General features: G+C 36.6%; 2 protein-coding genes across 2 annotated transcripts; one reads left to right on the top strand and one right to left on the bottom strand.

Annotated features, from left to right (window-relative positions):
- Window positions 1–85011: 85011 nt before the first annotated feature.
- On the bottom strand, window positions 85012–253394 carry VPS13C (vacuolar protein sorting 13 homolog C). The gene is made up of 84 exons (XM_074327646.1): window positions 253210–253394; window positions 239227–239270; window positions 237810–237852; window positions 234378–234473; window positions 232883–232984; window positions 228287–228349; window positions 220240–220305; window positions 219826–219935; window positions 218625–218684; window positions 215936–215995; window positions 215024–215104; window positions 214127–214184; window positions 212481–212608; window positions 210986–211092; window positions 210202–210373; window positions 208937–208999; window positions 199621–199797; window positions 194149–194291; window positions 193099–193291; window positions 191753–191867; window positions 190952–191088; window positions 189881–190004; window positions 187357–187474; window positions 184138–184267; window positions 182955–183033; window positions 182131–182270; window positions 177949–178102; window positions 176289–176368; window positions 175035–175094; window positions 173686–173848; window positions 172815–172931; window positions 171816–171919; window positions 171463–171630; window positions 170652–170956; window positions 168929–169076; window positions 168121–168229; window positions 164516–164649; window positions 162657–162813; window positions 161538–161617; window positions 161036–161095; window positions 160194–160350; window positions 157752–157868; window positions 156362–156465; window positions 155785–155952; window positions 154294–154598; window positions 153175–153322; window positions 150061–150211; window positions 148035–148144; window positions 145365–145534; window positions 143864–144111; window positions 142326–142555; window positions 140855–140947; window positions 138242–138607; window positions 137780–137866; window positions 136296–136451; window positions 135862–136126; window positions 135081–135241; window positions 133953–134074; window positions 133160–133454; window positions 131440–131829; window positions 129765–129869; window positions 128891–129055; window positions 127134–127262; window positions 126729–126862; window positions 125151–125277; window positions 122733–122968; window positions 114615–114756; window positions 113405–113545; window positions 112365–112446; window positions 112173–112242; window positions 111442–111553; window positions 111209–111322; window positions 109150–109289; window positions 107035–107116; window positions 105922–106035; window positions 105085–105160; window positions 104548–104711; window positions 102985–103030; window positions 100882–101005; window positions 100220–100334; window positions 95284–95372; window positions 89093–89216; window positions 87256–87339; window positions 85012–86991 (listed from the first exon to the last, which is right to left on the bottom strand). Exons 1-84 carry the CDS (start codon window positions 253307–253309, stop codon window positions 86890–86892), a joined length of 11208 nt encoding a protein of 3735 aa, XP_074183747.1. The 5' UTR covers window positions 253310–253394; the 3' UTR covers window positions 85012–86889.
- A 7191-nt stretch (window positions 253395–260585) lies between these two features.
- C2CD4A (C2 calcium dependent domain containing 4A) lies at window positions 260586–262398 on the top strand. The gene is given in 3 exon segments (XM_019717328.2): window positions 260586–260694; window positions 261162–261916; window positions 261919–262398. Coding segments are annotated over 2 exon segments (1143 nt in total). The 5' UTR covers window positions 260586–260694; window positions 261162–261210; the 3' UTR covers window positions 262356–262398.
- The last annotated feature ends 25960 nt before the right edge of the window (window positions 262399–288358 follow it).

The following is a 288358-nucleotide window of genomic DNA, read 5'->3' as shown; positions in this document are numbered from 1 at the left end:
AGTGATCCATGACACTTCCAGGCCTGGCATATAAGACAGCACTGGGAACCCTCCTTCTAGTTCAATGCAGATAACCATGGAGACCTGGGAAGCTACATGTTGAAGACAGTGAAGCCATATGATAAAAGGGTCCTGATCCCTGATTTCTGCTTAGAGGAAGGTCTCTCACTAATCAGAAACTCCCACCTGAGCCTTTATGTAAATGGGAAATAGACTTCCATCTATAATGTCTGAGTCATTTTAGCTGGGAGCTTGTTTGCCTCCATATCCATCAACACCCTGACTAATACGAACTTTTACAGATCCAACTTTACACTAGGCTCTTGTATTTATAAGTTGGTTCCTGACCTTAAAGAGTTTACAGAAAAGAGGGAAAAAGAGAGTGAGACATAAATAACAAATAGAATATGAAAATTTCGCAATAAAAGAATGTCTAATATTTTATAGACACACAGCTGAAGGCATATAGTCAGGAAAAGCCATTAGAAATTTAATAACAGTTGAGTGAGAAGAGAAGCTGGCATTTCTCTCTGATAAGATCTTCCCAATTACTCTATCCCAGCCTTGGATTTCTCCCCACCCCCACCCCCACTTTGAGGTGTGTGCTTCATTTTATGTTACGTGGTGAAAACCGTACTAGGAACATGAATCATGGTGCTTGCCACACTCACTATCCCTATCCAAGGGAAATGCCCTCTTTGTGCCCCATGCTAAGAGAAGACGTCCCAAGCTCTGCCTTGAGTATGTCTTTGCCCATAATTAGACCAAGGGTGGCCCAATCTCCAGGTTGACTAGATAGAGTCCATTGGGGTGGTGTGATGTCACACTCTGCCCGATGGTAATTAACTAGGCCATTCAGAGTCTCACACTCTGGAAATGATGGGGGAACCCTGGAAGAACTAGCTTTGGAGCAGGATGAAAAGAAGACAAGCAGAGATGACCAGAGACACAGGCTGTGCCACAGCCTCAGAATGCACATCCTGCCACTGAGGGGTACACTCGTCAGCTTTTAGTGGCAAGCAGCAAATGGACTGTGGCTGACTGAAGCAGAAGAGGAATTTGTTAAAAGAGTAACAGGAAGCTCACTGAAGCATCCTGTCTTAGTCAGCTCGGGTTGCTATAACCAAATACCACAGACTAGGTGGCTTAAACAGTAGACATTTATGTCTAACAGTTCTAGAGACTAAGAAGCCCAAGATCAAGGTGACAGCAGATTTGCTTCCTTGTGAGTCCCTATCCTGGCTTGCAGGCAGCCAAATTCTTCCTGTGTCCCTACTTGGCAGGGAGATGGAGATGGAGACGGAGACGGAGATGGAAGGGAAACGGGAGGTGGGGGGGGGGGGAGAGAGAGAGAGAGAGAGAGAGAGAGAGAGAGAGAGAGCGCTCGTGTTCTGTTGTTTCTTCTTATAAGGGCATTAATCCCATCAGAGGGGCGTCACCCTCATGAACTCGTCTAAAACTAACGGCCTCCCAAAATGCCCACCTCCAAATATCACCACCCTGGGGTTTAGGGCTTCAACACATGAATTGGGGGTGGGGGGAAGAACACATTCAGTCTATAACACCCATGAAAAGAATGTGAGACTTTGGGGCTCTGCTACCAGGATCCACAGCCAAATTGCCCTGTAATTTGCCCACAATCCTTTGCCATCAACCACACGATGAAGGAGCTTGTTCTAGTAGCACTGTTGCACCAGAAACTGCCCTGTTCATCTTCTATGGCACTTGTCACTTCCCACCTTGTGTCACGATCATTTCTGATCATGCTGGATCCCCCTACAAGAACAGTGGATTCATTTATCAATGCTTCATCAGGAGTCTTGAGCACAGTGGTTAAGGGAACCCATCAATATCTGATGAGTTAAAAAGAATTTCCATTTAACATGACAGCTCCCTAAAGTAATAAAGCTGCAATAATAGTAGCTACGATATATTGGGTATTTGCTAAGTGTCAATAACTTCTTAAGGGCTTTATGTGCACCCTCTCATTTAAACTTTACAGTAACCTTGCAAGAAATGCATTATTATTAGGGTGGTGCACAAGTAATTGCAGTTTAGAAGGTTAAAAATAATTGCAAAAATTGCAATTACTTGTGCACCAACCTAATATTACTATCTCCGTTTCACAGAGGCAGTAGTGTGGACTGAGAGGTAACTTGCCTGATTTCACTCACCAAGTAAATTGTAGGAAAAGGATTCAAGCTGTTGATTATGTCTCCACAGCTCATGCTCATTACACTTTCAGATCATCTAAAACAGACCCCACCCCCACCCCACCCCCGCCACACACTCATGTTAAATGCCACCAAGATAAGAAAAAGTTCCCATAGTCCATTTCTTCTCCTACTCACTCTTCCCTCCTCCCCAAAAAGTTAATAATGGAAAGACACATGACACATCCACCACAGATTACTGTGTCAGTCCATTCAGCTAATTTCACAAAAGATAATGCTAATTATTAGAGATAATGAAAACTTGCTCTTCAACCACAACCCAAGGGGAATAGTCCAATTGATTAACAGGGATTTCAACCCACGCATTCAATTTCTCCTGCTCGTTTTGTAATGGGTGGGAAAAATTGGTTTGTAGACAGAGATTTTTGAGAGCTAAGTGTCTAAGACACTGAAGGGAGCCACCTCATTAAGTGCTAGGCCTGGTTAGGCAGGCTCTCGAAACCAGAGGCAAAGCCAACGGCAGGTAAACTCACTACAGGCATTATTTAATGAAAGCCTGCACTTCATCAGAGCATTCTTCCTGAGTCCTGGATTTTTGGTGTGATTTTTTTTTTTTTTTTCTTTTTTAACCATTCACTAGTCTTTTACAGAGGCAGCTGTGAAGCAGTTAAAAATAAATCCAGGATTTGCAGAACAGTAAGAACTTAATCATGGCAGCAAACTAAACCCCAGAGACAATTTTAGTCTCAAAGTTAAAATATGGTGTATCTGACTGAGTAAATTGACTTTTCACAGAATACTCGAACATAATGCATAATAGTCATGCACTCCAAGAGAAGCTCCTGGGTATTGGTCCAGAGCCCACAACCAGCAGGAAGATCATAGTGTCTGTTGAATAAAATTACCCATTCTAAAGGTCCTCAGCTATCTTGAATATTTTATTAAAAACCTTTTTGTGGTAGGGACCAACTGGGACCTCTTTCTCCTAGGAGCAAGCTGTCAAAGGTAGTAGAATTGAAAGCCAGACAGAGTCAAGCTTAATTAGATCTCCCACCACCTCCAACCTTACATTTCTGGTATAGTCTTTCCTGGCCACGAAACTTGTAAATAATAATACAGTTGGATTCATTCCCCCAGAGATTTCAAAAAAACAAAAGCACAATTGTGGGCAGGTGGAGAAAGAACATAAAAATGTAGCAACAAATTTCAAGACTCCAGACAAAATATTAGCTGAATGTTACTAATAATGTAATCACGATAATGTAATCAGAAAATTCACAGAGCTGCCTCAAGGGTGGCACTTGGCAGAAGCAGGTTGCAGAGCAGAGCCATGAGTAAATAATTTCGGAGTCTCTGCTTTAAGGCCAACATTTTGCTGGGCGACATGGAAAAAGTGACCCTACATTCTCGATTTTATGAGAAAACCTCAATTCAAATATCCTCTTCCCCTCATTTCTGCACATCTGCATGTTCTCATTAAAGCACATGTCCCAACTTGGGGTTCAGAAAATAGGATTGCTGAAAGGACGGCAGACGTAGCTCACTGGTCGCAGGACTATGTAGTTTAGTTACTGTGGTGAAGGAATAAAATAGAGGACACAGCATGGATGGCCAAGTTGGGAAATCATTATATGGTACACCCAGCCCACTTTTACAGATTGCTATTTTCTGTTTTACAACTCTAAATTTTCCTAAGTCCTTAAGAATGATAATTTCCCTTCTTTCTAATTTGGCAAAGTGCAAGAGTTCACATAACATTCCATTTGACTTATATTTTAAGGTGACTTTCCATTAACAGTATTATTGTGGGTAGCTTCATTTTGTGGACACCCCTTCGGTTAGTCTACCCTTTGCAATAATTTTTATAGTGTTGCATTTCACAAATAATTTAACATGAGCCGGGTCTCTTTTGAAAAATGTGTGCATATCCAGTTTTCCCTTCGTTTCACAACGCACAACACATCTGTTATTTCAATGATAACAGATGTTATACTGAAACTGTAATAACTTGTGAGTTAACTATATTCAAAACTTTATAGTTATACACGTTCCAATAACTTAATCCTCTACCATTATCTCTTCAAATTGATTTAGCCCTGCAGAAGTTAGAGAAAATCAAATATTCATTGTGTTTGCTTTGTGCATATATACAAAATCACATCGTGATTTATCTCTCTTGGTATTAATGCTGTCTCCTTTGGAAAGATGGGGTAAAAATCATAACAGGATCAACAATTCCTCCTCTCTTTACTCATGAAGATAAATTTCATAGCCAATTTGGGATTAATATGCATGCATCTGTGTGCCGGCCTTCTTTATGGATTTGTAGGCGCCCTATAAATCCGATCTGCATTTCTAGCCATTTGCCATTTAAATAAATGACCTTTCCTCTTATCTCGGGGGCACAAGCCTACCCCCATTTGGCCATTTTATCTTTTATTAGGGAAGCATCTCTCTTCTACCAAAGCAAACTACCTTTTATCTCTCAAGCTTCACTTTTGTCTCCCTCCTCCCGCCACCACCACCCCCAGCCCAACTCTAGAGATTACAAATTCTGTGCTGAAATGGGTAGGTGACAATGAAACATCCACCAGTACCTAGTAGACAGTGGGCCATTATGGTCGGGGCGGGGGGGTGAGGGAGGGGAGGTCTGAGGGAGCATGTTAAAGTCAGGGTACTCTCCACCTTCTAGTACTTTCCACATTGGTACAGAGCAGAAAAGCTGTGCCACAACAGTGATTAAAGCTGTTCCTGGGAGCCTTGTGTTTCTGACCATTTGCTAAGGGGAAGGGCAAGCTGGGGAAGGCTAGGGGACCAGGAGGCCATCACAGGGGAGCACAGCCTTGAGGTGAGCCTTTGAAAATTCATGGGTTTGGGCAGAGAGAAGTGCAGGGAGAGTGCACCCCCAATAATGCCAAGGCTCAGAGAGGGCTTGGGAAGACCGTGTGTGAGAGGTGTGAGCAGAGAAAACGCTGGCCTCTCTTTTGGTTGATCTGCCGCAACGAGACCACACTCTTGTCAATTTCCAATCTTTTCCTTTCACTTCCTCTGAAGAAAACATAAGGACACACTGGTCTTTTCACATATATACTTCACCAAACAGAGAGCCCCGAAAGCCACCAGCTGGACAGGCCTGGGTGGGAAACTCCTGAGGTGAGAGACCTAAGCGCCAATGACTCCCTGGGTCCAATTATCATTTTGGCCCAGGGCCTCTGCTGACTTCAGAAAATTAGTCCCATTATGTTTGGCTCATTGCCAGGCCAACGTACCATGTCTACCATGTATCCTCTAGGGATTTCCTCCAGACTCCAGACCAGTGAGTGCTCAAACAACACAAACGGGTATGTAGCCTCCAATGAGTTTCACTATACATAAGTGGAAAGAAAGATCAACAAGTGTCACTGTACATATTTAAAAGAGGAAAAGAAGAGCTGCTGGAGGTGGGAACATAAAATGAACTAACAAGTCAAATACTAGAGGCTTCGATCACAGCCTCTGTGCGGAAAGGCAATGAAGTGCAGCAGGCTTTGCTGCCAGATGGCCTGGGTTCATGTCCCAGCTCAGCCACTCTCTCACTGGGTAAGTCATCTGACCTCTGTGTGCCTCAGTTCCCTTCATCTATAAAATGGGTATGATAATAATGCTTACCTCACTGGGTTATGATAGGGATTACAGGACATAAAATATGCCAAGTTCTTAGAACAATACAGAGCACACAGTATTTATGCTTATTAGTGATTGTTATTGAGCCATGTTTCTTCATGAGTGCTGATATTAAAGGGCCAGACTCCTTGCAGCCCACTGATGGATGAAACTTTATCTAGCTCAGCGATCCCTTCCACCCTCCACCTGGCCTTTATTCTGATATTCCTGCTTGGATCTCCTTTGATCTGAGTGATGTGTTAGGGAACCTCTTCTGTTTTACAGATTTAGCTCTTTTTACAATCTTTTAAATATTGCTCCTTTCTCCAGAAACTATAATCCTTTTCTACGACTGCAGTGCTGGGCCAAAAGGCACACAACGAAGGCCTGGCGAACTAAGGTTGACCTTCCGTTTTCACAAGCCGGCTGCTCTCAGCCAAATCATGTCACTGTTAATGATCGGTCAGTAAACATTTCCTCACCAGTTATAAAATGACTTTCACTTGTGATAAAGTTTTCATGGAGTATGGTGGATTTTATGCTAATCCTAAGAACAATAGAAAATAATCTGAGCTACATATGTTACATGAGAAACAAAATTTTAGGTCTTTTTTAAAAATCAGAAACAAGTTAAAACAATTAAGAGATACATATTTGTAAGGAAATTCTCCTAGGAACAGAGAGACGCCAGGAGTAGTAAGTTTAATTCTAAATTCAGTGGTGTTTGAAAGTTGGACTACCTCGACTGTCCATGGAAAAAACATTTGTATAGTATGTACCCCATGTGTGCACACCCATCGTAAGTGCTTTGCTTAATCTTCATGCCCCACGAGGGATGGCTCACTGTGATTGAACAGAAGTAACAGGACTGAATACGAATGCCCAGAGAGCACCAACAGGCAGCTGGGAAGTAGGTGGGGTCACGCGAGGGAAGTTCCATTCTGTAAAATGAAAATAAAGTAGTGGAACCATATGGGAGCCGGGTGTGATTGGCATTTGGAGGGGAAGAGGGCAAAGGCCTCGCCATAGAGGAGACTGGCAACTCGATTGTGGAGGCTGCCATGGCCCCATTGATGCAATGGGAGCCAAGAGACGGGTTTCTCTATTGTTCTTATAATTCTTAGAAAACACATCATTCAGGTGCTAGTTGCTTGAATTCAGCAGAAAGATGTGGATTCTTAATGCTTGAGCCACCTTAACCCTTAGAAAAGACCAGTAAACCAGCCTGCACTATCTCATGGAGGTTCTGAGTCAGTTTTGAGATGTTCACTTGTGAAGTTCCAAGGTGAGATTTTAGCAAACCTTGGCCTGGGCAAAGTGTCCCTTCCGGTTTTTTGATTCACACTCACTACTTGATAAATTTCTCCTCCAACAAAGTCCATTTTTGATTCTCCTACTTTATCAACTCTTCACTCAGATCGGTGGGTCTTTATGGACCCGTCACCAATCCCAACTGTTTCTGTTAATCTGTAGCAGAAACCAGAGACACCCGCACACCAAAGGAGGATTCTAAGTGCGTCTCTTCCCAAGCGCATCTGATCCTGAGACCACAGCCCCACTTCTGCATCCTGAGCCTGGCTCTGCCTCCCCCATCTATGTAGGCTTAGAACCCAAGGTCTCATCTACTGCAGTGTGAAGGGTCTTGGGGTACACAGTCTACACAGGCAAGATATTCACATCTACATGCACGGTTACATGGCCAGCTTTCTCAATTTAACACACGTTGCTTTTTTTGCTCCACCTGGCATCTCCCTCAGGTCATCTAAGTTACCATGTTTCCCCGAAAATAAGACCTAGCCGGACCATCAGCTCTAATGCGTCTTTTGGAGGAAAAATTAATATAAGACCCAGTTTTATTTTACTATAAGACCAATATAATTTAATATAAGACCAGGTCTTATATAAAACCAGATCTTTTTTTTTTTTTTAATTTACTGGGGTGACAATTGTTAGTAAAATTACGTAGATTTCAGGTATACAATTCTGTATTACATCATCTATAAATCCCATTGTGTGTTCACCACCCAGAGTCAGTTCTCCTTCCATCACCATATATTTGATCCCCCTTACCCTCATCTCCCACCCCCCACCCCCTTACCCTCTGGTAACCACTAAACTATTGTCTGTGTCTATGAGTTTCTGTTTCTCATTTGTTTGCCTTGTTCTTTTGTTGTTTTTGGTTTATATACCACATATCAGTGAAATCACAATGTTCTCTGCTTTTTCTGACTTATTTCGCTCAGCGTTACACTCTCAAGATCCATCCATGTTGTCACAAATGTTCCTATATCATCTTTTCTTACCGCCGAATAGTATTCCATGGTGTATATATACCACAACTTCTTTATCCATTCATCTATCGAAGGACATTTTGGTTGTTTCCATGTCTTGGCCACCGTGAACAAAGCTGCAATGAACATTGGAGCACACGTAAGACCAGCTCTTATAATAATTTTTGCTCCAAAAGATGCATTAGAGCTGATGGTCCAGCTAGCTCTCATGTTCAGGAAAACAGGGTATCTCTGTACTAAAGAAAGCAAGTTTCCCCCTGATTCTGTGCTCAGAGACAGCCTGTTCTAGGCATTTGCTCCCTCAAGCTGGGTGTTCTCTCCTCCTAGGGCTTGTCCAGAATCTGTCCAGCTAGATGGTTTCCCAGGCCCAGATCATGCCTTTTGAGCTTCTAACCCTGCTCTTGTTCTGACTTCTGGCTTTGTCACATACATACTGTTTGCAAGGTTCCCAACCCAGAGCCTTGTCTGATCCAAGTGGTCTCTCTCATTATCATCTCTATCTCCTGCCACCAATCTCTGGCTCATCACGACAGTTTTCTCAAAACCCACATGCATGGACTATTTCTCCTGTCTAGCAAAGAGGCATATACTGATAGCACATGCAGGCCTTCTTGGAGGGCCTAATAGATGTCAGGCACTTTTCCAAAGATGGAAAAGACAATAATCGCCCTTAAGGGGCTACAATCTAGTGGGAGAGAGAGGATTAACAGGAAATTATAATTCAGTGGTAAAAAAAAATGCTAAGGTCGTGGTAAAAATAGAGTGTGATGTTTGCACAGACATGGGCAGGTAAGCCAACACTGAGGAAGTGTGGGAGACATCTATGAGAAGGAGGGAACTTTGATAAGAAGGAAATAAGGAAGACCTTAAGGAAGATGAGGAGTTAGCTGAGCAACAGAAGGAGAAGAAAAGGGGAAAGGATTGTTCTAAGAAAATGGGTTAGCATGTGTAAAGGGCAGGAAAGGAAGAGAGCATGGCAGCATTCTGTGACCCGTACGCAATGCAGTTAAAACTGGAGCAAAGACAAGGACTGGTCTAAATGGAAACTGTAGATATAGTCAGAGCTAAACCATGAGAAGGCTTGTAAACTTGGCCAAAGATTTGGGGCTTTATCTGGGGAACATGAGGGAGTCATTGAAGTTGTTTTAAGCAGGGAGCTTATATGATCAATTCATTTTTAAAAGGCCCCTCTGGCTGCAGTAAGGACCTAAGCTGGAGGGGAACTAAGTTTGAGGCAAGTTAGTTCAGTAAATAGCCATTTGCAGAGGTGCTCATGGCCTGAACTACCACAGAAGCAATCGTGATGGAAAGGAATGGATGCATTCAGGAAATATTAGGGACTCAGTGAGGCTGAGGCAGGAGTGAAGGGTCATTCCCAGGCTTCTGCTGTAGGCAACATGGCAGACTATGGTTCCTTTAGCTGAGACAGGGACCCAGAAAGGAGGAACAGGTTTTGAACAGGAGTTTGAGGAGCCTCTGAGACCTATAATACAAATGGAAGTATCGATTGGCTAGACGTGGACTTAGGAAGTGGGAAATCCACGGCATGCGATGCAACCTCCCAGGATAATGACTTCCCCAAGTTTGCCACTCTGTGTAAAATAAACTATGTCTTTCTCTCCCCCGTCAAGCATCATGATCTCACATGAAACAATCAAAGGCAGGAAGAAAATAATTCCTTTTTTTATTATTTTCTCTCTTGTTATCAGGAAGGAAAATCTTTTTCAAAGGCTTTCCCACCCAAGACCACCTTTAAACCTCATCAGCCACAAGTTGGTCACATGGCCAACTGGGTATGTTTTTTTCTTTGGACAGGCTGGCTATGACCAATCACAATCCAACCCTGAAGCTGAGGGCGGGATCTACTGTCCTGAGTTTATTGCTGCCAAGGATAACAGAACAAAATTCGCATTTAGGATGAGTTAGGTTATGCCATGGTGGCCTAAACCAACAACATTTATTTTTCCTTCTTGTTCTATGTCTGGTGCAAGATGACAAAGGGTCTCTGTTTATGGTTATCCCCCTCGGCGTTAGGGTGATGGAAGCCCCATCTAAGGCCTGGGCTTTCTAGATTACATTGGCAGGGAAGGAGAACTCTTGAAGTCTCATACTGGCAATTAAATTTTATAGGCTAGATCTAACAGCTGGAAGTAGTCACACTGCCCCACTCAACTACCAGAGGGCCAGGAATTTTCATCTTCCACGTGACTGGAATGAGAGGAAAATCAGATAAATGACAACCAAATCTGCAATCCCTTGCAAATCCAAGCATTACCCTGGCATGAGGAACCTACTATCTCTTGAGATAATCCATTTCATGTTTCCTCAGCCTTGATTGATAAACAATATATCTCTACGATGAATTAAAAACGCCCTCTGCAGCATCTGTCCCCTCTTCTATGCCCTTACAGAACAATGTTCTTCATCTTTCCCATGACAGAACTTCAACTATTGCAAGATAATTATCATGCACTCCCAAGTTCTCATTTTTACAAATTGAATCAAAATTTCAACTAGTAATTCAAAAGTTCAAGCATCTGAAAGTACAGTGACATTGAATTGCAGGTTTGGAAAAATATAGGAATTTGGATTAGCTTCAGAGAAAAAGAACCTAGCTGACATGTTGGATCAGAAAAAAAGATAATGGATGGAAAATCAAGTTCCTATCTGAAACTAAGGACAGGGAACCAAATAATATGTCTTTTCTCCTTTGACTCAAATTAACTGTGAAATTCTCATTCCTCGGTTGCCACTTCACTTCCGGCCTGATAAAGTAAAGCTATTTCTGCAGTTACCTTCCTTGACTACTGGGGGTAGCACCAATGAAAACACACAAAGAAAGCTTGATATCTCTCCAGTTCTGCTAATTGACTCATCTTGCGTTTAGACAAGTGCTATGTGAAGCTGAATTATGAGTCTTAATTCAGATAGAGACGCTTAGAATCTACAACTAATGAATCTTTCTTTTTCAGAAGTGTTTCTTAATACAGCCACTTAACTAAAAAGCCTGAAAAGATGGCAAATACAGCTTCCTTCTTTCCTGTGTGCTTGTGAATTGTGGGTTAATTGCATAACAAGACAGCCAGTTAACACCTGCCTGTGGATTTACATACTTCCAGCCATATATCATCTCCCACCTGATACAGACTTTGTTGGAACCAGAATGTTAAATTTACCAGGACTGGAAGGTCAGTCCCATTTGTCAAAGCAGGGACAGTCCCTTTGTCTCAGCCTTATCTGGGTTGTGGAGTCGCTCAAGGACATCATCTGCCTTCCAATCAGCAGAGCCTTGAGAAAGTTGTGCGGTGGGAACAGCAGGTCATCTTACTCATCTACTTCTAGCATCTACTTTTGTCCTTATTAGTCAGCCAGAGTCTACAGGCTGTTAAGCCAAAGACACCCATCATTTGTAAGGACCTAAGAGTACAGTTCTGGGAGATGTTTGCTAACTGTACCAAAACTAATTTCAATGGGTTTTCATTGTGCTTATTTCGTGGAAAAGCCTTGTGAGGTCACTGAACGGGGTGCACTGTTATGGATAAAGAGGAATACTGGCTAATGTCTGATAGGTGATAACAAATAGCAAATTCACTTATTTGGCAAAGGCTGAGCACAGGCGCTATGGCAGGCTCTGAGAGCCACTACTATGAGGGGGCAAACAAGCCTGTTCCCAAGTTTCCTAGAGCTCACCTCCTAGAGCAGGAGCCAGGCTGTAACCACATCAATTGGAACATTCAGAGAGTGCTTACTAAGTGCCTGGCTCTGTTCTGCAGGCTTTACATACATTCATTCATTTAATCCTTACAACAATCCTATGGAGCAGTTAACTATCTTTATCCCCCATTTTACAGATGACCAAAGAGATGAAGAAACTTGCCTTGGATCATGCAGCCAGTAAGTTCCGGAGCTGGGAATGGAACTCAGGTAATCTGGGTTCTAAGGCACAGCCTCTCAGCTGACCCAGAAGCCTCTTTAAAGACCTTCAACCACTCGTTCCCAGGCAGAGTGCTGCCCGTCTCTGTGGTGCTTCCCCCAGCGCCCCTTCTACCAATTACTGCACCACATGTAAAGGCTACCGTGCATCACCCTCAGGTACACATTATCATCTTTTTTTTACCATTTCTGAAATCAAGATGCATCCCACAATTGATAGCCAGATTTAATAGGTAGAGTTGTCATGCTTTTCTTTTTCTTTTTTTCTTTTTTTTTTTTTTTAGTGGTATGTAACATAATGGTGCAGCCTACAGTCAAAGGTGAGTTAGATTCAATGGAAGATGGTGCTTGCGGCTGATCTGTCTACGCAACTGGGAGAGCACAGGGCCCGACCACAGTGGGGTCAGTTGTCGGATGAAAGAGCAGTTTCTCTCATGCTGTCTAGTGAAAAAGGAAGAAACATGGAACACTGTAGGTACAGAGTCACGCCCGTAGAGTTAGAGGGACCCTCTGAAAGCACTACACAATGTCATAGAAGAAGAAACTGAGTCCTGAGAACAAAAGATTTGTTCCAGGTCATAGAGACAAATCGGTTACTGACGAAATAAACCCGACCTGGGTATCCTGACCTCTACCCAGCTCAGGGATCCGGCTGCCCTTGGCTCTCTTCACCCAGAATTCTCTTTACAGGAAACCAAACCACAAGAAACCCAAAGCCAGGAGTAGCCAGTGAGGAATGTCCTGTTTATATTTCTTTTGTTTAAGTAGAATACTTTGTTCCAACAAAATATCTCTTCTCTTCAACAAAGGCAATCCTAAGAAATGCATTATTTCCTCCAAGGAAAGTTTGAATTTCACTTATTTACAGGGACTGAAGTTTTCGCTCCTAATTAAGATTTGATGTCTCTCAAGACAAGCCTCTTTCAGCCAAGAACGGATCCTTCCTGACCATCCAACAACCAGCATTCATTCACAGATTTGCAAATGGTGTTGGTTGTTTCCCCTGCATGGAACTTAGCAGTGTTTGAGCCACACGCAATCTGCACAGACACATGAAATCTTTGAACTGGTGAGAATGCGATTGTAAAACCGGCCTTCTCTCTAGTCTACGTTGGACAAACAGGGAAGGCATTTCGGGTACTTCTGTTGTGCCTTTCATTAGAATGCTGCCTGCCAGCATTCTTCCTAAAAATAGTTGTCACGCCAGTGGAGTCCTCACTCTGGCAAACAGACTGTTCTGCACCAAGACCCTTTGTAGCTGATTCTTAAGTTACAGGAATTTTAACTAAATTAGAAAGTTTGCCACTTTGTTCCTTGTAGAATAAAAGCTTTTCAAGCCAGAGTTCCTGAAACACAGGTTCCGCTCAGTTCTGAAAAACAGGAAAACGTCGCCTTCGCTTCTGGGCATAAAAAATGTTGAAGCTTGAAGGGCTTGAGAACAAATGGAACCTCCTCCCTATTAATGCTTGGGTAGTCAATTGCTCCACACAGCTATTCCCTTCACTGTGTGCCTTTCTGCTAATGTTTTATCAGCGCTGGACCACAAAATGCTAAATGCTATCCTGTATAAAAAGGTAAAGATGTCTTAAAAACTCATTTGGGTGTTGCAAAGCACAGCTCCACTTTCTGAAGGGTTTTTATTTTTCCACATGTTAGACTCTAATGATTCTAGAACAGACAGTTGGAATGCCAAGTAAATAAACAATTCAAAATCTGCTCTGTCAGGTCTGAAAAGGGTTCCCTCAGCATCAGTTCCAAATTCCTCATCTTATTGTTTAAGCTTCTCTTAGCCTTTAACAGAGTCTTTGATTTCCAAGAATCTAGCATCAGCTGCTGAGCAGTTTTAAAGACAAATTCTCTTTGCATCTCTTGATATTCTTATTTATTTTATATTTTTAGGATACTTTCATTCATATCCTCTCATGCTGGCTTCCCCGACACACCAGACCAGCTGGTGTGCTCCAAAGCCTTTGTGGATGGGGCTCTCTCTGTGTCCCCAACTATGGTACCCACAATTAATTTTCCCAAACAGCTGCTTTCATTATGACACTGCTTGCTCAGAAAGCACCATTTCACTCTAATCCAATATAAATAATTCTGAGAAATAGATATGCATGTGTGTGTTCATGCCTTACTCTGAAAATATATCACCCTATTATAAAACATTAAAAATATTAATTAGAAAGAGGGAGTTTACAAATCTGAAGGGAAGTTTTAATAGTTTGCTGTGCCTGAGTGGACTGCCTAGCATACTCCTAGGAGTAGGTCCTATTCTGGAAATCTAGTTTTAGTATATGTGCTACCCAGGTGAGCACATGGAAACAACAATTTTAGAAGATCTAGTCCCAACTGTTCAGCAGCATTCAAGGCCCTCCACAAGTGCGTCCCAGTCTTCCTCTCCAGTATAAACTATCACTGTCCCTCACTCCGAGTAAACCACCAATTATCTGGAGGCTCCCAGCTGCCCAGTAGGTGTTGGGACCAGGCTGTCAGTCCAAGCTCCTCCTTGAACTAGCAATTAGATCACAGGAAATCACTCATTCTCCTTTAGCTGCTTCGTCTGTGGACTGAGAACAATAAAGACATATGTGTCAACATTCTTGCTGTAAAATCAAATGAAAATGCACAGTGAGACCACACTTGGTAAAAGGGTAACGTATGACAAATCTTATGAATCTGTTACTCTCTATAAAATACAGGTATGTTTAAAGACCTGGGTACAGAGATAAGAAGGACTCTGAGTGGATTGTCTTACACGTGTAAAATCATTCTCCATCAGATCTTTTATTTAAATACTACTGAGTCCTTATTATCTATTTATGTGTCTCATTACCACATCAAAACTCTAAGTCTCATACAGCAATAACCCACTGAATGCATAAATGTGGCTTTGAAAAAAAATGAAAGGGATAGACAGAGAAAAGTCCTGACCATTTGTAATAATGGTGTTCACTTAACTGAGATGAGTAAGACTGGGGGACAAGCCAGTCAGGGTGGTAAAACCAAAGTCTAATTATAGACACGTCAGGTATGAGATGTCTGTTTGATATCTGCACGCGGATGTTGACCAGGGAGTTGAACATATGAGTCTAGGCTCTGGGAAAACATGTGGCCTGAAGATATGAATTTGGGAGTGACATTCCTCTCAACCTTCAAGAGCAAGTTCAAATGCGCCTTCTCTATAAACCCTCTTTAATCTCCCCAGCTGCACAAAAGTTCTCCATTCCTCCTTTTATACTTTTTTGTCTATTTCCTTGAGTATCTATCTCTGCCTGCCTTTTATCTAATTATGCTTACCTGTGTAGTAGACTGTAGACTCCCCGAGGGCAAGGACTATGTTCTCTCAGTGTCTACCATTATACCTTTCTGTATTGAAACACGCTATGTGACATTGGCTTGATTAATCTCCTCTAACGATAACAGGCTCAGCAAAATTCCTTGAAAAAGGTAAATCCAGAATGTTTGATAGGGGAACGAATGAACGAAGAATCAGTCAGTTCCTAGAGTCACACTGAAAGATCCAACTAGAATTGGCCCTGTGCAGAAATGAGTGGAGCCTGCTTTCTTCCCAACCTGCCAAACCCAGTTGCCCAATGCCCACTGAACTCCCCACGACTGTCCATCATGGTGCCCCACTTAGGTTCAGCTTCCCCCAAACGGTGCACTATTGCCTTTCATTCCTTTTGTTGCCCAATAAAAATGTGCCAGCCCAGCCAGCTGTCACATTGGAAGTCAGACTGCAAAGTGACAGCAAGCCAATTAGACCAACGAAGTCATGCTGGTGTGATCAGAGCCTCGTGTCAGATGTCTTTCCCCTCCCACACCATCAAGTTGCATTTTAATGAGGGTCTTGAGAGACCCAGTGCCTGAGAGCAAAAGTGACTTTAGGGCAGGATATACTTGCCCTTACTGTGCCCTCAAGAAGCCAGGTCTTCCTCCTATGTTCAGTCTGGACAGGGTGCTGAGAAATGATTAAGAGGAAGCAGCTTGTTGGGAACAACGACAGTCAACCCTGCCCCGGAGACTGCGCCTCCCGCCAGGGCACCCTGTTCAGTTCTGAGACCAGGCAGCCCTTCGACCCTTGGAAGGTCCCTAGTTCCCGGGGTCTAAGTCTTTATGTATGAAAAATAAGACTATTGAGCTGGAGTTCACGTATTTCTTCCCGTTTCATAGTTTAATCAAAAACAAAATTTAATGTTCAAAATTTCAAAATCTCTCTACTCATTTATCAATCTGTTCTCATTTTTACTTTCCATAACACATTACAATACGGTTACAAATCTCCATTTCTTCCTCTGTACAGTGGTGATAATAATAATGTTGCCTGCCTCCCAGGGTTGTTATGAGGATTTTATAGGAACATTCTTTGTAAATTCTGACTTGTATTAAATTTAGTTATTATTTTATTATTAAAGAGTCTCCTTTCTTTCTTTGCAGATAGGAAGTTAAAGATTACTACCAACTTCTAGTTGGAAATTTTTTTAAAAGACTGGATAACCTTTTGTCTGAGGCAAGAGTCCTAACAAACCTTCACAGTAGAAAAGCGGTGAACTACATAAATATAAAAGGATTTAGGAAAATCTCAACTTCTCTTGCGATGCCAGGTCATTATAAGGTCTCCCAAGGGCAAAATTTGTCTGATAGACTGTGTATTCCTAAGTGTGGAAAATTAGAGGAATTGTTTAGTCCACCCATTCCACTGTTTTCCATACAAAACTGTTCCCGAGTATATGCCAGGACAGTGAGTGAAGGGCACTGTAAGACAGATGGAGGTGTGAGCTTCTCACATTTGTGGATTACTCCTGCATGGGATTGGAAAACATTAAATTCTAAAAGCAAATAAAATAAGCATATTACATGAATAGATACTGAACATTATATAAGAGCGTTTTTAATGTTAAATAAATAATATAATTTCTTTGTACAACTATTTAGCAAATCTAAATTGCATTAAAACTAAGAATGAAAAAAAAAAAGCCCATTTTGACTCCCAAAATTAAAATACACCAAAATGTCATTATTCAAGCAGCTTAACTAGGGGAAAGGTCTGAATTGGCAACTACTATTTAAAGAAATGTAGTCTTAGTATTCTCAAGAAGTGTAGAAAAAATAGCAAACCTGGGTAAATATGGCCAAGTCAATTATTTTAGAAAATATTGTAATAGTATATTAAACTATAACCAGATTCCTATATGCTGTTGATGTATCCACATTTGTCCCCTGCTCCTTCTAACAGGGAGAAAAATCTCAGATTGTATGAGGCACTCTATACGTTAGGCCTAAGAAATACCTAGCCTTAGATGAATGGTTAGTAAGAGGCTAGGACTTCCTCAGCTTTGGACAAAGGAAACTAACCTTAACGTATGGCAGAGACAAAGTAGAGAGTATGTGTGAGGACAGCTACACGTTTTCTGTTTCTATCATCTTTGAGCTCGGGCTACCTTTAGCTCAGCTCTTGTTCCACTCAGTTGGTGCACAAATGGGAAGCCAAACAATGTTGGTTAACTCTTCAGAGCCATGTTCTGTGACGTATTGAAGACTGAATGAAACCTTATGCATGTCAGAGTGACCTGGGGAAAACGAGGAGGGGAGTTCTCTGTTTCCTAAGAACTCTTTGCCTCTACTAAGAAGAAAGAGACATCTAAGAAAGACTAACTTCTGTGAGGCCTTGCCTAAAGAACCACAAATCACAATTTACAGGAATCTGAATGAATGATCACAAAAGTAGCCACTTGAAACAGGGTCAACAAAATGATAGACCCCTCTCCTTCGCTTTACCCACAGAGGTTAAATTTTTAAACAAAACCACCCACCACAATATTCAGGACAGCACTGGAATCAATCAATGACTCTGAGGCCTGAATCAAGATGTTTGGAGATGATAAAAAATGAAATGCAATGGACTTGCCATCCTAAGACAGCCACGTCAATCAGTGCATCACATAAAAACCCATGCAGGGAAGAAATCAATGCTTCCAAATGGAAAAAACACACAACATCCAATATTCAATCTATAGAGAGCTGTTGACTTGCCTTTTAAAAATTCTTCCTTGAAAGAGTTTTAAAAATGACTATGCCAAACTCAAAATTCAAGCTTAAATGCCAATTTATGCTTTCATAGAATTTATTAGTTCAATAGTATTAATTACATATATTTCATGATCTCAGCCCTTAAAATTTTAGTTGCTCTAATATGCTTTTGACCTGTTTTAAGGAGGGTGAGAAGGAACAGCAACTGGATTTAGTTAACCCCCTAGCTACTTTAAATAATCAGTTGATCTTAGTCATAAACAAGTAACTGAGATTTCTGCTTGTAATCATGGGGAAGTACTTGGTACCAGACTAGCACTGCTAGTAAACAACTCCCAAACTACACAAAATATATGAATATGTTATTTTCAGTTATTGAAAAACAGTCAGCACAGGGCTGTCATCCCAAAGAAACGAACAATGTATGTGGTGATCGCAACTATCACCCCACATTTCTGCTCAAAGTTAGTTTCTGAACAACAAAGCAGGGAGGTGGTTTCCAAACAGAATTCTGTGGTGTTGATGAGCTGACGAGTTATAGACCAGAATTCAGGGCTGATGAAGTAGGTTGATAGGTAGGACAGGGTACCATAGAAGAGGAAGCTGCACAGAGAAAAAGTTCCAGAAATCCATGTAGGGATTCCCTTAACTCTTTCACAGAGTACTAAGTTGGATATGCTCAGAATATGTACTAAGCTGTACATGCACAGGGAATATAAGCTAAATGGAGATTCTCGAAGTCACATAGTGCTGCAAAACATAGACTTCTGAACAGCCACAGCTTAGACACTTTGCTGAATACTCTCACTCATTCAAGTGAGACTCTAGCCAGTTGTAACAAGGGCTCAACTAGACTCACTCTAACAAAATTTATTAATAAAGCTCAAAGTTTTAAACAAATCCTATAAATTCACTGCTTATATTTTATTATATATTATATATTTTATCCCAAAACTCTTTTTAAAAAGATAATGAAATCCAATCTCTCAACAATATCCAGCACGTAATCAAAAAATATTAGATGTACAAAAAAGGAGAATTTAAACTATAACTGGGTGGGTGGGGGGAAGCTATAGAAATAGACCTAGAGGTGACAGAGATTTTAAAATTAGCTGACAAAGAATTCAAAATAACTATCATGTTTAATGACTTTTTAAAAAGATGGACAAAAGGAGTGAACATATCAAAAACCTCAGTAAATAAATGGAAACTATTTAAAAATAACAACTGGAAATTCAAGAGCTGGAAAATCTAATAACTGAAAGAGAAGATTCACTGGATGAGCTTGCAAATAAATTTGATACTGAAGAAGAAAGTGAACTTGAAGACAAGATAATAGAAACCATCATACTGAAACAGAGAAAAAGAAGGCTGGGGGGAAAAAACGAATAGTCGCAGTAAAATGTGGGAAAGTACAAAGTCAATATACATACAATGTAAGTGCCAAATGTAGAGAAGAAAAAAATATTAGGACAAAAAATGGAGAAATGGGGGTGGCCGGATGGCTCAGTCGGGTAGAGCGCAAGCTCTGAACAACTGGGTTCTCAGTTCGATTCCCACATGGGCCAGTGAGCTGCGCCCTCCACAACTAGATTGAAGGACAATGACTTGGACCAGATGGGCCCTGGAAAAACACACTGTTCCCCCAATATTCCCCAATAAAATTTTTAAAAAGAAAATGGAGAAATAATGACTAAAATATATCTATATTTGATCAAACAAAATATCAACCAACCTACACCAGAAGTTCAACAAACTCAAGCAGAAAAAAAAGACAAAGAAAACCCCACCTATGTACATCAGAATAGTTAAAAACCAACACTGAAGAGATGATCTTAAAAGCAGCCAAAGAAAAGCATGCATTGTATACAGGGAATATTATAAAAAATAACTACTTACTTATCAATAGAAATAGTACAAACCAGAACACAGTGGAATAATATCTCTAAAATGCTAAAATAAAACAACCCATTAACCTAGAATACTATATCCAGTAAAAGTATCCTTCAAAAACAAAAGTGAGAGAATTCATCAGCAACAGACCTATACTATAATAAATGTTAAAGAAGTCCTTTAGCCTAATAGAAAACTATACCAGATGGAAACATGGATCTACATGAAGAAATGAAAAGCAATAAAAGGGTAAGTATGTGGGTAAAATTCAAGACTTAAAAATTCTTTTTTCAAAAAACTTTAAGAAAGATAAAAATGTATTATGGGGTTATAATACAGAAGTAAAATGTGGCAACAATAGCACAAAGAATGGAATGGGCTACATGGGAGCATACAGTTGTAAGTACTGCATTACAGTTGAAGTGGTAACATTAATTCATGGTAGATTGTAAAAGGTCAAGAGCACATATTGTAATCCCTAGAAAAACCATGAAAAAAGTAAAACGAAGAGTGATCTAAATAAAAGGCCAACAGAGGAAGTAAAACGGAATATTGAAACCTAGTCAAATAATAGCAAACAAATAGCAAAATGGCAGAATTAAAGTCAATTAGTCAACAATTCATTAACTGCAAGTGGATTAAGACTCCAATTCAAAGTTAGAGAATGTCTGGGGCAGCCAGACAGCTCAGTCCATTAGAGTGCGAGCTCTGAGCAACAGGGTTGCTGGTTCGATTCCCACGTGGGCCAGTGAGCTGCGCCCTCCACAATGAGAGTGGACAAAATGACCTGCAGCTGAGCTCCTGGGTGGCCAGATGGCTCAGGTGGTTTGAGCACCAGCTTTCAACAACAAGATTGTCGGTTCAACTCCTGCAGGGGATGGTGGGCTGCACCACCCCCACCCCACCTCCTGCAACTAGGCTGAAAATGGCAACTGGACTTGGAGTTGTGCTGCGCCCTCTGTAATGAAGACTGAAAGGACAACAACTTGACTTGGAGCTGTTGGGTCCTGGGGAAAAAACACACTGTTCCCCAATAAAGTCCTGTTCCCCTTCCCCAATAAAATCTTTTTTAAAAAAGACAAAGTTAGAGAATGTCAGAAAAAAAACAAAGTTAGAGAATGTAAGGCTAGATAAAAAATAAAGATCCAACTATATGTTGCTTACAGGAGGTATGCTTTAAATATAAAAACACATAAAAGTTTAAAGTAAAAGATGGAAATATTACACATGCAGAAACTATTCATAAGTGACTTTATAGATAACAAAGTAGTCCTCAAAACAAGAACCAAAGATGAAAAGGGCCATTTTAATAATGATAAAGCGATCAGTTCAGGGAGGAGACATAATAGTCCTAAACACATATAAATCCAGTAACAAAGTTTCAAGATATATGAAGCAAAAACTGACAGCATTTATAGGGAAAACATACCAATTCAAATTCATAGTAACAGATTTTAACACTCCCTTCAGTAATCAATAGAAGTAGAGAAAAATCAATAAAAACAGAAATGTGAGCAACATCACAAATAATTGAACCTAATTGATCTTTATAGAACATTGCAACCACACAAAAGCAGAACATACACTCTTGACAAATCCATGTGTAAAGAATTCACTGAAACCAACCACATGCTGAGCCATAAAACATGGCTCAATAAATTTAAGAAAAACTGCAATCATACAGAGTATGGCCTCTGACCACAATGAACTTAAACTAGAAAATAGTAATAACATATATGGAAAATCCTCAAATATTTGGAAATTAAGCCAAACACTCCTAAATAACCCATAGGTCAAAGAAGAAATCATGAACAAAATTTAAAAATATTCAAAACTGAGTGATAATGAAAATATATCAGTTGCAAATTAGTGGGATATAAATAAAGCAGGGTTTACAGGGAAATTTATCACTCTAAATGCTTCTATCAGGAGTGGGGGGAAAGTATAAAACCAATTATGTGAACTTCCTCTTTAAGAAGCTAGGCAAAGAAGATCAATTTTAAAGCAACATAAGTAAAATGATGGGGAAAAAAGAGTAGCACAGAGTTCAATGAAATAGAAAACAGACAAACAATATAACAAATACATGTAAACAAATATTAGTTCTTTGAAAATATAAAAATATCATAACACTTTTAACAAGATTGATCAAAAGTAAAATAAAGCATAACTTAACAATATCTAGAATGAAAGCGATGACATCAAGAGAGATGCCACATTAAAAAAAGAAAACAATAATGGCATATTGTGAACGATTTTATGCCAATAAAGTTGACAAATCAGATGAACTCGGCAAACTTCTTGAAAGATACAAATTAGCATAACTGACACAAGAAGATGCAGGTAATCTGAACAGCCCTTGATTTAAAAAATTAATCTTCCCACAATGAAAAGTCCAGTTCCAGGTAGACTGTCAGGATACTTTTTTTTCAAATATTTAAAGAATAAGTATACCAATCACACACAATCTTTCTGGCAAACAGAGGATTGAAAATTTCCCAAACAATTTTATGAAATTAGAATATCCCTGATATAAAAACATGAGTTTTATAAGAAAAGCACAAACCAATATCCTCATGAACATAAAGACAAAAATTCTTGTAAAATTTTAATTACATAAAAAGTTAATACTTCATGACTATGAGTGTTTCATATAAGGAATGCAAGGCTGGTTTAACATTTCAAAATCAAATTGAACATGGTATAACTCTCCTTTTTTAAAAAAAAAAAGACTTTTGCTTGAATCATTCTCAGCAATGTTCTACAGAACTACAGTGCTTACTATGGAGGTTTTTTACATACCTCTTTCTTTAAAGTTATTCCTAGGTATTTGTTGGTTTTGATGCTCTTGTACATTATACAAGATTCTTTTAAATGTTCATTCTCCCATTACTCATTATTAATATTTGGAAATACAATTGATTTTTGTATACTGACTTTGTAGTTATTAATCATGCTAAATTCACTTATTAGTTCTATGATATTTTTTAAGATTCCATAAGTTTTCTATGAAGACAATTGTATCATCTGCAAATAACAACAGTTTTCCATGTTCTTTTACAACTTTATCTCTTTCATTTTTTTCTTGCCTTTTACACTGGAAATAAATAATGAAAACTTTGTATAACTTTTAAGTTATAGTTCGGCCTGAAATTTAACTCCGTTTCCTAGAAAGCAAAATGACGGGAAATATGCAGTGATATGTTACATTTTTTTCACTAGCTTTAAGCAGTAACATACCAATTCTCCTGCATGTAACCAGTGGTTTGACTTAATGTTTACAAATATCTTTGATCAACAAATACGTTGTCCAAATTTCATTTTTTGTATTGTCCTACAGGTTCCAGAGACTCTGTTTGTATTTGTTTCAACCTTTGTTCTCTCTGTTTTTCCGATTTGATAATTTCTATTGATTTATTATCAAGTTCACTGGCTTTTTTCTTTGTCGTGTCCATTCTGCTATTGAGCCTATCTAGTAAATTATTTTTAAATTTTGGATATTACATTTTTCAGTTAATTTCCTCTTCATTCTTCTTTGTATCTTTTATTTCTTCACGGAGACTTTCTATTAATTTCAAAAATGTTTGACATTATTTCTCAAAGCATGATTATAATAACAGCTTTAAATTCTCTGACTGATAATTCCAACATCTGTGCCTTCTTAAGATTTGGAATCTTTGCTCTTAAATGTTGAATTTTTCTGGTTCTTCAATTACTGAGTAAATTTGGATTATAGCCTGGACATTTTGAATTTTACATTTAAGACTCCAGGTCTTGTATAAATCCTAAGAAGAACATTGATTTTTGTTTGTTTTAGTAGGCAATCCCCTAGGTTAGGTTCAGGCTGCAAGTTCTAACCTGCCTTCTATGGACTATGGTTACATACAATCAGTTCAGGTTTCAGAGTGTTTGCTGTCCTGTTTATCCTGTGTGTGCGCTCGAGTAGCCAGTCTGGGACCTCCAACATGACCCACCTCTGGTTCTCAAAGCCTGTGGTATGCTGTTTAGGTTCAGATTCAAGCATGTGTGCTTGAGAAGTGAACCCAGAAATTCAAATCCAAGTTTATAAAGTTATTCTCTTGACCTCCCTGCTCTCCATGATCTCCCCCAACACTTTCCAGCTCTCTGGGGCCTTTCTTCCCATTCTAGTTTCCCCACTGTGTCATGTACCTCCCACAATTGTGTCTGCAAGCAGGGCCAAGCAGTGGGAATGCAGAGAGAGATGAAAAATCAATGGAACTTCTCTCCACACTCTTAGGACCACAGGTATTCGGGTCAGAAAGGAGGATTCCCTCCCTTAGAATTTTAGGCACCTATCTGGTCACCACTGTTTTCCCTGAGCTACTAATGAAACAGGGCCCAGTTGGGACCACCACAAAAGAGGCCTCACCTCTCACTACCCTAGAGCTTAACAATTGATCAAACCCCTCCCTGCGGTTTGAGACTGGAATGTCCCCTTTCCCAGTTCCTGAACTCAGGATGTCCCCTGTCCCAGTTCCCTGTTTGAGATAATTACCCTGAAACTTATGCACCCATACTAGTCACAATGCCCTCCACGCTTGCCGGTTACAATCTCTATGGCCTAGCATTCTTTCCAGGTTCCTGTCATCACTGCTCCTGGGTTGACGACCACATTGGAGAGACACATCGCCAGAGGGAAGACTCCATGCAGACCCCCAGAACCATCACTTAGCCTCTGGAGGAATGCCCAGATGTTCCCTTAAAATATCTCAGGCTGGTCTGAGAATGTTAAGTCAGTTTTTGGAGGTGTTAACCTGCTGCCTTCTCAGACCACCAGTGCTCTGATAATAACCGCTTATTCTATGACCCAACTCCTGTGTCAGTCTATCGGTTGAGTGGCTCAGGCAGCACAAGCCCCAGACTCGTTTGGCCTCCAGTTTCACTAAGAAAAAGAATACAGAAGTAGGGAAGAAATCCCAAAGATTATTTTTCCCACCTTCTCTGACCTGAAGGAGGCCTATTCCAAGCACCAGAAAAAGAAAAGCTCTCTTCAGTTTTTGTTTCCACACCCAACGTGCATTTCTGGGTTTGGGGTCTGCTTTTGAGTCCAAACCAGAGAAATCAGAGAAAAACAAGAAGAGAAACTCCCTCATCACCAGTTTGGTAGAATTTCACATTCTGGTCTCCTTTCCCAATCTGCCTGCTATCATTTACTTTTCAAAACGTCTTCAAATAGCTGCTGCATGTGTTCTGTCCAGGATTTCTCATTGCTTTTAATTGCAGAGACACAGTAGAATATGTTTACTCCATATGCTATAGCACAGGAACTCTCAAATCTCATTTTTTAAAAATATTTTTATTTATAAAACTGTTGTAAAGCATGTTAATATGCAAGTGTGTTATATCCCAAATTTTAACATAAAGGAAAATATCAATGTGTTCAGTGGAGCTTCCGGGTAACTTTATTTTTACTGAACCCTCAAAATAAACTTCTCTGGTCTTTTCTCTTAACTGAAGAGTATTCTGAGATTGTAAGGTAAGCTGTTAGAAAACATACAACTTGCAATTACTGACTTATGTAAATCTGGCTTTTCTTGATACAGTACAACTTAAATATATATTTTTTAAAAATAAAAATAAAGTGGATGCTGAAACTGATCAAGGATAGCAATTGTCATCAATCACTAACAGTTGCAAATTTCTGTGTACCTCAAACACTTCCCTGCCTTCATTGATTAACTATATATCAAGTATTGAACTTATAAATTACATTTTGATACTAAAATACCTACCAACGTCTCTGTTAAGTGTGTTGGTTTCCTTATGAGATTTGGATGATAGGTTTCTGCTACCCAAAAAGAAAGTTGTTTTTGAACAGCTTGGAAAACAATGACAGTGTCTGTCTCCCACTTCACAAGGGCACAGGGTCCCTCACATAAATGCAGGCAGACACACAGAGGATCCACATTTCTGCAAACAAAATACACTTTACCAGTTACTAACTCTATCTCTAAAAATCAGCCCCCTCTGAATTGAAACCAAACAGCTCTAAGTGTTTTCTCAAGCTGAACTGAACCCATCACTCCTTTCAGCCAGGACCTTGGCTCAACAAACATGCACCCCAGGGGATTCAGGGTTCAAGGGAAAGACAGTGTCGTAAACAAACTACCTTCAAACCTAGGTGAATAGGTCTATAAAAGATTAATTGTGTGCTTCCTGCAGGAACTCCTAAGGTACGAACTTGATAGAAACTACCAGGCAGTATGGTGGGGGAAAAATATATTTTTTTAAAATGACAGTCAAGTCGCATTACCAAAAAAATGACATGAGATGTGGGTGTTGTACTTGACACAGATGAAGGTCATGGAATTGGATTTCCTTAATGCATCTAAGTTCAGGTTGTTTCCCCAACTCTGTCTAAACGCTGGAGCGTGCGCTCTAGAAATGCTGTCCTGTGGGTTTAGATTTGAAATATGCCCGGTAGCTCTCAGAAGGACAGGGTCAAATATCTGGGAGGTAAATGCAGGCTCTTTCTTCATGTGTCACATGGCCACGTCCCCTTTGCTGGAAAATAAACAGGTTGACTATCACTCTATTCACCGGCGTGAAGTATGGACACAGAGGGAGCATTTATCTTCCCAATCGACCTTTATCCAGGACGAAGCCCTGTTCTTGCCTTGCATCAAAGTCACCTACTTACACACACATTTCCTCAGGAGTCAGAGCCTTTCGCCTAATAGGGGAGGAGTGAGTTGACTCTGGAAGAAAGAGCTTTGAAGTTACCTGGCAGGCAACTCCGTGAGCATTTCCGGAAGACATAGCCACACACATCCTTTGCTTTCCTGCTCTCCTTCATGAGGGCACACTATCCTTAGCAGCATTCATGGAGGTTGCTCCTAGCCAGTAAGTGTTGAAAATAGACCCCTTTATATGCTGTCCTTCAAGGTAATGTTTGGTGTTGGTCAGGCTGGCAGATAATGAAAACTACTCTGTATTTGGAGTGGAATCAAATTTTCCACCACCTTTCTAGCCTTCCCTATTAAACTGTCCTGTTTATTAGGTTATTTCTCTAATAATCCTCTTCCAGATACGTTGCAAAAATGTAATAGTTGCACCCCATAATTTATGGATCATTGGCCATGAAATAACTTGGGTCAGAGAAAATCCATGTGGATCTGGATGTAGGAAAAGGTTTGGGGGTTGCTTGGTAGAACAGCAGTGCTGGGTGGCAGAGGCAGGGAGTGGGCGCCTGGGAGGCTGGGGGCAGAGCTGGGTTGGGGTAGGGGCAATGCAAACGTCAGGGAATCTGTAAGTAAGTCCCACTCCATCATCCTAATAATCCCATTTCAAGAGGGTTCCTTCATGCTTCCCCGAAGCTGATCCTTTTGGGTCTCAACAACCAGGCTCCCATGCCCTCTGGTCTTGACTGGGTGTAACTAATGGGGAACTGCAGCAGGAAAGCAGAGGGAGGGAAGAGAAGGCATCCAAAGTATTGTGGGGGCCTGATTTCTCTCAAGATGGCCTTTTATGCATAACTCTGTCCTTCTGAGTTTGGATTCTGATAACTCCTCCCTTTTCTAATCCCTTTGGACCTAGGGGTGCTGAAGGGTCTATGCCCTACTTGTTCTTCTGTATAGTACCTCTACGTTTTATTGGTAACCTTATCAAACTCTCCTGGAATTATCTCAATATGAGTACATTGTCTATGTCATTTTGGAGTCTTGTCTGATACAGAGATGCCTTGAAGGGTTGAATATCAAGTTGGCTCCTTCAGGGTACATGGCATGTCACGAAGGCAAAGTACATGTGAGAGAGAAAAGCGCCTCTACATTTGGCTCAGAAACAACTCTCATCCTATCACGTCCCCGTGGTAGAAGGAATCACCTCAGCTCACTCCATTCTGCACCAAAAAAAATAATTTCCCCGCTTTCATTTTTCCTTCTCTATTCAGCAGCTGAGCAGGCCCCTGAAAGAATCCCGACTCTCTCGACTTGGCAGGGTCTGTGGACATGTGTAGAATAGCATTTTTGCTTTGTTTCGAAACATCTGTGGGAAACCGTGGGCATCAAGATGGCATATGTGGCAAGAGCTGTTGCCTCTGATACAAAGTCCTCTTTTGAGCTGAGTGGCAGCTCCTATAATCCTTGGGATTCCTCTGGTAGATTGTTGACTATCTCCAATACCAGCTTGCTTCAAAGAACTTAGCAGGCTTTTACAGAGTCCAGGCTGATGCGTCTGAAGTTCCCATTGTTCTTTCCAAGCCAAGCATTTCTGGATGTGCTGTTTTACTTAACCGTAAACATAGAGGTGCTTTTCTGTAATACACTTTTGAATGTTACCACTATCCTTCAAAGTATGTAGATTGTTTAGGAGGTAAACTGTCCACAAAATAGTATTAAATGTATAATCTTTTCCCTTGGTAAAATACTGTTTGTTTTTCCAAATAAATAAATGACCGTCTGCATTCCATTACTTTCAGCAAATCTGCAGAATCAGGAAGCTTCGTATCACTCACATTACTAATTAGCACAATTATTCTCCTTGCGATGCAGGACCACGGGATCGGGGTGGCATCCACAGACATTGGAAGCCAAGACTCGAATCTCCAAGGTGTCTTCAGCCCCCTCAGCTGCAGAGTGGGCTTCGGCACATTAACGGCCTGTTTCTCAGCTGTCCAAGGACTTGATTTAATTAAGCGGCAAGTCTCTGTCTTCATTGGAAGTCTCCACACATGCTGTTTGCTCCATTATTATGGATTGCATTCCCTCTCTACTGCAATGTCTCATCCTCGTTCTTCTTTGGGCTTTAGTGGCTAATAGACATTTGCATTAATTTTCATTTCTCCTGGTGCTTAATAAACATCCTCTTAGGCACTCCTCCTGGAAGTAGAAAATCATTTAGCTCAACCAAGAAGCTGAAGTCCAGACCCTTCCTAGAACCAAAATGGTCTTTCTATTGGTACTGTCCCCCTACTTCTCACATCCTCCAATAGACAACGCCAGGGGCCTAGCAGAGACCTCGCCTAAGTGTCTTATACCTATCTGAGGTTTTCTGTGTGTCATTCTTTAGTGCATCTCATAAAAGTCTTTCATACATACACACACATGTGCATGCACACAGATGCACATGATCTGTGAATAAAGTCCATTGCTACATCCAGTGATCCATGAATGGTTAAGTATGATACTCTAAACAGAAGAGTGTGTAGTCATTAATATGATGTATATAAAGACTGCATAAAACACTAAGAAAATATTTATGTTGTGCTGTTAGGAAACAAAATAATATATGTGTGTGTGTTTGTGTGTGTGTGTGTGTATGTGTGTGTGTGTGTATATATATATATATATATATATATATATATATATATATATCTCACAATTATGTTTTAAAATATACATATTCACATCCCAATGCATAAGAAAAAAACAGGAAGAAGATTTACCAAAATTTTACAATAGTTAGGGTTAGGCCTGAATGTCTTGGAAAAAAAATTTTTTTCATTCATTTCAAAGAGAGTTTATTTCTTAAAACAAAAAATAATAACCTCAAAAATAAAAGAGAAAAAGCAAATATGTTTTCTCATCATTAGAGACCCCAAATAATAATAATAAGCTCAACTGAGGTAGAGAATAAAACATTGGAAGAGATGTAAATTGGAACCACGAGACAGATATCCGTAAAATTTAGTGGCAGAACCTTGTAGCCAGCAGGTTTCCGAGACCTTTAACCAAGAGGTCTGTCTCTTTTGCAGATACACCATGACTATTAAAACTATCAGTTGAGGAAGCTGGGAGGTTGCTGATCTCACCATTATGTAGAAGAGAATGGCGGTGAACCTATGGAGAAAACAATCTATTTCATAGCCATCAGGCCAGGAAAGATGGAAAGAATGGGACAGGAAACCAACATGTACAACAGACACCCACTCTGTGCCTGACTCTGATTACAAGATTAAGAATACAACTTAAATGCAGCTACTATGGAAAACAGTGTGAGGGTTCCTCCAAAACTTAAAAATAGAACTACTTTATGACCTAGCAATTCCACTTCTGGGTATTTACCTGAAAAAATCCAAAATACTAATTTGAAGATACATGCACCCTTTTGTTCATTGCAGTGTCATTTACAATAGCCAAGACATGGAAGTAACATAAGTGCCCATCAATAGATGAATGGATAAAAGAAGATGTGATATATACATACAATGGAGTAATACTCTGCCATAAAAAAAATGAAATCTGGGGCCAACCCGGTGGCTCAGGCGGTTAGAGCTCCATGCTCCTAACTCTGAAGGCTGCCGGTTTGATTCCCACATGGGCCAGTGGGCTCTCAACCACAAGGTTGCCAGTTCAATCCCTCGAGTCCCGCAAGGGATGGTGGGCAGCACCCCCTGCAACTGAGATTGAACACGGCACCTTGAGCTGAGCTGCTGCTGAGCTCCCAGATGGCTCAGTTGGTTGGAGTGTGTCCTCTCAACCACAAAGTTGCTGGTTCGACTCCCGCAAGGGATGGTGGGCTGCGCCCCCTGCAACTAGCAACAGCAACTGGACCTGGAGCTGAGCTGCGCCCTCCACAACTAAGACTGAAAGGACAACAACTTGAAGCTGAACAGCACCCTCCACAACTAAGATTGAAAGGACAACAACTTGACTTGGAAAAAAGTCCTGGAAGTAAACATTGTTCCCCAATAAAGTCCTGCACCCCTTCCCCAATAAAAAAAAAATCTTTAAAAAAAAATGAAATCTTACCATGTGCAACAACATGGATGGACCTAGAGAGTATTATGCTAAGTGAAGTAAGTCAGATACAGAAAGGCAAATACCATTGCACTTATATGTGGAATCTGAAGAACAAAACAAATAAAAAACAAAACAAAAACAGACTCATAGATACAGAGAAAAAAACTGATAGTTGTCAGATAGGGAGGATGGGTGGAAAAGGTGAAGGAATTAAGAAATACAAATTAGTAGTTACAAAATAATCATGGGTATGTAAAGCACAGCTTAGGGAATATAGTCAATGTTTGTAATAAGTATGTATGGTACCAGGTGGGTACCAGACTTATCAGGGGGTACCAGACTTATTCATAAATTATATAAATGTCAAACCACAATGTTGTACACCTGAAATTAATATAAAGTAATATTGAATGTCAACTGTAATTTTAAAAAAAAATTTAAATACAAATTTAAGTAAAAAATGAGTATTTATATAAATCACCACAAATTACAAATATAGGTTGACAAATACAAAACACCATAAAATCTATAAAAATAACGTTTTTCTTATTTTAACTACTCTACACACCTCTATATGTTTTTCCTAAAGTTTTGACTGTATACTCTGTCATTACCGCTTCATATGACAATTATTTTATATTATTTCCTACCTAAAAATTAGAAAGATGATTCATTCTTTCCTCTTGTATGGTTAATTGAAAATTTTTTTAAATTTTATTTTGAGATAATTTTAGATTTACAGAGGAGTTGTAAAAATAGTACAAAGATTTCACCCAGCTTGCCCTAATGCTTACGTTTTACGTAGCTATAGTACAGTCATCAAATGTAAGAAATAAACATTGGTATAATACTGTGAACAAAACTATGTACTTTATTTGAATTTCACTAGTTTTCCACTTATGTCTTTTCTCTGCTTCAGGATTCAATCCACATTGCATTTAACTGTTGTATTCCTCTGGTGTCCTCCAGTCTGTGACAGTTCCTCAGCCTTTCTTTATCTTTCACGATCTTGACCTTTTTGAAGAGCACTGGTCAGGTACGTTGCAGGAGGTCCCTCAATTTGAATTTTCTGGTGTTTTCTTATGATTAAATTGAGCTTATGCATTACTGGAAAGAATTCCAGAGGTAAAGTGCCCCAGTGCATCATGTCAGGGAGACATGATATGGCTCTCTTCTTACTGGTGGTGTTAACCTTGGTCACTTGGTTAAGGTGGCATCTGCCAGCTTTCTCCTCTAGAGAGTTACTATTTCTCCATTTGTATGTAATAAATATTTGGGAGGAAATATTTTGAGACTATGCAAAAAGTCTGGTTCTACTTAAACTTTCATCTTCTATTATTCATAAGTGGAACTCGCTTATAGCAATTGTTATTGTGGTAATATGGTGTATTTAATGGTGATTTTCTATTTCTATCATTTCATATGAAAGAGTTGTCCCTTCCCCTACATTTATTTATTTATCAGTTACTTTTCATATATGTTTGGACTACTCACTATTTATTCTATTCTTTGGGTTCTAACCCAATACTATCCTAATCTACTTTGTTGCTGAAATTCTTCTAGTTTTCATTATTGGGGTTCTTTAAGATAGGTTTGTGTCCTTCAACATGCTCCCATCTTTTATGTTTGTTTGTTTGTTTTTTAAGTACTTCCTTACTTTACGCACCAAAAGATGTTTCAGGCTTATCTTCCATTTTCTCTACCCTAGCCCTGAAAGAAGCCACTTCTCCACGGAACTACCATTCCTTTCAATGGAGAGTGGTATTTAGAAACCAAGATGTGGGTGTTAGGTGTGCTTGTGCCTACTGGGCTGTTATGGCTTCTAGGTCTTCTCAGTGGACAGAGGTAGAAAGTATATCCATGTATATTAACCCCTGGCATGCACATCTTTATTTATTTCTGTATCTATCTGCGTGTGCATACTTTTTTAATTAAGAATTCCTACTGAGTCTCTGTGTCCAATCCAGCACAAGATTCATTCTGTACTTTCTTCTTTTCTTATTTGTAACTTCTTTTTCTCACAGAAGCCTGCCTCTCATTATCACAATACATTTACTTATTTGTTGAACTTAGTATACATAGGAAGTAGTTTCAGAATTACTAACCCATATTGCCAAAGGAGAAGTATGTGCGTGTAGTTCTTTCTGTCTTTAGCCTTACAGTATACAGTCAAAACACAGATTTCCCCAAGTACTTAAGTCAGCTCCTCTCTTCTCTACCCCCTTCAGTGTAGTTATTTCAGTGGTTCTCAAAGGGAGCGATTTTGCCCCCAGGGCACATGTGGCAATGCCTGGAGACATTTTAGGTTGTCACAGCTGGGGAGATAGTACTAATATCTAACGAGTAGAGGCCAAAGATGCTGCTAAACATTCTACAATGCCCAGGATAGTTACAGATAAACATTATCTGGCCCTAAATATCAGTAAATTTTAAAAATGTATCTTTTGCTTATAGATTTTCTCCTTTTAGTAGATTCTGAATTGTTTGTTACAATTTTGAAGCAGGACGTGAATTATTTTTATTAATCATTTATCTCATTGCTGTCATTTCACAGTATATTAATCTTCACCTGAATTTTCTCATAGTTTAATAAATAAGGTGACAAAAGTGGGTACTCTTCATATAGGTTCAAATCAAGAGATCTGTGAATTTTTACTTGTTTTATTGATATGCTCCAAATGATCTTTGCAAACTGCAGTCAAACTAGCATGTGTTCAATCAAGTTTCCTTTAGCAGAATCCCAAAAATGTTCGTAGTCGCTCCGTGCCACCTACACACAAAGGGAAGTATGATGGAGAAGAAGCTAGACCGGAAAGAGACTGTGGTCTTAACTGACATTAATACATCTGACTTTTTTGAATTTTACAAAACCATGTGAACACATAGCTAGGGCTCTCCTAGGGCTTTGGAGGAGATCTTAGATGAAGGACCATAAAAGCTGAAACTCTATTAGCTTCAAAGAATTATTTTCTACCCAGGGAACAGAAACATTTACACAACATCTAGGCTCTCAAGAAACTTGTGGCTTAGGAAAGAAGGCAAATCTGTGTTCAGAGGTGTCTCAGGAGACAGCAACAGCCAGACATTTGGACTAGAACCACATACACTCCTTCTAACACCCACCAGGAAACTAAACACCCATGAAGTCTCTGAGTGACCACCCCTCCTCCTCATCAGTCGGGTGACAGCCTCTTCACACTGGCCCCGATGGGGCTCTGGAGGCCAAGGCAAGGCTGGCATCTCAGTCTTTCTCTGCCCTTTCATTTTAACACAGGAGTGGGGAGAAAAGTAAGAGCTTAAAAGAGGATCGAGTACATCAAAAATATCATCATCCTAAATACTGTGATTTGAAGTCATTTTTCACTGCCAAGAAAGAAAAAAAAAAAAATAGTAGTCAAACCTCTGAAGGCAATGTTTACTCTTCCAAAGAGAGGACATACGGAAGAGCTTCTGACAAGACTGTCAAAAGTGTGTTCGGAAAGTAATAATAGTGAAAAACAACAAATAAAGCTTTGAATTAATCCAGCATCTTTCATCTCCATATATCAAAGAGTGTTGCCAATGTTCCTGATAACAACATGTCTGCGAAACATGGACGTGGCAGGCATTGTTATTCCTCAGTGACAGATGAAAGAACAGAGAAGCTAAGTAACTACCCCCCAAGTGAGTCAGCAGAGGACATGCAAGAGCAGATAGGGTCTCTCTCCGAGGTATTATCACCTCCTTGGGGCTGTTGGAGCACTTGCTCTAAGGGCTTTGGGTTTAAGGAGTCCTTGAGCAGAAGCAGCACAGGGCATTTGTGGAGAGCAGTCAGCCTCGCTTCTCCAGAAATAAAAATACATCCACCAAGATAGCTCTGTATCTATGCAGGTGAATCAGCAAGACACTTTTTAACGTCAGCTATTCACAAACCCTGCTAGATATGCTCTGGGAAAGTATTGGCCCCATAGAGCCTACCTTTGGGGAGTTCATAATACAGAGAGTAAAGAAAGGAAAGACACAATGTCCCTCCAACCCTGCACTCCAACCACCGGGAGCTGCGTGCAGTTTCCCCAAGTGCAAAGGCATGAGACTTTGCACCTTTGTCTATGCTATTCCCTGCCCTTTGCTTGTCCCCTTTCATGACACTACTGCAGCATCACCTACTCTATCAAGACTATCATACACACACATATACTTTTTTTTTTTGTATCTTCCAGATTCTATGTAGATTTCTATCACAGGCTCTGTAACTTTGCTGCATATAATGGCTTACGCGTCTGTCTTCCCTACCAAATCCTCAGCTCTGTGTCAGGGGGAATGTATTATAGTTATCTTTGTATGTCCAATGCCCAGCACAGTGTCAGGCTCATATCAGATGTTCAGTAATTGTTTTGAGAAAGATGAAGGAAGGAAGAAATAAGGAAAGGAGGGAGGAAGAGAGAAAGGGAGGAAGGAAGGCAGTGTATGGAGCCTATTTCTATTCAGCATTTAGTGTGTGCTTCTCATCCAAGGACTCACGTCTTTTTCAATTTCAGAATTGAAATGTTTTTTAATTAAAAAAAAAAGAAATGTTTTTTAAAAGACTTTTCCATTTCAGTTTCTTATTTGCCAACTTATTGTGCAAAAACCTCAACAAATTAATACCTCACCCATTGTATAAATTCGCCCATTTTGCAGAATCCTAGCCAAGTGGAGTATATTTTAAATTTTTGCACATTTGCTGAAGAGTTTTGTTTTCTTGAACATGTATACTTTTTAAATTACTAGTAACATTCTTGCACCTTTAGTAGTCTTTCATTTTTAAGAAATAAAGATTCAAGTGTAAAAACAAAAATAAAATATTAGACGCGTTTTAAAGAGCTCTTTAGATAAATATAGCCCATTTTAATTACCACTGAGAACATTTTAATTCTACTTCAAAATGCTTTTCTTTTCTTTTTCAGAATGCTTTTCTAATTAAAAATTATTTTTTCAATTTCAGACTTGAATTTATTTTTTTCTTTTCAGCTTTTATCTTTTTGAAAACTGCATTTCTTCCATTCCTTCAATTACCTATTTCTAAAAGCACATGTGTTGGACACTCAATCTGTTCTCCATGTCTCTTGACTTTTCTTTCGTATTTTCCATCTCTTTGTGCAATATTTGGGGTGAACTCCACAGTCTTATCTCCTAAATCACTGATGCTTTCTTGGGCATATCCAATCCAGAGTTGATCTTGTCGCCTGTTTTATTCCAGTTACTTGATGTTTCATGTCCAGTGCTTAATTAGTTCATTTTCATATACACCTGTTTGTGATTTCTACCTGCCTATTTTTGTTTCATAAAGTCTTGCTCTTTTTAGGTGTTATTCCTTCCTTTATATCTTTGAGAAACTTAAACATACTCATTTTCAAGTCATTTTCAGACTGCTCTATTACTGACATTCAGTGGAAGTGAATTCTACTGATTTTAAGCATGTCGGCTGTCTTTCTTTGCATTAGTTCAATTTATGTGCTTTGGAAATTTAGTTAGCAAATTCACCTGGAGTGTATTTTAGGTTTCCCTCTCACCCCTCTCTCTCTCCTCTTACCCCTCCCTGTCTGGGAGTTGTCCAGTTTCCTCCCTTAGAAGTCCAAGCGCAGAACCAGGTCTCATACTGGTGAATCAGGTTTCTTGTCACAAGGTGATCTTGGTGCTATCGCAGATCTATATAGTCACTGAGCCAGCAGGTCTTGTAGTGTGGCTTCCTCTGACCCTTCCCTCCACCTGGGTTCTCAGCTCTACAACAAGTTGCAGCTCCAAGCAGTGACTGAGGTTTATTCCAGCCCGCACCCCACCCTTTGAAGAGCTGGCAATGAGCCCTTCAGTTTCACCCAGTGAGCTTGGGACCAGTCCACAATTGTAAGGGCAGTACTTCTGGTCTCTGTCATCTCCTGGCAGCCATATTTCAAGCTTCCTCCACATGTTCCCAAGTCCAAGAGCCCAGCAAGTCTATAGCCTGAATCTCCATTTACTACTGTGTTGTTTCTGGCCCACAGAGGTATTTATCTTGTTGAATGTGGCAATGTTTAAGTTCTTTTTGAAATATTTCTTGTATCATTGTAGTGTATTTGAAATCAAAGGATCTTTCAAAGCACGAACTCCCAATCTGTCCTGACCTAAAGTCCCAGTTATGCATTTTCGCAGCATCAGTCAGTAAACCTCGATCCCAGCTGCCCAGAATGTGCCCTGTAGCCTGCAGGCTCAGCTCTCCAGCTCCAGGTCCAATGAGAAGCAGACCTGGGAACACGGCCTAAGAGCTAGCAGGGTCTGCAAACAGCCTCTTGCTCCCATCCTGTGCACCTCGGTGGAGGCAGCCTTAGGAGATCTATACCAGAAAAGGGCACAAAAACAAATATGTATTTCTTACTATAAATCACCATGTCACACTCACCCATCTGGGACTGGACAAGAGACATGTCATTCATGTATGTTCTCATGTAACTCTTACCACAGTTTTGTAAGTGGATACTGCTACCATTTCTATCTATCACAACTATAATAAGAACATTTATTGCCTGCTCACAATGTGCCAGGATCTGTGCCAAGCACCTCACCTGAAATAATTCTCCTAATCCTTGTAACAACCCTATGAAGTGGCTACTATTACCATCCCCCCATTTTATAGATGCAGAAGCTGAGGCTCAGGTTAAGTGACATCTCTAAGACCCTAGAGATACTAAGTGCTAGAACCAGGATTTGAACTCAGGTTCATCTCAACCCAAAGCTCATGGTCTTAGCCAAATGCTACATTGCAAAATCCGTCTTAGCATTGATCTTACCAGACCTCTTTGTGGCATTTGACACTATCACCAGTGCCTTCCTCCCAGGAAGTACCTCTAATCTTTGGGCTTCCAGGAAATTTCCCTGGAATGAATTTCCTCTCACCTCTGTCTGTCTTCCAGGTTCCCATTGCTCTGCCCATGAATCTAGTATTCCCCAAGCTCCCACCTTCTTAGATGTACTACAGACTCCTCAATTTCAACACTTCAGCGTGCTGAATCCTGAACTCCTTACTTCCATCCCCTCTCAGTTCCTGGCAACACCACCACCCAGGCTTCCAAACCAGAAGCCAGAGTCGGCCCTACATCACCCAGTCACTTAATCCCATAGCCCACAACAGGCAGCAGATTCTCTCTGCTGAGCACTCCCACTGAAGCTGTCCCACCTTATATTTCCATTACCTAGAGACTATAGCCCAAAGGCCTCCGACAGGTGCCCACATCCCACTTTTCCATACTGATCATTCACCCCCACCATCTACCCATGCCCAGAGCTCCAGAGCCTACGCATCTCAGCCACCTGCCCTTTCCCACACACAGGCTCTCTGTGGCACCGGGCCTCTGTCCCAGCTGTCCCCTCCACCTACAGCACTGTAATGCCTTGTCCACGTACTTTCAGCCCAAACAGCTCCTGCTTTCTGAAGCTGTCCCTTAAGCCTTTCTTTTGGGTTCTGAGCAAGGAGAAGGTGATGTCATCTTTGCCCTCAGCAGACCCTGGGCCCCAATACCATGGCCTTGCTTGACTTTTTTTGGACCATCCTGCCCCATCAGTGCACTCCACGCATCAGCAACTCTCCACGTGGCGATTGAGCACAGATTCCCCTGTCCCTTTCTGCCTCCAACTCCAGCCCCACTTCTAGCCTTCATCAAACATTTAGGCAATTCACTGGCAACCGACACAAAAAAGCAATTTCTCACCCCCATAGGGGTGCATAACGTTCAATTCTATTTTTCTAAGGGGAGTGATCAGAAGCCTGCACACACACAAGAGACACTGTGACAGAGTCGCAACATCTGAAGTCAGCAAGGAGCTTAAATGAAAGCATTAAGAGAAACAGATCTCAGCAACAGCTACACGGAAGGCTATGGTGCTAAAATGTGCACTCACTGGGGACCCCATGGCATAAATGTCCCATCATGACTTACAGCGCCACAGAAAATAGTTAGTGGTGACTTTCCAGGACTCTCAGACTGTGTCTCCACCTACAAATACGCACACCCACACACACCCCACGTTGCACCAGTTCCAAACTTTTGACTGATCGGCCCCTAACAAGTTGTTGAACGGCACCTCCTGCGAATCACCAGTCTAGTCCTTAGCAGTTCAAATTCAAATGTTGAAATACTTCAGGTGGAAAAGGTCATCAAAAAAGAAGTACAAAGCTCTAATAAACATATGAAAAAATTCAACCTCAGCTATAATGAAAGAAATACAAATCGAAACATGATACCATGATACCATTAATATTTTGCATCTGTCAGATTGGCAAAATTAAAAACAACCATAAAAGACCCTGCTGAAGGGGGTGCTGGCCTCCTCACAGCGATGCGAGGTCTGAGTGGCGAAGGGAGCACCCTCATCGCATGATATAAGAGGCAGAAAAAGCCCCTATAGACCGTCAATGGTATTCAAGCGTCAACTCACCTGTGTCCTTAAACATTTCACTATTAACAGAGCCTGGTGGAACATGAGGCAAGGTACATGCGTGCTTGGAGAAGGGGAGAGCTGTGTGGGTAAATCTGACCACACATATCTACATTATCTGAACACAAACGGGGCATGCTCAACCCAGCCCTCCCACGCTGATATGTTAAGGAGAACACAGCCAAATGCTGCCTTTATAGGCCTCAGTGTAGAAGTAGAATTAAGACTCGTACCCACATCTGTAGAAAACAGGCAAACAGAATTAGATGCTGTCAGAGAAGAAAAACTGCTGGGTGCATTCAGAAAAGATTACTTCCAACTGGGCCAATCTGGTGGGTAGAATTTTGTCAAAGGTGTAGGGAGAAGAGTATTCTAGGGGCAAAGTAAAAATTAAGGTCATAGACAAAACCATTTCAATACACATTAATTTAATCACTGAGGTTCTTCCCAGCCTTTACATTAATATTTCTAATCTGATTCTTTCCCCCATTAGCTGAGTGAGTTCCAATGCCCCCAGGAAATGGTTGGATGCTGGAGTTATCTTCCAAGCACTGTCCTTACACCTGGCACAGGTAAACTCATTTAATCCTTAAAACCCTTCAGAGTGAGCATCCTTAGACCTGTTTTACAGATGAGGAATCTGAGGCTCAAAGACTTGATTTGCTTAAGATCACAAAGCAAGTCAGTGCTGGGAGCTCAGACATGAACTGATGTCTGCCTGACTTTGAAGCCTCCATCCATTCTTTCCTCTACACCATACGGCTTCACTTTGAGACCATTTTATTTTTTAAAAGTAAAGTCTTCAAATTGATCTATAGATTTGATGCAATCCCTATCACATCCCAGCAGGCATTTTTGGAAAAACTGACAAATTGATCCTAAAATTCATACAATAATTCAATAGACCCAGAAGAGATTAAATAATCCTTAAAAAGAACAAAGTTGAAGGACTCACACTTCACAACTTCAAAACTTACTACAAAGCTACAGTAATCAAAACTGTGTGGCATAAAGTGCTGGCAGAAGGAAAGACATATAGATCAATGCAATAGAATTGAGAAAGAGAAATAAATCCATACCTTTAAGGGAAACTGATTTTTGACAAGAGTGCCAAGACAATTCAATGGCGGAAAGAATAGTCTTTTCAATAAATGGTTCTGGGACAACTGGATATCCACATGTAAAAGAATAAAGTAGGAACCTTATCTTACACTGTGTGTAAAATTAACTCAAAACAGATCAAAGATTTAAATGTAAAAGCTGAAACTATAAAACTCTTTAAAAAAAAACATAGGGGTAAATTTTTGTGATCCTGCATTAAGACAAAGTTTCTTAGTCCTGGAACAAGCAACCAAAGGAAAACAGATGAATTGGACTAGATAAAAATCAAAAACTTTTGTGCTTCAAATCACATTGTTAAGACTACCCACAGAATGAGACAATATTTGCAAATCACATATTTAATAGGGTGTAGTATCCAGAGTACATAAAAAACTCTTACAACTCAACAATAGAAAGACAAATAACCTAATTTTTAAATGGGCAAAGGATTTGAATAGACATTTCTCCAAAGAAGATATACAGATGGCCAATGAGCACATGAAAAGGTCCTTAGCATCATTAGTCATTAGGGAAATGAAAATTGAAACCATAATGAGATACTACTTCTCTAGGATGGCTAGAATAAAAAAGATACATGATAACAAGAGTTGAAAAAGATGAGGAGAAATTGGAAACTTTATACATTGCTGGGGGAATACAAAGTGGTGGAGCTGCTTTGAAAAAGTCTGGCAGTTCTTCAAAAAATTAAATGTATGAGTTACCATATGACCCAGTAATTTCACTTGTGGATATATATACCCAAGACAATTAAAAACACATATTCACACAAAAACTTGTACATGAATGTTCATAGAAGCATTATTCATGACAGCCAGAATGCAGAAACAACCCAAATGTTTGTTGACTAATGTTGGATAAACAAAGTGGTATGTAAATCCATACAATGGAATATCATTTGGCCATGAAAAGGAATGAAGTACCAATACATGCTATAACATAATTGAACCCTGAAAACATGATTTCAAGAAAGAAAAGCCAGTCAAAAAACACCACGTATGGTAATATTCTATTTTTAAGAAATGCCTATAATAGACAAATTTCGAGACACAGAAAGTAGAAGTGGGGGTAGATGGGGAAGATGGGGAATGACTGCTAATTAGGTACAGGGCATCTTTTTGGGGTAACGAAAATGTTCTAAGATTCATTGCGGTGATGATTGCAATATACTAAGCAACACTGAGTTGTACACTTTAAATGGGTGAACTGAATGGTTGTGAGTTATATCTTAATAAAGCTGTTTAAAAATAAATGGACCAAAAAATAAAAAAGGAAAGTAGCACATAGTCACTGACAGTTGGAATATTCAGAAAAATATAACAAAGGACAAAGAAGTCACTCATGACCCTCAGAGGTAAGAATTGCTCACATTTTGGTTTCTTTCATTCCCAAATTAATTTTCAATTGTTATTTTTATGGGTAAAATGATACATAGACGTTATTTTATCTGAATTCACTGCTTGCCTCAGAAGAACCCCTGATGCTACAACCCCTCGACACCCTGCCCACCCGTCATCTCCACCTCCCACCATCCTCCCCTCACGCCCTCTGTCCAGCCAGCTCCGGAGGATCTGTGTCCCCACTCAGACAGTGTCCTCTGACTGGAGTGCCCCTCCCTCCCCCAGCTGCCTGGCTGACAAGACCCTACTTTATCCCTCCTCGTCTGCCCAGATGGCTCCTCCTCAGTGAAGTTTCCCAAGAGTCCTCAGCAGTTGCCTCTCTTGTTGCTTCCAATCACCTTTTGTTCCTGTGACAAGCTCATGCTGCAAAACTAAGTTCCTCAGATGCAAATTTGGTGTTTAGTCCCCTTTACAGGGCAGGGGTTGTAGGGAAGGAGAACATTTGGGGTATAGAGTGGGGAGACTGAACCTCCTCTCCTCAAGTGCCCATCCTTCCTCCCAGCTAATGTCCCTTCGGGTTCCCCTCAGTCTAAGGCCTCCCTTCCTAACCACTAGCTCCTCCTGAATTTCCTGCCTCCACCTTCACCCCAATCCACCTGGGTGTTGTAGCGGTTGCTGACAGTCCCTCCTCCCAGCCTGGCCTCCCCCTGCCTTTCCCCTCTCCCTAGGGCGGATGCCTTCCACTGATCTCAGTGAGGACTGCTTTGGGGGCCTAGGAAGGACCAGGGCTCCAGTCTTCGTAACCCTACCAATCCCTAAGTTTCTAGGAAAGGGGCCAGGTCAGCAGCCTGAGGGCCCTTGTGTGTCTGCTTGACCACAAAAAACAGGACAGTGTATTATGACTAACACATAAAGATCCATCTTTCTTTCTCTCTCTCTCCACAGAGATGGACTTATACTCAGATTGCAGAACTCAGGAAATGGGAACCCATCTCCTTGTTATCAATGTAAAAACTGAGCTGAGCTATTTGTGATCTAAATCAAAATAGAACTGTGTCTGGCAAACTCATTTTTCTCAGGCCCCGGCAGCTCCCCAAGATACATTGTCTACTGATGGGGGTGGGGGAGAGACAATGGCAACTGCCAGGAGCCATTGATCACTTGTTTTATGTGCAGAATGAATCCTTAATCACTGTCGCTTCAGAAAGAAAGGGGAAATTGAGATGGATTCCCGAGTGCCAAAGGCAGAGAGCTTGGTAATTGTAGCTCTTTCATTAAAACTTTGGAGCATAGTAACTTAGTCAGTGGTTGTTCATCTCTGTGCTGGCGACCACATCTTGGCTCACTGCTAAGCGGGGGAGCAGTAAAGGGTCCTGAGAGCCAAGGGTAATCTCTCCTCCATGTAAGCTGGGGGGTTAAAAATCTCATTGCCTAGAATTTGACATCTCAGCCTGGCATGAAAGGACCTGCCAACTGGACCCAACTTACCCTTCCAACCTGATCACTTACTGCTCTGAGCCTCAGTTTCCTTATTCGCAAATGGGAGCAAAACCCTGCATTGTCTCAGGCATCTATGCTATTTTATTCTTCTGCCCCACTGCTAGCATTAGTTCTTTCTACTAGCAGTGACATTTATTTATGTATTCATTCATTTTACAAATAATTATTAACTGCTTATTATGTGCTCGATGGCTAGCAAGAAGAGTCATGGTTTCTAACCCTTCAGGCTTTTGGCCTAGAGCCTCTATTCCTAACAAGGGACATTATTGCCCCTTTGGTTCTGGGGGAGCTGATAAAATCTCATTTATATGTATAAAGCACAAGTATACATAGAGTACATAAAAAATATGCAGCATATTTTAAAATTTCTTGAGGAAAGGGAAGAATGATTAAGATGTCTAAAAATGATCCTTGGGGAGCAATAATGAAAAGAAAGTCACTTGTCCACACGGTTGAGAGTGACATTCTCCCCTTTTCATTTACCTCATGCTTCACAACTCAATACATGTCCCCTCCTCCAAGAAACCTTCTCTGAACATCCATTCCTTTTTGCCCCTTCTCTTTGCTCCCATGATGACCTCTGCACAGCTAGCACCCAGCACTAATCTCAGAGTTCTCACCCACAACTCTCATCCATAGCGCTGTCTCGCACACTGGACTATAGGATACTCTCAGGAAAGGCTCTTGTCTTTGTCTATTTTAAATTCAAAGGGCCTAGCAGGGTAGCTAACACATAGTAGGTATTCAATAAATGTTGAATAAATGAATGAGGGGCAACACGTGTCTCACTTTGCCGTTCTCAGGGTAGAGAAAGGAGGAGATAAGGTAACCAACATTTGTTCAGATCCTCCTATGTGCCAGGCACTCTGGCAGTTCATGGATTGGCCTACCTCATTTCCTTATTTATAGAGCCCTGGAGGTACCAGGGCAGAAATTGTTTCCTCTGGGGAAACAAAAGTTAAACGGGGCTCCATGCAGGGGTGTGCTAAAGCCAGTTCCTGTGGTGAGCCACAACCTACTAAATTTTCAGGATTTTGCAAGCCAGTTGTTAAACTATTGATAGCATGAAGTCAGCCATGATGGGAGTCTTTACACCATGGAAATTGACAGTTGTTACAAATCAGGCCTTTTACTTACCCCCTCTGAGAACCAGTTTACCAGCATATCACTGGTTCCATAGCTGGCAAATGGCAGCCAGGAGAGGTGACAGAGTTTCCCCTTGTGCCATGCTGCCTCCCTACCAGTTGGCGGGTGGTGGGGAGAGGAGGGCAGTGGAAGATATCCATCTTGGCACGTTAAGATTTCATCCAGGATCTCACCTAATGCTGATTTTCTTTCATTGAAATGCTTTGCCTTGCCCTTTAGTTAATTATTGTAAGAGAGTAAACAAAGAGGACCCTTAAAATTCACCCTCTTGGGAACCTGGGAACCTTGGGAACCTCTTGGGTGACCCTCTTGGGTCACCACTGCTTTCTAGGAGGCAGAAATCAGAGGGAGAGTTCAGGAACCCTGCTCAGAATGGACATCCCTAAGCCAGAGTCCAACAGGCCTTCCAGGTGCCCTCATAGGGAGGCTTACAGAAGCCTGACCCAGATATACTCTCAAGAGGGATGTTTGTCCATCCTTCTTGAGAGTATAGGTCCTTTAGGGCAGGGACAAAGGGAATTTGACCTCTATATCCATCTTTAGAATGCAGCTCAGTGTCTGGCACATAGCTGGCACACAGGAGATGTGCATGTTGAATGAAATAATACCCACCTGACCCAGGTGCAGCTCATCAGGTGACCAATCCCATACCAATACAGGTATTCTGAGCAACATACCCAGTGGAGTCAACCTCAAAGCTCAAACAACTCTAATTCCTTGACCCTTTTGCATTTCCCATAAGACTCAAATAAAATTTCAAATGCCTTGAGAATGCTCTGGCTGTAAGTTCTAAATGCTAAATGTCTTATTAGACCAAGGAGTTTGGATGTGACTCCTCTAGAATACAGATCTGCTCAGAGGAGCATCAGCAGTAGTTGGTGTTTCACCGCATCACAGTATCATTAGCAACCAGACAGAGTTATCCAGCACATAGCTTTTAATGTCAAGCCTCCATTTTCTGATTGCTTGACAAGCCAGGGAGGATAAATAAAGGGAGGCTCCTGGTACATTTGGTTTTCTTTCATATTAGGTTCTGTGATGGGATCCCTGATTTAAGACCAGGATCCAATTGAGAAGCTGTAAATAATAGGGAAGCATTAAGCCTGAATTGGTGTGTTGCGTTAGTCCAGGACCGTGGACTGAGTCATTATTTATAATCAAGCAAATTCTTACTTTGATTTCTAGAAAAGGACATCATAGAGGAAATTAATATTGAAAATGGAAAGAAAAAAAAAAAATTCAGGAAGAGTGTTTGTCCTTGTTAGGGAATAAGAGTCAACAGGTAAAAACATTTTCAGTAGACGTGTTCAAAATAGTTATAAGGGACAGGGAAGGTTTTGTTTTCCTGGCTGCTTTTGTCATGATCTTTACCAACATCCTCTTGTGATTGACATTGGGAAAAAAAAGAACAAAAAAAGGATTCCTTGTCAACAGTGATCAAATAGCCTAGACTTTTAAAGCAGAATTCCAAAGTGCTATGAATCTTTGAAACAAAGATTACTCATTAAATTATACCAAAATACAGTTTAACTCTGTCTGCTTGTAAGACTTTTCATATCAATGAATTCACAAATCAGAAGAACTATTCCATGTTAAACCAGCAATCCAAATGTTTAGAAACTCAATAGCCTCAATATTTTATTCCCCCTTCAGCCTCCCCTCGTTTTTAAATCCATATAACAACTTCTGGGGTACACTGAGAGTTACAGATACAGGAACTGGGGAGCAGAGAGGATGAGTAAACTGCACAGTGTCTCACAGCCAGGAACTACCGGGGCTGGGCTTCAATCCCACGGCTGCTCTCTAAGCTCGTGTCTTCCACCATCCTCACCTCCACCCCCACCCTGAGCCCCTGAGGCTTTTCAACCCCACTTCCTGGTAACACAAGAGCTGCCCTGAGGAGATACAAGATGGCAGAGTAGATAAACGCCTTGCTGGCATCCTTCCATGAACACATTAAAATTACAACTAAATTATGGAACTATCAACCTGGAGAACCATTTGAAGTCTAACCAAACAGAAGTCCCATTACGAAAAATATAAAGAAGAAGCCATGTCAAGACTAGTAGGAGGGGTGGAGATGCAGAACTGGCCCAAACCTCCCGACGCAGTTGAGAATCAGGAGGGATACCTCAGCCGTGGATGTTCCCCCTGGAGGAGCGAGGAATCCCTAGCCCCCTACCCCAGGCTCCCCAGCCCAGAGTACTTGTGCCAGGAAGAGAAACCTCTACAAATCTGGCTGTAAAAAACAGTGTGGATACCAACCATCCGGGGGGGACAGAGGGTTGCGGGAAACCCAGACATCCTCTTAAATGGCCCACACATACCTACTACATTCACAGGCGCTCACCTTGGGCTCTGGTGGAGGGACGGTGACTCAGGGGGACTCAGGGACATGCGGGGGACACACTGAGGAGTGTGGCTTGGGGGGTGACTGGAGGACAGTGGGTCTTTTCCCGGTGTAGGGGGATCCTCTTCCCTGGCAGCCTGCAGGCAGGCGCCATCTTTCCTATGTTGAACCCGCCCCCACAGGCCAAACCTGAACCTGATTGGCCTGGTGAGCTCTGTAGCTCCACCCTGTTGACTCAGCTGGGACCCTGCTCCATTCAACTTGCACACCTCAGGAGGCACTTTTCTCTGTGAGCAGCCAGCCCCTCCCAAATTGTACTCTTTCTAGGAAAACTATCAGAATCCACAGGCCCCAGGCAGGTGGCAACTGGCATCAGTGTGCTCTGAGACATTTGCTGAGTCACTCCAGGTACAGCACTGGCACAAAACCAGAGAGTCTACATTAACCTGGTGACCACAACGCTTCCCACTCTAGTAACTCCCTGAGATTCTGCCTCTCTTAACTCACATATTGCATGAGGCTTTATCAGTAGCTGAAACTTAAGGGAGCCAGCAGGTGGCAGCAGGCCTCCAGGTGTCCTGACTTTTTGCAGAGTTATCCTAGGCCTGGTACTGGTGGCAGCTGTCCTCGGTTCACAGCATGGTCTCTCCCACGTGCCTCCAGGTTCAACATAGGCAGTGAACAACGGCAGATTACTTTGTAGCTCCTACCAGGTAGCCCTGGCCAGTCACAGGCAGTGGGTGACCTGGACCTGCCCTGGAGCCCCTCCCAAGAGGCCCCAGAACAAATGTACCTGGAATTTGGCTTCAGACTACAGCACAGCACCACCCAATTAGCCCCAAAAGCAGCACACACAAAGGGCAGTCTCAACAGGCACCAGAGCCTGCTGGGGCAAATCCCACTCAGTGGGGTAAGGCCCCTGCACAGCAGCCCATAAGCTGTGGACAAGGCCAAACCCCACAGCCAGTCAGCCTGAGGATCAATCCCACCACTGAGTGCCAAGAGAAATCAAGGCTCAACTATAACAGGAGGAAGGGCACACACAGCCCACACAAGGGAGTCTCCGGGAGCACCTGGCTCAGATGACAAGGGAGACTGTGCCACTGGGCTCCACAGGATACCTACTACATAAGGCCATCTAGTCAAGACCAGAAGACATAGCAGATCTACCTAATACATAGAAACAAACACAAAAGGCAGCCAACATGGGGAAACAAAGGAATGCATACCAAATGAAAAAACAGGAGAAAAATCCAGGAAAAGAACTAAACAAAATGGAGGCAAGCAACCTACCAGAGACAGAGTTCAAAACAATGATTATAAGGATGCTCAAGGAACTCAGTGAGAACTTCAACAAAGAGATAGCAAGCATTAAAAAATAAAAAAAGAAATCATAGAAACCATAAAAAGAATGAATCAGAATTGAAGAATACAATAACTGAAATGAAGAATGCACTAGAAGGAATTACCAGCAGACTAGATGAAGCAGAGTAGCGAATCAGTGATTTGGAAGACAAGGTAGCATAAACCACCCAATCAAAACAGCAATAAGAAAAAATAATCCAAAAAAATAAGGATAGTTTAAGCGACCTCTGGGACAACATCAAGAGTAACAACATTCGCATCATAGGGGTACCAGAAGGAGAAGAGAGAATGCAAAAGATTGAGAACATAATTGATGAAATAATGACTGAAAACTTTCCTAACCTGGCAAAGGAAATAGACATACAAGTCCAGGAAGTGCAGAAAGTCCCAAACAGGATGAACCCAAAAAGGCCCACACCTAGATACATTATAATTAAAATATAAAAGGTCAAAGACAAAGAGAGAATCCTAAAAGCAGCAAGAGAAAGGCAGCCATTAACAGTAACTTATAAGGGAGCTCCCAGAAGACTGTCAGTTGATTTCTCAACATAAACTTTTCAGGCCAGAAGAGATTGGCAGGAAATGTTTGACAGGATGAAGAGCAAGAAACTACAAGCAAGGGTACTGTACCCAACATGGCTATCATTTAAAATCGAAGGAGAGATAGACTTTCCCAAACCAAACCAACAAAAAAAGCTAGAGTTCATCACTGTAAAACCAGTATTACAAGGAATGTTAGAGAGACTTCTTTATGATGAAAAGAAAAAAAAAATCAAAAACATGAATTAAATGCAAATAGCTACATATCTATCAACAATTACTTTCAGTGTAAATGGATTAAATTCTCCAATCAAAAGACTTAGGAGGGCTGAAATGATAAGGAAAATAAAAAACCTTACATATGCTGCCTACAAGAGATTCACTTCATAGTGAAAGACACACACAGACAGAAAGTAAAGGGATGGAAAAAGATATTTCATGAAAATGGAAATGAAAAAAAAAAAAGCTGAGATAGCAATACTCATACCAGACAAAACAGACTTTAAAATGAGGACTATTAAGAAGAGACAATAAGGGACCCAGTAATCCCACTTCTCGGTATTTATCTGAAGAAATGCAACCTACTTCGAAGGGATGTGTGCATCCACATGGTCATTGTAGCATTGGTTACAGTGTATCAGATGTGGAGGCAGCCTGGGTGTCCGTGGATGGAAGAATGGATAAAGAGGGGGTGGTACATATGTACAATTGGAATATTGCTCAGCCATAGAAGGGAATGGGTTCTTGCCATCTGCCGTGGCATGGATGGACCTGGAGGGCATTTTGCTGAGTGGAGTATATCAGACAGAGAAAGACAGATGCAATGTGACTTTGCTTATATGTGGAATCTAAGAACAAAATTAACAAACAAAACAGAAACAAACTCACAGATACAGAAAACATTTTGATGGTTGCCACATGGGAGGGGGTTTAGGGATGTGGGTGAACGAAGGGGAAGGGATTAGGAAGTATAAATTGATTGTTACACAGTAGTTATGGGGATGTAGGGTATAAGAGATAGAGTCAATAATATTGCAATAACTATGTATGGGATCAGATGGGTACTAGATTTGTTAGGGTGATATATGGGAGGGGGTTGGGGGCAGGGTGGAAAAGGTGAAGGGATTAGGAAGTACAAATTGGTAGTTACAGAATAGTCATGGGGATGTAAAGTAAAGCATAGGGAATATAGTCAATGATATGGTAATAACTATGTATAGAGCCAGGTGAGTACTAGACTAGTCAGGGGATCACTTCCTAAATTATATAAATGTCTAAGCATTAGGCTGTACACCCTGAAATTAATATAAAATAATATTGAATGTCAACTATAATTGATAAATTTAAAACATGGGGGGAAAGGTAGGGGAATAAGAAGCCCAAATTTCCAGGTATAAAACAAATAAGTCATGGGGATGTAATGTACAGCATAGGGAATATAGTCAACAATATTGTGATAGCGTGGTACAGTGTCAGATGGTTGCTGGACTTACCATGGTGAGCACTTCGTTAGGTATATAAGTGCTGAATAACTATGGTGTACCCCTGAAACTAATATGATATTGTATATTAGCTATATTAAAAAAAAAAGAAGGCAAGCCAAAGGTTGCCCTAGAGCTGTCCCTTTCCTTCCTTCACTTACAGGGAAGCCTGGAGCCCAGGTTCCCTTGAGTCTCTGCCACCCCTGGCAATGAAGGCCTGCTCTGAGGGGTTAGCCATGGGCCAGGTTGGGCAGGACCACCCGTAGGTGGGAAGCACAGTTTCAGCTGGCAAGGGGAGATCTGCTCATTTAGTCCACTTCCTCCAAAAATAAAAAATAAAATAGCACCACCACAGATGAAAGTAACAAGGATTAGAATTTGTATCATCCCAGTTCTGCCTCACAATACCCTCATTTTATACACAAGGCAAATGAAGCTCACTTGCCAAGGTCACACAGTAACTGGCCTTCCAAGTTTCCTTGAATTTTCTGCAATAACAAAAAGTCCCATTGTGAGCAACTTCTGGTGTGGAAAGGCTAATTCTCTCTACACCTGTGTAGTTAGAAAAATCACAGACGCTGGAGTTAAAGGGCCCTGGTGTGAATTCTGGCTCAGAGACTTGAGCAAGTTCCCAGCTTCTCTGGGCCTTGATTCCCTCAATTCTCAAGGGAAGCATAAACAAAGCAACTGCCAGGGTAGCTGTGAGGCCCTCAGGCAACATCCATGCCACCTTGCTCTGTAAGACACCGTTCCCCTCCTGCTCCCTCCTCCTTCCGGGATGCTGGGTCTATTTACAGCAGCGTCCGATGAGACTCAGCCTGTTAGTGGCGGATTAGACACACACGGACCCCACTTACTTCCTTCTGAGGGGAGCCTGGTCCAGCTCTGATAAGGGGCCAATACCGACAGGAAGAAGCTGGTTCTACAAGCAAGGAGAAAAAAGCAAGGGAGCTAGGGCCAAGTGGGCCCAGGACAAAGGACCTGGAAATGTAGCCAGCCATCGCTTGGGCCTAATTACCCAGCAGTCAAAGCCCTGGTGACACGTGAGATCCCTATCAACCCCGAAATACCCTTGGATGCCTTCCAAGTTTGAGTTATCTATCCAAGTATCCAAATTCAGCAAGGCACGAGGTGGCTACAGTGGCCTCTGGGGGCCATTTCTAGCAAGGGCCCACTAACTCTCTGGCTCCTAAAGCTGTAAGTTTGGGCCCACACTAGAGAGGCTCTATCGAGGAGAGACCTAGAAACATAAAACAGGATCCCAGAGCACATCCAATTAAACTTCCTAAATTAACAGGTGAAGAAACGAGGGCCAGGATAAGGAAGTGTCTGATAAATATCACGCAGCTAAAACTGGCAGAGCTGGCGCCTAAATGCTAAGCACAGCCTTTCCACTAGTGCTTCTCCCTCACCCACATTGCCTCTTCCCCTTGCTGCTTGCAGCTTACCCTTGGCAGAGGCTTATCCCCTTCCACCCACCCTGTAAACCATTGCCAGATTTGCTGTCATAGAGACTCACTTTTACCTTAATATCCTTTAATACTTCCAACAGTTCTTCCATAAGCTACCCAAAAAAAGAAGAAAATGTCTAGGCATTCAGGGCCCCCCTGTGATGCAGCTTGAGACAGCCTTTCCAGCCTTATTTATCCTTCCTCTTGATTCATTCATTCATTCATTCATTCAACAAATATTTATGGTGTATTGAACAGAAGCAGGCACCCAGGACAAAGTCATTAAGAACAAAACTGTGTGTCCTTTAAAAGTACCTAATTTAATGCAAGAAATAGCCACATAAACAGAAAATGACCATATAATGTATTAATGGCAGGAAAACAGATATTTGCAAGGAAATGTGGGAACCCAGAGAAGGACTCCAAAACAAGCCAACATGAAGAGGGAGGTAATATTTAGCAGCGTGTTTCAGGAAGAAAGATGCCAGGGTTATTTAAAGTAGGCAACGGTCAGTTAATGGGGAAAGACCAGAGGGGCACAAGGAGAGGTTACAGCCTAAGCAAGAGAAAGACATGAAGTTAGAATAGAAAGCCATGTCATATTCTTTTTCACCTCTGTACTTTTGGTGACTCGGAATCTAAAGAAATAGGTTCTTAATAAACAGTCACTGATGAATGGATGACGCATGTGAGGAACTTCAGAAAGTTCCACGTTGCTGTGACACCAAAGAGCGAGTTAGGTGGACAAGATTAGAAGCAAGGCCAGAAGAGCGGTCACAGATAAGGCCATGGAGAGCCATGTGTATTGTTTAAAAAGACTGAAACTTGATAATTCAGGTCAGGAATTCTTGAATTCCAGCTTCAGGGTCCAGTGCCCTCTCCCCTGAAGTTATAAGCCAAGTTTTGTGCATGAATCTAACTTTTATCAGATTCTAAAAGGGACTCGTGACCCCAAACATGCAAAGGATAACTGGGACAAGAGTTGAAACATTTTTGAAGATTGTAAGGCAGAGAGAGTCAGTGTAAGATTTATTATTTATGGGGATCCCACTGATTTACAAGAATAGGACCCTTGTCTATCTTTCTCAATGCTGTGTCCCCAGTACATACCCTGTTTCCCCGAAAATAAGACCTAGCTGGACAATCAGCTAACACATCTTCTGGAGCAAAAATTAATATAAGACCCAGTATTATATTATATTATATTATACCCGGTTTTATATTATAGTAAAATAAGACTGGGTATTATATTAATTTTTGCTCCAAAAGACGCATTAGAGCTGCTTGTCCAGCTAGGTCTTATTTTTGGGGAAACAGGTGTATCGCCATGCTTGGTACAGGACAGGCATTCAATGGGGGAAGAATGCTGACTGTGTGGAGGCTGGGCTTGAGGGAACAAGACCAGAGGTGAGGAATCTGTTAGGAAGCTCTGGGAGTAAACCTGAACTGGGGGAGAGGGCGGGGTTGGTTGTTGGTATAGATTGCAAGTGACATGTTTGAGAATGTTTTAGAAGTAAAATTAATAGGATTTGATGGTTTCTGAATGAGGGAGGTGAGGGGAAAAGAGAAGTTGAAGATGACTCCCAACACTTTGGCAGCTTGACAGAATAGCTAACAGTGGTGCCATCAACAGAAATAAACAGGAAGCTGAATACGTTAGGAATGGTTGGTGGTTACTTCTGTTGGGATATGGCCAGTGGGAGGGGCCTGGATGACATTCAAGGGGAGATGCTAAGTAGGCAGTGTCATGAGGCTGGAACTTGGAGGTGAGATTTGAGTTGGAGACAGAGATGTGGGGATCAGGAATATAAAACTGCTGAAACCCTACGAGTGAGTAAAGTCACATAGGGAGAGTATAGAGAGCGCACAGAACAGGCCAAGGGTGGAAGTCTCAGGAAACCAGCATTTAGCAAGCACGCAGAGGAATACGAACCTGCAAAAGAAACAGTTTCCACAAGGAGATAAACAAAATCAAGGGAAGAGAGCACTTGATGGAGGAGGAAACATGCCGTGCGGGCAGATGGGGCTGGGGGCTCACAGGCTAAGGACCGATAGCTATTCACTGATTTGGCAACAGAGGGGCTATCAATGACTTTCAGGAGAAGGATTTCAGTGGCGCACAAGAAGTAAAAGTCAGATGGTATAAATTAGATGGGGAGTGAAGAAACAGGTGCATTAAAAGGAGCCTATCATTTCACAAAGTTTATATGACCAGAGGTGGAAGAAATTATAACAAAAGTGAGCCTCAGGGTAAAGGAAGCATCTTCTTCAGATGAGAAAGTCTCAACTACCTCTTCGTGTTATCTTTCTCCTACTAGATTATAAATCCTTTAAAAGCAGGGATTACAGTTTATGCTTTTTAAATCTCCCCATAGTATCTAGTACAATTAGCACAGAAAATGTGAGTATTCGTTCATTCAGTATTTATGGAGCATCTTTTTGCCAGGTGCTGTTCTAGGCATTTGGGCTAAACCAGAAAACAAAATAGACTGCCCTCATGGTGCTGAATTCTAGTGACAAAGATGACTAATAAATAAATAGAATAAGTATGTATAGCACATAGTATACAAGAAGGTGATAAGTGCTATAAAAAAAAAAAAAAAAGTAAAGCAAGGTAAGGGGAGTTGGGGTGGGAAGTGGTGGCCCTCATTGAGAAGCAAGGTTTGGGCTAAGGCCTGATTGGAGGGAAGGGGTTTTCCTGGTTGGTATCTTGGAGTACAATGTTCCAGAGAAATGTAGGGTGGTCAGCTGCCTCAGTCTGTCCAGCACTGCCAGGTTTCCCAGGATATAAGACTTTCAGGATTAAATCTACCACTAAAACCCAAGACTAAGAGAGAGACCAGCGAAAGGCCTCAAGGCAGGAGAACGGCTGATGTGTTCAAGGAGGCCAGTGGACAGAGGAGAAAGGACATAAGCCACAAAGTCACTCACGCCCGTTGCAGATGAAGCCCCTGTGTGTGTGTCAGATACATATACTGAGCACAGAGAATAGAACCGTTAATAAAATAGGGAAAAACCCAAGTGTCACAGAGCGATGAAGGGCAGTAACGGCAGCAACCCCACCCCACCCCTGTGGGCTCCACACCAGCTGCTGCCCTCTTAATGAGACTGCTGTCCATCCTCTCATCAGCTCCTAGGGGAAACGTCCTGAGCAGCAGGGCCAGCCCGAGCCAGCGACAGAGCGGGACACTGCACATCACAAGCTTGTACCTCCCCACCCCCACCCTGACAGATTCCACTCTGCCGCGTGACTTGGCCCTTGAGAAGAGACAATTGTTGCCAGAAACTTGGTGAGCCATTAAGATGGCAATGAGGAAGATTTCTTCTGAAGTTTCCAAATTCCAAATAAGCCACCAAAATAACGCCCATGAATTCTCTTCTGTTTTATAAAATATAAAGATGTCTATGTGGAACTGACTCCTAATTGATTAATGAAAGTGGCTTCTTTCAGAAACACCTCCTAGAACATGGAGCTGGTGAGGAGAAAGATGGTGAGGGGATCCCTAGGGTCAGCAGATTCGAAAATTCTGAATTAAAACTTCAGCTAAAATGAAAGCATGTTATCTGAGAAAAGCAAACATATTAGGATATCATCACTTATTAACACTTGAGTATGAATTAGCTGGTGAGATTAGCTGCTCACAAATCAAAGATTAGAGTGGCACCTGGAGGGGGAGGGCGGATGATGGGAGGCCAGGATGGGCCTAGACAGTCCAAAATAGCAAACTGAAAAGAGGCATGGACCCAGCGTTCAGAGTATCTGAGGTCAAAATTCCATAAAAACAATTACACAGGCCACAGAAAAGTTTTACATTTTCTTCATTTGTGAGAATTATAAATATCCTCCAAGAGGCAGCACAACATGGCAGAGCCAGACTCCCTGTGTTCAAAGCCTAGCTCTGCCGCTCGACTAGCTGTGTGATTTAGGAAACTTACTTAACCTCTCTGTGTCTCCTACTCATTCTATAAATGGAGGTAACTGTAGTGCCAACCTCACTGGGCTGCTGTGAGGTGTAGGTGAGCTGATTCATGGCACTCTCTTGGAACATGTTTGACACGTGGTAAACACTCAGTAAAATGCTAGCTATTGTTTTATGCATGATGATACAAGGCATAATGAGGTGAAGATATTTGGCCAAAGTCACACAACAACATAGCAAAGCCTAGATTAGGAAGCCTCACCTTTCCTGAGAAAAGGAATCATCTGGGGAAATTAGTTACAAAACACAGGTGAGACCCCATTTGATTGGGTGGGGCAGGTCGACTGTGCCAGAGGAGGGCAAGACTCTGTTTGGAACAGGCACTGCCTAGGTAATTCTGATACAGGGATTGGCAGAGGCCAACCTGAGAAACACTGGCTTGACCTCAGAGACTCTTCCTGCTGCACTTGACACCACCCAGGAGACCATGAGAGCCCAGGGGGCCTCCTCTTCCCAATCCCTTGACCAACAGCGTTGCCTCCCATTCCTGACTACACACTTTTCTTTCCAGTTTCCAAGGGGGAAAGTGCTACACCACCATTGTCAGAGTTTTATCTAAGGCCAATAGCTTTAAAACCAAGCTTCACTTCAGAGTGGATTTTACCACCAGTTTCTGTAACAGAAATGCTGACATAATCTTAATTATGAGAGAGAATTTCTCTCGGATGGAAATGTGGTGACCTAGAAGACTCCAGTTGCAAATCCTCCTGACCTGTAAGAGAAGATGCCTGCTGGAATATTTTGGGCAATATATTATGCATCTGCTTTTCCTATGATCCCCATCTGGGGGCTTAGCCAGGCAGGATTTTGAAGAAAGAGAGGGGGAAAAAATAGGAACACCAGGCTTGAGAACACTCGCCTGGATCAGAGACCAGGGTGAGCTTTCTACTCCGCAGTCTTTTGCATTTCATATGAAGTGAAATCTATTTCAGGTGCTTGCTGCTGAAAATGCAGGAAAAGTACCAGTGACTTGAGTCCTAGGAATTAAACTGGCCTCAGTTCAGAGACACAAAGTGGTCTCATACCATCTTCTCTGCATATTCATAATTCGTCAATGTGAAGAGGTCTTTATTACAAAAAAAAAGAAAGAAAGAAAGAAAGACAGAAAGAAAAGAAAAAGTGCCTTGGGAAGTATCCTGTCACATGAGTGGGGTAGTTCCCTTCACCCCACTCCCCAGGAGGTATATGCATGTGCTCAGCATCTGTCCTCTAGCATTTGACTTTATGCTAATCCTGCCAGTCACTTTTTTGCCAAGATAGGGCTGGTGTGGGCTCTAGGCTGAATATATTGCTCAGAAAGCCTGGCTGCTTCCCCACAGAGTGAAGCAGTATTTAGGTATTTGGCTCGTGGGTAGGATAATAGGGCAGATCCCTAATGGGAAGCCACTGTGACTATTTCTTAACAGACTGTAGGAAGTGGTGTTCACCAGAAAGACCTGAGTGACCAGAGGACATCTGGGGTGGTTTACAATGGGCTGGAAGCCTGTATCTTCATTCATCTAAGGGGTATGATTTTTTTTAAGTGGATAGTTCCATGAATGCTGACACACCTATCCCCTCATTTGACAACATCCTAACCAAGACAAAAAACATTTCCATCCTCTCAGAATTGCCCCTTCCCGGTGAATCTCTCCAGAGGCACTGCCGCTCTGCATCTATCACCAGAGATGAGTCTTGCCCTACTCTATAACAGTGATATCAATGGAATCATACAGCATGTGCCTTTTTGTGTTTGTCTTCTTTTGCTCAACATAACATTCGTGAGATCCACGTTGCCTTCGTGTGTGCCAGTGATTTGCTCCGGATCACTTCTTAAATGTTGGAAGGTCACTCAACAGTCCCACTTCCCATAAAGGCATTTGTGTTCCTGAAACAAAGCCTCAGCCTCCCAGAAGGTCCAGGACCTATAGCAGCTCTTCTTCTGGTTGTGGAGCTCATGGAGGGTCTGAGGTACCCTGGCTATCAGGGAGCTTTTGGGTTAACTTCTTGCCCCTTCTCCATCCTTCTTCTCAGTGGTGCCACAGTTCTGATGTGGAGCAGAGGTTTGCTGGCAGCCCCTTTCCAATCCCCAAATAGTTACACTGTGCGATAAGTCAGGTAGGCAGAAGAGCCTGGAAGCCCTGGCAGTGAGAGGTTTTATTATCTGTGGTAAGGAAGCAGTGGGGACGAGAGGGTGCATGCTTCCCAAGGCCTCCAGAGTCTGTGCTAATTTATCCTTCCTCTCAAATTGCCTCCAAACCTCAGTAATAAGCACGCTCATAGTTCGCTGATGAAATACATTCTTCCAAAGCAATTTTAAAATAATCGTAGCGTATGCTAAACCTTAAAAAAAGAAAAAGAAAACCCTGCAGCCAAGTCATCCTAGACTGAGCGGCAATGACAGAATTTCATAATTAGGAAATGCAGTGTCATTTCTGAACGTTATTGCACCTTTGAAAATCGGTATCAAACTGAGGACTGCATATTTGATACCCAATTGATTTCAGATTTCAAGTCAACTGCAGCAAAATAATGAGCTGCCTCTGTCATAAGCGGCTGAGCTACAGCTCAGAGGGCCTGGGAGGGAAGGTATGAGGGGTACAAAGCCCTGGGGCCCCTGTGCTTCTGAAACAAAGCTGAGGGGCCACAGGGCTGGTGGGATCTCCACTGCCTCTTGCATTAATGTTTTTGCTCAAGGGGCTGATTTTGAACTCAAGCTTTACTTTAAGTGCCCTTCAACTTTCTCGCCAGCGCTGATGCTGGGAATCAAAGCCCTGGATTGGAATTAGCTTGCAATTCCACCACTACTTATCCAGGACTGGCCCCAGTCCAGGAGCATGGGGAAGAAATTTGCTTCCTGTAATTCTCACCCACCTCACAGCTCTTCAAATATCTGAGGAGAGAGAGTTCTGATGCCCATCGAGCCTTCCCACGACCAGTGTCGCATCTCTGAGTCTGGAAGCTCTCTCTGAAGCCTTGGATAGACCCCTGCGCACAGGCCCAGATCAATGATAGATGGGAGTTGGCATACAAAGGCCCCCGACCCCTTACTGCTGGGTGGGATCACTGAACTGTCTGCTCTGCACCATTTCCCACAGTCTCTCTGCAGATTAAGCCCAGTTACCTGCAATGGGAGCTGCTGGATAGCACTTCCTTTACTGACTGCCTTGCCTTCCTCGTCTCCCTTCCCCACTCTCTTTCCAGTGTTTTCTGTACTTCCCAGAAAAAACACACGCACCCAGTGCTTGTCTCAGGGCCTTTCCCCAGGGAACCCAACTCAGACAATGCCCTATTTAAGTTCTATTTCCCAAGCCAAATATTCCTGGTGCCTTCTCCCATTCCTCATGTGACACTGTGCCCAGACTTATAATCACCCCAGCCACGCCTCTCTCTGGTCATCTCACTCACAAAGGACCCCCTACGATGCAGAGCCTGGAACGGGACAGGATGCTCTGTACACATCTATCCAACCCAGTGTAAGTCCTGTGGTTCCTCTTGATCTGGGCACACACTTCTCTTGTTAGTCTTAAGACTGCATTTGCTGCTTCACGATGTCACACTCTTGGTTTCTCATCTCCTCCTTGTTCATGTGAAATTCCGTCTTCTGACTTGTGCTGCTAATGCGCTCAGCCTTGTTTCACATTGGACAAGCACACCTGTCTTTATTCAAACACTTGATGTACACCTTAGATAGGACAGGCTCAAAGACGCGGCCCCGCCGTGCATTATTAACAACCTTACATTGGCAGCAATTCATCAAACAAATCCTGGGGGTACAGTTGGTCAGCCCACAACAGATATGTCTAACTGTTGTCATCAAATCCACATTTTCTCTATTAGACTCATAAGATACCATGAGAGACTTTGCAAAGGCCCTGCTGAAAGCCAGGCCCACGGTCTAAAAGACTGAATGGAATTAAAGTAAATTCCAGAATCTTTCATCGTCTCACTTGCTCTGTCTCTACTTCTCTTCCTGGCCTCTATGGTGTCACCTCACTCAAGCGAGGCCAATATGAAAAGCAGTTTTTATGTTTTTGGTCCCCAGGTTCTGACACGTTTCCATACGCTTCCTCTGGTACGACAGTGACTGTTAACATAGGAGCCCTAGAAAAACTGACCAAGAGGCTGGAGAGCAGGGGCCAGCAAACTTTTTCTGTAAAGGGCCAGAGAGTAAATATTTTAGGCTTTGCGGGTCAGTTTCTGTCACATCTACTCTGTTCTCACACAAAAGGAGCCATAGACAGTATATAAGCAAAGGGCATGGCTTCGTCCCAATAAAACTTTATTTATTGGCACCGAAACTTGAATTTCATTATCAGTTTCACATGTTGCAAAATGTAATTCTTGAGTTTTTATTTTCCAACCATTTAAAAAACTCCCTTCTTAGCTCAGAGAATGTACAGAAACAGCTGTGGGGCCAATTCAGCCCACAGCCACAGTTTGCCTGCCCTGCTGTTGAGTGAGAGAAAGAGCACCAGGCCCACTGATGCCCTGATCCCATATTTGCAGGGGTAGAGCCTTGGGCCAGCCCCTTGCCCTGGGACTATGCTCAGCTCCCAGAAAGGATCCTTGTGGGGAATGAATGAAAGCAGCCCTGTGCCCGAGGAATACGCATGCACACACGAACAGTCCATCTCAAGCCTGGGACCCCATACTGGCTCGCGCTCTACAACCCCGTTTCTAGATGCTTAGACCACTGGCTTGTGATTGATTTTAGAAGTTGGCCAGCGGTTTACAGCCACTCTGTTCCATGCATGAGAAGCTGAATGCTAGCCTGCAGCCCTCTGGTCCCCCCGGGCCCCCTGTGGCCCTCTGTGATCTCTCTGCAACTCTCACCACGCACATGTCCAGGACATTCCAGCACCCTCAGCTGCACCTGGTCTCTGCCTCAGGCCTCCCTTATGCACTTGTTTTACCTGCTTTAGGTTAGAAAGAGCTCTCCTTGGCAAAAAGAAAAAAGAACTGTACCCTGCTATACTCGGTGCCCCTGCTGCACACTAATTTTCAGTGTCCCCACCATAGTCTGTGGGTGACTATTCAGCCACTTCATACCCTCACCTTCCTGGGTTTCATCCGATAGCACGGTAGTGGCCTTGCATTTGCCTTTGGCCCTGTGTGCCTTGTGATGGCTACTTATATGCCAACTTGGCTAAGCTAAGGTGCCCAGTTGGGTCTCAGTGTTGTTGGCAAGGTATTTTTAGATGAGATTAGCATTTAAATCAGTAATCTTTGCGTAAAGCAAAGTCCCCTCCATAATATATGTGGGCCTCATCTAATCAGCTGAAGTTGTCAAGGGCAAAGCCTGAGTTTCCCCAAAGCAGAAGGAATTCTCCTCAAGACTGCAATGTAGAACTCTGCCCGAGTTTCTGTGCTGTTATCCTGCAGAATTTGGGCTCAAGATGACCAAATCAACTATTACCTGGACTTCCAACCTGCTGGCTTGCCCTATGGATTTTGGACTTTCCAGCCCCCAAAATCATGGAAGCCAACCCTTAAAAGAATTAAGTGTGTGTGTGTGTCCATTCTTGCTTCTGTTTCTTTGGAACCCAAATACGCTCTCCTGTCCTCTTTTGTGTCTGTCCTGGTTTCTTTATGAGCCTTCTCCACCTCTTCCTTTTTGGGTCACTTATAATTGCATAGGCAGAATGGTACCACAGAACCTCCTGTCCTTAGAACCAGTACCACCTTCTACGGCTTGGGGAGTAAGAACCACCCCTCTTCTGTCCAACCCTTTGCACTTGGTCCTGCTTGCTCATCATTGATGGGCCCACATCGCCCCTCTTTCCTCCTGGATAGGGACCACAGTCTTCTGGGGTTGTTGTCTTCTCCTCCCCCAAATAGATTTCCTTCTGGTTCCAATTACCAGTTTTTCTCTTTGCTTTCTCTCCCTTTGGAGATGAAATTGTCAGCAAGACAAGACATTATCTGTTTTTAGCTGCCTGAGACTCCGGCTGATGCGCAGATGGCTGAGTCTTCCTTCACTCCTGGATCTTGCCTCCATGCCAGCTTTGTACAAGGCCTTTAAAAAGTATTATCCATACACTCCTAAAATAGGACTCCCGTTGCCCTCTCCACCAGCACGCCCACCCCAGGTTGGGATTTGCATGCCAGTGAAAACTTGCTGTACTCTCATTCCCCTTCTGTGACTTCTGGTTCTATGTGTTACTGTTACATGCGTTATATGATATTCCTTCCATTCACAGAGTCCATTGCTGAGTCCCTGAATCAGAGATTCTCAGGGTTCGGCGTCTTAGAGGTCATCAGGCCTTGGGACCCCATCTTCTCTATAAAATCCACATTAAGAGGTTTGAACACCTTCAGTGACTAGAAATATATTTTCTCCCACCCTAGGTGACCCATTCGTTTTTTGTTTGTTTTTGTTTCTATCGATTTATTTCTCCAGAGTGAGGCAGCAGTGGCCCAGCCAGAGATGCCTGAGGGAGGGTAGGCAGGGTGTTCACAGCTTGAACAGTCAAGCCACATTTCCCATAATTAGTCTTTTCAATCTCAAAAATGAACAGAGAAGGCAAAAAAAAATGGAGGGCTTTTTGCGTTAATTTCCCCCACAACAAAATCTGGCCAGGCTTCCGCTTGACACCAGCTATGAAATTTATGTTCCTCCTGTGTTACATTTTTTTTCACTTTGTCACTCAGCCTCTATTTACAGGTATCTCTGAAGTCCTACAGTTTTTTCATGGCCTTCTGCAGTATTAATTTAAATATAAGAATGTTGGCAAAGAATTTAGCAAGGATGGTACCATCATATAAAGTTTAAGAAAGAGAGAGAAAACTAAAATGAATTAACAGACTTTACCAAATTAAAATTAAAAGCTTATTTAAGAAATAAAAATATGATCAAATAGATATGTATAATGCTCAGTGTCAATATGTCTTATACAAAAAGATCTATAATAAGTTTATAAGAAAAATACAAGCACATTAAAAAAACAACTAGAGGATATGAACAGAAAAGGAAATTTAAATGGTCAATAAACAAGTGAGAATATGCTCAAATTCATATCAAAAAGATGGTCAGTAAAATACAAATTCAACAAAACATCACTTCACCCATGGGTCCACCAAAAAAAAAAAAAAAAAAAATTAATGACAATACCCAGTAATAGCATGGTTGTGGGGAAATGGAGTTGGAAATATAAATTGGCACTGTCCTTTTGGATGTTAAGTTTGCATTATTTACCAAGATCAAAATGGGGATGAATTCTGGTCCAGACACCCTTACTTCTCAGAATGTATTCAACAGAAAAAATTGCATACCTATGTAAAGATATGTAAAACATATTTAATGAGGCATTATAATAGCAAAATAATAAGAATTCATAATAACTGAAACAAGTAAATTACTAATAAGGGAAAGATAAAAAGTGATGTTGCAGGTAGATGCTAGAATGCTCTACAGACGTTAAAAGAATAAAGATTAATATCCAACATTCTGGAAAGAAGATGTCTATATATGCTAAAAACAAAACAAAACAGCTACAGACTAAACATACAGATGGATTCCATTTGTAAAGCCATGTCTGCATAGACTGAGAAAAACCACACTGTGTGGGAGAAAGTCAAGAAGCACACGCCCCAAACTGCTACCTGGGATCCCTTTGGAAGGTGAGACTGGATGGCCCAGGTACTGGCAGGGAACTTTCTTTTCTAACTTCTTGTCATCTTACCCACCACCCTGGAATAGCAGGGAGCTTGTCAGATATTTCAATGTTTTGTGTCTGTCTTTATTTTCAAATAAATGTTTAAAAACTTCATACCACAGCACCTGGCACAAAACAAGTGTTCAAAATAGAGCAGCCACTGTTTTGAGCATCATGAGGAGCAATGCCCGGTACGATGTCACTCTTCTGCACCATTCACACGGCCAGCTGTGTTTTCCAAACACTGTTCTCTTCACAGTGAGAAGCAGAGGTGAATTCCCTACCTCTGCTGAGGATGCTCTTTCTCTGACTTAAGACTTCCCCTCTCCCTCTTCCTGCCTCCCCACCCCCGCACAGAATTGCTGTCATCTATTTCCCATGTATTGGAAGAACCGGGAAACAACCGGTGCAGTCAAGGTCTTTGATAGCATCTTCATGCCAAGTCAGAGACACCCTTTAGGAAGACAGCAGCCCTCCACACAGGCTCTGCCAACACTATCTGGGCAGCCCTAGAGTCTCCGAGCTGCCAAGCACCCACCACTTCGGATTCTTTCTTCTGAGGCTTCATTGGGCACCAAAGTGACACACACATTCTAGTTTGCCCAAGACTTTCCTCATTTTAGCACTCAAAGCTCCACAATCCGGCACCCCTTCGGTTCAGTGCAAACTGGGATGACAGGTGGTCATCCTTTAGGGACACCCACTGTGTGTCTGGCTGTGTGGTAAATAAGCACGGGTGTAGGTACAAAGATGAACAAGACACAGTGAAACCACCAGGCCCCCTACAATACCAGTGAGGACAGACTGGTGAACAACCAACCCTCTCCTAATGGGACGGATCCAGTGGGGCTCAGGCAACCTGCCCTGGGAGGGGAACCACAGAGAGACTAACTCTGCCCCCCGACATCTAGACCTAATGTTCCCCACGCTATGCAGAGATTCTCATGCTGGTGGCACAATTCCAAAGGTTCAAATTCTCTTTCCCTGGTCTCTCCTGTGCCATGTTCTTGCTCCCCTCCCTCCGCTACCTCTTCCTCTTCCCAGCTTAGCTCCCAGGGCCTTCCTCCTCTGCATGGCACCTCCGGGCACTTCCAGAGCGGCTCCTCCAGTCAATTCAGCCACTGCCTGGGGTTGAGGATGGCAGGGGATACAGAGGGCAAATAAAAGTCAGGTCCAGGGGGCCACAGCAATACTCCCAGATTTCTGGGTCTCTCCCTGAAATAGATCCTTTTGAGGGCCACTCTAAGGATGCTGCCTTCATAAATTGGTGCCTGGGCTCCAGAATTTCAGGTGGCCCAGCCCCACCCTGCCCTCTCCTTAGAAGAATAATTAATTCATTTGTACCACTTCCCAGCGCTCAAGACCACCTTTCTTGAGTAAGCATAGGCATAGCTGCCACCACGCGAGCCTTGAAGGCACTCTTCCCAAATGCATCCCTTACCTCTTCCTCCATGTTCACTGCCCTTCTCTCTGGCTTCTGTCACTAGCAGAGGTTCTCGGCCTGGGTACTTATTGAAGTCACGTGGAGAGGGTTTTAAATACTCATCCCCGCTCCCGCTCCCCCATCAAACCAATTAAATCCAAATCTCAGGAGAATAGCCCAAGCCTTGGTATGGTTTCAAAGTTCCCCAGATGATTTTAATGTGCATCCAGTGCTGAGCTCACTGGTCCAAAGCTGTTCTGCTTTGGTAGAGAAAAACTATCCAGGTGGTACATATACGCTGTAGGGTCGTTAGGCCCCTTGGCGCCTCCTACCTCTTAACTACATAACTTTGTTGTGTCCCTCATCTGTGAAATGTGGCTAACGACAGCATTTGCCCCCAAGGGTTGTTGAGAGTATTACATGAAATACATAATGGGGGTAAAGATACCTAGCACAGGGCCTGACACATGCTAAGCTCTGTGTGAGCTATCAGTCACTTACTCTTTAGTATAACTGAGTATGTCATCTTTTCCTGGCAGGTGGTCTTGAAAGGGGTGGAGGAATGAGGTGCTGTGCATTTTAGGGAGTGTCCCAACCACGGAAACGGGGAGGGAAGGAATGAACTCCAGCTTTTCTGATGTCATCGATTTGGCTCAAGGATGTTGTTTACACTGATTTGCTTTGTCACCTTTCAATTCACCTTTTCAGGTCACATTCTTGAGGGAAGCAGTATTACTGTCCTCTCTTTAAGTCGAGGTGTGTGATACGAATCTATGCCTTTTCTAAGGAGAATTACCAGCAGGCCTATGTTGGTGGGGGCTTCTTGTTCCTGATCTGTGAGCTCATTCTTGTGGACAAATAGGAGAAACCAGAACTTGGTCTGCCAGAGACCTGGAGGCACCAGGCCAGTTCTGAGCTCAGTTTAATTTTACCACACATTTAATTTTAGCCACGAATCTTTTTCAATGTCGTCCAACACATCACAGGCACTTGATGAATATTAAACAATAACAATAACAAATCATTGTCTTCAACCTGTGGAGCCCACTTTCCACACCAAAGACAGAGCTTGACTGAGCATTTTTGGAAGGAAATCCTGTGTATCTCCTGTCCTTCCTTGTCCCCCACCCCGGGGCAGACAGCTCCTCACTCTAATTCTTATGGACCATAGCCCCAGCCCACACTCGACAGGGTCCGTGCCCCTGCAGACGTGGGTGGCCACCCAGGGAGGCAGGAGAAAGAGGCATAGCAATGGCCCCAGGGCTGCTCCCCGTGACCAGAGCCTCTCCTGCAACCAGTCCATGAACTCACCACCGTCAGCCAGAAGGCCTCTTTCTGCCCAGCAGCCATGTTGCCCCCATTTCCACACCATCCAACACGGCCAATTTGTTTTACCTCACCTGCCAATTCTGATCCATCAGTTGTGGTTGCCTGGAGAACTGAATCAAGAAAGACTAGAAGAAGTCAGTGGTGGTGGTTTTCTTGGGGAGGGTAGTGAGGCGGTTTGGGAAGCCAGGAGGGAGGGCTATCCTCTTCCCAGCATGCCCTTTTATTCTTGTTGAGGTTTGGCTCATGTGCACCATATTATCTACCCAAAAAGCTAAATTGAAAACACCTTAAAGTCAGAATGGGAGAAGCTGCCTTTAGGGGAGAGAGCACAGAGAACTATGTTCTATTAGCAAAGTCAGCCCTGTGCAGGGAGCAACGTTGAGTGCAGAGATTTGCAGGATTTTATTTTCTTCTTAATGGTTAACCTGAAGAAAAAAAAATACTGTTTGGGCTATAGATGGCAACATTTTATCTTAGATCACATCCCTTCCACATTCTGATTTTCAAATCAAGCAGAATCATCACCCGCCACTAATGAAAGTACCCCACCCCCACCCTGTGTTTCTGTTTCTCCCTCTGTGGCTCAGGAGGACAAAGGACAGAAAAAATAATCCAAGAAGGGAAATTTAAAAGTAAAGGGTTCAGAAGAGGCAGAAAGTGAGCGAAACCAATATTCAGAAGATGGAACATGGAAGAGCACGTCACAAAGAAGCAGGGGGTGGAGGGAAGCCCAGTGCCCTGAGCCTTCCACTGTGTATAGTAACTCACTTTGCTCCTCTGCATCTGGAATGGTCCTAGTTATGAATGATCCTTGGCACAGCTGAGGAAATTGTCAGATCATTCTGTGTTCTGAGGTTCCCAGGCAGAACCCCGGTGGAGAAGGGCAGCATGAGAACATCCAAATAAGCAAATGGGGCTCATCCACAGAAGACAAACCAGACCTTCCCGAGAAGCAGCAGGTCCCTCTCACGCCACAGGAGAGACAATGACGTACTTATCACCACTGTAACATATATAATCATTTATGTCATTTTAGCTTTCCTCTGCTTCTCTTCCAGACTAGAAGCTGCATGGGGAAAATGGCGTGGGTCACTGCTGATTCCCCCAGAACCCAGCCAGCACTGGGAACATAGGAAGTGCTCAATACACACTTGTCAACGGGGATGACCGCTGGCCCGATGACCCGACATCAGCAGATCTGAAGAACACCCAGGATGGTTGGTGTTGCTCAGCTCAGGGGCCCAGAGAAAGCTGTTTTATAATGCGAGAATGAGACTAGATCTAAAGCCCGTCTGTCTCCCCCAAATGTCACTGTAAAGCCAGTGACATATCTCACCACTACATCCCTTCAAGCCAGCCTGGACCTGGGAGCAGGAGGGGTCTGTCAGCAGGACCTGCATGGAGGTGAGCAGCATTCCAGCTAAAGGCCTGAGGGCTAAGGGGGGTGGGGTGGGAATTCCAGGGAGAGGGGAGACTGAGAGGGAACCACAGGCAGCAAAACCAACAGCAGAGCAAAGGCTCCCAAATAGTCTGAGGGGTAAGAGGAATTTCTAGCTCTCTTGGCCCTGCCAGGAGATTCAAATATATCCCTTCATGCAAACCTAGAGTTTAAGACACTATAGAAAATGTGCTTTGGGTTGGGAGCAGTGGGGACACGTACCACTTTAACGTGTTTCTACCCAAGATGCCTTGTTATCCAATCAGCTAGCCGACCAACTCATGGAAACTGAGGTGGGTTTGGGTGAAGGGAAGGTGTCAGGAAAAGTGAGGCACTACCCCCCAGGGGCCCCAGTGTGAAGGAGTCCCTGGGCCCCTATGGGAGGAAGAGACACAGGAGGGAGACTGAGGAAGGGAGAAGTTTGCTGAGCTGGATGATTCCAAAACTGCCCTGGAGTTGCCTCCTGAAAGGGCACGTCTTGGCCAAGTGATGAGGGCGGACAAGCTGTGGTCACTGCCGCGTGCTCCTCATCAGGGGGCCTCGGAACGGGAGACAGGTAAGGAACACCTCGGGATCACCTGGACGGGCACTGCAGACAGGCCAGCCCCGGTGGAGATTCCTCTCTTCAATGATTGGAGTGGTCGGGACTCACCAGCAGGACTCACCAACATTGACCAAGCCCAATGAAGGACACAGCAACTTAGAGTGTTTCTCCTTGATTTACAGATTTGAAACTGAGTCTCCACGGGTGAAATAATCTCCTGGTTAACAAAGAGGAACGAAGAACTCAAGTCTGGATGCCTAGACCCGCCCCTGGTATCATACAGCTCCCTGGAGGTGCAGTGGTGGGTGCCCTCTCTGCACCTCTCCCCCAGCAGACACTTACAGAATGCCCCCTAGTGCTCACACCGAGCTGCCTGAAAGGTCACCCACCTGCCCCTTCGCCTCCGTGGACCTGGGCTTAGGGTAGCGTGAAGTCTCAGATGGATCTCAATTCACAGTCTTTAGGTGTCTTCCTTAATAGGAACTATTTTACCCTCCACCGGGGGTCACTCATTCTCACCCCAGGGAATGAAAGGCTGGGGCTGTTCCCATACATCACAGCCATAAAGCTGCTAGGATCCGGGTGAGGCACAGCTCCAGCCAAAACGGGCAGGAGCACCGTGTCAGGGGCGCCTTTGCCCGCAGGCACCAGCATGGCCCTGTGTCCTGCTTACTGGGCCCTGAAAGGGGCTCCATGACTTGGGCTCTCCTAGAAACCAGAGGTTACACGGTTCTAAAGGCAATCTCCCCACGCCCTAGAATCCTCTTGACAGAAGAAGCATCCTTCAGTGTTTCTGAAGGTCATACTCTCCTTGAAGTTTTGCTGCTTCTGAAAAGACACAAAGCAATACCTCCAGAGGACTGTGGCTCCCAGCCTGGTGGCCCAGTCAGTCAGGAGCCACAGCAGGCGTCCCTCATCTTCACCCCACACCCAAGTGGCCAGAACAATGGGTTCATCTCTGAGCTCATGCTGTCACCACCTGCTCCCTTTCTGGTGGTCATGATGACATAGCTCCTCAGCAACCTGCAAAGAAACACCTACGTCCAGCTCATCTTTAGTCCCCATGTTAGCTAGTCCATACGCACATAAGAGATATTTGTAAAAAGAGGATCTTGGGAAGCTTCAGTTGACAAGAAAAAGGAACAACAGTAACGGCTATGCATTTACTGAGTTCTATGTGCACAGTGAGAAATCCTTTATATTTGTTCACTTGGTCCCGACAAACAATGTATTGATGTGGGTACTGCTATTATCCACGTGTTAGAATGAGGAAACTGAGCCAGTGACACACAGATACAAGAACCTGGGCCAGGACACCCCGGCAGCCTCACCACAAGCCCACACTGCTCAGCACTGCTTGTTTCCTACCAAGTAGAGGATGGATTCTCTGGGCTCTGCCTTTCCTAAAAACAAACATGACTGTTTCATTTTAATTTGTCTGGCACACAGTAGGTGTTCTATGAATATTTATAAAGGGTCAATAAATGAATGACACAAATGTTGATGCAAAAGCAAATGTTGAAGGAGGGAAGAAGCTCAATACATACAGCCTCTGTTCTCAAACTCCAGCAGCAATACCTTCTCGTTTCATGGTGTGTGTATTATATGTGCATGTGTGTGTTTCGTACACAAACACATGCAAGCATACACACACACACACACACACACACACTCACACATCTATGGTCTCAAAGTTGAGAAAATGAATATTAATCACGTTTACAAAAAAACATGTTAGCAGCTTCTGGATCCCTCAAGATGTGCTTGAAAACTGTTCTCATGTTGAAATTCAACATTGCTTCTGCTAATTTTGCTAAGATGACTAGGGCTAATGGCACTAAACATTTCTGTCCTTACACGGTGGCATCCGGGCTGGACAGAACTGCAAGAGGTGAAAGCCTATACCTTCCATGTAAGCCTCAGGGGGGTCTGTTGGGCTCCTGGCCTCTGCCCCTGCCGGTGGCAGCTCGGGAAGGCCCTCAGCTTCTGGACCGTGGCTCACACCTGCGTTGTGAGGCACATCACAGGCGTGCAATAAACTCTCCTGCAAGTCTCCGTGCATCTGTGGTCCTGTCATGTGTGTACAGCGCCTGCACATCTCAGAGGTCCAAATTAGTTCCAAATTTAAACATCCTCCCACCATTCCCCTAAATACAGCCACACATGTCAGAGACATATGTCCAAATTTAAGGTTCAGAAATAGATCGTTGCCCCACTGGACTGCACATTATTCTTCCCCCAAATTTATACAACACTTAAACCTTCCCCTAAGAAAGTAGGGACAAACGATGTATAAAAGTGGAGCTCCAGGAAAGAAAGGAGAGAGAGAGAGAGAGAGAGCTAGAGAGCTAGAGAGAGAGAGAGAGAGAGAGAGAGAGAGAGAGAGATTCGGAATTCCCAGAGGTGAGCTTCCGCAGGACAGACTACACTCAGCATCTGCCAGTTAACAGGGCCAGGGGCCACTACGGTGGATTTGACTTGGCCACTCAAGGCTCTTTCCAAGAGTCCTCTTTACTTTAGAATCAAGCATCCCCCTCCTCACTGGCTCCAGACACTGGTATTCTGGAAACAGATCTTTCTGCTCCCTTTTTAAGAGGTTCATAACTGTGAAGGCCACGTCACCCCGAGCCAATCCTCAGTTGCTCCATTTTGCTCACTGGAGTTGAGCGTCTCTTCTAAGATAAAGTAAGAACCTTAAGTCACTCCGCCACCCTGTGGCCAGGGGGAGAACTGCATTCTTCACGCGGGACAGAAGCTGTGCTCTGGAACACAATTTTTTTAATCTATAGTAAAGATGAGCACTTCTTAAAAAGCTCCACGGTAGTTATTAATTGGACTTGAAAATACCTGTTTTCATACAATTTCCCACAAATGTTCTTGTGTTAAATGGAACCGGTTTATCTATTTCAGGGTGCTTTGTTCTACAGAACAGTATGGTTAGAAGCCACCTCCAGGGTTTGTCCAGTTCATTCCACTTCCTCAAGAAAAGATGCCCTTCAACCTGCCTCAAGTCCTAGTGTCAGCATTTATTTGTTCTGAGCCTTATTTTTCTCATCTGTGAAGTGGAAGGGATGAGTCATGCCTTATGGTTGTAAAAGTAGCAAATGACATACATAATGGGTGCAAAAGTACATTGTAAGGTACAAGTGCAGTGGAAATGTGGCTCCTGGTTATGCTCATCAAATGTTTCAAAGTGGCAGAAGTAATTCACATGAGGGCAAGACGCTGAAAATTAGGTCCTCAAACACAGAGCAAGGAGAAAGAATGGGGCAGGCAGGACATGATTGGCAGACATCCATCACATCCCCTGCTTACAGAACATGCTGAGAGGGAGCCCACCTACAGCACAGGAACCGCTGACCTGCCCATTAAAACTAAATTAAGAGTAATCCCCCACACCCATAAAATGCCAGTGCAGGAGCAATGCTGGCAGGGGGCAGAGGAGCCTGCAGCAGCTGTGTGACAGAGACCTTGCCCTGATCACGGAAAATATCTGTTCTGGGTTTTCTGGGGTTCTGGTTTCCAATATTCCAGTATATAGCTCCCATAAGGACATATGTGCTTGAAGGGATCTGACAATCTGGGTTCTGGAGATATAGTCCCCAAAGTCCTGAGATTCGTCCTAATTCATTCCTTCAGTGTGCCCTTTTAAAACAAAGAGAAGATTGAAAAACCTTCCCCGGGGTTTCTGAAATTCCAGTTCTGAGGTGTAGGGCTTTCACTGTCTTCACTCTCTTGAGGGAGTCGGAGGGTCACCTCTTGAGGGATCCCTGAACCCCAAGATGGACCCAGAACCCTCCAGAATCTGTAGCTGGCCCCAACTGTCTCCTGAGAGGAGAAAAAACCCTTACGTGGAGCACGGACACAGCTGGTAGCTGGGCGCCCTCTAGTGGAATATCAGGAAAAGACAGTCTGGAGAAATGCAAAATGAAGCCTAAAAGCCAACTGAATTTTTTCTCCCAGGTTCTCTCCTCTGCTACAGAAATGCCAGCATACATCTGCTTCCACGTGGATTGCCGGGCGGGCTCCGGTGCTTCTTACGATCCAGTCCGGGGGATGACCTTCAATTCATAAGAAATCACAGAAACCTTGGAAATTTTTCTGAACAGCAGCTCTCTCCACCTCCAAGAAAAACAATGAAGTTGAGTTTTTGGGAAGTCTGACTCCCTTGATGTGTTACACTCGCACATGGTTCTCCTGGTTCAGGGAATTTTCAAGTCTGAGCATCAAATCCAGGCACAGCCCTTTCAAATAGGAGGTCTGAAAACCGAGACAAATAGTGGCTGTTCTTTTTTAAATGCATCACTTCATTTGCAGAGCGTTTTGGTCGTTTTATTAGTCCCCTTAAAATATAAAATGCATCCCACAGCGGACACCCATTCGTATGAACTAGATTCCTGTAATGCTTCAGGCAGATGCACTCTGACCCATTTTGTATGCACGGAGGTGGGATTACATGTTCATGTAAATGAAAAATTGTTATTAAAATGGAATTATTTAAGCATTCCATCAGCGTTATTAATATTTGTTTATGATATACTTTTGCAGTTAATTTTTATATGGTTTTAGATATTGATACAACTTATGTATGACATGTAATAACAGTATTTTAATATGGCTATTTAACAGAAATACTGAGTCAAAATTATAAAATCAAAGACCTCTAGGATTTAATTACTAGCTATCATTTTGCTTGGTTCCTCCAAGAATTGAGCACCATTCATACTCTTTACCCATATAACCTTGTTTAATCTTCCCAGCACCTCTAGAAAGCAGGTATTATCTCCATTTTATTGTTAAGGAAACTAAACAGCCACTGAATGTGCAGGGACTCACACCTGTCTTGGATCTCTTCACTCTGTTTTACTGCCTCCTGTGCACATGCTATAAATGCTGGCAAGAACAACCCACTTCTTAAGTACTCTAAACCAAAGGATGCTGATTGAATGAAAAAAAAAAAAAGACAGAATTTCAAATAAAAAAAAGTCAAATTAAAGTAAATGCTTAAAATGAAACGGATGTGTGTTCATTGCAGCATTGTTTACAATAGCCAAGATATGCAAGCAACCTAAGTGTCCATCAATAGATGAATGGATAAAGAAGTAGTGCACGTGTACAATGGAATAGTACTCAGCCACAAAAAAGAATGATATCTTGCCATTTGTAACAATATGGATGGACCTAGAGGGTATTATGCTAAGTGAAATAAGTCAGACAAAGAAGGACAAATACTGTATGATTTCACTTATATGTGGAATCTAAAAAACAAAACAAGTGAGCAAACAAAACAGAAACAGACTCATAGACATAGAGAACAAACTGATGGTTGCCAGAGGAGAAGGGAGTGGGGGAAGGATAAAAAAAAGGTGAAAGGGGATAAGCACAAATTTCCAGTTCTAAAATAAATAAGTCAAGGGGATGTAATGTACCTCATAGAGAATATACTTAATAATATCATAAAAACCTTGTAGTGTCAGATGGTTACTAGACTTACCGTGGTGATCACTTTGTTAGGTATATAAATGTTGAATAACCATGTTGTAAACCTGAAATGAATATAATATTGTATATTAACTATTTTAGTTTTTAAAAAGAAAAAATGATTTAGTATAAATATTCAACAGAAGGTTTTCATACAAAGATGCCTTTATGAAAGAATCGTGGTCCTACACAGTGTCTCCAATCCAAGTTGCACAAATAACAAATACACTTGGAACCTTGAAGACCAAAATCAAACTGTACACAAAACAGTGGTAAGTATTCCCAGGAAGAAACAACATCCAAATTTACCCAAAGTACACTTTTGAATAAAAGATTTGAAAACACAAATAGATGCTCCCTGCAAAAAACTCTGGCTGTTCTTTGGAGCACTTACTAAAACATTATAAGTAATGTAAAAAAATCACTTAAAATGATTAATTAATCTTAAACTTCACCTTTCCTAAAATTAAATGCCTCCCGTCTAAGGGCCTGGCTGCTTGGTCTGAAAGGAATTTAGTTAGCATTTATAAACTGTCAGTGTAAATATCTTTTCAAAAGACACATATGATTATTTTAATTCAAGAAGCCAATTCAGCATTTATAAAAGGTAACTGAATTCGTCAGCATGCCCATCCATTTTCTTTTTGCATTAATAAGACTGTACTTCATAATTTAATTCTGAGGTATACAATTCAAGTGTGTTTAGACTAGTAATAATCATGCACATATTAATATATAAGTTTACTTTATTGGGAGAGAATTAAAATAAGGAAACTTTATTCTCAAAATGTCAAGAGCAATGAAAATTCTGACGTTTCATTAGGCCTGATTGTTTCTTCCTTACCTTGGTGGCTCCCTAGGCCAAACGCCCAGATAAGCGGACTGGTTACTTCTGTGTCCCCAGCTAGCTCAGTGTTTGGCACATGGCAGATGCTCACTGATGTTTCTTTACTTGACCTGTGCTAACAACTTCAGGGTTGCAGATTTGATCCCTAGAAATGTTTCTAAATTTCACCAAGGACTAATGCAACTGCCATTGTTTAAAAATCTCTAAGCTCATGGCAACCAGGGCTTTTACTCATGGTTCAAACTACTCAACCCACTAATGGGCTAGAAGGGCTTTCAGAACCAGCCTGCTCAGTGGCCAGCCAGCAGACCGGCTCAGAGAGGTGTGGGCAGCCCTGAGATCCCCCGCCCCCAAGCCTTCCCACTGCAAACTGGTGCTCCTCTTACGCCCCTGCACTGGGCCCTCAGGGGTTCTCATATCACAGAAGAACAGCATCTTCAAGACAAACAACAATCGCTCTTCTCTGTCCCCAATGGCTCACCAGCTGTCCCAGTCTCAGAGCAGTGCCGTCTAGACACACATAACCAGCAGCACGATGGGCCTTGCTTGATGCCAAGGTGGGTGAGTTGAGAGTCTTTCCTCCCCAGCAGCTGGGAACTAGGAAAGGAGGCAGATAAAAAAGGGGGGGATTGGGGAGAACAGAGGAGAATCAAACGTGGAATCAAATGCAGGTAGTGGGAGATTTGCCGGAGCCACTCCTAATCACACACTCCAATACGGCCTTGTGTTACATTGGCTCCCACTAGCTTTCCAGCCCCATGAAGATAAGAGCCACTCAGAGGGTACATGTACCGTGTTTCCTTATGCAAAGGCACTTCCTATATTTCTGTCTCAAGAAGGATAAAAGACATGGCAAGCTTCCTCAGAGAGCAAATGAGTGGAAGGTTATCTTTCTCTAGGAGGCCAGATTGTCCATGTTTATCTTTATTTTGACATAGATATTGAATGAAAAGCAAATGTTTCTAGAAGCAACAAGCTAACTGTCCCAAACCTAAACCCTGGTTTCTTAATTAATCAGATCAGCCCTAAGGGATGGTTGTTTCAAATATGTGGGTTCTGCTTTAGAAGAGGGGGATTTCCAAATGAAATGTTTAATTTATGGTTAGACCAACTATGCCACAAGGGCTGGGCTGCCATATGTAAACGCTAAATGAGTGCCCACAGAAGGTCAAAAGCTTTCTGAATCCGAACCAGATCCCACCAGACCATACTAGATCCAGAAACATTTTTGTACCCAGAAAACCCCACTAGCTTGGACTGCCAAAGTAATTCAAGCCAGACCTCTCCTCTATCAATGAAATAAAAGTTAGGTAGAGCTAATTAATGGTGTTAAGTACCACTTAAATTACCTTTCAAGCATTCTCAATTACCTTAGAAGCAGCAATTGACAATCATTTGGTATCTGAGATATGAATCAACTTTATCTAATTCATTAAAATGGCCCCCCAGAGCCCTGGCCAGACCATACATTGATAGCCTAGTTTAAGTTACTGAACCGTTTGTACCTGAAAGTAATAGAATTGACTTTCTTTAGAAATTCCCTTCTCCATAGTCTTTGTGTCTTTTTACTATATTTTACAGCATGTCTATCTTCAAGGAAAAAAACGCCTGCTTTATATGTAGTAGTGTAAAAGCTGACTTCTTTTCAGTGTTCTCCTGGGCAGGCCCCTTCCTTCCTTGGGACTGAGTTTATAGCGCTGTAAAATGAGGGGCTTTATCTCCCAAGTTCATGGTTCCCTATTGTTGCAGCAGCCATCTGTCAGAATCAAACCCAGCCACTTTGCTGGGAGACCCTAAACTGTCAAAAGTTTCTAATGTCAAAATCACAATATGTCAAAAATCTCTTGGGCAAATCATTTCTCCAGAGGGGGAAAAATATCCATCTTCCTGTCTGAGATTCTGAGCCTAACTGCCAGTGTTTGGGGAGTGTGACTGACAGAGGCTAGGGGTGTCTTGCTTAATCAAAATGTTAATTTTTCCTTACCTTCTCCCCATTTTCATTGTAGCACCTCAAACTGCTTACCACTGGGCTTGGTATCCCAGAGTGCAGAAACTCTCAGGGTCAATCTCTCCAGGCTACCACTGCCCCTACCCATCTCACCCCTGCACACCCTCCCCCCTGCCACCTGTCTCCTTCAAAGTCCAGAGAAGGGATATTACCTGGCTTGGGAGACTGGGGAGGAAAAGTGGGGATCTAATTTCTCATTTTAAGTCTGTCAATCAATGTTCCTTTTTAGTTCCACCCAAACATGGCCTTCTTTACTTTATTAGGCTTCTCAGTGTTCAACTACTCACTGCTTTTCGGCACACACACACTCACAGTCCCCCCACCACCACCACCACCACCACCACCACCAAACCCTCTAAGTGTCAGCTCTGTTCAGTTTGCTCAAGTGAATTACAATCAAATTCCTAGACATCGCTCATCTGCTGTCCTCCTCTTGGAGGGCTGTACCTTTTTTATTCCTTTGCTGTCATCTGGATGGGGTGTAGGGGAGACAGCACATACACACGTGGGTTCCATCTTGCTATGTCTAAGCAGACATCCCCAGGATGGCTCCACTTGGTATTTGATCCATCCCATCTCCCGTTGATCCTCCCGGCCTTTTGTCAAGACCCAAAACTACTTCAACATCCACTCTCTTCCTCTCACAGCCTCCACTCACACCAGGAGCCCCACTTACAGGTCATTCCTTTCTATAGAAAGTGTTGTGGGGCTCTGGTCTGAGAGACAGACCTTGCTACTTCTGGGCTCAGTTCAAGGCAATGGTGCCAGGGGTGGGGAGGTGGTGGGGTGGTGGGGTGGGGGAGTGTCCAACTCCTCCAGCTGTGCTAACACAGTTCTTCAGTCCAAATATTATCATGACCATGAGGCTATGCTTTCCTTGTCCTCCCTTCCTTCCTTCCTTTTTTCCTTCCTTCCTTTTTCCCTTCCTTCCTTCCTTCCTTTCCTTTCCTTCCTTCCTTCTTTCCTCTTTCTCTCCCTCCCTCCTAAAATCAGCCAGTGTGGAGAAATATCACAAAGCAATATTTAAAGAACAGAGTTTTTTGTGTGGAAAGAGTAAAACAATCTTTATGTGTGAAAAGGGCAAGACACATAAGTTTAGCTCCTGAGAAAGCCATCACAAAGAAAAGATTTGAGACATTGTTTCCAGTTTTCAAATTACTACATAGTAGAAAGGATGTGAAGCTGGATATTTATCCAATTTTGAAATTGAATTCTTGTCCTTGCTAATTGATAAAGTCCAGATTATTTTATTGAATGAACTAAAGATGTATTTGGTAGGAACTCTCCTTTCTCCCTGATCTTGTCCCTCCTCCAGGTTGTAGGCAAGGGCATTCAGTCCTGCTCAGCGAGGGCCAGCCTTGCTGGAGGACATGGCATCAGGTTTAGAGTGTGTGGCTTTCCCAATTTTATGTTCAGGTCAAGTTGGGCAGGTTGTGTGAGTTATGGGAAAACAGTTCTCATAAATCTTTCTGGAGGTCTCATGTACAACACAGGCTAAAATCAAGGTGTCCTGCCTTCTTTTCTGGAAACTCCGGGGGAGAATCAGTTGTTGGCATAATTCAGCTCCTGAAATTTTTCTTGATTGAGGTGACATTTATATTAACAGACCATTAACCAATTTAAAGTACACAATTCGGTGGCATTTAGTGCATTCACAATGTTGTGCAACCACAATCTCTCTCTAGTTTCATAACTTTTGTGTCCACCCAGAACAGTCCCATACCCGGCAAGTAATCACTCCCCATCTCCCCCTTCCCCAACCCCTAGCAACCACTAATCTGCTTGTTTCTATGGATCTGCTTATTCCAGATATTTAATATAAAAGGAATCATACAAAAGGTGACCTTTTTTGTCTGGCTTCTTTCACTTACTGTAATAATGCTTTTGAGTTTCATCCATCTTGTAGCATGTATCAGTACTTCATTCCTTTTCACGGCTGAACAATATTCCATTGTTTGTGTATATCACAGTTGTATCCATCCATCCCTTGATAGACATGTGGGTTGTTTCCACTTTGGGCTATTATGAGTAAAGCTGCTGTGCTTGACTGAAATTTAATGTCACCGTTGAGGATAAATGAACTAGAATATGTAAATCAGTTACAACAGTGCCTGGAACTTACATAGTGAAAGTCATATGTTTTATTATACTTATTATTCTTATCATTATATTACATATTCCCATATATAAATGGGTCTGTTGTTAGTCTAATTTGTTCCATTTATCTACCTGTCTATTTCTCTGAAAATAGCACATTGTTTTAATTACTACAATTTTTTTGCAGTAAGCTTTAAAATCTGAAAAAACAAAACATGCCCTCCACTTGATCTTATTCCTCAAACTGATTTGATAATTCTTGGCCTTTCACTCTTCCATGTTAATTTTTGAAACAGCTTTCAAGTTCCACAAAAAAAGAAATAATAATAGTAACAGAATTAGAATTACATTGAATTTATAGATGAGTTTGAATGTGGTTACTCTTTAATGCGTCTCACCATTCATGAACACTGTGTAACTTTCCATGCAAAAAAAAATTTAATTTTGTTTCAATAAGATTTTGTAATTTTCTCCATAAATGTCTTGCAAAGTTTTGATAAACTTCTTATGTACATTTTGCTATTTAAAGTGATATTTTCAAGTTTACTGATTTCTTTGTTCCCATTGCTTCTTGTATTTTGTTCCTTCTTTCTGAGTTAAACATCCTGTTTCCTAAAGGTCATCCTTTAGTAATTTTTAAAGAAAGGATCTGATTAAAGACAACTAGTCAAACAATGGTCTTCTCTCAACAATTTGTAGATACCCCATTGTCTCCCAAGTGCTATTCTTGTTAAGAATTCTGCTGTCAGTCTAATAGTTGATCTCTTGTCAGTAATCTGTTTTTTCAGTTTTTTGCTCTTTGTGTTTGCACTGCTATAGTTTCAATCACTGTATGTTAGGTTTGGATTTATTTTTATTTATCCTGCTCTGGGCTCACTTTCATAAATCCTGGAACATATCAACCATTTCTCTAATCTCTTCTTCTAGGCTTTAGATTAGAAGTATGTCGGATAGTCTCATTCTATCTCCTATGTTGCTTCTCTTTTATATTTTCCATCTCTTCTATCTCTTCTGCATTCCAGGAAATGTATTGAGGCAGTTCTATTTTCCAGTTCACCAATTCTTACTTCAGCTATGTTTAATTTACTATTGTGGCTGTCCATTTACTTTTCAATATTTTTCACTTCCAAAAGATCTATTTGGTTCTTATTCAAAATTGCTTTTTTTAATACTATCTTGTTTTTAACCCTTCTTTTCAAGTATATCTATTTAATATTTTTATTGGGGATTTCTTTTCCTAATTTGTTGGCAATCTAACCTGGCAGTGACCTACCTTTTTCTGATTTGGTGAATTAATCCGCATAGTTAACACTTGCAATCCTTTATCCAATGCAAGGACTCCACAACAAAACTTCAGATGACAGGGCTGGCCAGTAGCAGGGTCATCTGAGAGAGGCTGATTGTCTTAGTCCATTTCGGCAGCTATAACAAAAACACCATAAACTGGGTGGCCTTTAAGCAACAAACATTCACCTCTCATAGTTCTGGAGTCTGGGCAGTTCAAGATCAAGGTGCTGGCAAATTTGGTGTCTGGTGAGAGCCTGCTTCTTTATAGGCAAAATGGCACCTTCTCGCTGTGTCCTCAAATGGTGGAAAGAGGCGAGGGATATTTACTATAAAAGGAATCATACAAAATGGGACTTTCGGAGTCTGTTTTATAAAGGCACTAATCTCATTCACAAGGGCCCCATCCTCATAACCTGTCTCCCCAAGGCTCTGTCTCCTAATACCATCACTTTGGGGGTTACAACTTCAACATATAAGTTTGAGGGGGAGACATAAGCATTCAGTTCATTGTAATATCTTATGGAGAGCCTTGGATGGCCTAGTGTGAGCTATGACTGCCTGGATCACACAGCGTGGGTCCTCAGACAACTAAAAGGCACTGCCGAGGGTGTGCCTCTCAGAAAGAAGAGCAGGATTCCATTTTCACAGCAAGAACCTGGATCCAAACTTGGCCATTCCTCTTCACAAGTTGTGTGGGGGCTCTCTTGGTACTCAGTTACCTGCACCCTCCACATCCAGCCCATTCTCACGTGCAAGGACTAGCAGCAATATCTCACATTTCCTCCTCTTTTTTTTTTCAAGCTTTGTGGGGTTTCTCTTTAAACTCATTATTTAAAATATGTATTTAATGTTTATGGGGATGTTGTGAGAAAGGGAATAAAAATTTCAAGTAACACATCTCACACTTCAAAATAACAATTATAAGACTCATCATTTTATCAATATCTGTACTATCCATAGGAATCACAAAAAGGTAGATCTGGTCCAAAGGTCTTATTTTCAAATGAAGAAACTTAGGCTGAGAGATAAAGGAATTTTTTTTCCGGGTCTTTTGATTTTTTTAATTTATAGTACCACACAAATTCACTCTTTTATAAAAGTGATAAAAGGGAAAACTCAATATTCTTGTATGAGTAAAAGTTACAAGATTAGTAAGATTAATTACAAGATTAATAGTGGGGGAAAGTAATACAAAATGGGATATTTTTATATAAATAATTACTTTGCTAAGTTGGGATACTTATTACTATTAGAAGATTAGTGGAATGTATGGAATTGTCCAAGTACCACTCTGCCTTCGTTGGTTTCTCTAACATTCAGATCAGTGTTTTATATCTGAGAGGGACAAGGATAAATCATTGTATTTAGGGGAAAGCCAATGAGATTGTGGGGTGATCTGAAGCTATGCCTAATCAGGGATAATTTAGGTAGAAAAAAGGTGAGAATTTGAAGACGTACATGCTTTACTGAATGAATGGTAGGACGTGAGGCCAGCCTTCAATTCTGTTACGCAGGGCTCCTACATGTAGGCTTCCACACAGAGTCATTCTTATTCTGATGGCCCCAAGGAGTTTAGACGGAGCTCAACTGATAGCCACAGGAAAACAGATTTGTGCTGAATGTAAGGACCTTCCAACCATGGGCTATTATAATTCTATGAACTTAAGTACAATTCAAAGAAAGGCCCCCAAGTGAATTATTTTCTCTCCAAAATAAGTTATATTAAAATTAATCCACTTGATATAAAATAAGCATTATTAGTGCTTCTAAAGGAGTTGCATTATAATTCAACATTAATTGATTGAGTCATTAATTTTTAGTAGAATGGACAATGTGTTCCTATTCAACAGTATGAGTCATGGGTAATAAGTCTTTATGGCCCTTATAAAGGAGTGTTTTCAATAGTATCCATTCACCATCTGGATTGTAGTAATAGTCATGCAAGATTTCCACTCTGTTCATTTGGAGTCAACTCAAAAGAAGCATCTTCTAGGTCTCTAAACTTTAGCCCTAGGAATCTTTTATATGGGCAATTGTTTCCTGCAATATATTTGTGGTCAGTAATTTGAGATATGTTAAAAAGTCACATAGACATTTCAGCTATTCCAAAATCTCTCAGAAGTGTGACTCCCTTTATCTTGATTTTAAGAAAAAAACAAATCTACCAGTTCAATAACCCAGTTACTGATAGTCAAGTGACTGCAGAGTCCAGGAAATCTTTTTTGAAAAAGTTAGGAACTCTGTTAATCCTCTAATTCATGCTACCACCACCATCACCACCACCACCCTTTTTCTTTTTTAAATATATTTGTAAATGTGACTCACCGTGAATTGAATGAAGTAGGGAAGATTTGATCGGAAGTGTCAAAGTAGGTTAAGAATGTCTAACAGCACTCCAGAGGGAAGACAAACGTGCCCTGTTCAAGTGTGGCTTCTTAATTTAAACCATTAAAAAGTGTTTGCTGAACTAATTTGCCGCAGCATTCTCTGGTGAAGCTAATATATTACAGCTTCCATTCAAATCACAATCTTTGAACACCTGCTCATTTGTTACATTATTACTCTATAATACCATGTACTGTGCTTAAAAATACCATTTCTTCCAGGTGAGTCCCTCCCTATCTAGTGGTGAACTCTCTAATAGTTTGATTAGGGTAGAACACCATGCATTTGATTCTTCTGTTGTGGCTGCGCATTAGAAACAGAGGCAAGTTTAATGTCCTATCTCCAAAGTTTTTATTTCCTAATTTTTACACCTCAAAAGCTATGTTTGCTAGCAAACTGCCACAGTAATATTAGACCGTATGTAAAGACTCTCTAGGGAAAAAAATTTTTTTACACAAAGGGCCAGTTATCAAGTGTTCCTATGGGAAATGCTTGAGTCACTGTTAGGTCTAGAACATAGATAAGGAGGAAAAACGTAAGTAATTTTGGGGTAAAGGCATAAGGTTCTAAAAAAAAAAAAAAATCCAAGAAGCCAACATTGGCCATATTCATTCAAATTTGACAGAAGTATCCTTGCTTCCAGGAAGGAAGAAGAGGTGGAGATGAGAGGGAGGCTGGTAGATGTTGGATTATTTCAGCTCCTATCTCACCATAGGATCTTGGGTAAATCATTTAGTGTCTTGTTTCTGTCCCATCTGTAAGATTAATTATAACATAGAGGTTGATGAACTTTTTCTGTAAAGGGTCTGAAAGTAAATATTTTAAGTTTTGCCGGCCATATTGTCTCTGAAACAACTACCCAACTCTGCCATTGTATTGTGGGAATAGCCATGGCCAATGCAAATCAATGTGTTTTGTGTTCCAATAAAACTTTATTTACAAGAACAGATTATTTGGCCCATGGGCTGTAATTTGCCATTCACTTGTATAGTATCTACTTAATAAAGATAATATTTAAAGTACCATAAAGATATAAAAAATGATGTATAAAAGCAGCTTAAATGAAAATGACAAAAGGGAAAGTTGCTTGTCTGAGAGAAAAACTGGTATTTAAGTTTTCTACAAGACCAATAAAACTCAAAGACCAATATCTGAAATCTATTTTTGATGAAAATTACTTATCATAGAATTTAAATCACAACTGGGAGAATTTAAGCTTTATGGTCAATCTCTGGGGAAGTCCCTTGGTTGTTCTTCAAGTTAAAAAGAGTATTAGAGAACTAAATCTTCTTTGTAAAGTGTCCACTATTATTTTAATGGATACTATCAATCTGGAGGACCACGTTCACTTATTTCATTACAATTCTAATTATTTCCACACTAGAGGTCAATTGTAAAAACGTTTCACCTATGAGGTATTTACTTAATTAATATATGGGGGGGGGTAAAAATCATGACCATGTACTTCTGTTTATTTTTTCCTCTAGTTTTCATAAATCTTTATGATGCTCTATCCTATGACAACATTTCAGTCTCCTATACGTCGACATCAATTACTTTGAACTCTGTCAAAATAATTGGCCAGCATACTGTAAAATGGAACATCAGCATGGTCTGAAGAGGGAAGAAAATTCTGTCCCTCATTGTTTCTCCTATAGTTTATTTTTCTAAAATTTGGGAAGCAACTTTAACTGATAATTTTGAAGGTACACAGATCTACAATCTCTTACCTGAAACCCTTGAGGCCAGATGTGTTTCAGAATACAGAACCTTTCAAATTTTAGAAGAGCAGTAGGTTTCATATGTCACATAGTGTGTACACCTCCAATGAAGCCGCAGCAGCACCCCAGAATCAAATGTATTAATTTTCCTATAGTCAAACTCATTTACACCAAGTAAAGACCACGAAAAGCCTCACGTCAGTTCAGTTCAGAATTTACTATCATATGTCTTTTGCTTCAAACTTATAAAAAGCCTTTTGGTTTTCAGAGCTATTTGAATTTTGGTAAGGGACTGTGAGTCTGTACTGTGTAAAAACAGTACAAACAGCCTTTCTGAAGGTTTTTTCAGTTCAAAGAGACCCACAATGTTGAGTACTTGAATGATATAGCCTTGTAACTGAAGAATATTTTCAAGCATGTACTCAAGAATAAACCTAAATTCTTACACTATAGGCACAATTATCAAGAGAAATGTGCTCCCTCTGCCCCAAGAAGTTTCCATTTCTTTTCAGAGGCAACACACATTGCATAGAACCCACTTTCATCAGTATGGTTGGGCACTCTGGCTCAACCAAAAGGGTTTGTCCCCCAAGGATTGATGATTCTGATATGAATAATCTCCTATCCTTTAAGAATCTTTGGTTTCCTCCCCAATAAAAAAATGGTTCTTCTAGCTCTGGCTGTAATTGCAACTCTGTATTTTAACTGCCATTGATATTTGTAGCTCTTCAAGAGCATTAATTTTCAGTCCTTGCTGTACTTTAGAAACACAAATAGAGCACTGTGAAAAATACAGATACAGGCAGCATCAGATCAATACACTTAGAGGTCCAAAGCAGCAAATAGATGATAGTGTCCTTCCTCATACATAATTCAAAACAAAAACAATACTAAATCATGAAGTACATGTAAGGGAATCTATTCACTGACCTCCTAGTAGGAGGTGGGGGTTGAGACAAAAAAAAAGCAAGTGACAGATAAATTGGGTAGAAGCCTTCCAGACTGCTATGCAGTCTAAGACTTCTGCAAGGCTACTGAAGAGTCTTCAAGCCAAAGTCAGCTGTCAGAGAGAGCTCTGTGTCTCCCAGGAATGGAGCTGCCCTAGTATCCTTGCCATTCTCAGACAGTGGCTGATAGAAACCATAAAAGGCATGTCCTCAATGCAAATCCAGCTATGATTTCAAAAGTGTGGCAGCTGGGCCCTTGGTCAAATACATTCTCTGTATTGTTCCTGTACTGAAGATCTGTGCCACAGATCTCCAATGTGACAAAGGGGCTCAGTACCCCCAGAAATCCTTTCCCTGACTATCATCTTATAAAGCCCCCCATAACTACCAATCTAACTTCTCACTATTATAGGATTGGAAGAGGAGAAGGGAAAGACATAAAAAGTAAAAGCAAATGTTATTTGAATATTTAACACAAACCCACAAAGTTTTCACACCTGTAAACAATGTACCAAATGTTTTATTTCTCTCAGTAGTTCATATGCAAGGAATTAACTCTCAAAGCATTTTGAAAACACGAAAGACATTATGATACTTTACCAATGAATTATTTCTGTCCCCGAGGATTAAATCCAATTAAAGTTATAAATATTTGAAAATTTACTTCTCAAACAACTTAAGATGATGAATTTACAGGTCTCTATAAATTTTTCTTAGTTCAATGTTTTATACATGCCATAAGTACAATATAATTTCTTAAATATTTAGGACACTGTCAATAGCTATGATTCATATGAAAAATATAATTAGATACCTCAAATTCCTGATTGACTCAGTTTTAAAGACACAAAATACTAGCATACTTGCTATGAAAGTCTGTTTGTAATGTTCCTTTTAATAAGCTGCAATTAACCTGATTAAAAATATTCTGTTTAAACCTAGAAGTTTTACATATGATAGTTTTCTTCACAGAAAAAATAATGATGTTGAAAAGGCAGAGACCACTATGCTCGATCAGAGATCAAATATTTAGGAGATTAGTTATTATATCCTCTTTTTTTGGCGTCTGCAAGCAAATAATAACTAGGAAAAACTTTTAAAGCAGTAAAGCAAATCTTAAAAAACATGAGTAAAGACAGTAGAAGTATTACCACACGTCAACAAAAAACAGAGCAAACCAAGTGAGCCCACATCTTCATTTCATCATTAATTCAGGGATTTGAAATAAATGCCATGTTAAAAACCATGAGCAAATTTAAAGGTTCATCTAAGGAAATTTAGTACTTTTGAAAATTAAAAAAAAAGTTTTAGTAGGTAGTATATCTCTAATTCAGCATAAGCGAAATCAAGAAAGTACAAAAATAATATTGTACTGAACTGATTATCACAGGCCTGCTCCTTCAAACAATACCACACCAATTATATTCCACAATGTTGGTATATACGCCTTATTTTACTTATATATATGAAGCAACTAGAGATTTTTTTATTCTTCTTAATTAAATGTTTAAAATACATTTTCAGCTAAGCATTACAATTAAGTGTTAATTTATCATGCCCTTTAAAATCTTTCAACTTAATAAAAAACAATTACTGAAAATATAAAAATATTAAATTTTTCATATTTCTAAGTCTTTAAAACTTAAAGTGCAATATTTTATACCATATATAATTGTGCTATATAAATTCATCCTGAAAGAGCATGTAAATAATTTCCAAAACTTTGTGCATGTTACATTATAGAGAACAGAGCATTGATATTTTAAGGTTTCATTTTCCGTATTTTTACATTATAGTGCAAGCAAGAAAAATAAGCACCAAAGTAAAACATGTTTTTATTAGGAGAAATATGTTTTCAGGAAAAGAAAATAGGAAATGTCATCTCTCCCTTTAGTGGCTTTTCTTCAGTAAATTACCTAGTTTACCAAAAATGTTACTCTCTGTTCAGTTATTGAACAAATTACCCTTAAACAAACTATCCAATATTTGTTCAAAGGTTTGTCCAAAACCTCTCAAACAATATTACTCTTTCTAAGCTCCTTTCTTATTCTTCAGTAAGGACTTTAATTAAAAACAAGCCTATACCCCTTCGCTTCACAATTTTAACATTAATGAAAATTTCACTCTGAGTTTAAAATGATATTTCTTTGAGGGTTTGATCCATACAGGTGGCAGTGTAGAGTGGATCACTTACACATGGTTACAAAATTAGAGTCAAAACTAAAGGGGGAAAAAATGGAAAACCCAATATAAGCTATTCTAGACAAAAGTTCTAAAACTAAAGATTGCTTGAAAAAGTCTCTTTAGTAAGATAAAGACTGATTTACAGACAAGACTGCTGACTGGGTTTTCTCCCAGTAGCAGCCCCCTAGATCTGTGATTAAAATGGTATTTGGGGCCTGAGAAGTTTCAGTGATGATTGCTTCATCAGTTTTTGCTGGTGTCTCATCGACTGTGCGTCCTCAATGGCATGACATGCTCTCTGTAAAATAAAATGTTTATTATAAATGGTAAAGAGAAGTACAGGCTAATTTGGTGGAGGAAAAAGGTACAATATCAAGAGTTGGAGCTTTCAACACAGTTCCAATAGCTAAGAACAAGAATACACAGTCCATACATGCAATGCAAAATGACACTCCTCTGATCTACTAAGCACACAGTATATTACTTTGTTAATTATAACAGATTTTTTAAAAATCTTTCAGCTAAAAAACTGAGGGGACATTCTTTAAAATAAGTTGTTTACCTCTGCTGTGGTGGGATCCTGCAGGTAAATTTTCCGGACATAGGTTTGATTGGCACTGTTTTTTGTGTGGAACAGACCCTGATCCTATTTCAAAAGAAACAATGACAAAAAAATTATTCTGGGGAAGAAAAAAAAAAACACCATCTTTAATTGGATGTTTAAATGTCAACTCTCTTTTATAACCAACCCGTAGACTAACCAAATACACATAGTCAGGTATGATAAGAAATAAATCATTTTAGTACAAGAACAGTGGCTCTGTATGTGAGTTGTTAGAATTTATGAAACTTGATGAATATACATCTATTTGTATAAAATAATGGCTTTTTGCAGGCTACGATAAATAGCCTACAGAAACACCACTTGATAACTCATCACATCTGACAAATCAAAACACCCTTCATTCAGTTCCCTGGCTGATAAAATTCTTACATAATGTAAACTACATTGAGTCAATTTTCACCACTAATGTGAAAGAAAAGTGATAACTGAGGAAACTATAATATATATGCATAGTGACACAGTCTTTCCTAGCTTGAAAACTATGTTTTATATACTAAGGCATTCTTAAAAATTTTGACACTCTCAAAGAGGTAAGGCTGAAATACAAAATGAAAATACAAAGAGGTAAGGTTGAAATACAAAATGGAATAGTTTTATTTATAAACTTCTATGAAAAGAAAACAAACTAAAAAATAACAGTACTTGCATTTCTAATTATTAAAATTTATAATAAATGTTTTTCAGATAGTTTTAGTAATAGAGATAACTATTTAGTAATAGAGATTATTATTTAGGAAAAAATATACTATAGAAATTATCAGTTTTAGAATGACAATTTTTAGTTTTTTTAAAGAGGTAAAAATAAATTTATAATATACATATATATAATAAAAATTATATATTTCAAATTAAAGTGAGTCTGAGAACTAAGCAAAAGATGGGGTATCATTTTTTTTGCTAATTAACTGCTATGTAATTAAAAGTTGTGCCTTCCACTGAGCTCCCGGATGGCTCAGTTGGTTGGAGTGCATCCTCTCAACCACAAAGTTGCCAGTTCGACACTCTGCAAGGAATGGTGGGCTGTGCCCCCTACAACTAGCAACGGGCAACTGGACCTGGAGCTGAGCTGCACCCTCCATAACTAAGACTGAAAGGACAACAACTTGCAGCTGAATGGCACCCTCCACAACTAAGATTGAAAGGACAACAACTTGACTTGGAAAATAGTCCTGGAAGTACACACTGTTCCCCAATAAAGTCCTGTTCCCCTCCCCCAATAAAATCTTAAAAAAAAAAAAAAAAAGTTTTGTCTTAGAAAATAGCAGGGAGGAAAGACATGAAAGTATTATTATATACTTATATTGTATTAGCATTCTGTAAATGCCAAATATTATAAAACATGAGTGTTTTAGACAATATCTATAATAATCTCCTAAAAGCCTTAAAAGGGGAATCTTTCCAGAAGTATTTTTTAACTTCACATGGATACTTATTTTGCTATCATTAATTTAACACAGATAACACTTATCTGTGTTATAGCACAGATAAGTTAAAAAACCCTTCTATTTACTAATGCTTTATTCTGCTAAAAACGAAGTATCAGCATCCTAATTCTTTCAATGATAGAACCGACATTTCACTCAATGCAATCAAGGATGGTCAGAAAATACAGTACAATACCCAAATAAATTGATTACATCTTTCCTTACATTTCAGTAAATAGTAACAATCCTTCAAATGTTTTGTGTCGTTAACTGTAAAACAGAGTCAAAAAGCACTGGTTTCTACTCATTTAACAAATTCTTGGCTCAAAGACTGAGTCGTGTTTTCTTACCTTAACTGAAATGTTTAGCAGATTTCCACTGACACTAGGAGGAAATACAAAATCTTCAAAAGGACACTGCCAGTCTATGGACGTAAGGTTGAGGATTTCAACTTCCTTTATACACAACACTCGCCTAGTTTGCAAAAGGAAACAAACATATACAGGTAGTGATAAAGACAGTTACTGATTACCTCCAATATTTTGCTCTGCTGGATGGCAGAGGTAGTATTCGCTCACTAAACAATATAAACTGGCATTAAGAATAGTATGTTTCACATAAAAAAAAAAAATGTCTAGATAACTATCAAATCAAAAGCAAATATGGCATCTATCAATTAACAAAGCAGACTTTCAAAAATTCACTTCTGCCAATCTTGCAAAATTCACAAGTGTCATTCTTTTTTGAAAATGAACAAAACGCTGAAATCATCTTTGAAACACATAGAAACAGGATGTACTCTCATCTGGGAAGCAGGAAAGGCAGAAGCTCCTGAAAAATGTCTTACTTGGAATATTAATTGCTCTTTACTGTCAATCATTTATGCCTTCCAGTCATAAAAGAATATGCAGGAAATGTCACAGACCTCAAATGTCAGCCAAGATTCACACTAGGCCTACTAAATATCAGGTTTGAACACTTTAACACTAATGTACTATATCACAGAGTAAGTATCTATTTTACTCACTAGCAATAAAAAAATAACAGAATCCTTAAAAGGTATCCACATTGATTTCCCAGTGTGTGATTCAGATTAATTACTGATGTATCTATACTTGACTCTAAAGTTTCTCTAACAGAAAGCAAAACTAGGAAAGTAGAAGAACTGTTAATTCTACAGATCTCTAGGGTGTTGGAGAAAACAAAGAAGATAGGGTTTCTGCTTGAGAAGTACTCAGAGACTAGGAGGGGAAAGAAACATGTAAATAAATAAATGTTATAGCACAGATAAGTTCAACAGCAGAGTGTGTAGAAAAAATTTTAGAGCACAGGAGGGACTGATTGTGTTGGTTAAGTAGGTGGCATAAGAGCTGATTCTTGAAAGGAAGTTCTCTAGATGGGAAAGGGAAATGATAGTCCAGACAAAGGGAACCGTGCATTGGCATATATAGGGGTACAAAGGGAAGATTTATTTGAGGAAAGTCGAAGTCTACAGATGGAGTACCAGATATATACAGAGGTGAGAAAATAGTTGAGTGCCAGATCTTGAATTTCTTTTTTTTTCTTTTTTTGCCATTTTAAGAAATTTTGACTGTAACCTACAGGCAATGGGAAATGACATAATAAAGTTTCTTATTTTAGAGTCATGGCTGTAGCCGTCATGGAAAAGAGGTGGAGAAAATAATCAAGGTAGGAAGTTATTTGAATAGTCTAATCAGGAAACAGTGAGAGCCTCAGTTAAAGGCAGTGGCTGTGGAAAGGAAAAAAGAGCTAGATTCCAGATGTTTAGAAGGTAGAGTTAAATGAACTTGGTGACCACTGGAGTGGGGGGACCAAAATAGACCCGTGGCACTGTGTTTCTCAGCAGAGGTGCTACTGAAATTTGGGGCTTGTTTGGGACAGTGTTGTGCACTGTAGGAAGCTCAGCATCCCTGACCCCAGCCTAATAAGTGCCCTCCAATCATTCTGACAACCTTCAAAACGCCTACACATTGCAAACAGTCTGTAGGAACTGGGTTCCACTCCCTCCACCTCCTGCGTCAGTACAGAATCAGATGCTAGAGCTAAGAGTTAAAGATATCTATTACAAATCACTGTGTTAAATGCAAGTTGCCATTCCAATTGTCGTAAAACTCTCCCCTCTCTTGACCACACCAAATACTATTGTTCTTCTACCACCTTAAATCTCCTTCATTTTCTTCCTCCGTATTTACCAGAGCTCAAATCTTAGTCGTCTTCTATTGGACACACTCTACAAGATGTCAACTCCAAATCTTTATCCAAACACCAATGGTCTATCTATATCTGTCTCTCTGACTACCGAGGTATCTCTACTTTGATAACTCAAAGCTACATCGGTCAGTCAATTCAAAACCAAAACCAAAAAATTTGTCACCTTTTCCGTCAAATTAGTGTAATTGGTAATACCACCCCACCTTGGTATACAAGCCAAAAACCAGAAAGTTATCTTATTCCTGTCTCTTCCACATTCAATCAGTCACCAAGCCTGGTCTCTTAAGTTGCCCCCTTCTCTCTATCCTCATTCTTTTAGTTTTGGCCCTCACCACTTCCTATCAGCATAATAGCCACAGTCTCTGTGGTAGCAGAATTCTAAGGTGGCTCCCAAGATTCTTCATCCCCTGGCATATGGCTCTGCGTAATCCCCAGGAGTATGAATATGACAGATTTCACCCCGCGATTAGGCTTTGTTATAAGGCGCAGGTGACTTTAAGAAAAAAATTTATCTGGTGGGCCAGACCCTTTAAATCTTGGTTAGAGACAGAGAAGTCAGAGATTCAGAGTGCTGTTGCTGATTAGAAGATGGAGAGAGCCACATGACAAGGAATGCAGATAGGCTCTAGGAGCTGAGGGCAACTCCCAGGCTGACAGAGATCGAGGAAACAGGGATCTTGGTCCTTCAGCTGTAAAGAACTGAATTACGCCAACAGTATTACATGAGCTTGGAAGAGGTTTCTTCCCAAGAGTTTCCAGAAAAAAAGCTAACAGCTTGATTTCAGCTTTGTGAAACTCTGAGCAGAGAATCCAGCCATGTTGTACCCAACTCCAGATGTGCAAAAACTCTGAGACAATAAATCTGTGTTGCTTAAAAAAGCTGCTAATTTTATGGTAATTTGTTGTGCAGCATTAGAACACCAAGATAATCTCCTACTGGCCTCCTTGCCTCCATTCTGATCCTCCTCCAACCATCATCCAAACTACTGCCAGAGATCTTTCTAAACTACAAACTTCATCACATTACTCCTTGTTTACAAGCCTATGTTGAGCCCTAACCCACAATGTGATGGTGTCTGGAGCTGGGGCCTGGGAGGTGATTAGGTCATGAGGATAGAGCCCTCATGAATGGATTTAGTGTTCTTATAAAAAGGCCTGAGAAAGCTCCATTGCACCTTTTTCCATGTGTGGACACAGGAAGAAGAACCATCAATGAATCAGGAAGTGGGCCCTCACCAGACACAACCTGCAGAACTTTGACCTTGGATTTCCCAGCTTCCAGAACTGTGAGAAATAAGTTTGTTGTTTACGCCACCTGTCTATGGTATTTTTGGAATAGCAGCCCAAACAGACTAAGGCAGATGGTTAAAAAAAAAAAAAAAAAAAAAAGTCTGCTCCGAGAACAATTTCCTAATGAAGATTACTAAAATAAAATATTAGGTAGGCGTTAGGACTAACTAGTAGAGCTGCAGTCTAATAAATTTAGGTCATGAGAACTCGTATTTTGTTTCTAATAACTGATAAGAAAAAAACACTGAGACTAAATTTTGGATGAATTTCAATACGGAAAAATTAAAAGCCCTATATATTAAAAAAACTCAGTAAATAATCATTAAAATGTTAATAATACATTTAGTAAAAAGAGCTAACATCATTAATTTATATAATGCTCTTTCAATTCAGTAGGAAAAAGGCTAACAATTAAAAATGAACATATGATGAACAAGCAAGTCACAGAATAGAAAACATAAGTGAATGATGAATATATTAAAATGTTCATACTCATTAGCAATCAAGTAAATGCTAATTAAAACGAAACAACTATTTTCTATCCATTAAGTTTACAAAAACAAAAACGTTTAAATGAGTACACCCAGTCTTAGCAAAACAGGAGAAAGGACACTCCCCATATTTTGTTAATTGTATGTATAACACTGATACAATCTTTCTGATAAAACAACTTGGCAATTTAGAAAGGACCTCAAAAAGCTTCACAACTTTAAATCAGCAATCCCACTGTTAAGTATTTATACTAAGGAAATAACTATAGAAAAAAATACTTAGCTGCAAAGATGTGTTTATAATACTACTGCATTGACATGGAGAAAATTAAATGTCAAAAAGTTAGGCATCATTTGAATAAATTAATTATAGTATATCCATAAATATAATATTATGTAGTCATTAAGAATCATGTCAAAGAATATTTAATGGCTTGGGAAGATGATTACAATATACTGTTAGGTGAAAAACCTAGGTTAATTAAATGTACATACTGCATTTTCTGTATATAGTTTTTACAAAATACATATACTGCAAAAATCTGATGTACCAGCTCTATATCTGGATGACAGGATTGCTATTAAAGGCTACTTTTAGCAGTTATCATATAATTTATCATTCAAACCAGAACATTTTTAAGAAAGGGATAGCTACTAATAATTGCATTCAGACAAAAAGTACTAACCAGCTCTGTACTGGGTGAACCACAGCTTTAGTTCTTTTCAGCTTCTTAATTCTCATCTGTATCAGGGGTGGGCAAACTATGGCCTGTTTTAGTAAATAAAATTTTACTGGAACACAGCCACCCCGTTCATTTACATATTGTTCAAGGCTGTTATCCTACTACAAGGGCAGAGTTGAGTACAGATAGGAAACATGAGCTGGCCCTTGAAGCCTAAATATTTATTATCTGGCCCTTTAAAGAAATTTTGTTGACTCCCAATCTATGATCTATATTCTCTATAATGAATAAACATAACTTTAGCAATAAAAGAGTTAATTTTTTTAAATGCTAATTTTGGAAGAAATGCTATTTTTATGTAACATTAAAGGTCAAACAGATCAGCATAATGATAACTATTTCAAAGAAATTCTTGTTAGAAAGAATCTAGTAAAGCGACAAGGAGACTAAGTCATTATACTGGTCAGGAATATTATTTTCCTAATTGCCTCCTGAAAAGCTCTATAAGTGAATAGATTTAAAATTATCATGATTTTTCCATTTACTTGAAGAAAACCCAAATGTATAATGTATTAATATGTACAGTAATATTCCCACAAAATGCCTAATCAAACAAGTACCAAGATATTAAGTATTACCAAAAACAAACAAAAAACACCTGATTTCCACTGCCCAGTGTTGAATTACATAAAAGGTACACAATTTTAAAATGAATTAACACACTTATTGCAGCTAAGTACAATATATAATACAAATAAACACTGATTTGGTCTAATCTTATGGACATAAAATTATAAAAATAAATAATTACTTGTCAAATCCGCAAAAACTGCTTTTTAGATTGTTTTGTGAGTATTTTCATTTCTTAATTAATTGGCAGATCAGCTGACTGGTTAACTCTCTCTTTAAAAAGGCTTGCAGGTTTAAGTCTGAGTCCTGTCATTTTAGCTTTCCTTTCTCTCCTTCCCATCCAAATATATTTAAATGCAGTAGCAAGAAATGTAATACAGACTTTGCCTACTGTAATTACTCTGCCTTAGTCCTAGAAAAATACGTAACTTAAAAAGTTTTGAAAATTATTAATCTATAATTGTCATTTTGGAATAAGTGATGTAGGGTAAATATCAGGTAAAAAAACATAGTAGTTTAGTTAAAGTTCTTGTATTTAGAAAAATTGCCTACCATTGCCAAAATACTTAGGAAAAACTGAAAAGAAAAAAAACATACAGAAATAATATGATCCTTTTAAAAAGGTAGCTAAATCGTCCAAAATAAAACATAGTGAGAAAAAGTGATTCATGAATTCACCCTCCATAACTGGATTCATAATTCATATGTAACAGTATCACTATTGCACTTACGAAGTCTATTCTAGATCCCATCTCTTAGTAGTTGTGTAAGTTGGATAAGCCCCTAAACCACGCTGAATCTCAGTTTCAGCATCACAAAAATGAGAGGATCAGAACAAATGATCTCAAAGGTCCTATCCAGGACCTATCCGGTTGGCTCAGTTGGTTAGAGCATGAGCTCATAACACCAAGGTCGCCAGTTCGATTCCCACATGGGCCAGTGAGCTACGCCCTCCACAACTAGATTGAAAACAATGACTTGTCTTGGAGCTGATGGGTCCTGGAAACACACACTGTTCCCAAATAAAAAAATAAAATAAAATAAAAACAAAAAACAATCAAAGGACAAATCCAGATCTGTGTTTCTATGATTCTATGAAACAAACATTTTGCAGTTAGAATGTAGTTCTTCACATCCTCTGCCATTTTAGTCTTCAAAATTCTTAAGATCTATATAATTTGCAACTGAGAAAATTTCATTTGAAGTTATTAATACCTATTTGTAACCATAAGGATTGTCCTCTTGTTTCCAGAAATAGTGCAGTGGTATTGGTAAGTCTCTCCTTCTAACTTTTTGATATGATTCTGGGGGAAAAAAAAAAAAAAAACAAGAGTAAAGATTTGGGTAGGATGTGCATCCAAATAGTATTTGTAATACTCTGTTAGCTAATTATAATAACAATGCTAGTTAGGAAAAATATCGTTAGAAACAAAAGCACAGTTCTGCATATTCACACATGAAGCTAGAAAAACATTCATAGCATGTTTGTAAATTAACTTCCAGTGTGCCTTAAAAGACAAATTAGTATTAAATGCTTACTAAGTGATCTTCTAGTAAAATATATTTCAATCTTTAATAACTTAGAAATTTTAGAATATCTACTAGAAATAGTCACACATTTTCATTCATGAGAATATGATATATGCTAATATAAAACTGGGACATTAACATTATAGGGGTTCTTAACCTGTGGTTCATGGAAGCACCTTGGGAGGGCTATGAACCACCAAAATAAAATACAAAATTTTGAAAATGTGGTTCTGTAACTTCTTTCACAGGATGGTTCATATTTTACATCAGATTTTTTTAAAGGGTCTGTGATCCCTCTCAACAGTTAAGAACCACTGATTTTACACAGAAGTAGATACACATAATAAAATCCAAGATAACTGATATTTAATGTTTTTGAGTATTTAATCTTATAGATTAAACATGCATGAGAAGTATATGTATGTATTAAATTATGCTCCTGACAGAAAATAAAATTTAATGATAATATTACTACAAACATGAATTTCTAAGTTTTCAAATAGCTGGTACAATTTATTGCTAAAGACAATTACAAGCATAAAATAATTCAAGTATAAATAGTAATACATCAAAATACATCTATTTCCTTTCCTAACTATCTCAAAACAATTGTGACTTGAATTAGTCAACACATTAAAAACCACAAAAGTTATTTTTATAATGAATGCTAATGAAATATTATTGACATTATCTATAATGCATGATTAAAGATCAGATATATGAAAACACAGAACATAAACTAATAAATAATGAGTAAGACCTTAACATTTTATAGCCAAGAATACAACACCAATAGTACGAAAAAGATAATATAACCAATAATAATCACAAGCAAAGAAAGCACACTTATTATTTCAATGTTTAAATACATGTTTTTTTAAAGGTCCTTGATTCCCAGTCATTCTTTCACAATTATGAAAGGCCATGAACAAAGATAAATCCCCAAAGAACTGGGGTCTCATCTTCAGAATGAGTCTCAGAGAGAAGTGGAGTTTAACAGTCACTTGCTTTACATCTTGCCTGCATGAATTAGCTAAACAAAATCTTTTAACATTTATAAGTTAATTCCTTTAATAAAGAGAAAATGAGAAATGAATATAATTGTTCAGTAGTACACTTATTTTCAGCTTTGAAATGTGAATATGTTAAAATATTTAGATTTAAGATGCACTGTACAAGAAATACTACCCACTTCCCATTTTTTATGCATTTTCATTTGTTATTAGGCTGTTGCTATCTTTAAACCATTGAAAGCTCTTAAATTATGATTTATCATCATAATATATTATAGAAACCTTGTTTTCAGCATTACTAAACTCCACTACACTCTAAGATTCAGATTAAGATATTCAGTCACTGATGGCTGCAGGAGACCAGATTAGTTAATAAAATATTCATTCTCCCTTCCCAAAATGCAACTTGAAGAATTTACAATATTTAGCAAAAGCATTTAACTTTTTCAAGTAAATTCTAAGGAAATAATACAAGATATGAAAAAGCAATGTGTAGAACAATGTTTATCACAGCATTATTACTGTTATTGAAGTAACAGAAACAAATTAATGTCCAGGACTGGGAATGGTTAAATGCACAATATAAGGTTACCTCAATAGATGTTAGTGAAAGAATTAAGAATTAAGCATTTCTATGAACATGAAAAAATATACTTAAAATGAAAAAGCAAGAAAGAACATTTTAAACATTCTATGTTCATAAGTATGTGAACCCAGATGGACTATATCATATATCATATATATGTGTATAAATATATATGTATATATTATATGTATATATGTACATGTATAAACAGTAATTGTCCTAGGAGAGGACAACCAGAAGAATATATCCTATAAAACCACAATATATGATTTAGTAACTTTCAAAGCTGAGCATTAAATTAAAGAATACAGAGCAATACTCAGGAGAAAAAGAAAATGGAGTAAGTCAAAAGATTCCCAAATAAATTATTTAGAATGTACTCATATTACAATAAGGGCAAACAGGATATAATTTTACACTCTAGCGCTCTTTAATATTTACACATTTTGTTATACTTGGTCTCTTAAGGACAGGAGTCTTATTTCTTTTGTTTATCTAGCACAGTCTAGATAATCAATAAATACATCATACATAACTGATTATAGCAAGATGGACAAGGGATGAAACAGCCTGAATGTCTAATTATCCATGCCTACACTGTCATCCATGAAAAAAAAAATCACCAAGTCCTCTCACTAATGTACAATCATTTTATTTCTTCCAGTAACTATAAATACTTAAAAGTTTAAAAGGTTATGTGATATCTTAACACAAACTAATGAGTCAGGCAAGATAAGTATATTTATCTAAAATAATAAAAAGCTTCTTGAAGTTTTGTGCTTACTGACAAGCAGTTATAAAAAGGAAAACCACAAGGAAAAGTTAATAATATAAAGAGCTAAACAAAAAGTAAACAACTCTTAAAGAAAAAACTTTTTCACAAGTTATACAATTTCCCAAGTCAAGTCTCAATAAAACCACAATATATCCAGGAAAATTAAAAATCATTATTTTTACCTAAGAAGGAAGGGTAATTATTGGTAAGGATTTAAGACAGCATCTTGAATTAGTTATTGTGCTTGCTTCTTATAGAAACTGGACATTTGATGACACTTTTGTCAACCCTCAATTATGTCGGAACAAGAAAAGTGTCAGCTACAATTTTAGGCTGGGTTTTGGATGTCATTCTTTTTGCTTTAAAGTGCTGTTTCAAATATGAAGCATTTATTATTTTGATACTATAGTTTTAAAAAACATAATCCAAATGACCAGTTGTACGTTAACAGTTTCATTCTTTTCAAATGTACATTAAATCTAAGTTTATACCTTGGTTTCAATTTTGGAGGGGAAAATGAAAATTGCTAGATAAGATGCTGTTAAATCAAATTAAACATTTCTATCATTTATAAAAAAGAAATTAAAACATAAATTATTTTGAAAATTAACTATGGGGACATTAATTTCAAAATGATAATTTATAACTATTTTTGTTTTCATTAAGATAATGAATCCTCTCTACGGTCCTAAAAGCAAAAAGGTTGGTTTTTAACAATAACGATACCTATAAATTCAAGTGCCACATAAGTAATTTGACTAATTACATGTTCAGCTTCTATTTATATGAATTCAAACTAATTATGAAATAAGAATTAGCAACAAGGAGATTGAATTTTTGAAAAGTATAAATGCTAAAGGCTGACAATGTATGTAATTATAAAATTATTGTCATTTATCTAGCAAGAGTACTGAGGTTAAAAAATAAAAGGGAGATCAAGGGAACATATTCTCAAAATTCATGTGCCAACTCTTATTTGAGGTCTAAAGACAGACCGAGAGCAACTGATACTTCAGGTATTAAAACAAAGGCCGCAGTTAATAGTTCTTTAACATGAGTAAACTTAGGGTGATTTGTGAAACACAGTCATTGTAATTCCATTATCAGGACTCACAAACAAGAATACATAATATATAGGACATAATAATTTTCCTTTAAAAAACTTTACCTGAAATGCACATGAATACCATAAGAAAAGACAAAATTTTCAAAATGATAGTAAGAGTGTATGCTTCTGAGCTCAATAAAGTCTTTCACCAACTAAATGGTGAAGAGAGGTGATCCTTGAATCTTTTATATTGATCTCTTACTCCTGTACAATATTACCAGGAATACCACCATTGTTATTTGTAGTCTAGTCACTACCATAAAAAGTTCAGACAGAGGTGAAAGTTGTAAAGACTATGTCATTAAAATGGACTCTCAGTCTAAATAAATCAAAGACAGTCTATTTTTAATACCACAGTTTGATTTGATTTTTAAGGATGAAATCAGTAGTAGTATAGGAGACATTTACTCCTGTATTTCCAGTTCTTGCTGTGTAGGCAGAAAAAGAAAGAAAATAAAGTTAGAAGCATGCAAAATAATAAAATGTAATCACACATAATACAAACCATAGGCAATAACAATGAAGAGTCATTTCATTTTAAAGTAAAAGTAGGAAAACACTAATAAATTTATTTAGAGGGAAAGCTAGTCATGGGAGTGTATTTATATACGTATATATTATTTAAATACAGTAAAGTTAAAACTGAAATAAAAGTCAATTAAAAAAACCTTTGAAAGTTTTATAAGGTTTAAAAAGATTTTAATTGTACATAATCTTTTTTTTTCTCTCCTCCAACTTCTGTTTACCTGAATGAATCTAGATTTAGAATAGTCCCAATAAATTAATTTGGTTTGGAGAAAAGGAAGCAGTGACATTCCAATAATTAGCTACAAAGTGGGAGACCGAAGTTAACAAGGTTAACTAAATGAGCTAACAAATAATAATAAAGCCTATGGCTTCTTTTAATATTAACCTTTCTGTATAAAAAAGCTTTGCTCCTGTGCAGAAAAAAATTACCAGTTATTCCCATTTAATACATTATAATAAAATAATCAAATTCTACTCTACAAACCATGTTCCCTGTGTAATCCCTAAAGAAGTTCATAAATCAGGAATTTTAAAAACCGTCCATGAAATCCTGATCCTAGAAATCTTTAAAATTAAATTTCTTTCATGACCATGAAGAACAGAATTTATACCTCAAATAAGTCATAGCCCTCAGATTTCCGTCTGTCATATGGGCGAATGATGCCATCTTCATGGATCAGGCGAGGGGGACGGAGGCTGGACACTTCCTCAGTTGATTCTGCTGCCCTGCATAAGGAAGCAGAATAAGTATAAGAAAATATGTGAGACTCTTTCAAAATAATACATACATATATTGACGTATGTCTTACATTCTATATTATATCAATATTTGATGAAAACAATCAGAGTAATTTTAAATAACCTGCCCAAAATAATGCAACAGGTATTAAAAGCAAGTCTGTCTGATTCCAAGCTCCACCAACTTTTTTCAAAGAAACATCATACCAGTAAAGGCAGAGAGCAGGTTGTCCCCTCTTTGTATACTTGGTGTCCAGCACAGTGACTAGCATGTAGTAGACATCAATAAACATTTGTTGAATAAAAGAGAAATTCAGCCACAAAAAATGTTTCTTCCTACTCCTTTCTAGTGGCACTCTACCTTGTGAACCTATCATAGGTTTCAATTAGACTTTAAGATCCTTAAGAGCAAAGTATTTAACCTAACGTGTTTCCCCGAAAATAAGACCTAGACAAACCATCAGCTCTAATGTGTCTTTTGGAGCAAAAATTAGCACACAGACACATACCCTGCACACAGTGTATACTTTATTACCTCTGAATTCCTTGGAAAGTGCTGCTGGCCATATCTATGATTCCTCCAGTGGGACCAGCCACTGCACCCACAAGCCCTTTTCCAATTCCTTTAAAGAATCCAGCAGCTCCTTCCTTTTTGGCACCTTCAGAAAACCAAAGAGAATGAATGTATAAAGATATTTGAAAACAATCAAGTTTGAACAAAACAAAAGCTTGAGCCAAATGCTGAACTGTTTTACCCAGGAAGTTCCTAGAACTTAGAGTTTTAAAGAAGTTAAATTTAATCATAACATGATAAAAAGTGTGTTAAAAATGCAAATTATTAGGCGCCATCCCAAATCTACTGAATCAGAAACTCTGGGAGTGGGGCCCAACAACCTGTTTTAGTAAACCCTCCAGGTAATCCTGCAGCAAGCTCCAGTTTTACAACTACTGATTCAGAAGTTTCGTCAGCGCCTATGACTAACTAGGAGGTCTGAGAACTGACCAGAAAAGATCTTCTGTTTAATGCCAACCATCAAGAGATATTTTAAACAGTGCACTTTTTAAAAAGTATAAGAACTTTATTGAAATATAATTCACAAACCACAGAATCTGCCGATTAACTGTATAAATTAAATGATTTTTAGTATACTCAGAGTTGTGTAACCATCACCACAATCAATTTTTAAAAATTTGTATCATCTGAAAAAGAAACCCTGTGCCGATCAGCAATCACTCCCCATTTCCTCCAATCCTTCCCCACCCAATGCTGAGCAATTTACCTCATTGCTCCCCACCAGCCAGACCGAGGCAGCCACTACTTTACTTTCTAGCTCTATGGACTTGCCTATTCTGGACATTTCCTACAAATGGAATCATACAATATGTAGTATGTTGAACTGGCTTTTTCTACTTATAATCATGTTTTCAAGGTTAATCTACCTTGTGTTTGTACCAATACAAACAGTCCCCAACTTACAATGGTTGGAATTAAGTTTTTGACTTTACACTGGTATGAAAGCAGTATCCATTTAACAGAAACTGTAACTTCAAATTTTGAATTTTTTTATCTTTTCCTGGGCTAGCCTTACCCACTACGATACATATTCCCTCATGATGCTGGAGAGCAGCCAGGCGAGCACATGGGTAAACAATCGATACTCTACAATGTAGTATTAGTGCATTTTCAACTTAGGATATTTTCATCTGACAATGGGTTTATCAGAATGTAACCCCATCATAAGTCGAGGAGCATTTGTACTTGATTTCCTTTAATAGCTGGATAATGTCTCATTGTATGAATATACCACATTTTGTTTATCCATGCATTAGTTGATAAACATTTGGGATGCTGTTACATTCTGGCTATTATGAATAATGTTTCTATGAACATTTATGTACAAGTGTTTGAGCCAACATATGTTTTCAATTCTCTTAGGTATATAGCTAGGAGTGGAATTGCTAGGCCATATATAAAAACTTAGTGTTTATTTCCAGTTTTCCTAGCATCATTTGTTGAGAAGGCTATTCTCTCTCTATGGAATTATGTTGGCACCCTTGTCAGAGATCAATTGACCATCAATGTAAGGGTTTATTTCTGGAATCTCAATTCTATTTCATTGATCTATGTCTATCTGTATGCCAGTACCATACTGTCTTAGTTACTGTAACTTTATAGTAAGTTTTAAAATTGGATAGTGTAAGTCTTCCAACTTTGTTCTGTTTTTTTTTTTTTTCCCAAGACTGTTTTGGCTATTTAGGGTCCTCTGAGTTCCCATATAAGTTTTAGAATCAGCTTGTCAATTTCTGTAAAAAAGCCAACTGGCATTTTGATAGATACTGCACCAAATAAAGTAATGTGCTTTTTAAAATAGGATAAAAAATTAGTCAACCTCTATCAAAGGTCCAAAGGAATCTAGTTTAACTATGGACCTGCTGAAAATAGCATTCAAAATCTGAATTAGAGTCTACTACACAACCCCTCTACTTTCTAAGGAAAGTACTTTCATTAAACAATAATTTAGGACTATGAACATAAAATGAGAAATTCTCTCAAATACCTAGTAGCAATAACATTTAGTATGTTTACCATGCATCAACTCTTCAGACTTTGTACAAGAAGGAAACATTCTCTACCTACCTTCCACAGGTTTTGTTATTATTCCAGTCACTCCACCAACGACTCCCTGAAAGAGAAATCAATCATGAAGTCAAACTTGAACGCAAGATGCTTAATTTTAAATCAACCACTAGAGGTCTCTACAGACATACCAGAAAAAAACTTTTTTTTACAAAATGAGTATTTACAGAGGGTGCCAAAAAAAATATATACATCTTAAGAAAAGAAAAAACTGTATTAAAATTATGCTGATGGTAGCCACTTTGAGCACCTCATGTAATTGCAGAAGTCAAACGTGACTTGTATGCATCTTTTGTTATCAGTATAATATATTGAGTATTACAATTTTAATAGATTTTTCCTTTCTTAAAATGTGTATACATTTTTGTCACCCTCTATATATTTGATAATGTAAACATATATATAAGTGAACACTCTGACTTTTAAAATATCATATCATACAAAATTTTAAATGAAAAGTCCCTTGTAGAAGTAAAAATTTGTAATAGGAAAAATAGCAAAGCAGGTGAAAAGATTCTACACCTAGCTCTAGAACCAATCAGCTATGTAACCATGGGTGGTTGATTCAGTCTTAAATCTCACTTTCTATATCAGTGAAATGAGTAAGTTGAGACAAATAATCCCTAATATCTACTTATAAATTTTAATGATTAAAAAAAAATTAATGAGATTACTATATAATTTAGCAAAATTAAAATGAAGTGGAAAATTGAAAATAAAGGGATCTCTGAAGGATAGCAAATAACCTGACAAATAAAGCACTTTAGAGGAGATAACATACAATATTATAATAATATAAATCACTGGCACAAATACAAGTTACACTTTCCTGAAATTATTTACAAAATTACAATAGTACTATGTTTAAATATTCTTTTATTTTTTAATTAATTTTAGATGTTTATATATTATTAATAATTGTCAAGTAATGGTGGTAACTAAGACTACTTGAATATTATATAAACACAAAGAAAAAACACTGAAGGATACACACTCTGTTGAAATTAGATATCCCTGGGAAGAGGTAAGAGGTGATCAAAGAGTACTTGATAGCCTTACCTATAATGATTCCATTACTTATTAAAAGGAGAACTTACAAGTTCTTACAATTACTTATGAGGAGAATATGCAAATATCACTTATATCATTTTTAAAGTACTGGAAAGTAGTTCATGGTTTATACCACTTAACTTCTACACCTCCCTCCCACAGAAAAGGTCAATTGACAATGACCTGAAGAACTCCTCTTACCTCTAGTTACCATCATTTACCATATTTCTCAGCTTTATTTCTAACCCTTCCACACTACTACCAATCTGCCATCATTATTTCACTCCAATCCTAGTGCCAAACTAAATGTGCGATTTCAGGGATAGATCTGATGATGATAATGTGGAAGAAGATCAAAAAGGAAACAGGAAAGTCCACAATCTGTCACTACTGCTACTCTAACAGATCTTTATTCACAAGTAGTATTCCAAGTTTCAAACAAGCAGCTAGAGTATATATCCTAAAGTGTATACAAAAGTTGAGGGTTTCTTGAAGATTCAGCAAGAAACTTACGCGCAGGAAGCCCTTTCCTCCTCTGGCCAGGCTGTCTCCAAAATCTTTAGGCTGTCGACACATCTCTTCTCTCCTTTTTTGCTGATATTCCTTGTCCAATGTAATTGCTGCCAAACCTTTTCCAACAGAACCAGTGATTCGAGATACAACTCCTGCTGCACCACCTATCAAAAGGCCCAGAGAAGTAAAGTCATATTGTTTCTTTAAAAAGCATTACCACTATACACACATACAACGGCTTAATACAGATGCTTAAAATTCTCATATGCAAAAATGCAGAAATTTATTTTTCTCATTTCCCATTTATCAAGAAGAATAAAACTATTTAAAGTACATGGATTCAACACTACAAAGACATACTAAAAAAAAGGCAAGTCAGTCAGTGTTAAATTATTTTCCATTTAAGAACAAGAACACACCTTTTAAAAGGGAATATTAGAAAAGTGGCCTCTTTTTTATAAAACATAATTTGTTTTTCATAAGCAATGCATTTTATAATAATAAAAAACATCATATACACAAATACGTGATGCATACCTACTGTGTGTCCAAAGAGACTTCTTACCCCAATCACTAACCCCTCAGCAAATTCTTCAGAGCCTTGAACAGCACCCTGGCCAAAATAAAAAAGTATGCTATTTAAAATTTAAACAAGACTTTTAATCTAGTATTTCAGAGTTTCCTTGAAGATATAGAATCTGTAAAGATCCATAAACATTGTAATGACACAGCTTTTGCCCTCTAACAAATATTGATGGAACACCTACTATGTTTGAAGATATTTTCAACCCAAGTGATTTCAACATAACCTTTAAGATGAAAAACACTGGATAGGAGTACATCACTGGCCTCAGTCACAATCTGAAGTTAGCACCCCAGTACCAAGTTCCATCAGGCTGTTAAAGCAAGCTGCACTGGTAACAAGTCTAAGAGCCCCCATAGTATTGAATCTCTTGTTCTCCTGTTTATTTTCTCTGCTTTGTCCTAAAACCCTCACTACTTTGGGCTCCTAGATCCTTTCAATGGAGAACATGTTAGAGTAAGCTTGAATATGGAACAAAGTGAGCTTTGAATGCCCCATTAGTCCTTTCCATTACAGCCTTGGAATGGTCTTCTAGCAGTCTTCCTTAAAACTACAATTAAATCCTGGAAAATGTGGACATGTTTTATTGCTCAGACAGTAGAAGTGCTCAATTAATTTTAAAATAATCTTTTAATGTCATCTCAAGTAATTTTAAATAAAAACATAACGTTGATATATTTTTATCTGAATATTATTCAGTTCCCAGGTAGTTAAAATATAAGTTATTTGTCATTAAAAGAATAGAACATCCATTTTTCTGTAACTATACTTAAAATAAACAAAAGCAATACCTGGAAGGGTTCATAGAACAAAGCTTCAACTCCTTCAGACAGACCTCTAAGTAATCCAAATGGGTTTCCAAGTACATCCAAGCCCAATACAAGAACATACATCTGTTTCAAGAACTAAAAAAAAAAAAGAAGAAAAAGAAAATCAGTTAAAAAGTAAATTAAGTCCTTTACAACCATTGGAGGAAACAATATAATGATACAATAGGAAAAAAGTGGAGTACTGATTAAATTAGGTTGTTAAAGGAAAGATATATAGAATAACCACCACGCTGGTCATTAATTATCTTGCACTATGTGCCAGGCATTATGCTAGTACTTTACATGAGGATTTCAAATTAGACAGAATTAGGATGAGGTATACTCTGCCACTGAGCAGTTATGTAACCTTGGACAAGTCACTTAGTTTTTAGAGTCCTCAGTCTTCTCATCTGTAAAATGGGAGGCATATTATATTGACCCTGCATGACTGAGTATGCATATTAAATTCAGTAATTGTTACTTAGTTTTAATATTTTGTTTTTTTATCATTATTACTATGAAAGTAGATGGAGAATAATAATCAGAACAAAAAAACAAATTAAAATACATGCCTATTTGAACATTTAATAAACATAATGTCTATACAAACCATAGGAGAAAGGACCTCCCAGCAGTGGAAGTAAAGGGAATGTCACCCTGGAGTACCACCGTATAGCAATGGTACTCAGTGCCCGGAAACAACTATGTCTCTGTACATACAACTCGAACCACGAAGTAACGGAAGCACGGGGAAGAACCTGGCTTAGAACTCCTCTTGCAATTCTACTAGATTACGCTTAGAAACTGTAGTCATTGAAGAAATAAAGTGTAATGACTCCTAAATCACTATTCTTTCCCAAAATGGTAAATGTATATTGCAAAGGAAAAAAGGCACTGGAAGAAACTCTTAGAAAGGTATATATAGGGGGAAAGAACTAAAAGAAATGGAAACATTCTTGAAAACTAATAATTAATGAGATTATAAATTGAGTAAATTATGTAAACATTATCACACACTTTACAATCACATACAAATGTTTTGTTTTGGTATTTTATAAAGTATATTCCCCATGAGCTATTATGATAAGAAATTACCTGTTCACTGTAATGTCTAACAACACTCCACATGAGCTGATCTCTCTTGTAAAACTGGTATCGAATTTCATAATAAGCAAGTCTGGGAGGAAAAAGATTCAAAGATTATAGAAAGATTCAAAAATTATATTGTGAAAAAAGGGACAAAATTACAATGATTAGTTAATCATTGCTGATTCACAATTAGATTTGCACATCTGCCATATATAATTTATGTTTGAAATATTAATATTATGGTAACAAAATTAATAAAGTAGTACTTTCTCATAAAAGTCCTTCATAAATACATAGAGTACAAGGTTTAAAAAAGCCAACCATAATCCCACCACACAGTGGATTTTTAAGTTTTTTCTTCTCATCATTACCACTTTGAATCCTTTGTTTTCCATGCAATTTAAAAATATTTAAAACATTTTATATATGTTTTTACACTTAACATTGTACATAAGTATTTCTCTATGTTATTCAAAATTCTATGTAATCTTTTTTAATGGATGCATAGCAATCCATCATGTGGAAGTGTCATAACAATTCTACCGTCAGATATTTCCAAATTTTGGCATAATAATTAGTGCTGCCAAGTGTATCTTGAATATAACTGGCTAAATTTCAAGATTTTTTTTGGACTGAATTCCTCAAAAAATAATTACTGAAAGTGAAAGATTATAAAAACATTTAAAATTCTTGATATATATCCCTTTCCACTCAAAGTTATAAAAAAAAAAGTCCCCATTTCTCAGACCATTGCCCCCCAATACTAGGATTGCTCATATTTTGAAATCTTTGATAGTTTGCTTTAATTTTCATATATTCTTTGACAAATAATAAAACTGAATGTTTCAAATGTCTATCAGCTACCGTATCTTCCCTATTGTAAATTATCTCTATTTGTCCTCTGGCAATTATGGTATTGGAATCTTTAGGTTTTTCTCATCAGTGTTTAATATCAAGACTCTTCATCCTCGCTCTATCATATTTGTCATTGTATTTTCCCAATTCTTTGGTTTTTAAATGTTTTCATTGATTTTGTTGTAAAGTGTTTAATTGTTATATAGTCAAATCTATTTTGTGTTTTCCATTGGGATTTTTTCCATTGCTTTTAAAATTAGAAAGACTTGTTTTATTCAGAGATTTGGTACCACTTAACTTGGTTTTTTTAATTAATCTTTTCAATTTGAATTTTATATTTAATCCTTTGAGTGCTATGAAATTTGACAGTATACAAGTGAGGTGGAAAGGATATAAATGATTTTTTTTTTCCAAGGTAATACTTGTTCCAATACTGATGAATATTCAATTCAATAAACATTCACGAATATATGGTGATGGAAGGAGAACTGACTCTGGGTGATGAACACACAATGGGATTTATAGATGATGTAATACAGAATTGTACACCTGAAATCTATGTAATTTTACTAACAACTGTCACCCCAATAAATTTAATAAAAAATAAAAAAAGTGACTAAAAAAAAAATAAATAAACATTCACTGAATTATATGTGTCTGGCACACATAAACATTATTAGATGTAGCAAGGAGTTAATATCTATACTTTGCCACATGTTTATACTGAAATCTCACTCTAATGCTACATATTTCTAAATATAATTTTGTTTTAAAACATCAATATATAATACGCCAATAAAACGTCAGTTTTTATTCTATATTGATATATTATCTAGACAAGAATAACTGAGGAAAACTCTTTAAGTTTTCTTAAGATTCTTTACCTTATCTTTATAAGCAAAATAAGCATACCAAAAAAGAATAATTACAAAGGGACCTGGGTGACCGGTTTGTTCAGTGGTTAGAGCACAATGCTCATAACACCAAGGTTTCCGGTTTGAGTCCCAGATGGGCCAGTGAGCTGTGCCCACCACAACTACATTAAAAACAACGACCTGACTTGGAGCTAAGCTGCATCCCCCACAACTAGATTGAAAAACGACTTGACATCCTGAAAAAACACACTGTTCCCCAATTAAAAACGGGGGGGGGGGCAACTCTTCAACTGTAAGTAGTAAGAATTATCATTTTTCTAAGCTAACATTCTGACACAAATGGAGAAAATTAGTATGAAGAAAGATCCCAATGCACTTTAACAAATCTTACTTGAATATAACATCATCCACGTCAGTCAGAGTAGCACCTATGCTTTTCAATAGCAGATTGACAGAATGAATCGCAATCATCTCCTGTTTTTCTTTGTCTGACTCTTCACCTCCAGAACCCAAAGACAGACTCAAATGCAACTAAAAGAAAAATATTCAATAAATGAAAGCTAAAAACAAAAAATTTACATACACAGGAACCAGATCTTTCAGATGCAAACAAATGTTGTATCTTTCATTAGAGTCCTAAAGAAAGCTATTATTTGTTACTCTGTACATAATATAGAATAGCTCATTCCTATCTTATTCTCATATTTAATTTGTGATAAAATACAAATTAGTCTGTCCCAAATTTAGAGTTATAATTTTATTCAAAGTGTATAAATACCATTCTGTTTATATGGAGGGGCCTAAAACACTTTACAAAAGTAGCATAATCGTTTTAAGAAGAAAAACACGTCAAAGGGCATCAAAGTAGTCTATCTGTCAAAATAACGGGTAATCATTTATTTCCAACCAATTAAGGTAACTAACTTATGGCAACAATTAACAATAATAATTGTATTATAATTATACAATAATAACAAGTAACAACATTATAATTATGGCAACAATTAGCAAGTTGCTAAACAAATTTTTTAAAGAGTAATAAGGATTTCAGCTTCCAAAGACCTCTTCAACGCACTACTTAAACACAAGATTTTCACATTCCCATTTAGCTTCTTCTGCTTTGTGTGGTGTATCATCATCAGTGCAACAGTGCCCGAAGACACACACAAAAGGTAATTCTACCTGTGTAAATAGAGCAGATGACTCTCCTTTCTTTTTCTGCCTTTCCCTAGGCATTTTACCTAACTAATACAGAGCTCAACAGAGCAAACTTGTAAGGTCAGGAAAGCCTGGTTGTTGGGCTTTTCTTTGATGTGGACTTTTGCCCATTTGCAGAGTCAAGAGAATATTCAGATCCAGGAAAGGTAAGCTTAAGTGAATAGAGATCCTGCCTTTCTCTAGGACAAAGTTACCATGGAAAAAGACAATAACAATGGTTCCTGATCTTAATAATTCAACTTCATGGGATAATTTGTGCCTAAAAACATGAATAAGTAAATTATCAATCTTTAATACCCCCTTAGATTATAAACTCAATGAAGTCACTTTATACTTCCCACAGCAACTTTGAAAGCAGGCATTCAAAAATATTTGAAGGTATTGTTCAATCTCATAAATAACTGATTTTCATTTAATGAAAAAGAAATTGTGTATAACTTACCACATAAAATATCAGTTTTAAACCTAACACTATCAATATGTCTGATACCACGAAACTAATGTATCAGTTTAAAATTATTTAAAATACCTCACTTAGCTAAATGAATTGGTGAATGCAAATGAAAATAATGTGTTGTAAACAGTTTTTGAGAATGTAAAGGATCATCAATATTTTAAAGAGCTGCTTAATTGTAAATCTGGCTCATTACACAAGTTTAGAGCATTAAGGATGACAGCATTTGTGAATTTCCTAAGCAGTCACCTTCCCCTATAAAACCTAAAAAGAACAATAAAAGGAGAAAAGGAAATGGGTTCATAAAGTACAAAATCAGGCAAGTGAAAGGTATCCAATTTTCCACTCCCTTAGTTACAATCAAATGTTGAAAGGGTGAAAAACACCACATCGACAGTATAATACCTACTTCAGCGTTTTTACATTCTGGTAAGGGCGCCCATTATAGCTTTCTGTTTAGACAATGATAGTAGTTACAAAGTGCACCAAAACATTAAACGTTGGTGAGCACTTCTTTGCTTAATTAAGAAATGCTTTTGTCAGCTTCTTCCTTGAATAAAAGGGTTATTAATTCAAGACTAGAGAACATGCTCTGGTGGTTTCTCGGTGGGAATTATGGTTGTACATATGTTTCAGAGAATTGTCTTAATTATTTCAATTAATCAAACAAAATTCCCATCAAATATTTGATGCAACAAATTAAAACCCACATTTGTACACAGACCCTTTAAAAGTTCTACAATTCTGCCAAATTTTCAAAATAATAATTATAACAAACCTTAACAGGAGAAATATGGAAGTGTTCAAAGAAACTTAGAATTGACATATCAGTCATTGAAGTCTCCATTAATTCTGTGTTCAGAGCATCAATATCTTGCTGGATTAACTTTGTCTGAAAAAAATTAAATCAAGAATTTCTATTTTACTTTTTTTGTCTACTACAATTAGTTTAAAGAATGGATGACTTATTTTTTTAATTTTGTAATTTTCCCAAGAAATAAAAACTGTTACCCGTTTTCTTTCAGCTTCAGGGTCAGTTGTTGGGGTAAATAGTGCAACTATAGCTCCCAGAAACCCCTGATCAACTTTTAAGGCCATTTCCTGAATAAGGACCATAAAATACCTGAGGAAAAACAAAATTTTAAAGGTGGGGAAAGGGTTGGGAAATCAAACCTAGTAATTTTCTATGTTAAAACTTTGATTTTAGCCAAAAGCCACAGTAAGATCTTGTTCCTTCATCTCTTAGTGTTATGTCAACAAAATCAAAGTCTACTTAGACTGAGATTTTTTTCATAAAAATGAAGATTTCATTCAAGGTAATAGTGCTGTATTAACACTTAGCATTTAAAGTCCCAAGTCCCACATTTATCATGTCATAAAACAGACAAACACAATTAGATGATATAGCATACATTGCCAATTTTTAAAGTCCACAGCAATTGCTTTAAAAACCGTACCTCACAAATACTTACATCATTTATATTTCACTGACTATTTTATATTCAAATTTGAGTTACAAGGGGAGAAGGCAGTTGAAGGAATTTTATACTTTAAAATATGATGTAGAGGCTATTATTAAAATAGTCTCAGCATAGAGAATTACTTGACCAAAAGTGGATTAATATGTTCAGGTGGAAATAATTTTTATATAAAAGTCACTTTCAAAAGAGTAAAATTTGTTTTCAAAGTAGATTCTCATTTTAAATTCCTTTAGATAGATAGACAAGGGAATATTTACTTACTTGAACTGTAAGACTTTACTGTACTCATTAAATCTTGTGATAACACTCAAATCAATGAAAGGTTTGGGTTCTAAGAGAAAGAAAAAAAAACAAGAAAAAGGCAATCAAATTTTATACTAGGTCAAAATAATTTTTACTTAATTTTTATAAATGGGGTATATCTCAACTTATTTTTTGGTTTTTGTTTTTTACCTGAATCCAAAGCAATAGATTTTGGAGGGGCCACGGGATGAAATATAACAGGGAACATTGCACCTGGTAACTGATTATCAATCTGAAAAAAAAGAAAAAAGGTAGAAAACAAACTCAGCAGGATTACAATAATTTAAATTTGAATTTTTAGTTTCTGAGACTATATAAAGGAATAAATATCCTCATAATTGCATTAATATTGTGCAGCATGTATACTATTAATGGAAGTACTTGTACCTAGAGATCACATGGGATTTCTACTTTCTTTAATTTAAATAAAATGTAAGAGGAGACTATATGAAATCAGAGGATAGATAAAAAGAAAAAAGGAGAATAACATTTAGTAGTTAAAACGAAGAGAGGGAGAATGCAAACAAGCAGCTAAAACAACCTCCAATAAAGACCTGCTCATTCTCATAAAGAATGACAAAAGAAAATCCTATTTGGGAATCCCACATCTTCAAAGAATCATTTAAAAATAACAATTTTAGTGCAATAAAACACTCTTTCAGGCTAACTAATCAAATTCAATAGTCTCGACAGTCACAAGGACTTTGGACTTGGATAGTAAGTATGCTAAATCCAAAGGACGCATGGGAGAAGGGGAATAAACATACAAACAAAAAAGAAAGACATCAATTACAGTGTATGCTAGAACCCTGTAAAAAAAAAAAAGAAAAAAAATTCATCCCCAAGATTCCCAAAGTCATTAGATATAGATGCTCCTTTACTTGCAATGGGGTTACATCCTGATACGTTTCATAAGTTGAAAATGCATTTAATGATACACTGTCAGGTATCAGTTGTTTACCCTCCTGATCCAATGACTGACCAGGCGCTGTGTCTTGGTGCTGCTGCTCAGCATCACAAGAGTGCATCCTATAGCACACTGCTAGCCCGAAAAAGATCAAAATTCAAAATATGGTTCCTACTGAATGAGTATTGCTTTCACACCATCATAAAGTCCAAAAGGCATAATTCAAACCATCATAAGTCGGGGACCATCTGTATATCTACTGAATTGAGGAGGACAATGTTACCTGAAGCCAATACAACGTGGCCCGTAAACTTCTCTGGTGAGGAGACTGCTTAAATTCAATCTGAATTCCTGATAAAAAATCTCGCTTTATAGGGCACCGAATAGGAAGGCGCATTTCCATTGGAACTGTATCAAAATTGACCTGGAGAAAAGAAACACATGTTTTTGTGATGAGCTGGTATTAGTAGTATAGTCCATTTTAAATATTCATGTACTCACTACTTGAAAGAATACCTTAAACTCTGTCTCACCAGAAGAGCTACCTTAATGAGACTTACAGTTGAGATCTTTGAAGCAAAATAATTATTTTGTACCAAAGTTATTAAGAAAACAAGATTGGGGAACTTTTCAATTATATAAACTGTACTTAAAGAAAATAAGCCATGCTGTACGTTTTTTTAAAACCTCAATAAATAATTTTAGATAATTCTTAAACTTTGTATTAACAAAGTTAAACAATGAACAGTTGATACATTATTTATATCTGACGCTAATAGCATTGTTATTTTTTTTTTCATTTCAGCACAGCCAACATTTATGGAGATGGGTGTGGGGGTGGGGAGCATTTCTGGTATAAACTCAATAAGCAGATATTAAAGACAAAAAGCAACCAAAATGATATGGCTGAACCAGAACAAGGTAGAAATTACAGTCAAGTTTTTGGGGTCTTTTTGGAGAAAAAGTGACTTTCAATTTCAACATCGTAAGGGCCCATGTCAAGTACAACTTTATTTGTGGACATATACTCACATCTAACAATCATTTACATTTAATGAATTTAATTGAGCGAGTTTTCTATAGGTTTTTCATCATTGCAATATATAATTTTTCACAGCCTTTATTTAGCAATACTATATATATTAGTATCACTCAAAACATGAGAAAAAGTTTCAAGCAGTCTTAATTTCTCCATAATCTTACTGAAAACAAAACAAGTTCCATGAAACTACCTGTCTTGTAAACAGAATTATAAAAACGTGCAAGAGAAACATATTTAAATCATGCTTCAACAGTATGATTTAGTAATATTAAATTTTAATTTTAATATTACTAAATAATGTACCAATAAACATCAGTCATGCCAATTCTACTAACAAATAAGTTTAATTTAGATAATAAATATTTATTTAGATAATAAAACTTTACATATTACCACTACCACCACCACTAAAATATATATATAAAAACCAAACAAAAAAATTATGATATACCTCAAAATTATTGTCAAGTTTAATCCAGCCATGTTCTTTTGCTACTTGATATTTCTTATAGGACTGTTCCAGTAAGATTATCTGCTTTTGACTAAAAGGCTTCCATTTCTGTTTTGGTTTCATCTCCCAAACAGCACCAGAACTAAATAATTCATAAAGAAAATTAAATTAGGAGTACATATTTTGGTTTGTGGAACTATCATTGAATTCCAAATTATTGCAACAACCAATCTCCTGTGAAAATTATACAAGACATATTTTTAAACATCAAAATATACCTTTGTTATAAAAAAAATAAGAAAAAGGGACAGGGAAAAATGTTTTTCTATCGTAAGTTGACATTCAATTAAAGAATTGGCAAATTTTTTTTGTAAGGGCCATATAGTAAATATTTTAGGCTCTTTGGGCTGAGACAAAGCAGAAATTATTATGTACGTATTTAAATAACAAGAGAGAGGAAAAAATCTTTCACAAATGTTGTAATTGATGAAATTCAAACTATAAAAATAGCAACTGAATACAATTTTAGACAACACAAGTCTATTAATAGTGAGAAAAATACACGTTTTTACTTTTTAGTTTTTTATTGAAGTATAATTGACATAAAACAGGTATACAACATAACGACAAGATATTTGTACATACTGTGAAATTATCACCACAGTAAGTCCATCCATCACCATCTATACATAGTCACAAAAAGATTTTTTCTTACACTTCTTTTGTGGGGTGACAACAGTTTACTTAATTAGGGCTCAAAGTCAGTTTTTCCTGTTATCAAAATCCATTGCAAATGTTCATCTGTTCATGATGATCTGTAGTGAGCATCTTTAAAACTGTGCTTTCAGAGACTGGTACTGCCAAATAAGGGATATCAATCTACAGGAATACTGTTTTCACTGAGTATATGTATTCTTGAAATACGTTTATAAAATTGTTTCCTATTAGAAAATTCAAAGTCTAAAATTCTATTTCCTACTCTATTATGAAGTTGGACAATTAAGTTCGCGAACTCATCCTAGAAAAAGTGTTACATACCTCATTGCTAAATATCACTATAGTTACCTTCAAAGTACTCCCCTTGGGAACCTATGCACCGATGCCAGTACCTAGTCCACCCTTCAAAGCAATTTTGGAACTCTTTTTCTGGAATGGCCACCAGAGCTGACATCGTATTACCCTTGATGTCCTTAATGTCATCAAAATGTTTTCCTTTCAATATTTCCTTAGGCTTCAGGTAAAGAAAGAAGTCACTGGTGGCCAGATCAGGTGAGTAGGGAGGGTGTTCCAGCACAGTTATTTGTTCACTGGCTAAAAACTCCCTCATAGACAGTGCTGTGTGAGCTGGTGCATTGTCGTGATGCAAGAGCCATGAATTGAAAAGTTCAGGTCTAATGTCTTCACGCAGCCTTTTCAGCACTTCCAAATAGTAAACTTGGTTAACTGTTTGTCCAGTTACTACATATTCATAATGAATAATCACCCTGATATCAAAAAAGTTAGCAACATCATTGCAACAAGTTTGCGAACTTAATTGTCAAACCTCATATTCTGCTTTTGATAGTTGCCTTTAAACATGTCAGTACATTACAGATCAATCACTTCCAACTGAAGATTAGGCAAAAGCGCTTCCATTACACAAGTAAGTAGATTTTGAAATGTGGAAACTTTCTTTGCATTTGCATTGAGGTTGGAAAAAATGTTGCTAGGACTGCAGTTGCAAGTCATAAAATATACCCTCTCCAAACTTGTGTGAAGATGGAGATCTCACTTCTTGTCCAACTGTGGACAGCAGAGGAAGTATAAAACAGCCTGACATTGATTCAAATAATGTTAGTTGTTATCGAAATGATTTCAGTGCAATGTAAATTTTGCATATAAGCGATGATTTGTCTTCTTTTAGATTCATTACCAATTCTGTGGCAAAAGCCACTCAGTCTACAATAATTGTGGTTGAGGGTGATTCTTCTCATTCAGAAAAATTTAAATCTTGGCCCAGAACTCAAAAAGAATAAAATAAAAAGTATCACTGTTAAGCCATCAAACTGTGTGGTAAGACAGTTCAGGACACTCAGCTTGCATTTCTGACAAAAATTCACCAAACTAATGATAGTTAAGTCCACAAGAATGAATGAAGTTCACTAATTGACACTATGAGTTTGATAACACATGATCGATTCAAATATTTTCTACAAAGTACCTGGTGATGAACAATAAAATGAACTATATTGGCTTTAAACGCTACATTTTCACAAGCTTTGTGAATTTGTCCAATTAAGTCGTCCTCTGTTCCACACATATTTTTCCCATCATCACTTGTAGCATAGCTTAGAAAATTCCACATCAGGTTGTAATGAATTAACTCTTTAACTTGTTTGAAAATCGTCTCACCTGTAGTTTTTCTATGTCAACTATTCATCGAGGCTAATTCTTCAGCCATTTCACACTCAGCATTAGCTTCTCAAAACACAACTGAGCAGTATTTGTAACATCTGTTGACTCATCAAGAGACAAGGAAAACCACTCAAAATCACTGGGCTTGTTTTTTAATTGACTATTGATGTTGCTCCTCAATTCTTCAAGCAAATATTCTCACAAAAGCTAATGGTCCTAAGTTTATTTTCTCTGGACACATTTCTTTACCTATTATAATAACACATTACTCAATGAACTCACCATTGGTAAGAGGTTTTCCTTGCTTGGCTAACAAATGATTCACTCAGAAACCAACTTTGGTTGCAGCCTTGTTTTTTGTTTTGTTTTTATTTTCCTGAAGAAAATCTGTGGTGATTAGATATTTTCTCTTAAATTTTCTAATTTTTCTGGGCATTGCTTTCATGTGAGTTAGGTATGTTGTGATGCATGCTTAGTTTGGAAATGTTGTTGTTTTCCTTTAGCACAGGTATAGACTCATCGCATGATAAACTAATGCTTTGCCATTTCATTTGATAACTGTGCCTTATAAAAGTGATATTCAAAGTTTACTTTTCTCTTCTTGCTTTGACATGATGAGTAGGCATTAGTACTAAAAAATAAATAAAAGTTACAATACAGTAGTCCCCCCTTACCCACAGGGAAATTATTCCAAGATTCCCAGTGGATGCTTGAAAACACAGATAGTATCACACCCTAACCAACTTCAACTCTGCTGGAAATGTGGCAGCAGCTTCTTCTTTGGCAGAAACAGCATCTCCAGTAAATTTTATATGTTTCAGTCCAAACCTATTCCTGAATCTGTGTAACCATCCTTATTTGCAGTAAATGGCTTGCTGTCACTCATTTCAGAGGATCCCTTGCTGAAGTCTTCATATAGGCTCAATGCTTTCTGGAGCAACATGTTGCAATCAAAAATGACACCAGACCACATTTTCTGTTCATGTCTTCCACCCACAAATTTAATGCCTTTTCCATTTAACTAAGTACTTATTATGCACTGTGGCTGTAACTTTTGCAGTTGAAGATGCGACAGCAAAAACTAGCACAATTTCTTTTTCCTTCTTCAGAAAGGTGGATAGAAGATTCACTCTTTACGAAGAGCTTGGCAACCTCAGCATACGATTTTTTTCTTTACTTATTGAGAACTTTCACCTTTTTACTTTAAGAAAGCACTTTACAGCTTCTCTTTGGCTTTGAAGCCATTATTAAGTAAAATAAAGAATATCTGAATACAATCACTGTGATACCACGACAACTGATCTGGTAACTGAGACAGTTACTAAGTGACCAACACATGGATAGCATATACAGCATAGATACACTGAACAAAGGGGTGATTCATGTCCAAGTGAGACGGAGCAGGATGGTGGGAGATCACGCTACTCAAAATGGCACAAAATCTAAAACTTATAAATTATTTACTTCTGGAATTTTCCATTTAACATTTTCAGACCATGGTTGAGCACAAGTAAAACCATGAAAACAAAACTGGATGAAGAGGTACCATTGTATAACTAACTGTATGTTTGAGTTGTAATTCAAACACTCAAGTTACAACTACATCACAGTTATGAGTTGTGCTCTGAGCAGTAGTGCAAAGGCAGCGAGACATATAAAAAAATAAGTAAGGCTGTGTTCTGAAAAAGCTTTACTTAGGGGCAACAAACTTTGAATTCCACATAATTTTCACATTTACAAAATTTTATTTTTCTCTTGATTTTATGCAACCATTAAATATAAAAAATCATTCTTAGATCAAGACTAAACAAAAACAGGCACTGGGTGAGATTTGGCTCATGGGCCATATTTTGCTAATTCTTGGTTATGCTATTTGCATAACAATAAAGTATAAACTACATAGCTTGTTGATATTAATTAGACAATGACAGTGTTAACAATGTCCTCACTATATACAACGGTACCTCGGTTTTCAAACGTCTCCATTGCAAACATTTCGGTTTACGAAGGCTGTAAATTATATGGATCTATGGTATCATTAGATAGTAAAATTCATGCTCAATTTGCAGTTTTAGGGGTTTATTTTAAAAGTCTGGAACGATTAATTCATTTTGCATTACTTTCTATGGGGAAACCATGCCTTGGTTTTTGAACGTTTCAGAACTCAGATGGTCTTCCGGAATGGATTACACTTGAAAACCGAGGTACCACTGTAATGTGTTTAGGAGGCACTAGTTAATGAAGGTAATGAATAAAATATCTACTATAAATTATATAAATCCAACACCAATTCATGATTAAAACTCTGCAGCAAACTAGGAAGAGAAGTGAACTTCTTTAACTTGATAAAGAACACCTTCAAAAAACCTACAGTTAACATCATACTTAATGATGAGAAACTAAATGTTTTTGCGTTAAGAACAAAGCACAAATGTCCACTCTCACCACTCCTATTCAACATTATACAAGAAATCCTAGACAATGTAATAAGACAAGAAAATAAAGTAAAAGATACACAGATTGGGAAGGAAGAAATAAAGCTGTCTTTGTTGCCAGATGACACGGATGTCTATGTAGAAAATCCCAAAGAATCCACCAAAAAAACTCCTGCAACTAGTAAGTTTCAAGATACATCATATACAAAAGTCAATTGTTTTCTTATATACCAGCAACGAACAACAACTGTAATTTAAATTAAAAACACAGTAACATTTACATCAGCATCAAACACGTGAAATACTTGGGTATAAACAAAATCTAACAAATTTGTATAAAATCTATACGAGGAAAAGTATAAAAGTCTGCTGAAAGAGATCAAAGATCTAAATAAATAGAAAAATCCATATACATGGATATGAAGACTTAATATCGTCAAGATACCAGTTTTTTGCAGATTGATCTGTAGATTTGATGCAATTCCAATCAAAATCTCAGCTAATTATTTTGTGACTATCGACAAACTGATTCTAAAGTTTATATGGAAAGACAAAAGACTCAAAACAGCCAATACAATATTGAAGGAGAAGAAAAAACCTGGAGGACTGACATTACCTGACTTCAAGATTACTATAAAACTACAGAAGTCAAGACAGTGTGGAACTGGTGAAAGAACAGACATGGATCAAGAGAACAGGATTGAAATCCCAGAAGTAGAACCAAACAAATACAGTCAACTGATCTTTGAAAAGGAGCAAAGGGATTCAATTAAGAAAGGACAGTCTTTTCAACAAATGGTGATGGAACAACTGGACACTCATACACAAAAACAAAATTAATCTAGACAGAGCTTACACAATTCACAAAAGTTAACTCAAAATGGATTACAGATGTAAATATCAAACACAAAACTATAATATTCCTAGAAGATAACATAGTTAAAACTCTGACTTTGAGTTGGGCAATGACTTTTAAGATGCACCACCAAAAGCACAATCTATGAAAGAAAAAAAATGATATTGGACTACATTAAAATTAAAAACTTCTCTATGAAAGACACTGTTAAAAGAATGAGAAGGCAAGCCACAGACTGGGAGGAAATATTAGCAAAATACATATCTCATACAAGACTATTATCCAAACTATATAAAGAACTGTTAAAATTCAACAATGAAAAAACGTAAAATTTAAAACTGGGCAAAAACCTGAATTTCATCAAAGAAAATATTCAGATGGCAATCCAGCATATGAAGATACCCAACATCATAAGTAATTAGGGAACTGCACACCAAAACAACGAGATACCACCACACGCCTATAAGAAAAGCCAAAATCTAAAACACAAAACACCAAATGTTGGCAAAGATGTGGAGCTAGAGGAACTCTCATTCATTCCTGGTGGGAATGCAAAATGGTGCAGCCATTTTTGAAGCCATTTTGGCACTTATAAAACTAAACATACTCTTACATAATACAATCTAGCAATCATGTTCCTTGATATTTACCCAAAGATTTCAAAACTTTTGTCTACACCAAAACCTGCATATGAATGTTTATAGTAGCTTTTTTCATAATTGCCAAAACATGAAAGCAACCAAGATGTATTTCAATCGGTAAATGGATAAACTACCATAATCCAGATATGAAATATTATTCAGTGATAAAAATAGTTATCGAGCCACAAAAAGACATGAGGAACCTTAAAAGAATATTGCTAAGTGAAAGAAGCCTATTTGAAAAGGCTACAAACTGTACAATTCCAATGACACGACATTTCAGAAAAGGTAAAACTTTGGAGACAGTAAAAAGAACAGTGGTTTTCAAGAGTTCAGGGGAAGGGAAGAGGAATGAATAGGTGGAACACAGGTGATTTTTAGGGCAGTGAAACTATTCTATATGGTACTGTAATGGAGGATACATGTTATACATTTGTCAAAACCCATACAATTTACAACACAAAGAGAAATTCTAACATAAACAACATAAACAAGGGACTTTAGATAATAATGTATCAATATTAGTTCATCAATAGTAACATACTGTACCCACTATCCCAAGATATTAATAACAGACGAAACCTGGGGGACAGGGAGTGTATATGGGAACTGTGTATTTTACACTGTTTTTCTATAAACCTAAAACTGCTCAAAAAACTAAGTATAGTTTAAAAAACTATATAACTGACTTACTTTTCCTCAGTACACATCCTAACTGAATGTGTAGTGTGTCAGAAAAAAGGCAAATTCTTTTAGACGAAGTTTTAAGATGTCCTTATAAATAAAAGCCAATCTGACAAAATACTATAGCAGCATATATAATATTAAAATAAAAATAAGTTATAGAAAAGAACAAGAGATTAGAGAAACCGGATTTATATGACTTTAAAATGACTTTCATATTTAGTTTAAAACACTATACAATATGGAAATGAAAAACCAAGAGAATATATTACTCATATATACATAAATGTATTAATATTATATTAATGCTATGTGTAATACCATTTCTTGAACTCTTAACCTGTTATGTGTTGTGCAAAGTACATTACATACATGATCTCTTTATTTACTTAATTTTTTACTTCACTAAACACACAATTATCGATAGATCCTATGCTGGTTATACACGGTCACATGTTAACCATTCCACCCATCAGACTCCAAAAAAGAGTCTTTTACCAAAGTTAGTGTGATTAAAAAAAACCAAAATAAATAAATTCAAACATTTTTCTTATACAGATATAGGCAGAACTAGAGAAAATCACTGGTCCCGTCACTATTAAAAAGTTCTAAATAACCACCCACTTAATGATTATGTACCCATGTCAAATACTGCCTCCTCTATGAATCTTTTTCAATTTATCAGAACCACTGTTGTTGGCTTTTCCTGACCTATGCCAGTTTCTCCAGCCTCTACGGCACAAAACAAGTTAGTTGCTTCTACCTCTGTATTTCCACTGCATGTATGTATATGTCTTTATATAATAGCATTTCTCCGTGTTTATAATTCATTTATAAAAATACATACAAACAACAAAGAAAGAAGCAAATCTCTTTCTTCCCCATCAACTGATGATGAGTATTGTAAGGGCAAAGACATTTTCTTAGTCATCTTTCTATCCTACGGGTTTTTCACTAGCAGTGAAAGCAACTGTTCAGTAAAGTTTTCCTGCAAGATTGTACGGTGTATCAAATTCAGAACAGGCATCTGTTTACTCTCATAAAATCCAATATTATGAACTCAGTGTCTTTTAAAGATTTCTGATACCTTATCTTCCTTCTTCCATACCTGGTTATCCCAATGTATGAAATTTCCTGCTTCTTTTCATTATTAACCAGTGAAAGCCCAAGACTGTGAAGAGAAAAGGTTATTTCATGATCAGCCTGCTCCATTTCTTCTGCCTGCAGTGCTTTGGAAACCAAGGCAACATCATCAGTGAAAAGCAAAACTCTCTGGCGCCCATCCAGGAAAGACACCCAGTGTATCTGGATATTTGCATCATATGGAAACTGTCCACATTCATCCTAGGGAAAAGAGAGACTATATATTAAACCAACAAAGAGTAAGTTTTTATTACATAAAGCTGAATTACAGTAACTGAGAAAGTTTAGAAAAGTTTAAAAGGCATGACTATAAATTGGAAAATTCTAACCATCAAAATGACATAAAGTTATAATCTATTTCAAACATCTCACCAATTTTTTTCAAACAGTAATAATGATTGACAGCACATAATTTGTTTTATACCTTAGCTTGAGTTACCTAGTTAGTGCTCAAAAGGCACTTAGCGGAAATAAGAATATCCTTCAATGGCACCAATGCTTATATGATACTTACTTGTCTCCAAGATGGACAACAGAATGGTTCAGAAGCTTTTGAGAAAAGTAACGTCAGATAAAACTAACCTAATTTATTTTTATGTTTTAGTATTTTGTAGCATTGAAAATATTTATATAAATCACACTGTTAAATAGTCAAAATATGACGATCAATTTGTACTAAGTTTCACTAAGTTTCAGCTTCTTGGCAGAAGGTCTATAGCACTTAAAAATATGAGGTTTGAGCAGCCAGATGGCTCAGTTGGTCACAGCGTGAGCTCTGAACAACAGGGCTGCAGGTTCGATTCCCACATGGGCCAGTGAGCTACACCCTCCACACCTAGACAGAAGACAACGAGCTGCCACTGAGTTTCCGTATGAACTGCTGGATGGCTCAGTTGGTTAGAGCGTGAGCTCTCAATGACAAGGTTGCCAGTTCAATCCCTGCATGGGATGGTGGCCTGCACCCCCTGCAACTAAAGATTGAAAATGGCGACTGACTTGGAGCTGAGCTGTGCCTTCCACGACTAGACTGAAGGACAATGACTTGGAGCTGATGAGCCCTCAAGAAACACACTGTTCCCAAAAAAAATTATATATGTGTGTGTGTGTGTGTGTGTGTGTGTGTGTGTATATATATATATATGACTTTATTTGGTCAGTGTTTTCAGAGAAAAAATGATTCCCTTCATTCTGAGCTTAACGTAAATATAACCACAGTTCATTTCAACAAACAGTACAAGTACCTACTTTTGAAAAGCATGTGCTTTTCATCTCATGCTTTCTTGGAATAAAACCACAAAAACAAATAAATGGTGTTACCAAGAGTATAGGAATAGTTATGTTGTTGTTTAAAATTTATCTATTGCTATGTCAAAGTAGTCTATCCAATTTTTTTTTTACTCTAATATGCAATCAAATTTTGTAAATGTTTCAGAGGTACCTATTAAGAAGACGAATTCTCTCTTTGTAAATGAAAACATTTGATATGTATGTTGGTTCAATCTTAGTTATTATTCAAATAATCTCTAAGTCTATCTATTTTTCATCTATTTGATCTGTTAAAAATTAAACGAGGTATGTTAAAAATATCATCAAGTAAGTGTGTTTCAGTTGACTTCCAGAATTTTAAGTTTACATTTTGATGCAATGCTATTCAATGCATGAAGCTTTATAGCTATCATGCCTTCTTTTTCATAATATCATATCCTACTTACTGGTTTTAGCTTTGAATTAGAGTGTTCAGAAACTAAAATTAACAACTTTGCTTTCTTTATACATCTGTTTGCCTGTTAAATCTTTACTATCTATTCATGCTTATAACTTTCTGTGTTAATTTGGTTAAGACAGATTTCTTGTAAGTAGTATATCGTTAGATACTATTACTAAAATTAAGCTGAGTGTTTTCTGTCCTTTAATAAAAGAATTTAAACCATTTTCATTTATTGACATAATTGACAGGAAGCACGGTTTAGTGGAAAAAGTCCATGGGCTATAAAGTCAGACAGACCTGGTTTTGAATTCTAACTAGCAGTTTCTAAGTTCCAGTCATAACAATTAATGATAATATATGAAAAGCATGAACACATGATACACAATCAATAAAAAGTAATTGCCACTTACATATTTCCTTAGGTTTCCTTCTTTTACTATAAAGGCACAGTTTTCTTTATTTTCATTTTCTCAATTGTTTTAAAGTTGTTTTATCACTGATTTTAGTTCTATTAACTGATAGCTTTTTTTTTTTTTTTACAAAATCGTAATCTTTTATCTATATTTATCTAATCAAAATTTAGGATTAAATGGTATATATAAAGTATGCACAGAATATATTGTTTTTCCCCATTCACTTTACTTATATGCAACACTCATGCACATCAAATGATACCTTTAACAGATCGTGTTGCCCAATATTTGCTGCATATCTCCATGTAAGTTTTCTGGTACCAGTAGGATCTGCCCAGGCAAAAAGTCGAGCTTGTCTGGACAGGAGTTGCACTTCTTCCTGTGACCCACTGAAAACAACCAATGAAAGATTAAAATATCTTGGCATTGAGAAACTTAGAGCTGTGATTTATCAAGATGAGGACTGGCTCAAAAAACTCGTGAAACTGCCTTTGTTAATACAACACAACTCTGCTTAAAAATAACACCCTAATATGTCCAGTAAATTAATGGTTTGAAAGCTTGAGGGAATAGAATATTGCCCTTTCTGAAGTTAGAGTACACTCTAAATTGATGCAGGCAAGATCACCTCAATGGAATTCATTAAGTGTAAACAGACTGGTATGACAGAGTACACCTATGAAAAAGACTGTGAATAGTAGCTTAAGAACTTCACTCAGTGCTCAAACGAAAGCTTTTCAGTCAAGTGCAATACATAAATATGAATCGCATAAAAAAAATTGGGTCCATGCTGTTGCCACTGTAAGTGTGGTCGGTGGACCAGCGGCATCAGCATTACCCAGGGGCTAGCTGGAAATGCAAAATTCTAAAATTTACTAAACCTGAAATCTACTAAACCAAAATGTGCATTTTAACAAGATTTTCAGGAGATTTTAAAATAGATCATTAAAGTTTAACAATATAATACAAAAAACTTTCCAGAGAACTTAAAAAAAAACAAACACAGGAACTCAATTAGGTTTTAATCCCACTCTGTGCTTTTATCTCTCAGTGCATTCAACCCACAAGAGTTAAGAATAGGTAAATCTGTAAGGCATTATTCTGTATTTATATACACATATAATTATTTATATATGTATAATTACTTTATGTAAAATAATGCTCTGGAGATTTATAATAACTCTTTGCAAACATGTATTATATATTGTAAGGGTTTAAAACTATCTGTTATATCATTATATAATGGCATCATCCAAACCAAATGAAAGGAGACAAGACCAACAAAATTCCTATCAGCCTGTACTATACATTCAACACCACTACCTACTCAAATTCCTCCCATTTAATCTTCTACTTCCCCAATCCAAAACAAAAAACAAACCAAAAACCCCACACACAAATATGAATTTATAGGGAGAGGTTCACTGAGAATTATCAGATTACAAAAGAATAATAATGTTCAAACAGGATCACAATTCCTTATATGCAATTCTAAAATTTAAAAAGCTCCAAAAGTTCAAAGATTTTCCTATAAGTTTGGTGTCAAAAGTCATTTGGCAGCAAAATCTGAAGTGATGTAAGACTATTAATAGTTTTTAGTTATCCCAATTGGTATGAATATTCATACGTTTTGCTGCAGAAATATCAGTGTGTTTGATAACAGAGTACTGTCTCAAAACCTGCTGAGGGTATCGGTAATAAACAGCATGTGCTTCATATTACCTTTCTAAAATCTGAAAACATTTGGAATATGAAACACTTCTAGTCTCAAGTGTTTCCTATAAGGGATTGTGAACCAGTAAAAGCATATCAGCTTTTCCATGAACTCTTTTTTTCATACCTCTGTTTATATGTGAGGGTGTCCCACGGTGTGTGGTTTATTATTAGGGCAGGTGCAGATCCCTCATGGTAATCAGAGAAGGTTATGACAATTGAATGTTCAGCAGTGTTTACATCCACCAAGATACCTCCATTCTATCAATGGGAAAAAAGTACATTTGGGAAATTGGTTTAACTTGCACTTAACATTTGGAATTTCAATCAGGTATGTAGATACAAAAAGTTTGTTTTCTTAAATTCTTACTGCAAAGCACACTGGCTCTGATCTCTTACAAATATATATATTTGGCATTATATAGTGATATAGTATATTCAAATAATTAGATTTTATGGTATACTTTAATAACACATTTTAAAGCGAATTTTAAAAATCAAAGACATTTTATTATAAAATATGAAAACGCACCAGATCTTCTAGGCTCAATAAAGTGCCATTATCTTGTCGATTATAAAAGAATGGTTTGGAGGATCCTTCGCAGCCCACCACTCTCACGCACAGTTTGCCTGACAAATTTTCAGGCCAAAATGGAAGGCACTAAAAATATAAAAGTTAATATCAGTCTTAAAACAATACTGTGGTATAAATAAGATGGTAGCTAATTAAGTTTTCAATTCTAAATCTGATCGCGATTCAATTACTACTTAGTTTTTCAAATATTCCCTGTACCTCTCATATTAAGATTACTGACAATATAATGACTATGAAATCAAAGACACTTCATCAGAAGAACGTAGACATATTAGTCTATATTTCCTACGGAATAATTACAATATGAGAAACTGAAGAGCTAATTGATTAAGAATGTCTCAAATATTTGATCCCTTTTGCTCTCATCTACCACCCACCTCCCACCTTGCCCTCTGATAACCACTAAATTATTGTCTGTGTCTATGAGTTTTTGTTTCTTCATTTGTTTGTCTTGTTCCTTTGTTCTTTTCAGTTTTATATACTACATTTCAGCATAACAATAAAAAAAATCTCAAATATCTTAAATATTTAAGAACTGTAATCTTAGTAACACTTGCTTTGTGCATATCCCACTTTAATCACTTAATGCACTATGAACTCTTTCAGAGACTCTTTTCCAAGATCAACCAGAAAATCATCTGAAGGCAGAGGAGAGAACACCATAGACATTGCTGGAAGTCCTGACACTATCTTCCTAGCTGTTTGATTATCTAAATCAGATCATATACCTCCTTGAGCCTCAGTTTTCTATAAAACTGAGATTTCAGTTCCTAATAGAACATGTCTCTCTGTTACAGAATACTGGGTAAATTCTATTTCTGAATAAAAATACTACTATTATCAAAACTACACCAAAGATAATAGTGTTTATTTACCAAATCTACGGAGATTATTCTAAGTGCCTTGGAAAGCCCATGCCTCTTAGAGCTCTAAATTTGTTTCTATTATAATTGGAATCCTTTCTCTTAAGCTTTTTGCTAAGTATGTTTAAAAATAACTTTAGAATCAATTTTTTTTTGAGATGTACAGAAGAATGGTTCTATTCTTATGGTCAGCTGGTTTGGTTCAAACCGCAGGCAAGTTCAAGCACTAATGCTTGCCTTTGACCTGTCCTCTCTCTCACTCTTTCCCTCATTCTCTTCACCTCCTCAAATCTTATTGAGCAAAATTTACTTCAAATCTCACCTCTTCTATGAAACGTTCCACTCTGATCTAGACCACAATGATTTCAACTTCCAATGATTTTACTAACCTTAGAAAAGTATCTATATCCTTCTCTGTCAAGTAAGGGAGTTGATTTTAAGTAATTTTTAAGGTGACTTTCAGCTCATCTATTCAGAAATTCTACAATCATCTGCAACTTAGCATATATTATCTTTTTCTCCATGTGTTAATTTGTAAGTGTCTTAAGCCCTCCAACAAGATTATATACTTCTTAAATATGAAGACTTTATCTTGACTATTGAAACAATAGATAGTACATTACTTATGTACTTTTCATAGGACATATCTTATCAACAATTTTCTTCTTTCTTTAACATATAATTACAGTGTGAAAAATACCTTTCAACGTTGGCTGTCATATTTTAACACAAATATGGTAGCAAAGTGAGTATGACAAGGAGGTATATACAATTCTTATTGATATGTCTATATTTATTTTAGGATCCAGTTATATTAAAGAAAAATTTTACCTCTGAAGAAGCAATATAGTTCCACTTATTAGTTGGCATTGAGCCATCAGATGCAATTTCACCAACTTCTAGTTCGAATGATGACTTGTTTGCAATGGTACAAAAGGGAGTCAGAGTAACTATTCGTGTAAGATTAAAACTGCTCATTTTGATGCTAACACCAACCTGTGGGAAGGAAAGTTTATCATTTCCCAATACTTTATACAGCTTCTTGGAAACACACACACACACACACATTCACACAGTGACCTCTTAAAATATTTTAAAGTAAGACTTCCTAAATAAAGTGACTCCTATTAAGCATACTCAACTAATGATTATCTTCTCACTAAGAAGAAAAACTTTGGTTTCTGAGTTTGGCTCCATCGAAAATCAATTCAAGAAATATCCATTGGTAATTTAACTAATGATGACTTGTAATAACAGTTTTATATTCTTTACTTTTTAACATTCCAAATATGAGTTCTTTTATAATTAGTGTCATGGCTCAGGTTTTGCTGCTTTTTTATCTCTACTGTGAATAAAACTAGATAAAAATTTCAAAGTGGTATTAAAACAGGTAAACTGGCATCAGAATGTTCAAATTTTCAGTCAAATTTAAGATTTAAGAAATGTTTAGCAGGGGTTGCTATAAAACGAGAATTCCAGCATATGTTGAATATTTACCAAGTTGCTTACTTGGATGAATTCAACTCACGGTCTTGAACTTTGACAAATTCTGGTTTTGCTTTGATACTAGTGGCCATAGAAATTTGTAAAGAAAACAGTTTTTCACATAATACTTTGAATTCAAATTTCTGTACACCTTAATCCAGCTGGTTTACTAAAGAAAATGTGAATAAAGTCAAAGGTAAATAAGCAAGCAGAATCTTACCAGGTATTCCATATTGTTGGCAGGGCACTTCACACACCCATAACTTCCCACTGTATCCAATGAAAAACTACTGGACCAGGCACTAGTTGAAATTTTTAATTGTACCTACACCAGAGAACACATATTATCATATAATAAACCTAAAAGACTATTTTAATTTTATTTGATGGAAAGTTGCTAGACCACTAGAAATTTATTTACCATCATGGGACACAGAAAAATTTAATCAGAGCCATATTGAAAATGGTAACAGAACCACAAAAACTCTATGGGCCAATACAATAAAAGCACACTTCTAACTTTCTTATTCACCTATGCAATGAGTATAGTGAATTTAAAGATTTATACCAATGAGACACTCTCTTGCTTTAAAAAGAATTATAATGTAAAATGATATTTTCCAGTATCAGTCGTACGATATAGAGCTAAGAAATTAAGTTTTAGCACACAGAGAATTTATGCCTCTAACATTATTCAGCAAACACTACATGAAAGGCACTGTGATAGGCACAATGGAAGACACCAGAATACAGTTCATATATTCAATAAGCTGCCAACCAAACCGGGAGATGGGAAATACATAACAATTATGATGCAAGACTCCATGTGTTAAGAGCCATACAAAAGGCACAAAATGCTATCAAAGTGAGAGCGTAAAAAGTTTCCTTCTGGCTATGGGATTTAGATAGTTTTATAGCAGAGACCTAACTGTGCTCCTGTATTAAACTCTATCCACCCAACTAAATTATAGAAAAACCTGATGACAACCGGATGTCAGATACATAAACAGGTAACTACAATAACATAGTGTATTAATCAACACTCTAAGACAGTGGTTTTCAAAGTGTGGTCCCTGAACCAGCAACATCAGCATCACTTGGGAATCTATCAGAAACGCAATTATTAGACCCTACTCAGATCTATTGAATCAAACTATGGGGGCACGACTCAGTAATCTGTTTTAAAAGCCTTCTAGGTGATTCTAATGCACACTAAAATCTGACCACCACTGCTTTAAGAGAAAATGGATGGGAAACCAAGCTACACTTTAGAAGGTCAGAAAATCCTTCACACACGTCAGACCTGAGCAGAATGCAAAGGATGAAGAGCAGATAACTAGAAAAGATCAGGCAGACAGGGAAAGCATAAAAGAGGCATTCTAAGCAGAGGGGACATCTACAAAGGCCTAGAGGTAAGCATTTGGGAAGTGTGTAATAAGCAAAACCAAGATATGAGTCTGAAAAGGAAAAAAGGGACCAGTGCATAATGGACCAGGCTTAGGCATTAGGTTTCTCTCTCAAAGGCCTGGCTTAGTGCTTCATGCACAGAAGGGCTCAGTTAAAATACACCAAATTCAACTGTTCTGTCATTTCAAATGCCATTTCATCACTGGAGAACTACCTAAAATCAAGCTTTCTACCCAATACTACTTCAAGAACAGAAGTAATTCTAGGGGCACTAGAGAACAGGGTAACTAACTCAGCCTTAGGAGACTATTGTTGTTAGTTCCTAACATCTCACTAGATTATATATTCCTTAAAAGTCTCCTTGAACCTAATTCATATCAATGGCACCTAGCAAATGGGTAAGCACAGTTCTAGGGAAGGCTAATGACTCTCTAGTTTCTGAATTAGGAATTTATCTATTTTAACTTGTTGTATCAACAAAAACACACCTTATTTTTACTAAAAATGTTCTTCTTCTTGAAAGAGAATAAAATAATATCCCTGAAATCAGCTGGATGTTTCACATGAATATCTTCTGAACGGTACTGGAGAACCCGAGAAGTCTTGTTGATTAGCCAGTAGGGACTAAAGATAGATAGCACCATCCGACTGCCAATTCGTCTGACATGTATTGACAGGTCGACCGTCATCACTTCCGTGGAGTCAGAAGAAAAACACACAAGAAAGAATTCGGGAAGGGTATTACATATACGGAAATGTCCACTCCAGTTTTTGCCCTGATATTTCACCAGAACTAATTCTATTATTTCTCCACTGATTCTCGAATGTAGGACATCGGCAGCACTGCCTTCTGCTAGCTCGTGTGTTTCTGCTGTTCCCTAAAAACAAACAAACAAAAATTAAATTTGCTTAACAATTTATTAAAAACCTTTGCAATTGCAACATCGTATTTTATACATATATTAAATAACCTACCAGATTCAGATTAACCGATAAGTCTTCAATAAAGTACCATGTTTACATAGTATGAGTATCTAATAATCACTAAGGACTAAAAAGAAAACACTACATCATAGCCAAAAGCGGAAATTGTCTCTTGGCCATTCATAGGCCAATGGCTCTAAGTAGGCGAATAACCATACGTTTTGAGAAAAAATCAGATCTGTGCCAAGCATCAAAAGCTAGACTTAGGAACCCTGGCTATTTGTCCATTAAAAGCTATGCCATTAAATGGCCATTTACCTGCCTGGGCTTCAGCTTCCTCCTCTATTCACACACTAAGCCTAATGGTTCCCATATAAATAGAATAAGGAAAGTGATATCAAACTATTCTGACAAGCTATCTAGGTAAGGTGGGACTATTTTTAAAATGAATAATAACATAATAAATTAGGCTTTTACTGAAATCCTCTCTTATATCAATACTACTTAGTTCATTTAATTAATTTTAGTCTCCAAAAATCAGGTTTGGCTCATTCCCTATTATTTCTTAAACTGGACAGTAATTATTTTAAAGTTAAAGAGAAATTTGGAACAAATAATCATAAATATAACTTTAAAATTAACTTTAGAATAAGTTAAGATGAAACTTTTCTCACTGGCTTTTTTATGTCCTTTAGCTAATGGAATTTTACTTAATTATTGTCAATAATATTGTAATAACTCTGTATGGTGTCAGATGGGCACTAGATTTATTGGGGTGATTAATTTGTAAGCTATGTAAATGTCTAATCACTATGTTGTACACCTAAAATAATTTGTATGTCAACTGTAATTTAGAAATAAAAAAATATTCAAAATAAAATGAAGAGATTATTATGGTTCTCAATTCATAGCAGATACAGAAGAGTTGGGTGGTAGAGAACAAGGAACCAAACTGCCTCTGTTCAAATTCCAGCTATACAACTTATTAGCTGTGGGATCTTGGGCCTGTCACTTATCCCCTCTGTGACTCAGTTGCCTCTCTATAAAATGGGTCTAATAATAGTACCTATTTCAGTAGGTATTATAAGGATTAAATGTGTTAATGCATGTACAGCACATAGTATAATGGCTAGCAAATAACAGATGTTATACCAGTGTTTGCTGTTATGAACACTATTAAAGCATCACAAGTACGCCACATAAAACACTGACTTCAACTACCATTAAAAAACTAGAATTCACACCTTGCAATAATAACAATCAAACAACATGCAAGAGACATACCTCAAGTAAATATCTTAGGGAATATGGGAGAAGATTCCGCAAAGTGAGGGTAGGATAAAGATGAATAATGTAAGCGGGATCCCAGTCTTCCCCATGTGTACATATGTAGCTTAATTCATCAGGCAGAGCAACTGTATTGACTAAGAGAGGTAAGAAGTTGACTTCTACTGATGGACACTGCAGCATGCATCTAACTTCCCTGCTCCTGTGAAGTTCTTCCTTCCAGGAAATGTAAGTGGTGGATTCTTTGTACTGGTTCTCCAAGATACCAGCTGGCTGAATAAACAATTGACATCTACAAAAAAAGAAAACAAAGTGGGGAAAATAGTTTTTATTGAGAACTTAAGAAAAAAAATCTCATTAAATCTTCTTGATAACTCTATAAGTAAGTACTATTATCCTTATTTTTACAGATGAGAAAACCAGGGCTAAGAAAGGTTAAAAAAACTTGTGAAAAGTTACAATGCTACCAGATGGAGGAACTTTCTGGGAGAAAAAAAACAACAAAAAACATCCTGTAAATAATGACAACTTAAAAAAAAAAGTCATTTCAAATACAAAGACAATCTTAATAAAAATAAAACATCAAATATACAAATTTTCATCTAGTAAATTCAATGATAATATAAATAAATTTCTCTATAACTACATACATATCTTAAAGCTGGGTTTTATAGGTATTTAGATAATAAAAATATGAGGTTGTCTTCTGGAATATAAATCCTCAAGTCATAGAATTAAAAATATATATTATGAATCTTTTAAAGTTTAATATATTCAAGGAAATATCTACCTATATGAATCTAAAGGAACATGGAACTCCTCTTCAGGTCTTGCTACTCCAATGCGCTCCAATAGCTTAACATTCTTAACAGATTTGTAGACGATGAATGCAATAGAGAAATGGTTCTTAATCTGTTGGACAAAAAGATATACACCGTTTAAAAAGATGTAGAAGTTCAAAAGAAAAATGTGAGCTGCACAAAATTACTTTTAGATATAAAAAGTTTCAGTCCCAATATTGGAAGACATTTTTATTGGTAACTGAAAATTTTTAGGACATTTAAGTGCTATATATATGAAACTTGATAATTAAGTGGAAGTTGAAAATTATGAGGATATTCATATACTCTGTCTGCATATGTATTCCATGCTGATGTGTGTTGTTAGTATATAATGTTATCTTTCAAATAACATGCATTAATTGTTAAGGATCTCAGCCATAATATTTTCTCCACTACAAACTTTTCTCAAAGCACTATGTGACTACACAGAAGAGAATAGCAAAGGAAATATGAGAAAATTAGTACAACTCTCTTGACTACAGTGTGATATAAGCTGGAGCTAATAGCAAACTGAGAGTTAACAAAGGCCAAAATTTGAAATCCTTTCATTTTTATCTGATGTTATAGATAGGAAGAAATTTCTTTTGCTGACCATACACTGAAACCTGTAATAATGCACAGTAAAGGGGAAATGGATGAAGCCTTAAAGGTCGAGAAGAAAATATATAGAATAACATGTCAAATTATTTTCAGGGGAGATCATTCCAATATTCCTTCACGCGTACTTCAAAAATTCAATCCTAACTGATATACAAAGAGAATGGAATGTTATCCTAATTGACAACCAAAAGATATAATATTGCTCACTTTTGAATGTTTAAAGGAACACGCAATAAGTTTCATTAATTTTAAACCCAGGAGGTAAGAAAAATTGGCTTTAAAATTAACAAGATTGTGTTATCAGACATTTAAAATAAAGAATATTATAAAAGCAAGTTGGATAGGAAATAGCAGCCAGCTCAATTTCTGAATATCAGTATTGACCTAATGCAGTTTTACTATATTCCTATATTCAGCTCAATAATTTAATATTTCTCATTATATTTAAAGAGACACAATTCACTTTAACACATTACCTGAAGGGGAGAGCGAAGGGTGATTACTTTATTCCCTTCAGCTGCATCAATCTGTACCAAGACTGAGTCAGAATGGCTGGCATTGGGATTCCGTACATTATACAATTGCCGACCAGGTCTAGCAATAGGGATTTTTGCCACTTCTGTATATCCATGAGGTACTAAGAGCACAAGTGAGAAGCATGCCAAATATTAATTTCACTATATTTCTGTAAGACAGAATAATCATCAGCACCTCAAAATACTGACAAGAGTATTCTCTCTCATGCCCAAAAATGACTATACAATATGCTTGTCCAAGACACAGGAACTAAAAAAGGAAGGAGTTATAAATATTTTGGACCCAAAACAATATTTCTTGGGGTTCAGAATGTATTAAAAAAACTAACAAAATCCAACATGTTCCTTATCCCTTCAACTATATAGGAACAATGTCGCCTTTACTTTGTAACATGGTAATTACTGTCAATATTTTAGGACATCTGAATATAGTCATTTTCTCTCCTCATTGAACTCCCATCCTTTTTGAAGTATATCACATACTATACTGTTTAAAATCATAGAAACAATCTAGTTTTCTAAGGTAATTCTTACGTTAATCAAGTTTAATTTTCTCAAGTTTAGAGGAAGAAAAGAGTTTATCAACTATTTGTTTCAACCCTTTAGTAATGGTGTCTCCCAAGGTTTCTGCAGCAAAATATTTTTTTTTCACATTTTGTCAAAAATAAGCCCACACCAACAATTGCAAAGATGCCTTTAAAATAAAATAAATACAGCATACCAAAGGTCAGAGTGAAGAAGGAGCTTTCTTGACGGCTCAATATAGATAGTTTCCCTTGACATGAACGTTCCATTCTGGCATATTCCAATTCCAAATTCTGAGCAGCATCAACATCATAAATATCACTTTTCTCAGCAGAGCCCATTACTCTGAGATTTTGATTGGGCTGTACCTTAATGGGAACACCTAGAGCATTTTTTACTGTAAAAGGAGCCTTGTCTTTTAAAGAGTAGTCAAAAGTAGATGCAGTGCCCTCTGAAAAACCCTGAAAAGGAACACAACATCACAATTAAATTTTTGCAAAATGCAAACTAAAAAAAAAATTAAACCGATGACACATTTCTTAGAAACTAAGTTTGATTAAAAACAAAAATAACCCATACGTTTCAATTTAAAAACCCTTTTGAAATATTCCAAAGAAGGACCAAACATACTTTTGCTAAATTGTTGAAAACATTAAGACAAGTTTTGGATATTGTTATATTCATTGTATCTCCTGAAGAAATATGAACTGCTGTTTGTGGCTCAGGGAGAAAAATAAAATCATCTCCTGGTATCAAACTTTTATCGTGGACTGGATTCTTCTTTACCTATGAGGATAAGTAACATAAATTTAAGTTATTAGCCAATTATTAATAAAATCAAAATATTCTCAATAAAGTCTCCTAAACTGGTAACTTTATATTAAGGCTCCCCAAGTCTCATTTTCAAAAATATTCAGTGCTTCACTTTGATTTAGCGTAGCTCAGCATTCTTTCTTTCAGTGTGTAGTCAGTGTATAGAGAAATGTTTAGAAATGTGCCATGAAAGCGCTCAAAGTCAGCTACAATATTTGTCTCTTGGGCATTCCCCAGAGCAAGTCCAGTGTCATCTGACTAAGTGGTAATTATGCATTGATGAGCAATCTAAGATGACCCTGAAGATTAAACTGGTCCTTACTTGAGTTTAATATCTGAAATCCCTTCTACTTTTGACCAGTAATACCTATAAATATGATAAGCTTTCAACCAGCCATCATATTCTATCATAGTTTTCTATTCTGATAGCATTTCAAAAGCCTTGTAAAACATTCTTTGTTACCCTGCCTATGCCAGAGAGATGTAGGTCAGATATATTACTTCTACTTTACTGAAAGAAAATTGGGACATGGGTTAAGTGACTTCTCGTCTTTAAAATAAGAAATCTGTTGAGTCCATTTCAGTGCCTCACACTTCAGTCAGTCTGCCCGAGAGAGGTGTGCTGTGATAATTTAAGGATATATAACTCATGTTCCTGTTAATCTAGAAAAATATACTTGGATATCTAGGACTCTGAAGTGTTCTCAAGAAGTACCATAAAGAGATAACACAAAAGAATCAATAAACTAAAATATCAGTTCTTAAATTTTTTAGTCTCAGTATCACTGAGGATCCCAAAGAGCTTCATTTTATGTAGATCATATCTATCAATATGTACTCTACTAGAAACTAAAACATATCACTTCCCAGCCTTTTGCCTAAGATCAAGTATAGAAATTAAAACTGAGAAAATTTTAAATATTCATTTAAAAATAACAATTACAGTTAACAGATATTTTTAATGAAAAATAACTATTAAAAATATATAGTAAGAAGAGGGGCATTTACAAATCTCTTTAGTGCCCGCCTCAAGAGAAGACAGGTGGATTCTCATTTCTGCTTCTGCTTTCATGCTGTTGCATATAACGTAGTCTTTAGCAAATTCCATTGCATTCTCGCTTATGAGAGAATGACAATGGTATGTAATGTCTGAGTATGACTGTGAAAAGAGTTTTGACCCCACAGGCCCCCTATGAAGGCATCAAGGAACCTAGACCACATCTTGAGAAAAACTTCACCAAAAAATATAAAGAAATGTGCATGGTGTCATTCTACACAAAGATATTTTATGGTTTCCTTACATCAAGCCTTAAATTCCATTGTCTCTTCCCCTCCACTCTTTCAATCAGTGGCTCCCAAACAGCATGGACCTCATTGTAGTAGTGAACCTGGAGAGGCACAGAATTATAATAAGAAAGTCTTTCAACTTTAATTAGATATTTGTACAATCAGTAAGAAAAAGTATTAAGTAACTAATGTTATATGTAATAGCCATTTTAACAACATACCTAAAGATATAAAGAATATAAAGAGGATGCATCTTCCTTTACTCTAAGTTATTGCCATATCAAATTATTTACCAAAAGAATCTTTAAAAAATAATGACCAAATAAATAACACTACACATCAACAAACTAAATGTTAGAATCTATTTACATATAAACTTGCCGTGGTCACGCATAAACAGAAAAAAGCTCACATCTTAGCTCTGCAACTGTATTTTTAAAAAGTTGATTCTGAATGTACTAAATGATGCGTCATACCTCTAGTGTCATGTCAGCAGCAGCAGCCATTAAGGAAGTCCAATTTTTAATAGTTCCTGAAAACTTTGACTCTGCCAACAATAAAGGTACAGTTTGATGCCCAAGTCCACATTCTAAGGTAACTTGAACTGACTCTACAATAACAGTACAATTTTCTTCTATCAATGGATGTTCAATGTCTTTGAAATTTTCTGTTATTTCTGTTGCCATGTCAACACCAAGAAACCAAGAGTTGTAATCACTAATAGATTTGACACCCCAAAGATTTTTCATTTCCTTAGATGTATCTTTAGATTCATCTTCTTTTGTTTTTGGAGACATAGCAGCCATGATTGTCATCACAGTATTAAGAATTATGGGTGAAATCTTTAAAAAAAAAAAGAAGCAGAAAAATTTTTAGAATGAACTCTTTCCCAAATGAAAAGAATTAATACATAACACAAAAGTTTAAAAGTAACTATTAAAATTTTAAATATATTAAATTCTTAACTAAGGAAAATGAAAGAACCCACAAAATCATATGTGTCAAGTCAACAATCATTTCTGCTCAAATTACTCTGGACTTAAGTATGTAATATTATATGTCAATTGTTGAAACCTCCAGTTACACTTATCAATTCAGAGTAAAATTATTTCATGTGACCAGAAAAATGTAGAAGTGTAACTGAAGTTTTCATTTTTCAACCAGCTGCATTAACTAAACCAAAATGTGTGATCCTCGTCAAGATGTACGCACATAGTTTTCATTTGTCTTACTGAAACAGGAAGCCCGAGAATCACTATGGATCCCGTTACACTTACTCCAAAATATGCAAATTCTACCTCTTATTATCTTCAGAGTATCTCTGCTCACCTGTTCATTCCTAACACTGTGCCTTCGTTCTACACTGACAATGTTTTCTATATACAGTCAGCACCCTCTCAGCCCACTCTCCCCACATTTCCACCAACACGAATTTTCTGAAACTCAAATATGGGCATGTTGTTCCTATGCTTAAAATCTTCAACAACATCCTGTAACTTGCAGGATAAAATGCAAACTCTTTTTAGCTTAGGATACAAAGCTCTTTATGACCTGATGTCTAATCAATTAAGTAGCCAGGATTTACCTAAGTTTGAGCAATTCTGGCTTAAATAAGTAGATTCTTTTATTGTTCATTCTCACAACTTTTACATGTTTAATATGCTAAAAAGATAATATTATATCATGAAAAGGAGTGTCTAGTATGCACTGTTTTCCAAACTTACCTGTCAACTGAATTCTTTTTTTGCCTTGTCTTATGAATGTCCCCTATAATCAGGGCTCTCAATCCTACAGCTCCACCACACCATTCTCTCTAGCCACATGGGCACCCCTCTAAGTCCCTAAAGGGTTTTTATACCTCTGCCTTTGTGCATATTGTTGGTTCTACCTGGATAATCCCTCTCCTCCCTCTCCATCTAACCTCCCTCAGATTTTCAAAACTCAGATCAAGTAGCCCCACTCCAGACAGCTTTCCCTGATGTCCTGTCTGGGTTAGAGCCCTTGCCTAAGCTCCCAACAGCACCTTGTGCTGCCTCTAGCACTGAAAGCTGGGGTCACTGATTTATTTATTTCTCTCTCATCATTAAGTTTTTTGAAGGCAGGGACCCTGCATCCCCAATGCCTTGTATAGGACACTTTTCATCCATAGTAAGAGCTCAAAAAATGTTAAATAAATAAATTGATATATAAAGAAATGGAAAGACAATCCCCCAGCATCTTATCCTAGTGTCTTAGACAAAGTACATGCAATTTCAAGGAGTTTTCCCCTCACTTACTACTTTAAGTCTTTAAAAAGGTAAATCTATTAACAAAATACAATGTAAACTATCAAGAATTTTAAAATATTAAGAGAAAATTGCATTGTTCTTTACATGGTAATTCAAACGACATTAGTTTGAGCCTCGGTTTAATCACTATTGGCTATTTACCTATATAGTAAAGCTACTGTCATAACTGGTATTAGCCACTTCAATTTTGTGTCCTTTGGACAGACACAGAAATAGATTTGGGGAGTTATTCTAGGTCTTCCATTGATAACTGGTCATTTATAATTGGTCATGAGGTCACACTAAAAGAATATGAAAGCTACTGGAGAACAGAGACTGCTTTTCCAATACTTCAAATGTAAGAGAGAAAAATAAGTAGATCCTAATAACTTATTTCTAGCGTATATCTGTCATTACAAATATTTTATAAGCCAAATAAAACACTTAATCACATAATTAAGTTCAATCAAAATATACTTAAAAGCCTAAAATCTTACTAGAAATAAAATTAAAATCTCATTTTTTCATCCTTCCGTCCCTTCTCTTACCACCCCATCTCTGCTCTCCCCTCAAAACACAATCTCCCCAACACACACATACAAATGTAATTGATAAAAACAATCCTGATCATTTGTAGAGATTTAAAAGTATTCTTTCAAAGAAAATAGAAATATTTGCATTAAGGAAAATTATTTTAATGTTAGAGGTATTTATTGATTACTGAATATATGAGTAGTAAATGGTCTAGTTATGAGTGACATCAAAAGATACTGCTCGAAAAATAAGAATTAATTTTCACCAAATAATATAATAGGCACTAACCTTAATTATAAATTCTCCAACTGCAATATTTACATTTTGTTTTCCCGAAGCCCATGTACATTTCTCCATAAATAAGGAACAGGGCTGTAAGACCTAAGAACAAATAAATGAAATTCACATTTCCTTAGTAATAGAACTGTTTATGTATGTAACACACACAAGAACATGTCTTAACTTGAGATCTTTAACTATAGCCTACTACAAAAGCAAAAAGGCAAATTAAATTAGCTGAAAATCTCTCGTGAGGGCTCCTCTAAACTATGACAAGTCAATGAACATTGTTAAAGAATTTTAAGCAGTACTGATCAAGTCATTTATGCCAAATTCTTAAGTAATGATGCACATTTACTATGAGAAGTTCAAAATGGCTCCTTTTGCTAAAATATCTTTTAAACGATGCCCTCTGTAAAATATACTTTCAAGATATCTATAAAAATGAGCTAAAGACTATAGTAATCGCTTACATTTGCAAAGAGGTACATGAGGAAATGAAATCGGTATAATTTTTATCACCACTAAATCACTTGAAATTGTTATTTTCAACAAACAGTTCTCTTAATACCTTAAAAAAAAAGACTAAGGTAGGTAAATGAACAGTTTCCAGATTGCTTAATAACAGGCTGGTCTTGAATATAATATAAGGTCCTAATTAAAATAAATTTCAAACCTTTAAACTCAATGATTTATTAAAACTATAAAGCCTATATTCTCATACATCATTAAAGAAATAAAATAACTATGCACCTGAATTGAATGGGGGAATTAGTACTGCATAAACTTTCATTTTAAAAACATTAGAATGAGCTTTTAATGGAGTAATTAATAGAGCTTTTAGACATGTCAAAAGAATGATCCTGTCAAAGAATGTTTCATGAGAAAACACAGACTAAGCCAAGCACTGCAACTCTTTATGCAAGTCTCTTTGCCCACAAATATTTTTAGTGTAAAACACTGCAAATGAGTCGTGTAATAAAGAGATCCTCTTTAACATAAAATTATGAATTTAACATTAAAAAAATAACTGGTGTGGTAATTAAGTAAAATAATATTTTTCAACAATAGTTTGAAAATACAGCAAAACACAATCTATTTTGGTCACATGACTCCAACTGAATGCTTTTCATTATATAAAGCTTTGAGATTTTAATATTCGTTCATTCACTAGATATATTTTGGTTAACAAAAGAAACAGCTGAAAAGGAATGTTGATTTGTACTAAATTTCAAATTAGGTGCAACAGAAGACAGTATAATAAAAAGAAAACCAGTCTGGAGGTAGTCCCAGTTCCATCACTGGCAGCCATGGCTAAATCAATTAACATCTTTGAAACTCAACATCCTTCTCTATAAAACCTCAAGTTTGTAGTAAGTAATCTGTCAAGTCCAACAGAGTTCTCACATTCCAGGATTCTATGAATTAACCATTTCTGCTATTTCTTCAATCTAAGCTTAAGATATAAGGTGATTCTTACTGTGGTAATGTTTTTTCCTCTCTTTTCTCTGAGAAAAGGGCAAGCGAGCACTTTAAGATCTTTCACAGAAGCTTCCATCATCTGTTCAAGTTTGGATGTTGAGAGAGAAAGGTCACACTGGAAAGAGGCTGTCAGAGCAGGTGCATCAGCCTTTGTCAGGTTGGCAACAAATACCACTTCTGGATCTGTGATCTTGGCCTTTAAAGTCATATTTGGTCTTACAGCGTCATCTGAAGAAACAAAAATAGGAACCAAAAATGCTGTAGCAAAGTAAATCTTGTCACTTGAGTACATGCTATCTATGGTTGCTAAACTGTTTCTAACATCCTGCTTTAATGGATATGATGAAATTAACAACATTAATAAATGATTGATAAATACTAATGATAAATGATTATTAACAAATGCTAATTGTGCAGGATAATGCAAGCTGATCCCTGTCAAAAGAAGATCATTGCCACTCTGACCCAGCAGGAATACTCACATTTTGAAGTTCTTTTTGTCAGAATTAAGGTGTGTGCATATATATACACAGTGTTTCCCCGAAAATAAGACTGGGTATTATATTAAGTTTTGCTCCAAAAGACGCATTAGGGCTTATGTTCAGGGGATGTCATCCTGAAAAATCATGCTAGTGCTTATTTTCCGGTTAGGTCTTATTTTCAGGAAAACACAGTATAAGTGTCTATTAGGCGATGTTGCAGGGGCAGAGAAGAAAACAGGAGAGGGGCATATCAGGAAGAGGGTAAGTGACCCTGATAAAATAAACAGACCATTATTATTTCTTTACATTGATTTTGCCATAAAGTATACAGCTAGTGTCATACAATCTATAGTATAAATATAGAGATATTAAATATGGTTACTGTTTAAGAAAGGTAAATGGAAAAATAAAATTGTGACCTTGGAAGTAAATGTTACTTTTCCAATTTTGCTAAGTTATACATGTACATTAGAGAGAAAAATGCCTGACCTTAGATGATTAAAACTTAACACAGAAAATCACTGATCTACTTGGTAATGCTGGAATAAACACTTCAGAGAGCAGGGAAGTGGCTCCAGCATACACCGAGACCAGACATCTGCAAATGCTCTGGAGCTGAATGGGTCTCAGGTGATGTCTAAGGGCATCATGCGGTCCTCCAATACCCCAGCTTCTGTTTTTATCTGTTCAATTGCTCTTCAATATGCTATAATTCTTATAAATATTTTCTATGAATAAAAGATGCCCCTTCTATAAAGCAGGCTGCCAACCACTGACCAAGATTATTAACTCCCTCTACTTCTGGATGAGTAAAGAAATATTAATGCAGAGTTGGAACCAGAGCAGAGGTTTCCTGACCCCTAATCTTATCTATATTTCTATTCTGCCTCTTTCTTAAAAATCTGTGTTTACCAAAATTTATCTATAAAACGTTTAAATTTGAAAAAGTAATTTTACATTCTTAGATTTTCCATTTCTCTTTTTTCTTAATTGTAATTTTTGTTAAAATAAAAAATATATAAGTTGTCATGTATGAAAGATAAACTCTGCTAACCTTTCTCTAGCTTGACTTTTGCTGTAGAAGTCTGTCGTAGTGGAATCTGTACTTCTTTTGCCATACTTTCTGGACTCTGAGGCATGGCTTTGATAAAGAAATCTGCCACAGTCATCAGAAATTCCACACTGGCACATACATACAGCTTGTCAAGAACAGCATCAATATGACTTCTTCCATTTTTGCCTTGTTTGTAACTTATATCAATCATAGAACTGCTATCTTGGTCATTCTTCTTATCAATCATTCTGAAAAAAAAATACACATTCATGATTTTATTCTTGCTAAAATAATTAAAAAGATGACAATTTTCTTATATATCTTAATAATCTTTCACCTTTCAGTTTCTAATCTGAACAGAAAACAGGTCAGTATTAACTGGAGTCTAATTAGCTAATTAGCATCCAAGACATGGTCTCCTAATCTCTACAGCAAGATCCATGTTATTAAGCAATTACAGACTATTTTATAATTATCATGCAATACTAGAAAAACAAATCAATAACTGCTAGAAGAAATTTCGGCAATTAACACATTAATGGGGGTCCTACAAAATTTAAAAGACACCTCTTTACATTATTTTACAAAATAAAACCCCCTTGAATGAATTTATTTGTAAACAGTATCCTATACAGTTTTGAGTCCAAAAGTATTCAATGCAATTCAAATGAGCCAGTATTTATCAAGTGTCTGCAATGACAGTTCTCACACATCCTCACACACGTGCTGGAAAGAGCAGACTACCAAACAGATGAGGGCCTTCAATCACCCCTGCCTGCATAGCTGTGAACAGTTACCCCAAATGTGACATGTGAAAACTAGAAAAGAGGGCTGCATGACATCACTCTTTTCTCATATATTCATCTCTTAGAAAAACAAAGGGCTCAGACGTATCCAGTACGTATTCAATGGAGTCCAAGTTTAGGTGCAGCATAGTTTTTCTCCAAAAAACATCAAGTACAAAAATATTATGTGCCTCATTATTTGGAAAAGAAATAAAAATATAATTAAGCTATTGACGTTCATAGCAGGTTGATCAAAGTTAATGTTTCAAAAATAGGTTGATAATGTGCAAATGCTAGGGATTCCATTTCTATTACAACTTTGAAAGAAATTTCACAGAACTGTTTATAGACAAAATAAATAAGACAAAGGAAAGATCTATAATTTTAAGGCTTTTTAAAAAGATTCTGCCTACTGGGAACAATGTGGGAAAAGGTATTACCAACAGACCACCCCATGTGGATTTAACTATTAAAATTCTTACATTCTCCTGGTTCCTGCTTTTAAGACAGTACTTCGTTTTATCACTAAGCTCCCTCTTAATTCAAACTTCAAAGCAGTTGAATGTGACATTAGCACTACTTCTTGATATGCTTCAAGTTGCAGTACGGCTAAAGACCTCTTTTGATAATCCCCAGCCTAGCAATCAATGCCTGGTAGCAATGCCAGGTGCGATGTCAACCTTAAATAATGTACAGGAAATTCAGAGATGACAAACCTGGATGTTGCTCTTTCAATGCCTTCTCGGAGATCATCAAGGGTGCATGTCTTAAGTTTAATGCCAACATTCATTGAGCCATCCTTAAACATCTTCCCTGAGGAGGCCATCAAATGTAGTCTGAGTTCACCTAGCCGTAGACTGTCATTATGAAACGAAAGTTTGGATTCCTGTGGTATATTTTTCAAGCAAAAGAAATCAATTATCTTTAAATATTATGTAATTACTTGTAAACATATTTCTTAATTAAGAGATTAAAGGCAAATCAGTATCACAAATTTTAAAGTATGGGTATTAAAACACAAAAACAGAACAGAGAATAATATGCATGTCTGTGAGTATATATGTACATACAAATAAACGCATATGTGTATGCTGATCCTTGACAATAGTTAATATATAAAAACTTATCTAATTTACAGTTCAATGCAAATAAAAATAACCAGGAAATATTTTTGTCAATCAATCCATCTAACTAATAAATATTTAATGAGCTTTTCTGTAAAAAACACTGTGATAGGAACTGTGGGGTTTACAAGAAATGGTAAGATATAGAGGGTGAGCTCAGTGAGCTTAAAAAACCTAATTGAAAAAAACAAAATAGAAATACATTACAAGGACCATCACAAGGAGACACTATAAGTTGCAAATGATCAAAAAATGACATGTAGTCATTTATTTATTCATACTTGTATCCTCCCATACTCCAAAAAGGATATTAAGTGATTAGGTAAAGAATAAAACAGCAAAGGTTCAGAGGGTCAAAGAGATCAGTGTGGACTGGGAAAAATTCATGAAGAAAGTGAGAATATATCTGAGCCTTGGAGACTGAGTGGGATCAGATAGGCTAAAAGAGGGTAGAAGATGTTCTAGGTGGGGAAAAACACACGAGCAAACAATTCTTAAGATACTCTGACGGCACAAGGTTCAGACTGCATTAGGCTTGACTAGTCCAATAAAAGAATGGTAGGGAATGAGGGCTGTAAAGAAATATAGAGGCCTAATCAAGGTCTCAAATCCTAAACTAAGTATTTAAAATGTTATTTATAGGAAAAAGAACCTCAGCCTTTGTTTCAGCAAACACATAGCTCCAAAGTCTGTATGTATGCCCGGACTTTAAAACAACAAAACCCAACCAAACAATGGGGAAAAAAAATCTTCTGTTAAGATCATTAGTCATAATTGCCCACTACAGACCGTGGCATTCATATAAGGTATACTGGTGATGTGCAAATCTTAGCACACGAGTTAGAACTCCACATCTCCTCGCACTCAAGAGAGTACACTGCATGCAAGTGAGTCAGAATGGCACTGCTAATGGCAAACTTGGAATGCCTTTATGTAAATAATTCACAAACTTCTGATTTGCAACTATTATTAGAAATGACCTATGATACATCTACTGATCACAATATACTAATGTTTGTGGTACAATTACTGATGTAGACATTGTGGAGCCAGTGAATATTTATTAGTAAGATAAAATTCAGAAAACACTCAATGTTTTTTAAGCAGAATGGGAAGTTATAAATGGCTACATGAGATTCATTTAGGAAACTGAACTTGTGCCAATGTTTAGGATGGATGAAAGGAAAAAGCAACAAACAAGGAAGCCATTGCAGTACTACAAGTGTGAGCTAAGGAGTTTCAAATAAAGCAGCAGTGAGAACTGACACGAAAGAACAAATGTTTACTCAAAGAAAAAACTGACAGTGTCTGATGAATAAAGGTCAACAAAGAAGGAAGTAAAAGACACATATTCTAAAGCTGTGGAACCAGGAGAATGTTGGTACCTTAAATGAAATGAAGAATACATTTAACTGTTCATTTTCCAGAAGGTAATTTTCTGATCTTTTCATTAACATTGAACATTAGAAATTAAGGCAGCTCATTGAACAAATGACGGATTTGTACAAGGTTCAACAATGATAATGTATGAATATTGTACAGTTTTAGAAAAAAATATGAAATGTAAGATAACATATAAATGGATATTAATAACAAATATAATACCCATAATCACCATATATTATGAGTATTAATACAAATTATGAGTATTATATGACATATGTATCATGACTACTACATGACATAATTTATTGATATAACCAAAAATATTTATTAAAAGACACTATCTACATAATAAAAAATATCTTTCTAAACTACCACCAGTACATTATTTAGTTCAAATCATTCTGGTACTTGACCTTGGTTCTTCAATTATCAGTACCCTGAATACATATCTACTACATGTAACATTTACTTAATAGAAACATAATTAATGCTTATGTGTCATGGATAACCATGAATTTAAAAATAATCCTCTAAGGTTCCAAAGCCACTATTATTCTCCTTAAATAGTTATAGATGTATATATATCCAGCTACGTAATAAAATTGTGCATATAATTAATCACTCATATACAAGATTCTTCTACTAGCGATGGATCTAAATGTTTTAGTGCTAACATTATCTGGAAAAAAATAAAACTTTTCCTTTAACAAAGTAAAGACCAGAGAGCAAGACCAATGTATACTCTGTAGTCCAAATAGAATTTCATAGACATACTTATTTTTTTAATGAATAGCCACATCAAAAAAATGCCAGTATTCTAAAACAGAGTATCAAGAGTTGAGGATTTATTTCTAAATACAGAAATTTACTACATACCTGGCTGATACCATTGTTATAAAGGACAATAGAAAGAGATTCAAAGTGAAAGTCAAATTGGAGAGTGACATTCTGGTCCACAGAAAGCTTTGATTCTGCTAAATCTTGTTCTGACGGTTCAAACATAAATATAAAAATTAAAATGCTTTTAAGTAGGTATATAATTTTACATATATTTTAAAAGCTGGGGTAATATGTTTAATTCTAAATTTATACCATACTCTTTAGAATTCTTTAAATCATATTATAAGATAATTAATAAAAATAGTAATGACTTATTCCATATATATTTAGTATAGGTCAAAGTGACAGAGGCAGATCATCTACATTTAAAACAAACAAAAAAAAAGAGGGCCATGAAAAGAATATCAAGACAACATTTTTTAAAAAGCCCTTCCACAGAAAGACTAGTTATTACTGGTTACAAACTATTCCCAAGAGATTATGAAACTGGAAGCGCAGAAAAGTAAAAAACTTTGTCCTAGAACAGACAGCTAGTCAGTAACAGATTCTCCACTAGCACAGTAGGCATCTCACTGTCTTTAATTACCAAATCACCCAACCCATTATCTTTATAAGAAGAACAGACTACAATTCAACAGCAGAGTCAAACAGAACTCAAATATAATGTGGGGCAGGGAGCCTTTGGAATTCTGAGGTGAAACAGACTTCAAGAGATAATTTAATCTTTTCCCTCATCTTTAGGCAGAAATTTTTTAGACAGATAAAAATTGACATTGCTTTCAATAACTCTTACAAAGTGATTCTACAATCTATTCTGGAGATTGATTCTATTATTTGGACATTTATAGTAAAGTCTGTTCTTAAAGTTACTATAACAGCAAACACTGAATAACTTTAACCACATAGTGGCTTCTCCAAATTGGAAAACGCTGGGATTTTTTTCTTTACTTTTCTGAAAATAACTTATATTCCAATCTTCACCATTTTTGCAGCTTTCATCTGAACTCAAAAGTTTTCCCAAGTACTACATTAACCAAATAGCCAGAACCAGATACACAAATTGACCACGGCTAAACATGATACCATTAATCAAGTAAAGCTTGCCTTCCATAGTTTATTCATCTGTACATAGTTCTTGTGTCTAACCACAGCAACAGCCTAGTTATCTAGTAGCATTTGTCCATAAGGAGGCATGAAACCAACCTGGGGAGAAGATGCTGGCCTCCCCAAGCTCATGGAACACTCATAACTATCCACCTGAACCAAAAACCTTATTTCGCAAACTGCTTTAATAATCATTTGTTTTGTGATCTCAAAACAGAACAATCCCAACGATAGCAGAAGCAGTTTTGGTATGACATTATTAATTGGCAGTTTTATAGCTTGCTGTCAGCAGTAATAGCTTATACTATTCACATCGATGACTTAAAATGATGAAAAAAGTGAAATTATATTCTATATAACCATTTAGTAAAACAACAAGGAACCCCATATGTTAGAAAAATCATCTTCTAAAAATGACTAAATTTAAAAAGGTTCAGTGCTTTTAAAAGATTCAATTTTTTTTTAAAGATTCAATTTTAATAATCTGGAAAATTTCCTTATATCTGACCACATCATTCTCCAATAAAGCCAGGTAAGTAAAGCTGTTACTATACAAAAACCTTCCTTTCTCATGGGCCAGTCATCTGAGTATGATACCAAGGCCCTTTTCTCTCTTAATTATTTAGAGACCTTACTATACTGCATGCCTAGTTTGCTTTTCGTTTCAAGGTATACCACCTCAGTGCCTCCTGAGTTCAGCAAATCCAGCTTTTACAAGTCAAGGGCAAACATGCATCATGCAGGCAACAACAGGTGGCCCCTGCCCTTAGAGCAGACAATGAGCACACCTCTTACCCCTGGGAGCTTCAAGGCGGCCCCACACCCAGCCACTTCCCACAGTACATAATACGATACTGACTCCGTTTATACCACATTGTGCTGGACAACTGAAAAAACACTAAACATGGCATTAATGCTCATTTTTCTCCATAATCAAAGCAAAAATCTTCATCAATACCTTTGAGATGGTCAGGTCCACTCAGAACATCTTTTCTTACTCTGACAGCCTCCTGGGTGGATTGTGTAGGGCTTGGCTGTGAAGAAGCTTCTCCAAGATTTTCCAGCAAAATTTTCATTAAAACTGTTAAATCATCTGCACTGAGAGCAACCTAGAAACCAACGATAAGTGGTTGATAATATAAAGTAATAAAAAATGCAGACTATCATATTTAGGTCTTAATTTATGGTTCCTCAAATCAACTATTCATCTAACTTTGAAAAAAAGGGAGTTAGGACCACAAATACCAGGAGAGAAGTATCTCATCTTGTATAGTGTGAGACATTCCTCATTTGCGTAAACACACTTCTGCCTCTACCCATATCCAAGCCCCTGCCTCTGGCACGCCGTAACTCTCCTGCATTACTGTTATCATTCTCTGCCTCCCCCTCCCCTTAGCTCCTCATCTCCATTCTGCCTCTCTCTCTTCTCACCCACGACCAGCTCCTTCCTCCACATTATTATTTACTGCCCTCCAAAGTCAACACAGGAAGAGTGCTGTTCAAATTCTGGACTCCAACATGAAGAAGATGCTCTCCTATAATGTAGCTCTTATCCTCAGTACATATGCATCTGAACATACATAAAACACTTGTCTAACTTATCAAGAATAATACCTCTTAGAAGAACAACAACTGCATCTACAAAGAATTTTTAAAAGCCAAAACACAGACCAGGAAAGGAGTATCTTGTTCATCTCCTACCTTTATAAAAGGGGATATGTGGGAAAAAGAAAGAAAAAGAAAGCAAAGCTTTTGAGTCAGGCAGATCTGTATCAATTCTACCACTTTCAAGCTGTGTTGTTAGCCAAATTTCTTAACTTCCTTAACTCAAGTTTCTTAATCTTTAAAATAGGAATAATATCCTCTTCCTCATAGGTGGCTGCAGAGCATGAAGCAGAATCAATGAGTCTGTTAAGATCCATTAAACCTTTTAATCCTTCTATCTTTTGTACATTTTCCCTATACATAGAGTGGTCCAAAAGGCCTGTTTCAAGTATTTAAACACAAATTCACACAAGTATGCCTGCATTCACAGCACCTCTTCCTCCAATTGCCTTGTTCCCCAAAAAAGCCACTATCACCAGGGAAATTGCCTGATTCCCAGCCTAAGTAAAAATGGGGAGATCTTTTACCCAGAGACAATAACTAGGGATTTGTTTGCCCCAAGCCTCAGTCCTCAGATAGAAGATGTCACTTTAACTCCCTAGAACTTCCTTATGTATTCATTCCCACTTGTGATACCAACCAAGATATCACAGCTGCCTGAAGAGCAGCTAACTTTACCACCATCTTTGGTTTCCAGTGGGTGAAAAGAGCAACTGTTATCATATACTTAAACTGACCTTCAGTAAGTCTGAACGACGATTTGAGAAGCAGCCCCACGGTTCTTGAAGAACTGTCACACTGATCTACCCAAATCAACTTGTTGATGTCACCTACCTGATACCCTTTCTTAGCTGCTCTCCAGACTCAGTAAAACTATACAGATTCTGACCTATGAGCAGGTGTTTACAGAGGCCTGGATCTCTGTCAAAATAGGCAGTGGAGACCGTATCAACTATGGCTCCATTCTTGATTTAATGGGGGTCCTTTTAAAGTGATGACCACGCTTTGATGCCAAACTGTTAGATGTTACTTTTTTTCTTGTTTCTTTTGAAATACTTAAAGCATAAAGGAAAAGCACAGACAATACTATAATCCTCCCCCACTGTACTTACCATCTAGCTTTGTCAAATCTGAACAAGTTCCTGCATTTGCTTCAGATCTTTTTTTCCCCAATATGGACATGGTTGAAGCCCCATGTTTACTTCTCTGAGTTCCCATACCCTTCTCCTCTCCTCCCCAGAGAAAGACACTATCCTGAATTAGAGAATTATTCTTTCCATGAATGCTTTCTTACATTTACCACTATCACATTCCCCTATAAACAATATATAGCATTGCCAAATGTCCTGTTGCAAAATTTGAAATAACAAAGACTGTGCTATCATTTTGCAACTCATTTTTTTTCATTTTTATGTTTAAGATATACCCATTTTCCCTTTGTATAGTTCTAGTTCATTCACTTTATCTACTTTATAATGTCCAAGGTATGAATATACCATAATTTGATCCACATTCTCCTATTGACAGACATTTAGATTTTACTTTTGCTTTCAGCAAAACTGTATCCATACAATCTTTGAAAGGAAGGGAAATGGGACAAATATTAGTCTTGAGATCTAATCTCTTAACAGTAAGGGAGGAATTAAGAGTCCCAAACTCAGAAATAGAGAAATCTCTCTGAATACCCTAAAGAGACACTCTTCCTCATATAATATATCAACTCGTATTCCACACAGGGACATTTCTACAACAAACTTCAGTTTTCACTTCTTCCCTAGCAGAACTCATCTCCTTTCACCCTTTCTATTTTATCTCAGAACTAACACTGAAATAATCACAAATATCCAAAATCATTAAATTACTAAGTTTTTATTTGTTTTTCTCACACTATTTGTTTAGTCACTGTCTCACATACCCTATTCCTTACTGTTTGGCTTCAACAATTTCACACACAGGGGCACAAGAATCATAGGATTCCTACACAGCCATGACTGTCTTCGACCAGTATCATCCTTTCCTGTGAGTCTACACATGACGTACTAACTACACAATTAAAAATTTTTCTTTAATTATATGCTTATCAAATAAATATATTCACTATTTAAATGTCTACTTTTCTAATTAAAAGAGTGCTTTTATACATTAAAAATACTACTAAAGTGCTTTGAATGTAGTAGTTAAATATCGTTTTATACTGTCCTACAATTTAACTGCCTTAAAACATTAGAATTTTCCAAAATTACTAATATTTTCAGTAGACTCCAAAAGGTTTTATCTCAGACTTCTTGCTGGCTTTACCAAATATTTAACTAAAATGAAACAAAGAAAAGTGTGGGAAACTAGAATGACTTCATTTGCAGTTAACAAAGTATTCCTTCATCACTTCTGATGTACACTAGAACTGCACTATGGTCAATGATAAAAGCCTATCTAGCAATTTTCATACATTTTATATGTATATACTTACCTGCATAGGTTTTAGTTTTCCTTTTATCTCCATCCCTGGAATTTGCACATACCATGCTGCTGCTAAATTTCGCTGTATAGACAAAAGCATGTTGACTGGTTTTAAAATTTCAATGTCATGTTTTGGCAAGCCATCCTGCAAGATAGTTCTGAAAGATAAACAAGAATTTATTTTGTATTTTTGAAATTATATTTTAAAATGAAGACTATCATATTATGTAACAGTTTCCACATAGGATTGTCCTAAACATTGAAAGCTTATATCAAAATTCTTTTAGAACCATGCTTCACTTCACAAACCAACTGAATCAGAACAAATCAAGTTTACACACAGAGCTACCTAAAACAAAGCCTTTATAATGCTGACTTCAAAGACAAATTTCACAAAGTATGTCTATTGCATTATTAACTAGTTTTTACAAGAAGTATTCAATATTAACAACTAGCGCAATGTTATACAAATAAATGCTACATCCTCCTAAAAATGGAGGACAAAGAAAGTAATAGTCTACTTAGCCCTTAGTTTTGTTACTGGTATTTCTCCAAACTCAAAGGGAAAAATTCACCAAACCCAGAAGTTAAGCAAACATATCATACTTGTCATTTCTAGCTTGCCTGCCCACAACCATTTATACAACCAAATAAATATTCTTGTCATTCAACATAGCCAGCACTACCCCACTGGGATTCAATAACCTTTTATATACTTCACTGAGAATTCCCAAATGTGACAAGGTGCACAAATAAGAAATAAATCTTAAATTTTATTACATTTTAAGAAGTTTTCTCCCATCTACAGAAAATAGTTATGTGCAAAGCAAAAATAATAATAAAAATAAATCTAAATTAAGTATTATTGAATAACTTGGAACTTTGTAATAGGAAATGTTTATAAAATGGAAAAAAAAAAATCACATTATAAACCTAGAAAGAAAAAAATACAGATTCTATGAGGTACACTGCTATTAACCACTGACCAAACACCAACAGTCAAGACTTCATAATTAGGGGAAAAAAAGGAATGAGAACCACAAATCATTAGAGTATGTTACCCCTGACAAAAAGTCTATGAAAATTCTATTTACACTAAGTAATACACAATGGAAGTATATATTTATACCTGGAGAGCTTTAATTGAGTGAGTTGGATGTTCATTTTGTCAATGACTGGGGGAAGAGAATAATGTTCCATAGGAACTAAACTAAATTTGTTTTCAACTCTGATTAAACCCAGATCTGCTATGACAGCATTAGATGATACTGAAGACTGAGGAATGACAATAACTGGTGCTTTCAAATTGATATCCATCAAAAGGCGGAAACTCTTTTGAGCCAAGTCTTTCATACTGGAAGCAGCTCTCTCTGCAGCCTGTACTGTAGCTGCACTCAAAGCTTCTTTGGCAGTTTGGAAATTGTTGAGGAAGTTCTGTTGGAAGAGACTGATATTTAGAGTTCCCTCAAAACAGGATTCATCTTAAAAAGGAAAACCTTTAAAAATTATTTACTTTAAAAAGAAAAACTAAATAAAAAGGTAATATAAAAGAGATGTTTTTTACGATTGTGTGGAGACAGCAAAGTCTAGAAAGACATGCTCTGAAATATTAACAGTAACTTGTAGGAAAGAAAAATCCTTTAACTTTCATTTTATATATTTCAGAATTATTTGGTTCTTACGATAGATTTTGGTAACGATTTTTTAAATCTCCTTTTCACTCATGAATGTTGGTCATTTTAAATTCAAAATTAAATAAAAAGTTGGAGGAGAGCACTTTACATCTCCAAAAGTATGTTCAATTCTATACCTCTTGATCACAGGAATAAAGTTTATTCTTAGAAACTAAGGTTTCTAAGCTTATTTATGAAGATTTTTTAAAGTATACTCAAGTAGAAGATGCTTAAATGTCTACAATCTTGCAATCATTAATAAGAATCAAAACTTCTTTATTTAGAGTAAGATGTACTTTATCTCAATTTTCACTTTTTCCCAATGAAGATCATTCTTAGAAGTAATATTCTTAATGCTCATCTGTTAGTAATAGAAAGCAACTTAAACTCCCCCACTCCAAATAAATTACTTTCCAGAAAAATAAAACAGAATGGTTTGTTTAGGTAGAAGTCCATGACCTGTAAGCTTTGATTTATGTCCCTGCTAAGAAGCATAGGCAAATTTAAACTCTTTAGCCCACAACACTTACATGGAAATAAAAGACTTTAATGGCCTTACTGGTCACAGTTATAATCAAAAGCAGTAAGTTCCAATATTAGTCTTTCAAATGCCTGATAAGCTCCTTAAAAAATTCTTTTAGTTCAATACCTTTGAGCGTATTTCATAAAACAAATAACACTAAAATACCCTAAAATTTTTAAACAGTACTTTTAAAATATATAAATATGGAAATGTACAGCACGATAATTTGTATGTTCAAAAATAATAACAAAAATTCATTTGATTATCCATCATGCAAAAGATTTCCTTAACTATAATATTCTGTTCAGCATTTGGGTGTTTATCATACCATCCTATTAGTAAAGATTTTGACTAGGTTCAGATGTTATAGACAAAGATATTTAGTCCTCAATGAAAAATAAATATATTTTTTAAATAAACTTACCAAAAGAGACATGAAGAATTTATGAACATAAACAATCTGAATACAACCCACTTTGAGACTAAGTTTGCCATCTACTTTAGACATATTGGCATAGGCCTTTCCTTCTGTGGCATCTGGATAAAGAGTCATTTGGAACCTAAAGACTTCATCTCCCAAAATAGAGACAGCCTAAAAGCATTAAATTAACTGGTTATTACATTAAAACAGCTGTATTACTGTATTATTAATAAGTTTCCTTATTACAGAATCCTTGATATATGAAGCGCCATTTAAAATCAACTTTCAACAAATTATTAGTTCAAAACATAATACTTGGCAATACATTTTTCCTATGCCCATAAAAATCATTTTACCAATGGACATATCAATCACCTAATTAATTGGTCAGAAATAACATACAAATCACCTGGGCTATATACAATGTGAAAGCAAACTATGACGCTATTCATGTCAAATCCCTAACAAAGTACCTGACACATGATAGACAATTAATAAATATATATTGAACAGATGAATAAAGGCATCTCAAGCCCAAAGAAACAAAAAAATTTCAATATAGAAACCTATTTTTAAATACCTTTTTGTGAATGGACAGCAAATCAACATTCGTAACTATTATATCCTTAAGTCTGGCAAACATGTCAGTCTGCTTTGGCTTCACAGAAATAGAGGCATCCATTCCTGTGGGAAATATAACATTGACAAATTTTCTACCCAATCCAAGTGAACCAATTTAGTGGTATTTAAATCCAATAATACAGTACCAAGGTATAGAATGAACAAAAACTATTCACTATTAGACTTATTAAAGGTATCGACTTCTATGTATGAGATAGCTAAGAAAGATTATAATATCTTTAAGTGCTACAGACATCTCATACATTAAAGTTGTAAAAATTTTAAAACAAAAGAAACCAAATTTCAAAGAAAATTACTCACAGGTTTCCAAATACAAACATCCTGTACATTGGCAAGATTGGAAGTGGTAATTTAAGAAGACACACAATGTTTATCGAATAGTCATCCCATAAAAATTATCTCCTGAAAATTATTGCTCTGATAACTAAGCATACATGAATATAATTTGATGAATACCTGTTTTTTTTTATAATAAATTGTATCTAAAACACAATCTTCTAAAACTTCTCTCCAAAAAAATTTTGTCATTCTCATCATTTCTACAAGCATGATTTCTAAAACTGCTCCTTAGTACAGCATGCCTGCAGCTAAGACCCACTAATGACCCAAACCATTACTATGCCATCCATAAAATAGATACTTAGTAATATTTGTTCAATGGAACTGATTTTTAAACCTTTAACTATTTACTATGTATCAGGCACTTTTTAAATATATGTAAACATGTAAACTTAATCCTCACAACAACGCCATGAATAATTATTATACATATTTTCATTTTACAGAAAAGGAAACACAGGCACAGAAAGATTAACTAATTTGATCAAGGTCAGCCACTAAGTGTTAGAGCCAATATTTGAACCTTGGCAGGCTGGCTTCGGAATCCATGGTATAATCTGAATTCACCCTTGTATCAAGCTGACAGTGGGTAAAGCTTATAAAATTTATTTTAGAAACTTCTTTTCCTGACGCTATATATACACAAAACACAAGGACAATAAGGATAATAACATTTTCTTTACTCAGCGAAATGTTATCATGATATTCACTGAACAGTTTAAAGTTACATTATTCTGAAAATGCAAACAGAACATAAGAGGTTAAGCCTAATTCTGAAATTCTTTAAATACATAATGTCTCGTGTCAGCCATGAATCATAATAATAAATTTACTAACATTTCAAAGTATATCTTTGAAAAATCTGTACAAGTCTTCAATATAAGTAAATCAAAAGATGACTTATGAGAAATCTACCATTCACAAACTCATTCTCCTTAGAGGTCTATGTAAAGAAACAGAATTACTTACGTTAAGGAATAATTACTCACCGTGTATTCTAATATCTGCAACGTTACACTTCTGATCACAGACCAAGACATTAAATGAATTTAATTCAGCTATAATCTTTAAATCAAACACATCATTTTCCGGAGTATTGCTGGATACTAAAAGGTAACAGAAAACCCTGTGATTAGCAAACTGCAAAGATAATATATGTAAGACAAAATAATCTCAAATTCACTAACATAACAGTACATTATGAACTATGAAGAACCAAAAGGCCCTCCATTAAGATTACATGTAATTGGGGGAGCCGGTTAGCTCAGCTGGTTTAGAGCATGATGTTCGTAACACCAGGGTTGCCAGTTCGATCCCTGCATTGGCCAGTGTGAGCTGCGCCCTCCACAACTAGATTGAAACAACTACTTGACTTGGAACTGATGGGTCCTGGAAAAACACACTTAAAATAAATTTGAAAGTTAAAAAAAAAAAAAAATACTGTTAAAAAAAAAAAGATTACATGTAATTAACATAAATTTTGAATCAATTTTCAAATGCCAATCAGACAAAAACTAGCATGTTCCCTTCCAAATTAACAATAAAAGTAGCCTTTAATAGCACCTTGACAGTACAATTTGCTAGACAGAAACTTTATTATGATTTTTCTTCTGGGAAAAGAAATCCTCTGTAATAGAATTCTAGAATTCTTTGGGGGCCAAATTTTTATTTTTATTTCTTTTAAATGTGTACCTTTCATGATCATTTTGACTTTTGGGGAAGATCCAGAAGTCACACTGTGCCAGATCCGGTTCCAGGAAATAAGGTAATGTTTTTTATTTGACAGAAATTGCTGTATACCAGAAGCGAAGTGTGACACAGAACATTGTCATGATGGAGGATGATTTATGGCACACTTTATTATTTATTTATGTATTTATTTGTTTGTTTGTTTGTTTAAGGAGGGCGCAGCTCACAGTGGCCCATGTGGGGATGGAACCGGCAACTGTGGTATTATTAGCACCATGCTCTAACCAACTGAGCTAACCAGCCACCCCCCAAATTTTTATAATTTTATTCCTTTTCATATCATATATTAGATAAAAGAATATTTCATGAAAAACTGAAATAGTGACAATTAATAAAATGCAATTAATTATGACACATAAATACATATTAACTGTAGAACCAATTTCTCTAGATTGTATCCTGTTTCTCCATGAAAAATCATAAAATAAATTCTATGAATTCTATGAGAAATGAACATAAAGGGATAAAGTTTAAAAAAATACACAAAAAATATTTTATAATGTGTGTGTATGTGTATAAGAATCACAATCAAATGGATTCTGTTAACCTACTATAGTCCAGGTCCGAACTGATAAATTTAAGATATATTTTCTTAGAGATCTATTTTGCTTGAGGAAAACAAATCTTTTCCTATAAAGCTGTAAAAGCCTGGGGACATCAGTCCTTAACCACTAAGATGATAATGGGTTTTTCTTCCTTACGATTTAAAATAGCATGATCAAACCATAAAAAACAACTATAGAGCATAATTGGAAGACTGTTTCTTTGGATAATTTCCTTGTAGTTTATTGTGAACTTAAACACTGCTTTTTCATTTATTCAATTATGTGTGTGTGTGCATGTGTGCATGTACGTATTATACAAATATTTCCATAAATAGTAATTAATGTAACAACTACATTAAAGAAAAAGAAAGTAAAACTTTTTTACTCGAGTTTATAACAAAAGCATTGCTCTGCTCCCGAGTTAAAAGAAAAACGCTGATCCTTGAATCAGATCAATTACTAACAGTTTTACACTTTAAAGATGCTAGTAATATAGATGTAACTCAAACAGGTAATGTACTGGATGTTAGATATTAACATCATATGATAAGAAAGAAAAATCATTAAAATGATATTTGGCTGAAAAACAGTTCTTCACTCAGGATACATCACATGTAATATTTCATAGCACAAGTCACACGCTTGAGGAACATGTGTCCACATCCGCATGTGATTTAAATACAGTTTTGGTTAGAGACCAAAGTGAGTCTGTCTCTTCCATGAGATTCTTCCTTTTGTGCCCTAGGAAGCACTTAAAATTGTTGAGCACCAAGGAGGTTTTCCTGACTGACTGACTGGACCTTTGTTACTATGCATGATTGTATTCATATTTTAATTTCGTCCTTTCTCACTTTCACTAAAGGCTGCAAAGTACATATAACTTTATTTAATGTAAAAGCTAGACAGTGAAGTCAAATATAAATACATGATTAATATTAAACATTTATTTAAAATCCCTCCCTAAATTACCCTATAACACCGTAAGAATAAAATTTGCTTTCTTTTGACACTAACCTAATCTGTCAGAGCAGCTGTAACATTAAAGAGCTAAATATGTGTCTTAGCTTGAAAATACAAATTATTATATGATTAAAGTTCAGACAGAAAGTATGAGACCATGACTCAAAAGTTAATTACCAGCTTTGACAATGATACTTCTGGATTCTCCCACAAGTGGTTTCAGCTCAGATTCCTTCTCAGAGGGTTCAGAGGATGGAACAGCAGCCGATAAAAAACTCATAAGGGACAGTAAAGCTTCCAAATGAAGTACTAAGTCTAAGGATGAAAATGAAACCTAAGATAATAAACAATTAGAAAGGTAGATTTCAGATATGGTAACATATTTATGTTAAGCTTCAACATACACAAGCAGCACAAGAATAGTTCAATTAAGGACCTTTTGTATTTTTTAAGAAAGAACTATTACAGTTATCAATCTTTACTGTATTTTAACCTCAACAGAGCTTGATGGGTTTTAAGTAAAGCTATAGGAAGTATTATCAGGCCTTAATTCAGTCACATTAATATAGTTCCAAGACAGACTATGTATGCTCTATACAGACAACACAGACTGGACAATGTCTATACTGAGTCATGCTTTTAGCTTTGTTCTTAAATTTATTCTCATCCTAAAACCAATATATAATTCAAATGTTTCATGCTTCCATCAATGCTATGCCAAATAACCATAGTGAACAAAATTTCCTTAAATAGTACATTATTTATGTATTCAACAAGTAATCATTAATTCATATTTGAGAAACAAATAATCTTGTAAGAAATCAAATCACCTCTTTTAAGAATTTTATTTCAACTCTATATCAATTATTAATATATTTAGCTACAAGATTATATCTATTATTATTATTGCCACTGTTATTTTAATTTTAGAATTTACAATCACACAACTGAAGATGGCTATGAAGCTGGATTTATTCATTAACATAATTCAGCCTTATAGTAAATTAGAAAAGATTTACCTTCAGTCTCTGTTTGGTATTGTCATGAATGGTTTTAAATTCTGGTCCATCACTGTCTGCCTACAAATAATGGAGGATAAAACCACTGGGTTACAAACACTAAAAATTATATATATTCTTTACTTTTCCAAGTATGCTATGAAAATACTGTATTTCTTAAAGGCAAAGAAGAACATGCCAAAAAAATACACCACATAAGCATTTCTCAGATTCTACAGAAGCAAAACTCAAATGCTAAAAGCAGAGGAGAATGCTAGTATACCCAGATTATAACAAACTTTGCTTTGAATTATAATGGAACTTTATATGCTCCCACTTATTCAAAAACATATGGTAACTCAGAAGGTTATGAGATTATCCTGGACTGTCAGGTGCTTGCAAAACTCACTATAATTAACCAGTTTTAGAATAAAAGATTTTCGGGGATAAAAATTGAAATATTAAATATGAGGGAACTGCGTAACTTCATATACTAAAGAATCCTAGAAATAAAACTAGGTACCTTTGTCAATAACATTTTCAGAAGGTGTTGATCAGTTATATTAGAAGAGTTAATAATGTGAAGAGGCTCTCCTTTAGAGTCTAAAAGAGAAAAAAAGAGGGTAAATCCATCAAGTCTTTTAAACATTTCAAACGTATTTTAGAAACAAACCAGTCATTTATACAAACGTATGTTTGCCAAAACTCATAGTTGTACACCAAAAGAGTGAATGTTATTGCATATAAATCATACCTCAATAAAATTGAATTTGAAAAAAAATTAATTTCATTAAAAAAAAAAAACCAGTACCAGCCAATTACAACTGTTGTAACATTTGGTACTACTGGCATAAGTCATTTCAATAAATCAGAATATGTTAAAAAACAAAGCTATAAAATACATAAACTAGGGATTATTCTCAATATAAATTTGCTTCACTTCAAGTTACCCCAAAGAGTTCCTATAAACTTTAAACACCCATAGCAACTTTAAAAGTTGGCTTGATCCAATTTACAAAGTGAATATGAAAAATTGAGGATACTCGCTGACGAATAACTTAGTATTTATTGGGGTTAAGAGAGTGTGACTACAAGATGATGTTAAATTATTCCTCTATACATTTCTGTAGTGTTTAATTTTTATGTTTACATATATATATCAATGCCATCAAAAACAAATAAAAAACCACTGATGTAATTCAAAAACAAATAAAAAACAAGCAAAAAGTTACTTCCTATTAAATGTACTCACGTTTTTAAAAAGGGCCCCTGGACTGTATACCTGGGTATTGTACATCGGTTCTAATTTCCTAATATATCAGTTTTCACAGTATAATTATTATGAAATGTTGTCTTTTATATGTACTGTAGTGTTATGTGTAGACGTTGAAGACAAATGCGCTTCATTTTCTTTTAGATACATTCGATTTCATGCTAAATATAGATATACTTAGGTATAATCTTATTTATGATAAATAACTACATAGATAATAAATTTTTATATATAAAATTCCTTTGTATTAATGTAACAAATTTAAACTAAATTATGGTGACACTAATAAACATGCTTAATGTTGATTAAAAAGTAGGGACTATATGCCTATTACATGGATAATTTACACAGACTATACTTCATACTTACCAGTAAACTCAAAACATCGCATACTAATTTTTTTTAGATAAGCTTCAGCTGTTAGGTCATAGGTTTTTACTCTAGCTTCCACTCCAAGCTGGAACACATTTAGTTCATATAAAGGCCTTCCTTTCTTTTCTGCTTTTTTCATCAAAGTAATCACAACCTAGAAAAAAGCACCAGCATTACCACAAATAATTTCACTATGTACAATGAAGACAAGTCAACAACTTAATAACCCCAAATTTCACACAATGTAAAGATGTTTACTTCTACTTGTTCCTAGAAATTGCTTAGTACTATTTATTTTGCAAGGCACATTTACTCCTTCAGACTTTTAAAGCACTGCCACTATGTTCTAGTAGTTCTCAAGGTAAAGTTAAAAAAAATAATTAATTCTACCTAATTCCCAGAAGTCCTAGTCTGATGGCCTTTCATCTGAAAGGCCGTAAGATAAATGGTTAATTTTTATAGTACTCCTAAGGCAAGGGTTTTCAATCTTGACACCACTGACATTTGGGCTAGATAATTCTTTATAGTGGGGAGCAGTTCTGTGCACAATAGAATGTTTAGTGGCATCACTGGCCTCTACCCATTGGTTGCCAGTAGCTTCCTTTACCCAGATGATGACAACCGAAAACATCTTCAGGTAATGACAAATACCAGCCTAAGACAGAGAGTGTAAATTGCTTTCCCCTACCTCAATCACTCTCCCTAGGAAAGGGAACTGTAATAGTACAAATTACAAATGATATTAAAAAGAACTTATATATTTTCTATGTAGATATGTTAATGAAACCCATTTGCAAATAGAATGATTCATCTATCAATGTTTCAATTATCAAAGCTTAAAAATCTTAACTCTAAATATTAACCAGAAAAACAGCAGAAGTTTAACATGAAAGAAGCTAGTTTCAAAACTTGCATTTCAGATCAAAAGGTAGAACTCATTTGTTTATTATTAATTATTATTAAAAGTTTATTATTTTTAGCTCAGGGAAAAGAATATAACCTTTATACAACTATTTAATGATGAAGAGATTTTGGAGGAAGTTCTTACATGTCCCTGTATCCACTATGCTTTCTAACATACTCACATCTTTATGCCTGCTCCTCTTTCAACCTTGTCCCAGCCCCTTTCCTGGTCCCCTTTTCTCAGGATGCATCTTACTCTTCTTTAAAAACTCAGCTCAAATGTCGCTTTCTCCAGGAAATCTTCCCTGACCCACCCAGACTGCTTAGACGCCCCTCTCCCTACCATCATTGCCACGAGCTCTACTGGGCACGTCTTTAATGGGAGCACTAACAAAAATTTTAATTGTTTGTTTTCTTGTTAGAGTTCAGAGTCTATGCCTTTTACCTCTGCATCCTACATTTAGCACATGCAATGAATACCTGTTAAGTGTGTGCATACAAAAGAGGAAAATAAATTTAATTTTCCCTCAAGATTCTGCAGATGAAAAGCAGATAGTGGTAATGAAACATTTTTAAACTGTACACATATTGTGTTTTACTCTCTTAAGGGTGTTTAAATTTGCAAAGGATTACTCTATCTCTGTTTTCCTTTCCTGCCTTTCCTACATAAAATCAAAAGCAAGCCACATTCCAACTGTCCTAAAATCATTTGGGAAGCATGTTAGAGGACATGCTATCATTTTCCCTATGAAATATTATATCCCTCAAATATAACTCATCTTTAACAAACTCTCAAAATTTAAAACATTAGTGCTACATACAAATTATAAATAGCCTATGTAAGATTTTTTTCATCCATTATCAATAATCTACAAGTTTATTTTAGTGGAGGTAATTCTAAGTGTCCATTATTTATTCATCTTACTTTATAAAAACAGATGAAAATTACACACCTCTTTGATTTCAAAATTCAGCAGCATATTAATGATGTCTACAGATCTAATTTCTTCTACTCCAGCTGTTAAAGTACCTTGTGAATTATGTACATCTTGTGAGGCAGAGATTTCAAGTGGCTCTTTAATTTCACCTAGAGGTGTTTAAAAGAAATTCATTCATTTCTATTCACACATTTCTTCCACAAATACTGATTGAGGACTTATATGAGTACTCTGGACCTGGTACAGGTACTGAAAATCCACAAATCAGTAATACACAGCTCCAGCCTTTAGAAAGCTCATACCTTAATAGAAGAGACATACATTTAAGATAAAAACAAATAAAATAAGCAGGCTACACTTAATCATATTAAGTGGACAAATGTTAATAGACTCTCTAAATAAAATGCACAGAAAGCACAGAAGTAGGCATGACATTGTTATGGGGAGGTCAAGAAAAAAGTAATAGGGAAGTTATCATTCAAGTAGAGCTGAAGGAACTCCTTACACAGAGGAGACATTCCAGGAAAAAAGAGAGAAGGCTGTGGAAAACACAGAGAGGTAACATCCTGAGATATTTTGCAAACAGAATGGAGTTTTTTTTACGGTTAAATCATGAAGAGGATAACAAAAGTTAAGGCTAGAAAAGAAAAAACCACGGGGTGGTGTTTAGAGCTTCTTATGCCATACCAGAAGCAAAAGTAAAGCTATATAAATATGATGATGTCCTAAAATTCACATACTCTGAAATTGCTTTCTAACCTATAATACACAAAACTATTAGGTTGGTGTAAAAGTAATTGTGGTTTTCGCAATTATTTTTAACCTTTTAAACCACAATTACTTTTGCACCAACCTAATAGCTGTCACTTGCTAAATGCTTGCCTCTGTGCTAGACACTGTACTAAGGGTTTTAGATGGATTGTCTCATTTAATTCTTATAACAACCATTTGAGATAAAAACTTTATTACCCTCATTTTACAGATGAGCTAACTGAAGTTCCTGTAGATTCAGTACCTCGCCAAGTGTAAACTACATCAGAAATCCAGACAGAAAACCACTGCTATTATTACCTTTGAGAAAGCAGTGCATACATAGGACAAGGTTTCTTAACTACCACCTATTCGAAGCACTGTTCCAAGTATAATGTGACATGGGGGAAATACTTCCAGCAAATACTTTGCTTTTATAAAACAATTCCTAGAATAAGCAAAGTTTTCAAATAGGAAATAAAAAGCACTGATGATTTTTAAAAATGGTATTTTGGAATTCACAAAAATTAATTCTATTCACACGCCATTAAAAGAGTTAAAAGGCAAACCATAGAGAGGGAAAGATATTTCTACACATATACCAACACATATATACATATAGCACACATAAGCAGCAAAGAGCTTATATCCAAAATTAATAAAGAACTCCTATATATCAATTAGAAAACAGACAAAATCTTAAAAAAAAAAAAAAAAAGAAATCCAAGGGATTTATACAAAAAGAAAATAGACAAATATCTCAATAAAAATAATGGTCAATAGCCTTGAATATTCATGTCACAAAAGAGGATATCCAAATGGCAAATAAGCATATGAAAAGATTTTCAATTTAATTAATAATCAGGGAACAAATGAAAACCATAGAGATACCACTGTATATCCTCCAGGACAGCTAAATTTTAAAAGATTGACAATATCAAAAACTGGTAGGAATGAAACAACTCATACATTGCTTGTAGGAAGGTAAACTGGTACAACCACTTGAAAATCTGTTTGGTATAATTTGGAATAAATTACTGAAACTAAACATAAGCTAACATATGACCCAGTAAGTCTACTAAGTCATATATATAACTATGCCAAACGATATTTACAATAACATTTGTGACAATTTTATCCATGGTATTCAAAAGCTGGAAACAACCCAAATGTTCATCAAATGTAGAACAGATAAAATAAAATTTTGATACAGTCATATAATGAATATGGTACAAGGATAAAAAGAACAAACTACTGATACATATAACAACATGCATGAATCTCACAAACAGAATGTTGAATGAAGGAAGTCAAAAACTAAAGAGTAAATTCTATATGATTCCATTCATATGAAATTCACAAAGAAGCAAAACTAATCCACGGAATTACAAATAACAACAGTAGTTAATTCTGGGTGGATTTGGGGGTAACGTGGGCATTTGGTACTGACTGGGAAGGAGCATAGGAAGACCTTCTGCGGTGCTATGCTGGAAATGTTCTATATCTTAATCATGATGATTATACTGGTGTAGCCATATGTAAAAATTCACTGAACTGTACACTTAAGATACGTACATTTTACTGTATAAATTAACATACAGTAAAAAAAGGGCTTTTTTCCTAGTTTTGCTTTTATTTATTTTTGTTTTAATTGAGATCTAAGTGACATATAACATATTAGTTTCAGCTAAACAAGTTTTTTAAAATTAAAAAATACAGTGAGATACCATTTTTCACTTAGCAAACTGGCAAAAATTTAAAAGTCTGATAATATATTATGTTAGAAAAAGTATATATAAAAAAAAACCTGGTAGGAGTACAAAATTAGTACAAGTTCTATGGAGGGCAACTGGCAAGATCTGTCAAAATTGACATGATTTTATTAAATGTATTAATTAAATTATTCATTTAATTTAATGTTAATTAAATACTTTTAATTTGACAGTATTGGTATTTCCCCTATACATATATATGTATGTGTAAAAGTGTATGTACAAAGACATTCAGTGCAACAAGTTAAGAGTGAAAGACTGAAGACAACTTGAAAAGTCCATCAACAGGAACTTTCTAAATAAATTATAATACTTCCACAGAGTTTAATACCAGGCAGCCATTAAAAAGAATGAGACAGTTCTATAATGTACAGATAGATATAAGAAGATATCAAATGACCACCAAGATCTACTGTCAATTAAAAAATAGCAAAGTGCAGAAATACACAAACATACACATACATACACATATATACACACATGGAAGATGGTACCATTTGTTTAAAAAAATTAAGATGATATACATGTATGCGTATATGCATACACAAAAAACAGCTTAAAAAAACAAGTCTGGCAGTTACTTTGCCTTTCAGTCAAAAAGGCCATTGTAATTAATAATTTAAATTCTCTTTGCATTTTTATTGAAGTACAATTTTTTTCAGTATCTTTGCTGAATGAAAATTTACCAACTATTTCAATTATTACAGATTTTTACTACTAACCCTTATTTAAAAATCAGAACAAGTATGCTACCATGGCCTAGTGCCAACCTAAAATGTTTTCTTCTATACATGCAAATTCAGTAATTATTCCAGGAATCAACCACTGATCTGAAACTCTCCTTTATGGCCTCCTCCTAAATTATGCAACTTAGAAAAAGTCTGAAACTGTAACTGACTATTTGTTTAACTAAAAACCAAACTATGGTTTTATGCAGTAGCATCTTTTCTAAATAATACAAATCTCAATTTGTAAATTTATATTTACAAATAAATATCATTTACAAAAATACATATGGAATTTTTAATGTCTGTCTCCCCTACTAAATCATAAAATAAATAGACACATGTATTATGCCACCTACTGTCAGCCTCTTACCTGTCTGTTGTATTCTTGGTTTCACTTTATTCAGGTCTTCAGTAGCCTCACCAAGATTTTCTGCTAGTATTTTAAATAAAAGATTAAGATCTTCTTGATTTAGACTAACCTATAAAACATTAAAAGAAAAGATAAATATATTTCATTTTAAAATGCAGTAATTTTAATACAGAAAATAACAAAACATTAAAAATAGAATAATCTTAACACTGACAGAAAAATTATATATTCATATTCAAGTATTTCACTACTCATTACATGTTAAAATTTTTATTTTCAAAGAAAGAACTTAGAGAAAAACAATGTGATATATGAGTCCATATCGGTTCCGTCTACTTAACTTATAAGATCTTTAGTGAAAGTTCATAATTCAAGAAATATGATCATTTTTTAAAAAGCGACAAATTAAGAGAACACATAAATTCCACGTTTCAAACAATAACAATCTGAATGAAATAAAAAGGTAATCTTCAATATAAAAAACAGGCATTTCCTTCAGTGCTATAATTATCTTTGTTGGACTTAGATATCCCTAAAATGTATGTATATACAATATGTAAAATGAGATGTAATATAATATACTGATAAATAATTGACATAAAGATCTCTGCTATTATGTACATAGAGCAAATTTAAAAGTTAAGTAACACTTAACTGAAGATTAAAATCTACTAAAAATAATAAAGATCTTGTTGGACAACATCATACATCCATCAATAAAAAATTCTACATTTTATTTGGATTTATACTGAAATGGCTTCAGAGTCTAAAATTTTAATAACAAAGTTTTTTTCACTCACATACTTACATTCATTGTCTCAAGATGTCCTTTAATTTCCACAACAGGAACCTTGTGGTACCAAGATGCCGCTAGATTCCGATTTACAGAAAACTCCAAGTTAATTGGGTGCAACAGCTGAATATCAGGATGGGAGATGCCAGGCTGGATCACTGTCCTAATAAAAATACAATTGATATACATGCATAAACATAGGGGAGAAATGCAATATATCATTAAAAAAAACACAAAGTCAAAAGTTGATGCTCTAAACATTGATTTGAAACGATGCTATATGAGTGTTTTCTAAACTCAGTCTATAATGAACTTAATCTATACTACATTAGCAGGGACAGATTAAAATATATGATATATAATTTATAAATGACTCACCTATAAAGAAAACTTTTTTCTTTAAACAGAAGATAGGTGACAAACAATAAATTTTAAAAAGAAATTCATAATTGTTGACGATACGGTGGAAATCATTAAATACAGTTGTTCAAAAACTGATATGTGCATTGGTACAGAAATTAGAGAAAAAAATGGCAAGATGAACAGTTACATTCCCTAAGGAGTTTCAGAAAGCTCTTCACCAGGAAGGATATTTTCTGGACTTGCCTCATAATCATTCCTTTTTCACTCAGGATAATTAACTCTCTTCGGATGGGGTAGAAATTCACTTTAAAATGAATTATGTACACTTTCAGGTGTCCTCTGGTATGGACACCTACCAATATATCATTACTTACACAGTATTCCTGCCCAAAATGTGTTAAGTTCAATTAAATCATAAAGAATCACCAGACAAAATCAGATTGAGAGCTGTTCCATGAAACAACTAGATTGTATTCTTCAGAACTGTCATCATCATGAAAGACAGAGAAAGGCTGAAAGAAAAGCTACTCCAGAACAAATGTCTATCAATATAGAAATCCCCCACAGTAGTGTAGGACACAATTAAATGTTATATGTGATGCTGGATTAAGAAAAAAATTGCTATAATAGACATTCTTGTAACAACTGGTAAAATCTGAATATTGACTGCACATTACATAAGATTATTTTGCAAACATTAAATTTCCAGAATTTATGTGGAATTTGCATTGACTGTGGTTGTGTGAGAGGATAAATGTCCTTGATCTTAGGAAACATATGCTAAAGTATTTAGGGGCAAAGAGCTAAGATGTCTATTCTCAAGTGGTTTAGCAAAAATGTTTCAACTTCCAGTTATAAAATAAATAAGTCCTGGGGACATAATGGTGACTATAGTTAATAACACTGTATTGTATATTTGAAAGTTGCTAAAAGAGTAGATCTTAAAAGTTCTCATCACATGAAAAAAATTTTTGTAACTGTGTGGTGATGGATGTTAATTAGACTTACAGTGATCACTTTGCAATATATATAAATATTGAATAATTATGTTGTATACCTGAAACTAATATAATGTTATATGTGCATTATACTCTATAAAAAATAAAAATTTGTATAATGCTTTAAATTCTAATAATATGCATATACATAGAGTTAAAACAAATGTAAACAATTGGTGAATGTAGGTAAAGAATTATGGGCACGTTCATAATACTATTTTTGCAATTTCTATAGGTTTGAGATTTTTCAAAGGAAAAAGTTGATATAAAAAAACTGTTCTGTGCAATAGGAGTATGTTGGGTATAGATTTCAGAAATCATAAAATTTCATGGAAAACATTAAATAATATTTAAATCCATGATAATTGAAAGTATACCTAGAAAGCTTAAGCTTTGTTAGCTGCACATCCATCCTGTCAATTACTGGAGGGTTTACGCAGTCTTCAACTGATACCAGACTGAACTGATTTTGAACTCTGATTAACCCGAGATCTGCCACTACTGCACTGGTGGAAATGGAAGACTGTGGGATGACTATAACTGGTGCTTTCAAATCAATATTGATAGAAACTCGAAAACTCCTCTGGGCAAGATCTTTCACACTTGTCGCAGCCTTTTCTGCAGCCTGGGCAGTGGCAGCACTCAGAGCCTCTTTGGCTGTCTGGAAATTGTTCAGGAAGTTCTGCAGACACAAAATATAAAAGGAGAAGTTCAAACAGAAGACAAGCACATCATTAATAAAACCATCTTCTTTTTATTTGTGTACTATGGTAATTTTTTTCCAACAGCTATAACAACTTTCAGTTCAGTCCTATTTTTCTAGAGTTAAAAGGAATGACTGATAATCCATCCATATTTATGAGCTACCTGAGAAGGCTAATTATAATTACAGTTATATGGCTGAGGAAATGGAGAAAAAATCATTTTCAACAGTTTTTGTACTTGAGAATTTGGTTTCATCATGTTCTAGCAAAACTAGTAATTCCAGTTCTAGAAAAAAAAATCATTAAAAGATTCAGATTTCAACTGTTAAAAAGAGGTTTTAATTTCTACATTAATACATAAATACTATCTATAATGAAAACAACACATATTCTAAAATCTAGTTTGTAAGATTTGCAGTCATAATTATCAGATTTACTTAAGTATTTCTAAGTTGTATAATAAATATATAAATAGTGTTTTTACCAGAAGTGACATGAGGAATTTATGAAGATAGACAATCTGGATACAGCCAACATTCAATGACATCACACCATCCACCTTGGACATGTCAGTATAGAAATCCCCCTCAGTAGCATCTGGATACAAATCCAGGTTAAAACGGAAAACTTCATTTCCCATTATTGACACTGCCTGAAAAACACAGATTTGAATGTATTCCATCCAAGAGAATAATAAATCCCATCCTAAAAGGGTTTATACTTATAATCATTATAAAAACAAACATTTTTCTATCAAAATATATGTCACTAATATTTTTTAAAAATAACATCTCATATTCAGTCATCAAAAAATATTAACTATTTACTATCACCTACTTTTTTATGAACTGTCTTAGGATCAACATCTGTGACAATAATATTTTCCAGTCTGGCAAATAGAGACTGTTTTCTTGACTGAAGAGAAAGCGAGGAATCAAGTCCTTAAAAAATAAAAAAATAAATTATTATTATAATTTCTATAGGTCTAACAAAGTAAAACCTTAAGATGTTTCTTTCCATTGCATAATTTTATTTTGGGGGGTGACATTTTTAAAATTTTAGCAATGTTTGAACTCCCAATTGATAAATAAGTTGTGGTATTACATATTTTTAGTTTATAAACAATGGAATCTGTAAACTCATTAAAAAATAATTATCTGAATTTTCAACCTTCTAAAAAAACTTCATCTAGTGCAAATAGATTATTTTGGGATTTTAGTAAATCCTTTACACCTTATAATCCAGTTATTTACATAGAAGCTATAAAAGTTTCATGAATTAAATTCAGACTAGTAGATGCACTGCCAGTTTGGAAAGAAACCCTAGTTTTCTGATTTTTAAGTTCTTCAAAAATTTCATTAAACATATTCTTTACTTTAACCAAATCATACTGAGCTGGTAAATAAAATCAGAAAAAGCTATATTAGTTATAGCAACTTTTGCCTAAAAGAACATAATGGGCTTACAAGTTCTGGTCTTCATTACAAGGCTGCTTTTCATTTGTACCAAGATACAGCATATTCACAGACCTTTATCTGAATTCTAAAAGGACATGTAGCTCATCGATAGCATCCCTACATTGACCTAAGTAATTCTTTTCACCTCCAAGACAACTCTTAGAAAGGTGTAAAACACCACTGTGTGTAGTTCAATTTGATGGTCAGAGTCTGACCAACATCTACATCCCAAAGAGTTAGGAAAGCATGAGGTCCATTTATGTTGCAAAGTAAAATTATCCAGTTTTCACTATTCAGAGTCCTCCATTTGTATATTCGTTAGCATTTAAAAAAAAAAACTTATCTTTTGAACAATTTTTAATACCGTAAGAACTTTTACCTTGAATCTTGATTTCAGCAATATTGTTCTTCTCTTCACAAACATTGACACAGAAAGCATTCAATTTGGCAAACAGCCTGAAGTCAATAATGTCACTATCTTTAGAAGATACAATCACTACAAATAAAACAAAACATTCTATCACAGTGAAATCCTAGTAACTAAACTCTATTAAGGTTTAAGTTGTTTAAAAAAGAATCATAAAATTCTCAAGTTCTTAACGATTTCAAATACTTTTTTTTGCTTTATATATTCTGTAGAGTTTGCATTTTTAATAGAGAAATGTGTTACATTTATAATTTAAAAGCAAGAAAAAAACTTAAATGAGATTAAAAACATTGAAACTCAGAGAAGTTAAGTAATGAATTAAATTATGGTCAACACAGTTTAAGGAGCACTCAGAATTTGAACTGAGTTATCTCTGATCCAAACTGTGGGTTCTTAACTAATTAGATGCAATCTCTGCACTGCTGCCCTCCTGTCTCTGGATCTTGATTTCCTTATTTGTAGAATGGAAGGGAAGGCTAACCCTCCATGGAGCCCCTTCAGGAGCCACTATGAGGAGAGGCAGAGTTCAGTGTAAGCATAGGTGTTTTTCCCCTATTACTCACCTAAAGGCATCCCCCACCATCACCAAAATAAGAACAAAAACAGATATTTTAAAAACAAAAGTAATAATTACATTTGCCTTATATACCAGGCACCTGTTTATAATTTGGTTTGAAGGACAGAAATGAGGAAAATGGCATATAAATAACTGAACTAGATAGAGGGTCTCTAAGATTGCCCACTTAGCTCTAGAATTCTAAAAGCGCTTACTAACAAGAAAACAAAAAACAAACAAACAAACAAAAAACCCTGTTTTTCAAACCTTTCTGCAGAACTGTATTTTTTTGTTGCTTTTCAGTCGAAATGCTCATTTCCTTGATATCACCCATCTTTTGGCCAGCTGATGGAATAATGCTTGTCAGGTAATTAATAGAAGAGAGAAGAGCTTGTGTTTGCAGCAACAGATTTAAAGACGAAAAAGCCACCTAGAAATGTTTTTAAAAGAAAATTAGTTTCCCAGGCCAAATTATACCAATAGTCTCCACAAAGACCCAAAAAGCTCTTAGCTAGGCTTGCATCACCGCCTTCTACTGCTTGAAGGAAAGAGCTAAGAGAGGAAGATTCACAACCCACACTCCTTAAATAGAGATATATGAAGAGTAAATTACACTTACACACTTCAGGAGTTCATTTGAGTACCTTAGTAACCTAATTACTCCATTTCCCAAGCATAATTATCGTGGAGCTTATAATCTGCTTGTCAAGGCTATCCCAATATTCAACATATATATGGTTTTTGGATCTGCAATTGACTCTTTATGATTATATAAAACACAAGTTAGACACGAAACTCCAGAATCACTGTGTTATTACTATGTCAGGAAATGATTTCAAATGCGACATTCACGAGATTTCAATACAAAAAAATCCAATGAGTAAATTCTCAGTCACTAAATGATCTTCTGAAACCACATCCTATCATTTAAAAAGAAACAAATAATATAGAATTTATAGAAAAAAGTATTACATTTTTAAAATAATGATTCTAGAAAGCTAAGACAGCAACACAAATTACTTTCAAGAATATATGGCTTTCTAACAGCAAATTAATTTTTTTTTAAATCTTTGTTTATACAACAGAAATTCGTTTCATTGCTTCAAAACACTTAAGTGGATATAAAAAGGAAGTTTCACAATCTTCAAGAGATTCTGGTGTCTCTCAAAAGTGTAATCTAAAACTCATTTCTCTCTTGTTCTTTTTAATATAACCACAACTATATTTTGCCTCTTCTTCCTCTACAGAACTACCTTAGTATGACTCCAAAAGTACTCAAAATCTCTGTATTTCATACTTCCTCTGCTCTGCGTTAAACAATAGTATCCAGTTTGGTATGTTTAGAACTCTGTTCTTTGTAAATCAAAGTTACCTCATCTATAGCATTTCCTTCTTTATAAATAATTAGGATGTGATACAATAAATCAAAAGCTTTACTACGCTGAATCCTGAGCACAGAGCATGGTAGGCATCTATGAGTTTATTTATAACTTTTATTGGTTCTTGATTATTTCATCAAATTACCCAGTCAATATCCCTTAACGGACACTGGAGACTTCTAGAGTAAGTTATTTTCAAATAGGACACTCGTATATTCTGTTAGTAGAATTTCTTACCTTAACTGTTTGTTCAGTTTTTTCAAAAGTAGTTTGAAAACTAGGCCCATTCCTATCAGCCTTAAAAAAAAACACAAAAAAAAACAGAAGTTCTAAAGAAGGAATTAAGACCAAAGTAAATAAATCACTTATTTATGATCTCTAGTTAATTTATTTATAGTTACAATTGTATTTTTATATACACTGAACACTATTGTCATCATTTTAAAGTTATATCCAAATACTTTATTTATTATAATAGTGCAAATTTGTCCTCCTCCTCAAAAAAAGAAAAAAAAAATATGATAGCCTGGCAACATTCACTTCTGGAAAATGCAGCTAGGGATCAGATAAACTCTGAAGGGGAAGGTTTAAAGGTCATCTAGCCCATTTACGACTTTATGCTTGAATCCCTCTATAAAGTCTTTGGCCAGTCTATTTTTTGGTATCTCAAGTAAAAGAAACCTCCTTTTCTTATAAATTCAATCTTTAGAAAACTTTTGATTTAATGAGGTCTTTATACAATCAAAAATCTATCTCCCATCATAATTACTCACTGATCAAAATATTCATATACATATAAATTCAAAGTTTTACCCTATCTGAGAAGCCTTCTAGCTAGACCAGTTTCCCTGCCTCCCTGCTCCCATAATACTCTGTGTTCTTCTTTATTAGAGAATCAATCACATTATATTTTTAACTGTTACTTTCCTGTCTATCTCCTTACTAGTCTATAACTTCCTTGAGAACAGGGAAAAATTTCATCTCTGTATCCTAACTACCTAAAAAAACCCTGACACATAGACATTCAATAAGTAGTTGATGAATGATTAAACAAATCAACTAATCTTAAATGAAGCTAAACACCATCAGTTCTTTCAGCATTCCTCGTATATTTTTGAGGGCCTTCTCAATCCTGGCAGTTCTCTACTGAACCCAATCCAATTTATCCCTTTTGATGTAGGATACTCAGCCAAATGTCACCTACACATACAATGAATGTAGGTAGGTGAATATGCCCCAGAAGTTAGGAGTAAGACCCACTTCCTCCCTGGCTTCCATCTTTGGGGACAAGAAGTTTTGGTGGCTTTAAAATTCCTAGTATAGCCCCATATTAAGTGAAAAAGAAGGTGTATGAATGGAAAGAGAAACAATAGATAGCCCTGTGATTAAAACCTACTATACATAGCCTTTAGTGATCTACTGTCAACTTTTTCCTTTCAGAGGACAGTTTGGAGTATATAATAAATATAATAAACATTCTACGGCCCTTACCTTAATATACTCCACTTTCAAAAGATCTAATCCAGGTTTGTCAGAAGAGCTAATCAAGTGAAGGGGCTTCTTTTTGGATCCTAGATTAAAGAAAAAGGAAAAAAGTGTTTCAAATAAATTGCTTTTAAGTTTAGAATTTTCTAAATGTCTTTTTCTTTCTAAAAAATTTTGTTAATTACGCTTTAAAAGATGATCTGTACATATTTTCACGGTTGTTAGATACTAAGATCATCACTGGTGAAGAAATAAACCAATCCAAAGCCTTATCCTACTTCTGTCATCCACTTACTTAAAAACATGCATATTTATATATTTTATTTGATTTTACATCTGTGTTAAAATACAATCAAAACTTCTCTAGATATTTTAAGGCCAACCATACATTTGCAAGGCAATAGAAAGATTACAGGTGTAAGAATCAGGAAGTATGAACTACAACATTTAACTTCAGTTTTCTCACCTTTTTAACAAGGACTAGAAAAATATGTAATATCCTGGGAGCTCTAAAACTCTATGAACAAATATCTCATATTTAAAAAATGTAAATAATTTTTCTTTGTTTAGACTAAGAGAAGGCTTACACAGAAGAGGAAAGATTTTTTTTAAGAGAATTGTTAAATTTCTTTTAATTTAAAAACAACGGGTACTACCAGATGTCTTCTATATCCTTATGTAGATATACCAAAGAACTGCCTCAAGAAGCTACGGACGGAGAAGTAATTTAGCCACCATTTAATCCATCTTTTATTCTTTGTAGTCTTACACGTACTGTTTCTGCAACAGCTCAGAATTTTCCCTTGAAATAACGTTCCCTCAAGGAAAAAATAGCCTAGCAAATTTATTATCTGTATTTTTTCCCTTAAGACAGTAATATAAACTCCATTTTAAGATGTACTTAATAGAAACTTACTAACACATAAAACATTTTTCTTCTAAACTAAGATATATTTTAGTTTTAACTATTTAAAATTTAAAAAAAAAAAATAGGTCTTTATATTTGACTAAAATATTGGGCAAATATTAGGTAATTTTAATTACTGCAGATTCACCCATTCCTTATATATCTCATGAACACACAAGATGTACACTAAAATAAACTATAAGCACATCTGAAGAATGAATTTTACATCCCACCATTTTTATTTTTATAACCATGTGCTGCCTCTGATATATGAACACTATTCAGTAGAAAGAACAAGGACTTCAATATTATAGCCCAGAAATAAATTCTAGGTTTAGCCAATTCATAAGATGCATGAACTTGAGTAAGCCTCTGTATCTCTTTATTTAACCTTTCTCTGTTTGCAAAATGAGAAAAATATTACCTATATAAAGGGTTTTTATATGGACTCTCTGAGGTAGTATACCATAGCAGACGCTATGGGAAGACTTCCAGGGTTCAGCCACTAACTAGCAGTATGACCTTGGATAAATTACATAAACAGTTTTTCCCTTAGCTAACTCATTTTTAAACTGGAGATAATAACATTGCCTTTCTCATAGCAGTGTTTTAAGGACTTAAATGGGTTATTATTTGAAAAGTGCTTAGAACAGTGCTAGCTATTATTTATTGTAAGTATTACATAAATGAAAGTATTTCAGATATTCAAGTGGTATTATATTTATTATTGGCTATTGTTTCTATTTTTATGGCTAATACCTTGAATTTCATGGTAATCCAAGCTGATTTTCTTTAGATAAGATACTGCAGTTAAATCAAATGTTCTCACTACAGCCTCTGTTCCTAACTGAGTAACATTAAATACTAGAATTGTATCTTCTTCTTTCTGTTGTTTGGTAAATTCCAAAATCACCTGAAAGAATCAAGACAGCAAAAGAAAGGTTGATAATTAGTTTGAATCATACTTAAAATTAAAAAAATTTTTAAAAACCTTCTTCATACATATCATCATGAGAACAGTAGAAATTCTGCTCACACTCATCTACTACAATTAAGTTATTTACTATGATTGTAAATCATCTTAAATTCTATTACTGAGAATATAACTATATCTGTATAAATTTATGAAGTTTTATATCCATTACTGATTTAATTTATGGGTTCTTTCTTAATATGATTTTCTTAAACCTGTATCTCAAAACAAAAATCACATGTGGTGATATAAAACACATTCCGTTAAAATAAAAAGTAGGACAAGAATATTCATTATTACACTACTATACAAATTTACTCTGGAAATGATAGTATGTTTAGCAGATGAAAAATAAAACCTATATGTGGCAATATTTAAAATATGCAATTTTTGGATCGTCTGTCAAGAGATGGAGGTCCTTGTCCCCTTTAAATGTGAGCAGGCTTGTTATTGCTTCAATCGACAGAGTACAAAGGAAGTGATACTATAATGATTTCCAATGTCAAAAAAGGCCATGAAACTTCTACCTGGAAATGCTCCCTCTGAGGGGAGCTAGTTGCCATGTAAAAAAGTTCAACTTCCCTGAAACTACCATGCTCGGGAGGCAATGAGTAGGTATTTCAGTCAACAGTCCCAGCTGACCTCCTAGCCAATAGCCAGAATCAACTGCCAGCCTCAAGAATGAGCCACCTCTGGGGTAGGCCCGGTGGCTCAGGCTGTTGGAGCTCCGTGCTCCTAACTCCGAAGGCTGCCAGTTGCAAGGTTGCTAGTTCAACTCCTGGAGTCCCACAAGGGATGGTGGGCAGCGCCCCCTGTAACTAGCAATGGCAACTGGACCTGGAACTGAGCTGCGCCCTCCACAACTAACACTGAAAGGACAACAACTTGACTTGGAAAAATGTCCTGGAAGTACACACTGTTCCCCAATAAAGTCCTGTTCCCTTTCCCCAATAAAAATCTTAAAAAAAAAAAAAAAAGAATGAGCCACCTCTGAACCCCTCTGACACTTCAGGTCATTACAGTATCAGTCAAATCTGACTATAAGCAAATGGAAGACTGTACACAAAAATTACTAAGTTGGCCCCTTCCAGAATTCCTAACCCACAAAACTGTGAGCAAAATAAAATGGTTGTTTGAGCTACTACATTTTGGGGTAACCTATGAGACAGCAATAGTAACTGGAACAATATACTAATAAATGCTGAAAGAAAGCAAAAATTAATACTATTAGCAGTGATAAAATTATATACTTAAGCAAAACCAGGAAGAACGTCAACTGAAAAACGAAATGATAGTACAGTAAGTTACTCAATACAGAACTGAAATACAAAAATAAATTTCAGATATAGCAATGATTTAAATGAAAGTATTGAAATCATAAAATAACAAAATCATAGCTAAATATTTTTACAACGGAGATTAATTTTCTAAACATACACTAAAACTAGGGTATAAAAAAATTCGGTAAATTTCACAATGGAAACATTTTTTTTTTTTTTTTAAGATTTTATTGGGGAAAGGGAACAGGACTTTACGGGGGAACAGTGTGTACTTCCAGGACTTTTCCAAATCAGGTTGTTGTCCTTTCAATCTTAGTTGTGGAGGGTGCAGTTCAGCTCCAGGTCCAGTTGGCGTTGTTAGTTGCAGGGGGTGCAGCCCACCATCCCTTGTGGGATTCGAACCCGCAAACCTTGTGGTTGAGAACCCGCGCTCCAACCAACTGAGCCATCCAGGAGCTCAGCAGCAGCTCAGCTCAAGGTGCCGTGTTCAATCTTAGTTGCAGGGGCCAGAGCCCACCATCCCTTGCGGGAGTCGAGGAGTTGAACCGGTAACCTTGTGGTTGAGAGCCCACTGGCCCATGTGGGAATCCAATCGGCAGCCTTCAGCGTTAGGAGCATGGAGCTCCAACCACCTGAGCCACCAGCCCGGCCCACAATGGAAACATTTAAAACCAGAATAGAAAAAAAATCAAATTGGGAAAAATATTTCAAATAGTTATTACTACTTTTTTCTTAAAGGGTTCTCATTATCACTTTAGTTCATTCATTCAATATCCAATAAAAAATTTATTGGGCATCATCTACGACGTACGGGGTTGAGCCAGCCACTAAGGACATCAAAGTGACCAGGACAGACAAGATCCTTGTCTTCAAGAAGCTTACTTCTAGGGAGAGTGCGGGAAAATGAAGGTGGCTATCTTGTGTTGGTTGGTCAGGCCTTTTCAGTAAGATGGCACTTGAGCAAATTTCTAAAGGAAGTAAAGAATCAAGTCATACAGGAAATGAGTATTTCTGGCAAAGGAAACAGCAAGCACAAAGAATGTGCTTTGGTATATATTAGAACAAAAGGCAAATGTAAGCTCTATGAGGCAAGGACTTTGCTCTCAGTGCTGTAGCTCCAGTAGCTAATAAAACAATGCCTGGAACATGATGGCATTTGATAAATACTTACTGACGGAATGAATGAAATACGGCTCGAGTAGAGTGAACAAGGCAGAAAAGAATTGAAGATAAAGCCAAAGAAGTCACATGGTGTGATTTGTAAGCCATGTAAGGCCTTGCAGGCCATGGGAAAAACTTAGCCCTTTGCTCTGAACAAGATGGGAAGCCAGTGGAGGGTTGTGAGCTGAGCGATGACATGATCTGACTTTTACTTTAAAAGGATCACTCTGGCTACTACATGGAAAACTGGTGGACACAGAAAGACAGTTAAGAGGCTACTAAAATAGTCCAAGCAAGAGATGATGGTTGGAAAGAGAACAAACTGACGGTTGCCAGATGTGAAGGGGATTGATTGGGAGGCTGGATGAAAAAGTGAAAGGATTAAGAAATACAAATTGGTAGTTAAAAAATAGGAACGGAGATGGAAAGTACAGCATAGAGAATATAATCAATAATAATGCAATAACAATGTACGGATGCAGAGGGGTACTACACTTATCAGGAGGAATCACTTCATAAGTTATATAAATGTCTAATCACTATGCTGTACACCTAAAACTAATATAATAATAATATTGGACATGAACTGTAATTGAAAAAAATAAAAATTTTAAAAATAAATAAGGAAGAAAAGAGATGACGGTGACTGGGACAGTGCAGTTGCAGCGGAAGGAAAAGAGCAATCATTTGAATGTATTTTGAAGTTAGAACCAAGGGATTTTCTGATATTCTGGGTGGGAGTGTGAGAGAGAAATCAAAGAAGGCTAAAGGTAGGGAGTATAACTTTCTTTAAATAAATACCAATAATACTTAAATTTGTATATACAATTAAAATCTGGTATTTCTGACACATTTTAGGATATGCTGGGTTATAAAGCAATCAATAAGAAACATCTTTCTAAATATTTTGTGTTTTATTATCAAAGCAATGCATATTCATTATAAAAAATTGAGACTATGTGGGAAAACAATCAGGTAAAAATTAAAATATGTAATCCCACCACAGACATGAACACTGTCATTTATGAAAGAAAAAAGTGTGTTTATGTAATTTCCAAATGAAATCTTTTTTTCAAGAGAGATATATTATGAACACTTTTCCATGCCAAAGTTTCCTTTTATTATATGACTTTTAATGACTATAAAAGCATCATGGAAATTTAGGTTGTTTACATTTTTCAAATTGTAAACATGACAATGAATGGTATCATGTACCTTAAAAGTAAAAAAATAATAATAATTAAAATAATCATGTCACAGAAATTTTCTAAAGAACAGAAAATCCTAATTAAGAGTCTTGAACTTTTCCAGAATAAATTAAATATACATAGATCACTTTTATATCAGCTTTTACAAAATAACCTTTCATGACTTGGAACTGTATGTGTGTGGGGGGGGGGGGGGGGGCCAAGGAAGATAGAGTACCACATTTTAAATACACTTAATCTTTGGGTCTAGCATGAGATAGTTTACAAAGATAGTGATAACAAGAATATATTTGTTTATACACAAAATAAATATGCATACCTCTTTAACTTCGAACTTTAGGAGAAGATTAATGAACTCCTCATTTGGAGCCTCTGCAACTTTTTTGTGTTCTGATCCTTTCGTACTTTTACCAGTCTCTACGTCTCCATTTTCAGCATCAAAATACTCATCATCAGAATCTAAAGGGAGAAGATATTCATTTGACTTGAGAGAATATCCATTGAAAGCTGCATAAAACACTCAAATTTAAATCTCTCAAAAGTAAAATTCACTTATTAGATATAATCTTCATATTCAGAATCAGAATATAGTTTCAATGTTTTTCTAAGGCCGCGTGACTCAACCTGACAAGTGATAAGCATAAATAAAATCAAACTGCCTTATTTTTTTTCTCCAATAGTTCTGTTTTTCACTTCAGTTAATTCATTCAATAAAACATTTAGTGGGTATTATCTATTATGTATCAGTCTGTACCAGCCTCCAAGGACACCAGAGTGACAAGGACAGACATGATCCTTGTCCTTATGAAGCTTATATCCTAGTTCCAAGTTAAATGAGTTCAGTTGGCCAGAGCTAGCGAAAAGGATCAGGTACGATAGGGGCAAAAAGTGTAGCTTATTTAAAATCTTAAGCACTGTCATTCACAAAAAGTCCTTTCAATCAAATGATCAAATGAAGAAACTTGCGCTTAAAAAAAAAAAAAAATAAGTGGTTCACAGTCACACTGTTGGTTAGTAGCACAACTAGAACTGAAACCAGTAAATTGCAATAACACTTTCAAAATTTGTTTATAATATGAAAATTTTATCTCTACATACTAATATATAGGTTTGGTTTAACAAAGAACATGTTACTTTCCTTACCTGATTCCACTGTATCTAGCAACAGTGATGGCCCAAATAAGTCTTTTGTCCTATCTGAAATAACAGGAATTGAGGATACCTAGCAAATAATATAAAAATTTTTCTTAACATACTAATCAAGCAGGATTAAATGTACATAAAAGAGACAAATTTGAAAGAGTAATAGAGGATAGAGATGGAAAACACACACACACAATACAAACTCTTCTATCAAAGTACATTATGCAATCAACTAAATAATGGTTGGTTGGAGTTTACTAATTATTAAGACTACCACCTGCAGTTATAAAGGCAGAACTATGTACAACTCTAGTAGATAAACCTATATATCATTTTGTGTCATTTAGATGCTATCTATTACAATATTAACTGTGCATCTTTATTACAAGTTCCTGGTATAAGCATTAGTTGGCTCTCTCAACTCTCATTTCAAAGTTAAGTCAAAATCTAACATTTATTTTAGGTTGTAAAAATCAATTCCAATTTAGTGATCTAGAACTCTTAAGTCTAACATGCATTTAAGTAAATTTTACAGTAATTGTTTTATTTTGCAACATTTTAAAGATTTCTATATCTCGTTTTATTTAAAACACAGTTCATAATTTTGAAAGACATAAGTTGCATAAGTTTCCTTTCATTTAGTATTCTTGTTGCCTTTACTCCCTAAAACTGATTTTCTGCTACCACTCTGAAACAGTAGTGAAAATATGCTACAATCTTTATTTGCTCAATGCCATATGCAGTTTTTTATAGAACACAACATTAAACCCCAAAAGTATACCATGTTTCCCCTAAAATAAGACCTAACTGGATAATCAGCTCTAATGCATCTTTTGCAGCAAAAATTAATATAAGAACTAGTATTATATTATTTATATTATGTCATATCATATCATATCATATCATATCATATCATATCATATCATATTATATTATAAAGACCCGGTCTTATAAGACCCGGTCTTATAGTGAAATAAGACCGGGTCTTATATTAATTTTGCTCCAAAAGATACATTAGAGCTGATTGTCCGGCTAGGTCTTATTTTTGGGGAAACACAGTATCAAATAAATGAAACTGGCCCTAAAAAATATTGAAAAATTAAATAGCTTACAGAAAGGTAAAAAAGAACTCACCATAAATACAAATGTAAAGAGATTTAGCGTTTTTATTATATCCACTTACCTGTCTCTCAGGAGACTGTACAGATGATTTCTGTGGCAAGGGTATACTGTTAATCAAACATAGCATCTCTTTCATCTTCTGATCAGAAATTCTCACATGCATCAAAGGAAGCCCTCCTGATACCTTAAATCTAAAAATACAATTCAAAGGTAAGGTTTTAAGGTCCAGCTTCTTTATATTATGGGGGGGGGGGCTAAGGGGGAGTAACTGGAGAAGAGACTACATTGTGAGGTCGAAGGTACTTTGGACATGTTTTAACCTAATGACATTAATGCCTCGTTTAGTGTGTCAGGAAATGGGAAGTTCTATGTAAGCCAAGTTTCCAGACAATTTAAACACATCCTTCGTAAGCAGCCAAACCTTCTTAAGTTAACTAATTTTTATGAAAATATTTGCAAACACAATTGTCTACATTTTAAAACCAAACACACTGTACATACTTGAACTTGCCTGGTATCAAAGATTTCTCATAAATATCAAAGGGTATCTTCCCCAACACTCTCTATCCTCACTTTGCTTTATTTCCTTTCATAGCACTTGTCAGGACTTGACATATCATATGTACACTTGTTTATTTTATGTCTCCCCTGATTAAAATATATACTCCATGAAGACATCTGCTTTACTCACTGCTGAATCACTGTTGTGCTTTCATCAGTTGCTTACTTTTTGGCAGCTGCGTCTATTCTGCTTCCCTAACTCAACCTAACTGCCTAGGTTTGTTGGTCTCAACAGCTTTGTGGCAGCTGTTTGCTGTTCATAAAGCTCTTTAAGGTTGTTGTTTATCTTTGATTTCCTAACTAAGTGCAAACAGCTCAAGCTGACAGATGCCCGATAAATGAAGAATGATTTTTCTGTATAATGCACAAACCACTAATGTTCAAAAGAGGCCAGCAGACTGTTCCTACCTCAAAAGATTGAACTTTCTGCAAAAGTACTCTGTAAGTTGAAAAGCACCATAAAAATATAAGATGCTTCTTTATTATTTCTGAAATATTAACATAAAATTTAAAGCATTACAAATAGAGGGACTGGATTAACCCTCCCACCTAAATAACTAAAAAAAATGGACAAAATATATCAAACAATGATTTCAAAGACATTGGACATCAGTCAACAAAGGACAGTTGAAATATGGGAAACAGATGAGGAAACTCCTAAAAACACTCCAGCTTACTGATTGAAGAGTTTCAAAAGGTTTGGGGTACAGTAAAGCAGTATTTCAAGGAAAATTTACAGCACTAAATGCCAATATTAGAAAACCAGAAAGGTCTCAAGTTAATGGTCTCAGCTTCTACCTTAAGAAACTAAAAAAGTATAGCAAATGAAACCCAAAGTAAGAAAAGAAAAAAAAACGGCAGTTAGAAAACACAAGACTGGTAATCAATGAAATAAAAAACAGAATAGAGGGGCCGGCCCAGTGGCTCAGACGGTTGGAGCTCCGTGCTTCTAATGCCGAAGGCTGCCAATTCGATTCCCACATGAGCCAGTGGGCTCTCAACTACAAGGTCGCCTATTCAACTCCTCGACTCCTGCAAGGCATGGTGGGCTCTGCCCTGCAACTAAGATTGAACACGGCACCTTGAGCTGAGCTGCCTCCCAGATGGCTCAGTTGGGTGGAGCGCGTTGTCTCAACCACAAGGTTGCCCCTGCAACTAACAACAGCAACTGGACCTGGAGCTGAGCTGCACCCTCCACAACTATGATTGAAAGGACAACAACTTGACTTGGGAAAAATCCTGGAAGTACACACTGTTCCCCAATAAAGTCCTGTTCCCCTTCCCCAATAAAATCTTAAAAAACAAAACAAAACAAAACAAAAAAAACAGAATAGAGAAGATAACTGAAACCAAAAGATGATTCCTTCAGAAGATCAACAAAATTGATAAACGTGTAGCTAGACTAAGGAGGAAAAAGATAGAAAAGGCACAATTACTAATATTAGGAGTGAGAGAGCATCACTACAGAATCTACATGTATTAAAAAGTAATGCAAAACTATGAACAATTTTATGACAATAAACTCAAAAACTAAGATAAGATGGACAAATTTCTTCCTTGAAGGACAAACTACCAAAGATCACTCAAAAAAAAAAGATGATCTGCATAACCCTATTATCTATTAAATAAATTGAAGTTTTAGGTTAAAAACCCCTCCAGAAAAAGAAACCTCTAGGTCCAGATGGCTTCACTGGAAGAAATAATATCAATTCTACACAACTCTTCCAGAAAATTCATTCCATGAAGCCAGTATTACCAATACTATGATTACCAAAACAAGTAAATAAAAGCAGAGACCACTATCTCTAGTATCACATAAAATTTCATAACAAAATTTAGCAAACCACATCCAAATCCAACAATATTTTAAAAGAATAATATGTCACTACCAAATGAGGTTTATCCACTAATGCAAGATTGGTTTAACATCCATCTGATAAAGATTATCAGTGAAGCACTAATACATACAACATGAATAAATTTCAAACGAATTACGCTAAATGAAAGAAGCCAAACAAAAGAACTGAAAGTGTATGATTCTACTTATACAAAATTCTGGAAATTTTTAACAAATCTCTAGTGTCAGAAAGCAGATCAACGTTGTCCAGGGATTGAGGGGAGAGGAGTTAGCAGGTAGGAATAGGAAGGAGGGAATAAAATGGCAGGACTTTGGGGGATGACGGATATGTTCATTATCTTGATTGTGGTGATGGTTTCACAGATATATAAATAAGTCAAAACGTATCAATTTGTACATTTTAAACAGATGTACCTTACTGAATGCCAATAATCCTTCAACAAGGCTGTTTTTAAGAAGGCAGCATAAATATTTCATAATTATCCACTTAACTTCAAAATTCAGTTTCTACTTTTCATTCCCTTAGATTGATTATTCTCAAGATTTTTATGGTTTCATAATCAAAACAACCTCTAATCTTTTTATATGTTTTAATTAATCAATATTAAACCTTGGATTTGATCCATTCAAAAACAGGGATAACCAATTTTTACAGAATGTTAAACGTCCAAAAACTTCTGAAATAGGAGAGGTGATATATAATTCAAATTCATATTTTCTTAAAAATACAGTTCTGCTATAAAATAATCATTATTTTTTTGGTCCTTCAGAAATCTAGCTTTGCTTTCTTAAAATCCAGTAACTGATGCAGATACATTTCACCTTGCTTATTTTATAATATAAAGAAAATTCATACATTACCTGGCCATTCTAATGTCTTTTTCTACCATTGCCTTGGCCAACTCAACATGAATATCCATGGGTTGCAAAATATGCATAGTTGATGGATGCTGGAATCGACATGTTTTCCAGTTTTCCTCTTTAAAAAAAATTTTAAAAATTAAATGACTAGTTTTTATTTATTAAATATTTTTAATTCACCAGATATTCTGTGGAAAACTATTCTAATTTATTAGAAAATAGTTAAACATATTCAATGAATGCCACCTTTTACTTCTTTCAGTATACAAGTTAACCTATTTTTTTTTAAATACATACTGACAAGATTCAAAGGCTCAAAGGCTGTGATATAAAAGTAATTCAAAATACTTATTTGGAAAATGTTTATATAACATCTTGCATTTTAAAGAAAACAGGAAAAAACAGGAATTTATTGCCTTGATTACAGAATTAGAGATCAGGGTGGGTTGTTGCAGTCAAAAAAAAAAGGAGGGGGGTGGGAAGAGGCAACCGGATGGCTCAGTTGTTTAGAGCCCAAGCTCTTTAACAACAGTGTTGCCGGTTCGATTCCCACACGAGTCAGTGAGCTGCACCCTCCACAACTAAATAGAAGACAACAAGCTGCCTCTGAGCTGCCGGCGGGCGGCCGGATGGCTCAGTTGGTTAGAGTGCGAGCTCTTAACACGTTGTGTACGGATCACGAGAATCTTCGTTTTTTTCTGAGCCACACGTTAAGGACGGATAACAAGAATTCTTGTTTTTAATGTTGACTCTTTACTTTACATATTTTATTGAATTATTTGTGTTTCATTAATATCTAACGGGCAAATGTCGTTAATGAATAAAGTCTGCATCATATGTACACTTTCTAGAATTCATTTTTTTTTTTTCTAAAAAAAATAGTGATTTTTGAATCAGATACATTTTTTCACCCATGAGAGTCATTTCACATGTTACATTCACAACAGTGGATGTACAAATAAACAGAGTTTTCCAGAACTGTAGTGATTTGTTTATAACATTTGGAACCTTAGTATCCCTTAGGCGATTTCAAATTATGTTATTTTTGGAAAAACACCAAATTATTTTATTTAACTCTTCGGTGATACCTCATGAAATACATATTGTCCCACTGCACAAAGGAAGCTGCTTTCTGCAGTATCACACCAGGAGGGATTACTAACATCATAGGTGAGTAAATCCTAAAAAATTCCATAGAAAAATAATAAATGACATAGAAGCATTTACACTTTAAAGAGAAGAGTGCATTTTAAAGTAGTTTCTTTTAAAAACCTGCCGGAACAGAGGGGTATGAGGGATTTAAACCCCGCCGTACGCAACGTGTTAACAATAAGGTTGCTGGTTCAATTCCTGCATGGGCTGGTGGGCTGCGCCCCCTTCAACTAAGATTGAAAACCACGAATGGACTTGGAGCTACGCTGTGCCCTTCACAAGTAGATTGAAGAACAATGACTTGACTTGGAGCTGATGGGCCCTGGAGAAATACACTGTTCCCCAATATTCCCCAATTAAAAAAAAGGGAAAAATATAACATAGAAAAAAGAGGTTTCTCGGGTTCCTAAATGCACACAATTAGTTCAGCACACAATTCTAAAGCAAAAATGAGTTTTATAAACCAAGATTTTATGACAAAAAACATGTTAATAATTACTTTCCTTCAAATAATATGGTCCCCAAACCAGACTTTTCAATGACTAACAGAACCACGCAGATTTAACTTACGGCAATGACTAAACATCTTTTATCACTTATAATTCAAGCAATTATTATTGAGTGCATACAAAAGAAAAGCCAATCTTAATGGTCTGTGTAGGTACTTCCCTTTAAGGAATTAATAGGCTCCATTAATGCAATGTAAGTAGAGCATTATATATTTACATTTTAATAAATCTCATCACTCCTGCTAGAGCATACACTCTATACACAGAGATTATGTCTTTTCCTCCAATGGCCCACTATAAAGTGATATACTCAAGAATACTTATCAAATACTGCTTTTAAAAACTGAAAAAGTATAAAGAACTAGCAATCTTTACTTAAGCAGTAGAAAACATGAAAGCTTTTGGAAAATAATTAAATTAACTACCTTTAAGATTTTAAGACTATATCCATACTTCTCAGATATCTACAAAAGTAGAAGATGTAATACCTACTGAAATAAAGGCTAGGCTAATATAGCAAAATCTTTAAAAATAAAGGCATCAAAGGAAAACAACACTGGGACAGAGGAATTTAATCCAATTGCAACTTCTATTTTGTGTTCTGGGCAGTTTCACAGTCACATTAGAAAAAATTAGGCAATCACTGGACTTAGATTAAAATGGTGCTATGTACCCTAATATGAATAAACAAATTTTTAATCTCTATTTGTAACTGTGACAAGGATTTGCAGTGATGGGCTCGGTTTGATTTTCTTAAGTGACCAACAGGATGTGTTCAAAACGTCCTCAGCGTCAATACACATGCACACACACAAAGCTACTCAACCTAATTTCAAGATCCTAAAAACTGAGCGACATATTACCTGCTCTTGCAAAGAGTAGTTGCACACTTTTTATTTCAACATCAAACTTATCATATGCTTTATCCATTATTTCCTCCAAAGATGAATTATTAGTCTTCTGTAAACCTTGATCTTTACTGTTAAGCTATAATGGAGAAAAAAACTTCAGTTTTTTAAACAGAAAAGAACATACATCAACATACTTTAGTTGCATTTTCTTAAAACCTAACCAAAATGAAAACACGATCATTAATGAATTCACACTTTGCTCAATTTTCTGATATTTGCAAATACTTTATTAGGAATATAAAATTTCAGCATACATCTCTATTATGTTCGGGTAATATGTTGCTCAGCACATCTGCATTAACTAGGAAAGCAGCTACATAGCCGTCTATCTCAAATAACCTGTCTAGACACGCAATTCTTCCTGACTCTCAGGAGTTATCACCACTTACGGCTCAGCTGCCCTACTACCTCTCCTAAACTCTTAACCATGAAGCAGCAGGTTTTATTCTTCCTTCTCCCCGCTACATCACTAGAATAATTAGTCCATTATAACTTATCTCCACTCTCTACTTCCTTTTTCTTCTTCTCAAAGAAAGCAAAGATCGATTCAGGACTATATTTTTGGGAATCTTTACTTTTCTCAGAGCCTTGGATTTCTAAGAGGTTCAACACCCCAAACCTTAGAGTTCTCTTATTCTACTCAGTTGCTAACAGTGGCTTAACAAACATATATTCATTTCCTGTTGTCAAAATATGTAAATTAACAAATAACACTGTGTAATTAAATTCTGGAAACCTATGAGTATTTGTAAACTAGGAGTACTTCTCTCCAATTAGGAGAAGACAGCAGTAATCCAGTCCACAACATCAAATCATCCACCATTATAAAATATTTCAGGGCTTTTTTGTTTTCTAATAGCTAAAAATATATATATATAAAATACTCAATCTAAGCTAGGCTTGACAAAATGCTAACAAGAAATAAGTCTAGGTTTAAGTGAATTTTGAGGGGAAAGAGCAAACTACACATAGCTAGCTACCAAGCTGAGCGAAAAATGGCAGACAGAAATGATATATACCTACCTGAAATGTACCAAAATCCAAAATGAGAAGATCTGACTTTTTGTGATGGAAACCTGTCTGTGGGACTATTAGATAAGAAGGTTTCAGATTTATCTTTAAATCAAGGACTTTTCGAGTTTCAATAATATGTGTAAGCCCTAAAGGAAGAAAATGAAAGATCACAGGGTCAAGTTGAAATATGTACTCACATTATTAACACAAGAATAACAATATCATTTAAAAGGTATTATAGAGGAACATTAGTTCTTCTCACAGATTACATTTTCAATTCAGTATGTAAAGTGAAATTGCATATGGTCAATGAACAACAATCAATCATATCACTGCACAGTACAGTAAACCCAACATAGCTAGTACTTTATCTAGAGATAGAATAATTTGTTATTTCTCTAGCTAAGCAACCAGATAAAGAAGGTGGCTTCAGTTCAGAGGCCATGTTGTACAAAAGTGTATATCTTATCTCCTGTATCACGCAGTATGGCGAACAGTTTAAGAACTGAGACAGAGGAATGTTTTCCATCTCAAGCTCACTCTGAGGCACAAGTTCTTAAAAGTAAGTGCAGACAGAATCATGAGAGCCCCTTGTTATTTTCTTTCTCATCTAGCCTAGTAGGTATATTTGACTTTGCTTAAGCCATGTACATGCAATGCAACTCTATTGTATAATATGGCCTGAATTTAAAACAAAAACAAAAAACAAAAACCCAGCAACCTATACTATTTTAAATACAGTATTTACATTAGAATAGACAAAATTTTGAGAATCTGATTGATGCTTATGCAGACAGGCCAATTCTTTACCTGTTGCTGTTCTCTCTTTAATTTCCTCCAGCTTCATCAATGTAGCTGATGTTATTTGCTCAAGATCTAATCCCTTATTTGATTGAAAAAATTCAACCACTGCATTAATGGTTTCCTGTAAAATAATTCAAAATATAAGCAAGTTATATAAAGCACTTTCTATTTTATAAATTTTAAACTTTCAGTTTAATTCTAAACTAGGCTTTAAACTAAGAGGTACCTCCAAAGATATTCTACCCTGCTGCATCTCCCTCTAGAGTGAGAGAGGATCTGCAAAAAGAAACAGCCCAAACAAGCTCACTAGAGAGGCAACAAATGTGTTCTTATCGTTAGAGTAACCTTAAGTATGTTGTTCTATGGTGTTGTGTTGAGTAGCAATGGATATTACTTCTAGTTTTAACACAATAAGACAGAAGGTGAGTGAAACTCCACTTCGTTATACTGAAATAGAATTCCCCTGCACTTTGAAGTTTAGAGAGGAAATAAGAAAGTTGTAGAGTCCTTACTTATAACCAAAACTTAAACTTAAAAAATCAGACATTTTGCAAGATGAGATGAGTTCTAGAGACAGGACTCACAACAATGTGTATGTACTTAACACTACTGAACTACACACTTAAAAATGTCTAAGATGGTAAATTATATGTATGTTACTACAATTTTTAAAATGTTTTTAAATCTGAGAACACGAGTTCTGAAGTTTTTATATAATGCCTTCCATCAACACCATGAATCCATTTCTAAACTATAAAGTAAAATAAGTCAGAGATCACAACAGGATGGAGCCAACCTACAAGTGATGCAATGAGTGAACCATGCCCATTCTCCAGGCTAGCTTGAGTTGAGGTAAGAGTCTGAATAACAGATGAAGCTATAGATACAGAATTTGAACCATCATTTTCAATAATATCTAAACGCTGATGTTTTTTCTCACATGAACAATATTTAAAATTCTTTCAATTACTTCTAAAGCTCTTTGAATTGGGTCTAAACATTAAAGAGAAAGGAAGAATAAGCAAATATAAACTGGAGTAGAAGTAAGTGTGTAACAACTGGGAGTAGTTGGTACAATAAACACAGAATTTTTTAACAGTGTCTCAGCTTTTTTTTAATTTGACATAAGCATAAATACAGCTTACAGATTTTTACAGTAGAAAAAATCTGTAGCACATAAAAATATCAAAATTAACTGCTAAACATGTACTGCTTTTAAAACAAGAAATTTGTGGTAGTAAACTTAGCTGCTAAGTATATAAATATTAAATATGAAAGAGAAAAAATAAGAAAACCATATGTCAGACGTATAAGATGGGTTTAATAAAGATTCACTTTCTCTTTGCACTTACAGCATCATAGATGACCTCCACAGGCTGAGACTGAATGACCAGAGTCTGGTCAGCAGGACTATTCTCTGGATTGGTTTCAAATTCAATCTTAAGCAAGGATGATGCAGTATCACCAATTGAAGCTACAAGTGATGGTATAGTATCCTGTTGTCTCAGACCTGTTATATACCAATGTTCTAATTTTGCTTCAACCCTACAATCCAGTAAGAAAAAAAGAAATGATATAAATAAGATGTTTTGTAATGGAATAGTTTAAAATACAAATTTTCCTTAAAAAAAAAACTCCACTGAGATCCAGGACCATGCTCATTACCCAGAGTTGAAGCCCAAACTCCTTAGCGTACCATTCAATTACCTACATAGTCCAGGGTTTTTCTGTTTGTCCTTTTTTGGTTTGGTTTTTGTTCTCCTTATCCACATAAAAAACCAACTTTAGCCAATTCCAGAACACTGCACAGAAGTTCTGATGACTAAGGCATGAATGCATGCAACAGTAAACTCATGGAACTCATATCCCTATTTCACGTCACCCCGAACACTCTCCTGCCTCATCCCTGCTTCTCCTAGTCCTTTCCATTCAGCTAGCCGAAGCCCCAATTATCCTAGATCAAGTTTTTCTCTTCCACAACTGAGCTTGGGCAGCATTAACTTCAAGTATTTAATTTTACAGCACCTTCTCACGAGATTTCTAATATGTTATACAGTCTTAAATTATTAACTTTTTGAGTATCTCCTCTTATCAACTACAACATAAACTTCTTTAAAAAGAAACTTACTGTTCCTACAGTATTCATAGTACCAAATCTATAAATTAAATAGTATCCAATAAATATTTATAAAGTAAAGAAGGATAGAACTAATGATGAGTTCTTCATATTATTCCACAATAAAACAAACTAAAATATAAAATGATTACCTTGACACATATACACAAAAATAAACTACATAAAAACTACTATTAACCAGCTTTTTTTAATGCTAAATGACACATTTTGGGGGCCTAAAGTCATTCAAAGAGATAAAAATTGAAATAAGTTTTTTAAAACTTACTTAAGTGCTTGTGCTCCTGGTCGCTGAGATACTTGGGTACCCAAGCCAATTATCTGAATTTTCAGTATTTCCGGAATATTTTTGTTTTCTCTTATTGTAACAGAGGTGCTTACTAACTTCAGTGTCATTATATGAGCAACATACTAACCAAAAGAATGAATGAAAATTGTTAAAGTTGAAGTAATTATTACTTTCTTTACTAATTGTTTCTTATTTAAATTTGTTGAATTATAGTGATTAAAAAAATATAGTAGGTTTTGTATCAATATGCTCACTGTAAAAAAAATTAGGAAATTCAATACAAGATTGCTTGCTCAAATAGGACATTTACAAAATCTAAAATTAAATTTCTCTTAGGTTTAATAGTAATAAAAATGAAACTTGATAAAAATATTTGTGGCATAAAGATTTAATTCAGCAGCTTTAAATAAAGCAAACTAATTCAGACCAATCCTCGGGCTCGAAAACTAGACAAAATATCACGAACATTTGCTTGGTGACTTTGGAGAGTTAACAAGACACAAAGAAAAAAAAATCCTGACCCAAAAATTGATAGGTTAAGGTTAGAGGTAGAAGAGAGAACCAGGGAGCTGATTATCACCAAACCACACAGGAAGACAACAAGAGAGGAAGCAAGGAACAAAGTATCTACAAAATAGTTGGAAAACAATCAATAAAATGGCAATAGTAAGTCCTTACCTATCAACAATTACTTTAAATGTAAATGGATTCAATTCTCCAATCAAAAGACACAGAACGGCAGAACGGATTTTAAAAAAAATAAGATACAGTGATATGCTGCCCACAAGAGACTCACTTTAGCTTTAAGGCTACACACAGAGTGAAAGGATGGGAAAATATATTTCAAACAAACAGTAAGAAAAACGATAAATAAAAATAACAGGAGTAGTATACTTATACCAGAAAATATACTTTAAATTACAAACGGTACAAAGAGATAAATAACGTCATTATATAATGATAAAGGGGTCAATCTGTCAAGAAGATGTAACAAATACTTATGCACCCATTGGAGCACCTAAATATATAATAATAGAACTAAAAAGGAGATATAAACAGCAATGTAATATTAGTTGGTGACTGTAATGGCCCACTGTCAACAACAGATAGATCATTCAGACTGAGAATCAATAAGGAAAAAATGGATTTGAACAATGCTACAGGCCAAAGGGACCTAACAGACATGCAAAGAACATTCCACCCAACTGCAGCAGAATAAACATTCTTCTCAAGCCCACATGGAACACTGTTTAGAAAAGTCATATATTAGGCCATGAAACAAATCTCAAAAAATTCAAGAAGATAAAATTATATCGAGCATATTTTCTAACCACAATGGAATGAAACTAGAACTCAACAGGAGGGAATCTACAAAATTCACAAATACCTGGAAATTAAACAATGCACTCCCCAACCACCAATGAATCAAAGAAGAAAGCAAAGGGAGAGGAAAAAAAAAAATGAAAATAAAACTACAACATACCAAAATTTATCAGATAAAACAAAAGCAGTTCTAAGAGGGAAGTTTATAGCAATAAATGCCTGCATCAAGAAAAAAGAAAGATCACAAACAAACAACCTAACTTTAGTTGTAGTTCAAGGAACTAGAAAAAGAGAACAAACCTAAGCCCAAAGTTAGAAGAAAAAAGAGAAAATAATAAAGATTAGAACAGAAATAAATGAAATGGAGAATACGAAAACAACAGAAAAAAAATTAACAGGAGTTGGAACTTTGAAAAGATAAACAAAATTGGCAAACCTTTATCTAGACTAACCAAGAAAAAAAGAGAAAAAACACACAAAAATAAAATTTTAAAATGAAAGAAGAGACATTACAACTGATACCACAAGGGACTACTACGAACACCTATCCAACAACAAATTTGACAATCTAGAAAAAAATTGGATAAATATCCAGAAACATACACTCTACCAAGACTGAATCATGAAGAAACAGAAAACCTAAGCAGACCAGTAATGAGTAAGGAGATTCAATGAGTAATCAAAAACCTCACAACAAAGAAAAGCCCATGACCAGATGCATTCACTGATGAATTCTACCAAACATTTAAAGAAGAAGTTATCCCAATCCTCCACACTGTTTAAAAAAATTGAATTGAGGGAACATTCCCAAACTCATTTTGCAAGACCAGCATTAACTTGATACCAAAGCTAGAAAAGGGCACTACCAGAAATGAAAACTACAGGCCAATATCACTGATGAATGTAAATGCAGAAATTCTCAGCAAAATACTAGCAAACCAAATTCAGCAGCACATTAAAAGGATCATACACCATCATTAAGTGGGATTCATCTCTGGGATGCCATGATGGCTCAGTATATACAAACTAACAAATGTGATACATCACATGAATAGAATGAAAGACAAAAATTACATGATCATCTCAATATACCCAGAAAAACATTTGACAAAATACAACATCCACTCATGATAAAAACTCTCTCAACAAATTGAGTATACAAAGAATGTACCTCAAAATAGTAATTGCCATATCTGACAAGCTCACAGTTAACATCATACTCAATGGTGAAAGATTAAGCTTTTCCTCTAAGATCAGGAACAAGACAAGGGTGCCCACTCTCACCACTTCTATTCAACGTAACATTGGAAGTTCTAGCCAGAGCAATGAGGCAAGAAAAAGACAGAAAAGGTATCCAAATCAGAAAGAAAGAAGTAAAAATGTCTCTACTTGCAGATGATCTGATCTTAATATGAAGAAAATATGAGACTCCAAAAATAAGTTACAACTAATAAACAAATTCAGTAAAGATAAGGCTACAAATCAATATACAAAACTCAGTTGTGTCTCTATATATTAAAAATGAATTTTCTGAAAAAGAAATAAAGAAAATCACATTTACAATAACATCAAAAATAATACTTAGGAATAAATCTAATGAAGGATGTGAAAACTATAAGACACTCATGAAAAAAACTGAAGACAAAAATACATGGAAAGCTATCCTGTGTTCATGGCTTGAAAGAATACTGTTAAAATATACATACTACCCAAAGTAATCTATAGATTCAATGCAATTCCTATGAAGATTCCAAAGGAATTTTTTATGGAAATAGAAAAAGCAGTCCTAAAATTTGTATGGAACCACAAAAGACCCCAAACAGCTAAAGCAATCTTAAGAAAGAAGAACAAAGCTGGAGGCATCACACTTCCTGATTTGAAACTATATTACAAACTTCTGGTAATCAAAACAATATGGTCCTGGAATAAAAACAGACACATAGACCAATGAAACAGAATCAAGAGCCCAGAAATAAACCCATGCATATACAGTGAACTAATATTTGACAAGGGAGACAAGAATACTCAATGAAGAAAAGACAGGCTCTTCAATACATAATACTAGAAAAACCAGATATTCATATGCAAAAGAATGAAACTAGACCCTTAGCTTAAACCACTCATAAAAATTAACTTGAAACGGATAAAAGACTTAAATGAAGGGCCTGTAACCATAAAACTCCTAGAAGAACACAGAGGGAAAGCTCCTTGACATGAGTCTTGGCAATGATATTATGTATATGACACTGAAGGCGCAAGTAACAAAAGCCAAAATAAACAGATGGGACTAAACAGATGGGACTAACAGATCAAACTAAAAAGCTTCTGCATAGGAAAAAAGAAGGGTCAAAATAAAAAGGAAACCTACAGAATGGGAGAATATATCTGCAAACCACACATATGATAAGGTGTTAATATACAAAATATACATGAAACTCATACAATTCAATAGCAAAAAAAAATCCAATTAAAAATAAGCAAAGGACCTAAATAGACATTTTTCCAAAGAGGATATTTAAATGGCCAATAGATACATGAAAAAATGCTCAACATCACTAATCAAGAGGGAAATACAAATCAAAACCACAATGAGATCTCATCTCACACCTGTTAGAATGATTATCAAAAAGACAATAAATAACAAGGCAGAGATGTGGAGAAAAGGGAACCCTTGTACACTGTTGGTACGAATGTCAACTGGTACAGTCACTATAGAAGACAATATAGATGTTCCTCAAAAAGATGAAACACAGAACTCCCATATGATCCAGCAATTCCACTTCTGGGTATAGTATATCTGAAAGAAAAAAAATCACTATCCCAAAGAGGTATGTGCACCTCCATGTTCATTGCAGCACAATTCACAATAGCCAAGACATGGAAACAACCTAAGGGTCCTTGACAGATGAACAGATAAAGAAAATGTGGTGAGATATACACAATGAAACACTGAGCCATAAAAAAGAAGGAAACCCTGCCATTTGCAACAACATGGATGAAATTTGAGGTCATTATGCTAAGTGGAAAAAGTCAGACTGAGAAATGAAACCTACAGAATGGGAGAACATATCTGCAAAATACTGTATAATCTTACTCATATGTACAATCTAAAAAGACCAGATTCACAGAAACAGAGAACAGACTGGTGGTTCCTGGGGTGAAGAGCAGGACAACGGGTGAAGGTAGTCAAAGGGTACAAACTTCCAGTTATAAGAGGAATAATTTATGTGGATGTAATGTAATGTGATATAATATAATGTAATGTAATGCATATATAAAGAATTCCTACAAACCAGTAAAAAAAGACAAGCCAATAATGAACAAGAGATTTAAAAGCCACTTCAGAAAAAAGGAGATCTAATGAACTATGACTATATGAAAAAAGTGAAACACCTCTTCAGTCACCCAGGGAATGCAAATTAAAACCACAATGAAATACCACTACACACTCACCATTTAGAATGACTAAATTTAAAAGACTGATAATGCCAAGAGTTGACAAGGATGGAGGGCAAGAAGAATCCTTATGTACTACTGATGAAAATATTTCCATATTGGAAAACTATGTAGCAGAATCTATTAAAATTAAATATACTCATACACTATGACACAGCAATTCCACTCCTTACAATATACTTAACAGAATATATTACATATACCCACTAAAAGACATTTACAAAAAGTTAATAGCAGTATAACAGCCAAGAAATAGAAACAACACAAATGCCCATCAACAAAAGTATGAATAAATAAGTTGTGGTATTTTCAAATTAAAATACCTACACAACAATGAAAATGGGCAAAATACATATAGTGAAAGAACAGGGATGGATCTCACAACTATGCCATATCTATAACAAGATCTATATCCTAACCTTGAAGTGATTACATAGCTATTCCCTTGTGATAAATCAAAAGAGTAACATTTTGGTTTTCTGAATTTCAACTTTTTAAATTTCACACACATGATTTTTCTCAAAAAAAAAAAAAATCCAAGGTTTGTTTTAATTTCATAAACAGAAATGTGGCAGCCTGATGTATTTACTTATATGTTTACTACACTTGGCTGCTTTTATTTCAAAAGTATTATGAAACAAAATTCAACTAACGGGCTAAAATGTAATTTACAAAGTTTTTTCTTATTAGTGTACAATAAATTATGACTTGGAACTTACTTTCAGGAATCAAACATTCTTCATCTTTTTTTTTACATTCCTTCTTACCCCAAAACCCACTAAACCAGCCTCCACGTTTCTCGCCTGTGTCAGTAGACTTTTTCCTTAATTTTTGCCCAGACCGAATCACCTAAAAAATCAAAATCAAAATATTTAATTCAATAGTAAATTCCCTCTTCATTTTTAGGTGTAGCCAGGTAAGAACAATGGTTAACTTTTTTTAACACTACATTAGGTTGAAAACAGTCAAGAAAGCCAGCTCCTTCTGAAATGACGTTCAATGTGATGTGGTTAATGTAGTCTCACTATTAATTTACTTTCCACACCTACTAACAGCATTTTGCTGCATTTTGTCAGGAATATAGTTAAGGGTTCAAGAGAAATTCTCAGCCACACACATTTTGAGTCCATTTCAGAGTTAGGTACAATATTATCAATTTAAATGCTGGTGTGTTCATCTTTACCCGTCAGATACTTTTTAAATGGAATTAATCCCATTGTGTCCTATAATTATAGAAGTTTTAAGGGTTGAAATGTTAATGAGAAGAGGCACTCAAAATAAGAAACAATGTAAGAAATAATAAATATTTGAAAATGGTTTCAAAAAATGTCAAAGGAGCATTTGGATTCAGGCTATCGTTTCCCCAAAAATAAGACCTAGCCGGACAATTAGCTCTAATGTGTCTTTTGGAGCAAAAATTAATATAAGACCCGGTCTTACAGTAAAACAAGACAGGGTATTAAATTATATTATATCATATTATATCGTATCGTATCATATCATATCATATTATATTAAGACTGGGTCTTAGTATTAAAATAATTATTAATTAATATAAGACCGGGTCTTATATTAATTTTTGCTCCAAAAGACGCATGAGAGCTGATTGTCTGGCTAGGTCTTATTTTCAGGGAAACACGGTACAGATATACTGTTTCCCCGAAAATAAGACCTAACTGGAAAATAAGCACTAGCATGATTTTTCAGGATGATGTCCCCTGAACATAAGCCCTAATGTGTATTGGAGCAAAAATTAATATAAGACCCAGTCTTATTTTCAAGGAAACACAGTAGTTCAACAGTAGATATGAATCTTTAGGATAAAGATAACATGCAACCTTTGAAAAGGGTTCTACCTTTCAAAAATAGTAGTGATGAAAAAGCACTATTACACCATTGGTAATTGAGGAGACTATGGTAGCGCTTGAGAATGTAAAAACTAAGTACAGAGAAAATGTAAAATTTTTGTTACAGGCCATAGATTAATGAATACATTCAAGCCCTGTTTGAAACTGCAAACTAGAAGTGAATGACAAATCAGCTATTGTGGGTACCATAGTTCAGTGGTATTCAACCCTTGGCTGCACTTAAGAATCATCAGGAAGTTTAAAAAAAAAAAAAATTAAATCAAATCTTGAGTGAGTGAACTCCAGGCACCAGTATATTTTTAAATTCCCTAGGTGATTCTAACGTGCAGCCAGGATCAGAACTACTGAGATGAGTACACAAGCGTTTCCTCAACAGCAGCAGAGGTCGCCAAACAGGGAGTTCAACTGCCTCAACAATTTCACAAGTAGATGAAACTAAGCTGCTTTGGAAAAGACACACAATTAAATGTATATCATCTGGGGTTGTAAGCTTTGAAGAGCTTACTAACAATTATTTTAGGTAAAATGAAAACAGAGACTGAAAGGTCAAACCTCTCGGAGATACTGGACTTAGCAGATAAATTTATGAACAGTTCTTTATAAATCTAAATACTGAACAGCCGTATGGTATTTGAGTACTTTATTAAAATCTTTTTAACTAAACTATGTGAAAAGGGCCAGCACTAAATTTTTAAAAATTGTTACCATCTTTTTTATCGCCTATAAAAATTTTACTTTGTGATAATAGATCATATATACATATGATATATGATCTACATGTATATACTTTTAAAGTTTAAGGAAAAACATTTTTATTTTGAAAAATAAAATAATTTAATCATTAAGGATTCAAAAAATGTTAATAAGAGATATGATAATGTAGTGACCAACTCCAACATTCAACTTTCTTCCTCCCAAATCTCTATTTAAATCTCTAAAAATAACTTTAAAAAAAGATAAAGCCACTATCAGCACTTAAATCCTGTTAAAAGGTGTGATCAGCATGTCACTAATTTCAAGGAAATTCAAAGTAAACTGGAAAACTTGGAAAGACAATAAAGACAAAAGATAGAAATAAAATAATTAGCACACAAAAATAATAATTTCAAACAGTGATCAAGGCTATAAAGAAAACGAAGTAAAAAAATAATTGAAAAAACTTTCCAATATGTTGACAATTATCACTTAAAAACACATTTTAAAATGAGAGCTGACATAGAACTATACACACACATCACACCAAGTCTAATTCTTGGTTTCAATATTATATTATAATTATGTCAGATGTAACCACTGAAGGAAACTGAGTGAAGGGTACACGAAACCACCGTGAACTATATTTGCAATTTCCTGTAACTCTATAATTAATTCAAAATTACATACATATATATATATATATATATATATATATATCATGTCTCCCTGAAAATAAGACCTAGCCGGACAATCAGCTCTAATGCGTCTTTTGGAGCAAAAATTAACCTAAGACCCGGTCTTATTTTACTATAAGACCCGGTCTTACTTTGCTATAATACCCAGTCTTATACAATATAATATAATATAAGATAGGGTCTTATATTAATTTGTGCTCCAAAAGACGCATTAGAGCTGATTGCCCGGCTAGGTCTTATTTTCGGAGAAACACGGTTAACTAAAAACAAATCTTAAAATATATAAAAAATCTAATATGAAGGAGATACAGAACTTTCCCTTTTTCCTACGTACCTCTCTGTTGCCTGATTTCTTTCCCTGTCCCAGAGTCAATGGTAAATACCTTCAGCCAATTCTCTGCCTATATTTTAAACTCTCTGGCCCTGTGGATTTTCCATTATAATGAAAAAACATCAGTCTTGAATGAATAGAACAGCTTTCTCTTCATCTACACCCACTCTTCTTTGTTCACAGAATCCAATAATTAATCGCTTTCTTCAATTTTTAAGCAGCTGATAACCAGTATTATATTTTAAAAACCCAATTAAACTGAAGCAAATTTAAGGAGGGCTGAAAATTATCTGTTTCTTCCAGAAAATCATTCCTCTAACTCATAGGAACACTCCACAGCACTAGCCAATACCTTTTAAAATAATCATATGCTCTGACCCAACAACTGCACCATGGGGAATTTGTTCTTAGGAAATAGAGATGTTTCAGAAAATGTATATTCATTGCAGTGCCACTTATAATTAAATATAACCAATGGCAAATAGTGAAGCAAATTCTGGCATATGCAGCAAATTGAATAATATTCAGCTATTTAAAATTATGTTGGGTAAAGGATTCTAAGGAACACTGTAATGAATGTAACATAGAACATTATAATACATTTTTTTAAAAAGAAAGAAAAGCAAGTTACAAAGCCTTTTCTTGACTCCAAACTCCCCAACAGTTACCACTCCATTTATCTGTTCTCCCCTTATAGTATAGTATCATACTGTCTACACTCACTGACTCCAATTCCTAGTCTTCTACGCTCTCTCATTCCTGTCAAGTTTCTAACTCACACTATTCTATAAAAATTGCTCTTTAAATGACTTCTTTATTGCCAAATCCAATGATGAACTTTCAGTTTCCTCATGGCATAACCCACTCTTCATGATGATTACAACTAAAAATTCTGGACAAAATATACAAAACATCTACCAGACTCTGAAAAGTAAGCAAAGCAGCAGATAATGGAGGGAGTCAAAACTTGGAGAAGTGACCTTCACTAGAGTGAGTTTCCCATTTTTTTCCCCCATGTTGTAGCCTACCCGATAACTTCTCCCTCCTGATGCTCTTGTCCTTGAGTAGTTCCCCTCTTGTTTCTAACCAGTAGAATATGGCAAAGTGATGACATGTACAAGATTATGTGCATAAAATTGTAGACGTCTTGCTGGAGTTTCTGGAGTTTCTCTCTCCCTTTGAAGAAGCAAGCTGCCCTGTGATGGTCTGTCTGTGTTTTTAGGCCCATTTGGCAAGGAACCAAAGTGATATATATGAGCTGAGGGCAGCTTCTAACCAATAGTTGGCAAGACACTGAAGTCCTCCATCCCACAGCCACAAAGAATTAAATTCTGCCAGCAAAGCAGATCCTTCATCGGTTACACCACATAAGACCACAGTCCCAGCCAACATCTTGATTGCAGTATTTTGAGACCTTAAGCAGAGGACTCGGGTAAGCCACACCTAGACTCTTGACCCACAGAAACTTTGAAATAATAAATATGTGTTGTTTTAAGCCACTAAGGTTGTCATGCAGCCAAAGAAAACTACTTCGCATGGCTCTGCCCTGAAGGAGGCCTCAATCATGGAGCAGTACAGAGGCACAGGCAGTTAGACCTGAGAGAAACTCCACAGGCTGGCCCTGGAACAAGAAAGGGCAGCAAAACAGACCCAAATAAACATACGAAAGGTTGGAAGAACTGAATTAGATATGAACCGTTATCCACAGAAGGCAAAACACAACTTAAGATCAGAACTTAACTAGGTCGTGTGCTAAGACAAAATATCAACATTTTCCAGAGGATAACAGGAACTAGAGACTATACAATATAATATTCATAATATCCAGGATACAATCCAAAATTACTTGATGTGTGAAAAAAAGGCAGGAAAATATAACCAATTCTCAAAGGAAAAGATTCTCAACAGACGCCAAAAATCAGATAACCTAGATGTTGAAACTATCAGGAAGACACCATAACCTATTTTACATGAGATAAAGGGAAATACACTTAAAGTTACTAAAATGATCATAATTTTCCGCAGAGAAATGGAAACTATAAAAAGGAACTCAACAGGAATTTTACACCTGAAAACACAATATCTGAAATTAAAAACTCCTAGTATGCGCTCAATAGTAAAGTGGAAATGACAGAGAAAAAGAGTAGACTTGAAGAAAAATCAATAGAAATTATCCAATCTGAAACAGAGAAAAATTATTGATTAAAAAATAAAATGAACAGGGACATGTGGTATAGTATCAAAATTACACATATACATATACATGTACATATATATGTATATATGTACATATTTATGTGTATATATGTATGTGTGTATATACATATGTATGTACGTCTGAGGTCGGACAATTAAGTTCGAGAACTTGTTGCAACGATGTTGTTAAACTTTTCCGATATCAAAAGGATTATTTATTATGAATTTGTACCAACTGGACAGTTAACCAAGTTTACTATTTGCAAGTGCTGAAAAGTCTGCATGAAAAAGTTAGATGACCTGAACTTTTTGCCAACAATTCATGGCTCTTGCATCACGACACTGCACCAGCTCACACGGCACTATCTGTGAGGGAGTTTTTAGCCAGTAAACAAATAACTGTATTGGAACACCCTCCATACTCACTTCATCTGGACCCCAATGACTTCTTTCTTTACCCGAATATAAAGGAAATATTGAAAGGAAGACATTTTTTATGACATTCAGGATATCAAGGGTAATACCATGACAGCCCTGATGGCCATTCAGGGTTGCAAAATGGGTGAACTAGGTGCTGGCATTGGTGCATAGTTTCCCAAGGGGAGTACTTCGAAGGTGACCATAGTGATATTCAGAAATGAGGTGTGTAGCCCTTTTTTCTAGGATGAGTTCGCGAACTTAATTGTCTGACCTCGCACGGCGTGCTTACACACACACACACACACACACACACACACACACGGTGCAAAAAAATGTATACACATTTTAAGAAAGGAAAAAAACTGTATTAATTGTAATGCTCAATATATATTTACTGATAAAAGATGAATACAAGTCACGATTGACTTCTGCAATTACAAGAGGTGCTCAAGGCACTTACCGGTGTCCAGACACTTCTGATTACAGTGAACTAATCAGTTCGCTGAGTATAGATAACAGCTTAAGTATAGATAACAGCTCTTAAAATGTATATACATTTTTTTGGCACCCCCAGTATAAATGATTGGAGCCAAGAATAAGAGAAAAAAGAAAATGGAAACAAAAAAATTAATGTGAAGAAATAATGGCTAAAACAACTCATATTTGGGAAATCTAATGGTCAATTCTCAGTCCTCAGCTCATTTGGCCTATAAGACACATCTGTCACAGTTGATCACTTGCTCTTTCTTGAAATTCTTTCTTTACTTGCCTTGAGGAGATTACATTCATAAAAGCTCCCCACCTACATCAACTCATGTTTTGAGTTGGTCGCCTTTGCTGGTTCTCATCTCTAACCTGTAAATAGCGTGCCTTGGGTCTTTGGAATCCTCTTCTCTAGCTACTCTAACTTCTTAGGGGATTTCATCCAATGGCTTTAAATACCATCTACGTGCTGACCCCTCCTAAATGTATACATCACAGACTTCTCTTCCACGGTCCACATTCATGTATTCAATTACCTACTACATATCTCCACATTAATGACTAAAAGAAAGCTAAAACTTAACAGGTCCCAAATTGAACTCCTGATCTTCTCCCATCTCACCCAAACTTGTTCCATTCAATCTTCCCCATCTCATTTCATGACAAGTCCATCCTCCCAATTGCACTAAGCCAAAATCCTTCAAGTCATCTCCAAATTCTCTCACATAATCCACATCTAATCAGTTGGGAAATACTGGCTCTACCTTCAAAATATATACAGAATCTGAGCCTTTCTCATCACCTCCACTGAAACCATTCTCTCACTTCATATATTTCAACAGCATCCTAACTGGTCTCCCTGTTTTCAGCCTTGCCCTCCCTCTAACAGTCTGTTTTCAAAGTAGCAGCCAGAGGGAGTTTAAAACCTAAGTCAGATTATATATCATTCTGTTATGAAAATGGCTCCCAATTCAGAGTAAAAGCCAAACTCCACATAATTGCTTAAAAGACCGTACACAATCTGGCATCCTCCCCAACTCCCACAATCACCCCTCCCGCTCCTCCACTACCTTACTTCTCTGACCTCATTAACCATCACTCTCTTCTCTCTCTCACCACTCTACTTAGTTCTCTCAATGAGCCAGATATGCTCCCACCCCAAAACTTTTCAACTTCCTATATTCTTTCTGCCTTATACACGTTTCCCTCAGTTATCTTTCTTGTTGGCTCCCTCACCTTCTTCAGGTCTTTGCTCAAATGTATCCTTCTTAGTGAGGCTTTCCCTGACCATCTTATTTAAAACTGCAACCCATTATTATCACTGCCTAGCTTCAGCACTATTTATATTACTTTCTATTTTTATTTATGTTTTTGTTTATTATCATTCTTCCTATTATAATGTAAGAGATTTTTCTGTTTTATCATCATATTCTAATGCAAATGATAATGATAATGATGAAGAAAAAGGTCATTTCTTTAATAATTACTGGGCCGTCCTGGTGGCTCAGGTGGTTGGAGCGCTGAGCTCCTAACACTGAGGTCACCAATTCGATTCCCACATGGGCCAGTGAGCTGCACCCTCTACAGCTAAGATTGTGAACAAGGGCTCTCCCTGGAGCTGGGCTGCTGTGAGCAGCCAGAGGTCAGCGTGGGCTACTGCCAGCTACCGTGTGCAGGTAGGCGGCTAGTATGAGTGGCCGGCAACCGTGAGTTGCTATGAGCTGTAGAATGACCAGCGACCGACTGCCTGGGGCGGCAGGAAGGGAGGGGTGCAAGGCTCGTAATACCAGCATGGTCCAAGGAGCTGTGTCCTACACAACTAGATTGAGAAAACAGCGGCTTGAACCGGAGTGGGGTGGGAGGCGGAAAAAGAGGAAAAAATTAAAATGAAATAAAATTAAAATAATTACTATATGCCAGGCACATAATAGTCTAAGTGCTCTACATCGATGATCATGCATACCTCACAATAACCCTATGATGTAGGTATTAGGAATTAATCCTATTTTAAAAGGAGGAAACTGAGGCACAGAGAGGTTAAATACCCAGCCCTACGTCACACGACTATTAGATTAGAATCCAGGCCATCTGACTCCCCAGTCCACAATCTTAACCTTAACCGTAATGCTAGTACAATAGGCACTCAATGAGTGTTTACTAAGTAAATGAATAAACAGTAGATACACTTTACTCCTATTTAAAAACACGAGTATGTGTACAGAGATCCATGAATGTAAAAAAGACTAAAAGAATATACAAAAACGTATTAACAATAGTTGTCTTTGGTGTGTGATCTTTTGTGGATCTATATTTTCTAATTTTTTATAGTGAGTTGTATTGCACTTGTCACTTATTCTTTTAACTACCAAAAAATGTCATGTTACAGAATAATATAAATGACATGGAACAATGTGGACAAGGTACCAAGTGGGATAAATCAGCAATTATGAAACACTATAAACAGATTGATTGAAATTTGGGGGGAAAAAAGAGAAGAGAGAGAAAAGTAGGGAGAGACAGAAGAAAAAAGATGGGTGAAGGGTAGAAGGAAGGAATGGAGGGAAGAGGAAACAAACAAAGGTAAAGTGAAAGAAATGGGGAATAAGAAGCATAAATAAGTAGGTGCACATGCATGGGAAAAAAAACTAAAAGCTTATACGTCAAAATGTTAACAGTCATACAGTACATCATCTATATGTATCACATTGTGTGTTCACCACCCAGAGCCAGTTCTCCTTCCACCACCATATATTTGATCCCTTTTACCCTCTCCTACCACCTCCCTCCCCCTTGCCCTCTTGTAACCACTAAACTATTGTCTGTGTCTATACACACTTAAAACCTGTGTAACTTCACTAACAATTCCCATCCCAATAAACTTTAATTAAAAAAAATAAAAATAAAGAATTGTACACTTGAAGCCTATATAATTTTATTAATCAATGTCACCCCAATAAATTTAACATAAACAAATAAATAAAAAGTGAATAGATAAAAAAATTGTTAAGAGTTCGCATTCTGTGCTGTCAGAATTAGGGATGACTTTTATTTACTTCCTTTTAAGGGTTTCAAATTTTTTGTTATAAAATTTTTAAAAATGTTTTCCATTTAAAGTCACTGTTTTTTCCCCAATATTTCAGTTTTCTTCTCCTGAGACTAAATAAAGTCACGAAAACTGAACCTTTATTCTAACTGAGTAAATCTCAACAATTTCCCATGAAACTTAATATTTCCTGATTCTAGGTTTAAAGTAGTATTAACATGCTTAAAACATAAAATCAGCTAATAAAAATAATTACCTCAACTTGTGCTTGTTGCCTTGCTAAAATTATGTTAAAAACATCTAGCGTCTTCTCCAAATCCTATAAAACAAAGACACTTGTAAATAAGGAACATGATCATTAGGAAAAAAAAATTTCTTATTCTATGATTTGTAATAGTATTACAAATCCATGAACAAACAGTATTTGTGATCTAATGAAAGTTTAAGTATGAATTTGAACATACACTTGGCTTTTACATTTTTAACTTTTGCAATATAAGAAATAAGTTTTCAAAAAAAGCAAATCATCATTGAAAACAATATGAAAATAAGAATTTTAATGAGACCATTATAATACACAGATAGCCGTATAAGCAAATGGAAACAAGATATTTAGAAGGGGAACTTTTTATAGGTATCATCATTGTGGTTCTTATTTCTGACTCCCGCTATTCTATATTTTACAACCATTGCACTAAAGGTACCATTATAAAACATAAAATTTTTAAATGTAAAATTCTGCACATCACAAGTAATCTAAAGAAGAAACTGATTTGGGGAATTTACATAAAAGTACATGAGATGAATTTAATATGTACTGAGTGACCTGCATGTGAGGTGCTCTATGTGTTATCCCATGCATACCTCATAATTCTGTAAGACAGATATTGTTTCCATTTTATACATGAGAACACCAGACCTGAGATGTTGAGAAACTTGATGCTTTTTCTAATATATAATGCGAGTGACTATCACATATTTCAGAATAATAGAAATTCAATTAATTCTTTACATTATGAATTTGTGGCAGAAAGTTATAAAATCAAGATCAGATGATAATAAGCAAATTATATATTCAGCCTGTTGTTTTTCTATATTTCAAAAGGGGACAAATAAGACTCCTCCTATCTTGAGACTAAGAGCTTTTTTTTCTTTTCTTTTTTTTTATAAATACCACTTTGAACTCTTTTTTTAAAAGCCACTAACAAAACTAATATACACCTAGCTAATAATAAACAGCTCTAATATTGATCTTCTAAATAGTACTATAAAAACCAAACACATTTCTCCAAATGCCTGTAGTTTACAATAACCTCGTTTTATCTGATACTAGGATGGGTAGAAACTTTTTTTTAAAGAAGAAAAACACTGGGAAAAAATACTGTGCATTTTCCCATAAAATTCTCTCAAGAAGGGATCAATTCTGTTCTTTCTAACATTATATTTTAATTCAAATTACATTTAGAAGAATTAACATTAAAAGATGATTTAACAATACCTTTCACCGTTATATAGATATACCTGAATTTGTTTCTGTATTTCTTCTGGGACTTTTGTCTGGGTTAACTTGTGTTTATAGGCACTTTTATAAGTCTTGAGCAACTGTCTGTGATTTTTTATGTTACTCCATGACCACATCTGTGTACATCTTCGTATATGAACTTCAAGAACAGAATCAATTGCATATTTCCACCTGCAAATCAAATTTTTTAATGCACATTTGAATTTAAAGGTTTAAAAAAACAGCAAGAAAATTGCTTTGACTTTTTAGATCTACACTATTACATTTTTTGTTAAGTGTTTTCCTGTAAGACTTCAGCACTAACATTTCAACTCCCCAGTATAATTTTCTGATTATTAAATAGATTATGAAATGAGCAAACCACTCCAGGAATTTGCTGATTATTAAATAGGTTATGAAATGAGCAAACCACTCCAGGAAGAGGATTTATCAAAGGAAAAATCATAGAGGTATAAAATGACATTCTCATGTTGTGCAAAATTAATAAGTATCCAATATGGTATAACATTGAGTCTATGTGGATGACTAAAGGGTAATTTAGTAAGACCAAAAAATGTTGAAAGTCTTGCATGCTAAGTTAAGAATTTGGGAATAATCTAGGAGAAGTATAAAAGAATATGTTTATGAAAAACAGTAACAAGAATGTAATATAAAAGATATCCCTCTCATGTCTATGTAAAAGAAAAAAGTGGCTTCATCACATGGCTTTAAAAGTGTCTCAACTCTGACAGTCCCTAACTATATGATTATATGTTTCTTATTAAAAAAAATATTCTAACTTACCATTGTCGACCATTGGTATGAAGTGGTAAACAAGGTTTGTATTTCCTGTAAGGGGCATTTCTAACCATATAATCCACTGACTCCAAAAGGTCAATCATACTTAAGTACTATTAAAACAAAAACAAAGTTACATTGAGTACTTTGCACATATGAGTAAACACTATATTTTATTATATTTTCAGTCTAGTGAGACTCCAAATTCCCTGAATAATGAATATCATCGTTGCCTAGTTACACAATAATATATTTCACCAACTTCAAGATACCACCAATTATAAGTTGTAACATAATTTCTAAGTTTCACAAAAGAAAACAGTGCTTCCAATGAATTGTCATACTACCAATAATACTATATGTCCCATTTTCAAATACGTTAAAGTGCAAAATAAACATACACATTAGAAACAATGAAATACAGTGTCAGTGACTACTAACATGGAACATGCTTGTTCCTAAAACGACGTATTTTCCTATGGAACATCATTTCAGCAGTAGCTATTTATGAGCTGATTTTCAAACTGTTCCAGAAAATTATTGCATAACTAAAACAAGATAAATCTACGTACTTAATTGCCCATCTTACCACCAATACAACAAATCTGTGTGTACCTGGCAGCAGCTCAAATGGAAGAAAACACACACACACGTAACATGACTGTAGGTAGGTAAGATAAAGGAAGGGATAAGTCTAGCTTCTTCCTATTTTGCTTAATGCATTTCTACCTAAGGGATACCATATGGCTGGCTATTCAGCACTTAAAATGTGGATAATCTGAACATAAATGTATTGTAAGTGTAAAGTATACCTCAGGTTTAAGGAAAAAAGAAAAGGATGCAAAATATATTAATTTTTTGATTACATGTTCAAGGGATAGTATTTTGGATATGTTAGGTTAAATAAAATGCTAATAATTTTGTTAATTTCATTTTTTCTTTTTACTTTGCTAATGCAGCTACTAGAAAATTTTAAATTACATATATAACTTGCATTATATTTTTATTAGATTACACTAGACTAAAAGCTCAATTAATTAAATATCCTGTCCTCACTCCCAGTTCTCCAGATGTATTATCCAAACTCTCTGGGCATGTAACCAAACTTGAAAAACAAACGAAAAAAAAAACAAGCTGCCAACATTGCCGCTCTAAAAAACAGGTAAACAATATTTAATATAAGAGTGTCCGCTATTAAAATCTGAGGAAGAAAAAACACATTAAAATCTCCATCACCAACTGGGAATTAAATGGAAATAATGTCATTCACTACAATTTGGTAAGATTCTCTAGCAATAAGAAAAACATTAGATAAAGTAAAACTATTTCTTAAATTTGATATGTATTCCCTTTTTTAAAAATATAGAAAGTGTAGTTTTAGGAGTCAAATCTCAATGTAACGAACAAAAAGAACCACCAGAACATTGGAGAAGGAATAATCAAAAAAGACAAAAGCAGTCAAGATTCAAGGCTAATTAAAGTTAGAAATCTCGAACCTTACCTGAGGCTTGGTCAATTCAATGGCAATATTTTGAACTTCTATGTTCCAATCAAGCTTGGGTGTTTTCAGCTCTGTTTCTGCATAAGGATTCATGTAGAGCTTTGCAGAGGCTGATATTGGCTGGAAAACTGACATTACATAGGAAGACATAAGGTATGTTTATGTGTCGAACAACAGTAAATAATTATAAGAACACTGTTACTTTGAAAGAAAAATAATCAAAAATATATTGAAAAAATCACTACCAAAAAATATTTCAGCATCTATTTATCTGCATAATACTATCAAGCTCAATGGTTAAAGTGGAGTCTCCAAGAAGGAAATTGGAGTCCTATGCTTCTAAGTAAGAAATGTACAAAATACAGACAATCTACTCTTGGTAATTCAAACTCTATAAAATTAGACTTTTCTTCCTTGCTACAAAACATTTAATGATTTTATTATTCACTAAAAATACTAATATAGAATATGTACTGTGTACACCTGAAACTAATATAATATTTGTATGTTAGCTATATTTTAATAAAAATCTTTTTTAAAATACTAATAAAATGTAGGAAACAAAATTTGATTAATTTCTGCCTTATTTAATCACAGGTAAAATTTAGGAACAGAACCATGAATGAAATTCATAATATCCCCCAAAAAATTACTTACTACTTTATACTTCTCCAAATGATCGTTACATATATAATCTTACAATAAACTAAATAAAATATTCTTGAAGTTGAGATGTAGCAAGTAAAGGTATATTAGGGAAGATAACAGGGCAAAGTAAAGAAATAAATTTTAACTATGAATAGTATTAATATTATATAAATTGTGATACCATATAGTAGAACATGCCTAATAATGAAGATGTAGATTTTTCTGAATTAGTTTTTCATGAATGAAAATACTTTCACAAATTATAATCATATGAAAACCTTGTCGTCATTAAATAAAGAGGCCTACAAATATAAACAGAAAGTGCAAACTCTCATATAATAGCAATTAGCTATAAAAGAATCTTTAAAAAACAATAGTAAATCAGAGTAGTATGGAATACAGAAGACCATAGCACGAAATTTGAAAATGAACATAAAGGGGTATACTAAATATAAACAAAACAATAGCTTCTTTAGAATGAAACAGAAATGGAGAAAACAGATAAGTAAATAAATAAGCAGGCAGCTTTGTTAGAGATGTATTTAAAAATAAATACAGATGAGGCTGCTAAGAAAAGCTCAATTAAAAATAATCTCTAGACTGGTTGGTTTGTCTTAACAGTGCAATAGTACCATGCTAGGGGTGGCCTGAATACCAAGATCTCAGAGAATTAGTTATTAAACAAAGCAAAGAAACAAAACCTAATTCCTAAAACAAAGAAGATTATAACAAGGTAAGTAGAAAACATAGAGGTCAAGGGGCTTAGCTGTTGGGAGTGAACTATAGCCGCATTGCCCTTCTCTCTCTTACTTTCAAGCAGTGTATGTGTTATAAACTACTCTTAAATAATTGGTTATAATCCAAATATACTATATCATAAAACTAAGTTATAAAATTAATACTTTCTCTTTGTCAAAGTAACTTTATCAGAAAAAGTGTATTAAAATATTTAATTCCAAGCTTCCTATAACATGAAATAAACTTTCACCATTACTTACTATATTGATGATTGGGGGGTATATTGCTACTTGTAAGAATTTCACTTTTCAGGCGATCCTAAAGAAAAAATTTGAATTATATGAAAATGAAAAATAAAATGCACACACTACTCAGCTAAACATACAAAAAAAAAAAAAAAATCCAGTATCATTTCTCTTTGAATTAGTAATCCATTGGGGTAAAAGAAACACTGAGCATCATTTATAGGTATATTTCTTTAGAATAAAATACAGAAGTAGATAATTTTTTAAACTCTAAATATCTAGAAACATTATTACAATGTGTTCCCCTTTAACATTAAAAAATATATGTCTACAGAAACATCCATGAAATGGGATCTCAAACACTTTCTAAACAAAAGCAAAATATTTGTTATAATATCTTAGAATTAATTCAGTTTCAAAAATTCAACTCTTCTTCCTTTCTCCTCTAAGTAAATAAACATGACTAAGACTGGTTTAGCACACTGAAGTTTTAAATTACTCTTTCACTGTTCTGGAAATCATTATCACAAATGCTTAAAACATTTGCTAAGTATAGATTCTTTAGGTCTGAAAGGTATGTTTCTTTACAACACGCTTCAAGTAATCATTCTCATATGAAACACCACAATGTAACCAGAATGCTATCAAAACTAGAGTGTAAAAACCCATAAACGCAGTTTCAATTTAACAGTATAGGTTCTCATCTCACTGTCTAGTGAATGATTTCACAAAGATCTTCAAAAACAAAATTGCCTTTTTAAAGACAGAATGGATTCCAAAAACTCTTTCACACTTCTGATTAAATTATATACAATTTCACAAAAGACTGGTATCCTTTCCTCATTAAGGACCGATTATGGTAAACAAATTTAGGGAGTATAGTCATCGCTTTTAGGTATAAACTAAAATTACCAAGATCTGTTCCCTTGATCCCTGGTAAGACATACTGCAGTTTACGTTCCAGTAGGCACTAAGGCTATCAAGTCGTATAAGCTATAAAAGAAAAATAAAAGAGGTCAAGCAACTAACACCATGAAATTATGAATCAATATTAAAAATTATTCTCATGTTCAGTATCCCAAAATTATCCAATTGCCATTCTGAACTTTTAAAGGAAAGAAAATAATGCAAAAATAGAGGAAAATATATGCATATTATTCACAGACTTTATTATTAATCTATCATTTGCTAAATTGTGCTTCCAGGGATACTATTACTAAGGGGATTCATTCATTCATTCAACTATTATTTATCATTATTTGCTAACAGACCCTATAAATGTTCTGCTAAATAAGAAAGACATGATTCCTCCAGTGGATATGAATGGCTGTTTTGAGGGAGGGCTGAAGGAAAAGGATTCTATAATCAAAAAGTTGGGGAAAGCTACATACTAAATATTCTTCTTGAATATTCACAATGTTTATTAGCATGTTTAAAGTACTGTGAAGTCCTACAGTTTAAAACAAAATGAAACATACTTGTTTAACTATGTATGGCTTAATACTTTAGTCAGCAATCTTACTTGAGAAGAGAATATTTTTTTCTACAAATCTAATAAAGCTTAATTACTTAATGCTCCATAAAATACAATCCGGGATCTATTAATTTTATTCAGTTTCTTTATATGCTAGGTGAAGAACCTAAATCTCAAAATAGATAAATGGTGATAGAAGGTCACATCGTAAGCAGCAGTTCCAAAACTATAGCCTAATCATTTAACACACACTCCAACGGCACATTTGCTCCATCTAGGTTTCTTCAAGAAAATACATAAAGTGTTTGAACCTAAGAAAATAATGAGAAATTTTTTATCTAGTCTAATACCTTGTATATAATTTTTTCAGTTTCATTTAATATGCATGGAGTCCAGTGTTCATTTGTAGTCTAAAAGAAAAAAAGAATAACTGTGAAATTAAGTATATGTATCACAAAATAGTACTCTAATATTTGTAAACTGTAACAACTCAGGAAGAAAAGACATTTAGCTAATGTTGGCAATCTGTTTCTTTATATATCAATATGACAAAATCAAAGGAACAGTGAAAATAGAATTGAGGAGTTTCTAATTTAACTGAGTTCATTGATTCAGAAAATAATTATTGAGCTATTATATGTCCAAACTGTAAAAGGAATTGAGTACGAATTAAAACAGAAAGCTAGCCTATAAGCTACTGAAGAAGATCCACATTCTTTTAAAAATCAAATAAATAATTATTGCAAAGTAGGAAGAAAACCAGGAGAATATGGAAATCACAACATGACCATGTTTCTAGAATATCAGCACGGTCAGCAATGCCAAATGCTTCCATTAAAAAAACTAAATTAAACTTATTTAGCACCAGGGTGTTAGTAATGAATTTGTTAAGAACAGTCCAGAGGAGTAGTAGAGTCAGAGTACAGCGGGTAGGGAGCAACAGGAGGTGGGGAAATAAAGAAAACAAAGATAGAAAATTATCTCAACAAGCTTCGTTAGAAAGAAGAGAAAGAGAAGGCAGGTAGGCAGATGGAGCCGGTGGGGAGGAAGAAGATTAAGGAGAGACCTTTTACTTTTGTTGTAAAGGAGAGACTTGAATGTGTTTAAATACTTACAAGGAAGAGTTACGGGTGGGGAAGAAATGGAAGGGAGGAGTTGAAGATTTAGGAAAGAGAAGGAAATTGATGGAAAAAAAGAAGAAAGATGGAAAGGAAGGGAGGAAGAGAGAGAGAAGGGGAAAAGGCTCCTGAGGACGTGGGGGAGGATAGGATCAGATTAAACGTGGGAAGATTACCTTGGATATAGAGTTAGATTATAATTGGAAAGATGGAAGAAAGGAATGGCACAGACACAAAAAGAGGTAAGTTTGCTTTTGTTACAATGGGCAATATAGTAGCTGAAGCAGGAAATAATTGAGCCAGTTAATGTGTCAAATGCTTTACACAAACTATCTCATTTAATCATCACAAAAGCACTAAAATATAGGCACTATATTTTATCAGTACTGTATTTTATTTTGCCTCAATGAATGAATAAGTGTTAGGTAGAAGACGACCAACATAGTAACCAACATGTCACAGGTGTGCTTTGATAAAACATAATGGGAAGCATGAAAGAAGGAATGATAAATTCTAAGAAGGAAGTAATAAAGCTATGAAACAAAGTTATATCTCACGCAAATATTAAAACCAGGCAGACAAAGGGAAGAGAGTAACACAGACAAAGAAAACAGTGTGAGGAGTCTAAGCAAAGATACAGAGAATCAAACAGCACACACCAAGGACGCTATGCATCATTCTTATGCACCGGTATGCATACGACTGTTATCAATCAATGGCAGGTATTTGACTATTTTGTTTTTTTGTTTTGTCTTCTAGAAGTTCAGCATTAAATCCAGTGCTCACTTATGACTGATGTTAGTCTAAAACTTCTAGAACAAGTATCTCTCTACCTTTCAGAACAGAGACAGATTCTGGTCTCTTTAAAGATGTTATTATATATTTCTTTATCGAAAGGTACTTCAAATTCATTTTGGAAACATGCAGAGGGATAAACAGTATATTAAACACTAGCTTCCTGATTCCCTTTCTTCTGTTTCTCTAGCTCTTTTTTCTTCAATGTTTCTGCTTTGGTCTTCAATTCAGTGTATAGCTCTACTTCTCTGTATGCCTGTATCTTTCTCTCTTTTTTTTTTAAATTAAAGTTTATTGAGGTGACAATTGTTAGTAAAGTTATATAGATTTCAGGTGTACAATTCTGTATTACATCATCTATAAATCCCATTGTGTGTTCACCACCCAGATTCTCCTTCCATCACCATATATTTTATGCCTATATCATTCTTAAGGCCTCCACGTAAACATGTCCTTTTTCTGTTTCTCTGGCAGTCCATTTCTCTTTCATTTTTTTTTCCTCTTCTTTACCTACTAAGGCCCTATCCGTATAACTAATCATAAGGCAAACATGTACCAAGTATGACTCAATGTTCACTGTCCTTAACTTTAAAATATGTTTCCTACCACTTAGTTGTCCATAACAGGAAAAAAAAGTCTAACCTGGATACACACACTCTCTATCCTTAAAAACCTTTAAGAGAAAAACCAAATGGCATTATAAAATACTTGATCAAAATAAATTATCTCATATACATACCAGTATGATACACACACGTACATATAAACATACACATAAGTATAAAGTATTTGGAAATTCCATCTACCTAAGCAAGGATGAGAAAATGATCTATAGAAATTTATCTTCCTCTACTTTCCCACATATTTAAGAGATAGCTTTCAATTATTTCAAAATGTTTTATATTGATATTTTGATATTTGTTAAATTCAAAGACAAATCAAAATAATTAGAGAATGTAATAATGGCATCACTAAAAATTTTGAACTTCTAGAAAAGCTGTAGAAAGATTATACATAAAAATAAAATAGCTATGTATAGCAATAGTTGATTTTAGGCAATTCACCCTGTGACTTGGGAATAGTATTTCACAAGTTCCACAAATATTTTAAATAAGTCCAACATTACCAATAGACTAAGCTCTCCCAGTGAGACACCAAATGAAAGAGGCCGCTTTGGATCAGTGACCTATCAAAGAAAAAAAGATGACATTAGACTGATGGTGAGGGTGAATCTATACTCCACTTTTTACAGTAGGCAAAATAGGGCAATTAGTTTACAAATAAGTCACACAACCCAAATGGATTTGTGGAAAAGAAAGGAGATATGTTGAGTAGATTTTATTTTCCTAAGTTTGTTTTAACAAGGGCACTGATAGGTTAGGATTTTTAGACATTTGTTTAAAAAAAAAAAAATTCAGTTTAAAGACTACATGAAACCAAAAGATAAGTCATTATACAATAGAGATGGTATATGTTAGAAAAACAATAAGTGTGTCTTACTGAACACTGTACACAAAAAACTTACCAGGAAAGGAAAATAAATTCTATATATGTCAGTATTGCTTCAATTCAATACAAATTTAAAACAAATTAAAAACAAAAAAGAATGCAAACTCAGTTTTAGACAAGACAGAATAACATTTCTAATTTCTTAGGAAAATGAAAAAATTCAAGACTTCTTACATGTTTCAAACTTTAAAAGAAAGCAATACATAATAAATTCAAAATATTAGTTACATTTTAACTAAAATTAATAAAATCAATTAATAAAATCAGTAAAACAGTTCTTAATCAACTAATATTAAACTTTTGGTTATAAATGAAGTTCAGTTTTTAAATCAATTGTTGCACATGTATGTGTGTAATTATAGGTATTCAATCTAACTATGGAACATAAGGAGCATGGGACTAGCAGTCAAGTGAGGGGTTTTAGTCCCCTCTCTTACCATCATAATTGATTATTTTGTCACCTCTTGGAGTAATTTTTTTTGTCAGGATAAAAAGAAAATTAGTCTCTTAAAGTTATAATAGTATAAATTTTGCATTAAGCAAAATTCAAAATAAATATGGAAGACAATCTGAACATTTCTTAAATTAGCTTTAGAAGGGAGCATATGGTGGTTTTATGATATATTTACACTCATAAATGCCCCAAGAAAAAAGCCTAACATAAGAAAGGAAAAATGGTAGCATACTCATCAGAAAAAAAAAAATCAATCTTCAATTTAAAACAGGGTATAGATAATCCATATATAGACAAATAAAAAATCAATAAAAAAAATATACATTTAATCACTAATGTAACTGAGTAACCTAAAATTACTTACATCATCTTCATATTTAATGTGAATGTCTGTGATTTTCACTTGTACATTTTTAATTACTTGAGTTGCCAATTTTTCAAAAAATGTGTCCTTTTTGTCTTCTTTTGGTTTATCTATAAAAAATAGAAAAATACAAGCTCAACAGTTACAATTCTCACAAACCTCATAATCAATGACCAAAGGATAGCTAAGGTGCCAACGACCAAAGGATAGATAGGGTGCCACTCAATGGAAGTTACAGGCTTTTGTAATGTCCTTGTTTTATTTTAGATTTATTTTAGATTTTAATATGTATTTCCAACTTAAAACTTACTTTTGAAATTACATTGTAATCTAACATTCATGTTACCTTCGAAGACAGAAATCAAGTGGTAATGTGTACAAATAACACATGGTATAAAAACTATTTTTACCTACCTTTGGAGCGATCATGACCTTTAAAAGGTTTCTTAAAATGTTTTTTGTGCTTTTTACGCTTACGTCCTTCTCAGTGGAAGCATTTTAGTGGGAAAAGGATAAAATCCAAGTTAGCAGACCAGAGGACAGAAAAGAAAGCAAGAGAATTCTTCCTGACAGCAAATATAGGTATAATTCACCTTACTTTATTCTAAGCTGACCTGTTATTTCAGTATAAACAGAAATTCACAAACCTTCTTTACATTCTTCAATCTAGAATAACCTTTAATCTAGAAAATAACTTGGTAGGTACAATTATACAAAAATTGGGCAAAATATCCATACACAATGGCCTTTATAATATTTATGAATTTTCACAACACAAAGTTTCATTTTAATTTCAGTATTACCAAAATATTGGAAATGTAACAATGACAGAATATAAAACTTTAAGATAAATGTTTTGATAAACATTTATGTGGTAGGGACATAGAAATACAAGTGAAATGAATGGGTAGGTTGCCAACGATAACATCCTCTGAATGACACAACTCACAAGAAAAGTCCTTTAATGACTTAAGGATGTAAAGAATACAAAAAGAGCATAAAATGTACATTGAACTATACATTGAAAACGTGTTAATTTCTTTAACAGCTCATCTTCTTTTGACACTCCCTCAGTTTACAGCATTAACCAACACCTATCTTACCCAAATTACAAATGTTTACATTCAACTACATATCAACTCTGGTCTGTACTCTTGAGGCAGGGTTTCCCCTGCCACTACTCTCCACTCTACGCCTACTAAAAATCCTTCTATACTACTACCAAACTGGTATCTCATAAAATACTATACACAGCCTGTTAATCTCCTGCTCAAAATTCTTTCAAAGTGATGTTGAGCATCTTTTCATATATCTATTGGCCATATATATGTCCCCTAGAGAAATGTCTATTCAGGTCCTCTGCCCATTTTTTTAATTGGATTGTTTGGTTTTTTTGTTTGTTGTTGAGTTGTATGAGTTCCTTATATATTTTGGACATTAGCCCCTTTTTCGGATGCATTGTTTGCAAACATCTTCTCCCATTCAGTTGGTTGCCTCTTTATTTTGTCAATGGTTTCTTTTGCTATGCAGAAGATTTTTAGTTTGACATTAGGTTGGTGAAAAAGTAATTGCGGTTTTTGCAATTAACCTTTTAAACTGCAATTACTTTTGCACCAACCTATACATACAGATGGCCAATAAACACATGAAAAGATGCTCAACATCACTAATCATCAGAGAAATGCAAATAAATATCACAATGAGATATCACCTCATACCAGTTAGAATGGCTATCATCAACAAGACAAATAATAGCAAGTGTTGGAGAGGCTGTGGAGAAAAAGGAACCCTCATACACTGTTGGTGGGAATGAAGACTGGTGCAACCACGATGAATGAAAGGCAGTGTGGAGGTTCCTCAAAAAAGTAAGACTAGAATTATCATATGACCCAGCAATCCCTGGTCTGGGTACATATCCAAAAAATCTGAAAACATTTATCCGCAAAGATAAACATGCTCCGATGTTCACTGCAGCTTTATTTATGGTGACCAAGACATGGAAATAACCAAAGTGTCCTTCGATAGATGAATGGATAAAGAAGATACGGATATAAATATACACAATGGAATACTATTCTGCCATAAGATGAAATAGTGTCATTTGCAACAACATGGATGGATCTTGAGATTATTATGCTAAGCAAAGTAAGTCAGACAGAAAAAGTCGAAAACCATATGATTTCACTGATATGTGAGATATGAAACTGAAAGCAACAAAGGAACAAGACAAAGAAACAAAAATTCATAAACACAGTCAATAGTTTAGAGGTTACCAGAGGTTAACGGAGGAAAGGGGTAGTAGGTGAGGATAAACGGGGTCAAATATATGGTGATGGAAGGAGAACTGACTCCGGGTGGTGAACACACAATGTGATATATAGATGATGTATTACAGAATTGTGCACCTGAAACCTATGTAACTTTACTAACCACTGTTACCCCAATAAACTTTAATTAAAAAATTCTTTCAAAGGTCCTCTGCAGCCTTCCAAATAAAACAAAAAATGTTTGCATGACACAAAGGTCCTTTCATGATCTGATTTTGCACTTGTCTTTTGTACTTGATATTTCAGAAATAGTATTTATACTTTCCAAGACAAGATAAAACTTTCTAATGCCTAGTGCCTCTGCAGTGTCATTCTCTGAACTTGGGTTGCCCTCCCAGATGTTTCTCACCAGGCAAACTCCTAGGAGACTTCCAAATTTCAGGTCCAGCAATACTGCCTATGTGAAGCTTTCTTTAACTATTCCAAGAAGCTCCAGGTAATTTGACCCTGCACCAGACTTCCATTAAGTACTGATTACACTTTATTTGAAGTGTTTGCACAAATGTCTTGCCACAAGGCAGGAGTCTTCATTAGGACAGGAATTATCCTAATATCTGTTCAAATGAATCAAAAAATGCACATCTGAACATTATAATAAAATATAAGCCCACTTAACGTTATATATATTTGGGAGAACATACATGAAATTTAGCTTGAAATCTTTCATTTGTTCTTCCTTGATATTTTAAAGCAAATTGCCATTTTTATAATTGCCATTAAAAAACTAAGAACCAAATCCTGGATTACAAGAATAAAACCCTGAGTTTCAATAAAATTAAAACATTTAATAAATATATAACAGAATCTAGACTTCGCTATTATCAGTATTTCTTGCTATAGTAATAGTCCCTGAATCTTTTTCATTCATAAATGAAACGTTTAGAAAAAGACTGAGTTCTCAAAGAAATACCATTTGAAAAGAAACAAGAAAGCCAGAGTAGCCCTGAAAACCATCCCACTTGGCTAGAACAGCTTTCAGAGACAGAGGTTCAGGTGACTGGGTTTAGATTCTACCATAACTCACTCTTCTTATCTGACCTCCTATTATATTTCTGATTTCAAATCTCTTCAAAGGCCGTGTTCTGCCTTTGACCTCAATTTTAGAAGCACAACATTGAAACCTCTCCAAATAGTTTCTAAATCTAATCTGATGAATAATAAATTGATTCTCAATCATGCTCTAAAGTAGTTCTCAGATATTTTGGTTTCAGAGCCCTTTACACATGTAAAATTTGAGAACCTTTAAGATCTTTTTATTGATGTGGATTACAGCTATAGCTTTTTCCCATATCAGAAATCAAAATAAAGAGTTTTTTAAAATATTTATTAACTCCTTTAAAAGAAACATTATATGACATTATAGATAACATATATTTATGAAAAACAACTATATTTTCCAAACAAGTGTGAGAAGAATGACACAGTTTTACATTCTTACAAATCTCTTTAATGTCTGACTTAGAAGACAGCTGGATTTGCACATCTGCTTCTGCCTTTGATCTGTTGAGACATGTTGCTTAGATTGAAGCATATGAAGAAAATCTGAACTGTATATATGTAGTAGTAAAAGGGAGAAACATCTTTTCATGTAATTATGAACGCTACACCCAAACTCACCAAGTAGTAGTTTCTTAAAGGTTAGTTTCACCTTAAAATCTGAAACTCTATGAATAAATTTTTCATCCAAATGAAAATTAATTGGTATACTTTACACTTTAAATGGACTATGACACACAACTGATTTGTTATACTGCATTGGTAATATGAAAATATTGCTTCATTAAATTATGCAGATCTTCCAGATATTGAGTCATTTCATTATTTAGTATCAAAAGTCACACTTGTTAGTATCACTACCAATCTCATCACAAAAGATTTTAAGTACCAGGAAGCGGTCAAGCTCAAGGTGGTAAGGACAGGTTTCCCAAAATTCTAATTTTTGATCAAAAGCTTAAATCTTATCATGGCAAGAAACACTGTCAGTTGTTTTCCATGAAGTTGTTTTGTTGAAATATCTATCAAACACCCAAATCTGAATACTCTATCAGTCATTTTTTTCAAATAAAATGGTTTCCCATGAAAAAAAGCAACTAGTTCAGCTGGCAATACAAACAACTACACAAGTATTTTTCCTTGAGACAATTATCCTACTTCTATGCACATAAGTGCTTTATGCATACTTCCTCTTTTGTCACAAGAAATATTAAAAAGTCACATATACGCAAGAGCTGAAATTCATTAAAATTTTCCTACTTCATCAAGGACTTTTGTAAGTAAAATTTGTGCTTTTTAAATTAAATTTAATTTTGTTTTTTATTGCAAGTGCACAGTAGTGAACAATACAATATCTCCTACCATGTTTCGCCAAAAATAAGACTTAGCCAGACCATCAGCTCTAATGTGTCTTTCAGAGCAAAAATTAATTATATTAATATAATATAATTAGTATTATATTATATTATATTATATAAGACCGAGTATTATATTACATTATATAAGACCGAGTATTATATTATATTATATTATATTATATTATATTATATTATATTATACCTGGCATTATATTATATTATATGACCCAGTCTTATATTATTTTAAAATAAGACCAGGTCTTATACTAATTTTTGCTCCAAAAGACGCATTAGAGCTGATGGTTCAGCTAAGTCTTATTTTCAGGGAAACACAGTAGTACAGTTTGGTGCCACTGCGTTGATTCATGCCGAGGCAGCCAGCAATTTTACATAACATTTCTTTTGCACCATCAGCACCAATGTCAACACTGTGAAAAACCAATAATGTCTTAGTATTATTATAAAAATAGTTCTGACTTTTTGAGAACTATGGCTCTAGAATAATTTTTAAAATGACATCAAATGAGGAAGGAATATACACTTAGAAAGTAAAAAAAATGAAAGGATCATAAAGTATACATTAAGTTCTAACCCACTGAATGAAGATATCATCAACAAAATTAACTATTCTCATTTCAGAATCCTCAATACTCTAGGTCTAGTTTTTTCACCCAGGCCAATGTACCTTTTTTGAAAAAAACAGGAAACTCTGAATCAATTAGGTTTTCCTTTATATCGACCTCTTTTTCTTTTTTTTAACAATACTGCCCAATGACTTTGTTATATACAGAGGGTGCAAAAAAAATGTACACACATTTTAAGAAAGAGAAAAACTGTATTAATATATACCGATAACAAAAGATCAATACAAGTTGTATGTATACATTTTATTATCACCCCCCCATATTTAAATGGACCACTGGAATTCATTTGTATCTTGAAGGTACGTTACTCCTAGAGGATCAGATAACACTGCTCCTGGCAGACTACAGAAAGCTGGTTCAATTATAACCAACAGAAATGGATGGTATAAGCATCTCCATGCTGAAACATACGATCTTCCAAGACTAAATCATGAAGAAATAGAAATTCTTAAAAGACCAATTATTAGTAAGGAGACTGAATCTGTAATCATAAAATTCCCAACAAGCAGAAGTCCAGGACGAGAAAGCTTTACTGGTGAATTCTAGCGAATTATCAAAAAAGATTTAATACCTATCTTGAACTCTTTAAAAAAGGGGAAGAAGATATTACACACCCAACATTTCACAAAGTCAGTGTTACCCTAATACCAAAACCAGACAAAGACACCACCAAAAAGAGAAAATTACAGACTAATATCCCTGATGAACACAAATGCAAAAATCCTCAACAAAATATTAACAAACCACATTCAACAATACATTAAAAGGATAATACACCCATGATCAAGTGCGATTTATTCCAGGCATGAAAGGATGATTCAATATCCTTACAGCAATACACATCTTACATCACATTAACAAAATGAAGGATAAAAATCACATGATCATTTCAATAGATGCAGAAAAAGCATGACAAAATTCCACACCTATTTATGATAAAAACCTCAATAAACTGAGTATAGACAGAACGTACCTTAACATAATAAAGGCCATATGTGACAAGCCCACAGCTAACATCACACTCAATAATGAAAAGCTGAAAGCTTTTCCCTTAAGATCAGGAAGAAGACAAGGATGCCCACTCTTCCACTTTTATTCAACATAGTATTGAAAGTCCTAGCCAGAACAAGCAGGCAAAATAAAGAAAATAAAAGGCATCCATAAAAACAAACCAAAATTTGTATGGAACTACTAAAGATCCCAAACAGCCAAAACAGTCTTGTGGAAGAAGAACAAAGCTGAAAGCATCATACTCCCTGATTTAAAACCGTATTACAAAACTGTAATAACAAAATAGTACGGTATTGGCATAAAAACAGACACATAGATCAATGGCACAAACTACAGATCCCAGAAATAAACCCATGCATATGTGGTCAATTAATTTACAAGGAAGGCAAGAATATACAACGGAAAAAGGACAGTCTCTTCAATATATGGTGTTGGAAAAACTGGACAGCCACATGCCAAAAAAAATGAAACCAGACCACTGTCTTACACCATACACAAAAATTAATTCAAAATGACTTAAATGTAAGACAGGAGAAAACACAGGTGGTAAGCTCCTTGACATCATCACTCTTGGTGATGTTTTTTTGGATCTGACTCCAAATACAATGGCAATATGAGCAAAAATAAAGAAATGGGACTATATTAAATCAAAAAGCTTCTGCACAGCAAAGAAAACCACCATCAAAATAAAAAGGCAACTTACTAAATGGAAGAAGATACTTACAAATCATATACAAATCTGATAAGGGGTTAATATCCAAAATATATAAAGAACTCATACAGCTCAATAACAAAAAAATAATCTGATTAAAAAATGAGCAGAGGATCTGAATAGATATTTTTCCAAAGAAGACACGCAGATGGCCAAAAGGCGTATGCAAAAATGCTCAATATCACTAATCATCAGGAAAATGCAAAGCAAAACCATAATGAGATATCACCTCACACATGTCATAATGGCTATTATCAAAAGTACAAGAAATAACAAGTGTTGGTAAGGATGCAGATAAAAGGGAACCCTTATGCACAGTAGGTGGGAAGGTAAATTGGTGCAGCCACTACGGAAAACAGTATGGAGGTTCCTCACAAAATTAAAAATAGAATATTATATGACCCAGCAATTCCACTTCTAGATATTTATCTGAACAAAAAAAAATGAAAACACTAATTTGAAGAGATATGTGCACCCCTATGTTCATTGCAGCATTATTTACAATGGCCAAAATATAGGAATAACCTCAATGTCCATCAATGGATGAATGGATAAAGAAGATGTGGTATATACACACAATGGGACACTACTCAGCCATGAAAAAGGATGAAATCTTGCCATTTTCAACAACATGGATGGACCTTGAAGGTATTTTGCTAAGTGAAAGAAGTCAGACAGAAAAAGACAAATACAATATGATTTCACTTATAGGTGGAATCTAAAATAAAAATAAAAGAACAAACAAATCTCACAGATACAGAGAACATAATAATGGATACCAGAGGGGAGGGACTTTGGGGGTGTGAAATGCGTGAAAGGGATCAAGAGGTACAAACTTCCAGATATAAAATAAATAAGTCATAGGGATGTAATGTACATGGTGATTACAGTCAATAGTATTATATAGCAAATTTGAAAGTTGCGAAGAAACTTCACAAGAAAAATAAAATTTTTGTAACTTCCTGTGGTGAGAGATGGTGGCTGGACTTACTATGGTGATAACTCTGCAGTGTGTAATGCAGAGGTATCATTATGCTGTACATCTGAAACTAATAGAATGTTGTATGTCAATTATACTTCAATAAAAAATGTCAGGAAATTTTTAAAAACATAAAGTTATCTATGGATCAAATTGTAAGCTTCACAAGGGCAGTGGATCATATTTGTTTTACCCCATGAACATTCAGCATCCAGCATGGTACTCGCCACAAGAAGACACTAAGTATTTAGTGAATGAATAAATGGCTGCAGAAGGTAGGGAAAAGGAAGTGATGGTAAAGGAGCAAAACATGAATTACATTTCCATATTTTTTTAAAAGGATGTCACATCATCAAATGGACTCCATTAAAAGCACAAGCATGGATAAGAATACAATTGTTTTACATAGCTGAATATAAATAACCATGCATACCCACCAGGCTTGATGTCCTTGTAAACAAAGCTTTCCAAGCCATACATAAACTCCCCTGAACGTGCACCTGCATCCACACGGCAGCAATAACCAAAATGCAGAGCATTTAAGACTCCTTTAATTTCACATGTAAAATATGTCTAAACTTAATTCAAATAATTCGAAATCACGTAACAGAACAAGTAAAATTCAGTGACACCAGAACAATTTATTTCTAAGGAAATATTTAGTGACACCATTTTCATTATTTCAACATACAAACTATACTCATAATATTAAAACAAAAATTCTTCATAATTAAAATCATAACAATAATTTTAAATTAAGCAAGGCAGACAAATATCAATTATGGCTAATGTCCCATTGAATTATTTGACAAATTTTCAAGCACAGCAAAAGTCTGCTGTTTTGGTTCCCTTTTTGACTACCACTTTCCCATTTTCAGAATAAAATATTGCTGTGATACTTACACTAATTTTAGAGTTAACTGAAATCAACTCACCTGTTCACCTGATCTGTTCCCTTTAGATACATTAAATCTCTCCTATTCCTTCTATGATAGCTAGATAGTACCATCTTCCCATTTCCCTCCCCAAATCCAGCCTAGACACCATAGCAAGTTTAACCTTCTTAAAACACAGCTCTCTGATCACATCACTCCCTGGATTTTTAAAGATAGAAAAGGGAAAAGTTACTGACTCTTCCACTAGCTAGATTAAAGTCCATTATTAACAGTTAAATGTATAGGACCTAGAGCCAGACTGCATTCAAATTCTAGCTCTATCATTTGCGACCTGTGTGACATAAGTCATTATTTAACTTTCAGCTTTCTCAGCTATTAAATGGGAAAATAACAACCCTTATATCACAGAGTTATCACTAATAAATGAGTCAATTCCTATAAAGCACTTTGAAGAGTCACTGGCAAACAGTAAATGCTCAATAAATGTCAGCTATTGTCATTATCATCATCATGGCATTCAAATCTCTTAAAATTAACCTAAATATAGCTTTCCAACTTACCTCTAACTTTCTACCAAACTCCCAAATTCTTAGCTATTCCCCATACATGCTCTATACTTTTCCACCTTCACTGTCCCCTCTAGAATACCATTGTGCCTTTCTGCATACTCGTCCTTTAGACCCAGATGAAATATACATCTTCAGCGTCTGCCCTGATCACTGCAGCTAAACATATGTCCATTCTGAACTCCCTTAACCCACTATCTGTACGTCTCCGATGGGACTCAACACTTTCTGTTTATTATTATGCACATGTCTTGTTTTCCCAACTAAAATGTAAGGTTGTTAACAGTAGGATCCAGGGATTTTCTAATATTTGTGTTTCCAACAATGCGTAGAGCAGATTGGTATCAGACTTCTCAAAAGTACCTGCAAGCTAAATGACACTGCCTTCAAAATTCTAATTTCAAACCTAGGATCAGCCAAATCAAACAAGTGCGGACGTAAAATACAAAGACTTTCAGACTTGAAAATATTTTAAAAATTATGTCCAGTACATCCTTTCTTAAAAGCTATTAGATATGCTCCAACAAAACAAAGAAACAAACTAACAAAGAACAAAAGGCAAAGGACCCAGGAAACAATGAATTAAACAAAGAAGAGCGATAAAGACCAGTCTCAGGATGACAACTGTATAGCAAGACTAAAAAACCAACCAGTTCAATGGGCGATCTCCATGAGAAAAGGGGAACAGGGGAGGGGACCAATAGACGGGTTTGGGCAACTGGAAAATAACACTGATAGTCATATAACATAGATTTCAAATAGCACATGAAAAGAATTAAACATAAGTTGACATAGAAGACTAAACAAATAAAAAAGAAACATTTACAAATTCAAGAAAAACAAAAGGTTGCATAAGAAAGGAAATATAATCACAGTACATCATTTGACCTATGCAGTGAACAATAACTATAGTCATAGTAATGTAAATTTTGGCTAGTAATTGGCCAAAAATTATGATACAACCACATTATGAGGAGACATGGAGGGGAATTCAGCATGAAGGAAATGGTAAAAGAGGTAAACTCCTCGACTACCATAACAGGAAATCCTAGGTAATGCCTTACATTAATAAATTAAATAATGACAGAATATTAACATTTCCAATGGTTCCCTGTAAGGAGTGGATCTACAGGATAGAGAAGGGTGGAACGGGGGCCTGACATTTTTCATCAGAAGTCTTGCTTGCAAAACTATTTGATTATCAAGTGTGTGTACATATATTACTTTGATAAAATTAACATTTAAAAACAGAATCTATAGCATTTGAGAATCTCTTGGCCTCTCAAGGAATTTAATTTTTTCCTTTATAATTGCTTTTCTAGGGAAATAAACTCTCTACAGCAAAATAAAAGAAGAAAAATATCAAGGAGTTTATTTTTACAATTATGCAAATACTCTAAAAATGAACTCACAGTTATATTTCAATTTTCTATTTCTCCCACATGATGCTGGGTAGCATTCTATCTCATCAAATAAAACAAATTAAGTAAAAATGCTTTTTAAAGCAGGTCAGCTTGAGAATTTTTTTTTCATTTATATCATCTGCTATTTAGAATTAAATCACTTTCTCCTCTCACCTGAGTATCTATACATGTGTGATGGTGCTTTTGTGCTTTTAAAACCAAGAAGTGGGAAAATAGTAAGTCTGAAAAATAAAGTCTGATAATTAAATAATAACTATTAATTAATGGTGAAATGCAAAGCATCTCATGGGCCAAGGTTGTCTTTTATCATTCACATGAAAAATACCATATCAAGATGTGACCCATATTCATACAACCTAGAAAAAACATTTATATGCAGTCAAGATAATTCATGTATTTCTTGACAATGAAGGAAAAAAAAATTTCTATCAATGTATTTCCCAATTCCTAAATTCATCTCTTTTATATACTCAATATTTTTCTGACAAATTTAATATAATAATGTTAAAACTAAGTTTCACTTCCTGAATTTTAGTTCTATCCCAACAAAACCTAAATTTTATCATCCAACAAGCTACAATTATCATATTACATAAGCCTCATAGTCCTATTTACATAAACTTAATACTGCAGATGTTCATCCCAATAGATGTATCAAATCATCCTTAATAGCCTCTCTGCCAGACCCAAACATACGCGTATAAGTTTCCTCAGCATCGATAACCCCGCAGTCAAAATCTCATACGCCCTCAATATAAAATGTATAGCAGGTATCATTTTGCCAATTAAGCTGTCAACTACTAAAACAGGAAAGATTATACCACATCTTTTTCTTACAATTCACTAGAAACACTAGAATATTTTTTAAGCAATAAGTGTTATTTCCATCCAAAAAATGAAAAGACTTTGGGGTTTGTTTCTCAAAAGGGAAACTATAACTTAATAATATATATTATAAATGATGAGTATATAATTATATGTTACATCAAGATATCTAAGTATATGTCAATATACTTATTGATGAATATATATAATTATATATGTGTGTGTTAAGAAAATATATTGAATCTAAACTGTATCAAGAAAAAAATGAAATTTTAGTGCTCTTCAAGTCTTTCTCCTCATTTTTATACTGCCGTGTTGCCCCAAAAATAAGACCTAGCTGGACCATCAGCTCTAATGCGTCTTTTGGAGCAAAAATTAATTTAAGATCCAGTCTTATTTTAATATAATATAAGACCCGGTCATAAAATATAACACCAGGTCTCATATAATATCATGTAATGTAATGTAATGTAATGTAACATAATGTAATATAATATAACACTGGGTCTAATATAATATAATACAATACCAGGTCTTATATTAATTTTTGCTCCAAAAGACACTTTAGAGCTGATGGTTTGGCTAGGTCTTACTTTCAGGGAAACACGGTAGTCCCACATATACTAATTAACCAAAAATGAATAAAAAGAAATAATCACACTGAATTGTCATAAAATGAAACCATTCCCACCTTACTTTATTTGGCACATAAAAGTCATAGAAATAAAGAAAACTTTTCATAAAAACATAGAATCTTAAGCTTAGCAAATACTAAATATGCTTGAGTATAAAAAGAGAAGGGGACAAAATGTTAGGCTTTTTTAATTTCTTCTATTAAGATTGCCTCTGTAAATTAAGTATTTTAGTAACTTTGTGTAAAAGAATCAATAATTCTGTGTAAGAGAAAATCCTTGGGGCAAAGAGAAATGAATCACTGATAAAGAATTTCAATGAGCAAGCTATTTTTTTAAGAGAAATTTCTTACTGATTCAATTAAATGTCAGCAGCTTAAGCTAGGAAAAGAAATCTTATGTATAAATATGTCTGTCATTTCTAATTTAACATTTGCCATACCTTTTAAGACAGACCAAAGACAAATGCCTTAGCAGTGAGAGAAAACAATTACAGAAAAAGGCAATGACTCCTAAATATGAAGCATTAAAATATTTATAATCAATATTTTGAAATATGATTTTAAACGAAGATTCTTCCTTTGGAACTATAGCTTAGAAAGGTTTATGAAAGCTTTCTCTTTACAGTGCATTAAATATATCTGAAATATAGGTATATCTAAGTTTATCTAAAACATAAATTTACTATACCTTTCTCTGCTGCTTTTTGAAGGGCTTCTTCAATTCGGGATAACTCTTTCTGTTTAATATCTTGCAAAGATTTTTCTTCTTTTTCAGCATCATATTTAATGCCTAAAAATATATAGTTAATTCACAAATAAAGAAATGCAAATAATAAACAAATACGAAAAGTTCAGCCTCGTGATTGTGTATGTATGTGTAATGTAATTCAGTTTTCTATAAATCAAAGAACAGCTGCACTCCAGAAGTTTTACAAAAAGTTTAAACACAAATGATTCCTATTTATTTACAAAGCTGACATCAAAAAGGAAAGGAGGGAAGAAAGGAATTAAAAGGGAGAAAGGAAGATATGAAAAAGAGTAAGAGGGGAAAAGTATGAGTAAAAAAGTAAAGGGGAGAAACAGAGGGAGGGCAGAAAATTTCCAGTTATTATGTTTGAGTGGTAAAATTCTGAGTAACTATAAAAAAAATGTAATATCCAATATCAGCTATTATCAATGTAGACCGATAAAAAAGACTTTTAGAAAGTAATTCAAGAACATGTATCAACCATCAGGAAATATACATGTCCTTTTTATTTAGTAATCTCATTTCTGATAACAGATCCTAAGGAAATAAAACTAAAGAATAAAAAGAGATATCTATAAGGAGGCATTTATAATGTTCACTCTAATAGGAAAAAACAGTAGGCAGCCCACAACGGAGTATCATACAGCCTTTCAAAATTCTCACTATCACCATAAAAACTGTGAAACGTATCAAAAATATATATATGTAAAGTGAAAAAGCCAGATCCATGTTATATGCATAATGTGATACATGCTACATCAAATCAAGTATGTATATGGTAAAGACTGGAAATAAAAATAAAAATTATGTTTGTTCTATGATTGAGAAAATATAAGTAATTTTTCCCTAAAGTATCCCAACTTTTGTTAACATTATATTGTTCTTGTAAATGAAAAAAACATTAGTAATGAAAGTTATTACTTAAATAAACATCAGCTTTAAAATATTCATTGAAAATTAAGATACTATAATTTATAATGAAAAATTACCTATTTTATACACAGTTTTGAGACAACACTCACTCAAAATCAAAAGCAACAAAATGAGGGGAAAAAATTTCCAATCTTGAAATCTGTAAATTAACACATCATTTTTTAAAACTTGTCTATTTCATTCCCTGAAAATAAGTCTGCCTGATGTATCTCAACTTAATATGAAGGCTTAGTTGCAACATAATTATTCACACAGAATAGAATAAATTTAACAAGTGGTTGAAATTATGCTTTCCAAAAATAACAAAAAATTATTTTACATTCAAATGTGGCAACACATATGTGGGTGTATATGTAAAATGTATGGATATATGTGCATAATGCATATGATTAGTTCATCTAAATTATCTTCTATTTTACTAAACATATTAAAATAGTTAACCCAGGTAACAATTTAATTTCACTCTGATATTACTAAATGGTTACAACCTAAAATAACATACTTGTTCCTGGAACAATAAGCAGGTATAATCCCTCTAGAGTCGCAACAACTGCTTCTCCATAAAGGTTCTTCCAAGGAATCTTCAAAGTTAATTTATCTGAAGAAACATAATTTTAACCTTAAATTCTTATTTGACTGCTCAAGAAGACACACATTTCTCATTTCCATTAAGAGAAAAAGCATAACAAAATAACAAAACCCTTCATGCATATAGTAGGTACATCACTCAGAGAAAACTCGAAAAAACTCCAACACTAAAGTTTACAAAGATCTTTTCCATTTCCATATTACTTTACTATCAGAAGTGACTATTCACACTGTGCTTTATACTTTTCAAACTTTTTGGTAACTATTATTTTATTTAATACTCCCAAACTGTAAGAAGAATGAGGCAGCTCTTATTCCAACTTTTTTAAAAAAAGGAAACTCAGTCCCAGAGAGGTTACATTAATTGCCTAAGTCCACTTAAGTCATCAGTGAAGATACTGGAAGCAGAAGTGGGGCTCTTCCTCATCCAAGACTTGGCTGATGGTCTGAATCTGTACATACTGTTCTATACACACCAACAACTACATCTCTATAGCTCAACTGTAAAACAGTATCTGTACAAGACCCCAGGAATTGAAGCAGAAACACGAGGAAGAGTACCAAAGAAACAGAACTCTGACAGTGTGCCAGCTGCTACAATTGGAAGAGGCCAGCACTGAAGGCGCGTGTGTTGTCTTATGACTAGTATTATGAGTTACAGGCAGTTCAGACAAGTTATATCCAAAGTTCTACTTATAAATCACTTGAAAGACAGAATGTTGTCTCTTAGAAACAATGGTGTTACTATCAGGTCCTTCAGAAACTGTCAAAAATTTTTTCACTCATAACATAGATGAACTATGGCCCTAACTGTCACTAAGCCAAGTTTGGGGTTTTATGGGAAAAGGCTATGCAGAGCAGGAAAGATAAGATAAAAAGGGCATACTCTCATTTAAATTTTGAAATGGGCAAAATCTGTCTTTGATATCTTTCCACATTTCTTTCTTTACTCTTTTCCCAGTCTTTTTCCATGTCTCCAGGGAGCCAATGGCCCAATCCAGCCTCAAAAGTACTAAAGCCATTCTATCCAAACCTTTTCTAATCCCCAAAGTTTTCCATATTCCAAAACAAATTACCTTGTCTCATCACAACTTAAAAAATATTCTATAAAAACTATGATTCTTTCAGTGTTGCTGATCAAGACACTTCAGAGAACTGAATCTGATTCAACTAAATCACGCCAGTATGTGAATGAATGACTAAGCAACTTATATCACCAGAATCACTGGTACTTATAAATAAAGATGCTCAAAGTTCAAAGAACTGTTAAACAGTATAATAAGCTAAAGGGAAAATAAAATAATGCAATGTAAATGAGGCTATTTTGATTTACCTGGATGGCTATGTAGGAAAGCCAGTTTTACCTGGGAATTCATTTCCAGGGTTAAAATCTCAAATTACTTCTCCACTTAAATTTTTATTTTTCTTCAGCTTGTAAACCTAATGAGATTCTTAAATGGCTCCCATGTCAGGGAGTCTGGAGGTAATGCCAGTATACTTATGGATCATTTCTAACTCTGATGATTTTCTAGTGAGTATCAACTATATTTGTAACAGATACTGTTTAGGTATAATTATCTCATCAGCTCCTAAAAAAAACTGATCTGATTGCCTTCTTGGTGAACATGAGAGTGAAAAAGTGAGAAATACTCCTTTAACTAGCATACCAAAAAGGGACTGTCCCCTAAACCTTTTCTTCTCTCAATTTATCCTAACCCATTATCCGCCTATCCTTCATTATCCTGAATTCCACTGGAATTCAGTTAGTTATATTATTGCCTCCCTTTTATAGATCAAGAAATTTTTTTAATTTTTAAGTAAAAGGATAATCCAGGAGTACCCACAAATAAGTCTAGCTCTTAGAAACCAAAACATTCTTGAGCTTACTTAGCCACACTGACTCTAGAAGGAGAGGTGTAATATTTCAACCTAACAGAAATTTAATAACTAATGCAAATGATCCATAAACCAAAAAAAATAGATATAAAGAAAATACATTTTACATCCTTATAGGTAAAGGGTCTCTCATAATTCAATGAGTAACCCTAAATGAAGCCATTAAATTCTTATAATACTTTAAAAGCAAAAAGAACACTTTCTGAACACTTTAGAAAACTCTTCCAAAATATAAATCTAGCTGTAATTAACATAAAGAATAATGTAAAAGTTCTTTACTTAAATATAACTTATATAATACCGTGGGAATGTGATTTCAACACTCGGTGCAAATTTTAGATCTCTATAACTTCCTTGATCTATTCATCCTTGCCTTTCCCGCAGCTATTTGTGTAGTCACATATATACCATGTATGAATAAATATCTCAGAGGTAACAAAATGAATGAATGGTTGTAACTTCACTCTAGGATTTCAATTAAGCATGTAGGACAACAACAATACTTATAGAAGACTACTGAACATCACCACCTCACACAACACAAGGCTCTGTATAACAGACAAACAAAAAACAAGATGAGGTGTACCCTAGGGATGCTTTCAATCTAAGACAGTATCTCCTATTTCAATAGACAAAAACATGAAAATATTACTTTATGTGACTTTATATCTATCACATATAGGTGAAAGAAAGTGGACTCAAGCAGAAGTATTCAAGTAACTACTAAGAGATGCTGGAATAGCAAAAGACAATGCCTTCCGTGAATACAAAATAAGGAGTGAAAAAGGAAAGAGATGTGATGAAGTAGTAAGGTGATGGAGGTGGATGGGGACATAAGTAAAAATTCTAAAGTAAGAGTAAGTCATCTAGGGTTGCAATTTATATTTTAAAAAGTAAAAACCAGGTAGTATGGACTAGTTGAGAGGACTTTGTAGATTAAACTTCCTACTGAAAAATTTCTTCAACAAAGATGTACGTTTAGTTATAGACAATCTTAGTGTGTAAGAGTTTAGCTGCAAAGACTTTCTACTTACCAAAACACATCCTCCATACCACACTGCTGCATAATATATCAAGTGAAATGCTTGCATAAAACATGAAGGAAATAAGCTACACTTAACTTTTGTGTACTCGAGTTTGCAAATTACACTACTTTCACATATAAAGAAAAAGCACACAAAATTTGCTTAGCAATTTTGAAAATTAAGATAATATTTTGTGTGGCAGAACCAAAGCCTAAAAAATATCACTGCAGTTCAAATATCCTTCCATTTTAGAGGGTAATTCTCTACCCTATTGTCTTAGGTTCAGAACTCCAAAAGCTATAATCAACATAAGCCAAAAAAATCACATTTTTGTTCAAGCTAAAAAAGATATTGATTAAATGAAACTGGAAAAATAAAAACTAAAACAACTAAAAATAGCTCAGCTGAAGAGTAGAAGTACTTACCAATTTGGCCAGCCTTGACTTTAAAAGGAACATCCAATTCACTCTTCAGCAGTAAGAAAAATGTAAAGGACATTTTAAATTATTCAGACCCTCAAAAATTGCCTTGTATCATTTAAATACACAATCATCTCTAAGGAAAAACATGAAACAAATTTTCTGTATTTGAGTAACTCATAAAGGATTATATTTTGTTTTATGCCTGAGTTTATATTAACTTTGACTTTGAAGAAATAATTCACAAGAGAAGCAAAATTGTAAAAAGAAATAGAGTCTGTAGTTAAAGAAAATAATTGGGTAAACTGGTGGTTTTAATAAACTAAACCAAGCCAGATGGAAATTCCATGAACTTTTAAAATAATAGATAGACACTGTTTATCTGAAATAGTAGAACACGAAAATGAAGACTCTTTTCATGTAAATAAGTTGAAAACAATAACTAAACAATTTTCTCTCAAAAAAAATATTTAGTAAGTGAATAAAAAAATCTTAAAAGGCAGATTCCCAATATATAATTTACCAACTTAACATTTACTTTAGATAAGTTACTGACAAGTACTAATCAATAATAAAATTTCACTTTCTAGATACCAAACTGCCAGAAAGTGCAAATAACTCTTTTTTATGCACAGTGTACTAAGCGATAATTAATATGTACAATGATCACTTGAGTCTTTAGAATTATTAAAAATTAAACCAATCGTGGGAGCATTTTGTGTATAAGGCTCTCTCTAATAACAAAGTTCATCATGCAGAAATCCAACCAGAAGTCAAAGATAGGATTATAAAACATACGGTAGATTAGAAATAGGACCTATTAATTAAAGAGTAAATTCATTCTTAAGTGATTTTATGAACTTAAATTAAGTCCAATATATTATCTAAAGCTTAACGGGAGGCAGGGAATGGGGAAGATGGGGAGAGTGTTGTTTTGTTTGTTTTCAGCTCAACAGTAAATGACACAAATTACTTTCTGGACCTAGAGTCCAAAAAAATCTTTTACCTCTTAATATTACCATAATATTATAAGACTATATTGTCAACATAGTTCCAAAAATATAATTATTCATTAGATAAATGTTTTAAATCATGCCCTTATTTACTTGAAAATATGTAAAAATAATTCTGAAGAAAACTTTTTCAGTAAGACAAATGTCTACTACAAAGGTATACATTCAAATTAGACCAAAGAAAAACATTCCATTTCCCGAGATACTATTTTGATTATTAGGAAAAAAGATAATTTCCAAACCTTTAATCTCAGATTTTTCTACAACAAATAGTTAAACAAGTTTCTTTGAATAACTAATCATTTTATCTGGTACCTGGTACCAGATACCTAGTAACCAAGGGTTTCTAAGAGCTTACCAAATTAAAGGAATCAACATAGTTAAAAAAAGAAAAAAAATTTAAGACTTACCAGAGCATTTTCTTTTATCTGTAGATTATCTAACGCCACATTACCTTAAAAAAAAAAAAGAGGAAAAATATAAACATACCAATAAGTACAATCTGTCATAATAACTACCAAACACTATGCTAAGTGCTAAGAAGATAATAGTGAGCAAAGGAAACCTAAGAACCTAAGAAGCTCCTGACACAAGAGTTGCTATATATGGACAAGAATTATTAGTTGTAACATACTTTAGGTTATCACAATGCAAAAGAAATTACAAAATATTTAAACTACTTAACATTTAAATACACAATGAGAAAGAATTTAGAGACCTTCAGGCTGAAGAAATTAACAAAGTAGCCATCATTTTGAATAATTAAGCCAAATACTCAAAAGAAGGACACAAAGAGATGACTACTAGAACAGATCAATTATCCTATAAACAAGGATCTTTTCCTTAATTATGGTATCAATGAACATTTTCTACAGGAATATGGTTTTAGTCTTTTAAAACTCCAAACATCCTACCTTCCCAATGGTTATTGTTTATGGTTCTAAATTTTCATTAATTAGTGCAACTTTTCTTAAATCTAGTCAGATATTAAGCTATAAAAACTAAAGCCGGGGGTGACCGGTTAGCTCAGTTGGTTACAGCGTGGTGCTACCGTATTTCCCCGAAAATAAGGCCAGGTCGTATATTAATTTTTGCTCCAAAAGACGCATTAGGGCTTATTTTCAGGGGATGTCTTATTTTTTTCATGTACAACAATCTACATTTATTCATTTATTCATGTACAAAAATCTACATTTATTCAAACACAATCATGTCATCTCCTTCTGGAACATCATCATAACTCTCCAAACCCCGAATTCCGGCTTGAATTTCTTGCGACTCCATTTCCTATAGAACCATTGGCCCCAATCTCTCATGTCCAGCAATAGAGCTGTCCTTAAATGAGCACTTGTTGTCCACGTAGCCTGCTCGCAGTGCATTGGCAACACAGCTGTCAGTGATTTTATCCCATGAATTCTTCACCCAAGTCACGACCTCTTGCAGGCTAGGCTTCACAAAGTTTCCACGCTGATTTCTCTCCATTCTATTTTCAATGTAGTCATTGATTTCCATGCGCAAATGGTCCCTGAATGGCTTCTTTATCAATATCAAGAGTCTGGAGATAGGCAGTCATTCCTGTGGGAACCATTACTTGATCTATTCTTCTCTCTGCAAGGAAGTTCTTCATGTCGTTAGCGCGGTGAGGGCTGGCTGAATCCCAGACTAGCAGACCTCTTTGGCCACCTCGCTAAACAAGTGGCAGCATTAAATCGACCCACTTCCTTATAACTGCTTGTGTGCGCCAGGCTTTTTCAGTTTCAAGAACATAAATGCCTGAAACACGTTCAACCTTCTCTTTCTTGCCCTTAGTGATGATCAGAGGTGGGGCTTTCTTTCCATCCAGACGAATTGCCAAAATACAGGTAACATGTGCACTTTTGTAACCAGAGGAGGGAATGTAGATTGACGAGGCACCCCTCTGATCAATTGTTATTTGAGATCCTTGGCCCATAAACACTGCAATTTCATCCAGAGCAATCATGTTTGAGAGTTGGTATTTAGAAAAGTCGATGCCATCAACAAAGGACTTGAATGCAAGTGCACGTTTAATAACTTCAGTATCTTCCAGCTTGAACAGTGTTGTCGATCTTACAGACAGTTCATACGGTATCGCTGAAGGAAGCCATCCAGCCAGTGTTGTGATGCTTTGAATTCTTCTGGGGATATTTCTAACTGTAGTGCCATTGCAAGGGCAAATGTTTGAATATCAGCCCTGCGCACAACCAAAGCCTTTGCTCTCCTGTCAGCAATCCATTCACAGATGATGTCTTCCAGCTCAGGAAATAATGGTTGCCCACCTGAGACACACTGCGCTTCTTAGCATTTCCCTCGTCCACCTGTTGACTGAGGTTATTGTACTCTGCTCGCCATTTTCAGACCATTCGGAGATCCAACTTCTTCTCTTTGCAGAAAGCCGCAAGATTCTTGCCCCGGGAGTCCTCCACGATTCCTTTCTTGTACTGAACTGAATAGCTCTTTCTTTTTGCCCTCATCTTGTCTGGGAGTCAAAATATTATTCCCTTTAATTCTACCATTAAATCAAGTGTTAATTGAAGACTTACAAGACCAGAGTGACAACAAAAATGATGACAGTTAAGAATGATGGTCCACATAAAAGCGAAGAAAAATTTCAGGCACCAAAATGCAGAAAACGTTTATTTCACGAGTGCATTAAGTACGACCTTTACAACACACGACGTATTGAATTATGAAGATTCATATTAGACACAACCACGTCCGTTCATTATCAGTTGTGCACATTATTCGTGCATTGTGTCTGTACTCTGACTGGTCGTTCGGCAATAAGTCTCGAGTTCATCTGTTTACATAGGTGTTTACCTCTCATCTAAAGGTACCGCTTGGTATTTACAAATACTTAATTAGAATTTATATTATCATTTAAGTATTAATGTCAATATTATTATTTATTATATTTATTATGCATTAATATTATTTTATAATTCAGTACATCCGTCGTGTGTTGCAACAGACGTACTAAATGCGTCCATCTGGCTGTCCATTTGGCTGACAATCTTAACTGAGGCTTATTTTGGGGGTAGGGTTTATAGTATGAGCATCCTGAAAAAAATCTTGCTAGGGCTCATTTTCCGGTTAGGTCTTATTTTCAGGAAAATAAGGTAATAACACCAAGGTTGCTGGTTCGATCCCCGCATGGGCCCCTATGAGGCTGCACCCTCCTAAAAAAAAGAACTAAAGCCATATCGATACTGTTACATGACTCAAATTTTAAGTACTGTACCTATATTTTATTTGTTGGTATACCATACTTATATATTCTTGCTTACATAAAAATTTAAACAAAAGTTTTCATTTCATTTAAATTCTCTAAAGGTTAATAAAACTAGTTTCAACATTAAATGTAAGCATAAATTATTCAGTTACACATTTTCTTAATCACTCATAACGTATCTGTATTTTTAAAAGTACTATGCTTCCTATGCTCTCCACAAATATTTTTCAATCAAGTAATTTTTTCCTCATAGTATGCTGGAGTGAATTTAAAAGTATATTTAATTTTATTACGACATTGTTAAAGATTTGCCTTTCCCCAGATCTCAGATTTATTCAAACAAACATTTATTAAGCACCTACTATGAGTTAGGTGCTGGAAAGAGAGAGATGACTAGAACGACATCCCTGTTATTGAGGAGCTCAGAGCCTAGTAAAGGAGACTAAATTTCTAAAATGTAGGAAATATTCTATTGGCATTCCAATAGAAGAGTACACAAGATACAAAGGAGGAACCACCTAACTCTGCCTAGGCTAGAAAGGCGAGGAAATATTTACCAGATGGATAAGAAAAGAGGGCAAACAGACATGAATGAGTAAGACACATTTGAGAAACCACATGTGGTTTGGTGTAGCTGGAAGGTGTGAGAAAAGAATAGGAGATAAAGTCAGAAACGTTGGCAGGGGACAGACTAACAGAGTTTTTAGGAGGAAAAGTTCAGACTGGTCACAACAGAGAAATGAAATATGTATAACAAGGATGACAAAATCAGAGCTATATTTTAGAACCATTACTCTACTAACCTCAGAATAACCATGGACCTGTCCAAACAATTTAGCTACAAGAATATTGCAATTTTGGTTATAATAGCAGAAAAGATGGATGGTTGGGCAGGACGGAAGGGAGGTTAAGACCTAAAAAACTGTATGTCCACAAAGAAGGCATAAATCGTCATACATCCATAACACAGAGCAAAAACAAGTAGACAGACATGGAAAAATATTCACAAAACATTAAGTTATTGGGGCTGGCCCGGTGGCTCAGGCTGTTAGAGCTCCATGCTCCTAACTCCGAAGGCTGCCGGTTCGATTCCCACATGGGCCAGTGGGCTCTCAACCACAAGGTTGCCAGTTTAATTCCTCGAGTCCCGCAAGGGATGGTGGGCTCCGCCCCCTGCAACTAAGATTGAACACGGCACCTTGAGCTGAGCTGCCTCCCGGATGGCTCAGTTGGTTGGAGTGCGTCCTCTCAACCACAAGGTTGCCGGTTCGACTCCATGAGGATGGTGGGCTGTGCCCCCTGCAACTAGCAACGGCAACTGGACCTGGAGCTGAGCTGTGTCCTCCCCAACTAAGACTGAAAGGACAACAACTTGAAGCTGAATGGCCCCTCCACAACTAAGATTGAAAGGACAACAACTTGACTTGGAAAAAATCCTGGAAGTACACACTGTTCCCCAATAAAGTCCTGTTCCCCTTCCCCAATAAAATCTTTAAAAAGAAAAAAAAAACATTAAGTTATTTAGAAAGGTTAAAGAATACCCAGCTTGATCCAATTTAAAAATTATACACACACAGAAAACAAACAACTGTAAGACACCATAATGATCACAGTGATCACTTCCATACAGTAAAGTTCATTTTCTATGTATGTGTATATTTTAAATTTTCTAAAATAAGATGTTCAAAACTGCAATAAAAGGAGAGAAAAAGCCTCATAAATGGGGGAAAAAATACTACAGCATTATAATAGGAAGAAAAATTAAAAAATATAGGCAGTTGGGCAGCTTCTACAAAATGCTGAAGAGAAATTAAAACCTGAAACAGGGAGTAACTTCAGGGTCAAATAGATGGTTAAGAGTAAAAAGTTATTTTGTAGGTAGAATTGACTAAAATGTTATCAATAACCAAATGTGGGGATAATAGTCACAGAAAACTGACATGCGTTTGGAAATTGGAAAAAAAATTCCTTAAGTATCGTATCTACAAAAATTATATAAAGTGGGCCGGCCCGGTGCCTCAGGCGGTTGGAGTTCCATGCTCCTAACTCCGAAGGCTGCTGGTTCGATTCCCACATGGGCCAGTGGGCTCTCAACCACAAGGTTGCCGGGTTCGATTCCCGCAAGGGACAGTGGGCTGTGCCCCTGCAACTAGCAACAGCAACTGGACCTGGAGCTGAGCTGCGCCCTCCACAACTAAGATTGAAAGGACAACAACTTGACTTGGAAAAAAGTCCTGGAAGTACACACTGTTCCCTAATAAAGTCCTGTTCCCCTTCCCCAATAAAATCTTTTTTTAAAAAAATTATATAAAGTGGAAAAATATTCCTGGATTTAATTCTTGTAGACAATGAATTACAAAAAAATTATAATTGGGAACTCTATTCAAATTGAAAGAAATGATCTGCACAGATGCTAGTGCATATCTGAAGCAATTCAAACTAGTTTAACAAGATCTAAGGTCCATATGGAGACTTGCAAACTTGCTCATAAATTTTGACTGTTCTACCCAGTGATTCTCAACTAGTGGCTCAAGTGTCACTAGGAGTGCTCAGAAGTAATATGCATTAGATATGAAGCATTTTTTAAACAATGTTAAGACACTAACATAATGTGTATAAAATATAAATGTCTTTATAAAAAGTGGGCTATTTCTACTTCAGTGCCACTTTGAATCTTTAATGAATAGATGGTATTTAAGATGTGAAATACTGAAAACCAGAAATATGGCTAACAGAGTTAAACAAGTATATTTACAAAAATAGACAAAAAGATATTGCTAGGCATTAGGATTAAGGATTTTTTTATTAATACTTTCCAGTATTCTAGTTTTTATAATATTCAGATATTACTTTTATGTTAAAATTACTATACAAATTGTAATTAGAAATGGGGAACAAAACAAAGGTAAATTCTAATGCCTATATGACCTCAATATGTTTTTATAAATTCCTTCTGTATCTAATATCTACCTTACCTATAAACACATAAGAAAAAGATCTATTTCTGCAACTTAGCGTCCAGCAAATGCATATTTCTTCTCTGAAAAACATGAATGTTATCTAACAGTAAATATAACTATGAAGTAAGAATGATATATTCTATAAATTATTTGCACTGAAGGAGGAGCCACTAGTCCTAATACAAAGAAAAAAGGAAGAATAGAAGCATATTTCAGATTAACACCAGGGTAAAAGTGCATTCATTCAACCAGTAGATGACTGCCTTATCTAGCTAAGGCACTGTGCTAACAAGTACTCTTCCACTGAACTACATGCTTTTCTGCAGATACATATGTAGGAGTTTTACTGTCTATCCTACGAATGTCAGAAATTCTGTTTAAATAAAAGTAATTTATAAGCCTAAGATTAAAGCAGACCCCTTCCTAAATAATACCAACCACTTTATATTTAACTGAATACTGACAAAAAGGTTAAGATTTAATTTTCCATTTCTACATCAAGATAACATGATAATTTCACACACATGCAAGTAACTTTACAACTATAGCCAGATTACCTGGGCTAAGAACACAGAGGGGTCATAAGAAGTTCCTGAAAACCTGGAGGAAGGGTAAATATTTGTGTCTAATCTTTAGAAAAAAAAAAAAAAGGGAAACATGACTAATAATTGGAGATAGGTAAACTTAACTCGGCCAGCAAGTAAGGCCTTAAAGCCAATCCCACAATCAGGTGTCTCTACTCTTATGAAGTTCCAAAGAGACCAGTGACAGACAAGCAAGGAAGTTCTATGAATTGACTTCCTTCTGTGGTGGACTGACAGGCCCAAAGGATGAGAGTAAACAATAAGTTTAGTCTGTGCTTCAGAAAAAAGGTTTCTGATTTTGATCTTTATGATTCTCAGTAATAAACTAGAAACATTTTGGATGAGCACATATGGCTACAGTCACACATAAAAGCTTTAAAACTAATCCTGAAGTATATTTTAGGAAGTACCTTAAAAGGCTAAATCCTGGATCAAAATTCATCTAATAATCTTTACTAATGAACCAGAAGATGGAAATGAAAGTATATCCATTAAAGCAGCAAATGACACCAAAGTAAGCAGAGTTGAAGTCATCTCAAAAAAATATAATAAAAAACAAATGGTTGTTAAATTATAGAAAACAACCAAGTTAGTATATTTATGAATAAAAATCAAATGGTACTGGCATAATATGCTACAAGCCTACCTAAGTCTAAGAATGGCTTTTAAAATACATAATAGCCTACAAAATAAATGTAAGAAGTATAGTGCTGCTGTTAAATACCTCCAGTCAGAAATAATCCATCTGAACTTTCACAGTGTAGCTGTACCTTTCTTATGGCACTTAACTATATAAATCCGCAACCTGATTTTCCTCATAGTAAATGCTCAATGAATATCAACTTAATAGATTTAGAATGCACTTCATACTGGGGTAGAAACAACTACAAAAAGAACATAAATCTTTATATTTTAGACAACACTTTCAGATCTACAGCATTCCTGGATCCTCACAGCCTCCTGGTGAAGAAAGCAGGACATACATATTAAGCAAAAGAAACTGGGGCTTAGAGATGTGAAATGACTAGACTAAGAAAACTATGTCAGCCTAGTAAGTGACAGAGCCAGGCTCACATGTTCTGATGCCCAATGCTAAGTTCAGAACATCACACTATCCTCCCATAGAACAGAACACAAAGAGTAGAGATTTTTAATTCAGAAGATAATTCTATCTCCCTCGGGGAGAAAAAAACACCATACAATAATTAGACTCAGCACTGACAAGCCTTTGTAGTTGCTGGATCCAATTTTGGTCTTTGCATTTTTAAAATGTGAAGAAATCCAGGAACAAAAAAGGTAACTAAAATCAGTACAACTAACAAGAACATAAGCAGCAAGGTTGGATAGTCAAGATTTATGTTAGGGGCCGGCCCGGTGGCTCAGGCGGTTAGAGCTCCATGCTCCTAATTCCGAAGGCTGACGGTTCAATTCCCACATGGGCCAGTGGGCTCTCAACCACAAGGTTGCTGGTTCAAGGCCTTGAGTCCCGCAAGGGATGGTGGGCAGCGCCCCCTGCAACTAAAATTGAACACAGCACCTTGAGCTGAGCTCCCGGAGGGTTCAGTTGGTTGGAGCGCGTCCTCTCAACCACAAGGTTGCCAGGTTCAACTCACGCAAGGGATGGTGGGCTGTGCCCCCTGCAACTAGAAAATGGCAACCGGACCTGGAGCTGAGCTGCGCCCTCCACAACTAAGATTGAAAGGACAACAACTTGACTTGGAAAAAAGTCCTGGAAGTACACACTGTTCCCCAATAAAGTCCTGTTCCCCTTCCCCAATAAAATCTTTAAAAAAAAATAATAAGATTTATGTTAGGAGGATCACCAGAACAAAGGATAGCACCACAGTGGAAAACATACAAGCAGGAGATAGTCATTTTAGTACTTTTCAAAAATCTACATTTTCCCAAAAACAAAAAAACAGAAATTCACAAGTTATTACTTAGAACTACTCAGGACCATAAAAATCTTTAAATCTAATCCCCTCTCACTTAGACATGAAGAAATTAAAGTCTGAAGAGATTAGGTGGTTTATCCAAAGTAATACAATTAATTTGTGGCAGTGCTAAGAATAGAATCGATGTCTCCTGACTCCTTGGTCAATGTTCTTAATATAAAACATAGATTACTCCAAAACTGTGATTAAAAACAAAAAAATGAACCAACAAACAAAAATGCCATGCCCTAGTACACGAAACTAGCTATGCATATTGTAAAATAATGAAAAAAAACTATGTAGTGCTTTATATTTATTTTTTATTTAGTATTTCCTTTATGTAGCTATTATTATAACATAAACTTTCATTTACGAAAGTATATCAAAATATTCAGAATTCATTTTCCAAGCAAGACAGCTAAAGTAAATGACTGATCAGTTTCTAAATCATAAATCATTTTAATAACTAATGCTTTAATAGAAATTACCGAAGATTATAGTGGTTCATTTCAATTGAATAGAGTTATTCAACCCAAAATAAACAATCTAGACTCCTTTCAGTAAGAGTTGTGACTGTTTTAGGAGGGGAAAGTGGAAGAGAGAGGAAACAATTGACTCTCAACTCTTTCCATTTCCCTACTGAAACAGGAAGCCTTGACAAAGAAAGCTAGAAATCTGCCATGTTACCACTGAACTTTCTTCCTTTCAAGTGCTCTGCAGGGATCTCATAAGCGTGAGTAATAAGTGTGGCAGAGTTTCCGAGCGAATGTGTTACCAAAGTTCCAACTCCCAGTTTTATTTCTAGAAAAGGGGTAAATTTTTAACATGATGCTATTTAAATATGTGAAGAGGTGTTTTCAATTTAAATTTTTAAGAATTGCTTTGATTGATAACTGAGCCTAAATGTATAATACATATTGAACTTTTTATTTTACATGCTATAAGACAAGCTAATAAGAAATATGGCCTTCACTACACCAAGTGTTGGATGGGAGGAAAGGACTAAAAAAAATCCTCTACAAGTTTAGAAATACCTACATACTGCTATGTTTTATGTGTCAAAGTAAAAAGAAGCAAAGACACCTGCTTTTTCTTGCATTCTCAAGCTACCCCACAGCTACCTATTAAGACAATGTAATGTAATCCAAGTATCACCATGAGGCTGGAATTTATCTTCATTTATCTTGTCATATTTCAAGACAGTGGCTCTTTGCTCACCAGTATTGAGTGAAGAACAAAAGGAAAGATACGTTATTTGACTACCATTCTTTACCATAAAGGCAGAGCATGTGGCAGTGTGACTTACCCAAAAAAGGAGCTCAGGCTGCTCTAGCCTTGTTCAAATCACAGAAGTTTAAAGCCAGAAGAGATGACCTTGTTTAACCCTCTCTTTTACAGATAAGAAACTAATGGTCACCGGTCAGTGACTTGCCAAAAGCCACACACCTAGGCAGTATCAAAGATGGAATCAGATCCCAGGTTTCCTCCTTCCTTATGCTGCTCGGCTCCAACAATATCTGCCAGCTGGTCAAAGAGTGTCAGGGGTGGGGTGAAGGACAGTACAGTAATCAGCATAGGCTCAGCCTGGTTTGAAGAGCTACCAACTCGGAGAGCATTCCATCTGGCTCCTATTCCTGATCACTGTTGCCTCACCTTACATCCAACACATCACAGTCTCTCTGTAGAGTCAACCTGTCAAATGGAAATGAGAGCAGCAGAATTCTGAATAGAGGATTTTCCTGCTGACTTTCCACAGTAAATCACTTCAAAAAATCAAACTGACAAAGGTTCTACATTACAACTTTACTTAAACCAAATTGCAAAAGATCTGACGTTGCAACATACCTCTTCAAACATTTGTTACTCTTAAAGCAATTATGTCCTGGACAGACCTCAAATAGCCAAGGGCTGTGCAGTTTATCTCCCGGTAGTAGTTTGTGGAGCAACAAACACCTAAATAAACCTTCCTACCTGCCTAGGCAGCAATATGCCCACCAGGCACTTTTCTGAACCTTTGAAAAACTGACTTACAAACTAGCTGGCAGGTAGTAATATAAATACTGTAAGCGTAAATTCAAACGCAAATAGATTTGGTTTCTTTTAAGAAATTTGTTTGGAAAATAAAAAATGTTTAGCTCTGTAGTGTTAGCTTTATACAAAACTATCACACTACAGCATATGAAAACCCTAAAATCTGAAGTTTCAGAGAAACATACTTATGAAATAAAACAAAGCAGTCCGTTTTTCATCACTCAGGTAGATTTGGTTATCACTATTCCTTCAGTATTAACATTTTAACAGTTATAATTACAAAGGATTTTCACATCATTTATCTTACACAGTGTTACTTCTCCATTTTACAGATAAACAGAAGACAGAAACTTAAAGAACGCTTCTCCAATTTAAAGGCAATATCCACAGTACACTTCTGATTCTAGACACTCAAATGACTTTCCCCATCCTTCCCACTCTACAACTATGTTTACTGTGAAATCCACATGCCTATATACATATGACAGCACAGTCTATTTCAAGTTATGTTAACACAACACTTTGATTCTTAATACTATTTCCTGATATCATCCAAGGAAAGATTATGCTTTTTTCTGACATGATCCCTACCAATCATTTATTTCTTAGTTATAAATTTCATGAGGCATACACTTCCTCTATGCCTTTTTTACTTCTCTCTACAACTTGTTCAGCATCCTGAAGTTCTCCTATAAATGTAGAAGACAATCTCAATATTTTCCTTAGACTAGGGTTCCTCCACAAACATTTTGGGCTGGATAATTCTTTGTTGTAGAAAGCTGTCCTCTGCATTGTAAGATGTAGAAATATTCCTGCAATCTACCCACTAAGGATACCAGTAGCATACCTCCAACCCTCAGTGTGACAATCATCTCAGACTTTGCCAAATATCCCCACTTGGGGCAAAATCATCCTGGGTTGAAAATCACTGCCTTAGCCTAGTCAAATACTCCTTAAAAAGTATCAATTTACTATTTGTTTCCAAAGAATAGTAAAATCAGCTGTGTGAAATTTTTACCAGTTAATTCTTCCCTGTCTCAAGATGCAAAAATTTAACAAGGAAAAAAAATTGAGAAAGCCAAACTGTGACATATAAACCTTATTTAATAAAGCAAATAGTTTTCAAATAAGATTATATAAAAATTTCAATTCTTTATAAAATTTGTCAACATCATGGATGTTATATCAGCTATTTTATTAAACTATCTTAATATTCCCACTTGTTTACCATAAAAAGTTTAACATAAATTTATTCAAGAATATTTTCAAAGAATAGAAATAGTCAACTCACATATCTTGCCTTTCTATTTTAATGGAGAAATTAGTGTTATAAATACAATATTCTGAGCAATAACTGTAAAAGTTCATGATTTATAGCTTCCTTTATAACAACCACAACAATAAAAGGCAGCAAAAATTTACAGAAGTGGGACGATTGTACTTCTACTGCATGCAATTCCTGGGGGGAAAAAAATGAGTTTATTTGCTCAGGCCTATCATAAAGTTGATGTTGGCCACTGGCAGAATGCCTTATTCTGAAAGGAAGAAAATTAAGATGAAAGAAAATTTCTTTTCCCACATTTTGCCAAAAAAGAGAGGAGTAAATGAAATAAAAGTATGGCATTTTAATTTCAGTTGTGACAAAGTTCAAAATCCGCAGGCAGTGTACTTCAAATTTTCACAGTGAAAAACATTTACTTTAGAATCAGAGTATTGGAACTGGATGGATACTTAGATGTAACCTACTCCAACCCCTAATTTTAAAGGAAAAATGATTTGGTACAGAAGGAATCTTCCAAGGTATCCATAAACTTTATTTAATTTTTAAAAATGTCTGCAGTAAATAGGGCACAATGTTATAACTTGGGTGATTCTGAGTAGTGATCACTACTCAATAGGAATATTATATTATCTTTTACAAGGTTTTTTTTTTTAAGTGTAAATTAAGATGAAGAAACTAAGGCCCACAAAGATAAATGGCTTGTCCAACACAGCAACCTAGAACCCTGGTTTCCTAAATGCTACTCCAGTGCCTTTTCAGATTTCAAATGTTTACAAACTAGAAGGAATAATTTGTATTATTAGATAGTACTTTGAAAAAAAAAATTTGATCCCTTCAGAAGTCACTGGACATTTAATTCCTTAAATGTCTCCTTCTTTCCTTCTTTCTCTTGCATTATACTTAGTGTGGCGGGCGGTGGCATATAAACAAAGGATATATTGTTGGGCAAACCACACTGAATCAATCAAACGATCAGTAACTTATCAAAAGCAGCCTCCTCCACAATTTAGAGCAGAATTCACGGTTCTATTAACACTGCCCAATATAAACATATGGTTCACACATGTAATTACAGTTGACCCTTAAACAGGGCAGGTTTAAAAAAAATCTGTGTATAAATGGATCTCCCTAATTCAAACCCGTTCAAAGGTCAACTATAAATTTTAGGTTTTTAAAAAGTAAAAAGAAACGGGGGAATAAATTTTAATAATATATTGCATTCAACCCAATATAATAAAATATTATCATTTCAACATATAATCAACATTAAAATTTTTGAGATATTACACTTTCTCCTACTATTTTCAAAACTCGGTGTGTATTTTATACTTACAGTAATCTCGATGCCCACTAACCAAATTTCAAGTGCTCAACAGCCATAGTGGCTAATGGCTTCCCTATTGGACAGCGCGGGTCTATAAAAACTATCTGTTCACGGAATTAAAAGCAGTTCCATTCATTTGAGTAACTCTTTGGATTTCCCTCCAAACCTGACAAAATTCCCAAGTCTGTTTTAGTTAGGAGGTACCCTCAATGTCCCCAAAGCTTTAACGCATAGTGAAAATAACTGAGCTTTTCAACGAGTATGCAAGCATACTACTTACTGCCTCCTTCTGTGCACTTAACCCCTAGGATAGAAACGTTGGCATCAATTCTTCGGCATGTACCTAATTAATGATGTTGGTCTTAGCATGAATTCCTTTCCATCGCTCCAAAACAAAACTTAAAAGTCTCCTTTTTGAGGGAAAAGTAAATATGAAAGGAAAAAAGATCACTTTCTCCGAAACTGAGAAGTATTAAGAGAACTCCTATCCACACGCCTTTCGTAATGCTCTTCCCCTGCCCATCCCCTTCCCAAATCCTGCCAACCTAGGGAAAGAAGCCAGCTCCTGGTCGCTATAAAATGCCAAAGAAGATAACTGCGAAACGCAACTCCTTTTTCTTTTTCCTTGATGCCACTTTATTTGAGCGTGTGACCACGCAGCCACCCTCACTCCACGCGGTGCGGCAGCAGAAAGGGTATTTTTATGCAGTGGAACCAAAGGGGCCACACTGAGGGCAGCGAGAGGACCCCATCCCCACCCTGCACCCCAAGGAAGGTAGGGTGTGGCAGGGCAAGGGCTTGGGTCTCAGGGCCGGTCCCCCGGGACCTAGAAGCGACGGAGGCGGGCAAAGACCTCCCAGCGCCCCGCACCTGCCGCCCAGGGAGGGGGCCCCGCCGAGCGCCCTCCCCGGAGGCGGAGTCTCGTGAGGAAGAGGGAGCAGGGCCCCGGCTGGAGCCGGGACGGGGAGCCCGCAGCATGGGCCCCTCAGCCAGCGCCTGCAGTCCGCCGGCCGCGCCCTCTCGCTTACCGCCCCAAATGCCCAGCTTCAGCTGAGACTTGTTCAGGTTCTCTACATAGTCCCCCAGGAAGCGGTTCAGCAGGTCCGCGACCACCGACTCCAGCACCATGGTGGGACTGAGACGGCGGGAGAGGGAGGAGCCGGAACCGCCGGGCGCTGCTGAGGGCGGCGACCCGGCCCGCGAATGACAGCCCCTCCGGCGCAGGCCCGCCTCTGCACCGAGCGCGTGACCCGGCCTGTGCGCAGGCGCGCCGCCGCCGCCTGGGGCCCGGGGGTGCGTGGGTCCCGCCGCAACCTCGGTGCTTCGTGCTGGTCCAGCCGAGGGCGTGAGGAGCGGCGGGAAAGCTGGCTTTGGGTCGTGCCGAGCGGCCTGCACCAAAGGAAAAGGATATTAGCGTAAAGGAGGTTAGGAGTTACTGAGCATAGGGACATCTCGATGGCCGCTCGGCTTGGCGGCCCTCGCCTTCTATTGATCGTGAGTGAGCAGAGCTCAGCCATCACGGGGGAAAGCTTCGCGTCGCCTCCCCAACGGGCGCGGAGCTTCCCAGACCTGGAGTCCATGCTGACCACCTCCTAAGCAACCACCCCTTCAGGTGGAGAGAATAGGAGGCTCTGCACCTTTGTTGGGCGACTTACCAACTCCGCCTGGGGCAAGGTCTCCGCTTTTTGCTTCCTGATAACACTTTAATCATTTAAAAGTGGGAGGCTAGGAAACAGAACCGCATTATAAGATGGCAGATAGTACAGGAACTGATCATGCATTTTGTTGTTAACTCATTCTTTTATTCCTTTCTGTTTGATTTCGCTCTTGGTTAACTCAGCCACTTTTTAAACTACCTCATTAACGGAAGTAAAGAACAGAGCGTAGTACTTCCTCTTTTTACTTTACATGTGGGTTACCAGTTATTTGTACAGCGCTTTCTTCCATGCTATCATTGATCTTTAATGTAGCAAGACGTTGAGAACAGGGCTTTTATAATTCAAGGACTTTCTACGTTAGTGAAATATAATTACCTGTTGATAAACCAATTCTCTTTATAGAACTGGGCTTATTTTTTTCTAAAATATATTTCAAAAAGCTGTTGAGATACAAAAACCAAACCTAAGAAACGATAGATTTGTAGTCCCGCGCATTTATTAAATGCTTTGCTACATATTACATCTGAAAAACTGAATTGTTCTTAAACAATTGCTGTAGACTGAATGTGTTTCCCAAAATTCGTATGTTGAATCCTAAACCCCAAGGTGATGGATGGTATTCCGAGGTGGGGCTTTGGGAGGTAATTAGGTAATTGGGCAGAGCTTTCATGAGTGGGAGGTAACCCTAAACAAAGGGACCCCGGAGAGCTCCTACCCCCTTCCACCCTGTGCAGGCATCTCCAGAAGACTGAACAGGGAAGTAGGCCCTCACCTGACACTGAATTGGCTGGCACTTTGATCTTGGACCTCCCAGCCTCCAGAAATTAAAGATAAATTTGCATTGTTTTTAAACCACCTAGTCTATGGTATTTTGTTACAGCAGCCTGAAAGGACTAAGAATCAAAAAAGAAAAGTCATTTCTTAAATTCAAAGTCCACTGGAGAAGAAAAAAGTCTAAATGCCTATAATTGGTGTTGTGTAAAATGGATATAAAAGAACCAATACTAACCAGTACTATCAATATCCACTGTCAACCTCCACTCCTGCACACAGAAAATAAATTCTTAACCATTTGTTTTTCCTAGCTCAATCACCCTGACAAAATACCTAGGAGGCACTTTGCACTTCACTCACCATCCACAACCAATTAACAGCTAAGCCTGTCTGTTCTGCTCTTGCCATATTTCCTAAATTCTCTTTATGTCTCACCTGGACCATGCAATCACCTAACTGGCCTCCTGGCCTTCAGTTTTCCCTTCTCCATCCATCTGCACACTGCCACCGAAACTATTTTCCCAAAGCACAGGTGAGCTCAGGTTCATCACCTGCTCAAAAACACCCAGTAACTTCCTAGTATTCAGAAAGCCCTCTTCAATCTCCCCAAGTTGTTTGTAGTCCACCTCTAATAGACCCTCTCTCCTTGTACACTCTCACCAACTAGCACTGAGGGGAATGCAAAAAAACTATATTAAGTTCTGGTTGGGACAGTCTCATGTACCATAAAAAGTTTAGAAACAATGCAAAGATACATGAATAACAGTGCAACATGACATGAAAGATGCCACAGGCAGAATAAAATGGTCAAGCAAATGGAACAGAGATATAATCTGGTTGGAGAAGTGGGCAATAATAATCCTGTAATAATTCCTTGTACTTCTGTGGTAATTTATACTTTTGAAAGAATAATGAATATGGGTGCTTTTATATGCATTATTCCATTTTATTAATATTTTTTCAGTCATGCCATTGTTATGCCATTGTATGCATTTTCATGTAATCCTCACAAAAGATCTGTGAGATAAGGAATGCAGGTGATAGTGCCCCCATTTTACAGGAATATTAAATGATTTACCCAAAATTACACAGTAGGTGTTAGTTTCCTCCAGCTTCCTGAGCACTGCCACCCTTTTCTCTCAATAATTACAGTTAAATCACCACTAGGCTACTAATACTTCTCAGAGGTCTGACTTTGAAAGAAAGGTTAATGACAAAATAGGAAATCTCAGGGTGGAAAATTCAGCTCAAAATTATCAGTATAAATAATGCTATTACCATACAATAACAAGTTTTTACATTTTAATATTTTCCTTTTTAAGTAAGTTTTGAGGGATTGATGATTATGTGCACACAGTAATGCGCCAAATTTTCCATGCTTCTTGAAGTAAGACATTTACAGTCCTGATCCAAAACAAACTATAATGTCAAGAAACATCACTAGCACTCTCATGTATAGCACAATACCAAAAGGAATTTGGATAGCGATTAAAGAAAATGAACATTCTAGTAATTATAATTCTTAGATTAATTCTGGCTAAGATCAATAAGAAGGACAACAAAGGCAACTAAAACTAAACTTCAATGAGGGATTGAACAAACACGGATGAGCAAAATATTTTTTCTGTTAAAAACAAAAGTCAAAATTACTGACAAAAAATAACTCTTGCTTAAAAATTGAAAAATAAGAAATTACACCTTCACACTACCTCATACCCACATCCCATTATCCAACCCTGGAGTTTGTTGAGAAAAACAAAAAGGATTGGGGGGAATAAAAGGAAATAGAGGAGAACACTGGAGAATAAGTGTAACATGGATGGACTGTCAGAAAGGTTAGCAAGTTTAACTGGAAGAAAGCACAGAAGTGGACTGCAGAACGTTAGAGCCAGAAGAAAACAAACATCTAGTAAATCCAACCCTCTTATTTGACACATGGAGACACTGAATGCAAGAGAGAATTAAGGGATTTACCAAAGTCCCACAACAAGTTAGTGACTATTAGAGCTAAAACCCAAGAGTCCTGCCTCCCTGGTCCCTGTTCTTTCCATTACTCCATAGTCTAGTTTTGTTGAATGAGATGGGTAAGTCAGAACACCAGTATTTTATTTGGTTGTAAATTCTCTTCTTGCTTTCTTTGACACCCAACCTCCTATATATTATTGTTTAACTTTGCTTTAAATTGTTCTGTTTCCTTCTACTCCAAGAGCACCTCTTGCCTCGATGGTGTGTGATCTATTTATGCTTACTGCACAGAATTATTTGCCAGTTTCATTACTGGCTGTAGTTCCCATGGCTGTAGTTACGAGCTCGGAACAGCCACAGACTTCCTCTGAGTAGATTTGTGTGTTCCAGACATAGGGCCTCACCCAGTTGCACCATTCTCCCAAATACTGCATGGTTTGTGCTTCCAAAGAAATTAAACATAAGGCTTAATGGGGTCACAGGGGAACAACCATGTGAGGGCACATCTCTGCTGTTTTCAAGAAATCTTATACAGGAAATGCTTCTAAAGTATTAGGAAGAAGGTGAAATTATAACAAAAACAAAGCAAATCTGCTTTGCTTGACCAAGAAGAGAATTGTTTTTAAAGGAATCCATGTGTGAATCAGCTAATCCCTGCCCAAGCAAACCTGTATAATAATAACAGGTGTTAGCCAGCACTTACTGTGTGAGAAGAATTTCATGCATTTTTTAACCCTCAACTAATCTCATGTGGTTGGTATTATTACCTCTATAATATAACATGGGCTCAAAGAGGTTAATATAACTTGTGCATGTCCCATAGCTAAAACATAGCATAACAGATTTGAACCTAGGAGAGATTCACTCCAAAGTATCTATTTCTTCACCCCTACATCATTTCTCATGCCTGCTGCTTTTTTCCTTTTTCCCACCACAACATAGCTTTGCTTAACTTCTCAGCTAGCTTTTCAGATTGTGAGCCTCACCAGGTTAGCCAAGGGCTGTCTGGGCTCTCAGCCTCTCTGAGCTATCAGCATCTTGTCTCCTGAGGAAAGTTGAGTCAAAACACATGTACATGACCCTTGATTATATAACTTGGTGACCATTCTCCCATAGACTTAACACTGGCCCAAGAATTTTGACGAGGAGTGGAGATGATATAAAGACAAAGAAGTAGCTAGTCAAGGTCATGGTAAACCCAGGGACCCACCAACCCTGTCCCCCAGACTATAAGGTCTGACAAGTTCGCAAACTCATCCTAGAAAAAGTGCTGCATACCTCATTGCTGAATATCACTACCGTCACCATCACCTTCGAAGAACTCCCCTTGGGAAGCTATGCACTGATGCCAGCGCCCACTCCACCCTTCAAAGCAATTTTGGAGCTCTTTTTCTGGAATGGCCATTAGAGCTGCCGTCGTATTAACCCTTGATGTCCTGAATGTCATCAAAATGTCTTCCTTTCAAAGTTTCCTTTATCTTCGGGTAAAGAAAGAAGTCATTGGGAGCCAGACAGGTTAGTAGGGAGGGTGTTCCAATACAGTTATTTGTTTACTGGCTAAAAACTCCCTCACAGACAGTGCCGTTGGAGCTGGTGCATTGTCGTGATGCAAGAGCCATGAATTGCTGGTGAAAAGTGCAGGTCATCTAACTTTTTCACGCACCCTTTTCAGCACTTGCAAATAGTAAACTTGGTTAACTGTCCAGTTGGTACAAATTCATAATGAATAATCCTTATGATATAAAAAGAGGTTACCAACAGTATTGCAACAGGTTCGCGAACTTAATTGTCAGGCCTCATATATAGTGTTCAATACTCTCTTCTCACTTCTGCCTTAGCCATATGGAATTCAAATATTCCATCCTCATCAAGTGAGGAAAGTTGAGTCAAAACACATGCACATGACCCTTGATTATATAACTTGGTGATCATTCTCCAATAGATTTAACATTGGCCCAAGAATTTTGACCAGGAGTGGAGATGATATAAAGACAAAGAAGTAGCTAGTCAAGGTCATGGTAAACCCAGGGACCCACCAACCCTGCCCCCCTCATCATTTCATTCCCCTCCTGATGGTTGTACATAGCTGATAAGATTTTGTACAGCCTGGATCCACCTGCCTAGCATGGTGGTTGGAACCCAGGAAGCATTCATTCAGTAGCTATTGCTTTGAATGAATAAATGAATTAATGAACATTTGCTCTCTTCTGCAACAACAGTAAATATAATATCTGACATTGTGTATGTCAGGCTCTATGCTAAACTCTTCGTATGCATTATCTTATTATGTACTCAAACAACCCAATAGGTAGATACTATTATTATGAAAATGATGTGCCTCTTATAAATTCACTAATCCCATTACCTCCCACAGGCCTCACCTCCTAATTTTACATTTGATATTGTGGCTTAGAAAGGATAAGTAACTTGCTCAAGGTAACATAGGGAGCCACCATTCTAGGATCAAAAACATCTCATTTCAGACCCAATTTTCTTGATCACTACATTTTACAATCTCCCTTTTTATTGATAATAGTGATCATTGCTTCTATGTATTTAGCACTTACTAGGTTCTCAGCACAGTGCTAAGTATTTTACATTATTAGATTCATTTAATCCCCAAAACAACTCATTCAAGCCTATTAGAAAGTATTATTTCCCAGCGTGAGTGGCCGGCAGCCATTGTGAGCAGCCGCAGGCAGGGAGAGTTGCCATTGAGCTGCCATGAGAAGCTGACCAACTGTCTCAGCTTGGGGGAGCACAAGGCTCACAATACCAGCATGGGCCAGGGAGCTGTGTCCTACACAACTAGACTGAGAAACAATGGCTTGAACCAGAGTGGCAGGAGAAAGTGAAAGAAGGGGGAAAAAAGTATTATTTCCTCCATTTCCCATCACTATGTAAACATTATTAAGATACGTTAAGAGTAATCATAATTTGCAGCATTTATGGGACATTTCTAGAGACTACATGCAAATAAAGCACATTGCCCATGTATGTATATCCTGGAAAGAAAATGCACATGCCCCATCCTGCAATCACCTTTGTATGAATTCAATTTATTAACCATTATTTGGAGAAGCAATTAATTTGCAAGGCAATATCTTTGGCAGAAACAGCATACACCCAAATGCTAAACAAAATGCTTCATATCTCTTTCAACCTGAGATAGCTAGAAGCAACTCTCTTAGAGAATGAACACAGGTCAGTTTCAAAAGGAAAAAAAGGTCTCTCAAGTAGGCTGTGCCAGATTTGGTCAGGGTGCCTCCAAAGGATGATTCTACAGCCCAGCTGTATTCATGTGTATATTTTCCCAATCAAAAATGAGCACACATGGTTTAAGAAGTGGGTTGTGATTTTTTTAAAAAGAGAAGTATGATACCATCTTACATGTAATCTTAAATATATACTACATTTTTTTTTTTTACGTGTGGATTTACCCCTGTAACCCAGATCAAGATATGGAATATTTCCAGCATCCCCGCCAAAAAAAAAAAAAAAAAAAAAAAAAAAAACATTTAAAATCAGAACAGGAAAAAAAAAAAATCAGAACAGAAACCAGAAAGCAAGTTAAGGAACATTGAAAGTTGGGCAAGGGAAAGTCTGGGTTTGGGAAAGGGTTTTAGGTAAGAATAAGACAAACCGAATTTTAGCTTCTTTTAGCGGTGGGTGTAGAGTGCTGTGCATTTCACATTCATTATGTCCATCCACGCTCACAGTGACTCTGCGATTGGTAAAGATTTAATCCTCTTTTGCACGTGAGGAAATGGAAACTCGTTCAGGGTTTCCAAGGACAACATGCCCATTCTAAACAGGCGAGAAAAATAATTGGATCTCCTGAATTTGCGCAGCAGATTCAGCCACGTGGCAGAGGGAACGCTGGGGGTGGGGAGGAGGCCTGGAGTCGGATTACCAGGCAGCGTAGCTCCCGCGGGTTTATTGGTGGGCGTTCCAGGCCCCAGGTATAAAGGCTCAGGCCGGCTGTCTGTGGACAGCGTTACTGAACCCCGCCGCGTTCCCTTCCTGGTCCGAGCTCCAGACAGAACGGTTCCGTGCCCCTCGTGGTCGGGCCTCGAGGTAGAGTGGTTCCCAGACCCATCTGACGCTGGAGCTCAGGTACATTAGATGGGCTACACAGCCTTGCTTTATTCCCCCGGGGACTTGTTTGAGGCTCTTAAACCCTAAAAAGAGAGACTAAGCCAAACGTCCTGGGGGGGATAATTATTTTAATTCTGAGAACTAGAGTGCAATAATCCAAGGATTCAGGAAATAATTGCACAAGCAAAGCGCCTGTTGGCATCGGGACAGCGCTAGGCCAACATTTTGAGAATCTCCGCCTTAGGCCAGCGAGGGCGGATCGAGATTAAAGTAAGAAGCCCCGAAATATACATGACAACGGAATAGAGAAAGGACAAAAGAACGATAGTTTTTCAATCTCTGAAACAGTTTGCAATAGCGTGAGGGGATGTTTGTCTTGTGCCAGGGGGCGCAGGAGAAAGCACCCCAAAAGTAGAACGAGATAGGAATGGATACGCCCTGCAGGGCTCTCTCTCTGACGATCGGTTTGCCCTTGTGGATTGCAGGCTGCCCAGCTCCAGCAGAGGGTCGTCCATATCCGGCACCTGCCGCTTGATGTCGTGCCTGGAGCGGCTCTGCTTGGATCCCCAGCGCCTCCTGCGGGGCGGGAACCGGCGTCTACAGGGTCTGGCCCGCCGAACCACTGCCACCATGCGCGTAGCGTGCGCAAACGTGCTCACGCCAGACCGCATCCCTGAGTTTTGCATTCCCCCGCGACTCGCGCCCTGCCGGGCTCTGGCTGCACTCAGGGACTCCTGGGGCAAAGAAGGAAGGACAGACGACGGCGCGGGTCGCACAGACTGGGACCCGCGCTCGCAGGCTGCACTCTCTTTGCCGCACCTGCCCCGCGTGCGCACCGCATATGGCTTCTGCGCGCTGCTAGAGAGCCCACACACCCGCCGCAAGGAATCCCTTTTCCTCGGGGTCCCCGGCGCCTCCGTGCTCCTGCTACCACCCGCCGCCAGGCCTGCGCTCCGCCCTCGGTCCCACGCCTACGGCGGCGGAGGAGACGTCCCCACTGGGCCCCAGAGCGGAGCCGCTGCCCCTGCGAGCCCCAGTAGTCCCTGCCCGCCCTGGAACTCGGTAGCTCCGCGGCCCCGCGGCCACCGCCTCCTGCGCGCCCCGGAAGGGCTGCTGAACCGCGCGTTAGCGCGGGCCCGGAGGAGTCGTGCCCTGGCCCGCGCCCGTTCCGTGTCCAGCGGGGACGAGGACGAGGAGCATGGCGCTGGCTCCGGGTCCCCGGCCCGGGACCCCTCCGCGTCCCTCCCGACGGCCCGCGGCCTGAACGCCTGGAAGCAGAAGGCACCGTGACTCGGGGCCACGCCGGCGGCGCCCTGCGCCTGGCCGCCGAGTACAGTCGACCAAGCGGGCGCCTCCGCATCCGGCTGCTCCGCGCCGAGGGCCCGGCGGGAGGGGCAGCCGAGCCCCGCGCCGTCGGCTGCCGCGTCAGCTTCGTCCTGCAGCCGCCGGGCAAGACGCGCCAGCGGCGCAGCGCCGTGGTGCGCCGGAGCTGCAAGGCGGTCTTCGACCAGGACTTTTGCTTCGACGGGCTCTCGGAGGACGAGGTGCGCCGCCTGGAGGTGCGCGTCAAGGCGGAGAACAAGGGCGGCGGTCTGGAGCGGGGCCGCCTGCTGGGCCAGGGCGAGCTGCTTCTGGACTCTCTCCTCTGCTCGAGGGCACGCAGGTCTGCCTGTTGGTGACACTGACAGCAGCTTTATACAAAATAAACGTGTATTTATTCTTCTCCTGAGGCCTTTGTTCCAATCCAGTATTGGCAGAGATGATACTGGTTTAATTATCGCAATGGATGTGATATTTTGTGTAGATGCCTTCAAAATTCTTTTCAGCAAATGGTATGGTGGTCTGCAGTAGCGTTTCCCAGTGTAGATAGCCAATTCCATTTCATTCATTCCCCACAGTCATGTTGGGAGATAATGAATTACATGAAGTATTAAAACTGGAGAGTGTCTTGGCAATCTATTTGTTACAGTCTCCTCATTTTGAAGTTTGTTCATTCCACAACATCCACTGAGACCATCTTAGAGCATTGATTACTTTTGAAGTATTGTTTAAGATCCTGGACAAGAAAACGAAGCCAAGAAAGGTGAAGTGACTTTCCAACATCAACAGTGAATTAGTAGTAAGAACTCCAAGGTGATGCCCTTGACTACTTGTTGGAAAAGCAATGTAGAAATTTAAACCATTTTAGTATTTTAAGGTTAAATAATTATGATAGTTTTACAGTATTAACTTGTAATGCTTAAAACCACACTTAAGAAGTTGGCATCATGATGTCATTTTTCAGATGAGGATACTGAGGCACAATAAAAAGCAGAGTCAAGATTTGCACCTACGCAGTGTCATACTCACTCTCTGTAAGTAATACCACAGTATTTGAAGGGCTCATCTCACTAGTGTGACAATGCAGTTCACATCTGAAATTGTGGACTCTGAGGTTGGGGTCACCTCACATTCCTCACCCTCTACTGGAAAAGCAAACTGGTTGAAATGAATAATTCATTATCTTGTGCCAATGGCTTTAGGCATTGAGGTGAGCTGGGTCTAAGGCTCTGATGAGGAAGCTGACTGGCCTGTACAGAATAAGGGGTGCAAGCTTTATGGGCACCAGATGAGCTAAGGTGCCAGGGCAGGGAGTCAAGAATATACCTACAACGTTGCTCTACCTCTGGCTTCCGAAAATAATAGGTTTACTATGTTTTAAAGGATGATTTTCCTTCATCATATTCACTGACAGCCAGGCATATTTCCTCTTTTCTTATACATATAGGAGGAAAATGTGTCCTAAATGAGGGTTGAAAATATTTAAATATGTGGTGTGGTGTTAAATATGACTATATTATCAGTCTCCAGAAATGATTTCTGCTTTTACTAAATTGTTGACAGTTTTATCCATTGGTGCTTATGAAAAATGCCATTTAGAAAAGAGTTTGTTTCAGTCACGACTCAGGCATTCACTGAAAATGGGTTGTTGGGGTGGGTGTTTATAATAATCATTTGAACAAATGTGAAGAATAACTGAATTCATTAACAGTCAAAATCAACCACATCCAGAAGCTAGAAGTAGTTGACCAAATGAATAATGACATAACTGTAGCTCAGATGTATCATGTGCTCTTCTGTGTATTCACCATTTTTTTGGCTTTCAAGCCAATAGGTTTTTTTTTATTAATGATTAACCTTTATGATTTTAAGAGTTTAGTAGAGTAACTAATACTGAGTTCACATATGTAGTACTTTAAAAGGAGAATAAGTGGAAAGTTAAAACAATTTGCCTATATACAAAATTATTGTGGGGTTTTATTTTTGTTTTTCTTAAATAAAAACAGATCACTTTGATGGCTTAAATACTAAAATCTTATTCCAGAAAACATTGCAATCATTATATTGTAACTAGATTATATACAAGTAATAGTTTGGGGCAGGAGTGTAATTTTATTAAGAAGGTAAATCAGCACATCTGAGGGACATAAATTTTCCGTGAAATAAATGGTGGGTATTTCCAAACAGATCTCCGCTAACGTCAAGTTATGATTGGTTAGATAATGTAAGAGCCTAATCAACATTATTTAGAAATGACTAGAATAGAATCATAAATCACAAAACCATGGAATTTTAAAGTTGAAGAGTCATCTTAAAGTTTAAGAATCATTTTGTGCAATTCTATGTATCATAGAAAAGGACCAGAGAGGCAAATTGTCGATTGCTCCAAATCACAATTAGTAAAAGAGCTGGGACTAGAACCAATTCTGTTCTCATTTTGCTCTTCAACCTTGGACCACTACTTCCAATTAAAGAGAGAGAGACACACACACCCACATTTGCACATAAATTATTTTACATCGCTGAACTAATTCGAATTTTTTGCATTTAAAAGGTCTTATTTACAATGTACTTTTTTTGTGATACCAGCCTTATTTGGGGGCATTTAAATTTAGTTTGCACTTTGCTGCCCTCTAGTGGATCCCTCATGTGTTTTGTAACTGGATCTGTCTCCTTAGTATCAACCAAAGACCAACCTAATGCTGGAACCCAATGACCTTGAAGATGTGTGCTAATATCAGATTATAGTAAAGAGTCACATCGCAAAATATCTAGATACAGCTACCTGAGTGTAAATGGTGCCAAAAAATATTTTAGATTAGAAAAGAAAGGAGAAGAAAAACTCCCCAGTAATAATGAAGCTGGGAGTGTGCGGCAATGGCAAGGTTGGTTGCAGAAACTGCTTAAGAGTTGTCATGTTTGTCATCACTTTAGTTATGCACATCTTTTTCACAATTGATATGGTGAAGTGATTTTTTGTGATTTAAATATATAAACATACTCAAAGAAAAACCCTACAAAACAGACCAGGAATATATCAGTTTAAAAAGCATTAGTTAAAAAAAGAAAAGAAAAATCAGTGAGAAAAAATAGCATTATTTAGATATGAATTTAAGAATCAAATCAACACCTTTGTCATTTGGTATTACAAAGCTAGTGCATTCTACATCTAAAATACTACCTTTAATATGGACCAAACATGCCTAGAAGATTATTTCTTTAGAATCTAATTTTTCTTTTACACACAATTCAACAATTCACAAATATTTTCCCCATATCCATGCCCAAGACTTAAGCCAAATAGTATTTTTGGTAAAGACATTTAAAAGACAGAGAAAATTGTGGGTACAACGTGATCTCTATGATATTAAAGCAATAATATATGGTATATGGTATAATATGTGGTAAAAAGGGTACAAACTTTCAGCTATAAGTTCTGAAGATCGAATACATAGCATGGTGATATAATTGATAACACTATTGTATAATTGGTATTTGCAACAATAGAACTTAAATAGAAGCAGGAGGAGGAGAGGAAATGTGAGGTGATTAACTAGATTGGGGAAGCAATAAAAATGTATAAGTGGATAAAAAGATCTTCACAGGGTTCATTTAGAACATCTATCATGGGGCAAACACTGTTCCAGATTCTAGATTTCAGCTGTAAACAAAGACGCAAAGTTCCTTCCTCTTACAGAATTAAGTTTTCAGAGGTGGGGGAGGAGATGGACAATAAACAAATAATCTCAGTTGTGTTTCAGGAAATACAATGTGATAATGGGAAAGAGCATGACTGGGTGAAGGGGCACGATAGATTGGCCAGTTAAGAAAGGCGTGTGACAGCTTGACTTGAGCCTCTTCTCTGTGGTTACATACAAAGTGCTGTCATGGTTCAATCCGGTGTGCTGATCTGGGGACTCCTGACTTCCAGGGGTGACCTGACAAGTACCTTCCCAGGAATTCTGCTAATACCTTGTCACTAATGAGAAATGCTTCCTGTGGGGTTCAGCTTCCTGTGGGTAGGAATTCTTCTGCCTCTAGGCTTATGAGCTCAACAGATGGAATAGACGTGAGACAGCTCATGGTGCTTACAAAGCCTCGTTTTACTCGTTTGCATATTAACATAGCAAAATCCCATTAGTTAAGAATTTTATGATGGTGCTATAATGGCTCTAGCATTAAAATGAGAGCATTACAAACTCTGGTCAGATTAGGATTTCTAAAGCAATAGGAAGCAAATAGCAACATGATTTTCTTTTTTTTTGTTTGTTTTTTCTTTTTTTGCACTTTATGGTTTCCACAGTCAATTTGTATCCTTTATGCTCTTAAAGCTTTGCAATGAGTTACTTGGATTACTTACTCTTACTGTGCTGCGGGTTGATGCTGTAGGTTTGCTCCTTCAACACCCAATCTAACTTTATTGCTTTCTCTTCTGTGCTATAGAGGCTGGAGAACAAACTCTTGCCTTCCCAGACCCTTTCGCAGCTAAGGCTGTGTGACTCAACTATGTGACTCAACTATGGCCAATGAAACACAAGAACGTTAAAATTACCCCTTTTGAAATTATCTTACAGTTCTTGGGTATGCTGTTATGGGCTTTTTCTTCATTATTTTTTCTCCTTGCATTTCAATTTGGGAAGCTTCTATGGACATATCATAAAGGTTACTGATTCTTTCTCTGGCTGTACCTAATCTACTGATGAAATCATCAGAAGTTTCTTTCATTTCTGTTACAGGATTTTAATTTCTAGCATTTGTTTTGATTTTTTCCCCCTCTCTCTACTTACATTACCTATCTGTTCTTGCATGTGGTCTTCTTTTTCCATTGGAGCCGTTAACATATTAATCATAGTTATTATAAATTCCCTATCTGATCATTCCAAAATTGGTGTCATATCTGAGTCTGGTTCTGAACATTTGTTTTGTCTCTTCAGACTGCTTTTTCTTGCTTTTAACATACCTTGTAATTTTTTATTGAAAGCTGAACATGATGTATTGGGTAATAGTAACTGAGGTAAATAGGCCTGAGGTAAGAGTTTACATTTATCTGACGGAGTGATGCTGTATTTATTGTTTGTTGTAGCTGTAGGTGTCTGAGGCCTCAATTTTCTTTAGTGTCCTTGTTTTTATCTGATCTGTAGTATTTGGGTTTCTCTAAGAATACCTTCTTAAATAGAGTATCTGCCTTGCAGCTCTTCCAGCTATTATGCTGGAATATTGGAGCTATTTATATTGGAGCCCTGTTGGTATGGTGGTAAATATTGGGGTGGGGAAACAGTATACAATCTCATGATTAAATCTCAGTCTTTTGATGGACCTTTGTCCCTGCGCTGTGACCTTCACAAACTTTTCTGGGTTTTTTTTTGTTTTGTTTTTTTTAATTCACTCCCACCCCAGGTGAGATGGGAATGATAGAAGGGTTCAAGTTGGTTAATCGCCCCAAGTCAATAAGGGTTTGGTAAATAAAGTCTTTTCCCCTGTAGAGTAGGCTTTTGTTATGGAGAAGACACTGGGAGTATTTCAAAATGGTTACTACTAAGATGGATTTCATGGAGGTAAAACCCCTGAAAATATGCCACCCACACCCACCCACACAACTCTCCCCCCCAAGACTGTGGATCCCAGAAGTATCTCACTGTCATATTAGTCCACACTCAGCCTACAGCAATTTGTCAAAATTACTATTTAAGTATTTCTATCAGCTTATGGCTCTGGCAGCGTCTGTTCCAGATAGGCTGATCTTGGATGTGATTCTTTGCATTTTCCTGTCTGTCTCTCTAGATTTCAAGGTAGTAGTAGTTTATTCTGCTACTTTATGAAAAAGTCATTAATTTTTAATTTGTCCAGCCTTTTCTTTATTGTAAGAGTGAGAGTAACAACTTCTAAGCTCTATACATATTAGAGGTCATTCCAAGTTAGAGAAGAGAAGCTGACCCCATAAGGAAGCTAGACTTCCAGAATCGGTATCCAGTCACCTATTATTATATATTTAGATCGTTTCCAATTTTTTACTATTGTGAATAAAGCTGCTATGAATATTCACATATAAGATTTTATGTGGACATTTACTTTCATTTCTCTTGGGCAAATGCCTAGAGTAGAAATGGCTAGATCATCATGTGATAGGTATACATTTAACTTTTTAAGAAACTGACAAACTCTTTTCCAGAGTGGTTGCACCATTTTACTTTCCAACCAACAGCATATGAGAATTCTGTCTGCCTTATATTCTTGCCCAAAACTTTCTCATTAAGGACCTTTCAAAAGAAACATATTTAAGGTTTCTATTTTTTGTTACCTATGCGTTATTACGCCCATGTACCTTGATTCTCTCAAGAAATTTGACCACCGTTTTACTTTAATCATTAAAAGTAGCAATAACAATTAGTCAAAGACCACATTTAGGACAGAATTTCAAAGTAATGTAATCATTATTATCTTGTTGTAAGATGCTTATAACAATATCTGGGTCCATTAAAAAATTCTAGATCAGAATTTTAAAATACTCAGTTTATTAAATTGCCTTAAAGTTTTAAGTTCAATAAGAGTCATTGAGTTGCTTTCCCAAAGGCATTAATTTAGTCACATAAAACTAATACAGATAAAAGAGATCTATCACAGAGTGGGATCAAATTTTGTGAGAGTCAATTAAAAGAAATAACAATTATATCATTAGAGAAATGTCTGAATAGAGTTGAGGCATATAGACACCGTTGCTTTTCTTCTAGGTAGGTTAGTAGAGATCACCTTTGTTAAGCAGTCCACAATCCCTCCTTTCCTTTCTGTGTCACCCTGCAGCTGGTGGAGCAGAAATATGAGTTCTTCAGTGACATCAAAGCTATAACACTGCAGCAGAGCCAGTTTCTAACAGTCATTAGTCAGAAAGCCACTTCATCTACAAATCTGGTGTTGAATGATGGGCCCTGGGTACTCTGTATAAGTTCAGCAAGGGTTGGTTGTTGATAGTAAATTCATTTTTTAAGAAGAGTTCATATTCAAATTTAGAGGGATGTGGGTTCCAGATCTCAGCTGTCATTTCTGTGTCTCTTGGTCACGTCAAATAGCCTTTCCAAATGTCATTTCTTCATTAGTAGAAAGGTGGTAATGTTACCTACTGCATGGATTTTTGTAAGGATTAAAGATAATAATGAGTTCAAACTCCTCAGCACAGTGCCTGGTACATAGAACCACCCAATATATATTAGTTCTATTTGGGTCTTCTTCATAATGGCTGTTGTTACTGGATTTCCCGCCCCCCAAGCTTCTAGCATGTTCAGCAGGTGCTTATCCTGTAGCTGGGATCCTACATCTAATAGATTTAGTGGATTAGTTATACTCATATGAATCATTTGAGAAACATTACAAAGTGCCAAAGTAAGTGTAACAAACAGTGCTATAGACAAGGATTCTTAAAAGGGGGAATCGTGAAATGAGAAAGGCTCTGACATGTATTTAGCACTCACCATAGTCCAACACTACACTAGAAATACATTAAGTATTAGATCTCTTTGTGCCACGGCTATGTGAGGAAGGACTTTATAAGTAAATCTTGATGCTCAGAGAAGACGCATGGTAACGCAGCCAGTAAAGGGGAAGAAAATAATTTGGAACTATATGCGTATAACCAGAAAGTCTCTGCTAGACCTTGGGTACCCAGCATTTGGGCTGGATTTCTCTAAAGAGAAAAGAGAGAAGGGTAGCGTTAGAAAATTACCTAAGTTTTGGTTCCAATATAAGTAAAATGTGTCCTGGAAACTCTGTTTCTTGGGTCCCCAACAGCCTGTGGGAACGTCTTTGGTGATCGTGTTGCTACCTGCTGGAAACTTTGACTTGCTGACTTCTTCGCCCATAAAACTAAAATATAGATATCATCATGCCTTGCAACAGTTAGAAGACAGCATCCCCTCATATGTCCATGGTCATGATTTATTCACTCATAATATTACATTACCCTTGGATAACACTGTTTCCCCACCTTTTAAAGCATTTTACTACACGATTAACTACGTAATCAACAGCAGGTTGAAAGTATAAGCTTTTCAGAAAAGTGAGAAACATTACAGGGGGAAATGTTTATGTTTAAAAAAATGACTTTATGTTTAAAAAAATGTTTATGTTGAAAAAAAAGACTATTTTTGAGTCAAGGCAGATGTATTATTTTTATTTTATGTAACCCATTTCTCTAAGTTTGAGACTGAGGTCTGCGAGTTTCTTTACTGGACCAATGCCCTGAAATTTCACAAATATTTACCATCCTTAAACACTTTTAAACATCAACTTAAATAAAGAAGAAAGTCCATGAAAGATAGTAGAATTCAAAACTACAAGTCATCTTAGAAAAAAGTTGCTCAGTATCCTCATTTTATAGATGAAAAAAGTGAGATCAGAGAATGAAAGGATTTTCCAGGGTCATATTGCCAGTTAGTGCTATCTCCTGGCTCCCAAACTAGAGCTGCTTCAGGCTTTTATATGCCATACTACTGACTACACTGGTGAACTATTAATTTTTTTGTATGTTTAAAGAACATTTTGAAATATGATCACTACCCGAACAAAAACATTCTCCTGAAACCCTGATCTAAATTATTTTTGTCTTTGTCCATTATGCACTTTCCAGTCTTTATTCAGATATTTATATGGTTCCAAGAATAGTATCTATACACATACCAATTTTATTTATGATTATAATTTAAGAGTTATTCATGTTCCTATTAGTCTTTGGTATCATAGCCCTTGAGGTATATATATATATATATATATATATATATATATATATATAATAATTAATATATCTATTTCTCTATTTTTTGAGCTTTCTTCACTCTTCCCAATTTGTTTTTTTCTTCTTTTGATTTTTTTTTCTCAGAATAAATTCTAAGTGATGAGTGTTCAGGATCAAAGTCTATGAGCATTGTTATGACTCATAATACCCATTGACAATTTTCTTTTTCTGGTTGATTATTTTTATAAAGTGAAATAGGGAAAGAAAGGATTGTGGGGGGAGAGAGAAAAAATTCCTAAATTTGATGGCTTGTGATTAAAGAACTGAACTTGTTTGTAGAAAGTGCAGTGTTCCCAGAGATAACATAGCAAGTGAAAAGGAATGAGGATGGCTTGGTTGCTATGGTAAGTAAAACTATTATTGTTATACATTTAATAGATATTAGGGATGCTTTCTGAAAGGATTTGCTGGTCTGGGTTACTTGTGAACAAGGATTTCCCCTCTCTCCCACATCAGGGTCTAGTTTAAACAATAACCTCCAAAGAGCAAAAGTGCTATTTGCTTTGGGGGAAAAAAAAAACCCTACTGCATTTAATTACTGTTTTGTTAAGTGCCCTCGTAAGTGCCTGGAGAGAGAACCAGGAAGAACAATGAGCTCAGATGCATCAAACTCAGTCTTAAATAATTTGAGAAGAATAAACTTCCATGAAAATACGATTTTAGACTTATGCTTTTTAAATCTAATATTCATGGTAAATGTGACTGATGTATTCTTCCTCTGCCATATTTAACCAGGGAGGATTTGTGTAATTATTGACTCTTTTCATTTATAGGAATGGTGTTGATTTTGGCAAGTGGTGGCGGTGGGGGATATACTTTAACAGATTTGGGATAACCTCTGTGGGCCTCGTTATAGAAGGAAAAGAGTTTAAAAACTACAAATTTGAACTGAAATGTCAGATAATTCACAGTCATGAATTAAGCTGCCATCCCAGGCTGACCCAACGATATTAAATTACAATATCAACAGTGTTGAGGAAATGCTCTGCTTTCCAGATACCTGAGTAAACTAGGAAGATGGTCATAGTTGTTTACTGAGCACCAAGTATGAGCTCAGCCACTGTGTCAGGCACCTTTGGGTATATTAACACTGCAGCATGTGTAGAGAGATTGAAAGAAGAAGAATAGCAAGGAATAAAAGACACTGGTCTAGTTCTGGTTCTGTACTCCATGAGCAAGTCACTCCCTCTTTGGGCCTTAATTTCCTCATGTGGAAAATGAGAGAGTTGGAGTACATCCAGGATAGCAAGCAGGTTTTATCTGAGGTGTAAGTTACACTGAATGTACAGTGGCTGTCAGGAGTGCTATGGTGAAAAGAATGCTAAGGTCTGGGCTGGGGAGTGGGAAAGGGAAAGAGCTCTGTGATTGCTTAGCAATGTCTATATAGGTTCGCACTGGAGTATGGATACATGTACTAAGACTTATTGACCCTGGGCTCTTGAGCTCTCTGGCTCTGATATTCCTTGATGTTAATGAAGATAAGATTCTTGCCTTAAGTAACTTTAAATTAGTTTGGGGAAATAAGACCAATAACCAGAAATTACAGTAAATAAATCAAGAGTAATAATTATAAGGGCTCATTTGTTTGGTAGAGACGATAAACGTCACATCTAGATAATAGGAAAATCAGTAAGACTTGGGTAATCAAGGATATTTTCTTGAAGGAAAGAACATTTGAGTTGGGTCTTGCAGAACAGGGCATGATAGTAATAATATACTGAAAAGGATCATATAAATATTTATGATTATATAGCATGTTAGGATTCACACAGCATTTTGACATATATAATCAAATTTTTAGAGATTTCAACTGTGTTTTATATTTTCAGATTATTTATAATTTACAGAGATTTCACAATCATTATAACATTTAATGTTCACAATAATACTGTAGGGAGGTATCATTAGCCCTAGCATACAAATGAGGAGCCTGAAGTTTAGTCAAGTGATTTTTTTTTTCAAAATATGTTACAAAGTTAATAAGGGGCATAGTGGGAAATAGCCCTACAATCCAGACCTAGACTAAGGTATGTGTATCAGTTAGGGCTGAGCATTTAAAAAAAAAAAGAGTTCCTATTAACTTAGGAAAAGACTGATTGTTATGTAACTATGGTGACAAGAATATGCCAAAACTGGTATTAAACCTATTTAACTGATCAACAACTTACTCCAGTTGAATATGCTTTTACAGGCTAATCCAACCAGTGTCAACCCTCACTTCCGAAATTGGCCAGTCAGGGGTGGACTCACTTCAATAAACATGTCTCTATGTGACAGCCAATCAACCGAGTCAGATGAATAACCAAGATTCAGTGTATAACTTCAACACGTTATGTCTCTCAAAGGCCTCCAATCCCTGGACTCCATGTCTCCCCAAACTTTGATATCATATTAGCAGACTGCTCTACTCAGAGAGAATGCACCTGTTCAGCATAGCTCTCTTTTACTATACTAAGCAGTAAATTCAGCTTTTTTTTTAAATTTCAGATATTAGTGGGTTTTTTTAATGATCCTTTAATACTTCTAGAGCTTCTGCTAAGATCATTTTTAAAATTGCTCCAGAGAACCATCCGACAAATATGGGCACTCACTGGGTCCCCTGTGCCCAAACCCCATTTGTCTTGTAGAACCTGTTGCCAGATGAGTAAGTCTCCACAACGCTCTAAGTGCTGACTAGTTTCATTGAGCTCTCATTGTTGATTGTAAGCAGACTGTAGGTCTGTCTATAAGATCACTAGATTTAGGTCTTTGTGTTAAATAATTAGACCTCTAGGTTTGGAGATCTAATTATTTGCCCCATTTGTAAATAATTAGATATAGGTCTTTGTATAGTCGTTACACCTTTTGTTTTGAAAGTATGTCTTTTGATAAATATTTTACCATGAACTTTCTCATTCTCCTATTGTTTGCACTGTTTTTGCTGCTGTTCGTCTACATGTACAAAGTCTTGTTTCATGTGTTTTTGTTTCGGTCTAGATTGTTTTTTCCCATTAAATCTGTGGGAAAGTGATCCATAAAGATGAGATGCAGGTATAGGCCTGATAAGTCTATAATCCAAGACAGCGCTGAGGACCAACATTTGGGAGTCGGCTATATCTGCCCAATTTGTGAAAAAGCTATTGGTCAAACTTTGTCTCAGACCCACTACAAAACCTTTATGCAGACATTCCTTGTGTTGTAAATTTATAAAAGAAGGTGACTTTGCTTGGTCCTTTTCTGAGGCTAGTGGTGACTGAGTTGTTGATCGTACGGCCCTTTCCTAGCCTGGGTGCTGTTGTGGTACCGAGACACTGTTGACAAACACGCACTGGTGACTGACCATGGTGGCCTCCCTTTATTCATGATGAGTTTTTCTCTATCCAAGTCTCAGCCTCCTCTTGAAAGAGCTTTTGTTTCCCATATCAAGCTCTGAGACTCCTACATTTTCCTTGGTAAAGGTAAAACATTTTGATGTAGAGTAACAATGGCTGTTTGGGGGAACTTTTGACAAAAAAAAACAAGTGATCAATATTTCTTTCTTTAATTGGTATGCCTGGGCCTCAAAACAAAAGCCTAATAGCAAGCTGTCTTAAAGTCTTTGTACCCTTCTGAAACCACACTTACATTGCTCTTTCTACTCAACTTTACCTGATCTCCTAAATGAGCTAGCCTTTCTTCAGGGTTTTCCCAGGAAAAGAACAGTCTCATTATAAAACTATGAGGCCAGAAACAGATTTACAGAAGCGAAATTAAAACCTAGAGTCAAACCTAGACTGCGCAAGGCCTTGAAGTCTAGAGCCAAATCAAGGGCTATAATTAAGAGGTTTCCTAAACTTCAAAACATAGGCAAAATATTGCTGTTGGATACTTATTGTCCTGGACTACAGATCTATACTGACTAAGTCAATTAATTTTAGTTCCCAGGTGGAAAAATACATTTAAAATCATAAAAAAGGATATAAATAACCCAGCTATATAAAATTTTAAATAAATAGAAAATATACTACATAAGATAGTTTCTTTCTTTTAAGGTTAGTTTAAATTTAGATTCAAACTTGTAACAATGTAATGTTATGTATTTGTAACCCCAATTAAAAATAAAATAATTAAAAAAAATAGGGAATTAAAAATGAAAAATAGAATTCAGATCATTTCAAGCAGTATTCTGGGATAAACCTAATACTGAAGCAAAAGGGAATGTTGTCCTCTCTTTTTGTAAATAGGCTTAAACATGAATTAAGGCATTTAACCAGAAAAAAATAAAATGTTGAATTGCCAATTTAAAAAATACCCAATATACAGATAGACATTTCAATAGCCTTATGGCGCAAACATGCTAGAAACCAATATAATTTATAGATCTCTTGCTAAGACAACCAAAAGTTCCCCTTTTCTGTAAGATCTGAGTCTATACTATAGATAAGGATACCTAGGAGGACTGTCACCATTATACTGCTATGTGATCAGCATTATAATGTAGTTTTTTTATGTCAAACCGTTCATTCCTGAACACCCAAATCTCACTGATATAAGCATTAGCATTTTGTGGATTGTTTCTTCTTTTTTATCTAACACTGGAAATAGGACAAAGTCCACTCTGTAGCCGGATGATTGGCCAACTGCTTTCCCCATAAGATGCTGTAAAGGAGAAAAGAAGAGGGAAAAAGAAAAACTTCTGGGGAGGCAAATACAGAACAGATGGTGCTGTTTACCGTTTCACTCACCTTTGCATATGTGCGAAATGCTTGCGAAGTTTCTAGGAACCGGGCATTGCCAGAAAGAAAAAAATAAAAGCTAATTATCAGTAATAACAGCATCAATAAACCTAATCACACCTGAGGTGGTTGAGCTAGGAATAGAAAACCCAGCTTATCAGATACTTACAAACCAGTCACTTGTGGTAATCAGAGCTTTAAAAAAGAGAGAGGGACTTTTCCCAGCACATCTCCTGTTCCTGTCGCCTACCGTGTTTCCCCAAAAATAAGACCTAGCTGGACAGACAATCAGCTCTAATCCGTCTTTTGGAGCAAAAATTAATATAAGACCCGGTGTTATGTTATATTATATTATATTATATTATATTATATTATATTATATTATATTATATTATTATATTATATTATATTTATTATATTATATAGACCCAGTCTTATATTATAGTAAAATAAAATAGGGTCTTATATTAATTTTTGCTCCAAAAGACACATTAGAGCTGACTGTCCAGCTAGGTCTTATTTTCGGGGAAACACAGTAGCAGTGAAACTCTTAATTAGACTAGCTGTGAAATGCTGTTTCTCTAAAAGGTGGGTATAAAGATTTAAGGCAGTAGTAGGAAAAGCGTTTAGGTGGGAATGATGAGTGCAAAACAGACTAAGGAAAGCTGAGATTATAAATCAGGAGAGATGGGTCGTATTCTGGTTCTACCCTAACCAGATGTTTGACTCCTCGGGGCCCAGGGCTCCCTGATCCGGGTAAAGGTAGGATTGGACCAGAGTGGTGGTTTCTGAGTGGACTTTTTAGCTACTGAATCTTTTTTTTTCAAGTGGGATCTTTTGCAGAAGCCTAACATCAAAGCTAATTTTAAAGATGAAGTTCCTCTGGTTGATGAAGAGGTGATGGACCCAGAAACCCGCTCATTCATTCATTCACTAATCCAGGAAATATGTTTTGAAATCCCATTTTGTGCCAGGCAGTGTTCTAACACCAGTGAACAAAACGGACAAATATCCTTGCCTTTATGGAACTTACTTTTTAACAAGGGGGGGCAGACAAACAATCAACATAGTAAATCAACAAATTATATGGTAGGTTAGAAGGTGATACATATAGCAGAATACAGAAAAGTAAACCAGAGGAAGGGGAATCCAGAGTGTCATGTCCAGTTGGTGTGGGGGAAACTGCAATAGAAAAGGAAATTAGGGAAGTGAGGTTTGAACAAAGATTTGAAAAGGGAGTGAGAAAACCACAAAGCAGACATCTAGGAGAAGAGCATCCCAGGCAGAAAGCAGCATGAGCAAAGGCCCTACATGGAAATATACCTGCACGTTGACGGGATAGTGAAGACTCTAGGGTGGCAGGAGTGCAGTGAGCAAGGAGGAGAGTAGGGGGAGAGGTGACCGGACAGGTAATGGGGGGCTAGACTGCGCAAGGCCTTGAAGAGTCTGGCCAGAAACCAGGCTCTTGTGCTGAGTGAAATGGGAGCCACTGAAGGGTTTTGAGCATAGGAGTGGCCTGATGTGACATGTGCTTTAACTGACTCACTCCTGCTGCTGCATAGAGAATAGACCAGATGGTAATGGGTATGTAAGCAGAGACCAGTTAGAAGGCTACTGCCTCATTCAGGCTAGAAACTTGGTGGCTCAGACCAGGGCAATACCAGTGGAGGTGGTGAGAAGTACGTCCAGGTCCCACCTGTCAGTCTTTACTCACTCCGACAGCTGCTTCATGGACCCCCTCTGACTTGTAGGAGCGTAGTTTGCAAATCCATGGGCATTCTGACCTGCAAGTCTCCTTACTGGCTCTCATCCCTATCTCCAAGGGAGCGAGAGCACTAATGCTCAAGGAGCTGCCTAGGGGATGGTATGATCTGCTGCCCCTGATGTTTTTCCATCCCAAACATTTAAATTTTGGATAATGAGAAATGTTTGGGCTTATAAGTCATCACAAAAATCTATTCCAGTCTACTTCCACACCAGCAGCTCTGGCTTCAAGTACAGCCTTGGGGTCCTTACTGCAGGCAAGTGGTCCCTGGTGTGCATGTTCCATCCCTTCTCCTCCTATGGATGAGAGAAAGGGACTAGCATCCACTTGTCACCCCCACAGACTGCCTTTGTGCTTTCTGCATTGTCATGCTTGTGATAAATCTGTGTATTACATATAGTGAGTTCTAAAAGGAAATAGGTTGTGGTGATTCAAATCCATGCCAATAGTTCCAAATAAACACATGATTATAAGCAGCAAAATTGCAAAGTGTCTCAAGGTAGATGGACGTTTGTTTTTGTCCACTTTAGTCAGACCTTGTAGGCAGCTGCTTGTGATATGCTCTGAGGGGCACAAAGGGCCCAGATGTCTACTCCATTGGCTTCTATTATTTCTGGAATTATCCAAATTTAAGTAGGATAAAATTTATCTCAAATACCAAATCTGATCAATACTAAGGCTACCTGGAGCAATGCATTGAGAAGGATAGAGAAGCCACATCCATGTTCAACAACAAGGAAAAAAAACACTGTAATTGATTAGTAATGTCTGCCATGGGCACAGGGTAAGAAGATATTGTTATAACACATTTTATCTCTGGTTTAAGCCTTTCTTTTACATTAAAAGTCCCTGTATTTAGTAGGTACCAGTTAAAATACAAACATCAACAGAAAATGTTACAGTCCTGAAGACAATTGAACATCCATTCAAATGTTACGTATGTTTTGTGGGGAAAACTCCATTTCTTAAGTATGTATCTGAATCATTAAATTGGATGTAGCCTGGTGACATCAAGTTGCTTAGTTAGGAAATAATTGCTGAATGCAAAACTGATAACATTCAACTCCACTGTTTTGTCTATTGCCTTTTGGCATCATATCTTTCATGAAAGTTATTTTTTGAGCACTCAGTATTTGCAAGGCACACTTTAGGTGCTTTCCATATATTATCTCAAATTCTAACCACAGTCCAGAAAAGTAGGTGTGACTTATGTCCATTTTACATAGAAGACTCTGGAATGTCACACAGCTATGGGTGGCATACGAAGCTTCTGAACCCAGTTCTTCCCACCTCCAACACTTTGCTCTTTCCCTCTTTTGAAAATTCAAAATTTGAAAATGTGAGTTCATGCACAGCCTCTTGCAGAAGGAAATTACTTACTAATGGATGTCACTAGCTGACAAATGATGCAGCTGTTCATCTCACTGATGACTCTAGTAGCTTAAGCCTCATGATCTTTGTGATTTCACTAAGCAAAGCCCTGAGGGCAATTAACACTGATTCAATAAAGGCCGAAGCCCTCACCCAATCGTTTGTTTGCATCTCTTCAATAAAGTGGAAATGTCAGCTGGACGTGACGTGTCTCATTCTGCTAGTGATATTTTCAAAGAGATGACTGTTTTCCCAGAGCTCACATTTCCTCTCTGGCCACCTCCCTTTCCCATTCCTCCCCAAGTCACCTCCTGTTGGAGCGATTGCTGGGAAGGGGGTCAGGCTTCCAAATGCTGAGCCAGTAGTGGGAAGTTTCTCAGAAAATGTGCCTGATTTTCAGGTATGCATTTCTGATCTTTATAGAACAGAAACATTTAATTGCAGGTGTCCACTGACACAGGTAATATGGATTTGCAGAGCAAAAGCAAAATTCCAAATGAGCACTTTTGCCTTATGCATCTTTAATAATACTTATGAGGGGGACACTGAGTCAAAACATAGCAGGCTTCATCCACAAGCATTTAACCCATAAGTTCCTACTGTGTGATCCCTACTACAGCCTCTTTGGAGGGAGCCAGGGGCACATGGGACCCAGCATTCACAGAACTTAAATTCTACCTGGGGAGGCAACGTGGACACCAAAACCATCTGGAAACCATTAGGATGATAAGATCTAACACTTCCATAGCTATTTTTTACACAACAGATCTCCTCTAAATACCTTATATATTAACATATTTAATACTTCAGCAACATCAGGAGCTAGGTACTATTTTTATTCCCATTTCACAAATGAGTAAACTGAGGTTGAGGTCACACTGCTTGTAGAAGGCCAAGCTAGAATTTGAATGCAGACTCTTAACCACAACTCTGTACTGCAGCTCATGTTAACTGCTTGGTGAAGTGGCTATAAGCATAAATAAACCAGGGAATTCAATGTAGCCTGTGTAATGCAGGAGGGCTTCAAGGAGGAGTCATGAATTCCCATGTCTGCATCTCTGGCATTGGAGGCTTAGAAACCTGACTGAGGCCCTGGAGTCTGACTTCCTCAATTTGAATCCCAGCTCTACCTCTTACCAGCTTTGTGACCTTGGACACAAAAACCCTCTTAACCTTTCTGTGACTGTTTCCTCAACTATACAGTAGGAGTAGTGATTGAGCTTATAAAATTTCTGGAGTGGACATGAGAACAAAATATGACACTGGGGGTAAACAGCTTAGCATAGCTTAATACATCATACAAGCTCAGTGAGTATTCACTGTTCTGTTGTGGAAAAGTGGCGAGGACCGAGAGACTCAAGCAGCACGCAGAAATCAGGGAGAACACAGCTTTATTATGCCAGTGAGCTCAGTGGGATTGTTCCCAAACACTGAGCACTTACTGGGGTCGGGCGCTTTGTTTTATAGGGTTAGGCCTCCAGGTTGGGGGGGAAATCTGGCCGGGGTGCCTGGGAGGTCCGTCCCTAGCAGCTGTGATCGCTCAACATTGTTTTGACGGGGAGGCCTCTAACTATGGTGCCCACCGGAGACAGCTCCGATGAGGGAGGAGGAGGGGGATGGAGCTCCTAACCATGCCCACAGGAAAAACATCCCAACAGTTCTTGTTATTACTATTAGTGTTTATGGTTGGGTACAGAATATGGGTGACTCTCGTCCTTACACTGGCAAGGAGGGTGCACAAAGGTACTGTTAAGCAGGGCAGGAATTCGGATCTTCAGAAAATGCTTGGCCACAGTCTATGGTTCTCTCTGTCTCTGTCTCTGTCTCTCTCTCTCTCTCTCCTCTTCTACTGTAATCAGGCCTCCTCCATGGAGTGGTGGGGAAAGGGGGTTGGAGGCCATGTCTACCAACTTTCCAGAGTATATCAAACTAGCCTAATAACCCCAGAGGAAAGAAGAGAAACACAATCCCTAAGGAAGCCTTTGACTAGCCTTGTTTAGTACTGTGACTGCTCTGGACCAATCACCATGACCAAGGGTACAACTGTTGGCAGTGGTGACAAATGGAGGAGCAGTTCCTCTCAGGAAAGAGGTGCTGTCCCAGGAAAGAGAGCACAGGGATGTGAGACAAAAACAGCAGATGTTATCCTCCAACACCCACCCTTGGTACATACATAAAAACAAGCTTACCTTGCCACACCTGGGTAAACGACTTTAATAACCAAATAACATTCTTTGTGATGAAAGAAAAAAATTACTATATGTATCAACTTGGAAGCTTAAAACCAAAAGCAACAAAAAAATAAAGAAGATATTCTGTTGATAAATTCTTTTCTGCTTAAATGACTAGAGTTGGTTTCGATTGCTTGCAACCAAGAACCTTGACTAGCACAGAGAAGGATCCCATGCCATCTTCCTAAGGACTTCTGCATGGTTTGCTTGTCTTCCTACGATGGGGACAACTTTATTAGAGCTCTTGACTCATGAGAGCAGTGCAGAAGGGCTCATAAAGGAAAATATGATTGTTGCATTTATGTCTAATTAAAGCCATCAATTGTTTCTTATTAAAAGCTTGTAGCTTTCCCTGAGAAGGGCACATCCTATGTGCATTATCAGCTGAAAAATAAAAGCAGCTCGCTAGAAAATCACAAGAAGAAAATGCTCAGTAGCACACAGTCTAAAACACGATATATCTTCCAACTGACCTCAAGATAAAATTGGGTCTTTTGAAAGGCAAGAGGTTATACTTTTCCAGAAAGACTCATATTCCTAGGCTGTAATGTTTATGCAGAAGGAAATCATGTAAGCTGATGGGGAAACTGACCTTAAAATGGTTCCCTGCCATGTGGGACTGAACTAAAATGGTGGCCCCAGCAGAGAGAGAAGTCCCCAGCCTAAGCCCCAGCCCCCTTCCGCATAACCCCCTCCAAGCCACACATTGAGCCAATCACCAGAGGACACCTACCCCTTCCCCGACTCAAGGAAGTCCCCAACCCATAAAAATCGGCTCAAAACCTTGCTAGGGGCTCAGTCTTTTGGGAAGGATCCCGCTGAGCCCGCTGGTGTAATAAAGCTGTGTTCTCCTGATCTCTGTGTGCCGCTTGAATTTCTCGGTCCTTGCTGTTTTTCTGCAACAAGCCACTATTTTTGAAATAAGTTGCTTGCATCTTTCTCCAAATCATGATATCTCGTACAATTACTATGACATGGGTAGGTGATCAATGGAATCTCTACTGTAAAGCCATCTACAAAGAGGTTAAGTAAATTATCTAACATCAAGTTGCTGACCAAAAGCAACAGCCAGGGCAATATACAGCACACTTCCTTTCCACAAACTTAAATTATAAGTTTCTCAAGGGGCCATTTCTTGATCCCTTTTATATTTACTTCTCAGTGTGAGCACAGAGCATTATACATAGTAGGTGATTAATAGGTGCTTATTAATTTAATTCAGAGTCAGAGCGATTACAATCAGCAGTAACCTGAACTAACCAGGACATAGCAGTGGCCTGAATCATACAGACAGAAAAGGCCAGAGCCGCCTCTAGAGTTGGGCAGATGGTGGACTGGGGGTAAAGAAGGGGACCATTCACATTGTAGACAGTACAGATCTCTGGATTCATTGTGACAAAATTAGGATATAATGGCGTTTTCTTACAGCAGTTTCTCAGATGGGTTAGTAACTTACAGGAAGGTCCCATCACCACCAGAGTACAGGCTAGCAGCAGCCTGGGCAGAACCCGGATGGTGGAATTGATGGATGAGCACTGAATCTTAGAGAGATCTTGAACCCTTACGATCTCTGGAAAAGGGGAGGGGCAAGCAAGCGGAATCCTGTAAGAAGCAGTTCTTATATTTGTGGTAAAAAGTTTAGGAGTCAATATATTGCATCATCTCAGTGGGGTGCATAACAGAAACCTCTGCTCCTCACTCTGTCTAGCTCACGTCCCAGTCAGTGGACTCCATGCCACTTGCTCCTAGAGGGAGGTGGTAGGTGAGAGAGTGGGCCACTAATGACCTGCTTTTGCAGCTGAATCAACTTCCAGGAAAGCCGCATCAGCCAGGTGCTAGGCAACAGCCATCAGCTCAGTCCCTGGGGTCACCCCGCCCCCAGCATAACAACAGAGGGGAGGTGAGCTTTTTATGGAACAGCTGGGGAACAGGCAGATTAGATCATTTCATGGCTTAAAGCAGTGGTTCTTAATGAGATGATCTCACATGTCAGGAAGCATTTTGGTAATTTGAAGAGGAGTTTTTGGTCAGCACAACGATTGTAGGAACACTGTCCACATTTAGTGGGTAGACAGGGGATGCTGAAGGACCTGTGATGAGCAGGACAGCCCCACACAACAAAGAATTCCCCCAAGTCTGCCTTGATTTTTGAATGTTCCAGCTGGTATTCATATAGCGGAAAAACCTTTTTTATGACTATATGAGCCTAGGACCTAGCTCTGTTTTACATATAACATGAAACCGTTTCTGATGTGTTTTAATATATACACTGATTTTCCTAAGAATACAACTATTGTGTGAATCAGAGGAAGTTTGCATTCTGTTTTGTTTGGAAATATATCAAGAGATGCTCATCCTTGTGGAGAATCATGCCACATGCTTACTGGTGCTGTGTGCATCTGTGTTAGTCTGTACTTACAGCTGTCCTGCTTAAGAAATGTTAACAAAAGAGACCTGAGAATCCTGTTTGCAGACTTAGCAGATTCGTTAGCTGATTTAGATCCAAATATTATTAAAATATGGATATACATTAAATGCAAGAACCTCATAGCATTTCATTTATAAAAGGCTTTTTTTTAATATTCACAATTTTACCATCACTTTTTAATAATTATTTAGAACAATGATAAGAAATCTAGTATTGAAATTATACATTTATTTTAGGGGTGCCTTTTTTCCCCCATCTTACTCTGATAATGTCTGCTCCTGAATAACTGCTGTTTTTTTAGTCCATCTTTTATTCTCTGTCACTTATTGAAGTATATGGTCCCCAAAGTCTTTTTAATGTACTAGAGATGGAATTAAAAAAAGAAAAACTAAAAAAAACTCCACACATGGCAGGATTTCAAGATAGGAAGTGTGTTTTCCATGAAACTCTGTCACTTCTCAGTTCATCTCATAACAAAGGCAATTACTGACACTACACTCACAAAAAAGTCCCAACTCATCAGTAAGACTATGTCATAGTTCCCAATTTTCCTCACTATGTCAGCATGTAGTTTACCTTGGCACGTTATCCCTAAATCAATTAAAGCTACTTCCCGCTTTCACTTATCACAGATAAATAATTCTGGTCTCTTGTTATGTATCTAACACTAGTTCCTGCTTCAGTCTCCTTTATTGTCTTTACTCTCCTTTAAATCTTGGTATCTTATCTGCTTCCTTCTCTTAAAGCCCAACTCATTTATTATGCACACGTACAACCATCTGACCAATTCATTGTCTTCTAGTGAAATCGGACCTTACATTTACATGTTAAAATAAATTTTATCATTATTGCATTTATTTTATTTCTCCATTATATTATAGTTGTGGTATTATATTACCTTTTTTTTTAAGTTAGAAGCATAGGTAGGTCTTACTATCTATGAATTTTATTTCAGGATATATTTTATTTGTTTTAAAGTCAAAAGAAACAAACAAAACTGCCAAGGCCAGGTGAAGAATACACTTTGGCTGGAATCCTCGGGGTAGTCTAGGTCCTTGTGTTTCTTACAACCAAGCAAGACCTTTATTTGGCCTACAGTCACTCGACAGGCATTAGATAAGGGATAGTGGAGGTGGTGGTGGAGTGCTTCCTCCCTTCCTTCCCCATTATTAGCAAGGCCCAGCCAGCCCTGTGCTCCAGGCAGTGATGTGAGTCCACTGCCCAGAACCGGACCTGGAGAGCAGCCATGATGCTGCTTATAGAAACAGGTCACCCAAGATCCAGAGCCTGTATTCTCCATCAAACCTGCATGTCAATAGTTTCTCACTTTATTGATTGTTTACCCACTCACTCGGCCATAGTTCGTCATATCAGGTAAATGTGTAGCAAGATGTTCCCGCTGAACCTAACTAGAATTCTGAACATGGCTGTGGGCCAGTGCTCCACCCACCCCACTATATCAGTCAGGATCCAACCAGGAAAATAGAAATGGTCCTGAGTATTTAAAACCATGAGACTTTAATACAGGGAACAAATTACATGGGTGTTGGAACAAGGAACCAACAGAGTGTGATGAGGCAACTCAGAGATTCGCAACAGCAGGGAAGCACTATCACCTCTAGACAAGGAACAAACTAGAACTAGTATGGTGGCCCTGTCCAATAGGAACTGGAGCCACAGAGGAAATACAGCTGCTGCTGGAGATGCCCCCGGAGTTAGAGGGAGCTGATGAAATACTTCAGCTTCCCCCTTCTAGCCACCAATCTTCTTCCACCAGTACCTCCCATTGGTAGCAGCCAGCTGATGTGGGAGCTTGAGAAACACAACCTGCAGAAGTCAGCTACCTTTGCTGGACCTCCGACTCTGCTACTTATGACCCTCCTCCCCAGTGATACAGAACTAAGAAGGGGAAGAGAACAGGAAACATTCTAAGAGCAAGCAAGCCCAGAATAAGCAAACCCACCCTAGTATCTCTGCATGAGTTGTTAAGGAGCAAGAGAGAAAATTAGAACTGTACATGGCAGTTTATCAACCCTCTAAATTAAGGAACGTATGAGCTAGCAAGGGAGATACTGCTAGGATTTTCCATGACAATAGTGTTACTTTCTCAGTAAATAGAGCTATGAATTGACCCTGGGTGATTTTACGTAACAGAAATTCCTCCAAACATACAATGTAGAGGGCACCTTTCTCTGGCTTCAGAGTTGATGCAGAATATCTCCTATTTTTATCTTCCTTAGATCATTTGAGTCAGTTTTTAGGCAGTTGTACATCTATTCTTTTGCCTCTAGGTTCCCCAGCATTCTCCCAATGCATCCAGATCTCTGTGTGTACAGGGCAAATTCCCCAACAACCAAGTCCAATGGGTTCATATCTCTTCCAAACCCAAATCAAAAGATTTTAAGAATGTCTTAATTATTCTTTCATTAACGTACTGTGCTTAATTATTTTTTCATTAAAATGCTATGCATTAGGAAAAGGACGTGGGGCCTAGAGTAAGATTATTCACAAGTGGTATGATATTGGACATATCAATGAACAGCTTTGAACATGAGATTCAATGCTAAAATAGGAATAATAAAGTTAGGTGAAGATTCTTCCATACTATCAAGGATATAATAGGTATCTATAAAAATATTTAAAAAGTGGGTATTATTACTAAAATGAGCTGTGACAGTATTTAATTTTCACTGAAATATTTATGGCAATAGATGAAGACCAACATTTGCTAAAACCACCTTAAAAACAGAAGCATCCTTAAACCAAATGGCTTTCTATTTTTTTATCATGATCCACAATAAGTATTATATTATATAAGTATTATATCATAGTGCATTTCATATATGAAACAAAAACAAATGTTGCATGTACTCTTACTACATGTGATGGGTGCTGATGTTTCCTATTCTATGCCATTTCATTTCATTTACTGAAAAAATAAAATTCTGGCCATGACCCAATATGCTCCATGTGAATGGAAAATTCTCACTCATTAGATTCTTTTTTAAAACGTGTTTAGAAGGAAGTCTGCCTAATTCATTGACGTCAGAGGAAGTCAGGCAGCCATGGACGACTCAAAAGGAAGTGATTGGTCTCCAGGAGCTTAACATGAATGTAAATCCCAACCTTAGCTACACTCACTGGGTTTTACCACCAGGACACCAGTTCTAAATTGTGCTTTACAAGTGCTTGTCATGTAACATTTGGACAACCTCGGAGGAGTCCCATTGATATGGGCATGTTTCTGGATGAGTCATTAAAAATGGCATATGTCCCAACATTCTGCTTGCATCCTTCAGGAGAGTGTTAGTGATTTTTCTATTTTAAGCAGTGAAGAATGTGCCTTTGCATTCTGAGGTAATTTCTGAGCCCTCTAATTGCCAATGGGTTTGGTGCAATAGGTAGGCACTTAGTGAAGTCACATTATAAAATGAGTTGCTCAAATATTTAATCAGCTGCCTGGGTTCCTTCTGTATAACATTCTATCTATCATGGCTGCGAGTTGCTATGGGTTACAGCTCTCCTGTCAAAATATGAAAAAGCTGGATTTGGGAGATGAGTTCTATTAATGGCCTCTTGACTGAAGAAAGATTGGCACATGAGACTCTTGGGCCAAGGGTCCAAAAGTCACGAATTCTTGTCATACCTATTCTTAATAGTTTGCTGGGAAATCATCAATTTTTTCCTCAGCTTCATTCATTCAGAGGAAAGAACATATATTCTGCAACAAGCATATGCTGAGAGCTTTCATAAAGGTTAAAATAATTTGTCCAACTATATCTAGTCAGCCAGTGAAAGAACTGGGATTCCAAACATAAGTCTGTCCAGCTTATTTTGAGTGCCCATTATGTGCCAGGCATTGTTGGGGACAATGAAATATAAGCAAGATCTTTTGAAGGAACTTGAAGTCTATTGGGGATGATAGATCCATAAACAAACTAACACAGACTGAGAAAAGGATTATCATGATTGTAATGTGCAAAGTACCATGGGACATCATAAGGCTGAATGACTAATTCTGTCTTGAGTTTTCATGATCTCTATATATAGACGGGGATTCCCCACAGCACGGGAAGTTTGATAAGCAAGATAAATAAAAACTACCAGTCAGGCTCCCATTGAATATGAAATTAATGTTTTTGTACTGAAAACAAAACATTTTGTAATGAAAACAGTATTTCCAAACCTTGGCTTTTAAGAAAGGCCCTCCCTACTTAAATGTTCTATGCATTAAAGGTGACTTGAAATGGATAAGCCATTGGTTAATATTTATAAAACTTTTTGGCTATAAAGACACCAGGTTGTCTTTCCCTTGGCTGGGCCCATCATTTATTTATTTATTTATTTATTTATTTATTTATTTATTTATTTATTTATTGGGGTGACAATTGTTAGTAAAATTACATAGATTTCAGGTGTACAATTATGTATTACATCATCTATAAATCCCATTGTGTGTTCACCACCCAGAGTCAGTTCTCCTTCCATCACCATATATTTGAACATCATTTACTTTTAAAGGTCAAGTAGCTGGATTTCTTCCCCTTTCTGAGAGATTCAAATTCATTAGTTTTTTTATTCATCCCCCTCAGTTCCCTTTCAGTGTCTTCTTTCCTTTGGCAACAACCTTGACATCTGTCAATGTAACATGGAACATGAATTCCCTTTTCCTAAATATTACAAAGGTAGAAAAAAGGCTAACATTAGCCCAATTTCCTCCATCTCTCTAAACTAGCTCACATAGTCCTGCAATCCATTGGATACTTTTAATACTTTTATAGACCTCACATCTTCTCAGGAGGGAACAAGTGTCTCTTCCCCAACTTTGAACAAAAGACTAGTTGAGTATGGCGGACTCTGAGTCTCATGCCCATCCCACAGCCAAAGGTGATGGCCCAGAGGAACGCAATGCATTGCTGCTCTCAGGTGTGGGACAGGTACTCCAACCATGAATGTCAGAGGGGGATCCCATTCAGCTACATGGATTAATAATGGAGGAGGGGAGGGAAGACCAAAAACACTGTCAGTAGAAATAAGGTGAATAGATGCCAGGCTACCCCAAAATAACTACCATGCGCATGTAAGACCTTA

The sequence above is a fragment of the Rhinolophus sinicus genome, linkage group LG03 (assembly GCF_036562045.2).
Source record: "Rhinolophus sinicus isolate RSC01 linkage group LG03, ASM3656204v1, whole genome shotgun sequence".
Lineage (NCBI taxonomy): Eukaryota > Metazoa > Chordata > Mammalia > Chiroptera > Rhinolophidae > Rhinolophus > Rhinolophus sinicus.
Note: the sequence above shows the minus strand (reverse complement) of the source record. Positions and strands in the feature narration are given on the sequence as shown.

What these genes read in the sequence shown, in the direction of transcription:
- VPS13C (XM_074327646.1), bottom strand. Translation starts at nt 253,309, where the DNA reads ATGGTGCTGGAGTCGGTGGTCGCGGACCTGCTGAACCGCTTCCTGGGG. An exon ending in TTGAATTGACCAAGCCTCAG is followed by an intron (nt 211,093 to 212,480) that starts GTAAGGTTCGAG and finishes TTGTTTTAATAG; the next exon opens with TACTTAAGTATGATTGACCT. An exon ending in TGGAGGTCATCTATGATGCT is followed by an intron (nt 191,868 to 193,098) that starts GTAAGTGCAAAG and finishes ATTATTTTACAG; the next exon opens with GAAACCATTAATGCAGTGGT.